General features: G+C 45.9%; 1 protein-coding gene and 1 non-coding gene across 2 annotated transcripts; both read left to right on the top strand.

Annotated features, from left to right (window-relative positions):
* Positions 1-9,882: 9,882 nt before the first annotated feature.
* On the top strand, positions 9,883-203,470 carry LOC139227999 (synaptotagmin-6-like). Its single transcript, XM_070859150.1, has 9 exons — positions 9,883-10,064; positions 31,542-31,720; positions 32,103-32,454; positions 54,573-55,131; positions 182,493-182,613; positions 192,926-193,097; positions 194,605-194,734; positions 195,888-195,911; positions 203,399-203,470. The coding sequence occupies exons 1-9, from the start codon at positions 9,883-9,885 to the stop codon at positions 203,468-203,470; spliced, it is 1,791 nt and encodes a 596-aa protein (XP_070715251.1).
* An 80,939-nt stretch (positions 203,471-284,409) lies between these two features.
* Positions 284,410-284,565, top strand: LOC139228421 (U1 spliceosomal RNA). Its single transcript, XR_011587567.1, has one exon. It is a non-coding gene; the product is annotated as a U1 spliceosomal RNA (small nuclear RNA).
* The last annotated feature ends 3,793 nt before the right edge of the window (positions 284,566-288,358 follow it).

Consider the following 288,358-nt stretch of genomic DNA (forward strand, 5'->3'; position numbering starts at 1 on the left):
CTCGGTCCTAAATGGCTTATCCCTTATCCTTAGACTGTGACCCCTGGTTCTGGACTTCCCGAACATCGAGAACATTCTTTCTGCATCTAACCTGTCCAATCCCATCAGAATGTTATATGTTTCTATGAGATCCCCTCTCATTCTTCTAAATTCCAGTGAATATAAGCCTAGTCGATCCAGTCTTTCTTCATATGTCAGTCCTGCCATCCTGGGAATCAGTCTGGTGAACCTTCGCTGCACTCCCTCAATAGCAAGAATGTCCTTCCTCAGATTAGGAGACCAAAACTGTACACAGTATTCAAGATGAGGCCTCACCAAGGCCCTGTACAATTGCAGCAAGACCTCCCTGCTCCTATACTCAAATCCTCTCACTATGAAGGCCAACATGCCATTTGCCTTCTTCACCGCCTGCTATACCTGTAAAGTCCTTACTCTACAGCATGCAGCCACACGAGGCACATTCCAGGGACAAGGCCACTCTGTGACCTTAACTCTTTATTACAGGACTCCAGAAGTGATGACCCTGCGTGGGACCTCCCTTTATATACCTGTGTGGGCAGGTAAGGAGTGTCTCCCACAAGTTCACCCCCTGTGGTCAAGGTGTGCATCTACGTTGAGTGTATACAGTAATACAGTGGTGTTACATTGTAGTTACAAACATGACAGTATCTGCATGCCAACTTTCAATGACTGATGTACCATGACACCCAGGTCTTGTTGCACCTCCCCTTTTCCTAATCTGTCACCATTCAGATAATATTCTGCCTTCCTGTTTTTGCCACCAAAGTGGATAACCTCACATTTATCTACATTATATTGCATCTGCCATGCATTTGCCCACTCACCTAAACTGTCCAAGTCACCCTGCAGCCTCTTAGCATCCTCCTCACAGCTCACGCTGCCACCCAGCTTCGTGTCATCTGCAAACTTGGAGATATTACATTCAGGACCAGATGAGATGCATCCTAAATAAAAGAAAGACTTGAATTTATAAAGCGCCTTTCACGACCACCGGACGTCCCAAAGCGCTTTACAGCCACTGAAGTACTTTTGGAGTGTAGTCACTGTTGGAATGTGGGAAACGGGCAGCAGCCAGTTTGTGCACAAGCAAGCCCCTTCATCATCATCATAGGCAGTCCCTCGGAATCGAGGAAGACTTGCTTCCACTCTTAAAAATGAGTCCTTAGGTGGCTGAACAGTCCAATACGAGAACCACAGTCCTTGCCACAGGTGGGACAGATAGTCGTTGAGGGTAAGGGAGGATGAGACTGGTTTGCCGCAGGCTCCTTCCGCTGCCTGCAGTTGATTTCTGCATGCTCTTGGCAATGAGACTCAAGGTGCTCAGCGCCCTCCCAGATGCACTTCCTCCACTTAGGGCGGTCTTTGTCCAGGGACTCCCAGGTGTCAGTGGGGATGTTGCTCTTTTTCAGGGAGGCTTTCAGGGTGTCCCTGTAACGTTTCTGCTGCCCACCTTTGGCTCATTTGCCGTGAAGGATTTCCAAGTAGAGCGCTTGCTTTGGGAGTCCCGTGTCTGGCATGCGAACGATGTGGCCCGCACAGTGGAGCTGATCAAGTGTGGTCAGTGCTTCAATGCTGGGGATATTGGTCTGGTCGAGGACGCTAATGTTGGTGCGTCTGTCCTCCTAGGGGATTTGTATCATCTCCTACATATAGCAATGTGATAATGACCAGGTAATATGTTTCTTTGTTATGTTGATTGAGGGATAAATATTGGTCAGGACAACGGGGACAACTCTCCTGCTCTCAGACAGGACCTCGGTTTAACTGAGTGTCAGCCTAGATGTTTTGGTGCTCAAGTCTCTGGGGTGGGACTTGAACCCACAACCTTCTGACTCAGAGGCAAGAGTGCTACCCACTGAGCCACAGCTGACACAGGATGCTGAGGGAGTTTAAGGAGGAAATCGTGGAGGTACTGGTCATAATCTCTCAATCCTCCTGAGATGTGGGGGTGGTGCCAGAGGACTGGAGAATTGCAAATGTTACATCTTAGTTCAAAAAAGAATGCAAGAATAAACCTAACAGTTATAGGCCAGTCAGTTTAACCTCGGTAGTGGGGAAGCTTTTAGAAACGATAATTGTACTGGTGTCTGTCAGAGTGGAGTGTACGGTAAGTGATAATTCTGATTCTTCAACACTACACCAAGAAATATGGCTAAAGGTCAGAGCTTCAGAATTCAAATCCTTTAATAATGCAGTTTGAAATTGTTGATAAAGAATAAAAGACACATCTAGACTTCTTGTATTACCACAGTAACAATCGAATGAAAACCAGCAATAAAGTGAAGTTACTTATCTCTTACTGTATATCAAAGATAAAATACAATAATTCCAGAATGATTGGATAAGGAGAAGTTACTTACATAACTGTACTTCTGGGAAGATTTTCTACGACAGAAGATTCATTTCGAATTAACAAAGGTTACATATAGTTCTAGCTAAAATGGAGGCAAGTCCTTGCTCTCTGTCATCCTCTCTCTCTCTCTTTCTCTTTGTCTCTGTCCAATCGGAAAATGCCACCCAGTGGCGGGAAAACATCATGACAACTACAGTGGCCACACTCAGTCAAGAAGCTCTAACCATTGCAATAATCAGGGACAAAGTTAAGAGTCAGTCACTTGGACAAGTTTGGATTAATTAAGGAAAGCCAGCATAGATTTGTTTAAGGCAAATTAACTTTTTTGATGAGGTAACAGAGAGGGTTGATGAGGGCAATGTGGTTGATGTGGTGTATATGGATTTCCAAAAGGCATTTGATAAAGTGCCACATAATAGGCTTTCCAGCAAAGTTGAAGCCCATGGAATAAAAGGGACAGTGGCAGCATGAATCTGAAATTGGCTCAGTGACAGGAAACAGAGAGTAGTGGTGAGCGGTTATTTTTCAGACTGGAGGAAGTTATACAGTGATGTTCCCCCACAGTCGGTACTACAACCACTGCTTTTCTTGATATATATTAACGACTTGGAGCTTAACGCCCACTTAATGCCCATTTTACCGCTGAAATGACGCAAAAAAATGGAAACTGACAGGCATTTTTCGGAAACTTATCGCCAAGCGTTACTTTCCCAATGTGCTTAACGCTGGGAAAAAATATTACTGCCCGCCCACTTTTTTGGGGCGGAATCATCAGAATGGGCAAAATCAACTTCCATAATATCGTCAGCATTACTTTCCGTATGGAATTAATGCCAAGATTCAATAATACCGCCCGCCCATTTTTTTTTTGTCGTAAAGAGCACATTTGCCGAAACTAACGCCCAGGAGATCGCCCACTGTCACTTTCACCACCTCGCACACACATCGCCCACAATATCGCTCACTCAAAAAACTGCCCAGAAAAAGTGGAACTGTTCTGAACGAATACCAGCGGTGTGGCTGGCATTTTTAAAATCGCAGGTCGCTTCATTCAAAAGGCTCCCTCAACTTTGGGGGATTTGCATCTCAACAATCATATTTTCAGACTCTGGACTATTGGGGATTTACTCCAGGTGTATTTTAGTGAGGAAATCATTGCTTCTGATCAATCGCTATTATATTTTCAATGCAATGGGGCCACCAAACAATAACTGTGCTTAAGCAGCGCTTCAGATGCCTGGACCACTCAGGAGAGGAGCTACAATACAACCCTGAGCAAGTAGTTAAATGTGTGGTCGTGTGCTCGATGCTGCACAACCTGGCTATCAGGAGGGGCCAAGAATTGCCAGAACGCACTGATACTCCACCTCAGGAGAGAGAGGACGAGGACGATGAGGGGCTGGATGCTGACCTAGGGCCAGACAATCAGGCTGGCTATGCAACCATGCCCACGGCCCCCTCCAGACCACAGGAAAGGACCCGTGGTGGCTACATAGCTGCAAGACTCTTAAGTGAGGTGCTGATATCTGAAAGATTTGCCTGAAAGAGCGCTGCTGTGAGTGACAACGCTGACATACTGTTGTGTGTGTGCAGCTCAGACATCAATGGTGCCCATCACCTTGGTGCCAGCTAAAGTTTATGTTGATTGATGTTAAGTTGAATTTAACCCTTTCATGTTAAGGAATCACCAGTGTGCAACAGTGCAGCTATCTGAGACAATGCGCAATAAGGTTATGTTCAATAACAAAAATTTTATACCAACATTGGTCTGAAATCATAAGTATCACAGGCAATAATACCCAACCCCCGCCCACACCCCACTTTTTCCACCATTGACATCAATCAAATGTTCAACATGTCCAGCAACACAGAATACAAAGGCAAAGCAGGAGCGTGGTCCCCTCCTCCCGTACATTACAACAAATTGCATACACCCAGATGGAGATATAACACAGCCATCACCTTTGGACGTGCACCTCACTTTCCTTCCCCCCTCTCCTCCTTCTCCCCACCTCTACCCCTTCCCCTCCTCGCTCCACGGCACCTGGCCGAGGAGCTCCTCAGGCGGTGCCTCATTGCGGAGGGATGACGGCAGATGCGGTCGTTGCACGGGTACAGGAGCGAGGAGTTCTGAGGGGACAACATTCTCTGATGCAGAAGCAGGATCTTGGTCCTTGCTCTCATCTGTTGTTCGCACTGATGGTGCGGAACCTAGGGATGGAGTGCCGCACTCGGGGACCACTGGGAGGCCTGTGCCAGCAGTGTGCCTGGCTATCGCATCCAGGGCCTCTGCCATCCACGGAATGTACTCGGGCATGGTGGTCAGCTGTCGGGATATGCCCCCCAATGCTTCAATGAGCTTGTCACCAATGTCTACAGTCCTCCTGGACAACTGTACCATTTCTCCGCTGTCATGTGGCACACATGGAATAGACCTGCCGCATCCACGAGGCCTCCGCGGGGTTGGCACCGTCCTGGGGACAAATGGGGTGCCCGATGGTGAGGTGCTTGAGGCTGGTACCTCCAGAGTGGAGGCAGGAATGACAGGAGGACCACTAGATGGCCTTGGGGTAGAATGGCTTCTGGAGCGTGGCGATGCAGGTTCCTCGAAGTCTGCGCTCTCATCCGTGGAGAACAGACCCAGCAGATTGACGGGCAAGAATCGGAGCTCCTCAGTACCAGATGTTGGATCGTTCGGAGAGTCGGGCCCTGTGCCCCCACCTTCTGGCCTCTGTTGTCTTGCCTTGGGACGCGCAACTAGCTGAGCTGCAAAACACAAATGAGGTTATTGGAGGAGAAGGGGGTGCTAGGGTCCAGCGCTACACACAGCATATGCACGACAAAAGTACCACTGCTCTCGAAATCATCGTAGACATCACATTTCATGACCATCAACACATTTGCATTCCAATGATTTTCATTGGGCCATCATTATTTCTATGACAAGTTTCAAAATCATCTATCATATATGATTGTTCGGATATGAATAGGTGCGGCATCTATTAACTTCACATCACGCAACGGTGTAAGCTTTACTCATGTGGCATCACTTCAGGGACTGCAGATGTGTCCATAGCTGCCCGGGGGTGCTTCCCCACGAATGTGAGCACCCGCTCCTCCATCTCAGTGATGTCGTTGGGGACTGGTGGCTCCTCACCCGTTCGCCTCTGCTCGGACCTCATCGTCGATAGCTTCTTCTGTAAAAGGTGACAGGATGACATGGCATGATATCATTGCTAGGTACTGTCACAGAGACTGATACAATATATAACCGACAGATGTAATCATGATTATTATGATAATTATCATTCTTTACCTAAGGACGTACATCATGACCGCATGAGTAAAACATTCCTGGTAAAAGTGAAAGAACTCACATCTGCTGATAGTCACTCAGGACTGTCACAAATCAAATTATATAAATACATAAGTACATGTTAATCAATGTAATGCTTATTCTTGCAGATCCCACAAGGTCACGAGACTACCTCTGCTATCTTGGTCCATATCCTCTGGTAGGCCTTTGGGGTGGGCTTCCCACACCCTCCCTGTGTCAAATCATCCCAGCGTGACCCGACCTCCTGCAGGAGGGAGGCATTTGCCTCGTCCGAGAAACTCCTGGCTCTTTTGTGCCCTCCAATGTGCTCCTCTCCCACCTCACTGCTCTCTCCAGCGTCAGTCTCCACAGTGTGCTGTGATGCCTCTTCGTCTCTCTCCATTATAGGCAAAATTCGGGCAAATATGTGGCTGTTAACAGTTAATTTATGTTTGCCTACTTGCTGTGAAGCTTCAAAGTCTCCCTCCTTCCTCCCAAAGCAGCCACACCACACCCAGACATGCCTTCAGCTCCCTCTCTCTCTGTCTCCTCTTTTGCGCATATCACGATGACCCTTGACCTCCTGAATCGCAGGAATCGAGCATTGCCATGCCGTTGCTAAGGACGGCCACACTTTATGGCAGAAGGTCAAAAAAATTTAACGTTACCGCCCATTTCATATCGCTCGCGGTAACGCCCATTTTCAAAAATGGAGACTAGGTGCTTTGAGAATGAGCGAGAAGCCGGCGATCTGAAAACCCTTTTTTACTGCCCACGCTGGAAATAACGCCCATTTTTGGGTGATAAGTGGGACCAGCTGAAGTACTCTTGCAGAGAGCCGGCACGAGCTCAACGGGCTGAATAGCCTCCTTCTGTGCTGTAACCATTCTGATCACATGACATTTTCTCACTGTTTGCAATTATTGCATTTACCTTAGTTGCGTGTTTCAGTATCACCCAGCCCTGAATAAAATAATTTACTTTTTGTTTTAGTGAGGTGAATAACAACATTTATAAGTCAAAGAACACAAACCAATGGAAAGATTTAAGGATAAGTAATGTGTAAATAAAAACTACTCTGTGATGTTTCTACAATATCAGTCGCAATGAGAAAGACCAAGTAAATTCCACTGATTCAACAAAAACACCACCGATGCAAGTAGCTTCTAACTAAAGTTTTCATACAATTTTATGACTTTTTACAATACGCAGCAAGTTATAACATTAATAAATAAAACCAAATCTAATTCAATTCACTGCCTCCCACACCCCAGCGCTGAAGCCCAGCATCAGGAAGGTGAGGCTCAGTCTCAGAGAGAAGCACCAAAGCTGCCTGACTCCCAAAATAAAATACAGTGTCGGCCGTGTCTCAGTGGGTAGCACTCTCGCCTCTGAGTCAGAAGGTTGTGCGTTCAAATCCCACACCTGGGACTTGAGCACAAAAAAAACTTGAGGCTGACACTCACTGTTGGAGATACTGTCTTTCAGATGAGACATTAAATTGATGTCCCGTCTGCCCTCTCTCAGGTGGACATAAAAGATCACATGGCACTATTTTGAAGAAGAGCAGGGAAGTTATCCCTGGTGTCCTGGCCAATATTTATCCTTCCATCAACATAACAAGAACAGATTATTTGGTCATTATCACATTGCTGCTTGTGGAAGCTTGCTGTGCGCAAATAGGTTGCTGCGTTTCCCACATTACAACAGTGACTACACTCCATAAGTACTTCATTGGCTGTAAAGTGCTTTGAGACGTCTGGTGGTCATTAAAGACACTATATAAATGCAAGTCTTTCTTTTTCCACAACAGCACACATCGCAGGCCGACATGGACTTTCCCTGCCCCAGTTTTTCTCCCTCCTCCAGTTGCTATCTCAGGACTCAGGGAGTTTCCAGGCGATGTTCATTGACCTGATGCCCCCCTCCTCACAACCGGCAATGAATAGCAGGGAACAGCCAGGGTACCGCACATGTGCAAATCGCACATCCAAGGACCATTTCTCCCGAGTGCTCAGCAGCTGTGCCCGGGACACACCCGAACAAAGCGGGAGGGTTGCGAACCCTGAACCCACTCTCTTGAACTTCTGAAAATCTTTGCTCGTAGCCTTAATTCCATCGTCAAGCTTTTTTCATTTCTCTCTTTACCTCGTTTTCTTTTTCTTTGTTGCTTTCTGTAATCCTGCCAGTTGTCATCCCTGTTACTATTCTTCCACCTTATATAAGCTCCTTTTGTTTATTACTGGTATAACCATTCTTTTAGAATATGGTTGCATCACCCAGAAGTTTCCATTTTGCCTTTCAGAGATATGTACTTGCTTTGCAATCCACAAATTACCTTCCTGAATAGATTTCACTGTTGGTCTGTAGATTTACCAATTAATAATTTATCCCACCCTATTCCAACCAACTCCATAATCACCCCTTCAAAGTTAGCTATGTTTATTCCAAAACTTTGTTCTGTAGTCCTCCTTTCTCTGCTATGAGCCTGATGACAAACTCAATTATAAATGGTAAGTATTCCAAAGATGGTCTCCTGCTATCAGATTGCTAACTAACTCTGGTTCATTATTCAGAATGATCTCGAGTATTGTCCACTGTCTTGTTGGGTTGAGGACTGCTGCAGTACGAAACTATCCTGAATGCATTCATTAAATAGCTTCCCTTTCTTGCTTGTTCTGCTATTTCTATCCAATTTATGCAGGTTAAAATCTCCCATTATTGCCACATTTTTCTTCTTACAATCCTTCTTAATCTGCACATATATATAAATATACATTCTTCTGTTATGTTATCACAGTCAGCAATTGGCATCATTTTCTTTTCCTTAGTTCTACTCATAGTGATTCCACCTGCTGATTACATTCTCTGAGATCCCCTCTTGCTACCCCATGACCATTTATTTTATTAATACTTCAACACCCCAATTTTGGTTTTCATATCCTTTTGAAAAATCCTGTATCCGGATATATTTAACTCCCAATCTTGTCCGTGGTCATATCAGGTCTCTTTAACCGCTACCACTTCAAATGATCTACTGTCTCTCTATTTGCATGCAAGGAGGATGATAGAAGTGCTGATGGTTTTCACGATAGCTGTTAGAAGCCCCAAATCCAGAGAAGAGAATGTTGTTCAGAGACGAGGGCCGTAATTTTCATACTGCTGTGCGTGCTGGATTGTAGGCAGGTCAGGAGTAAAATTTGCAATAAATGGGAGCGTGTCAGGAACCCACTGTCTTCCCACCTCCTCGTGCCTTTCATCGGGTGCGTTTGCCAGCGCGGCATGGAAGGGTATGGCAGAGGCGGGCGACCTAATTTAGCTCATTAATACCTTGATGTCAGACCCTTAACAGTGTTTTTAACCAGATCTGTTGAATTTAACTGGATGACCACGGGAGTCATGCAGCTCGGGAATCACGTCTGTCAAGCTGAGACAGAAGCTCAGTGGCCATTGATCGAGGTCATTACTGCAGAGCATGGCAAGCACATTACATACTGCCACGTGACACCTGCTCACTGGGCTAAGGGAAAGGCTCTTGCTGAGTGCATGTTGAGCACTGATTTAGGTGTCTTCAGTTTGCAAGTCTTTTCTACAGCTTCAGAAGGCACTCAGCTCATTGCTAGTAACTATGACACAATTGACAGATTGATTCTCTGATCTCTACTTAACCTGTCATCTATTACGTCAGCATAGATGCCATTTATACTGTCTCACCTTGGTCCCCAGAATCACACTACGATGAGCCCCAACACCAGGCACACCAGCAGCAGGAACAACAACAAAACCAACCTTCTCCTCAACGACCTGATGCTGCACAGGACAGAGGGCAAGAGCTCAGGGCTGCACTGCACTGGAGGCGATACCCCCAGCACAGGATATACAGACAGAGAATGAGCTTCCTCAACAAAGTCACCAGCACCCTCAACTTCTTTGCCTCAGGCTCCTTCCAGGAATCTGCAGCAGACATTTGCGGCATCTCGCAGTCGGCTGCCCACAGATACATCACACAGGTCACCGATACCCTGTTTGACAAGTCAGCCAATTAGATCAACTTTGCCACAGATGATGCCAGCGTTACTGAGCGGGCTCTCGGCTTTGCCACTCTGGCTGCCTTCTCACGGGTACAGGACATCAGGAAACCCCATCATTACCCAGGAGTCTTTGTCAATCACAAGGGCTTCCACTCCTCAATATGTCGTTCGTCTGCAACCATAGGAAGATCATGTGTGCACCAGATTCCATGGCAGCTGTCATGACTCTTTCATCCTGCGCCAGACCACCCTCCCTCAGCTCTTCGCTCCTCCAAACACACTTACCGGCTGGCTGCTTGGAGAACACTGATGATGTGGCTCATGACACCCTGGAGGAGGCCAAGTACGGAGGCTGAGGAGAGATATAATGAAAGCCACATGCCCACCAGACAAAAAGCATGCTGAAAATACACTTAGATGCCTTGACAGATCTGGAGGAGCCCTTCAGCACACATCAGCCAGGGTCTCCAGAATCATCGTCGCCTGCTGCGCGCTGCACAATATAGCACAGCACCGAGGGTTAGAGCTGCATGAAGAGCAAGACACAGAGCAACAGCCTCTTCGGAGGAGGTGGAAGAAGAGCTGGAAGATGAGGAGAAGCAGGAAGAACGTGAGGTCCAGATGCCAGCAGCACCCAAGCACATTGCTGCATGGGAGGCCAGTGATGGCCTCATCATGGCTAGATTTACTTATCTTCCTGTACCAAGTCACCCCCGCAAAAAAAAAACACCATAAAGCATCCCTACAATGACCAAGGCATTCCTTTCGCACTGAAGCCCATTGCTGGAGGTAACATTGTGTCTCACTATTCACTCCAACTCACTATAAACCACTTCCAAAGTAGCAGACAAAACTGGGCAAGTGGCAAAAATAAATACTTTTATGCGTGACATAACATAGAAACATAGAAAATAGGTGCAGGAGTTGGCCATTCGGCCCTTCGAGCCTGTACTGCCATTCAATAAGATCATGGCTGATCATTCCCTCAGTACCTCTTTCCTGCTTTCTCTCCATACCCCTTGATCCCCTTAACCGTAAGGGCCATATATATATATCCAATGAATATATCCAATGAACTGGCATCAACAACTCTCTGCGGCAGGGAATTCCACAGGTCAACAACTCTCTGAGTGAAGAAGTTTCTCCTCATCTCAGTCCTAAATGGCCTACCCCTTATCCTAAGACTATATCCCCTGCATCAGGACTTCCCCAATACCGAGAACATTCATCCCGCATCTCACCTGTCCAGTCCCGTCAGAATCTTATATGTTTCTATGAGATCCCCTCTCATCCTTCTAAACGCCAGTGAATAAAGGCCCAGTTGATCCAGTCTCTCCTCATATGACAGACCAGCCATCCCTGGAATCAGTCTGGTGAACCTTCGCTGCACTCCCTCAATAGCAAGAACCTCTTTCCTCAGACTAGGAGACCAAAACTGAACACAATATATTCCAGGTGAGGCCTCACTAAGGCCCTGTAGAACTGTAGTAAGACCTCCCTGCTCCTATATTCAAATCCCCTAGCTATAAAGGCCAACATACCATTTGCCTCCTTTACCGCCTGCTGTATCTGCGTGCTCACTTTCAGTGACTGATGAACCATGACACCCAGGGCTCGTTGCACCTCCCCTTTTTCTAGTCTGCCACCATTCAGATAATATTCTGCCTTTGTGTTTTTGCCTCCAAAATGGATAACCTCACATTTATCCACATTATACTGCATCTGCCATGTATTTGCCCACTCACCTAATCTGTCCAAGTCACCCTGCAGCCTCTTAGCGTCCTCCTCACAGCTCACACCGCCACCCAGTTTAGTGTCATCCACAAACTTGGAGATATTACACTCTATTCCTTCATCGAAATCGTTAATGTATATTGTAAAGAGCTGGGGTCCCAGCACTGAGCCCTGCAGCACCCCACTAGTAACTGCCTGCCATTCTGAAAAGGACCCGTTTATCCCGACTCTCTGCTTCCGGTCTGCCAACCAGTTCTCTATCCACGTCAGTACATTACCCCCAATAACATGCGCTTTGGTTTTGTACACCAATCTCTTGTGTGGGACCTTGTCAAAAGCCTTTTGTAAGTCCAAATACACCACTTCCACTGGTTCTCCCTTGTCCACTCTACTAGTTACATCCTCAAAAAATTCCAGAAGATTCGTCAAGCATAATTTCCCTTTCATAAGTCCATGCTGACTTGGACCGATCCTGTCACTGCTTTCCAAATGGGCTGCTATTTCATCCTTAATGATTGATTCCAACATTTTCCCCACTACTGATGTCAGGCTAACCGGTCTATAATTACCCGCTTTCTCTCTCCCTCCTTTTTTAAAACGTGGCGTTTCATTAGCTACCCTCCAGTCCATAGGAACTGATCCAGAGTCGATAGATTGTTGGAAAATGATCACCAATGCATCCACTATTTCTAGGGCCACTTCCTTAAGTACTCTGGGATGCAGGCTATCAGGACCCTGGGATTTATCGGCCTTTAATCCCATTAATTTCCCTAACACAATTTCCCGCCTAATAATTTCACATTCTCACCAGACCCACTGTCCCCTAGTACATTCGGAAGGTTATTTGTATCTTCCTTTGTGAAGACAGAACCGAAGTATTGGTTCAATTGGTCTGCCATTTCTTTGTTCCCCATTATAAATTCACCTGAATCTGACTGCAAGGGACCTACGTTTGTCTTTACTAATCTTTTTCTCTTCACATATTTATTGAAGCTTTTGCAGTCAGTTTTTATGTTCCCTGCAAGCTTCCTCTCGTACTCTATTTTCCCCTTCTTAATTAAACCCTTAGTCCTCCTCTGTTGAATTCTAAATTCCTCCCAGTCCTCAGGTTTGTTGCTTTTTCTAGCCAATTTATATGCCTCTTCCTTGGTTTTAACACTATCCTTAATTTCCCTTGTTAGCCATGGTTGAGCCACCTTCCCAATTTTATTTTTACTCCAGTCAGGGATATACAATTGCTGAAGTTCATCCATGTGATCTTTAAATGTTTACCATTGCTTATCCACCATCAACCCTTTAGAGGGTGACTATGAGGGAGTGTGGGGCCAATGCCAAAGTGCCAATGTCAAATGGTCTCATTGTGTGGTGTTAGTTGGTATGATTGCATTAGGATGAGAGTGAGTGTGAGGGATGGTTAGTCAGATGGGGAAGTGACAATGTAGAGAGAGGGATGGGTGGACATGCAAGGTATGTTGATGTGAGTATTGAGTAGGCTTGGGAAGGCAGAGTGATGGGGATGTGATGAGAGGCACAACAGGGTGAAGATGCTCACCTTTTCTGATCACATGAGATCATTTAAGTGTTTCCTGCATTGCTCCCAGGTCCTCCTCACCACACCCCTGCTGTTTACCTCCTCTGCAATTTGAAGCCAGGCTCTTTTTGTCTCCTTGTGAGATCTCTTGCGCCCATCAGCAGAGAAGAGGACCTCCCTGCGAGCTCTGACTCCCTCCACAGGAATATGTAGGGAGCTATCTGAAAACCTGGGCAGCCCTCTGTCTCTGTGAAGCCATCTCTGAAAGGTTGAGCAATAGGCAGATGGTGATATGTACTGCCTGCACATTCCTAGATTGACCTTGCAATATGGCCAAGGCTCCTTTAAATATCCCAGCTGGAAATGAGTCATCAGACCCTCACCATTTCATTGGTGCCATTAACGGAAAGTCGCTCTGAGGAGCCGGATGAAAAGAAGAACAGGGTTCCGACCCAGCATGCTGACTGCCCACACCCGACCCACCCTGGTAAAGGAAATTCCAGCCTGCGTCTTGGTTTTGACTGACTGACTAGTTTACAAATATTTTAAAATGGTATTGATGCAATGGGGAATAGTCCAAAGATTAAGGATTCGAATAGGGGTTCATGATGCTCAGCATCTGTAAATCAATATTATTACATCATAAGGAATGAAAAATCACCGCAGAACCCCAACAAAATCTTGATGTCCACAATCGCCCAGAAACACTTTTTGTGCAGATGTTGTGAAACCATTTGAAGATGATGCTGCTCTCTGTGATACTCAGTTATCCCCTTGGTGGAAAGCGGGTAAAGGTGATCCGTCAGAGTTCAATCATTTATACTTTACATTTATCTGCTCAACAGTTTGGACTCAAATGTTCTATTCTTCACCTTTTCAGGAGCGAGCAGGGAGAAAGTTTGTAAGGACCTTCATTATGTGATGAATGAGTTTGGGTGGAGTCCATTAGAATCATACAGCACAGGAGGAGGCCATTCAGCCCATCGTGCCTGGGGTACTCAGGTGAATGATCAGCCATGATCTTATTGAATGGTGGTGCAGGCTCGAAGGGCCGAATGGCCTATACTGCACCTATTTTCTATGTCTCTATGTTTCTATGTGCCTGTGCCGGCTCTTTCAAAGGGCAATCTGATTGGTCCCAATCTCTCTGCTCTTTCCCATTGCCCTGCATTTTTTTCCTTTTCAAGTACATATCCAATTCTCAATTATTGAGGGAATTCTACGGTCCGTGGGAAGAACGGACTTGTGGAGCCAAATGTTGTTTTTTTTTTCCTCTATGCTTTATTTTTCTGTTGTAAATTCAGATCACTACACAGAGTATCACTGACCTTCACTGTATTAACAACTGTTTCATTGTGCCCTCTTCTCCATATAAACCTATTGATGTGGTTCTTTATTGTCATTAATGATTTAGACGAAGGAATGGAATGTAATATCTCCAAGTTTGCAGATGACACTAAGCTGGGTGGCAGTGTGAGCTGCGAGGAGGATGCTAAGATGCTGCAGGGTGAATTGGACATGTTAGGTGAGTGGGCAAATGCATGGCAGATGCAGTATAATGTGGATAAATGTGAGGTTATCCACTTTGGTGGCAAAAACAGGAAGACAGAATATTATCTGAATGGTGACAGATTAGGAAAAGGGGAGGTGCAACGAGACCTGGGTGTCATGGTATATCAGTCATTGAAAATTGGCAATGACAGCAGGCAGTGAAGAAGGCAAATGGCATGTTGGCCTTCATAGTGAGAGGATTTGAGTATAGGAGCAGGGAGGTCTTACTACAGTTGTACAGGGCCTTGGTGAGGCCACACCTGGAGTATTATGTACAGTTTTGGTCTCCTAACTTGAGGAAGGACATTTTTGCTATTGAGGGAGTACAGCGAAGGTTCACCAGACTCATTCCCGGGATGGCAGGACTGACATATGAAGAAAGACTGGATCGACTAGGCTTATATTCACTGGAATTTAGAAGAATGAGAGGGGATCTCATAGAAACGTATAAAATTCTGACGGGATTGGACAGGTTAGATGCAGGAAGAATGTTCCCAATGTTGGAGAAGTCCAGAACCAGGGGTCACAGTCTAAGGATAAGGGATAAGCCATTTAGGACCGAGATGAGGAGAAATTTCTTCACTCAGAGAATTGTGAACCTGTGGAATTCTCTACTGCAGAAAGTTGTTGAGGCCAGTTCGTTAGATATATTCAAAAGGGAGTTAGGCTAAAGGGATCAAGGGGTATGGAAAGAAAGTAGGAATGGGGTACTGAAGTTGTATGATCAGCCGTGATCATATTGAATGGTGGTGTGGTGCAGGCTCGAAGGACCGAATGGCCTACTCCTGCACCTATTTTCTATGTTTATATGTTTCTATGTCATCATGCTGCCCCTTCTATAATACTTCTGGTTTAGATAGGATTGAGAAGGGCCAGAGTATAGAATCAAACTGCGTACGATTAATCCTCCAATTGCAGGAGGAGACATCACCATTAAGGACAACTCTTCTGTTTAATTGGCAGGTTTCTTGGGTCATTATCATTTGTGTGCTCATTACCAGTACTTTTGGCCCAATCTCCTTTGTGCTTTAGAATTTTTTTAATTCTTGGGTTATGGGTGTTGCTGGCAAGGCTGACATTTATTGCCCATCCCGAGTTGCCATTGAGAAGGTGGTGGTGGGCCTTCTTCTTGAACCGCTGTGGTGAAGGTGCTCCCACAGTGCTGTTATGTAGGGAATTCCAGGATTTTGACCCAGGACAATGAAGGGACAGTCATGTATGTCCAAGTCAGGATGGTGTGTGATGGAGAGCATCTTTAGAATATTTACTATGTAGCTCTGTAATAAGAAATAGATTTTAGGTATGTAGAAATGGATGCGTCTGTTTAACAAAAATTAACAGGGCAATAATGGAATTTGAAGTTTCTTCAGGCAAATCTTATCAACTGGAATAATTAACCTCCTTCTTCTAATGATAAGATGCAGCATATTTAAACTACTTAGCTTCAGATCAAAAGGAAGGGAATAAACAAAACCATGTCTGCCCTCAGTTTGAGGCCAATTAATCTAAATTAGCAGTTGCTCTATAATATTGATAACTCTCTGTTTATTAGTTCGGACAGTAACTACAGATTAATTGCAAAACAGCTCCCCTCATAATGGCTACTCAAATCAATAGGGCTGCAACGCATTCTAAAAGACGAGAGTGCCCTTTGAATAGCTTTTGAACACCGTCCAACCCCACACCCTGTACTGGGCATGATGCCAGCTATTTTAATTCTTCTTAAAGTATATATATATATATATATTTAAAAATTTACAGCATAAAAGGAGACCATTTTGGCCCATCGTGTCCGCGCTGGCCGCTAAAGAGCTATCCAGCCTATTCCCACTTTCCAGCTCTTGGTCCGTAACCCTGTAGGTTACAGCACTTCAAGTGCACATCCAAGTGCCCTTTAAATGTGGTGAGGGTTTCTGTTTCAGGTAGTGAGTTCCAGACCCTCACCACCCTCTGGGTGAATATATTTCTGCTCAAATCCCCTCTAAATCTCCTACCAATTACTTTAAATCTATGCCCCCTGGTTGTTGACCCCTCTAAGGGAAATAGGTCCTTCATATCCACTCTATCCAGGCCCTTCATAATTTTATATACCTCAATAAGGTCACCCCTCAGCCTCCTCTGTTCCAAGAAAACCAAATCCAGCCTATTCAATCTTTCCTCATAGCTAAACGCAACATCCTTATAAATCTCCTCTGTACCCTCTCTAGTGCAATCACATCTTTCCTGTAATGTGGTGACCAGAACTACACGCAGTACTCTAGCTGTGATCTAACTAGTGTTTTATAGATTTGAAGCATAACCTCCCTGCTCTTATAATCTATGCCTCGGCTAATAAAGGCAAGTACTCCCTTAACCACCTTATCTACCTGGCCTGCTACTTTCAGGGATCTGTGGACCTGCACTCTAAGGTCGCTTTGTTCCTCTACACTTCTCCGTGTCCTACCATTTAATGTGTATTCCCTTGCCTTGTTGCCCCTCACCAAATGCATTACCTCACACTTTTCTGGATTGAATTCCATTTGCCACTGTTCTGCCCACCTGACCAGTTCATTGATATCTTCCTGCAGTCTACAGCTTTCTTATTCATTATCAACCACATGGCCTATTTTTGTATCATCTGCAAACTTCTTTATTATATCCTTTACATTCAAGTCTAAATCATTGATGTTCACCACAAAAAGCAAGAGACCTAGTACTGAGCCCTGCAGAACCCCACTGGAAACAGCCTTCTAGTCACAAAAACACCCATCAACCATTATCCTTGCTTCCTGCCTCTGAGGCAACTTGCCACTTTGCCCTGGATCCCACGGGCTTTTACTTTCCTGACCAGTCTGCCATGTGGAACCTTATCAAAAGCCTTGCTAAAATCCATATACACTACATCAAATGCATACCCTCATCGATCCTCCTTGTTACCTCCTCAAAAAATTAAATTAAGTTAGTCAGACACGGCCTTCCCTTAACAAATACATGCTGACTGTCCTTGATTAATCCATGTCTTTCTAAATGAAGATTTATCCTGTCCCTCAGAATTTTTTCCAATAATTTTTCCACCACCGAGGTTAGGCTGACTGGCCTGTAATTACTCGGTCTATCCCAAAGATACCACATTATCAGTCCTCCAGTCTGGCAGCACCCACCTATAGCCAGAGAAGATTGGGAAATGATGGTCAGAGCCTCTACTATTTCCTCTTTTGCTTCTCTTAACAGCCTGGGATACATTTCATCCAGGCCTGGGGATTTATCCACTTTCAAAGCTGCTAAGCCCCTTAATACTTCCTCTCTCACTATGTTTATCTCATCTAATATTTCACATTCCTCCTCCCTGATGGTCTCTAATAGGCCCTACCCTTTCTTTAGTTATCCTCTTGCTTTTAATGTATTGATAAAACATCTTTGGGTTTTCTTTGATTGTACTTGCCAACATTTTTTCATGCTCTCTCTTTGCTTTCCTAATTTCCTTTATAATTGCAACCCTGCACTTGCTATACTCCTCAAGAGTTTTGCAGTATTGATTCCTCGGTATCTGTCATAAGCCTCCCTTTTTTTCTTTATCCTACCCTGTATATCCCTTGACATCCAGGGGGCTCTAGATTTGTGTTGCCCACCTTTTTTCTTTAAGGGAACATACTTACTCTGAACCCTCAGGATCTCATCCCTGAATGCCTCCCACTTCTCTGACACTGATTTACCATCAAGTATCTGTTTCCAGCCACTTTGGCTAAATTCCATTTCAACTTAGCAAAGTTGGCTTTACCCCAATTGAGAACTTTTGATCCTGGTGTCTATCTTTGTCCTTTTCCATAACTACCTTAAATCTAACCAAATTGTGATCACTAGCACCAAAATGCTCTTCCACTGATATGTCTTCCACCTGCACCTCTTAATTCCCTAAAATTAAGTTCAGAACCGCCCCCTCCCATGTTGGGCTTGCTACATACTGGCTAAAAAGTTCTCCTAAATGCATTTTAGGAATTCCGCACCCTCTATACCTTTCACACTAATGTTATCCCAGTTAATATTAGAGTAGTTGAAATCCCCGACTATTACTGCCCTATAGTTTCTGCACTTCTCAGAAATGTGCCAACATATTTGCTCTTTTATCTCTCTCTGACTATTCTGGAGGTCTGCAGTACACTCCCAGCAGTGTTATTGCCCCTTTTTTGTTCTTCAATTCAACTCATATGGCCTCATTTGATGATCTTTCTAACATATCATCCCTCCTCACAGCTGTAATTGTTTCTTTAATGAATACTGCGACCTCCCTCCTTTTTTACCCCTTTCTCTATTCCATGTGAAAACCCTGCAGTCAAGACTGTTCAGCTGCCATTCTGCCCTTCTTTCAGCCATGTCTCAGTAATAGTCAAAATATCATACTCCCAAGTGTCTATCTGTGCTCTCAGCTCATCTGCCTTATTCCCTAAACTCCTTGCATTGACGTATATGCCATTTAGCATTGCCAAACTCCCTTGTTGTTTATTTTCCAAATTCACTTTCTACTTTCTACTTTCCAGTTGCAGCTTTGCTTCTGTTCCTTCTGAATCTACTCTCAGGTTCCCATCCCCCTGCCACACTAGTTTAAATGCTCCCCAACAGCACCAGTAACCCCCCCCACCACTACCCCCATGAGGATATTGGTCCCAGCTCAGGTGAGGTGTAACCCGTCCAGCTTGTATAGGTCCCATCTGCGCAAGAAATAGTCCCGATGCCTCAGGAATCTAATACCATCCCTCCTGCACCATCTCTCCAGCCACGCATTCAACAGTTCTATCCTTCTCTTTCTGTATTCACTAGCTCGTGGCACAGGAAGAAATCTGGAGATTACTACCTTTGTGGCCCTGCTTTTTAATCTCTCTCCTAGCTCCCTAAAGTCTGCCTGCAGGACCTCATCCCTCTTTCTACATATGTCATTGGTACTGATATGGACCACGACCTCTGGCTGTTCACCCTCTCCCCCCAGAAAGTCTCGGTAACATCCTTGACCCTGGGAGGAAACCAGGGAGGAAACATACCATCCTGGAGTCATATCTGTGGCCGCAGAAACGCCTGTCTGCTCCCCTAACTATTGAATTCCCTACCACTATTGCTCTTCCACTCTTCTTCTTCCCCTTTGTGCAGCTGAGCCACCCGAGGTGCCATGGACTTGGCTCTCTCTGGCTTCACTCCCCAGAGGCACCATTGTCCCCACCAGTATTCAGAACAGAATATTGGTTGGAGAGCGAGGTGCACTCACGGGACTCCTGCACTACCCGCCTAGTCCTCCTCGTCTGTCTGGCGGTCACCCATTCCCTCTCTGCCTGCACACTTTTAAGCTACGGGATGGCCACCTCTAGAAACGTGTTATTCACAAAGTTCTCAGCCTCGCGGATGCACCACACTGACTCCAGCTGCCGCTCAAGCTCCAAAACCCGGAGCTTGAGTTGCTGTGGCTGGCGACACTTCCTACACATGTGGTCGTCCAGGCTACGCGAAGCGTCCATGACTTCCCACAAGGCACAGGGTGTGCACTCCACGGGAATGAGCTGCCCTGCCATGCCTCTATTTATTTGACTATGAACCAAACTACGAACTATGAACTATTTAATTATGAAATAAACTTAAAACTAGAAGACAAAAACATTCACTGTCTCATCATCATCATCATAGGCAGTCTCTTGGAATCGATGAAGACTTGCTTCCGCTTTAAAATGAGTCCTTAGGTGGCTGAACAGTCCAATACGAGAATCACAGACCCTGTCACAGGTGGAACAGACAGTTGTTGAGGGAAGGGGTGGGTGGGACAGGTTTGCCGCACGCTCTTTCTGCTGCCTGCGCTTGATTTCTGCATGCTCTCGGCGATGAGACTCGAGGTGCTCAGCGCCCTCCTGGATGCACTTCCTCCACTTAGAGCAGTCTTTGGCCAGGGACTCCCAGGTGTCAGTGGGGACTCACCGGCTACTCACCAATCAAATGTTTCCCTTGAGTTGACATCACACTTTGGATGTTTGCCTCTGTTGAGTCGCTCAGCGCGCTCTTTTATCCCGCTCCTCTGCTGCTCCGCCTATGCATGTGTCTGCCACCGATTGTATTTTATTTAACTAATTTGGTTTTTAAGTTTTTTAAATCAATTTTTGTGAGCTTTTCCTATTTGCTTTGGGAATTCCTATCTTCATTCACTTGTGCCAATTTTTCAATTACATTGCAAACATAAAGCTGTGGATCATCATATGACAGGAAGATTCACTCTTGTACTTTGTCAGAAGGAGGGTGAAGCGAGATGATTGATGTAACTGGGTTACAATAGTGCAGTACAGAGTGCTATATATGAAACCGGTACACACAGAATTCACAAGCACCTTTACCCGCTTGTTTTTTAAGATTAATTTATGGGATGTGGGTGTCGCTGGCAAGGTCAGCATTTATTGCCCATCCCTAATTGTCCTTGAGAAGGTTGTGGTGAACCACCATTTTAGAGGGCAGTTTAGAGTCAACCATATTGCTGTGAGCCTGGAGTCAAACATAGGCCAGACCGGGTGAAGACAGCACACTTCCTTCCCTAAAGCACATTAGTGAACCAGAGGGGTTTTTACAACAATCCAGTAGTTTCATGGTCACCATTACTGATACTAGCTTTTTTTTAAATTCCAGATTTATTTCATGAACTGAATTTAAATTCCTAGCTGCCATAGTGGGATTTGAACTTGTGTTTAGAGATTATTGATCCAGGCCTCTAGATTACTGCTCCAGTAACATAACCATTCCCCACAGGTTGCAGCATGCTACCATTCCCCATAGGTTGCAGCACATTAGGGAGTATCAGCAAGAGATGAAATTGACAACAGCCAGGTAGCTATTAGTTCTTAAACTGTTATTCAGTAAACAAAGGTCCTGAATTTGCGGTTGGCGGCATAGCTAAGGAGTACGCTGCCGATACCCGAACAAAATCCGTATTTACCTCGTGCAAAGCTCCAGTCGAAAACTTGCTTTCAAACGCTGCAGAGCTGAGTATGTTACAGTGGCCCACGGATCCCACGAGTGCATTGTTACGTGCATGCGAACCTGGGATCACGTGGGGTGGTGTTCTTTTCACTTCCTGGCCCTGAAATTCATGGTCCCGGGAATGACCGTTACTGCCCATCTGCAGCGGCTATTCGTCAAAATCGAATGGCCGCCGCTTTGGCCTCAACTGGCCGCCCCGACATAGATTCAGCCCATGAGGTCCTGCTGCATTGTGGGCCACCGCTGCAATCGACCGACTCTCGTGGCGGTGTTGGGGCTTGCAGCAGTAGTGATGCGGTAAAAGTGCGTTCCGCTGCCGCTCCACCCCCGGACCCATTTTCAGCATTAAGAAGCCGGCCCTTTAGCTGACGGTGCTCCCGCCAGCTTTTAGGGCCGGTGCAGAGTGGCAGAGATTTTGGAGCCAGTTTAGCTCGACGACAGCAGCTGAATCAGCAGCAGAGAAGTCCAGTAATAGATCATCTGGGGGAGAACAGCAAGCTCCGGACGGGGTGAGATCTCAGAGCCAGCTCCGTATTGCTCAGCAACAAGTTCAGGAGCCTCTTCAATGGACCGGAGGAGATCAGCACAGAATCTGCAGTCAAGGGAAGGGAGGGAGGAAGGGAAAGAGAGAGAGTGATAGAGAGAGAAAGAGGGTGAGAGAGAGAGAGGGGGTGAGAGAGAGAGAGAGGGTGAGAGAGAGCGAGAGAGAGAGAGGGAAGGGAGCAAAAGAGAAAGAAGTGAGGAAAGGGAATGAGAAACAGATTGCTGGGCTACTGTGACACCATAAGATCGCCGGTGTACAGTGGTGGATCCAGCGACGATGGAGGCAGTCAGAGTTTGTGTGGCATCCAGCTGAGGCTGTGTGAGAGCAGTCTGAGACTCAATGCCACTAACCATTGTCTGCATTACAGCACTAAGACATTGCAATGGAAGCTGCCACATCACCCATGACACGCGTCATGAGGTTTGGGTCCCTACAGTCTCTCTGGGAGTCCACCATCGCCTGCAGACTGGAAATGTTGAGCTCCATGGTATGCGCAGAGCTTTATGTAATGTTGGAGACGGACTCGTCCATGTTCCTTACCATTGCCAAGAGGCTCTCGGGCACCCTTGCTGAATTCCTTATTGGATTTATTAGTGACTATTTTATCTTTATAGTCTCTAGTTTTGGACTCCCCCACAAATGGAAACATCTTCTCTACATCTACCCCATTGAACCCCTTCCTAATATTAAATAGCTTTATCAGGCCACCCTGTAAGACTTGCTATCTAACAGTTTATAGAGTTCAGACTCGTGGAACTGACAACTCAAGACACAGAAATCTCCTTTCCGTTTACGGATTAACCTTTACTTAAAAATCAACAAAAGTGTGCAAGTAACCATCCAATACCATCAATGCACAGTAAACCCACATAGATCTATCCCGTAACACGTGCTGTCTAACAGTTTATTTACCTGCACTCAAGCGATTATAAGCACACGTAACTAGCACTAGCGGTGGTCAAGTGTCCAGTAATTAGTCCATGGCTCTTTGGTTGGCAACTGACCAGGTCGCCCTTCTGGCTGCATGTATTGCCTTTTCACAGTCCAGTTATACCTAAAACTTTAGCAACCGGCAAACGTGTCCCAAACTATACCAAAAATGGTGAAATAATTGGTCTGCAGTCCCTTCTTATCAAAAGTCTGCAGTTGTTTTTTTTTCCATTCTTTAATTAAAAATGAGTTATGTTTCAATTTATAATGTAACTTCTATAAGAAATAGTTGTTTTTGATATCTTATCAATCTGTGGGCTCCAAGGACAGTTATTGCGCCTTGTCCGAGGATGTTACTAGTTGAAGAGTCCTGCTTTCACAGACCTTCCCAGGACTTTTATCGATGATTAACATTTTCGCAGCTGCAACAGTTCTTAAAGAGTTCTCTCAGCCTCGCAAGGTATACTATGTAATTAGAATTTGGTCAATGTTTAAGTTCGGCCATGTTAAAGCACAGTTACAGCAAAAGAGAAAAGCAGAAATCTGATGGTGTTCGTTTCAGCTGCCAATCCTAAGTAGGCAACACACTTTGTTATTTTCCTTTTTTGTAAATTTATGAACTCGAGGTGCCAAATCAGTTCAAAACCAAAAACAGGGCTCAAGTACTTCTCAAATAATACATGTGTATACATACATAAATCAATGAACCAATGTAACAGCATAAGCATTTGTCTAATATCCATGACAAGAGTACAACGGGTTAAACAGTTTTTAGCTCTCTGGACAGAAAGGTGCGCGGAGCTAAAACAAACGTACAGACACCTTTTTTAAAAGACAGGCTTTCAGACAAATGAACAATTCTTTAACTCCCCAAACATTCACAGTCGGGAAAACTTCCACATAAACACACACTTTCATTCAAATTGGAATTCTAGCATCCTTTAAGGTTCCTTTCACTCAGTAAATTCTATGTTTGATTTTTCTCAGCACAAGAGCTAGCAGCTCGGTTTCAACTTTAAGTTTCTTTGTCTTTCATTATGCATCCATTTTTCAGCAGTTTGATCTTACTTTCCTTTAACTGCTTCTTACTCCTCTCTCTCTAGTTCCTTCACCGCTTCTCTGTCGCTAGCTTTTTCTGCTATTTTCTGCTATTTCTTTGCACACTCATTGATTTTAACCTGCCTTTGATAGGCTAACAACCAAATGGCTTCCATCAACTCCGGCCAACATGTGCCCAGCTATTACTAAAGGCCATATCTGTGATGTGTCCCATTCAAATTTGTTGAGAGTTGAATGAAAGCAGACCTTGAACTGCTTAATAATATTGGTTGTAAAAACATTGATTAAAAATGTCACATATTGCATAAGCTTATACAAATGTGTCTAAATACTCAGATCGACTTGACAGCTGACTGTGTATTGGAGTGTAAGGTGCATAAATTGTGAAATAAGTTGGCCAGTAGCAAGTGCCAAGTTTGAAGTTTGAAACTTCCAACTAACAAAACGCGCTGGTGGAAGAATCACTAACAAATGAGAATTATTAACCTAGGCATAGGAATCTTGCAAACCTCCATTCATCTCCCTCAGACTCCAGCCAATCACTGTATTTGCCATTGTGGGTGCATATACATGTCTTATCACACTGAAGAACAGAACTGTGTTGCCCTTCTCACCATCAACACCACCCTCAGGAGAGAGAGAGAGAAAACCAGAAGTAAAAAAAAAAGTTCACAAACAAGAAGGAATTGAGGTGTAGATGCAACAGGATCTAATTGAATGGTGGAGCAGGCTCGAGGGGCTAAATGGCCGACTATTGTTCCCATTGTTCCTGTGTCAGATGTCCAGTCCCACTCTTCAATCACCCGGTTTATCTTCCATTTGCCTAAAGGATCCACATGTAAACCCATAATAATCTTTGCACAGAAAGATGGAGACTGCTGTTGGCTTCATTGTGATTATAGAATAAATTAAAAATCTGATGGTGTTTGTTTCAGCTGCCAGTCCTCAGTAGGTAGCACACTTTGTCATTTTCCTTTTGTAAATTTAAATAGTTTGCCACAAGAGGGTCATGAGACAGCAGTGTACAAAACATTTCAAAGACTTATGTGATAGCAGTGGCAAATGTGGCTGATGATCTATTGTGTGTGTTTTCTGTGGGCTTGTCTGCAGTCGTCCTCCTCTTTACAATTCCGTATGTGCATGATCTAGTGTCGCCATTATCTCATTGTCCTTCAAACTGTTCAGATGAATCGGCCTTATTCTGGCTTTTCAGAACATTTTTAATTAATATTTTTGTTGTGCTATAAAAAAAAACAAATGTTTCATAAGAAATGAAATTGTGTGAACAGAAAAGTTTATTCATATCAGTAATCCACTTAGATGGCCACAAAATTGTATCTAGGGGTGCATTTATACTACAGCTATGTTGTGGGTGCGAAGCAGTTTTACTTCTCACCGACGCTGTGCATACCCTGGGGTAGAAATTAAGATGCATTGCACTTATTTTTCGGTACTGGCATTAATCCCACTGCCTAATTTGTGGGGCTCATTTTTTCGACATCCCGGGAGAATGCCTAAAGCAGACGTTAGGCCTGTATTTGCAAATTAGGGGAAAAATGTTTTTGACCTTGAATTTCTCACCTGTAGCCTGCTAGCATCCCTCGTGGAACTTTCCCGAGGGTCATGCTGGCAAGGCAGGTGGGCCAGAATTGGATTCTCCCATGAGGCGAGCTCATCCTGAGTATGTCGATGAGGGCCACAGGTCAATTTCTATCCATCCTCGGGTCGCTTGTATTTCTCTTGCTTTGGGCATGCTGTGCCTCCGGAGTGCCGAGATGGGACCTGAAAATCCCGAGTCAGGCCCGTACTGACACCAGAATGAAGTGCAGTGAAATTCGCTGGCAGGGGGTGTCTCCCTCGCATTTTGTTTCAGAGTCAGTTCATCTTTCACACTTGACGTACACTCCAAACTCAGCGCTGGTGTGAAGCTTTACACCAGGGCCAAACGTACAGAATGCGTTGTAACAAAATACTATTTTGGGGGGGGAAGGGGAGACAATACAACAGTATGTTAGTGAAAGCTGTCCATTAACTTATACCCTGCTGGAAATCTGCAATAAACCCAGAAAATGCTGGAAATACTCAGCGGGTCAGGCCAGCACCTGTGGAGAGAGAAACAGAGTTAATGTTTCAGGTCGATGACCCTTCGTCAAAACTTATACCCTTGCAGTGTGTAGATCTGAAGAGGGGAGTGAGATTACTTTGTTTTGGAGAGTGTTATTGAGAAAGAGATTTTAAAGGAAGTAGTAAAAATTAATGAAGATTTGTTTTATCTTATTGCTGAAATGAGCACTTACTATAGTCTTGATGCAACGGGGAAAAGATTACAATGACATACTGTCAAACCAGTGGACTGTTATAACTTTCTTCCCTGTACCAATTTCGTTATTCCAGTGAACCCACCTGTAATGTTAGTCTAGGAAGCTTAAAATGTAGAAGAGCGAGAGAAGAGTTCTTTTTTTTCTTTCTATCTATCTATTGAACTAACTATCTCTCTATCTATATTCCTCTATTTTTCTTTCTCTCTTTCTCGCTCTCTCTCTCTATTTCTCTTTATTTCTTTTCTCTATTCCTTGTTATTTCTCCATTTCTCTTTCTCTCTTTCTCTTTAATTCTCTTTCTCTCTCTATTTATCTTTATTTCTCTATTTTGTTCCCTCTTTCCACCTCTATTTCTCTTTAATTCTCTTTCTCTCTCTATTTCTCTATGTAGTGACTATGGCGTTGCTGACAGTGAATTGGAGGATATGCTGTTTTGCCATTCGGGGTGTTATCAGCCAGGTGTGGTGATCAATGTGTTATAGGAATGGCATGCTGTTAATTATAGATAAATAAATAGACGGAGGGAGAAATTCGGGTCATTTGCGCTTCCCGTTTGTGACCAAGAGCGGCGCCGTTAGCGACTCTTGTTAAATTTGGTGGGAGTTTAGCGGCGGCAGTAACACGTAGTGCCACACTTGGCTGATCCAAAGATACTGATGTCATCACCATGGGCAGCACCCCGTTAATGCCCCGGACCCTAAATTGGGTTTCGCCCCTGAAGCTGCGCCAGGCGATGATAACGACACCTTCAGGGTGCGTGTACCGGGCGGCTGGCCACAAGCAGGGCCAAAGATAAAGGGGAGGTGGGTAGCTGTTTGTAAAAAAAAAAGGCTGGTTTTCTTGTGCCACTTGGGGTCCGTGCCGCGATCAGTCAGCCCGGCGCGCTGCTGGAGTACCGGGCAGATCGTGTGGCAGCCCCACACCCTGGTGGTCCAGGGAGACCCCTTTTTATTATGCAGAGTATTCAGCTTGGGCCCTTCCCTTTAACTTAGAGGCAGCGCTATGCGGCGCAGTGCGTAGCGTTGCTGAGCCGTGTGCCCCGCTCCCGTGGCGTCCCCCTACTGCTGCCCCCATAAAGGAAGTGGAGTGCATTTCGGGGGCGGTAATCCCAACTTCCCATGAGAGGCGAGACTTCTGTGCCTGGTGCAAGGTCTCGCGCCTCGCGAGTATTACTGCTCCTGAATTATTAGCCCATGTTTTTTGACCTAAACAAAGGCTGGGAAAAGTCTCTGTCTGCCACATCATCAAACTAATGTATATATTTAGATGCCAAGTGCATCAAGCTTTCATGCATCTCATTTAATTGCTTTTTAAACAATGTGGTGTGTATCGAGTGATATTTAGTGCACTGGTGCTGAAAATAGCAACCATGCATTTTACACACTTGGTGCGATAGTGTAAACTGGCTGATCGCTAATCATCAGCCTGTTCTACATCACTCCCGATTTTCATGTCCAAAGTCAAAATGACCCCCAACAAGTTTAAAAAAGGATAAAAATAAACTAGAAGTCCCTGAGCAATGACCAAGCAGCAGTGTGGCTACTGGCTCTGCCCATGGTTTGGAGTCCAGGCATTGACTCCTACTCCAATCGACTGTCAGAGCGCTCGGAAGGCCATTTGTGAATCCTGCTTCTGATGAGAGAAAGAAAGGCTTGCATTGATATAGCACCTGTCATGACTTCCGGACGTCTCAAAGTGCTTTATAGTCAATTAGGTACTTTTTGAAATGTAGTCACTATTGTAATGCAGGAAACGTGGCTGCCAATGTGCGCACAGCAAGGTCCCACAAACAGCAATGTGATAATGACCAGATTATCTGTTTTAGTGATGTTGGTTGAGGAATATATATTGGTCAGGACACCGTGGATAGTTGCCCTGCTCTTCTTCGAAATAGTGCCATGGGATCTTTTACATCCACCCGAGAGAGCAGACGGAGCTTGGTTTTAATGTTCAATCAAAAAGACAGCATCTCTGACAGTACAGCACTCCCTCAGTAATGCACTGGAGAGTCAGCCTAGAGTTTTATGCCCATTACTTTGTAACTGGTCATCTTAGTTTTGGAAACATAGAAACATAGAAAATAGGTGCAGGAGTAGGCCATTTGGCCCTTCGAGCCTGCACCACCATTCAATATGATCATGGCTAATCATGCAACTTCAGTACCCCATTCCTGCTTTCTCGCAATACCCCTTGATCCCTTTAGCCATAAAGGTCACATCTAACTCCCTTTTGAATATATCTAACAAACTGACCTCAACAAGTTTCTGTGGTAGAGAATTCCACAGGTTCACAATTCTCTGTGACCATGTTCAGAAATCTTGGATAAATCTTCTCCACCAGAGAGACTGGCCCTGTGTGTAAATAAAGAGAATGATAAACAAAATTTAAATAAAACAAGGTAAGATTGTGATGAGTTCAAATCCAGGCCTCGTACACAGTACACTCCAGGTAAAGGCTGGCCAGTTGCACCTCTCTGGTAATATATGGTTTGCACATGTTTTGCTAGCTCTATATACAGTCCATGCTGAGCAATCACTATTTAAAAGGGGGGCATTCATACTGTACCTGTTATTTATACTGAAAACTGAATGACTCTATGTATCAAGAAAAACAAGTAAAGCCTAAGACAAGGACAAAGTGATGGACAAGGTGATGAAGAAGCCAGTGTTCATTTGCATAGTAAAGGAAGGCACAAAAAACCTCCCGGAAATAGTGGAAAACCAAAGGGTCTAGCAAGAATGAGGAACTGAAAGAAATTAGTATTGGTAAAAAATTAGTACTGGAGAACTTAAAGGGACTGAAAGCCAATAAATCCCCTGGACCTGATGGCTTACATCCTAGGGTTTTGAAAGAGGTAGCTATAGAGATGGTGGATGCATTGGTTATCATCTTCCAAAATTCAATAGATTCTAGAACGGTTCCTGCAGATTGGAAGGTAGCTAATGTAACCTGGCTATTTAAGAAAAGGAGAGAGAAAACAGGGAATGACAGATGAGTTAGCCTGACAGCAGTCGCAGGGAAAATGCTAGAATCTATTATTAAGGATGTGGTAACAGGGCCCTTAGAAAATAGTAATAGAATTAATAGGGCAGAGTCAACATGGATTTATGAAAGGGAAATCATGTTTGACAAATCTGTTAGAGTTTTTTGAGGTTGTATCTAGTAGAATAGATAAGGGATGTGGATGTGGTGTATTTGGATTTTCAGAAGGCATTCGATAAGGTGCCACACAGAGGTTATTAAACAAAATTAGTGCTCATGGGATTGGGGGTAATATACTAGCATGGATTGAGGATTGGTTAACCGACAGAAAACAGAGAGTAGAAATAAACGGGTCATTTTCAAGTTGCAAGCTGTAACTAGTGGGGTGCCGCAAGGATCGGTGCTTGGGCCCCAGCTATTCACAATCTATATCAATGATTTGGATGAGGGGACCAAATATATTGGGGGCGAAATTCAGGTGCACCAGAAAGGTGGCACACATATGAGTTTTTAACTGGTACACCGCTGGAACTCTTGGTGCGGTGAGTAGATTCATTTTCAGGACTTTGAATTTTTTCAAAGTCTTGCAGGAAATGGATCATTAGGGGGCGGGTCTTAGACTCAAAGCCAGGCTGACTGGCTGAAAATGGGTCGGTTGGGCCATCCACCGCTATCAATCAACGTTGTGACGTCACAGCGCGTGTGCATCACCACGGTCTCGCCCCTACGTTAAAGGGGATAGAAGCGACCATTTTTTAACATTGGCCACCAGGGTGGGTTTCGGCCGGGCCAGTGGCCTGGCACCCGTTTGCGGCTCTGCCGAACCCGGGGGTAGTATTTTGCCGGCTGATCAACAAGTCAGCCGGCAAAAATTCTTCCATTTGGCCGCAGCAGTGGGTCCTCCCCTTTAAGGGCGGACACGCTGCCGGGCCGCATACAGTGCGGAGATGGTGCACTGGCAGAAAATCCTGCCGTGGGCACTGCGCGTTGGGGGATCGAGGGATTCAGCTGGAAATGGCTGGTAAGTACTTTTTTATTGCTTTAAATTGGCAGTGCAACTATTCCGGCAGAATGGGGTCCAGGCTGAAAAATCCCTGACCTGAATTTAGGTCGGGTCAGCCTGTTGACCCCAAAGCGGCAGCCATTCAATTTTTAGGAATGGCCGCCGCAAACAGGCATTAATGGGTCTCCTTGAGACCCTGAGTTTCAGCCAAAATATATCCAAGTGTGCTGATGATACAAAGCTAAGTGGGAATGTAAGTTGTGAGGAGGATGCAAAGAGGCTTTAAGGGGATATAGACAGGCTGAGTGAGTGGGCAAGAACATGGCAAATGGGATATAATAATGTGGAGAAATGTGAAATTATACACTTTGGTAGGAAAAATAGAAAAGCAGAGTATTTTTTAAATGGTGAGAGATTGGAAAATGTTGGTGTTCAGAGGGACCTGGGTGACCTTGTACACGAATCACTGAAAGTTAACATGCAGGTACAGCAAGCAAATGAAAATGAAAAAAAAAAGCAAATGGTATGTTGGTCTTTATTACAAGAGGATTTGAGTGTAAGAGTAAAGACATCTTATTGCAATTATATAGGGCTCTGGTGAGATCACACCTGGAGTATTCAGTTTTGGTCTCCTTATCTAAGGAAGGATATATTTGCCATAGAGGTAATGCAACGAAGGTTCATCAGACTGATTCCTGGGATGTGGGTATTGTCCTGAAGAGAGAATGAGTGGACTAGGCCTGTATTCTCTCGAATTTAGAAGAATGAGAGATGATCTCATTGAAACATACAAAATTCTTACAGCGCTTGGCAGGGTAGATGCAGGGAGGATGTTTCCCCTGCGTGCAGTGTCTAGAACCAGGGGTCACAGTCTCAGAATAAGGGGTCGGCCATAATGGACTGAGATGAGGAGAAACTTCTTCACTCAGAGGTTGGTAACTCTTCAGAATTTTCTACCCCAGAGAGCTGTGGAGGCTCAATCTTTGAGTATATTCAAGACAGAGATCAATAGAATTTTGGATATTAGGGGAATCAAGGGATATGGGGATAGTACAGGAAAGTGGAGTTGAAGTAGAAGATCAGCCATGACCTCATTGAATGGCGGAGTAGGTTCGAGGGGCTGAATGGCCCACACCTGCTCCTAATTCATCTGTTATGTTCTAACACAACAACTTTTTAAAATATAGCGCCTTTAACGTAGTAAAACGTCCCAAGACGCTTCACAGCTGTGTTGCAAGACAAACAGACAAATTTGAAACCGAGCCACATAAGAAGAAATTGCGGCAGATGACCGAAACCTCGGTTAAAGAGGTAGATTTTAAGGAGCGTCAGTGTAAAAATGGTGTGCCATTCTCCTGTGCCGCAGGTACCCGGACCATTTCTTACATGGGATGCACTGTTGTTTATTTAAACGTTGACAAGTAGAAAGAAATCAATCTGAGATTTTATCTAACTTTGCACTCAAAATCTGATTTGCTCACTTTTATTGGTTCAATGGAAAAGTGGAACTGCACATGTGGTTCATGTTGTGACAGAGTGGGACTATTGGCAGTGAGTTGGCTGGCATTAGGCTCAGGGTCATCGGCCCAGCCATTCGCCGCAAGTTGCAGAGTGTAAACTATTTCTTGCGGGTTATTGAAAGATAAAGTTCAGGATTTTCTCACAGCTGTTTCTTCTTTCTCTCCCTCTGCCCTCTGTCTGTGTGTCGCTCTCTTGTCACTCGCACCTCCTCTCCGTTTTGTTTGCAGATATCTCGGTCAGCTTGCTTGCGGTGATACTGATTTTCTGCGGACTGGCCCTGCTGGCCGTCTTTCTCTGTGTATTCTGGAAGCTGTGCTGGGTACCCTGGAAGAACAAGGTTCTCTCGAACACCTCCGTACCTGGGGACACGGTCAACGTTGCCGGCACCGGCACTGACTGCAGCAAGGAGATGACGGACAAACCCAAGGAATCCACCTCCATGAGCTTCCTGGAAGCAGCCATGAAGATCAGCCACACGTCTCCAGATATCCCAGCAGACGTCCAGTTGTCCATGAGGGACCATATCCTGCGCCACACACGGATACAGAGACAGACGACAGAGCCTGCCTCCTCCTCCAGGTCAGTGTCTCAACTTTGGTTGTAGCGTGCGCAAGTGAGTGCTGCCTTGCCTGGATTTAAACTAATCTCTGTTTAACTAGAGTTCCAGTTAACTTTAAACTGCTGGTTATGTGTTTAAAAGGGAAGTAAAGTCTCAGGGGAAGTGCCCATTCTTCTCTCTTGGGATGCAGCAACACAAATTTAGTCGAGTGCAGCTGAAGTCAATGAACTGAGATGGTCTGTATACCTCACCATTGGTGATATTATAGAGCAGTTAAGCTGTGAGGGGGAGACTGGCAGAGTCTCGAGGCCAGGTAATGACTGGATTCTTCTTTATTTAATTGGTCACAGTTTGTTTTACTTTGAATTTTTTGAATACAGAAAGAAATAAATAATTTGAGTAACATATACTCCCCTTAAACTACCTCCTGTCAATATTACTGTCTCACATTTAGTGTGCGAGGAGGGATACGTAAGCTCTGAGGATATAAAGAACTCCATAGGGGAATAAAAAATGAACAGGTGTGGTAAATTAAAAGCAATCCTGAGTGTGTGTATATTCACACAACATGACAATCCTGTATATAGAAATATAGAAACATAGAAAATAGGTGCAGGAGTAGGCCATTCGGCACTTCGAGCCTGCACCGCCATTCAATAAGATCATGGCTGTTCATTCCCTCAGTACGCCTTTCCTGCTTTCGCTCCATACCCCTTGATCCCTTTAGCCATAAGGGCCATATCTAAATCCCTCTTGAATACATCCAATGAACTGGCATCAACAACTCTCTGCGGTCGGGAATTCCACAGGTTAACAACTCTCGGAGTGAAGAAGTTTCTCCTCATCTCAGTCCTATGTGTACAATGTGACAATCTTGTGTATATTTACACAACGTGACAATCCTGTAGATGTGCATATTTACAATTCTGTATATGTGTACAATGTGACAACCAAACACAAGCTTGTTGGAAATGGGGACTATAGGTGACTCTGCCAGATCTACCCTCACACAATTTATCGTTGCCCAGATTTAAGCGTGATGTACTTTCCAGGAAAATAATTTGCCTGCTGGAGAGGCACTGTTCACTTTTGTTTTCTTTAAAGACACACAATGAAGAAAATAAACAAAATACAGGCATGTTAAAATATTTCATACATGCTGTGGTTAGCAGATTATTATCTTTAAAGACTAATGTCCCAATCTTTAACTTTTCTTCTTCAGAAATGGTTAAAAGGTGAGATCTTGGGTAACCATTTTTCACCTTCTGCTACCTCATGCTCTTTTTTTTAAAAGAGGTATTAATTCGAGACCATTCTTGCTTAATCACTGGCCAGTCGATTAATCTACTAAACCATCTGCTTCAACAGTGCCACCTATGGGCACAGTATGGAACAGGAACTAGTGTTTGATGTTTTGGAGATTGAACTCACTGTCCCCAGTTTGAACCATCTCATTCTGAAGTCAGGTCAGTTGTATGGCTATCAGTTAACGGATTAATTCTTCTTCCATATCTCTTTCCCACTGAACCAGCAAAGGGTGTGGAAACATGTGGGGCGGGAGATTTTAACCCCCAAAATGGGTTGGGATTGGGTGGGAGGTTAAAGCGTTAAAAAAATGAATCCCGACCCCAACCTGCCTCCATCCAAGCTTCTTATGGTTTTAACGGAGGCGGGATAGGGGGCAGCCAGCCAACCCACTCCCAGGAGGTGGATCCTCATTTAAATATTATAATGAGGCTCTGTGCCTCATGGTGATCTGCCATTATAAATTTTACGTTGGTGGACTGGGTTTCCCTGGTCTCGGGGAAGCTACCAGCTAAAGGGAGGTGAGGATGGCTGAATCCAGTGTCTCTGTCTCACTCATCCATTTGCCACCCCTCTCACCCCCCAGATGGGATACTCCACCGACCCTTCCAATTTCCCCTCATAGTCTCTGACTCCCCACCTCGAGGCCTCCGATCTTCCCCCCACGGACCCGAAACCACTGAGGAGTCTGGTCTGCATCCCAACATTCTCCCGAGGCCACTGACACCCCCCCTCTCCCCGTGAGATCTCTAGATCTCTGAACCCCCAACAGCTCTCTGACTCTCCCCCCTTGCTCACGAGGCCTCCAATCTCTGATGCCCCTAAGGCCTTTGATCCTTGGCCCCCAGTCCCCAATTCCCATCTAGTTCCCAACCCCCACCTCAGCCTCCAATCTTCCCCCCCCCCCGTCTCGCCCCCCCCTCCCCCACCCTGCCCCAATCCTCCTCCAGCAACCCCCCTCCGGCCCCGATCTTCCTCCGGCATCTGACAGCCCCCAACCCAATCCCTCCCTCCCTCCCTCCTCTCTGCAGCCTATTGCTGTAGTCCTACCCGCCCACAGCCAGCCAGCCTCTCCATCTGACTGGACACAGAGATTGAAGGTTTTAATCAGGCCCTGTTGTTAAATTTGGCAAGACCTGTAGGTAATCCGTTCTCCCGTGTTTCCCGACCGCTTTCAAGTCTCCTCCCCCACCACTCCCTATCCGCCTCCAAATTAAAATTCCGGCCTTAGTGTCCATTCCTTACCCTAATTGACCAGGAGACAGTCATACATTTGCTTGGTTACTCGAATCAAATGCCTGACACCCGGAAAATTGGACTACATAGAAACACCAGAAGAGCCCACTAACAGGTTTAAGTTTAAAAAACTTCACGGCGTATTAGCAAGTTTGTCCAGTAAGAAGCTAACTCATCCAGTCCAGGAAGGTCCTAGAGTAGGCCCTTGATCTGTGCTAACACAGGTGATCGCAGCTGCGGCCTGTGACAATGAGGAGTAAATGGGCTCGGGGCTTCCACTCCTGATTGTTACCGAGTGAACGGTGCTGAAAGTTGGATAAGGGCAGAGTTGTACTTGACTGTGATGCCTTCCCAATGATCAAGTAACCTGTCGGCACTCACACATCAATAAGGCCCTCTTAAGTGAAGTATTGGAGGATGATTGGCACTCGTGGGACTGAAGTCCAATGTGGAAGAGAGCAGGTAAAGAGGAAAAAAAGGGTAGATTTTAACTCTTGGGCAGCCAGCCGCCCAAATCCTGGCACCAGGAGGCTCAGTCTATTTAGAAGGTCAGGGCCCATTGCAATGTGCGATATCGAGTGGCCAGACCCCAAAGGAGTAGGGTGGGGGTGGGGACTGATTCCGGAGGGAGGGAGGCGCAGGGGGACAGCGACCCGCATTATTCTGCTCCTCACAACAATAATTTTTGATTTGTCTTTTTGGAGCCTCTTCCTCTCTATCAACCGGTTCACATTGATGGAGAGTGCAAGGCACACACTCTGCCCAGTTGTCCCTCGAAATTACACCGGGGTCCTATGTACATCACTTGCATGCAGTAATGAGGCCCCCGTTGTTTCAGGCAAGTGCTTGGGCCGCCCAGCAGGATGCCCGGTTAATATGGCGGATGCGCCAAGACGGGGCGGTAAGTTTGCCACAGCGATTGTAACTCCACTATCGGTCCGTTGCTCCAGGCTGGTCGAATTAAAACCGGCTATAAAATTAGTGAGGGAAAAGAAACGATTTCAGTGCAAAGTTTTTTTTTGAAGCCAACTACTCTTGAATTCAGCCGTACTGCAACAAAAAGACAACCTTGTACAACATGGTCTAAGATGCAGAGCGTTATGTTCAGAATAAATCCACAGGACTATATTGCAAGCTCAAACTGTTGTGACCTTGGTCTCTTTATTTCAGATTTTAGAGTGAGGAAGCAGCCATGTGAGTCACCTTTTATACCTGTTTGCCCCAGGGTGCACAGGTGACCCGTCGGTCTCCCACAGGTGTGCTCCCTGGTGGAAAATCTTATATTTGGGTAAGGTCTATATACATACATAACACAGAGCAGGGACCAAACCTGTAATAACAGTCTTGGCACCTGAGTGATCTGGTGCCACGCTACCACCCCGGGAGCGCCCCTCGAAGGAAGCAGAGCATTGGAGACTGTGCTCCATTTCCTTTGAGGGGCGCACGGCCCAATTCTGCATTGGGGCGGAACTTCCAGGCCAGGCACAGGAAGTCCCGCCCCCTGGAAGGTTACCACCCCTGTTAGCGTGAATGTTTTCTCAGAAGAATCACTCAACACTCAAAGTCGGTTCCAACGCCAATGCGGCCTTTATTAACGCTTAGCGGGGAGGAAGTCACCGGACTGGATCCTGGCTTCTCTCCCCAGAACAAAGGGTTACATGGATTTTTATATGTTTCACAACATTTTACTACAGTTACTCAGCCCATCACGGCTGGACACAATCCAATCAAAACAATTATAGATTACATATAGGTTCTTTTAACCCAATAGAATTCCCCTGGTGCCTCAGGAACTACATGTTCGGTTATTGTCAGCTCGGGCTGATTGATGACCTTGTTACAGGAGATAGGTTCTCTCCCTATCTCTTTCTTCTTGGGAAAATAATTAGTTTATGACCTGGTTTACAGGAGATGGGTTCTCTCCTTATCTCTTTCTTCCTGAGGAATTAATTGGTTTATTATTCTTATCCTGCATCCAAGGCATTCCTGGTAGTGGGCCTCACAGGGTTATTGCTCAGTCAATAGTTCACAGCTTGACTACCTGATTTCCCATCATGCCTGGGCAGCCATTTTATGTGTGGCCACTTTAAACTTATATGAGTTTAGATATATTTAGCAGGTGCCTACTTCCTACAACAGTCCCCATTCAGGCAACTTCTAGCCCAATGAGTCTAAACTGTGGTAACAAATCTCTCGTAGTTCCCTTGTCTTGTGCCCCACAACCCAACATATGTGGATCGTGGCCCACTTCCAGCCTTTTGTGATTCATCGCTCACTTCTAAAAGGAAGGGAGATAGTCAGCCTCATACATCAAACACCTCTCACGGTCGCTGGGAACTGATGTGAAAAATAGATCATCACCGGACATTCATCCACATCTGAGAGAAAAAAAACACAGACAGAAAATATTTGCTCTGGCTTTCGAATACCCAGATGTGATCGGATAGGCTGGACTGTCAGCGCAATACTTCAGTTTGACACCAGCACAAATCAGATTTTGTGCTGGGAGATCCCGCAGCTTACTGCATTGAGCTGTCCCATTAAAATGTTTGTCATTTGGGTCACCATTTCTTTCCTGCTGCTGAAACAGTTTTTTTTAATAAGTGCAGGTGGAAGCAATATGCATGCACTTTATGAAACTTTATTTTAATTATTAAAATCACGTGTTATAATTGACTCCTTGCTTACTGCTGCTTCCCTGTAGCATTCCCTCCCTCATGAGCAGCTGTGGTTTGAGCTGCAGTTGCTTTTTGTAGCTTGGCGTATCTCCAATAAGAAGGATTATCTTGGTTCGGCCATTCCCTCCAGTATTCCAAGATAACTGAAGTTAGGATTCAACCTCGGAGATGCTGGAATTCTCCAAGAATACCAGCAAAGATAATCAGCACCTCTGCAAAGCAAAATCCTTTTCATCGAAGAATCTGAAGTATGGGGCAGATTGGGGATTTTACATATTGGTAGTCCAATATCCTGGTAGGACACCTGGTTCCTCATACATCAAGCTCTTAGTCTTGACTGTGCCAGCAAAGGAAAACTTACAACTGTTATGTCTGTAATGCACTTATGAATGACTCCATGAGGCAATGTGTTGTACTCAAACTATAGTGACCTTGGTCCTTTATTCGTAACTCCAGAGTGAGGCACAAGCATGGTGGGCAGCCTTTTATACTGGGCCCTGCACACCTATGCAGGTGACCCTCAGGTCTCCCACCACAAGACCCTCTGGTGGACAGCCTCTGCCACAGGGGCAGGAAACACCGGTCTCCACCAGTTGCGCCCTCTAGTGGTGCCAGCATAGTATATACACAGTGTAAACCTTATTGACAGTACATCAGGTAACAAGTCTCCATGTTATGAAACTATACAGTGACTACACAGAGAGTATATCTATAGTCTACATATATAACAACCAAGTTTAGGAGCAATCCTAGTGGGGGTGACTGAGAAAGGAAATTGGCAGGCTGACCCCAATCTCGTGACTGGATCAGGGAATTGGGAACATTGCTTCCATTTTTCTTGGATAAGGGTATGAAGTGATATGAATCAAAAGCGGCCAAATGGAATTGAGCTACAAATCAGCCATGATCTAATTTTTAATCTTTAATAATTAATAATCTTTACCCAAAGAGTGGTAAGATTGTGGAACTCACTACAACATGCACTGGTTGAGGCAAATAGCATAGCAGCATTTAAGGAGAAGCTAGATAAGCACATGAGGGAGAAAGGAATATGCTGATGGGGTGAGATGAAGAGGGGTGGGAGGAGGCTCGCATGGAGCATAAACCCCGGCACGGACGTGTTGGGCTGAATAACCTGTTTCCGTGCTGTAAACTCTGTGTAACAGGCTTGAGGGGCTGAAAGGCCTACTCCTGTTCCTGTGTTCTACTTGCTATTTTGGTGAGGAATGTTTCTTTGTTCTATTAAAAAGCTAAAGAAAGCAGAGGAATACAGTCTTTCTCTAAATAGGAAGCAAATTCTAAGTGTCGCATAATATAATGTTCACTTTAAAAATAAAGGCTACAATCTGCTTACCATCTCATAATGATGTGTACAGATTGAGGGAGGCCTTTTGAATGATTCCAGAGGTATCTTTTCCTCCACCAGGAAGACCATTCCAGGTACTGATCACTCATTATGTGAAGCAATGGTTCCTTATTCTTGCCCTTTACCAGTTAATGCCTGTATGCCCTTGTCCTACAATTGTGGTGTAACCTAAAATATTAACCCCTTCTATTCCACTTAGAGCTTTGTATTTGTCTATAACCCCCATCTCTCATTCATTATCTTTTCTGGCCTATCCTCGTAGCTTAGGCTGCTGACACTTGGGGAGAGAAATTCGGGAGCACCGCATTTGGGGCGTTAAAAGTAGAAAAAATCAGCGGCAGCCGCTAATCTTCTATTTTAAAGGAAGGAAGTGGAGCGCTAAATCAGGCACGCCATTTCCTTCCTGGAGCGCAAGTTGCGGCAGGCGGGACAGTGAGCTCACAGCACTGTATAATGGGCCATGCCCCCTCTGCTTCCCCTGGGCTCCTGAATAATGGGTCTGTGTGCTCCATAAGATGGTCCTCCACTCCCAGTTCCCGAATAGCTGACCAGTGTATTACATAAGATGCTCCTCTGCCCTGGGTCAATGCTCATTTAACAACTTGGAAATGGTTACAAAATATACATGATTGCTGAATAAAACTTGCCTGGGGATTCCTGTGACAGTAGTTGGGCCTGTTACCATCTGTGCTCATCAAGTGCATAGTGACCAGTTTAATCACTTTGAGCTGGTGCAGTCCTTCACTCATATCAGCATTGAATCACAATCTGAATTCCATTCTGACACTGGCAACTTCCACATCCCCCTCAGAGCAGATATTTTCATTCACTCACCATTTAGTATATCTTTCAAGATCTTGGGTTAGAAATTGGCCCTTGTGCCTGTTTCAAAGGTGTGAAATGGGTGCAAAGGGGACCAATTTTGGGGTGTAATGTTCTGTGCTCAAGGGACGCCTGAAAAACGTCCAACCCAAAATTGGTTCAGGTCATGTTTCAGCCATTCGGGTCAGCCGCATAAAACCAGCATTTGGACCCTTGCGTGTGCTAATGAGGGGCCTAACGCCCGATTATGAATCCTCATAAGAAACTGGGGTGCCCTAGGCAGAGAGGCCAAAGGCCTGAATGAGGCCTAGTTGGTGCCCGCCACCGCAGAGGTAAGTTATAGGTGTGGCTCCCTGCCACTGTTTGTCCCCACCCCTCCACCTTCCCCCCCCCACCCCCCGCAGGGATGTACCTGAGGATGGCTGCCTGAGAGGCAGACGGCACAGAATTGCACGCTTCAGTCAGCCGAGCTCCCTGTGGCAGCCGACAGACATTGGCAGTCGCCCTGAATATTTAGATGAGGCTCATGGAACAATTTCTTGTGATCCTCGGGGCACCGTCATCAGGCACGGCGATTGTCCTCTTCGCCCAGTTCGTGCTGGCGGGCCAACCCGCTGCAATTTCCAACCTCTCATGTTTAGATGGTGTCCTCCCTGTAGTGCATTATCAACAAACGATTTAGGAAGAAAATCCAGCTGAGGCCCATTGATTTTAGCCTTCAGGTTGCTCGTTCAAATTGGAACTGATTCGGAAACCCAGCGACAACACAAATACTGCGGATGCTGGAATCTGAAATAAAAGCAGAAAATGCTGGAAATCTCAGCGGGTCTGGCAGTATCTGTGGAGAGAAACCGAGTTAACGTTTCGGGTCTGTGACCCTTCGTCAGAACTGGAAAAGTTCGAGATGTAACAGATCCTTAAGGGAGTGCGGGGGCACTGAAAGGGGGAGGGGAGGGAAGAACAAAAGGGAAGGTCTGCGATAGGGTGGAAGGCAGAAGAGATTAGAGAGACAAAAGGGATGATGGGCAAAATTGAGATGGTAATGGCATAAGTTAAGAAACCAAAGATGAGTCTAGATGGGGTGTGATTGGCGGAATCATCACCAGCTGCCATGGGAGAGGGAAAAAAAAGGAGGAAAGTGGAAAAAAATATGGGCAGAGGTGATGGTCTGAAATTGTTGAACTGGATGTTGAGTCCAGAAGGCTGTAAAGTGCCAACGAGTTTGTTTAACTTTTGAAGGAGGCAGTCAGCCACAGTAGATATTAATTGACTGCACTGTGTACTAGTTATGTCAGTACAGGACTAACATGGAACCTTCCCTGTCCGCCTGCCCCACCCCAATCCTTCGAAGGATGTTAGGTGTGAATGGCAGAACCCAAGGCAGAACTGGCAGTCCTACTTCAGAACTCAGACCACACTCAACAAGAACATTGCATCAATAAATCCAGACTGGCTATAAATAATTAAATTCACGATTCATTTGATGTGAGACAGACACGGATTAGGGTGGAATTGCGTGGATAATCTCCATGTTGTTTGGATCTGCGAACAAATACCGTAATAAATTCCTGAGATTAGTTACAGTGAAAAAAAAAATCTGTGAATTCTTTGGCTCCCAGCCATTTGTTGTAAAGTTTTCAGCTCATCCTCAATTTTAATCGCTCCAGCCTTACTGAGGCCTGAAGCTCTGGAATTCCCTTCCCAAACTTTTCTGCATTTCTACCTCACTTTCCTCCTTTAAGACACTCCCTAAAACCTACCTCTATGACCCAGCATCTGCCCTAATATCCCTTTATGTGGCTCGGTGTCAAAGTTTGTTTGTTAATGCTTTTGTTTTACTATATTAGAGGGGTTGTATAAATGCAAGGAGTTATTGTTGGTATTACACTGGTAACGTTACTTCGAGGTTGTCTTTATTACTGTAAAACTAACCTTGTATGACTAAAATATACACTACAATATCTTTACATTTACTCATTCATTTCTTTCACTTTTTCATCTTCGGTAGAACATTGGTGGCAGAACGACCGATCCCTGTTCTTGTGTTCCTTTATTCTCTCCTTCCACATTTTCTCTCTCTCCTATTTTTAATATTTTAACTTTGTTCCTTTTTATTTCTGCTATCCACTCACCTCTGAACAGAATAACGTTGCCTTTCAATATGCAATTAATTACACCTTCCTGGATCAGGGTGGGTAATACGTTGGTGCAGCATTAAGGGAGCGCTGCATTGTTGGAGGTACAGGGGGAGAAATTGCCCCGCGCTCCATAAGGGGCGCACAATTTGAACTAAATAAAAATTCACGCCCGGCGAGTTGGGCAACTAAATGTCCTGCAATTGGAGTCTATGTATCAAAAAATCTGCGGGGCGGTATCGAAGACGTAATTCGCCTTTGCGGAGCGATAGCGGGGCGGAAGCACGGCGCGACGCTCAGTGCAACATGGACGTGCTGTGTCGTGCAGACGCATCTCAATGTCCCTCCCCTTTTAAAGGCAAGGGCCGCTGTGAACTCTGCAACTGCTTTCCTGCACCTACTGGGGCAGCAGGAAGGGGTTCATCTGGACCAGCGGCCCGGCACCCAAAGGGGGGTGCAGGGCTGCATGTTGGCAGCCCGACCGAACCAATAGCCGCTATTGTCGGGCCAACTGCAAAGATGGCCAATAAAAAAAAGATGCCGGCCGCAGCGCAAGGCCCTCCCCTTTAAGGGCGGGCGGGGCGCCCCAGGTACCACATCCTTGCGACCCGCAAAGCTGTCGGTGGCATCCCCCTGAGCCAACCTCGTTCCCACGGGACAATTTCTCCCGCGGGGCGTAAAGGGGTCGGCGCAGGGCGATAAGGGATCATCGTGCATGGTGATGACATCACCGCTGTGTGCACCGCTTCCCGGGGTGAAAACTATGGGGGACGGCGCGAAGCTATTTTCTCAGCGGCCACTCCGAGGGCAATTCCAGGCGCATCACTTCCGCCATTTGCCCCCAGGCGAAAAGTCCTTATCTCCCCGGTAGCACCTCTAACGGGCCTTTCGGAAAGGGGCAATTTCAGCCCCACCGTCTTTTTGGATAGGACAGTGGGTTGGATTTTCCTCCACTGCCTGAAATTGGGTGGTCCAGTGGCAGAGGGTCAATGCAAATCAGGCAGACAAGCCTCCCACCGTGTCCAGGTCCGACTGGTGGATTTTCCTTCTGTCACCGCAGCAGGGAAGGCAGCCAGCTACAGCTTGACTACCCTGCAACATGTAAATGGCAGTGGGAAGGCAGGACCCAGAAACCTGTTCAATTGTCCGACCTTCTGCTGTTACTGACACTAGTGCCAGGGGCTGCCAATAGAAGCATGGCAGTAGACCCTGGGGCAGCAGCAAAAGGGCAGTAGTGGGCACTTCTCCCTCTCCACAGGCTCCAAACTTGGACCTTATTTTAGACCTCAGTCCAATTCCTAAAATATACTTTTATGACAGTACTCTAGGGCTCTTCTGTTCCTTTTATTCTAGCTGCTCCACTTGTGGTGCTCTTCTTGGTGGTAGCAATCACATTGGGAGACCCTACCCTCCTTTTTGCAGACTAATCACCTCCGCCCTAGGGAAATGAGCCAACCTCAAGAAGTAAATCTAGGCCATTAAATTAAAGTCTTATCTGCCTGCTCTGGTGGTTCAGGTGGGGAGGGGAGGGGGCGGGTTAAAAACCCCATGGCACTATTTCAAGAAAAGCAGAGTGTTCTCCTGGTTCCTGGTCAATAGTCCTCCTCAACTAATAGCACCAACAAAAGAAATATCTGGTCAATCATCGCTTGAGAAACTGGGATTGATCTCCTTAGAGCAGAGAAGGTTAAGGGGAGATTTAATAGAGGGGTCAAAATGATGAGAGGTTTTGATAGAGTAGATAGGGAAAAACTGTTTCCATGGCGGGAGGGTCAGATTTAAGGTAATTTATGCAGCGAGTTATGATTTGGAATGCACAGCCTGAAAGGGCGGTGAAAGCAGATTCAATCGTAACTTTCAAAAGGAAATCGAATAAATACTTAAAAAGGAAAAATTGCAGGACTAAGAAGACAGAGCAGGGGAGTGGGACAAATTAGATAGTTCTTTCAAAGAGCTGGCACAGGCACGATGGCCTTCTGTGCTGTGAGATTCTATGATTGTATCTCATTTATTCTTTATGGCATTCCTGTGTGCAAAATTGCTGAGCTTTTAACTTCACAGTTACATAAGCACTTCGAATGTCATCGCATATGAAGTACTTTGAAATGTTTTCAAGACATGATAAGGTGCTTCTCTTGTTCTAGACTACACAGCTAATTTGTAAACTGTTTAGACAATAGGCAGTACAATACATAAGAACATAAGAATTAGGAACAGGAGTAGGCCATCTAGCCCCTCGAGCCTGCCCCGCCATTCAATAAGATCATGGCTGATCTGGTTGTGGACTCAGCTCCACTTACCCGCCCTCTCCCCGTAACCCTTAATTCCCTTATTGGTTAAAAATCTATCTATCTTTGACTTGAAAACATTCAATGAGCTAGCCTCAACTGCTTCCTTGGGCAGAGAATTCCACAGATTCACAACCCTCTGGGAGAAGAAATTTTTTCTCAACTCGGTTTTAAATTGGCTCCTCCGTATTTTGAGGCTGTGCCCCCTAGTTCTAGTCTCCCCCACCAATGGAAACAACCTCTCTGCCTCTATCTTGTCTATCCCTTTCATGATTTTAAATGTTTCTATAAGATCACCCCTCATCCTTCTGAACTCCAAGGAGTAAAGACCCAGTCTACTCAATCTATCATCATAAGGTAACCCCCTCATTTCTGGAATCAGCCTAGTGAATCGTCTCTGTACCCCTTCCAAAGCTAGTATATCCTTCCTTAAGTAAGGTGACCAAAACTGCACGCAGTACTCCAGGTGCGGCCTCACCAATACCTTATACAGTTGCAGCAAGACCTCCCTGCTTTTATACTCCATCCCTTTCGCAATGAAGGCCAATATTCCATTTGCCTTCCTGATTACCTGCTGCACCTGCAAACTAACCTTTTGGGATTCATGCACAAGGACCCCCAGGTCCCTTTGCACCACAGCATGTTGTAATTTCTCCCCATTCAAATAATATTCCCTTTTACTGTTTTTTTTCCCAAGGTGGATGACCTCACACTTTCCGACATTGTATTCCATCTGCCAAACCTTAGCCCATTCGCTTAACCTATCCAAATCTCCTTGCAGTCTCTCTGAGTCCTCTACACAACCCGCTTTCCCACTAATCTTAGTGTCATCTGCAAATTTTGTTGCAGTACACTCTGTCCCCTCTTCTAGGTCATCTATGTATATTGTAAACAGTTGTGGTCCCAGCACTGATCCCTGTGGCACACCACTAACCACTGATTTCCAACCGGAAAAGGACCCATTTATCCCGACTCTCTGCTTTCTGTTCACCAGCCAATTCTCTATCCATGCTAATACATTTCCTCTGACTCCGCGTACCTTTATCTTCTGTAGTAACCTTTTGTGTGGCACCTTATCGAATGCCTTTTGGAAATCTAAATACACCACATCCATCGGTACACCTCTATCCACCATGCTCGTTATATCCTCAAAGAATTCCAGTAAGTTAGTTAAACATGATTTCCCTTCATGAATCCATGCTGCGTCTGCTTGATTGCACTATTCCTATCCAGATGTCCTGCTATTTCTTCCTTAATGATAGTTTCAAGCATTTTCCCCACTACAGATGTTAAACTAACCGGCCTATAGTTACCTGCCTTTTGTCTGCCCCCTTTTTTAAACAGAGGCGTTACATTAGCTGCTCTCCAATCCGCTGGTACCTCCCCAGAGTCCAGAGAATTTTGGTAGATTATAACGAATGCATCTGCTATAACTTCAGCCATCTCTTTTAATACCCTGGGATGTATTTCATCAGGACCAGGGGACTTGTCTACCTTCAGTCCCATTAGCCTGTCCAGCACTATTCCCCTAGTGATAGTGATTGTCTCAAGGTCCTCCCTTCCCACATTCCTGTGGCCTGCAAATTCTGGCATTGTTTTTGTGTCTTCCACTGTGAAGACGGAAGCAAAATAATTGTTTAAGGTCTCAGCCATTTCCACATTTCCCATTATTAAATCTCCCTTCTCATCTTCTAAGGGACCAACATTTACTTTAGTCACTCTCTTCCGTTTTATATATCGGTAAAGGCTTTTACTATCTGTTTTTATGTTTTGTACGAACATACAAAAATGATCGGGCAGGAAAAGATCACATTCATGAACATAAGAACAAGGAGCACGAGTAGGCCATACCACCCCTCGAGCCTGCTCGATTCAATAAGATCATGGCTGATCTTCTACCTCAACTCCACTTTCTCGCCCGATCCCCATATCCCTTGATTTCCCCTAGAGTCCAAAAATTTACTAGTCTTAAATATGCTCAACGATTCAGCATCACAACCTTTTGGGGCAGAGAATTCCAAAGATTCACAAGTCTCTGAGTGAAGAAATTCCACCTCATCTCAGTCTTAAATGCCCGACCCCTTATCCTAAGACTACGCTCCCTAGTTCCAGACTCCAGACAGGGAAAGCAATCTCTCAGCCTCTACCCTATCAATCCCCTTCAATATCTTATATATTTCAATATCACCTCTCATTCTTCTAAACTCCAGAGAATATACTCCCAATCTACTCAATCTCTCCTCATAGGGCAGCCCTCTCATCCCAGGGATCAATCGAGTGAACCTCTATGCACCGGCTCCAAGGCAAGGATATCCTTCCTCTGATAAGGAGACCAGAACTGTGCACAGTACTCCAGGTATGGTCTCATCAAAGCCCTGTACAGTTGTAGCAAGACTTTCTTACTCTTATACTCCAACCCCCCTTGTAATAAAGGCCAACATGCCAATTGCCTTCCTAATTGCTTGCAGTACCTGCATGCTAACTCTCTATGTTTCCTGTACGAGGACACATAAATCTCTCTGAACGCAAACATTTAATAATTTTTCACCATGCAAAAAATATTCTCTTTTTCTATTCTTCTTACCAAAGAGAATAACCTCACATTTCCCCACAATGTACTCCATCTGCCACCTTACTGCCCATTCACTTAACCTGTCTTTATCCCTTTGCAGGCTCTTTGTGTCTCCCTCACAGCATACTTTCCCACTTAGCTTTGTATCACCAGCAAACTTGGGTACATTACACTCGGTCACTTCATCTAAGTCATTAATATAGATTGTAAATAGCTGAGGCTCCAGCACTGATCCTTGCGACAGCCCATTAGTTACAACCTGCCAAAGAGAAAATTATCCATTTAACCCTACTGTCTGTTTTCTGATCATTAACCAATCCTCTATCCCTGCTAATATATTATCCCAATCCCATGAGTCCTTTTCACGCAAAGCAATGTTTTATGTGGCATCTTATTGAATGCCTTTTGGAAATCCAAATATACTACATCCACTGGTACCCCTTTATCTATCCTACTAGTTATATCCTCAAAAATCTCTTAATAAATTAGTTAAACATAATTTCTCTTTCATAAAACCATGTTGACTCTGCCTAATCATATTATGATTTTCTACATGCTATATTAGCACTTCCTTAATAATGGATTCTAGCATTAGACTAACTGGCCTGTAGTTCCCTGTTTTCGCTTTCCCTTCTTTCTGGAATGCGGGCTTACATTTGCTACCTTCCAATCCCTTGGGACTGTTGTAGAATCTAGGGCTATTGCATCATGACTAGACACTTCCTACCTCCTCAATCCCCCCTCCCGCACCCCCATCACCCTTCCCCTCCTCTCCACCCAATCCCGCAGTCATGTGATCTCCTGGGAGAGGGAAAAAAACAGAGAACGTCCTAGGGAGAAAAAAAAACTTATCTGAATTCCTCTCCAACCCCCTCAGGTGATTGAAACCAGTCCAGGAGATCACATGTAACATTTGTTATCTAAGCTTACTTACCTTCTATATCATCCAATCTCTGCCCCAGTCAGGAATCAGTCCGGTTACATCTTAAATGCACACAAAGACTTAGCAGGCACCTCACCAGCCGCTAATGTATTCCAGAGGCTCAGTACTCCCAGGGAAAAAAAGGAACTGCCTAACATCTAATCTATTCCTACTTTTGTGTAGTTTAAACTAATAAATCTCTGCAATGTGGAGTTAAGAGTAGGAAGTTGCTCATATACAAAATCACTGCACACCTCATATATTGAGCACCATATTCATACCCATAAAAAAGGATCGAAATGAAGGTGCAGATATCAGAAAATAAAAGGCCATTATTCAGTTAGAGAAATGCCCTTTAAAAATCCGATATGATAACTTGTGATCATTGATGCTACATTTCAATTTAAAATATCCACACCGACTGACTGGTGATATTGTTATGTTATCCAATCTGGAGCAAAGATGCACGTCTGAAGATAATGGTGCATCCAAAGAGTATACATGAGCACTTTGCCTTGGCCATTTTCAAAGCAGTGAACTCCCAACCACATGGCCAGGAGCTCTTCTTGAATACAGACTGCTATGTACCTAATACAAAGGTTTTGAACTATCAATAGAAAGGATGCTATTTGGTACAAAAAGTGCTATGTATCTGATACAATGGGCGCTATATAAAAAAACAAATACTTGCATTTATATAGCGTCTTTCACGACCACCGGCTGCAGTGAATTTTTTTGCGATTTATGTTGTGGTGGCGTGGACTATGTATTGGTAATGAATTTGTGGGCTTTTTCAGGTTTTTTTTCTCCCTAAACATCTCTCGGAGCATTCCCGGGCCGGCTCTTTAGCTCGGGAGTTTCCCATGCTAACGCCCAAGAGAGGTGTACAACGCTTCCCTTAGTGCTGTGCCTCAGACTCAGGGCCCAGCTGCCTAATTTTGATGACTGAGGCGCAAACGGTTCCCTTGCTCAAACTTTACCGCCCAGCCGCCATTACCGCCCTGAAATCATCAAATCTGAAAATCCAGCCCAACACCTTACATGCAGATCATCTGAGATCTTATTCTGCGTCTTCTTCTCTTCTTCTTGGATAGTCCCTCGTATCGAGGATGACTTGCTTCCACGCCAAAAAGGGATAAGTTCACAGGTGTTTTAATGAAGGACCTAATATTCCACGTCCCAAACTACATGTTGAAGGGTGGAAGATGCCTGTGCATGGATTTTTTTAACGTGCGGTGGCCATTGCACACCAGCCACCACACGGGCTTGACAGAGCTTGGTCTTGGTCCAGTGACAAGGGTTAACCAAGATGACTGGAGACCAACTCTGCTGTACGGACCTAGCGCGTACACATACCGCAGTCTGAGCTGGCCTGTGCTGTCCCTGGGTCCTCGTCTCTTCTGGACCCCAAACTCACGCCTCTCCTGGGCCCCGATCACATCGCTCTGCAATCTCCCGCCGCTCTATCGCCCTTACCTCGCCGCTCCTGCTTTACCTGTCCATGCTCCAATCACCGACCTGGATTGTGGTGACGTCCAGTCCAGTCGCCCTCTTCACTGCCGTCGCCATCCTGCACCAGCTCGCGCAGCTCCCTGGAGTGCTATGCTCCGTTTAAGACCTCGACCACAGATGCTCCCTCGCAGTTTGCATAACTACTAATCAACTCACGTGCCAAGGACTCCTCAGGACTACATCAAAGTCCTCAAGGTGCTCCAGTGTGTTGTTTAATATTCTCTCGGCATTCCACACTTGAGTGCTGTAAGGGGAGCTTGGGGTGTGGGTTCGAATCCACGCTCCCCTTGGGTTCTGTACGTGTAATTTATGAGGATGGGTGAGTAATGAGGCACCAGACACAGTGGGTAAGAGTACAAAATGGCTAATGTTGTTTATTTAGAATAGCAAACACAAAGCTAGAGGGCGTAGGAAGAGGTCATAAAATGGCAGTAATGGCACAATCTCATTCAACAGCCCGAAAAATCTCGCAACAGGGAAGGGGAAAACAAGAGGTTAAAACATCCCACTCACACACAACCACACCTCCCACTCCCACCCTCCCTACCAATTCATGTCCTAAACTGAGTCTGTGAGGGGGTTTGGGCTCTGCTCACAATTCTATCAACTCCGGGGTTCTGGGGGGCACTTATTTCAGCTCGGGGTCCCTCTGGGGTGGGTTTTATGTTATTGTTCGGTTTTCCTCTTCGATGTTGTGTCGGTTTCTTCTATCTGCCTCTCGGTTATCGTCAGACTACAGCTGTGAATCCAGGTTATTGAACCAGGTGTCCAGGTCTGCATAGCTCTGCGTGCCCCAGCCTGATGCTTCAGCTATTCTCACCCTGTCCAGTGTGTTCAGGGCTAACAGCAGCACTTGCTGCCACTTACCAACCAGGAGGTTGGCTCGTGGGTTTTTAGTCTCGACCAAAATCAAAGTTTGCAAAACTCTCTCAGCTCCTCCCCCCCAGCAGCCAGCAGCCTTTTCAAGAACTGACCCCAAACTGTTTTTCTCCACAACTCCTGCAAGTCTTTTCCTCTCCACACAGGTTTTTCTCCACAACTCCTTTTCTCCACAACTCCTTTTCTCCACAACTGCCTTTCTGCTGGTTCTATGTCCTATATTTGTATTCAATTCAGTTCTGGTCTTTTTGCGCTCAAACCCAGTGGGTGGCCCATTGTGTAAGTTTGGGCGGGGAGATAGCTTTGAATATTTAATCAAAAGATGTCAAGGTACACGCAGGTGTGAGGACCAGGATATTGTTTCAGTGCACTAGGTGCCGGGAAGTCTGTGGGTCCTTTGTTATAGTCCTGGGAGTCAGTGGGCCATTCCTGCAGTGATTCATAGTTTTGATTCAGAGCTATTGTCCATATTAATTCGGTAGATAATGGCCCACATTCATAGTTTGATTTGGGGGGGGGAAGTCATTTTCAAACTGGGCCTGGCAGTCCTTATTAGTTGAAGATTTCCCCACTTCAGGCCCGACTCGACCCGGATTGGCCTGTCAGAATGCACTTTTCCCCCATTGGCCAGTGCCTCGGTCTCGCTTGTGAGCCAGACTCCACAATGTCTGTATCCGCCCACATGTTTTCCCAGCCAGCTTTTACTTGGCCATGTTCATTTAGTGTATGGAACGATCCCATGTTAGTTTTCTTGTCCTTACGGTGTTTCAAATGCGGCCGTGGATTTTTAACCTTACAGTGCTCAATAGTTCTCTGTAGCTTTCAATGTCTTATCTCTTCCCAGTACATCCATAGCACAACCCCCAGTCAGTACCAAGTTAGTCCCCTACACTTCCTTGACTAATTTCCTATAAACCTACGATATTTCTTATCTCTTTTCATGGACAGTTAATGAGGTAATGTCTCCTATACTCTAGGCCTGACGTTGCATAGCCATTGCAGAATGAGTGTTTAATATGTGGCATTATTATATTAAGAACAGCTTAACATTGCTGCTTTACCTGGTGCAGCTAAACTTGCAGAGTGTGCGATGTATCTATGCGATCGGTTGAGTGCCACTCTGTTGGAATACACAATTAGTTAAGAAGATCACTCTCAGTTTCCCTCCACCAAAGATTTGGCAAAAACATTTTCCGTGCTCTTGCTCTGCCAATTCTTTTCCACTGAAATTATTTTTAAAGAGAAAAAAGAAAAAAATGAAATACATTTTATGAAATCCATTTTGATTTAAGTTATTACAGTCTGCCAAGCTTATCTGAAGTGTCACAAATTGATTTCTCCCAGCCAGGAAAAAAAATCTAACCCATTCTGAACACTGCTGGCATGAAAATGTTGCATGTTTCGTGGATGGCTTCTCATAACTGAGAATAAAAATGCCTTTTCCTGCTGTCAAAAATGATAAATCTGTCTTTGAAGGCAAATGTCTTTATGCCAGCAGTGTTTTAAAAGCAAGCCCTAACACGGAAGCTCTGTTATCCTCTACAATGGGAGCCTCCCCACCCCTCCTTCCTGTGAGGGACAGAGAAGCAAGACTCCAGATTTTGTTCTCATTTTTACAGAGCATGATTGGTCAGACGGACGAAGACTAGTAGAGAATGTGTAATGAAAAAAAGAACAAATTATGTCATTTTATTTGACAAGAAAAGGAGATATAGTATAAATAAAAAAATGTGGTTTCAGCAATTCATTATTCTCCCAGAGTTCTGGCGGCTAATGAGGGCAGTGGATAATGGATATGCAGATAATGGCGGTTATAATGGCGGTTGCACTGGATGCTTTGGAGCTTATGGAATTCTGGAATTCACATCCAATTAAACCAGTACTTTATTTTAAAGTAGATAAAACATTTGGGCTGGATTTTAGGCTTTTAAGATTTCAGGGCATTAATGGCAGCGGGCGGTTCTGATAGCACCTGGAAAATGTTTACCCCTCAGACAGCAAAATTGGGCAGCTGGGCCCTGAGTGTGAGGTGGAGCGCTAAGGGAGGCGTTGCACATCTCTCTTAGGGCGCTTGGCCGGCTGAACATGGGAAAATCCCAAGCTAAAGAGCCGGCCTCAGATCGCTCTAAGAGAGGCCTGGGGAGAAAAAAAAAAACGGGAAAAAACCCACCAAATCCATTCCCAATAAATAACTTACATCATTACAAAATAAATCGCAAACCCAATAAAATAAAAACCAGTCACACTTACCTGAAGTCGACATTACTTACCTTGCTGCTGCTGCTACAGGTCGGACCGCCCGCTTTCACAGGCGCTCCACGCAGCACTACGAGTCGGGCGGGAGCCAAAAATCGAGTCGGTGTCGCAACCAGGGGCGTTGCACACCGGCTCACCTCTTCGGGGTGATAATGCTCCGCGCCCCACCGAGACCGGCCCCGAAAACCCCAGCGGGGCGCTGGAAGCTGGCCGCCCGCCCGGAAGAGCCCCTCCAGGGCGAAAACAGAGGCAACCAGCAGCAGAAAATCCAGCCCTTGTTTTTTTTGCCAGGATTTTGTGATTAGATTCTGCGTTGATTGTTAAAGAGGATAGCAAATAGCAACTATTATTGAGAACTTGTCTCCCAGTTCTAACCTGTGCAAACAACCACCCATAAACACTCTCAGAATGTTCTATTCCAAGAATGTGTTGGTTAGCTGGATATCTGATGTCAGGGATTAGCAGCTGGTCACTAATGTCCTGCCACCCATCCAGTGTTCAAAGACCAAGGAGCTTTCCTTTTAGTAGGCCGGCATTTCTGCCTCAACCAATCCCACCAAAAACAGATCAACTGTCCATTCATCTTACGGCTATTAGTGCGATAATTGCTGTGTGCAAAATGGCTGCCACATTTGTCTATATAGCATGTCCTACACTTCAGAAGTAATTAATTGTCTGTGAAGTGCTTTAAGATGTTTTGATGTGGTAGGGTGCAATATAAATCTAATAGTCGTTATTATTGACCAAGCCCATTTTCTTCAGTAACGTGCTTAAAATGAATGATTGAGGGAAGTAGAGAGAGAGAGAGAGAGAGAGAGAGAGAAGCTGGCATGCCTTACTGCACATTTGCTCTCTCTCTAGAAAAGTTACACAGTTCAGCCACTTAATGACATCGCTCAGATTACATTTCCTGGAATATTATTAATGAACGTTCTTCTATTTGCCTTCATGAGACTGAAGGGAGAACATTTGATGGAATAAAAACACTTTTCTAGGTCAGTTCAGCAGCAACTTGCAATGATATAATGACTTTAACACAATAAAACATCCCGAGGAACTTCACAGGAGCGTTATCAGAAAAAATTTGACACCAAGACATGTTAAGAGCTATTATGCCAGATGACTGAAATCTTAGTCAACGAGGTAAGTTTTAAGGAGTGCCTTATAGAAGGAAAGGAATGTAGCGAGGCAGAATAGTTTAGGGAGGGAATTCCAGAGATTAGGGCCTAGACGCTGAAGGCACGGCCGCCAATGATGGAAGGATGAAAATCGGGGAGGCGCAATAAACCAGAATTGGAAGAGCACAGAGATGTCATGAGGGTTGTAGGATTGGAGGAGGGTGCAGAGATAGGGAGGGCCGAGGCCATGGAGAGAATTGAAGGAGGAGAATTTTAAAATTGAGGCGTTACTGGACCAGGAGCCAATGTAGGTCAGTGAAGCCAGAGTTCCAGGATTAGTGAAAAACTCATCTGTCAATCGACCACGTGACAGGAACATTGAGCCGTTGTGGGGATGTTCAGTAGATAATGCCTGTTACATTCCAAACATCTGGTGCTCAGTCACACAGTTGGCATTTTATATCAACATGTCTGAAAGCATGCATCAAAGTACTTACTGCCATTGACTTTAGGTGTCAGACTTGGTTCAGTCGTAGCACTCTCATAAATCAGAAGTTTGTGGGTTCAAGTTCCACTCCAGAGACTTGAGCACATAATCTAGGCTGACACCCCAGTGCAGTGCTGAGGGTGTGCCGCACAGTGATGCTGTCTTTCAGATGAGATGTTAAACCATCATTATGAGGTATCTCCTCTCAGGTGGACATAAAAGATGCCATGGCACTATTTTGAAGAAGAGCAGGGAAGTTCTCCCCAGTGTCCTGGCCAATATTTATCCCTCAACCAACATCAGTAAAACAGATTATCTGGCTATTATCTCATTGCAGTTTGTGAGATCTTGCTGTGCCCAAATTGGCTGCTGTTCTTCCTACAGTATAACTGTAACTGCAATTCAGAAGTACTTAATTGGTTGTAAAGCATTTTGGGTCATGAAAGGTGCTATATAAATGCAATTTCTTTCTTTCATTCTTTCTTACTTTCTTCCCAAATCCCATTTCTGAAACCACTGAGTGCACACCTCAATTTGATTTTCTTTTAATTATTTGCTCTAGGCACAGCTCTTTTAAGAGACACTTGCCAAGGCAGATGCACGTATCGAGCGTTGACTTCAGCACAGACTCCTTACCGCACAAAGAACAAGCCACGAGCATCGGGCGGATCAAACCAGAACTCTACAAACAGAAATCCGTGGATTCGGAAGACACAAAGAAGGATGCCGGGAAAATGTGTGGGAAAATCAACTTCATGCTAAAATACGACTATGAGAACGAAATGTTGATTGTCACAATCCTCAAGGCTTTTGACCTACCTGCGAAAGACTTCTGTGGAAGCTCGGACCCATATGTAAAAATCTACCTTCTCCCCGATCGGAAAAGAAAGTTCCAGACCCGGGTGCACAGAAAGACACTCAATCCTACGTTCGATGAAAGCTTCCAATTTCCTGTGTCATATGATGAACTCACCAACAGGAAGCTACACTTAAGTGTGTATGATTTTGACAGGTTTTCTAGACATGACATGATTGGGGAGGTGATTTTAGAGAACCTGTTTGAGGCTTCAGATCTCTCCAGGGATACGTCCATCTGGAAGGATATTCAGTACGCCACAATTGTGAGTATTTGAGTCTCTTTTTCTATGCTGGTTTTAGTGTGGACACATTATTTACATCGACTTGGCTCAGTCAGTACCACAATTGCCTCTGGGTCAGGGGGTTATGAGCTGTAGCCCCACTCCAGGATCTGAGCACGTGAACTCGGCTGGCACATGAGAGCAGTGCTTGCAGTGTCAGGGATGTGGTCCTTCAGATGAGATACTGGGATAGAAATTTATCTTGGATGGTAGCGCCATCCCATTTTACACTCCACCCATATTCTTTCCCATTGAAGTCATCCCAACATTTTGAACTGCATATGAATCCAGGCCTTAGAAGTGAAAGGTCAGTGTCTAAACCACTGCACCACTCCAGTCTCATAATAGTTACTACTGCAAACACTAAGTGCTCAGAGGTTCAAAATTTTGAATCCATACTTTTGAGTTTTTCCAAAAAGATGCCATTCTCTTCTTTGAACAACATTCTACATTCTACTCAATGATGTTCAGCCATGGATCTAAGTGAAAATGACCATTGAGAGCAAGGAGAATAACTTACATGTGATTTTGGCTATGTAACTTTCTACAACATTTTAATTCAATTAGCTCTCATCCCATCTGCTGTAGTATATCTTTAGATATTTTGCAAAGATCTAGTTGTAAGCAAAGCATTCAAACATCAGAAGATGCTGATTATTCAGTAAATGTTGTATCTCCAATATCACAAGCCATTGTTGCTCATCAATGACGATACTGTGATCAATTTTCCTTGATTTTCTTTCGGCCATATTTCTCAAACTCCATGGGGAGGAATTCTGTCGCACCTCAGTTGGGGCAGTTTTCTGGGCGGAGCAGTAAATTTTGCGCTGGCAAATGGTTTGCGTCTGCCGCCGCAAAATTCATCAGCTGGGACCGGAGTTTGGAGCGGGCCGCTAAGGGAGGCGTTGCACACCTCTTTTAGGGCACTAGGCCGGCTGAGCAAAGGAAAATATCGAGCTAAACAGCCGGCCTCGGAGAGCCATAACAGAGGCCTGGGAGGATGAAACCTGAAAAAACACACCAAAAACATTCCCAATATATAGCTCACGCCACCACAACATAAATCGCAAAAAGAAAAATTAAAAAAAACAATCACACTTACCTCAGGTCGGCATTACTTACCTGACTGCGGCCGCTACACCTTGGAATGCCTACTTTCACAGGCGTTCCCAGCAGGGTGCGCTACGGAGCGATTGGGCGCGATCCAAAAATCGAGCCGGTTTCGCAACTAGGGCGTGGCACACCGGCTCGCCTCTCCCGGGTGGTACTGCTTCATCCCCCGTTGATATCGGCAACACATGTCCCGGAAGAGAGAGAGAGAGAGACTGGGGGACTGGGGGTGTGGAGAGACTGTCGGGGTGGTGGGGGATGGTGGCTGGGGGGGAGGGGAGCGCAGAAAGCTGACCACCAGGGCACAACTGCTGTCCGCCACCATTGCCACCCCTCTGGGTTGCTAAGAGGTGCGGCAGGAGACCGAATTTCCATCCCCTTGTGTGTATTGCCACACCCAGATTATGCAGAGGTAAATTCTATATCTATGGCAGTGCCTCTTATTAACCCGAAGCTTGTTGGTGCCTGAGTGGTTTTGCCATTCTGGGCCCAAACCAGCAAAACTCTATGGCCTAGAAATTAGTTTTGGCCAGTTGTGAAGCACTAAATGGGCACTGGAAAAGATCCCTGTGCCCGAAGATGGAGGCCCAAGGATAGAGCTAAATTGCTCCTCGGGCCTCATCCATACAATTGTGGTGCCGGTGTCTGTTGCTCCTTGAAAGGCAGCTCACTGAGCTAAATAATTTAATTTCAGGTTGCTTGCCTCACTGCCAGCACCCCTCAGATAGTTCCTAGGGTGGGAGGGATGACAGTGGGAGATGGTCGGCAGCCTTGTTGTGTGGTGGGAGGAGCATTCCTACACCTCCTGGCTCTACATCGATTTAAAAATATATATTCATTAAACTTACCTTTTTGGTGGTGACCAGTGGCTCGGCCAGGGTGGAGCATGTCCAATGCCTGCGCCCCTCAGAGTAGCCCACTTTGGTAGAGGTGTCCTAAATCAGGCATCAGGCCCATCATTAGCATCGGCAAGGGATGCCTGAAAAATTGTCATGCAATTTCGGAGAGTATTGGACCCCAAAATTGGACCTTATGCCCGTAAATTCAGCACAATGAAATCCAATTTCTACCCTTATATATGTCAGTAACTCAGCCCTTGCCTTTTGTTTTGTGTGTCCTGAATATTAAAGTTCTTTCTTTCCATTTATGACAATCTCAGGGGGAGAAATTCAGGGTGTTTGTGCCTCCTGTTAGCGCCCCCCCACCACTCCAGGGAGCGCTAACGCGGCACGAACGACTTTTCACCTGGGCGCAGCGCCGTTACCGACTCCCGCGAAATTCCCTCCGCTGTGCGGGCGATGATAACATCACCACCGTGCGCAGCAACCTGTTTTCACCCAGAGCGACACTTCGGCAGCAGCCCCTGAAGCTGTCACGGGCATCGTCGGGCTATAGGCCGCTCGCGGGGCGAGAACTAAAAGGGGAGTTGGGGAATTTAACATAAATAAGTCTTCTTCCTCCTCGATGGCGGGGTTTGTGCCGCGATTTTGCTGCCACCGTACCCCGCTTCTGGGTGGTCCAGCGATGGCCTCATTTCCCGCCCGCAGAGTCAACAGCTTGGCCCTCGCCTTTAATGAAGGGGCAGGCCCTGTCTACGCGACAGCGCTACGCGTCACTCCGCGGATCTTTCCGCCTCGCTCTCGTCCCACAGAGCAAGTGAAGTGATATTTTGCGCTCCACTTGCTCTCGGGAGCAGTAAGCCGAATATAGATCGCGGGGCGGGACTGCCATGCCTGGCACAGGAACTCACGCCTCGTGGCTGTGATGGGCGGGACGCAATTTCCGCCCTTTTGAACTGTGACATATTGAATCAGCAACTTTATGTATTGGGAGAAGGTTGAGTGAAGAACGCTTCTCCACCCCTCATCCCCGCCCCTCCCCACCCCAACACCCCTCCCCACTTTTGATTAAAATCTTCCAAGCAATAGTTCTTTACATTGGATCTCTATGAATAGATTGAATGTGAGGCTTTCTCGATGTGCTGCTTCCAGGCATCTCTCATGGTCTGATAATATGTTCCAGGCATGTCTCCATGGTCTGATAATATGTTCCAGGCATGTCTCCATGGTCTGATAATATGTTCCAGGCATGTCTCCATGGTGCTGACACAGTGGTGTAATATAAATTCTATTACTTACAATTGCTTCAACAGAAATCTTACTGAACAAAATGTTCAGATTTCCATAGTACATTTATTCATGTCAAAAATTTTGCATTTCAGTCAGGGAACCAGTGCCGACAACAGTTTTACCTCTGCACATGTCTGGAATTCTACTTTGTGATGTGTATTAGAAAGGCTGCAGAATGCCAGTGTTTGAAGACTCAGCACAGAAACGCATCTCTGGGCCCTACATCTCTGTGGTGGGGAAAATATTAAAGCAAGTCGCTCCATTGTACACACTGAAAGAGGACCAAGTCAGACCATTTTTCCCCTTTTAGTTCTTGACCTCGCTAATTCTGGGATTTACTGATGCTGACATTCTGCCATGAGTTTTAAAAGCATTTTGGTCATGAGTTTTAAAACCTGTAATAATATCTCCTTGTGTGGCTCGGCGTGAACTTTGTTTGATGACGCTCCTGTGAAGCGCCTTGGGACATTTTACTCTGTTAAAGGCGCTGCATAAATGCAAGTTGTTGTTGTTTTCCTCAGCGATTAATCTCTGTTTCCGGCACAGATCTCGATGGCCCGAATGGCCGCCTTCTGTGCTGTAACCATGCTGTGATAGTATTAATGTAGCAAATTGGGCCAATTTGAACTGGTACTGATCTCGCTCTTCAGAAAGGGGTCAGGGGTCACATAGCTGTATGTGGAACACCTGGCAATATCAAACCAGGCAGCAGAGCGTGCGATTCCAGGGCTAATATATCTCAATCGCACTCAGGAGGAATTCTGTCTGCATTTGTAGGTGTGGTCCTAGAGACAAGAGAGACCACCTTCACTCTGTGGGTGTTAACACTGCTGAGGCCAGGTGTCAATATGCCTGGCAGGAGATGACCAGCAGGGTAAACCTGCCTGTCCCATGGATGAAGTCAGGAAGAAGCTTGCAAAGGTTCAGGGTAAGCCAGCACTAATATATAAAAGAAGGAGCGAGGATAAATATGAATTGTGATACCATCTAAGACAAGTTGTTTGTAGTGCAAGTGGCATGTTGCCATCACAACATAAGGCAAATATGTCAACGGTTGCAATGAATGTACGGATGAGCAGCAGATTGTGCAGACCCTCCCTAGATGTGGGAAACATCCTAGCTGTTATTAACAATTCACATTTATAAAGAATGAAAGACAGTTGATTAAAAGCAGGTAGTTCTTTGAAAATGGAGAGGGAGGTCTTACTTGAGCAAGAAATATCTCATCAGCGTTCATTAATGGGCAGTGTTCAAAATGGTGTGAATGAATTGGAATATACCTCACGTGTTTTGATACACTGGGAATTGGCTTTGTACTTGAAAGTAGCATTCTTTACTCACCCATTCAGATAAAGCAGCTCAGTCTGTGCACTTTCCTTTATCAAAATGGAATATTTTGCTTCTTCTAGACAAGCTTCTTCTAGACAAGCTGCTTTGACATGTTAGAATGAAAAGGAGCTCTGAAAGGGGAGGGTTCTGGGAGAAGACCCTGCTGCCCTGGGAGGGCCATCGAGTTTAGCTAATTGGCCATAAGGCTCTTCCAGAAGTTGGACGCCCACAACCCCAGAGGGTATGTGTATGCCGACTCGCGTTTCATGTGCTGAGCTTGTTAAGTCTGTGTGGGAACTATCACAACACCCAGGCAGTGAAGAAAGACTTTTACACAGTGTGTGTTGCCATAACTGCACAATAACATTAAAGTGCAATCTGTTACAAGAGCAAAATACTGCGGATGCTGGAATCTGCAATAAAAACAGAAAATGCTGGAAATCTCAGCGGGTCAGGCAGCATCTGTGGAGAGAGAAACAGAGTTAACGTTTCGGGTCTGTGACCCTTCGTCAGAACTGGAAAGGTTCGAGATGTAACAGATCCTTAAGGAAGTGCAGGGGCAGTGAAAGGGGGAGGGGAGGAAAGAGCGAAAGGGAAGGTCTGTGATAGGGTGGAAGGCAGGAGAGATTTAAGAAATAAAAGGGATGATGGGCAAAAATATGATGGTAATGGCGCAAGTTAGGAAACAAAAGATGAGTCTAGATGGGGGTGAATGGCGATATCATCACCAGCTGCCATGGAAAAGAGAAAAATAATAAAGGGGGCGGGGAGTTTATAAAAAAATGTGCAATTTGTTGTCCACTGGGGACAGATAATCCATTGGGAGTTGTGTGCAGTACGGTCTGGATGCTGTGAATGGTCCACGTGTAGCATCTTGTGCACCTGAATAACAGGGTAATGAAGTACGCTTCTCCAGTCTATGGGCAGCAAGTGCCAATTGCTATGGCACTCAGTGATCGGGATCATATGCACTGAATGAGCATCTCCCACGGATGTTCACACTGCAGCTGTGCAAACTTTAGGTGTCAAATGTCGGAACCATGAGGGCCAGTTCTGAGTCTTGAGCAGCATCATTATCATCATAGGCAGTCCCTCGAAATCGAGGAAGACTTGCTTCCGCTCTAAAAGTGAGTTCTCAGGTGACTGAACAGTTCAATACAGGAATTACAGTCTCTGTCACAGGTGGGACAGACAGTGGTTGAAGAAAAGGGAGGGTGGGACTGGTTTGCTGCACGCTCCTTCCGCTGCCTGCGCTTGTTTTCGGCGTGCTCTCGGCGACGAGACTCGAGGTGCTTAGCACCCTCACGGATGCACTTCCTCCACTTAGGGCGGTCTTTGGCCAGGGACTCCCAGGTGTCGGAGTGAGGAGCAAGACTGCTGCTAACCTGGCAGCAGGTGCTCATGCAGCTGCATCATTCTGCAGTCTAGCAGACCCATGCTTCTCGTGAGGCCATACCTAATGCAGCCAGAGGCAGCCGGGTGCACTGAGCTTGGTGGTTGGCAGCGGTTCTGTGCAGACACTCAGCCCAGCAGTGTCAGTCACCTCTTGCATGCGGGCATGACATTTTGGGATGTTCCGGGGACTGACCCCGGTGTTTCAGGATGAGTAGAAGCAGAAAGAGCCACCTAGTTTCCTAGAATTAGATAAGGATATTTCACAGCCACCAGAAACTAATACATTCCAGAGGGCCACGGCACTTAGAAATAGCTTAAAACCCACAGGCTTGAGAAGAATTACAAAAGAACCGAGTTGGCACACGAACAGACCTCTAACCTGCAGTGAATTCCTTTTGACGTGTGGCCAAATGTGGCAGCCGATTTTCATCTTATCAGTGTTGTCCTGAGGGAGTGCTGCATTGTCAGTAGTGCTGTCCTTTGGATAAAACATTAAACTGAGGCCTGTTGAGGATGTGGGCTGCATTTATTGTTCATCCTTAGTTCCTGTAAAAGTGGTAATGGCCACCTTCTAGCAATTGTGTTTTTAGGCTAATTTAAAAGGCATTAGTATGAGAGTGGAGTCAATGAAGGCCAGGCAGATTCACTTCCCTGAGGCAATTAATGAACCATTTGGATGTTTATGACAATTGAAAAGCTTTCATGGTCAGCTGCAGATTGAATCAATTCAGTTTCACAACTTACATAAGTGGTAAAATGTGCATTCTGAGTTGCTAGCTCAGTGCCATAACCACTGCACAACTATATCCGATACACAGTAATGTATTGGTTATGTAACTGGATGAAAGATTGCATGGCACTATTCAAAGAAGAGCAAGGAATCTTCCAGCATCCTGGATAACATTTCTCGTGCAACCAACATGACCAGAGCCAGATTAACAACTCATTCAGCTCAGTTGCTGTTTGCCAGACCTTGCTTTGTGCAAATTGGAAGCTGCATTTGCCTGTATAACAGCAGTGACCACAGTTCAAAATGAGTAGATTGCAGATCAGAAAAGCAGGGCTTCAATGTGACCTGTGCTTCCTTTGAGTACAGTGTCCCTGCTGGAAGCAAAGGATTGCTTCGTCAAATAGATTGCTTCACAGCACGTAAAAACACAAGCCCCCAAGAGATTAGTGTGCAAAATCAAAGCACATGGTATTGGGGGTAATGTACTGACGTGGATAGAGAACTGGTTGGCAGTCAGGAAGCAGAGAGTCGGGATAAACGGGTCCTTTTCAGAATGGCAGGCAGTGACTAGTGGAGTGCCGCAGGGCTCAGTGCTGGGACCCCAGCTCTTTACAATATACATGAATGATTTAGATGAAGGAATTGAGTGTAATATCTCCAAGTTTGCAGATGACACTAAACTGGGTGACGGTGTGAGCTGTGAGGAGGATGCTAAAAGGCTGCAAGGTGACTTGGACAGTTTAGGTGAGTGAGCAAATGTATGGCAGATGCAGTATAATGTGGATAAATGTGAGGTTATCCACTTCGGGGGCAAAAATATGAAGGCAGAATATTATCTGAATGGCAGCAGATTAGGAAAGGGGGAGGTGCAATGAGACCTGGGTGTCATGGTTCATCAGTCATTGAAAGTTGGCATGCAGGTACAGCAGGCAGTGAAAGAGGCAAATGGTATGTTGGCCTTCATAGCTAGGGGATTTGATTATAGGGAGGTCTTACTGCAGTTGTACAGAGCCTTGGTGAGGCCTCACCTGGAATATTGTGTTCAGTTTTGGTCTCCTAACCTGAGGAAGGACGTTCTTGATATTGAGGAAGTGCAGTGAAGGTTCACCAGACTGATTCCCGAGATGGCGGGACTGACATATGAGGAGAGACTGGATCAACTGGGCATTTATACACTGGAGTTTAGAAGGATGAGAGGGGATCTCATAGAAACTTATAAGATTCTGACGGGACTGGACAGGTTAGATGCAGGAAGAACGTTCCCGATGATGGGGAAGTCCAGAACTAGGGGACACAGTTTTAGGATAAGGGGTAGGCCATTTAGGACTGAGATGAGGAGAAACTTCTTCACTCAGAGAGTTGATAATCTGTGGAATTCCCTACTGCAGAGAGTTGTTGATGCTGTAAAGTCCTGTCCCTGCAGTACAAACTCACACGAGGCACATGCTGAAGTCAAGGTCATTCAGGACCTGCATCTTTATTACACAGCTCTCGAATGCCACACTTGCCTGAGACCTGTCCTTATATACCTGTCTGGGACAGGTATCCAGTGTCTCCTGCAAGTGCACCCCTGGTGGTAAGGTAAGCTAGTGGTTACAGGTCATCTCTAGTTACAGTCATGTATAGCATGGTAAGATACAGTTATATGCAGTAGTGTGAGATACATGACATCACCTTCCCCCAAGGTCTTATTGTCTTTATAGGTTCAGTCTCTCAGGTGGTCTACGCTCTCGCGTGGAGCGTCTTAGTTGTGGGTCAGTTGTTTGCCTTGGTGCCTGTTTTTCTTTCAGTGTGATTGTTTGTATCTCGCCTGGGCTGTCTGTTGAGATTGCCCTTTCCTCAGGTTGTTCCCTCTGTCTGTCCACCAGGTGTGTTATGAGTTCCACATTGTAGTCTGCTTCTGGTTCAGCAGTGTTGTTGGTAAATCTACTTTTGACTTGGTCTACCTGCCTCCGGCAGGTTTGGCCATTGTCCATTTGTACCACCAGTAGCCTGTTTCCTTCCTTGCCTGTTACTGTCCCTGCAAGCCATTTGGGACCCCTGCCATAGAAACATAGAAACATAGAAACATAGAAAATAGGTGCAGGAGTAGGCCATTCGGCCCTTCTAGCCTGCACCGCCATTCAATGAGTTCATGGCTGAACATTCAACTTCAGTACCCCATTCCTGCTTTCTCGCCATACCCTTTGATCCCCCTAGCAGTAAGGACCTCATCTAACTCCTTTTTGAATATATTTAGTGAATTGGCCTCAACAACTTTCTGTGGTAGAGAATTCCACAGGTTCACCACTCTCTGGGTGAAGAAGTTCCTCCGCATCTCGGTCCTAAATGGCTTACCCCTTATCCTTAGACTGTGACCCCTGGTTCTGGGCTTCCCCAACATTGGGAACATTCTTCCTGCATCTAACCTGTCTAACCCCGTCAGAATTTTATATGTTTCTATGAGGTCCCCTCTCATTCTTCTGAACTCCAGTGAATACAAGCCCAGTTGATCCAGTCTTTCTTGATAGGTCAGTCCCGCCATCCCGGGAATCAGTCTGGTGAACCTTCGCTGCACTCCCTCAATAGCAAGAATGTCCTTCCTCAGGTTAGGAGACCAAAACTGTACACAATACTCCAGGTGTGGCCTCACCAATGCCCTGTACAACTGTAGCAACACCTCCCTGCCCCTGTACTCAAATCCCCTTGCAATGAAGGCCAACATGCCATTTGCTTTCTTAACCGCCTGCTGCACCTGCATGCCAACCTTCAATGACTGATGTACCATGACACCCAGGTCTCTTTGCACCTCCCCTTTTCCTAATCTGTCACCATTCAGATAATAGTCTGTCTCTCTGTTTTTACCACCAAAGTGGATAACCTCACATTTATCCACATTATACTTCATCTGCCATGCATTTGCCCACTCACCTAACCTATCCAAGTCGCTCTGCAGCCTCACAGCATCCTCCTCGCAGCTCACACTGCCACCCAACTTAGTGTCATCCGCAAACTTGGAGATACTACACTCAATCCCCTCATCTAAATCATTAATGTACAGTGTAAACAGCTGGGGCCCCAGCACAGAACCCTGCGGTACCCCACTAGTCACTGCCTGCCATTCTGAAAAGTACCCATTTACTCCTACTCTTTGCTTCCTGTCTGACAACCAGTTCTCAATCCATGTCAGTACACTACCCCCAATCCCATGTGCTCTAACTTTGCACATCAATCTCTTGTGTGGGACCTTGTCGAACGCCTTCTGAAAGTCCAAATATACCACATCAACTGGTTCTCCCTTATCCACTCTACTGGAAACATCCTCAAAAAATTCCAGAAGATTTGTCAAGCATGATTTCCCTTTCACAAATCCATGCTGACTTGGACCTATCATGTCACCTCTTTCCAAATGCACTGCTATGACATCCTTAATAATTGATTCCATCATTTTACCCACTACCGATGTCAGGCTGACCGGTCTATAATTCCCTGTTTTCTCTCTCCCTCCTTTTTTAAAAAGTGGGGTTACATTGGCTACCCTCCACTCCATAGGAACTGATCCAGAGTCAATGGAATGTTGGAAAATGACTGTCAACGCATCCACTATTTCCAAGGCCACCTCCTTAAGTACTCTGGGATGCAGTCCATCAGGCCCTGGGGATTTATCGGCCTTCAATCCCATCAATTTCCCCAACACAATTTCCCGGCTAATAAGGATTTCCCTCAGTTCCTCCTCCTTACTAGACCCCCCGACCCCTTTTATAACCGGAAGGTTGTTCGTGTCCTCCTTCGTGAATACCGAACCAAAGTACTTGTTCAATTGGTCCGCCATTTCTTTGTTCCCCGTTATGACTTCCCCTGATTCTGACTGCAGGGGACCTACGTTTGTCTTTACTAACCTTTTTCTCTTTACATATCTATAGAAACTTTTGCAATCCGTCTTAATGTTCCCTGCAAGCTTCTTCTCATACTCCATTTTCCCTGCCCTAATCAAACCCTTTGTCCTCCTCTGCTGAGTTCTAAATTTCTCCCAGTCCCCAGGTTCGCTGCTATTTCTGGCCAATTTGTATGCCACTTCCTTGGCTTTAATACTATCCCTGATTTCCCTTGATAGCCACGGTTGAGCCACCTTCCCTTTTTTATTTCTATGCCAGACAGGAATGTACAATTGTTGTAGTTCATCCATGCGGTCTCTAAATGTCTGCCATTGCCCATCCACAGTCAACCCCTTAAGTATCATTCGCCAATCCATCTCAGCCAATTCACGCCTCATACCTTCAAAGTTAGCCTTCTTTAAGTTCTGGACCATGGTCTCTGAATTAACTGTTTCATTCTCCATCCTAATGCAGAATTCCACCATATTATGGTCACTCTTCCCCAAGGGGCCTCGCACAACGAGATTGCTAATTAATCCTTTCTCATTACATAACACCCAGTCTAAGATGGCCTCCCCCCTAGTTGGTTCCTCGACATATTGGTCTAAAAAACCATCCCTTATGCACTCCAGAAAATCCTCCTCCACCGTATTGCTTCCAGTTTGGTTAGCCCAATCTATGTGCATATTAAAGTCACCCATTATAACTGCTGCACCTTTATTGCACGCACCCCTAATTTCCTGTTTGATGCCCTCCCCAACATCACTACTACTGTTTGGAGGTCTGTACACAACTCCCACTAACGTTTTTTGCCCTTTGGTGTTCTGCAGCTCTACCCATATAGATTCCACATCATCCAAGCTAATGTCCTTCCTAACTATTGCCTTAATCTCCTCCTTAACCAGCAATGCTACCCCACCTCCTTTTCCTTTTATTCTATCCTTCCTGAATGTTGAATACCCCTGGATGTTGAGTTCCCAGCCCTGCTCATCCTGGAGCCACGTCTCCGTAATCCCAATCACATCATATTTGTTAACATCTATTTGCACAGTTAATTCATCCACCTTATTGCGGATACTCCTTGCATTAAGACACAAAGCCTTTAGGCTTGTTTTTTTAACACCCTCTGTCCTTTTAGAATTTTGCTGTACAATGGCCCTTTTTGTTCTTTGCCTTGGGTTTCTCTGCCCTCCACTTTTCCTCATCTCCTTTCTGTCTTTTGTTTTTGCCTCCTTTTTGTTTCCCTCTATCTCCCTGCATTGGTTCCCATCCCCCTGCCATATTAGTTTAACTCCTCCCCAACAGCACTAGCAAACACTCCCCCGAGGACATTGGTTCCGATTCTGCCCAGGTGCAGACCGTCCGGATTGTACTGGTCCCACCTCCCCCAGAACCGGTTCCAATGCCCCAGGAATTTGAATCCCTCCCTGCTGCACCATTGCTCAAGCCACGTATTCATCTGAGCTATCCTGCGATTCCTACTCTGACTAGCACGTGGCACTGGTAGCAATCCCGAGATTACTACTTTTGAGGTCCTACTTTTTAATTTAGCTCCTAGCTCCTTAAATTCATTTCGTAGGAACTCATCCCTTTTTTTACCTATGTCATTGGTACCAACGTGCACCACGACAACTGGCTGTTCTCCCTCCCTTTTTAGAATGTCCTCCACCCGCTCCGAGACATCCTTGACCCTTGCACCAGGGAGGCAACATACCATCCTGGAGTCTCGGTTGCGGCCGCAGAAACGCCTATCTATTCCCCTTACAATTGAATCCCCTATCACTATCGCTCTTCCACTCTTTTTCCTGCCCTCCTGTGCAACAGAGCCAGCCACGGTGCCATGAACTTGGCTGCTGCTGCCCTCCCCTGATGAGTCATCCCCCTCAACAGTACTCAAAGCGGTGTATCTGTTTTGCAGGGGGATGACCACAGGGGACCCCTGCACTACCTTCCTTGCACTACTCTTCCTGCTGGTCTTCCATTCCCTCGCTGGCTGTGGACCCTTCTCCTGCAGTAAGACCAACTCGCTACACGTGATACTCACGTCATTCTCAGCATCGTGGATGCTCCAGAGTGAATCCACCTTCAGCTCCAACTCCTCAACGCGGACCGTCAGTAGCCGGAGGTGGACACACTTCCCGCACATGTAGTCGTCAGGGACACTGGTGTTGTCCCCGTGTTCCCACATGGTACAGGAGGAGCATATCACGTGACCGAGCTGTCCTGCCATGACTTAACCCTGAGATACACTTAAATTGCCGACAACAATGTTAAAAGTTACTGACTAATAAAGAAAAAGAAAAACTACTCACCAATCAGCAGCCAATCACTTACCACGTTGGCTGTGACGTCACCTTTTGATTTCCTTCTACTTCTTTTTTGCCTTCTCTCCCAGCTGGAGCTGCACCGGTACGCCTCTCTGGACTCCCGCCTCTCTCGACGCTCCCCGGACTGCTGAGACTTTTATAGGCCGCTGCCTCTCTGGACTCCCGCCTCTCTCGACGCTCCCCGGACTGCTGAGCCTTTTATAGGCCGCTGCCTCTCTGGACTCCCGCCTCTCTCGACGCTCCCCGGACTGCTGAGCCTTTTATAGGCCGCTGCCTCTCTGGACTCCCGCCTCTCTCGACGCTCCCCGGACTGCTGAGCCTTTTATAGGCCGCTGCCTCTCTGGACTCCCGCCTCTCTCGACGCTCCCCGGACTGCTGAGCCTTTTATAGGCCGCTGCCTCTCTGGACTCCCGCCTCTCTCGACGCTCCCCGGACTGCTGAGCCTTTTATAGGCCGCTGCCTCTCTGGACTCCCGCATAGTTTAGCACAAACACTTTGTCCCCTATCTCATTCCACCTCCCCCTCGAATTTCAGTCATGGTACTCAGTTAGCTTACGGTGCTTTGCCTCAATGATTTCATGCATGTCTGGGAGGATTAATGAGAGCCTTGTTTTTAAGGTCCGTTTCATCAATAGTTGCGCGGGGGGAACTCCAGTCAATGAATGCGGACGAGATCTGTAAGCCAGCAGCAGTCGCGACAGGCGGCCCTGCAGCGTGGGACCTTGGATTTTGAGCATGCCTTGTTTAATGATCTGCAATGCTCGCTCTGCCTGGCCATCCTAAAGTGATTTATGCCGTGGTCACTCATAAAAGCTTGGAATTCTGAGCTGGTGAAGCACGGACCATTATCACTGACCAATATGTCAGGAATGCCATGCGTTGCGAACATGGTTCCAAGGCTCTCCACAGTGGTGGAGGTGGTGCTCGAGTTAAAAATGGTGCATTCGATCCACTTTGAAAATGCATCTGCAACTACGAGGAACATTTTGCCCATGAATGGGCCCGCATAGTCTACGTGCACCCGCGACCACCGTTTGGTGGGCCAGAGCCATGGGCTCAGGGGGGCATCCCTGGGGGCATTACTGAGTTGGGCACAAATGGTGCAACGTCGGACGCAGAGCTCCAAGTCCGCGTCAATGCCAGGCCACCAGACGTGGGATCTGGCTTTGGCCTTCATGAGAACGATCCCCGGGTGCTCGCGGTGGAGCTCCCGGACAAATGCCTCTCTGCCTCGCAGAGGCATGACTACTTGGCTGCCCAACATCAGGCAGTCTGCTTGTAGTGACAACTCATGCATGCGCCTATGGAAAGGTTTGATCTCCTCGGCGCAGGCATCATGAGCCTCTGCCCAGTCACCAGTTAAGACACATCTTTTTACTAGGGATAACGTGGGGTCACTGGTCGTCCAGGCTCTGATTTGGCGAGCCGTCATGGGCGAACCTGTGGACTCAAAGGCATTGATTGCCATGACTATCTCACAGTCCTGTTCGTCAGACCCTTCCGTGGTCACCAGGGGTAGCCTGCTAAGCACGTCAGCACAGTTGTCTGTGCCTGGTCTGTGCCTTATGGTGTAATCATAAGAGGCCAGCATGAGTGCCCACCGTTGAATGCGCGCCGAGGCATTGGTGTTTATTGCCTTGCTCTCGGATAGTAGGGACGTGAGGGGCTTGTGGTCAGTTTCTAATGCGAACTTGGCCCCGAAAAGGTATTGGTGCATCTTTTTGACACCGTACACGCACGCGAGCGCCTCCTTCTCCACCATTCCGTACCCGCGCTCCGCCCGCGAAAGTGATCTGGAGGCATAAGCTATGGGTTGTAATTTACCCGCACTATTGACATGTTGTAAAACGCACCCGACCCCGTACGCTGACGCATCACATATAAAACTAGCTTTTTACCTGGATCAAAGAAAGCCAAACCACTGTTGGAACACAAAAGGATGCGTGCCTTATTGAAGACGCGTTTCTGGGTGTCCCCCCAAAACCAATCGCACTCCTTTCTGAGTAGCACATGGAGAGTCTCCAGCAGCGTGCTTAAGTTCTGCATAAAGTTCCCAAAGTAATTGAGTAGCCCGAGAAAGGCGCGCAGTTCTGAGACATTCCGGGGCCTGGGTGCCAGGCGAATTGCTTCGGTTTTGGACTCTGTTGGGCGGATTCCATCAGCGGCAATCCTTCTGCCCAAAAATTCAACCTCAGGCACGAGAAACAGGCACTTGGATTTCTTAACTCTTAGGCCTACCTGATCCAACCGCTTTAGTACTTCCTCCAAATTGCCGAGATGGGAGTCGGTGTCCCTGCCCATGATAAGTATGTCATCTTGAAATACAATCGTCCACGGGATGGACTTGAGCAGACTCTCCATGTTGCGCTGGAATATAGCAGCTGCCAACCTGATGCCGAATGGGCATCGATTGTACATGAAAAGGCCTCGATGTGTGTTGATGGTGGTGAGTAGCTTAGACTCGTTGGTCAATTCTTGAGTCATATACGCAGATGTGAGATCTAGTTTTGAGAAAAGTTTTCCTCCAGCCAACGTGGCAAATAAGTCCTCCGCTCTGGGCAGCGGGTATTGGTCCTGTAGGGAGACTCTGTTTATGGTAGATTTGTAATCCCCACAGATTCGTACGGATCCATCAGGCTTCATGACTGGGACGATGGGACTTGCCCAGTCGCTAAATTCCACGGGTGAGATAATGCCTTCCCGCAGAAGCCTGTCCAGTTCATGTTCAATCTTTTCCCTCATCACATAGGGCACAGCTCTAGCCTTGTGATGGACCGGTCTAGCATCCTGTGTGATGTAGATTTTGACTTTAGCCCCTTTGAAGGTGCCCACACCTGGCTGAAAGAGATGTTCAAATCGACTTAGAACTGTTGAGCAGGAGGTCCGTTCCTCTGACGACATGGTATGAACATCATCCCATTTCCAGTTTAGTTTTGCCAGCCAGCTTCTCCTCAGCAGTGCTGGGAGATCTCAGGGGACAATCCACAAGGGAAGTCGGTTCACTGTCCCTTTGTGTGTGACTGAGAGCATGGCGCTGCCAAGAACTGGGACGATTTCTTTGGTATAGGTTCTTAGTTTGGTGTCGACTCTTGTGAGCTTTGGTCTGTCTCTTTTGTGCGGCCACAGCTGTTCAAATTGTTGAGCGCTCATGAGAGATTGACTCGCTCCCGTATCCAGCTCCATGTTGACGGATATCCCGTTGAGTAGGATCCTCATCATTATTGGAGGCGTCTTGTTGTAAGAGCAGTGGCCATTGATCGTGTTGACCCGCTGTATCTTGGTGTCCCGGGTACTGTCCCCACCGTCTTCTGGTCCGCTTTCCGACCCTTCCGATTCGTATACCAGCCAAGCTGCTGTTTTTCTGCACATGTGGGCCAGATGCCCTGAATAGTCGCAGTTTCTGCAAACAGCATGCTGAAATCGACACCCCCTTGATGAGTGCCTTCCCCCACATCTCCAGCACAGACCGCTTCCATTGTTTCCAAAAGATGAGCTGCGTCTGGCTGATCTCTCTTGAGCTTCTCTCAGTTTGTAGTTGATTGCTCACATTGTGGGTTGATGAGGTGTGAACGGCCATTCATGTGGCCCTTGATGGCTTCTGGTGCCACTGCCTGTTGTTGAGGGCCTGCTCTCCTGCCTTTGTCTGTGTGTGGAGGTAACAGCTTGTTTCACGCTGTGAACCCCTTGTTCCGATGTTTCGTTAGTTGTCGTACCCGCAGTGTAGATCAAACTCGTTTCTTCTTCTCCTGCCAAGAATGTCTGTGCAACCAGTGCTGCTGCCTCTAGGGTCAAGTTATTGGTCTCTATGAGCTTTTGGAATATGCCTGCGTGGCCTATTCCCTCAGTAAAAAAATCTCTCAGTATTTCTCTCCTTAGTTCATCGGAGAACTCACATAAGCTGGCCAACCTCCGAAGTTCCGCCACGAAGTCGGGTATGCTCTGGCCCACACAGCATCTGCAGTTGTAGAACCTGTGCCTGGCCATGTGTAGGCTTCTCGCTGGCTTCAGATGGTCTCTTACCAGTGTGCTCAACTCTTCAAACGACCTGCTTGCTGGTTTCTCGGGTGCCAGCAGGTCCTTCATTAAGGCGTATGTTTTTGAGCCACAGTTGGTCAAGAGATGGACTCTTCTCTTGTCTGCCTTATCGTCGCCTAACCAGTCTTTGGTTACAAAGCTTTGCTGGAGCCTTTCTATAAAGTCCTCCCAATTTTCTCCAGCATTGTATTTTTCATCTGAGCGGTTGGTCACCATTCTATGGATTCTGTAATCCCGTAACTCATCGCCACTGTAAAGTCCTGTCCCTGCAGTACAAACTCACAAGAGGCTGAAGTCAAGGTCACTCAGGACCTGCACCTTTATTACACAGCTCTCGAATGCCACACTTGCCTGAGACCTATCCTTATATACCTGTCTGGGACAGGTATCCAGTGTCTCTGCAAGTGCACCCCTGGTGGTAAGGTAAGCTAGTGGTTACAGGTCATCTCTAGTTACATTCATATATAGCATGGTAAGATACAGTTATGTACAGTCGTGTGAGATACATGACAGATGCCAGTTCATTGGATATACTCAAGAGGGATTTAGATATGGCCCTTATGGCTAAAGGGATCAAGGGGTATGGAGCGAAAGCAGGAATGGGGTACTGAGGGAATGATCAGCCATGATCTTATTGAATGGTGGTGCAGGCTCGAAGGGCTGAATGGCCTACTCCTGCACCTATTTTCTATGTTTCTATGTTTCGATTCCGTACCCGCTCCTTTTTGGTTCCTGATGGAAAGTCCAGCGCTTTGAGAGTGAGGCCTAAAATATGAAGTTTAACACAGATAAATATGAGGTATTACATTTTTGTCGGAAGAATAGGGAGGTCACTTATTTCTTGGAGGCTGTGAGTCTAGGTGGGGTAGAGGAACAAAGGGATCTCAGAGTACAAATACACACATCGCTAAAAGTTGCGACACAGGTTAGCAATGCCATAAAAAAGCAAACCAAGCACTTGGGTTTATTTCTAGAGGGATGGACTTGAATAGTAGGGAAGTTATGCTAAACCTGTATCGAACCTTAGATACACCACACTTAAAGTACTGCGTACAGTTCTGGTCGCTATATTATCAAAAGGATATAGAGGCACTGGAGACGGTGCAGAGAAGATTTACGAGGATGATACCAGAAATGCAAGGGTATACATATCAGGAAAGGATGAACAGGCTGGGTCTCTTTTCTCTTGCAAAAGAAGGCTGAGGGTGACCTAACAGAGGTCTTTAAAGTTATGAAAGGTTTTGATAGAGTGGATACAGAGAGAATGTTTCCACTTGTGGGGAAGAGCATAACTAAAGGCCATCAATATAAGATAATCACCAAGAAATCCAATAGGGAATTCAGAAGAAAATCCTTTACCCAGAGAGTGGTGAGAATGTGGAACTCGCTACCACAGGGAGTGGTTGAGGTAAATAGTATAGATGCATTTAGCGGGAGGCTAGACAAGCATATGAGGCAGAAGTGAATAGAGGATTATGCTGATAGATTTAGAGGAGGAAAGATGGGAGAGGCTCGAGTGGAGCATAAATGCCGGCATGGACTGGTTGGGTCAAATGTCCCGGTCTGTGCCCTTTATCCGATGTAATCCTATGTAAAACTCCACCCATTTGTGGGTAGTGGAGGAGAGTGTTTTTGGGCTGTGGGAGAGCAATGCAATGCTCTGCCTGCATCATCAGAAGGGCGAGATTCTTTTTCTGCAAGGCTCCAGAGCCCTGTGCCGTACTGGCATTGTGACCAAGTGCAGCAGTGAGAGTCCTCGCCACACTCACAAGTGGGCAATTGCACCTGAAATTGCGTGGATGCCCACCCAAGATGTATAAAATACGCTCAGGGGGCCAGTCATCCCCCATCCTTCCCCCGCCCCACACTTCCTTCTAATGCTTCCCCAGGAATTTCACCAGCAGAAAGTCTGGAGCGAGTAAAGTTCATTCAGCCCATCAAGCCTCCTCCATCCAGAGTCTATGTATGATTTTTAAAAATGCATTCTGGGATGTGGGTGCCATTGGCAAGGCGGGTGTTTATTGGCCATCCCTAGTTGCCCTTGAGACAGTGGTAGTGAGCTGCCTTCTTGCACCGCTGCAATCCGTGTGGTGAAGGTGCTCCCACAGTGCTGTTAGACAGGGTGTTCCAGGATTTTGACCCAGCGATGATGAAGTATGTCCGAGAATGCTGAATGATTTGTAAGGGATTAGTGTATCATAGACTTTCCCCCTACCATTTGTGACCATTTACTTTATTCAGTTCCTTCTCATAGCTCCATGCCACTTCCACCAGAAACAATTTCAGCAGTACATTAATTTATCGATAACCTTACATCCACTTCTCAACAGTAGCAGTAATCCACTGAAAGTAGTGAAAATCCATCGACTGTTCGAACGTTAGCAATCAACCTTTTCAATTATTTAACTGCCAACCTCTTTTTGCCTTAAGCCCATAGTTTGTTGACTAGTGGTAATATGCTACCAATTTTTTTAAACTCCGATAAGTATTTTGTGTTCAGCTGCAATTTCAAACATGATCAGCTACAACTATTTGTTGTATCTGTAAAACAATAAAACGTTAATCCAAGTACCCCCTGGCTAAAAGGGGAGGGAGATGGGGCACTAAAACCGACAAACCTAAACAAATTAAACTTTAGATATTACGTGGTTCAAATTAAAATTTGGTTGCTGTGGGTGATGATGCACTCCAGTCCCTCCGGCGCCCACCACAAGGTGCGTGAGACATGAAAGGTGGGTTCCCCGCCTGGAAGTCAGCCTGATTGACAGGCTGGTTTCCAGTCATGTGGGGAACTCGGAGAAGGAGGCTGCAGCAACAGCTGTGCTAGACCCAGGATGGTGGGTGGTGCGTGTGGGAGAGGTCCAATCCCCCGTGGGGTTAGGGGGTGGTGCGTTCAAGCCCGGGGATGGGTTTCCGATCGGAGTCGCGATCCCTGGGAGGTTGGGGGTCTGTTCCCCGACCTTGGGGCCGGGTCACGATCCCGGGGGGAGGTGTTCCAGACCCAGAGAGGGATCCGATCCCGGGGAGCGGGGGGGGTGGGGGGCGGGTGGGGTTTGACTGCCGATCCCGGGGAAGGCCAGGCTGATGGTGGGGGAGCCGGGGGCCGGGATGAAACACTCCTGCTCCTCCTGGCCCACAAGCATTGCTCCCCGAGGCTCAGCCTGCCTTGTTGCAGCCACCGGGAATCCTGAGCTTTTATCCTTGTTATCATATGTAATGTGTCAACCCATCTCTTGGCAGCAGGTTGGCTGCTCCCTCCATAAACACAGAAACATAGAAAGTAGGTGCAGGAGTAGGCCATTCGGCCCTTCGCGCATACAACACCATTCAATACGATCATGGCTGATCATGCAACTTCAGTACCCCATTCATGTTTTCCCTCCATACTTCTTGATCCCTTTAGCCGTGAGGGCCACATCTAACTCCCTTTTGAATATATCTAATGAACTGGCCTTAACAACTCTCTGCAGTAGAGAATTCCACAGGTTCACAATTCTCTGGATGAGAAAGTTTCTCCTCATCTCGGTCCTAAATGGCTTACCCCTTATCCTTAGACTGTGACCCCTGGTTCTGGACTTCCCCAACATCGGGAACATTCTTCCTGCATCTAACCTGTCTAAACCCGTCAGATATGGGTGCAGCCCAGAACATTCGGAAAATTAGAGCAAGTTGCGCCCGGATTGTCGATTGTGCCCAAAGCAGAAACTCCACCCCTGGATTCTGTCGTGCTGGAACATAAAATTACTCTGCCACTATTTATGGACAAATGTTTTGACATGACATTCCTTTGTGTGCTATTTTATCAGAAATGTTAATACTCTAAAATAACACAATAAGCTAATCTCTTGATTTTGCACACACTAATTTCCGGGCTTATATTTTCTAATTACATTTGTATCCAGTAGAGGGAGCATGTTGCGGAGGCAATGCTGCCATTTATTGGGTAAGTTCCTGGCTGAGATCTGGATCGACAGCAAATCAGAACATATGCTTTTGAAGGACAGAGATTAGGATTTTAATAAAATTGAAAAGAAAAATTCCCTTTCACATGTCATGAAGGTTCTGACTCATGCTCCTGCATGGTTGCACAGGTACTGGGAACTCTCTGGTACCTCACCAATTCATCCTCGGAGCATCGGAACAGTAGTAGTCCATTTAGCCCCTTGAGCCTGTTGTGCCATTTATTTAGATCATGGCTGATCTGTATCTCAACTGCATTAACCCATCTTTGTTCCATAACCCTTGATACTCTTGCCTAACATATTGAATCCCTTAATCATTTAAACACCACTCAACCATCTAAACTCAAGGGAATACAAGCCAGGTTTATGCAGCCTTGCCTCATAAATTAATCCTTTAAGGCCCGGTATCTCTCTGGTGAATCTACTGTGTACTCCCTCCAAGGCTAATATATCGTTCCTGAGGTTTGGTGGCAGTATTACAGGTGGAGGAATCTAGAATTGGGGCATAGTTTCAGAATAAAGGGTCACCCATTTAAAACAGAAATGAGGAGGAATTTCTTCTCTCAGAGGGTCATGAATCTTTGGAATTCTCTACCCCAGAGAGCTGTGGAGACTGAGTCATTTATATTTAAGATGGAGATAGGCAGATTTTTGAACGATAAGGGAACCAAGAGTTATGGGGAGCGGGCAGGGAAGTGGCCAAGATCAGATCAACCATGATCTTTTTGAATGGCGGAACAGACTCGAGGCGCCAAATAACCTATTCCTGTTCCTATTTCTTATGGGGTCTGACTAAGGCTCTGTACAATTGAAATATAATTTCCTCGCTTTTGACTTCCAAGACCCCTGAGAAAAAGGCGAACATTTTGTTAGCCATTTCAATATATTCATCCACTTTCTAACATAGGACTCATTTTTTTCCTCCCTGTATCTGAGGTGTCTGGATGGTAACAGACGTGAGCCTGGATTTTCTGATTGGTGTTATTCTAATGACAAAAGAACTCCATTTAAAATTGGGTTACAACCAATGTTAAAATACTATCAATCGGAAAAGCTAGGTTGTGATGTTTAAGGGTGTACTGTCAATTGTTTACTTCGTAACAATTCACAAGAGGCAGTATGACTCTGGAGTCAAATCTTGATCTGGTGTAGGTGCAGTGCCTAAAATCCGGAACCCTCGGGACCAAGGCCGTTCCAAATTCCGGGCTTTTCCAGACATTCGATTTGTTTCTGACGTCACTAATCCGGAAACACCTGAGCCCAGGTTCGGGTATTTCCGGATTTCGTAACTTCAGGAGCGGGGGAGGATTTCCGCCGAAGAACTGTTTGGCCATTCGGCCCCACCAAGGAGGTCATCAGGGCGGGCCGGATCACCGAGGATTTGTCGGGCGGGGCCCACCAAGGAGGTGTTCGGGCGGGGCCCACCAAGGAGGTCGTTGGGCGGGCTGGCGAGGAGGCCCCGCGGCAAGGCCAGTGGTGGTGGGGCGAGTGAGGCGAGGTGAGCGGCAGTGAGGTGAGGCCCGAGGTTGGGCAGCGGCGTGGCCCCGAGGTCGGCAGGGTCGTCGGGTCCGTATTCCGGAACATTTTACCGATTCTGGAAGACCCTGCCACCAATCAGTCCGGAGTCTGGATTCGGGAATATTCTGGATTCCGGAACTCCAGATTCTCGACACTGCACCCTGTATGCAGAAGTATAATGCCCCCACTCCCTTTTCCGGGGCAACTACACAGCCTTGATACTGCTGTGTTGAATAGAGTTTAAAAAGTGTTGAAAGGTTTGTTGGACCTCCTGGGCTCTTTGTAATTTAGCCAGAGTCTTTTTTTTTAATGTTTGAAGAGTCTGGATGTCCCACTTCTGGAGACATTGCAAAATGTACAGGCCGGCAAATGGAGCTCTGCGAGCTTGCAAACATCGATTGCTGTGGTGGAAGTGGGAATGAGATTCACAGCAACAGTAAAGTAGTCTTACTGACTACAGACCACTTTCTGGGGTCCAGCAGCACAGCCTCATGTGTAACGCGAAGTGTTGTATCTCCGCAGTTACTTCTCCACAACTGGAAGAGACCAATAACTCCTAATTGCTCCAACTGCCAATTACGCTGATCTTTAAAGCAACAACATGTTTCAGAACTCCTTGTTTCTGAGATACTGGTTGGTTCAGTGAACACCATCCCTCGAGACTCCAGCAGCTTGAAAATTCTGGAATACTTGACTATTAATTCACACACATATACATATATATATATATATATATAAAATATAAATATTTATATATTTCTTGATGTGAATAATCAATTCACACAACAAGGACATATTTATTTACTCCAGTGGAATAAATAGCATGTTAAACAGCAGCGCAAATACTTAAAGTGCTGAAAACCAACACAGCTGCAATAACATTGCAAACAGCTTACAGTGATTGAAACTCGCACAGTCACAGGAGAGGCAAAGTTAACAAATTAGCCATTTAACATATGTTGAATGCTAATCATAGTTGGACAACGGAATGTACTCTCGCTTTAGAGACTGCTTCGCATTCCTTTGGAGGGTGATGGGGAGGGAGCCCATGGAATTTTTGCATCTTTTATATATATATAATTACATATATTTGAGCTGTACCAATGTACCTATCAGTTGTGCTACGAGTATTCCAAGACGTAGATAACTACTTGACGGATAGTTGTTGAGAAAGAACGAGGCAGTTTGACGAACTGTTGAAGAACGAGTCATCGTTCCTTCAGCTGGAATACCCACGGTGGTCATTTTAAAGACATCGCCATATTTTTGGCTGACAGAGCATAGTTGAGGATTTTAATGTGATTTTTTTATACAACAGTATAAGGTCACAGAGTCGAGAAAGGGTTGTAAACAAGCTTGGAGATTTAGGTTGTACATTGATTTTGGTAGAGGATTATATCATCAGCCTGAAAATTAAGTTTTGGAGTAAAGACAAGATAGAACTTGCATTTGTATAGCGCCTCTTATGACCTCTGAACATCCCAAAGCACCTTACAGACAATGAAGTACCTTTGAAGTGTAGTTACTGTTGTAGTATGGGAGTATCATGGGGCAGAATGTTAGTTGAACCGTTTGTTGACTATAATGCGCAATAGTGCATTGGAGGTATTAGATTTGAGACTCCAATGACACCATAGCATTAGCGAGCTCTTATTTGTGATTGGTAGAGGAGTAACAGTGAATTGGAGGTCAATAAGTTTATTTGAGGCTGGCTCAACTTGATTCGATCAATTGAACTTCAGTTTTTGCATTGTCAAACCAGATTTACAAAGTGCTCTAGTGTATATTGGCCCTCCTGCACTTTATACATGTACAGTGTTTATTTAAATGCAACAGACGCTACCAACCGTGTTCTTCAAGCAGCTACATCTTAACGGCCATGAGCACCATGTATTGGTTGTCATCTTCCAAAATTCCACGGATTCTTGAAAGGGTCTCACGGATTGTGAGGTAACAAATGCAACCCCGTTATTTAAGAAAGGACGGAGTGAGAAAACAGAGAACTACCGACCAGTTAGTCTGACATCAGGAGTCGGGAAAATGCTAGAATCTATTATTAAGAACGTGGTAACAGGGCACTTAGAAAATAATAATAGGATTGGGCAGAGTCAACACGGATTTATGAAACGGAAATCATGTTTGACAAATCTGTTGGAGTTTTTTGAGGTTGTAACTAGCAGAATAGATAAGGGGGAACCAATAGATGTGGTGTATTGGATTTTTAGAAGGCATTCGATAAGATGCCACATAAGAGGTTATTAAACAAAATTAGGGCTCATGGGATCTGGGGTAATATACCAGTATAGACTGAGGATCGGTTAATGGACAAAAAACAGAGAGTTGGAATAAACGGGTCATTTTCGGGTTGGCAGGCTGTAACTAATGGGGCACCGCAAGGATCGGTGCTTGGACCTCAGCTTTGTAATCTATATCGATGATTTGGATGGGACTAAATGTAATATATCCAAATTTGCTGATGATACAAAGCTAGGTGAGAATGTAAGTTGTGAGGAGGATGCAAAGAGACTTCAAGGGGATATAGACAGGCGAAGTGAGTGGGCAAGAACATGGCAAATGGAATATAATGTGGAGAAATGTGAAGTTATCCACTTCGGTCGGAAAAATAGAAAAACAGAGTATTTTTTAAATGGTGAGTGATTGGAGAATGTTGGTGTTCAGAGGAACCTGGATGTCCTTGTACACGAATCACTGAAAGTTAACATGCTGGTACAGCAAGCAATTAAGAAAGTAATGTTGTCCTTTATTACAAAAGCATTTAAGTATAAGAGTAAAGGGGGCTGAAATTGCCCCTCCCGATATGGCCTCAGGCCGCCAAGGAGCGGCGCAGAATGGTCGCCGACTCGTTGCAGAGGGGCCGCCATTTTAAACAATACTCTTCCTCAGGGTTGGAGCGGTGTAGGGGACCGCTCTGCCAGTTTTCCTGCCATGGTGTGCACGCACCAAACCCTTACCGACCGGCGGCGATCCCTTCCCGAAATTGCCCCGCGGGAAATATCCCTTTTATGGAATTGCCCCGCAGGAGCGCCGCCGCCGCCAGTCAGTGCCCCCGACAGATTTTTGTGTTGGTGCACTCCATGATGGTCCTTGTTGGTTGGCGGCGTGGCTTCCCTTAAAGGGGAGGTAGCGCTGCCAGCGCCGCCATTTTATTTTTTATTGTCGGCCGACTGCGTGGTCGGCCCGACAGTTATGCCCCCCGGGTTCGGCCGGGCCACCAACAGGCAGCCCCTCTTGGGCGTCAGGCCTCTGGCCTGGCCGAAACCCTCACTGGTGGCCCAGTGTTTGCCACTGAAGTGGTTGCAGACTTCGTAGCGGCCCTCCCCTTTAACTGAAGTGGAAAGGCGTTGTGATGCACCAGTGTGGCGCTGATGATTGGTCGGGGCGGCGGACCAGCTGTAAGGACACTTCCACCCTGCAGCCGACACAACATCCACCCCAACCGGAAAAAAAACTGCAAAGTGCCAAATTTCGACGGCACTTTAAAAAAACAGAAGGTGTGCCCTGTTTCGGGCGGGGGGCAATTTCGGCTCCAAGATGTCTTACTGCAATTATATAGGGCCCTGGTGAGACCACACCTGGTGTATTGTGTACAGTTTTAGTCTCCTTACCTCAGGAAGGATATACTTGCCATTGAGGGAGTGCAACACAAGGTTCACCAGACTAATTATTGTCCTATGAGGAGAGAGTGAGTAGACGAGGTCTATATTCTCTAGAGTTTAGAAGAATGAGGAGTGATCTCATTGAAACGTACAAAATTCATACAAGGCTTGACAGGGTAGATGCAGGGAGGATATTTCCTCTGTCTGGGGAATCCACAACCAATGGTCAAACTCTCAGATTAAGGAGTCAACCATTTAGACTGAGATGAGAAGAAATTTCTTCACTCAGAAGGTGGTGAATCTCTACCCCAGAGGGCTTTTGATGCTTAGTCGTTGCGTATATTCAAAACAGAGATTGACAGATTTTTGAATATTATGGGAATCAAGGGATATGGGGATAGTGCAGCAAAGTGGAGTTAAGGTAGAAGATCAGCCATGATCTTGTTGAATAGCGAAGCAGGCTCGAGGGGCCAAATGGCCTACTCCTGCTACTAATTCTTATGTTCTTAACACCGATCTCTCCTCGGTTTGACAGTCCCAATTGCAGTCAAAGCAGCTGGCCAACTGATACTGTAGCTGCCAATCTGAACCACAGTATAACTGCACCCTTAGCTTACAGCGGCTGATATGGCAGCATTTTTAAAATAACTCTTTGATGACTCTTGATCTGTTTGGACCTGTGTAAGCAAACGGAGGACTTGTAGTGTGGGTGGCAAAATGAGACTTTGAAGGACAACTTCAATTTTTGAAAAGATATTGCAAGGCTTTAATCTATTGCAAAGGTCATCGCAGCTCCCCTGCAAACATCTCCACCATCATCGTTCAGTGATATTACAAGATGTGCAGTCTCATTACTGACGGGAGAATACAAGGCTAACATATTAATGATGCACCATATTTTAGTTTGTAATCAGCTGAGTTTATAAGCAGTTGCTAATAACCAGGATGCTTTTAGATTTTGCAAATGCTGCTAATTTTGTTGAGGAGAGCTGAATGCGCTGGAGTAAAGATTGACTGCTGTAAATATGCTTTGGCACTCCAGTCCAGCACCTAGCTGTCACTCTTGTCTTTTAATGAGGAATCCAAGGCTTTTACCCTGTAATGTGAGAAATAACATGAACACTGGCTCAATGGACATTTCAGTGGCCAGGGCAAACCCAATTTCCCTGCCACCCAATTTCACTGTGCACCAACATGACCTGAAGGATAATTTGCAGAAGGGGTTCATTTTAAAGAGACAGCATCCCTTTTGTGTAAAGCTTACAAGGAAGTTTTCTCTTTATCCACAAACATAAAAAAAGGACTGGCAGAAAAAGACTAGCTGGCCCATCAAGCCTGCCCTATACCATGACCAGCCACTTTCAGCCACGTAATCTCCTGGGAGAGGCAAAACAAAACAGGAAAAACACCCAGGGCCACTACGGGACAAAAAACTCTGGAAAATTCCTCTCCGACCCTTTCAAGCAATCAAAACCAGTCCAGGAGATCACATTAACCATGTGTAAATTAACAGTTAATCCATTTACCTTCTATATCCCTGATCCCTGCCCCAGCCAAGAACCGGTCCAGCTCCCTATTGAAGCCGTGCAGAGAGTCAGCACCCACTTTTTAAAAAATTGTTACCTTAATTCGCTTTTGTATCTTGACAATAATGCAGGGCAACCATTCTGAGTGGCGTCCCCGAAGCTGTCGGCGCTATCGCCCGAGCAGCTGCGAGGGGTGAAAGGCAATTTTGGGGCTGGAGCGCTAACAGGGCGATGCGCACAGTGATGACATCACGATCTCTGGGTGCAACGCTGTAGCGCCGCCGCTAAACTCCCGTCCGATATGGCGGGAGTCGTTAACAGTGCCACACCAGGGCGGTAAGGCATTTGTGCCCGGGGGCGCAAACGGGAGGCACAAATGCACCGGATTTCTAGCCCGCGATCTCAGTTTAATGCCTCTTGCGAAAGGTGGCACATCCGATCATACAGCGCTACCTCAGTACTGCACTGAAGTGTCAGCCTAGAGCGTGTGCTCAAGTCCCTGGAGTGAGAATGGAACACATGACCTTCTAACTCAGTTGCGAAAGTGTTATCATTAAACCAAGGCCGACACCTACACGCAGAGGGGACGCAATCATCGAATCTAGCCACTCAGATTTACTTTTAAAGTAAGTGAATTACATAGAATTACATAAAATATACGTCACAGAAATAGACCATTCAGCCCAACCTCTATGCTGGCGCTTATGCTCCACTCCAGCCTCCCCTCCATCTTTCCTCATCTAACTCTATCAGCATAAACCTCTATTCCCTTCTCCCTCGTATGCTTGTCTAGCTTTCCTTAAATGCATCGATACTATTTGCCTCAACCACTTCCTGTGGTAGTGAATTCCACTCTCTGGGTAAAGAAGTTTATTCTGAATTCCCTATTTGATTTCTTGGTGACTATCTTGTATTCATGGCCTCTAGTTTTGTTCTTCCCCACAAGTGCAAACACTTTCTCTGGACTAGAATTTCCCCAGCCTAATGCATGTTTTAACGCAATTTTTTTGCGTTAAAAGTGTTTATTTGTTCTTAAAATGAAGTGCACAAAATTCCCCAAACTTTAAGAATGGCATTTTCACAACAGCACCTAAAAGCGGATCACCAATGTGCAACACGAAAAAAAAATGCACCGCACCAAGATTTCCCCAACAAAATGCAGTGAGTGGGGGCTGGTTACAGAGCATGAATGATGTGCATAAAATCAATCGCAGTCACTTACAACAGTGCGGTCTCCAGGCGCGATTAACTGGCGAATCAACCAATCATCTCCATTCTAGCTGGGAGTAGCGATGTCACTACATGTAGCCATTTTTGCACTACCTCCTTCCAACCCAAGCTGTGTAAGTGAAGATTATTATATTTTTATAAAGCTTTTGAAGTGACCATTGTTTTGGAAATGTTGTAACAAAAGGACAATCATAATCCACGGTAGATATATTTGAACAAATGCCGTGTTAATGGGTCAATCTTATATGTGCACATATGTTCACGTTGAGTGCTTAATCATCTTTGTACAATGTACCTGAGGTGAGGTGAAAAATTACCATGGTCATCAGCTCTCATTCATTATCTACAAGGACCGATAAGCATATGAAGTCATTATCATTCAAGACATAGCATAATGCACACTGGAATAGCTTCTTTATTAAAGATTTTATGAGCTTGCTTTCAGGAAAAACTAGTTAGAATTCAGATGATGTTGAGACATTTATGGCCACAACAGAGAACATGTCTTGCTCTTGTCTACAAGACCAACTCTACTTGATCATCGCTGTCCCAGTTTACACAATCACTTAGCCCTTGTGCAAGAGAGATGAGCATTCAAGGTCGATATGGCTTTTGGCTCTGGTCCCTGTGAGGCAGAAGCTGAAAGAACTTTTCCGGCTCGAGGATTAGCAAAGCCGCTGCTTTCATGTTTTGTACTGGAAAAATGGATGGAGTTTCAGAATGCCATTGGCAGGCCTGATGTGGTGCCAGAATCAGAAGCCTCGTGGCAGCAGGAATGAGAGCGACATCTGTAATTGCTGAGAAGCCCACTGTCAAAGCAAGCTGTACACCTGTCTCTATTGCGGCCATTCTTTCTCTTGCTCTGCTTCTGTTCTTAATGGCAAGGGATCTTCCACTTGTCCACCAGGGTTAGACTTCATCACCCCACAAAAATAACCTCCATTCTTTAAATGTCCTCGACATTTGAAAATACTGAATATAAATGTATATGAATAAGATGATATATTCAGGGTCTGGATAACATTCCTTTCCCAATCATCACCACCAAAAATAAATTGGTCATTCATCTCATGTAGAAGCAGATTCAATGGTAACTGTGTACAGTTCTGGGACCGCACCTTAGAAAGGACACATTGGCTTTGGAAAGTGCAGTGCAAATTCGTTACCAGGCTCCAAGGGTTAGATTATGATATTATATAAACTACACTTGTATTTCTTGCAATATAGATGGTTAAGGGGCGATTTGATTGAGGTTTTTTCGGATTTTGAAAGGATCTGACAGGGTAGATAAAGAGAAACATTTTCCACTGGTTGGGGAAGTCTAAGAGAAGGAGCTATTACCTTCAAATCAGAGCCAGGAGAGAAGTTCGGAAACATTTCTTCACACTAAGGGTGGTGGAAGTGTTGAACTCTCTCCCACAAAAAGCAGTAGATGCAGGCTCAATTAATAATTTTAAATCTGAGATCAATAGATTTTTGCTAGCCAAGGGCATTAAGGGATATGGAGCCAAGGCGGGTGGATGGAGTTCGGAAACAGATCAGCCATGATCTCATTGAATGGTGGAAAAGGCTCGAGTGGCCTACTCCTGTTCCTATGTCCCTATATACTTGAAAAGGAAACATTTGCAGGGCTATGGGGAAAGAGCAGGAGAGTGGGACTAACTGGATCGCTCGTTCAAAGAGCCGGCACAGGCTCGATGGGCTGAATGGCCTCCTTCTAGGCTGTAAGATTCTATCATTTTATGCCTGTGTGTAAAATTGCTGCCATGTTTCCTATAAAACAGTCACTGCAAAGTAATTCATATCATGCAGAGGTTAGAGATATTTCTAAGAGACTTGATGCACTGTATAAACAACAACAACAACTTGTATTTATATAGCACCTTTAACGTAGTGAAACATCCCAAGGTGCTTCACAGGAGTAATATGCAATAAAAAATTTGACACCGAGTCGCATAAGTAGAAATTAGCGCAGGTTACCAAAAGCTTGGTCAAAGTGGTAGGTTTTAAGGAGCATCTTGAAGGAGGAAAGAGGTAGAGAGGTGGAGAGGTTTAGACAGGGAGTTCCAGAGCTTGCGGCCTAGGCAACAGAAGGCACGGCTACCAATGGTTGAGCGATTATAATCAGGGATGCTCAAGAGGGAATAATTAGAGGTACGCAGACATCTCGCGGTGTTGTGGGGCTGGAGGAGATTACAGAGATAGGGAGGGGTGAGGCCTTGGAGGGATTTGAAAATAAGGATGAGAATTTTGAAATCGAGACGTTGCCTAACTGAAAGCCAATGTAGATCAGCGAGCACAGGGGTGATGGGTGAGCGGGACTCGGTGCGAGTTAGGACACAGGCTGCCGAGTTTTGGATCACCTCTAGTTTACATATGGTAGAATGTGGGAGGCCAGCTAGGAGTATGTTGGAATAGTCAAGTCTAGAGGTAACAAAGGCATGGATGAGGTCTTCAGCAGTGGATGAGCTGAGGCAAGTCCGGAGACGGGCGATGTTAGAGGTAGAAATAGGTGGTTTTAGTTATGCTGCGGATATGTGGTTGGAAGCTCATATCAGGATAAAATATGACATCAAGGTTGTGAACAGTCTGGTTCAGCCTCAGACAAAAGTTGGGGAGAGGGATGGAGTCAGTGGCTAGGAAACAGAGTTTGTGGCGGGGACCGAAAACAATGGCTTCGGTCTTCCCAATATTCAATTGGAGAAAATTTCTGCTCATCCAGAACTGGATGTTGGACAAACAGTCTGACAATTTAGAGACCGTGGAGGGGTTGAGAGAAGTGGTAGTGAGGTAGAGCTGGGTGTCGTCAGTGTACTTGTGGAAATTGACGCTGTGTTTTCGGATGATGTCGCCAAGGGGCAACATGTAGATGAGAAATAGGAGGGGGCCAAGTATAGATCCTTGGGGGACACCAGAGGTAACGATGTGGGAGTGGGAAGAGAAGCCATTGCAGGTGATTCTCTGGCTACGATTAGATAGATAAAAATGGAACCAGGCGAGTGCAGTCCCACCCAGCTGGGCGACGGTGGAGAGGCATTGGAGAAGACAACGACATATTTTTCTTGCTTGCCCAAGAGCCAGTTACAGTGATGTTAAGCAAGGATGACAAATGATTATGGGGTTGTAATTCCACGGGAGATTGTTCCAAACTTCTATCGTAATTTTGGCCAAAGATCTGCAGAAACTCCGTAGAGACTGATCATATGAAATTGCAATCTTTATGTAGCACATACAAAGGCAAAGATATTGGCTCATAGCAACTTGGAAACATCAGTGAAGACAAGTCACTGTTTCACCTGGAAGGATTGTTTGGAGCCCCAGAAGGTGGGAAGGGAGCAGGTAAAAGGGCAGGTATTGCATCTCCTGCGCTTGCAAAGGAAGGTAAGGGGAGGGGATGCTGGGAGGTGACTGCGGAATAGACCAGGGTGTCGCGGAGGGAGCGGTCCCTTCAGAATTCTGAAAGGTGAGGGGAGGGGAAGATGTGATTAGTGGTGGGATCACGCTGGAGGTTGTAGAAATGGCAGAGGATGGTCTGCTGAATGTGGAGGCCGCTAGGGTGGAAGGTAAGAACAAGGGGAACCCTATTATGTTTCTGAGAGGATAGGAAGGGGTGAGAGCAGAAATGAGGGAAATTGGACGGGCACGGTGGAGAGCCCAGTCAACCACAGTGAAGGAGAATCCTCAGATAAGAAAAAGTAAAACACATCGGAAGCACAGGTATGGAAGGTGACATTGTCAGAACAGATTTGAGGAGATGTAAAAACTGGGAGAATGGAATAGAGTCTTTACAGGAACCAAGGTTCAGGATGTGTAATCAGGGTAGATGTGGGAGTCAGTGGGCTTCTACTATGCTGCAGCCACTGGAGAACTACTGTGTTGGAAGGCCCCGTCCTGCAAGGACCATCAGCAGGTTGGGACCTTCATAGGAGCATGCGGCTTCAAGGTACAGCGCGTGCTGGAGAGCGACGGCTATGAAGAGGGCGACTGGATTAGACATCACCAAGGTCCAGGTCGCTGATTGGTGCGTAGGCAGGAGAGGTGAGGTTGCGACACAGGAATGGCGAGTGATCGTGGAGCAACATGATAGGGACCCGGGAGAGGCGTGTGTTCGGGGTCCAGAAGAGGTGAGGGCCCAGGGGCAGCACGGGCCAGCCCACACTGCGATACGTGTGCGCACTAGATCTCAGCAGCGGAGCTGGTCTCCAGTTGTCTTGGTTAATCCTTGCCACTGGACCAATACCTAGCTCTGACAAGCCCGTGTGGTAGCTGGTGTGCAACGGTCAACACACGTTAAAAAAATCCCCACACAGGCATCCTCCACCCTTCAACATGGAATATTAGGTCCTTTATTGAAACACCTGTAAACTCATCCCTTTTTGGTGTGGAAGCAAGTCATCCTCGATACGAGGGACTACCTATGATGATGATGATGAGTATGGAAATCTTCTGTCGTACTAACTTCTCACAAAAGACCTGAGCTCTGAAATTCCACAGGGGTTGTATTGGTCTCCCACTGCAACTGTGGTTGGAGATTGCCAGAACCCCCAGGAAAATTGCATGTACAATTGGAAATGGCTGTTTACACGTTTCCTTGGGCTGGGTGGGGGTGGTTCTATAAGTTCACCTCTCGATTGTCAGGGCCTTAAACTCTGACTAAAATATTTCCTCAATTATATATTGTATTATGCAGGTTTGAGTAGGTCCGCACAAGACTGTTAGTTGACTCTTTAAGAAATAGGACTCATTTTATTGTTTTTAATTACTGAGCAGGTTTCTGTAACTTGCTGTATCATTTGGCTTCTGTCTATCTCTTAACTTGTAAATAAATTAAAGTGAGTATTTTTATCCTGTATGCATTGGTCGGATGGCTTGTTATTTTCCTCTATTTGGAGGAAATTGGAGAAGTTGATGGACATCCCATGTGATCCCCAGTAACCAAATACTGCAATTGGGAATTGACTGTCAAACCTGGGTATACTATCCTTATGCAGCAATATAAGTGATACAGTTTTGGTTCATAGTAAATTGGTGGGAGAAAGCCAGGACTATAACAGCCCACTGAGGCTGGTTATAAGGCTAACAATACTCTAATCTCCTGTTTGGCATCCTAATGTCGCTCAGGAATCATAACACACTTTAACATTGCCTGGATGAGTCCCGGGAGAATAGTTCACAAACTCAGATCAGCAACTTCTATGCACCGCTCCCCCCTGCTTACTTTTAACCTAATATCACCGCTATAGTTAGATCTCAGAGGAAGCTCGGGACTAGGCAATCCCATTGGTGAAAGGGAGAAAATCAGCCTATGAGTTTTACACTTTTATATGCAACCCCAACAGCAGCTTGCAAGAGCCACAAATAATCCCAAAACAGATCTCGAGTGTCCCTGCCTTATTGTTATACAATGCTGATGACCCCTCTTGAGTCAATGGCATTCCCCCATTATAAAAGAGCTAAGAGTACATAAAGCTAAAGAGATCGTCATCAGCTCTGAGTGATCAATGCAGCATCAACCTGAAGAGTGCAGGTGAGTGATGATGTTGAAGGCGGTAAAGAGCTAGTCACATAAAAGACAGATGAAGCTGTCACTTTAAGTGCCAGCGCTTGTCTCAACAATTCTGTTAATCCCATCCTGGGGCTTGGAGAAATTGTTGTTGAAGGCACACTTGTAATCAAGACGGGTCAAGAAGAATTATGTTTGCCTTGCAGGCCTGACCTGAGAGATCTTCCCTCCTATATCAACAAAAATATTAGCAACTATACTGCTGCCACCATTTGAAATAGGATTGTACGATTTTGTACCTGGGTACAGTATTGCCAACTCTCACTAATCCATCGCAAGAGATGCGATTACAGTGTGAAATAAAGCTTTACTCGCGATCTCGCGATGGGACGCCTAAATCTTTGGATTTTTATCAAGAAAATATGGAGATTTGCACATGCACCACTGGGCTCCTCTGATAGGGGACACTGCCGCCCGGTGCATTCTGGGTACAGACAGCCGCCATTGGAGCTCAGGTTAGAAAGTCAGTTTCACTGACTGGCATGGGAATGGGGCCGGGGAAAAGTGCTTTTGGAGCAGCGGAGGGCAGAAATGACTAAAATAAAGCTAAGCCTGAGAGCCCAGGGCACACTGGGCAATGGAGACTGCTGTTAAACCATCACAACCACTCACAGCGCAAGCGCATGCTTTTCAAAAACTTTGAAACTCTTTTTTGTGAAACTTATTGTTATATATGTAAATCTGTATATACCTTGTATAGCCACCAGAGGGCTCATCCCCTGGAGTACCAAAGGATCCCACAATCCCTTGAGAGCACAGGTACTTGAGGAGGCCTCACAGGTTGGAGAGGCACTCTGGAGACCTGCAATAAAAGACTAAGGTCACACTTTACTTTGAGCTCACAGTATTCAGTCTGAGTCTTTATTCATACATAACACTTATTAATTTAGTTTAATTAATTATTGTAACTGACAGGTTAGATTGATGTTTATTTTCCAACTGCAGGGCCATCAGTTCCACCATTAATTCGGCCCGGATGAATGACATGAGCTCCGGACCAATAGGAAAAGCAGGGGGGCTGGAGGACCGAGCGGGCGGTTGGTCCTCCAACCAATCGAAGTCCGTGAGGGGCATGAGTTGCGGCACCGAGCAGACGTGTCTTATCCAGGATGTCCCTCGTTGTCTGAAATTAAACCTGATTTCTCTCAAACCCCAGGAGAAAACTGAACCTTTCTGTTGTGGCTTTAAACAGAAGAAACCCTGTGGTTAGCAGCAAACATTTCAACATATTTTAGTAAGTGAGGACAGGCATCAGGGATTATTTGAGGAAATCATGCAATTGGTTAGTGACGGCCGAATGTGCTTCTTGTCTGGGAACAAAGGTCGTACAATGTGCTTCCTGTCCGGGAGCAAAGGTCAGCGACGGGTCGGGTCAGGAAAAAAAATAACAACTTATGATTTCTACACCAAATCTCATGATTTTTAAGTTTGTCTCCTGATTTATGAGGCAGTGGGGTTGACAATACTGTGATTAGTAGTCCGAAAACGTCAGGCACTCTCTCTATTCCCGATCAAGAACATGGACAGCTGCATTGTTACATAAGCCCCCAAAATTACTTGTGACTTGTGCCAAATTTGGTGCTTTGAAAGAGCATACCAGCAATGCCAGATGTGGATTCCAGGACAAGATCCATTTCTGTTGGGCTTCTGCCGCATAATGGCTACGCTGTAACTTCCTCCACCATCTGCAGCCTTGTTGAAATGCGTGCACTGATGCTGCTGGGACCTCATTAAAATCAATACTAACAAGGACAAACAGAGGACTCTTGACTTCAGTTCCTACTGCACCAAGGCTAATTGACGATGGGTTAAAAGACGGCCATCAGTTGAGACTGGCGGGAATGTTTTACTGTGGAACGCGCATCCTGACGGAACATTGAGGCGTGATTGTTCGAGTTAACGAAAAGCTTTTAAAGCCTTGAACCTGGATAGAACTGGCCCTGCCTTGTACAGCCTTAGGGCTTGTGTGACCACTGACATATTTTTGCTCCGACCCACAGCAAGACGTTCTGAATACCGTATGGGATTCATAATGGAAATTCTCTTGTTTGTAAATTTTAATGGAGGAGGAAGGGAGAATGAAGCAGCATATGAGGAAGGAGCACTCAATGAGATATAACCTTTCACCTACAGGAATAGAGAGGACAACCAGATGTCATGAAGACGAAAGCAAGAAAGAAAGAAAGACTTGGATTCATATAGCGCCTTTCACGGCCAGCAGAAATCTCAAAGCGCTTTACAGCCAACGAAGTACTTTTTTGGAGTTTAGTCACTGTTGTAATGTGGGAAACACAGCAGTCAATTTATGCACAAGCAAGCTCCCACAAACAGCAATGTGATATTGACCAGATAATCTGTTTTTTTGGTGATGTTGATTGAGAGATAAATGTTGGCCAGGACACCGGGGATAACTCCCCTGCTCTTCTTCAAAATAGTGCCAAGGGATCTTTTACATCCACCTGAGAGGGCAGATGGGGCCTCGGTTTAACGTCTCATCCGAAAGATGGCACCTCCGACAGTGCAGCACTCCCTCAGCACTGCATGGAGTGTCAGCCTAGATTTATGTGCTCAAGTCCCTGGAGCGAGACTTGAACCCACAACCTTCTGACTCGTGACCTCTACATGAAATAGTACACATCACCAAAGAGGCAATAGGTTGGCTGTGCCAACTACTGCACATGGACCTCCGGTCAAGATCTTCTGCCACACAGGTCCACCCACGGCTGTGATAGGAACGACCATACTCACCAGAGTTGTTTGCTCCCTAATTGGGTTCAAGGGGGTGAGTGACTTTTCTCTTGGGGATCCAGCAGCCTTTCTTTCCATTGTTGCATTTTATCTACTAGTGTCTGTAGATCAGACTCATTAAAATGTTGTACTCTTATTTTCTACCTCCTTCCAATGCGCTGCTCCCTTCGTTAGGTGTCACTGTCCATTCCTCGATTTGAAGGCACTCTTTAAAAATAGCATTGAATCTCACATGAGCCATCTATTGCAGCTGCCTGACAGTTTACTCAATTGTTCAAACTGTTTAACACTAACTTGCTGTTTTCCCAGCCTGCTGCTGCATATCTTCAGCTAATCTAGGCTTTTTAAATGCTGCATTTAAATGCTTCAACGCCACCAGTGCATCAACCAATGCAAATGGGTATATAAATGAGCTGATCCCACTGTAAAGTCCTTACTCTACAGTATGAAACCACATGAGGCACATTCTGGGGACAAGGTCACTCTGTGACCTTAACTCTTTATTCACAGGACTTCAAAGACAATGACCCTGCGTGGGACCTCTCTTTTTTTACCTGTGTGATCAGGTAAGCAGTGTCTCCCACAAGTTCACCCCTTGTGGTCAAGGTGTGCATCTAGGTTGAGTGTATACAGTAATACAGTGGTGTTACATTGTGGTTACATACATCACATCACCTCCCCACCCCCCACCCCCCGTCCAAAGTCTTATTGGGATCATAGGTTTAGTCTTTCAGGTGGTCTACGCTCCCTCGTGGAGCGCCGCAGTTGGGGCTCTGGTTGTTGGACACTGACGTGAGTGTCTGTCACCTGTGGTGATTCCGGCCTGTCCGGGCTGACCGCAGGGACTGTGCATTCTTCTGATTGCTCTTGTTGCTCGTTCACTGGCGGTGTTGTGAGCTCCATCTCATGGTCTTCTTCAGATTCCTCTGTGTCGATGCTGAACCTTTTTTTTACTTGGTCCAGATGCTTACGGCATAGTCTGACCATTGTTGAGTTTTACCACGATGACCATATTCCACTCTTTGTCAATTACAGTGCCCTCAAACCATTTGGGCCCCAAGGCGTGATTGAGGATGAATACAGGATCATTTATTTCTATACATCTCCCCCTCGCATTACGGTCATGGTACTCCTTTTGTGACTTGCGCTTGCCCTCAACTATGTCGGTCATGACTGGGTGAATGAGGGACAACCGAGTTTTGTGACTTGCGCTTGCCCTCAACTATGTCGGTCATGACTGGGTGAATGAGGGACAACCGAGTTTTGAGTGTCCATTTCATTAGTAGCTCTGCGGGTGGGACCCCCGTGAGCGAGTGCGGTCGAGACCTATAGGCCAGCAGGAGACGCGATAGGCGGCATTGTAGGGAGGGTCCTTGAATCCTGAGCATACCTTGCTTTATGATTTGGACCGCACGTTCCGCCTGGCCATTGGAGGCCGGTTTAAACGGCGCTGTCCTGACGTGGTTGATGGTTGATGCCATTGCCCAACATAAACTCTCGGAATTTGTAGCTTGTGAAACATGGGCCATTATCACTAACCAGGATGTCCGGCAAGCCATGGGTTGCAAAGATCACACATAGGCTTTTCACGGTGGTGGATGACGTGCATGAATTCAGAATGATGCACTCGATCCATTTCGAGTACACATCTACCACAATAAGGAACATCTTTCCCATGAACGGGCCCGTGTAGTCAACATGAATGCGTGACCATGGCCTGGTGGACCAGGGTCACGGACTGAGCGGGGCCACCCTGGGGGCATTACCCAGCTGGGCACACGTCGTGTACCTGCGAACACAGTGTTCTAGGTCTGAATCAATTCCAGGCCACCAAATGTGTGACTGGGCAATGGCCTTCATCAGCACAATGCCTGGGTGCTCACTGTGGAGTTCCCTGATGAATGCCTCCCTGCCCTTCTGGGGCATAACTACCCGGCTGCCCCATAGTAGGCAGTCAGCTTGGATGGAGAGCTCATCCATCCGTTTGTGGAATGGGTCTGATCTCCTCAGGGCATGCTCCGTGTGCGGGCGCCCAATCCCCAGTCAGGACACATTTCTTAATCAGGGAAAGGAGGGGATCTCTGTTTGTCCAGATTGTGATCTGGCGGGCTGTGATGGGGGAGCCTGCGCTGTCAAAGGCATCAACAGCCATGACTATGTCAACGCTTTGCTCCGCTGCCCCCTCAGTGGTGGCCAGTGGAAGCCTGCTGAGCGCGTCAGCGCAATTTTCAGTGCCGGGCCGGTGCCGGATGGAGTAGTCATAAGCAGCCAGCATGAGAGCCCATCGCTGTATGCGAGCTGATGCGTTGGCATTGATAGCCTTGCTGTCTGACAACAGAGATGTTAATGGCTTGTGGTCCATCTCTAGTTCAAACTACCTACCAAAGAGGTACTGATGCATTTCTCTTACACCATAGACACATGCAAGTGCTTCCTTCTCGACCATCCCATATCCCTGTTCTGCTTGAGAGAACGACCTGGAACCATAAGCCACAGGTTGTAATTGACCCTCAGCATTGCCCTGCTGCAACACGCAACCAACCCCATAGGACGATGCATCACATGTCAGAACCAATTTTTTTACAGGGGTCGTACAGGGTCAACAACTTGTTTGAACAAAGTAGGTTTCGCGCCCGATCAAAAGCCCGTTCCTGACAGTCCCCCCAAAACCAATCGCAACCCTTACGCAGGAGCACATGTAGCAGCTCCAACAACGTGCTCAAGTTCAGCAGAAAGTTCCCGAAATAGTTCAACAGTCCCAGGAATGATCGCAACTCCGATGTGTTGCAGGGCCAGGGTACTCGTCGAATCGCCTCTGTTTTGGATTCAGTGGGCCGAATCCCATCTGCAGCAACCCTCCTGCCCAGAAATCCAACCTCAGGAGCTAAGAACACACATTTAGACTTCTTGAGTCGCAGGCCTACCCGTTCCAGTCGGCGTAGCACTTCCTCCAGGTTGTGGAGGTGTTCCTCGGTGTCTCGACCCGTGATGAGGATGTCGTCCTGGAATACAATCATTCTAGGAATGGATTTGAGCAGGCTTTCCATGTTTCTTTGAAAAATCGCAGCCGCTGTTCGAATGCCAAACAGGCACCTGTTATAACGAACAGTCCCTTGTGCGTGGTGATGGTGGTCAGTAGTTTAGATTCGTCGGCCAGTTCCTGGGTCATATAGGCTGAAGTGAGGTCCAACTTGGTGAACAGCTTGCCGCCTGTCAGAGTGGCAAAGAGGTCCTCCGCTCTCGGGAGCGGGTATTGATCTTGTAGGGACACCCGATTGATGGTGGCCTTGTAGTCGCCACAGATCGAAATGACAGAGCCATCCGCTTTTAGGACAGGAACGATGGGGCTCGCCCAGTCACTGAATTCAACAGTCAAGATGATGCCCTCTCTCAACAGCCGGTCCAATTCGCTCTCGATCTTTTCCCGCATCACATACGGCACCGCTCTGGCTTTGTGGTGCACTGGCCTGGTGTCCGGGGTGATGTGTATCACTACTTTAGTGCCTTTGAAAGTCCCGATGCCAGGTTGGAATTGTGAATCAATTGTTGTAGGACTTGTGAGCACGAACTTCGCTCCACAGATGACATTGCGTGAACATCCCCCCATTTCCAGTTCATCTCGGCTACCCAGCTCCTCCCCAACAGTGCGGGACCATTGCCCAGGACAATCCAGAGCGGCAGCCAATTCACTAACCCATTGTGTGTGACAGCCAACATTGCACTGCGTAGCACCGGAATGAGTTCTTTAGTGTAAGTCCGTAATTCTGTCTCAATACGTGCTAATTTGGGTCTACTGGCTTTAAGTGGCCATAGCTTCTCAAATTGCTGAACGCCCATGAGTGACTGGCTGGCCCCAGTGTCCAGCTCCATGCGTAATGGAATATCATTTAATATGACCCTCATCATCATTGGTGGCGTTTTGTGTATGTGAATATTCGCCACATGTACCCGCTGAACCTCGGCGTCCATTGATTTGCCCCAAAAGTCATCCTGCCTCAAAGATCCCTCTTCTGGTCCATCCGCCTCATATATTAGTCTGGTTGCAGACTTCCTGCACATTCGAGCTAAGTGGCCACTGAGATTGCAGGCCCTGCAGACAAACTGTTGAAATCTGCAAGATCTAGCTGAGTGTTTTCCCCCACACCTCCAGCATGAGTTAAAGTTTCCATTGTTGGGAACAAAGGGACTTTGGCCAGGCATTCCGCGCTGACTGTCCCTTTGACTGCTCTTAAGTACCCTATTAGTGGGTGTCAATGGCCTCATCCCGGGCCGCATTGTCCACTGTGATGGCGTGAATGTCCGTTCAGCCTGCCATTGTCTCTGTCGAAGTCCTACTCTGGGGTCTATTGCTGCCTGGGGAATGTCAGACTGACCTTGCCTGCGTGGCTCTGAGTCGCATTGATGATGTTGACTCCCTGATCCATTGCCGCGTTAGAGGCAGAATTGCGCGCGTATGTTATTTTTGTCTCTTCCTCCCCCGCCATGAAAGTTTGAGCTATCAATGCCGCCGCTTCCAAGGTCAAATCCTTGGTCTCAATTAATTTGCAGAAAATTCCCGCATGACCGATACCCTCGATAAAGAAGTCCCTTAGCATCTCCCCCCTGCAGGCGTCTGTGAACTTAGAGTCTGGCCAAACGCCGGAGGTCCGCTACGAAATCCAGTATGCTCTGTCCTTCACGACGTCGGTGGGTGTAGAATCTGTGTCGGGCCATATGTATGCTACTCGCCGGTTTGAGGTGCTCCCCGATCAATTTGTTAAGTTCCTCAAAGGTTTTGTCCGCCGGCTTTTCAGGTGCCAGTAAGTCCTTCATGAGCGCATAAGTCTTTGGTCCGCAGCTGGTCAAAAGGTGAGCCCTTCGCTTGTCGGCCGCTGCATCCCCCAGCCATTCTTTCGTAACGAAGCTTTGCTGAAGCCTCTCGACAAAATCATCCCAGTCTTCCCCAATACAGTACCGTTCCTCTATGCTACCGGTGGCCATTCTCGTGGGTCGTAAATTCCCGTTTCTTGTCGCCAATGTAAAGTCCTTACTCTACAGCATGAAACCACACGAGGCACATTCTGGGGACAAGGTCACTCTGTGACCTTGACTCTTTATTTACAGGACTCCAAAGACGATGATCCTGCGTTGGACCTCTCTTTTTATACCTGTGTGATCAGATAAGGAGTGTCTCCCACAAGTTCACCCCTTGTGGTCAAGGTGTGCATCTAGTTTGAGTGTATACAGTAATACAGTGGTGTTACATTGTGGTTACATACATAACACCCACAATCTATGGCCAGGTCAGTGCTGGAGAAGCTGAGAGGGCCAACATCCCTACTGAACAGCAGAACAATGGTCCTGTGGGATATCAGTTCCCAGGAAGCTGCTGGTTCCGCTCCATGACTAGTTGTCTGTGTAAGGATGGGAGTAATTGATACTTTCTCGTTTTGTAAGGAAGCACCCGGGGAAAAATTTGTTGTCGCCCGGGAAGCAGTCAGTGCCCTCGCTAATTGCCGTTAATGGCCGCCCAAAATGGCCTCCGCCCTAAACAAGGAAATAGGTGGGGCGGGGGGGGACACGGTGGTAGTTGGCACACAACTAACCTTAGGCACAATGCTGTCCTGCTGACATTGCACGAGGGATCCGGGACCAATCTGTCGTTCTGGTGCGGCGATGCCACTTCCCTGAGCGTCTGTGTGCGAGGCTGTGAAGCTCGCAATGCATTGTGGGAAGTGAGGAGCTCTGAAAGTTAAAAGGCCATGCACACCGAAGCAAGGGAAAATAAAATGCATTGATTCAATACATTTTTCAGCCCTTTCTGCCTTTTAACAAATAATCAATATTTAAAAGAAGTTCTAAATGTCAATATTCAGCACATAAAGCTGAATTACCTTCCTAAACTCAACAGATGGAAAGCTGCCTCAGCACTACCACAATTCCCTCAGAAAGCCAGTGATCGGCACCTAGGGTCCCATACGCAGCACTCCAGCTTTGTGCAGGGGGTCAACACTGCAAGACTGTCCCTCTATCCACGGGACAGGAGACCTTGCAGAAAGAACAATGTGGGACTATATTACCAAGCCATCACTACCAACAGTGTGGCCCCCACCACATGGCTCCATTGCCCAAAGAAACTTCATTACCTCAGACCACTGGTCAAGGACAGTGAATGCCTCCTCAAAAGATGTCACCTACCAATTGCACCACTAGCCTCACACACTGCTCAATGCAGGACCCACAATCACTCACCTACCAACAATCAGCACCAATGAAGAGGCATTCCTAGCATCAGCTCACCCCCCTTGGAGGAGATGGTGTAGGCCATTCTTGGCAGGGACATGGCTGAGCCATTGGCCAGCGGAGGGGCTGAAAGGATAAAAGATGGGGTATCCTCCGGTCAGCACAACTCCACCCTTGTGCCTTCCTTATTTCACACACCAAAGGAATGCATCTTGCCCAACCAGTGGGACCGCCGGCAGTTGATTCCATCCCGGATATGCCGGCCACAAGGGGGCTGTCTGAATTGCTTCCTTCCATTTGATTGCTCCTCTTCGGCTTCCTCCGCTTCTACTTCTTCCTCGTCCCTCTCCAAACCGACACTGTAAATGTGAAATGACAGCATAAAATGCAGCAAATACTCAGTTGGTCAAGCAGCATGTCGACTTGAGATGTGAACCCCACGGATGTAGCATGACCTGCTGAGTATTCGCAGTATGTTCTGTCTTCTCAAAGGCATTCGCTTGCCAGCCAAGCCCTTACAAGCGTCCAGCAGCACTTCCAAAACTTGTAAAAAAAACTTTTCACATCTATTGCAGCAAGCCACCACTTCAATAAAATCCCCCCAAAATTCAAACTTATCTGATTGATGTGTGTGTCTCTTTAACAGCTACAGATATCACCCCTGTCAACGTCTGTCAGCCTACTTGCACGCCAGGTTATCCTGACTGCTTAGGACCCAGTGCTGAATTGAGTGCTTGGGTCGAAGTTTGCGTAGGTGATGTTCAGTCGGTGTTGTACGCCGACTGACGTCACCATGCCACCATTATTTTTTTACAGGGCGCTGCCAGTTACCGGCAAAGGGGCCCACGAATATGGCGGCTGCCGCGAGGACCGCCTCCAGCTGGCGCAAGAGCGGCGGCCACCATTTTTTGGAGAATCGTTGGCGCTAACAGGGGACGGTAAGTATATGAATTTATCACCCTTAGATTCTGCTTATTTTCTTACAGGGAATATGAACTATATGCAAGACCTTCAATATATTTTTGCCTTACTTCCTTTAAGTAGTTTTATAGTGCCTTATCTGGCTTAAGCCCTATCTTCTTAAAAACATGCCTGTTTGCTTTCTTTATAGACTTACGTTTTTTCATATGTAAGGAATTCCCTATATATAAGAATTTAGATGAACTTATATTAACACAAGATTTCTACTGGCACTCTCATAGTCTCAACTGTTTAGCAACCATTGATGATCATTGTGTTTTCTTGACAACGAAGACTTAAAAGAAAAATTGCAGGACTGAAAATATCTGTGGGCTATGAATGATTCATTCAGGTTGCATTTCATTTGTCAGTTTCCTTGTAATATCACCATTCAGTTTGTACATTGATCCTCACAATAGCAACTCTGAAGAGCAGCCAGTGGTTCGTGATGGTTCATTGCTGGGGCCAAAAGCCACCGAATCTATCAACTTGTGTGCTCAAGTTGACAGCAGGAAGTATTTTTTCATGATGAGCCATTAAGGCCCATGCCCATTAAAGCAAGGGCTCAGTCTCCCCATTGCAGTGACCAGTGCAGATGAAGACCATTTGTTATGGCTAACGCTGCTGTCTGTTAGTCACCATTTCATTACCCAGTTTGCTTGCAGACCCAGTGTAATGAAGGCAATTTTACATTACAGGAGTGTAACTGAAAGGAGATGTGGATGTCTTCCTTCACCAACTATACTCCACAGTATAAAGTTGTCTATGCAAGGGAATCAACAACATCATAGGCCCATGATAATGGGGGTAAATGACTATGCAGTTGGCTTAAGGGAGCCAGTTTTAAGAAGTAAAGGGAAACCAGTCTCAACTTTTGCAGATAAGGCAATTGGGTGTCCACAGTATCCAAGGTGACTGGTGCCCAGTAAAAAGAGGAGAGCGACATACGGAGGTAACTAAAGTAAAGAAAGACACCCTTTAAAACCAACATTTCAATTGTTTGGGATTTTCATCAATCCCATTATAGCTTTGAACTTGGACTGGATTTTCAGTACTTTGCTGCCCCCTTCAATGTCCCGTAGGGGCGGCAATGGTGGTGGACAGCACTCTCGGCTGCGCGGCCAGCTTCCGGCGCTGAGGTTGTGGGGATGGAGAACATTACCGCCCGGAAGAGGTGAGCTGGTGTGTGACACCTCTATTACCTGCTGAAAGTTTTCGATGGTTTATTGCTGCAAGATGTCCAAGCCCTCCAATTTATGAGAGTGTTTGGAGCTGTAATGGCAACACAGAACTGCCAACAAGTAGGTTGTGCATCATCATTGGCCCTACCCTTTAAGCGAGGGAAGCATCCTCTGATGCTGTTAGCAATGGACTTCACATAGATCAGCGCTCTGCCGCTAATGCCCCACTCTCATACTTTAGCGGCGTAAGAGAAGTGGTTAGCGCTTGATTTAGCACTCCACTCCCCTCTTGGAGCGCTAAAGCTGAATTTCCTGGGAGCAGAAAATGATTATCGCCTGGCGATACTTTTCCGAGATTTCAAAAGTTATCGCCTGAAATGGGACATAACAGAATTTCTAGCCCAAAGAATCTGAATTGAGTCCAATGTTGAGCGTTTGTCAAATTAACCCAGAAAAATAGTCGACCTTGGGTTTTGAGATCAGCAGTAAGCTGTAATATGTAGAAGTAACTTCTAGTACTAGTAGTGTACCACAGGGAAAGCATAATCTCAATAAACAAGATTATCATCTCTTGAGTATTTGGCTTACCAGAGTAGTGAATAACAGTTGGCCGAGAAGCATCACAATCAGGACCAGGCAGTCAGAGTGTCAGTGATTTAATTATAGTCAGTACAGTATTCAGACTAGATCATTAGTACAGATCTTTTGTATTTTGTTTGAATGCCACTCTTTTGATTAAAAAAACATATTTTATATTTAGAGGCTTTACATCTGAAGGTCACATGACTACAGTGACACTGTCACACATTGATACAAATCAAACCTCTCCTGCTGCTTCTATCGGTCTAAGAGAAAAGGGTTTCAATATAAAAGGGTTCAATTGAAATATCAAAAGCATACTGCGTTTCAACTAAAAACTATATGGCCTCTTCAGAGTGCAGAATGTCTCCTCCTAAACAACCTCTTCAGCCAGGAATATTGGTCTCCTTTGAAATACATTTTTGATATTATTGATGCTGGGATTTTAAACCAGTTTCATTCAATGTAAGTTTACAAGGTGGCTGCTAATGGATAAGCAACGAATGAATCACAAATCGCATATATGTTTTTTTGTGGAATAATCTGTTAGCATGTGAATTGTGGTTGGGAAGGAAAATCCTTTCAAAATTCAAGCAGTAATAAAGTTTGATCAGTTCCTGTTCACTTAGTCTGCTGTCAGACATAGGAGATCATATACTACAGAGTGGGAGGACATGAGGTTGTGAGCCTGTTTCGCTCCATGGTCAGCTCTTGATTTTATCTGTGCCTTAAAACAGAGGAAAGGATAAGAAACTTCAGACCATTCATGCACACCCCTTCAGTCATCTTCAAAATAACTCCATTAGGAGAGACGTAGACCTAGAAATTTGGGTAATTTGCGCCTGCTGTTAGTGCCCCCAGGAGTTTTACCAGGCTTAAGAATTTCAAGGGCACTCACTGGGCAGCTCTCCATCAGCGAATGCCCACTTATTTCAGATTCATACGATCTGTCAAGAGGATTCTTGACAGATCGCAAGTTCCGGATTTCAGTGCATACGCAGTACATGCCTAAATCCAGAACTTGCGGGGTCCCTACAGGCACATGCATACCTCGTACGCACCCGTAGGAGCAGCAAATTCAAATAGTGCAGCACTCGCTCTTATGTGCCAGCTTGAGATTGTATGCTCAAGTCTGCGGCTTGAACCCCGAACAATCGGACTGAGAGGCTAGAATGCCACCAAATCAGCTTGTATTGATTAAGATATCACAAAAAGACACAATGGGTCCGAAATTGCCCATCCCGATATGGGTTCTGGCCACCTGAGAGTGGCGGCCATGGTGCAGTGCGGAATGGCCTCCGACTCTCCGTGGGGCGGCTGCCATTTTGCAAATAGCCCTTCATCAGGACCGCTCCGCCCATTTTCCCGCTGATCCAACCAGCAGCCACCCCTTCCTAAAATTGTCCGGCAGGAAATATCCATTTTGGGAATTTGGGTCATTAGAAAATTCAGTTACTGAGAAAAGAAATAGCAGGCAAGTATTTCTTTCAAAATGCCTTTTGAATAACTCGATTAGTTTGTCAACAAACCTTGATGGCAAATTGCTGGGATACAGTTTTTTCATTATGAAACATATAGGCAGTTTCAATAGAAATATTAACGAGCTGAAGTAAGGAGTGTGGATAGGATGTGTGTGCCCTGGGAAAGATTTTTAACATCCTTCCAGTGTGAATTGGAAAAAAACTGCCGCTCTGTGTACAACAAAGGAAGAGAAAAGACTTGCATTTATATAGCACCTTTCACGAACTCAAGACATCCGAAAGCATTTTACAGCCAAAAAAGTACCTTTTGAAATGTAGCCACTGTTGTAATGTAGGAACCACAACACCGAATATGCGCACAGCAAGACTCCACAAACATCAATGAAATAAATGTCTAGCTAATCTGTCTTGAGTTCTGAATGTCTTTTGAAACTGCCAAAATTATTTTTCTTTATAATTTTTCTGGAATAAATATTGGCCAGGATACTGGGGTCACCTGGCCCCTCGAGTCTTCTCCGCCATGTAATATGATCATGGCTGATCTGATCATAGTCTCAGCTCCACTTTCCTGCCCGCTCCCCATAACTCTTTATTCCTTTATCGCTCAAAAATCTATCTATCTAGGCCTTAAATCTATTCAAAGACCCAGCCTCCACAGCTCTCTGGGGAAGTGAATTCCATAGATTTACAACCCTCTGAGAAAAGAAATTCCTCCTCATCCCAGTTTTAAATGGCTCCTTATTCTGAGACTATGTCCCCTAGTTTTAGTTTCTCCTATGAGTGGAAATATCCTCTCTGCAACCACCTTGTCGAGTCCCCTCATTATCTTGTATTATCAGCAAAGTTAGCTACATTACACTCGGTCCCTTCATCAAAGTCATTAATATAGATTGTAAATAGTTGAGGACCTAGCACTGATGCCTGCAGCACCCCAGTTTGCCAACCGGAAAATGAACCATTTATCTTGACTCTGTTTTCTGTTAGTTAGCCCATCCTCTGTCCATGCTAATATATTACCCCCAACACTGTGAACTTTTATCTTGTGCAGTAACCTTTTATGTGACACCTTATCGAATGCCTTCTGGAAATCCAAGTACACCACATCCACTGGTTCCCCCTTATCCACCCTGCTCGTTACATCCTCAAAGAACTCCAGCCAATTTGTCAAACATGATTTCCCTTTCATAAATCCATGCTGACTTTGCTTGATTGAATCATGCTTTTCCAAATGTCCCGCTATTGCTTCCTTAATAATGGACTCCAGCATTTTCCCAACGACAGGATTAGGAGAGAGATGATGGTTCCTTCAATCCTAGCCAATTTGGTCCCTTTCATTGGATGAGGGCATTCAGCTCTTGACATTCAAACTGTAGCTGTGGTGCAGCTTGTTCACACTCACAGGTAAAGGATTACAATGACCCATGGGGAAAGGGCTATAATGACCCACAGGTACAGGGCTATAATAACCCACAGGTACAGGGCTATAATAACCCACAACGGGTAAACCAGTGTGAAGCAAGAGACCTCGCTGCTCTCTGTTTCTGTATTGAGAAGGGACCTTTGTGTCAGGATATTCTGGCACGTAAACTAGAAATAATTCAAACAGATATATTCTACATGTCCAGATACTGTGTGTGTTATGGCTTCTTCAATAATGTGTTTTTTGATGGGATGAAACAGTCATATTTCTAGAAGCTTCAACATGTTGACAACACTCCCAAGGGCATCCATCTATACAAAGCTGTATCTGGCAAACATTTCTGTTTGTTTGTTGATGGAAAAGTCATGATAAGTGACTCAAGGTGCATTTTCATGTAAATAATATTATCAAATTACTGTAGAATTAGAAATTCTTACTACAAAGATTTTGCACAGGTGAACATTTTCTTTATACTCTCCAAGTTCTGTACAATCACGGTAAATGTTGTTTCCCTGTGAAAAGTGTCCATTTAAATTTATTGCAAAACAATATGTTTATAATCCAGTCTGTTTATAAGAACATAAGAACATAAGGAATAGGAAGAGGAGTAGGCCATTTGGCCCCTGGAGCCTGCTCCGCCAATCAATAAGATCATGGCTGATCTGATCATGGACCCAGCTCCACTTCCCCTATGGTCCTCTCTCAGATTTTCATGGGGTGCAGGCCATGCTCTCGACCTGGAACCATCGGTGTGCCTTGCATCCATCTCTTGGTCAGCTGCACCGACCATATGCCTAGTCCTGAGGAAGGACAAAGGCATGTGAGTTCCAACATCTGGAGTATCCTAGACAGCATCAGTGCTCTTAGAAGAAGTCGGGCTGAGGCTCTACCTCAGCAAGACCATCAGGAAACTTGGCCTTCACCGGCATATTCTGGTTTCCCCGCCATTCCGGCAGACTCCCATCAAATTTATAGGAATATAAGAAATAGGAGCAGGAGTAGGACATTTGGCCCCTCGAGCCTGCTCCACCATTCAATACGATCATGGCAGATCTGCCTGAATGCTGAAGATTTTCAGGACCACTAGGCTTTTAACTTCATTGAAAAGATCTCTGCAGGGGCTGAAGACATTACAACATTGAACATAAACACCGGTAACACTTCACTAAACCATAATTACTATCATTACATCCCGCCTCATCTTCCCAAGGAAATAGTGCTGAAAGAATGGAAACTCAGATCTCTGTTTCAATTTATTTTTTAAAATAATGATACAACAAAAGCCCAAGCAGAGTCACTGAAACATTTCTCTGGTGTCTGTTAGTAAGCTTCCTCTGGGGAGAAAATGAGAATCACAGAAAATGCACTTTGAAGTTGCTGTGGCATTTTCTTTCATTTGTGTATAATTGAATCTCACTTGGTGAGAGTGAAGGAGATTCTCCATCACACCTTTATTTAAAATAGCTGAAGGGATCACATAGAATTTACTCTATCTTTGTTTGTAAAAATGTAAGCCTTGGAACCACATTAATTTCAGCGAATTGAAGAGGGTTTTGGCCCGGGTAAATTGGAGTCAAAGACTGGCAGGCAGAAATGTAATGGAGCAATGGGCGGCATTAAACAAGGAGATGGTTCAAGTACAGCCCAGATATATTCCCACAAGGGGGAAAGGGAGGGCAGTAAAGTCAGAGCTCCCTGGATGATGAAGGAGTTAGAGAGTAGAATGAAACAGAAAAAGGGGGCGTAAGACAGATGTCAGCTTGATGATACCAGGTAGAATCAGGCTGAATATAAAAAGTGCAGAGGAGACATGAAAAAAGAAATAAGAGGAGCAGGGAGACAGTATGAGAAAAGATTGGCAGCCAGCATAAAAGGGAATTCAAAGGTCTTCCATAGGCGTATTAACATTAAAGGCTTGTCAGAGGCACGGTGAGGCTGATTAGGGACTAAAACAGAGATCTATTGGTTGAGGCAGAGGACATGGCTGAGGTACTAATGCAGACTTTCCAAGAAAGTGAAATTTGTCAAAGTTACAATAAACGAGGAGTTTGTTGGGATACTAGATGAGATAAAAATAGATTAAGAGGAGGTACTAGAAGGCTGGCAGTACATAAAGTCACCTGGTGTGGATGGGGTACGTCCTAGGTTGCTGAGGAAGTAAGGGTAGAAATTGTGGAGCTGCTAGCCACAATCTTCCAATCCCCCTTAGATACAGGGATAAGAACATAAGAAATAGGAGCAGGAGTAGGCCATTTGGCCCCTAGAGCCTGCTCCACCATTCAAAATGATAATGGCTGATCTGATCCTGGCCTCAACTCCACTTCCCTGCCCGCTCCCCACAACCCTTGACTCCCTTATAGTTCAAAAATTTGTCTATTTCCACCTTAAATACATTCAATGACCCAGCCTCCACAGCTCTCTGGGGCATAGTGCCAGAGGACTGGAGGATTGTAAATGTTACGCCCGTTTTCAAAAACGGGAGGAAGAATAAACCTGGTAATTACCGACCTACCAGTTACCCCAGCTGGAGTATTGTGAGTGCATCGATGATATGATATTGGGCAGTGTCATTGTATTGGGTCAAATGGTGTTGATCGCACCAGTGAAACAATATGCCCTTCCTATTTTTTCTGCCGCTGCCCTCTCATCCACAGATGCTAACTGATTGAACCAGTAGTTTATGAGCACTCAAACTGCTTTGAATAATAACGTATTTGTTGACTATAATGAGAAGTTAAAAAATCTAACTGGTATTTGAGCTATAAAAAGAGGGTCTTAGTTTTACTGAGCCATGTAAACAGTTCAGGCCAAATCTTCCGAGAACAATAACGGTGAGTTCATGACGCACGCCATTATTAATGCACAAACTGGTCAGCAAGTTCAGGGAATTGAAAGAAGTGTCACGAGTTCCGAATCTCCAGAACTTGCTGGTCGATTTCCACCACTCACCATTTGCTTCGTACAATCGGCATCTCACCTTTATCCTCCCCATTATTTTTAAGAACCTGCTGGATTTGCACATTAATTGCCCATTAAACTTGCTGCAGAAAATTAGGCCTCATAATTAACAGCATAAGTACTCTTTTAACTACATGATTATTGTTAATGCAATGCCAATCAATCTCTCGAGCCCAGAAATGGAACAATTTAAACTGTGGAGTCTCATTCCTACAGGTAGTAAATTGTTGTTGGAGATTTTAAAACATTTAAATTTTAGATTTTTATTTTACTTTTTCTTTCTGTCTTTTTTCTTTCTCTTAATCCAGTGTTCTTTCCCTATCTTTATTTCTCTTTCTATACCTGATTTGACTTTAATTTAGCCTCCTCCTCCGTCGTTCCTCTGTTTCTTTCTCGATCCTTCAATCTCATTGGTTAAGGAGATAGACTGTTGGTCCCATCGTTCACCAAGGTCCCAGATGCCTCGTGGTCCTCACTGCGCCGTTATCAGCTCACACTTCCAGCTAGTTACAACACAAATTATATTCGGGCTGAAGGGTGCAGGAAAATGTTGAACCATGCCATGAGGTGCCCAGCGCCAACAAGATTTATCCCTTCACAGCTAGTTTATTTACTTACAAAGGGTTTGTGCAGTTGAAGAACTCAGTGGTGGCATAAATACTGTGAAGAGTAATTTCTGCAAGGTGAGCTCCCAAGGAAAAGAAGGACAAGTAAGTAAGGGCAGGGCTTGGGTCATAGGATCAGGAACTTTGGGTCATGAGATAGGAAGGAGTGCAAAAACTGATGTGGTAGGCATGGGGCCAGCATTATATTATGAGGGTATGAAATGGGACAGGAAACAGCCGCAACGCCAATCCAGCCACCAGATCTGGGTTGGGTGGGCCAGCCTGAGCGCATGGTTTGAAGGCAGCCACTGTAACACCAAGGAAAGCAAACATTATTTGAGGGAGGCAGGGAGCCCTAAAATCAGATGCCTGTAAATGGGGTTAATAGGATAAAAACCCCAAATTTGGTTTTTAAACCGCCAATAAATGGGGAAATAAACACTAGAAAATTGGGTAGAATATTTGGTAGAGTCACCTGACACACACCACCCTGACACACACCACAGTGCCACTTAGTAGCGGGAGGCCTGCAGCTACAGCAGAATGGCCAGATAGGCTTTGCCCATTATAAAAACGTTGATGAGGCCTTTTGCCAAAATTAAATGTTGACTTAAAACACAAATCACACTTGGTACAAAACACCAACAATTCGCAACTTTATATATATTATCAAGTAATTCTAACTGTATTTTCAAGTGTGGGAGAACCTGGAAGGAGAGGTATGGAAAGGACAGAATGGTGGTGAATTCAGAGGAGAGAGGGCAAGGGGAGCTGAGCTGAAGAGGATACATCAAGTGTGCTGTCTCAGGTTGTTAGTAGATAGTGTCGGTAATGACCTGGCAGGCCCCAGTGCAATCAATTCCACAGTGCTGCTGTATGAAATGGATCTGTGTATGGGAGCAATTGAAGTCTGTCATTAAGTTGAGGTTTTCACATCTATGCTGGAGGGATTGATGAGGCAATTTCCTGACAGATTTGTAAGATTATAACCTGGGGAACCAATGTGTGCATCTTTAGTATGGCCCCCTCATGACCTGCCCTACGTCCTGTTATGCAAGCTAGTACAATTCTTTGGAGCAATATAATCTGTTGCTAGTTTGAGTTATGGTTTTTATTTACAGAGTCTCTCTTTCAGGATGCATTAGCAGTGACAAAGAAAAAGATAGTGGGGTAGAGTTTGGGCCTAAAACTGCGCCTGTTTTGAAAAGTGTCTTTTCCCTCCTTAGTTTCCACTGTAAACTCATTTGCATATCGCTGAATGCAAGATCTGTCATAAGTCAGCACAATCGTGCAGCATTTTAAAATGTAATTAAAAAAAAAATGTTGCTTTAAAAAATATTCCTTGATGTATTTAATAGTGGCAACTTGGCAAACTTTGATAAAATATACAAAACTATTTGCTAGTTAGATTTGGGTACACTCTTCAGACACTTAATAAATTAAAAACATTCAAAAGCTTTTAACACGTACCTGTTAGTGTCCTTGCACCCAGAACAACCGGCTTAATTTTTGGAGGCTCCTTAAAGGCCTGTAAACGGGCACAATTAGCGGGGACTCCCAATGGTATCTCACCTTGGGGACGTGGCCAGTATTGTGGGCGGGGCCAGCTTCTAGCGCAATGTTTTTTAAACTAGCGCAAAAGATCATGGACACTAGATTCGCGCTGAATGCAATTCATGCTTAAAATTCCATGTTTTTTTGAGCCGGTACGCAGAATTGCGTTGGAAAAAAATCAGCACAATTGAGTGGAAAATTCAGATCAAAAACTACTAATGCTCGAAATCTGAATTAGAGCAGACAATTGTTCCACAACTTGTATGAGGATTCCACGTAGGTTTTGGTTCAGCAATGGGCCCTATTCCAGCTGTGTGTAATGGTTATGCCCACTTACTGATGTGGCAAGTGCCAGTCCATGGCTTGGGGCTCCTGTCGATGATAATGAAGTAGTAAATGCAACTAGATATTTCACACTGATGCACCAGCAATCCTAATTATCTGGGAGACGAGAAAGACGACCACCTCTAATCTGAATCGCCTCGTGTGTTACCACAGTTAAAAGATGTACTCCAGCCCTTCGAAGGACACAATTCTGTTAAAATCAGACAGTCGCACACTCTCGAGGCAAGATCAAGAAGTCATCTTTCATAGCTTCACATAAACAATACCACCTTTAAGAACATAAGAAATAGGAGCAGTAGGCCATTCAGCACCTCGAACCTGCTCCGCCATTTAATACGATCATGGCTGATCTGATCTTGGGATCAGCTCCACTTCCCTGCCCGCTCCCCATAACCCTTCACTCCTTTATCATTCAAAAATCTGTCTAGCTCCACCTTAAATATATTCAATGGCCCAGCTTCCATAGCTCTCTGGACATAGAAGTCCATAGATTTACAACCCTCTGAGAGAAGACATTTCTCCTCATCTCAGTTCTAAATGGGCAACCCCTTATTCTTAAACTATGCCACCTAGTTCTGCGGGGGCGGTGGAGGGGGGGGGGGGGGGAGGAGTTTGGAAGGATGGCTGGTGTAAGAGGTGCAAGGAGAGTCAACAGGTTCACTGATATGGAGCTGGAGACACTGATGGACAGTGTGGAGGACAGAAGAAGAATATTGTTTCCTGATGTGGGGAGACCTGGCAGACAGGCAGTACATAATGCATGGAGAGAGATTGCAGGGGAGGTGTCAGGCACCTCCTTATATGTGAGATCGCACCCTCCCAGGAGGGTGCTGGCCAGTCTGCACCCGGCCCTTCAAGAGTGGCGATGAGTCGACGCCTCCTAGCTCTGGGGCGACGGGCTCCTCCTCCTCCTCCTGCACCTCTTCCTCCTCCTCCTGCACCTCCTCTCCTCCTCAGGTGGTACTGTTGGCTTGACCTCCAGCAGCTGTCCCCTCATGATGGCCAGGTTGTGCAGCATGCAGCAGACCATGACGATGATGGAGACCCGTTGAGGAGAGTACTGCAAGGTGCCACTAGAGCAGTCCAGGCACCGGAACCTCTGCTTAAGGATGCCTATGCACTGCTCGATAATGCACCTGGTGGTACAATGAGCGTCATTGTATGCATACTCTGCCGCTGTCCTGGGGTTCCGCAGTGGAGTGAGCAGCCAAGTGGACAAAGGATATCCCTTGTCCCCAAGCAGCCAACCGCAATCCTGATTCTGGCCGGTGAAGATGGCGGGCACACCGGTCTGGCACAGAATGAACGAATCATGGCTGCTGCCTCCCTTGCCCGCTGCCTCTCTGCACGGTGCTGACGGCGACGCTTTCTCCTGCGTGCCACCCTGCTTCTGACCAGGTGTACCAGGTGTCACCCTCCCAACACTCCTCCCATCCTCAGGGTGAACCCTGCCAGGCAGGTCTCTGCAGCCCACAGGACTCCACTAAAGAGTCAGACCTGAAAGTTGTACAAAAGTACAGGGATGTGTGCAAACCTGAGCAACAGAGCAGGTTTCATGGAACCAAAACAATTAATAACATTATATGAAAAGCTAAATACTGTGGATGCTGGAAAATGAAATAAAAACACTAATAATTAATTAAAATATATCGAGATAAATACTGCGGACCATGAAAAATGAAATAAAAACATCAATAATTAAAACTATATCAAAAGATAAATACTGCAGATGCATGCTGAAAAATGAACTAAGACAGTAATAAGTAATAAAACTTTATACCTACCACAGGGCCCCAGCGGTGTCGTGTTTGAGCACCGCATCGAAAACCTCGCGGAGGCATTGCTGGGAAAAGTCCTACCTGTTCGTCGGTGAATTTCGCTGTGCTAGTCCATTTCCAGTGGTCCGCACGCTGCAGAGCTCACCACTGGAAACCTTCCTTTACAGCGGCTTCACCGCGCCGTTTCCGGCAGAACACCGCTCAAATCCCCCCCGAGCTGAATATGGCTCGGGGAGGGAAAAGTACCCGACCGCGGCGGACCATCGATTTTTTTTCAGTCGACCGCCCAAACTCCGCAGTATTGTCCCTTCAGTGAAAATGAATTTCGGCCCCCAAAACTGCACGCAGTACTCTACGTGTGGTCTCACCAATACTCTGTGCAGATGTAGCAAGACTTCCCTGCTTTTATACTCTATCCCCCTTGCAATAAATGACAACATTCCATTTGCCTTCCTGATTACTTGCTGTACCTGCATACTAATTGTTGTGTGTGAATAAAGAGTCTGACTGGATACTGTGAGCTCAAAGTAAAGTGTGAACTTAGTCTTTTATTACAGGTCTCCAGAGTACCTCTCCAGCCTATGAGGCCTCCTTAAGTACCTGTGCTCCCAAGGGATTGTGGGATCCCTTGGGACTCCAGGGGATGAGCCCTCTGGTGGCTATACAAGGTATATACAGGTTTAAATATATAACAACACTCCCCCCAAAGTCAGCAGTGTAACTATTTACAAGGTGAGTCGATCTGGGGCCTTTCTTTCCCTGGTTGATCGTCTCGGTGCAAACGCTGGTTTTGGTGAGTTGTTGGTTGGGCCCTCGCTGGGCTGCTGTGCAGCTGGCCTTGCTGGGCTGCTGCGGATGATGGGTTCTACTTCATGCCAACCGTGGTGTCGGTTGCCACTGGTGTGTGTGTTGGGGGTCAAAGAAGGTAGGGTCCAAAGTGGGTTGCTCAGGATAGTCCGTGAATCTGAGTTTGATTTGGTCCAAGTGTTTCCGTTGAATGAGTCCATTTGAAAGTTTGACCCAAAACAACCTGGTCCCCTCTTTGGCCACAAGAGTGACGGGAAGCCACTTGGGACTTTGTGCATAGTTCAACACAAATACAGGATAATTGATTTCAATTTCGCTATCATGATATGTACTTTGATGAAGCCGCCTGCTCTCTACCTGTTCATGTAGATCAGGGTGAACTAACGAGAGCCTTGTCTTAAGTGGCCTTTTCATGAGCAGTTCAGCAGGTGAAATCCCAGTGAGCGAGTGGGGTCTCGTGCGGTAGCTAAGCAGGACTCGGGATAGGCAAGTCTGCAGTGAGCCTTCAGTTACTCTCTTCAAGCCCTGCTTGATGGTTTGCACTGCTCTCTCTGCCTGACCATTGGATGCTGGTTTGAACGGGGCAGATGTGACATGTTTGATCCCATTACGGGTCATGAACTCTTTGAATTCGGCACTGGTGAAACATGGCCTGTCGTTGCTCACAAGGATATCAGACAGTCCGTGCGTGGCAAACATGGCCCGCAGGCTTTCAGTGGTGGCAGCGGATGTGCTTGCCGACATTATCTCACATTCAATCCATTTGGAGTATGCATCTACAACCACAAGGAACATTTTACCCAAAAACGGGCCTGCATAGTCGACATGGACCCTGGACCACGGTTTGGAGGGCCCCGACCAAAAAGTAAGTGGTGCCTCCCTGGGTGCATTGCTCAAACTGCGAGCATGTGTTACATTTGTGCACGCAGAACTCTAAGGCCGCATCGATACCAGGCCACCACATGTAGGATCTGGCTGTCGCTTTCATCATTACGATGCCTGGGTGAGTACTGTGGAGGTCACTGATGAAAGTATTCCTGCCCTTCTTGGGGACTACTACCTAATTACCCCACAGAAGACAGTCTGCCTGTATAAACATTTCATCTTTATGCCGCTGGTTCGGCTTTATCTCTTCCTGCATTTCCACGGGAACACTGGACCAGCTCCCGTGAAGCACACAATTTTTTGCTAGGGACAGGTTTTAATCTGCCGGGCTGTGACGGGTGATTGCTCAATCTCAAATGCTTCCATAACCATGACTAAATCTGCGGGCTGTGCCATTTCCACCCCCGTGGTGGGCAATGGCAACCTACTGAGAGCATCGGCACAGTTTTCAGTGCCTGGCCTATGGCGGATGTCATCGTTGTATGTGGACAACGTGAGCGCCCATCTCTGGATGCGGGCCGATGCATTCCCCTTACTTTCGGAAAACTGGGATATCAGTGGCTTATGGTCAGTTTCCAATTAAAATTTGAGCCCAAACAAATATTGATGCATTTTCGTTACCTCATAAACACACGCTAACGCTTCTTTTTCAATCATGCTGTAGGCCCTCTCAGCCTTAGACAGACTTCTGGATGCATAAGCAACTGGTTGCAACTTCCCAGATTCATTAGCTTGTTGTAATACACAGCCAACACCATACGATGACGCAACACATGCTCGTACCAAACGTTTACATGGATCACACAACACAAGCAATTTGTTTGAGCATAACAATTTTCTAGCTTTTACAAAGGCATTTTCTTGGCTTTTGCCCCATACCCATTCGTCTCCTTTATGCAGTAAGGCATGCAGTGGTTCTAACAGTGTGCTGAGATCTGGTAAGAAGTTACCAAAGTAGTTCAGGAGTCCTAGAAATGACCGCACCTCCGTCACGTTCTGTGGCCTCGGTGCGTTCTCGTTTGCCTCCGTCTTCGAATCGGTGGGCCTGATGCCGTCTGCGCGATTCTTCTCCCCAGGAACTCCACTTCAGGCACCAGGAAAAAGCACTAAGAACCTCCTCCAGGTTCTGCAGATGCTCGACTGTGTCCCGACCTGTAACCAAGATGTCGTCCTGGAAGACCACCGTGCGCGAGACCAACTTCAGTAAGCTTTCCATGTTTCTCTGGAATATCGCCGCGGCTGATCGAGTTCCAAATGGGCATCTGTTATAAATGAAAAGATCTTTGTGCGTGTTGATGCAGGTGAGGCCCTTCGATGATTCCTCCAGCTCCTGTGTCATGTAGGCTGAGGTCAAGTCCAGCTTCATGAACGTCTTTCCTCCCGCCAGCGTAGCAAAGAGGTCATCAGCCTTTGGTAGTGGGTATTGATCCTGCAGGGAGAAATGTTTGATAGTTACTTTGTAATCACCACAGATTCTAACGGTGCCGTCTCCCTTGAGGATTGGAACAATCGGACTGGCTCACTCATTGAATTCGATCTGCGAAATTATGCCCTCACGTTGCAGGTGGTCTAGCTCGATCTCTACTCTTTCTCTCATCATGTACGATTCTGCTCTCGCCTTGTGATGGATGGGTCGCGCATCTGGAATTCGGTGGATCTGCACTTTTGCTCCTTGGAACTTCCTGATGCCTGGTTCGAACAGCAAAGGAAATATGTTTAAGACCTGAGCACACGAATGTCGTCAGCGGACGAGAGCACTCGGACGTCGTCCCAGTTCCAGCGTATCTTTCCCAGCCAGCTCCTGCCAAGCAGTGTGGGACCATCACCCGGTACCACCCAGAGTGGTAGCTTGTGCATCGCTCCATCGTAGGAGATCTTTACAGTAGCACTGCCAATTATGGGAATCAGATCCTGTGTGTAAGTTCTCAGTTTCGTGCGAATGGGAGTCGAGGCTGGCCTTGAGGCCTAGCTGCACCACAATTTATAGAGTGGCTTGTGCCCGTGTCCAGCTCCATTGATACTGGGAGTCCATTTAATTCAGCCTTCAGCATTATCGGGGACACTTTGTGGTAAATCTGTGCACCCCATACACCTCTGCCTCCTCGGTCTGAGGCTCTGGTTCGTTGTGATCCGCCGTGGATCTGTCCTCCTCTGCAACATGGTGGTCCGCAGGATGAACAGGGTTTACAGCTCGCCTGCACATATGCTGGAGGTGTCCCATTGTTCCACAGCCCTTGCAAACGTACCCTTTGAAGCGGCATGAATGGAAACGATGATCACCCCTGCAGCGCCAACAAGGTGTTAATGGCCTTGCATTCATCACCCTTGATGGTGGACTCTGAGACATCTGCGGACGTGCAGCTAAAGCATGTGGGGCCTGCCCTGTACATTGCGATTTGAAAACAACATTACTTTGTTCACTGTACTGTAGCAGCACTTGTGTGCTGAGAAATTTGCTTAGTGTTGTCACTGGTGGCAATGAATGCCCGGGCTATCGCTATGGCCTTACTGAAGGTTGGGATTTCTACAGTCAAAAGTTTGCGAAGTATCACTTCATGGCCAATGCCAAGTGCGATAAAGTCTCTGAGCATGTGCTCCAAATGTCCTTCAAATTCGCAATGTCCTGCAAGGCGTCTTAGCTCGGTGATATAACTCGCCACTTCCTGGCCTTCAGACCTTTTGTAGGTGTAGAACCGGTACCTCGCCATCAGAACACTTTCCTTCGGGTTCAGATGCTCCCGGACCAGTGTGCACAATCGTCGTACGATTTCTCTGTGGGTTGCGCTGGAGGAAACAGATTTTTCATGAGGCCATACATTGGTGCCCCGCAGACGGTGAGGAGAATCGTCCTTCGCTTCTTCTTCCAGCTCGTTGGCCACAAAGTATTGGTCGAGTCACTCCACGAAGGTTTCTCAATCATCTCCCTCCGAGAATTTCTCCATGATGCCCACTGTTCTCTGCATCATTGGGTTCGTCATCTGTATCTCATCGCCAGATGTTGTGTATGAATAAAGAGTCTGACTGGATACTGTGAGCTCAAAGTAAAGTGTGACTGTAGTTTTTTATTACAGGTCTCCAGAGTGCCTCTTCAGCCTGTGAGGCCTCCTTAAGTACCTGTGCTCCCAAGGGATTGTTGGATCCCTTGGGACTCCAGGGGATGAGCCCTCTGGTGGCTATACAAGGTATATACAGGTTTACAGATATAACACTAATTTTTTGTGTTTCATGCACAAGGACGTCCAGGTCCCTCTGTACTGCAGCATTTTGCAATAGATAATAATTTGCTTTATTTATTTTTCCTGCCTTAGTGGATAACCTCACTTTCGCACATTATACTCCATCTGCCAAATGTTTACCCACTCACTTCGCCTGTCTATATCCCTTTGCAGATTATTTGTGTCCTCCTCACAACTTGCCTTCCCACCCATCTTTGAATCATCTGCAAACTTGGCTACATTATACTCGGTCCCTTCATCCAAGTCATTAATATATATTGTAAATAGTTGAGGCCCCAGCATCGATTCCTGCAGCACCCCACTAGTTAACCAGAAAATTACCCATTTATCCCAACTCTCTGTTTTCTGTTAGTTAGCCAATCCTCTATCCATGCTAATATATTACCCCCAACCCCATGAACTCTTATCTTGTGCAGTAATCGTTTATGTGGCACCTTATCAAATGCCTTCTGGAAATCCAAATACACCACATCCACTGGTTACCCTTTATCCACCCTGCTCGTTACATCCTCAAAGAACTCCAGTAAATTTGTCAAACATTATTTCCCTTTCATAAAACCATTCTGACTCTGCTTGACTGCATCATGATTTTCCAAATGTCCTGCTATTGCTTCCTTAGAGACATGGACCATGTACAATAGACACCTCAAGTTGCTGGAGAAATATCACCAACAATGTCTCCGCAAGGTCCTGAAAATCCCCTGTGAGGACAGACGCACCAACATTAGTGTCCTCGACCAGGCCAACACCCCCAGCATTGAAGCACTGACCACACTTGATCAGCTCCGCTGGGTAGGCCACATTGTTCGCATGCCCGACACGAGACTCCCAAAGCAAGCGCTCTACTTGGAACTCCTTCATGGCAAATGAGCCAAAGGTGTGAAGAGGAAATGTTACAAGAACTGCCTCAAAGCCTCCCTGATAAAGTGCAACTTCCCCACTGACACCTGGGAGTCCCTGGCCAAAGACCGCCCTCAGTGGAGGAAGTGCATCCGGGAGGGTGCTGAGCACCTCGAGTCTCATTGCCGAGAGCACGCAGAAATCAAGTGCAGACAATGGAAAGAGCATACGACAAACCAGTCCCACCCACCCTTTCCCTCAACGACTATCTGTCCCACTTGTGACAGGGACTGTGGTTCCCAGTATTGGAATATTCAGCACCTAAGGAGTCATTTTTAGAGTGGAAGCAAGTCTTCCTCAATTCCGAGGGACTGCCGATGATGATGAATAATGGACTCCAGCATTTTCCCAATGATAGATGATAGGCTAACTGGTCTATAATATCCTACTTTCTGTCCAGAATCCAGGGAATTTTGATAGATTGCAACCACTGCATCCATTATCTCTGCAGCCATATCTTTTCAGACCCTATGATGCAGGCCATCAGATCCAGGGGACTTGTCCATCTTTCATCCCATTATTTACTGAGTACTTTTTTTTTAGTGATAGTAATTGTTTTTAAGTTCCTCCCTCCCTATAGCCCCTTGATTATCCACTATTGGGATAGTTTAGTGTCTTCTACTGTGAAGAAATGATATTGGCTCATATGAGAAGGGTGTTGAAACAGTTTGGGTGGATGTAAGGAACAATAAGGGGAAAAAGTCACTGATGGGCGTTATCTATAGGCCCCCTAACAGTAGCAACTCTGTTGGTAGGAGCATAAACCAGGAAACAGTGGGGGCTTTTAAAAAGGGAGCAGCAATAATCATGGGTGATTTTAACCTCCATATTGATTGGACAAATCAAATTGGTCAGGGTAGCCTTGAGGAGGATTTCATAAGAGTGCGTAAGGGACGGGTTCCTTGAGCAGTATGTAACGGAACGAACCAAGGGGCAAGCTATCTTAGATCTGGTCCTGTGTAATGAGACAGGATTAATAAACAATCTCCCAGTAAAGGATCTCCTCGGAATGAGTGATTATAGCATGATTGAATTTCAAATTCAGATGGAGGGTGAGAAAGTTGGATCTCTAACCAGCGTACTAAGCTTAAATAAAGGAGACTATGAAGGTATGAGGGCAGAGTTGGGTAAAGTGGACTGGGAAAATAGATGGTTGATGAACAGTGGTGTACATTTAAGGAGATATTTCAGAACTCTCAAGAAAAATATATTCCAGTGAGGAGGAAAGGGTATAAGAAAAAAGATAGCCATTCGTGGCTAACTAAAGAAATAAAGGACGGTATCCAATTAAAAACAAGGGCATACAAAGTGGCCAAAACTAGTGGGAGGACAAAAGATTGAGAAGCTTTTAAAAGCCAGCAAAGAATGACTAAAAAATGATTAAGGGAAGATAGACTATGAAAGTAAACTAGCACAAAATATAAAAAACAGATAGCAAGAGTTTCTATTGGTATATAAAAAGGAAAAGAGTGGCTAAAGTAAATGTTGGTCCCTTAGAGGACGAGACCGGGGAATTAGTAATGGGGAACTTGGAGATGGCAGAAACTCAGAACAAATATTTTGTATCAGTCTTTATGGTAGAGGACACTAACAATATTCCAACAGTGGATAGTCAAGGGGCTATAGGGGGGAAGGAACTTAACACAATCACAATCACTAAGGAGGTGGTACTCAGTAAGATAATGGGACTAAAGGCAGATAAATCCCCTGGACCTGATGGCTTGCATCCTAGGGTCTGAAGAGAAGTAGCGGTAGGGATTGTGGATGCATTGGTTGTAATTTACCAAAATTTCCTGGATTCTGGGGAGGTCCCAGCAGATTGGAAACTGCAAATGTGATGCCCCTATTTAAAAAAGGAGGCAGACAAAAAGCAGGAAACTATAAACCAGTTAGCCTAACCTCTGTGGTTGGGAAAATGTTGGAGTCCATTGTTAAAGAAGCAGTAGCAGGACATTTGGAAAAGCAAAATTTGGTCAGGCAGAGTCAGCATGGATTTGTGAAGGGGAAGACATGTTTGCCAAATTTGCTGGAGTTCTTTGAAGATGTAATGAACAGGGTGAATAAAGGGGAACCAGTGGATGTGATGTATTTAGACTTCCAGAAGGCATTTGACAAGGTGGGGGTTGGGGGTAATATATTAGCATGGATAGAGGATTGGCTAACTAACAGAGAACAGAGAGTCGGGATAAATGGTTCATTCTCTGGTTGGCAACCAGTAACTAGTGGGGTGCCGCAGGGATCAGTGCTGGGACCCCAACTATCTACAGTCTATATAAATGACTTGGAAGAAGGGACTGAGTGTAACGTAGCCAAGTTTGCTGACGATACAAAGATGGGAGGAAAAACAATGTGTGAGGGGGTCACAAAAATTCTGCAAAAGACAGGCTAAGTGAGTGGACAAAAATTTGGCAGATGGAGTATAATGTTGGAAAGTGTGAGGTCATGCACTTTGGCAGAAAAACATCAAAGAGCAAGTTATTATTTAAATGGAGAAAGACTGCAAAGTGCCGCAGTACAGCGGGACCTGGGGGTACTTGTGCATGAAACACAAAAGGATAGTATGCAGATACAGCAAGCGATCAGGAAGGCCAATGGTATCTTGGCCTTTATTGCAAAGGGGATGGAGTATAAAAGCAGGGAATTCTTGCTAATGCTATATAAGGTATTGGCGAGACCATACCTGGAATACTGCGTGCAGTTTTGGTTTCCATATTTAAGAAAGGATATACTTGCTTTGGAGGCAGTTTAGAGAAGGTTCACTAGGTTGATTCCATAAGAACATAAGAGCATAAGAACATAAGAATTAGGAACAGGAGTAGGCCATCTAGCCCCTCGAGCCTGCTCCGCCATTCAATAAGATCATGACTGATCTGGCTGTGGACTCAGCTCCACTTACCCGCCCGCTCCTGTAACTCTTAATTCCCTTATTGGTTAAAAATCTATCTATCTGTGACTTGAATACATCCAATGAGCTAGCCTCAACTGCTTCCTTGGGCAGAGAATTCCACAGATTCACAACCCTCTGGGAGAAGAAATTCCTTCTCAACTCGGTTTTAAATTGGCTCCCCCGTATTTTGAGGCTGTGCCCCCTAGTTCTAGTCTCCCCGACCAGTGGAAACAACCTCTCCGCCTCTATCTTGTCTATCCCTTTCATTATTTTAAATGTTTCGATAAGATCACCCCTCATCCTTCTGAACTCCAACGAGTAAAGACCCAGTCTACTTAATCTATCATCATAAGGTAACCCCCTCATCTCCGGAATCAGCCTAGTGAATCGTCTCTGTACCCCCTCCAAAGCCAGTATATCCTTCCTTAAGTAAGGTGACCAAAACTGCACGCAGTACTCCAGGTGTGGCCTTATCAATACCCTATACAGTTGCAGCAGGACCTCCCTGCTTTTGTCATCCAGGGATGAGGAGGTTGACTTATGAGGAAAGGTTGAGTAGGTTGGGCCGCTACTCATTGGAATTCAGATGACTGAGAGGTGATCTTATCGAAACGTATAAGATTATGAGGGGGCTTGACAAGGTGGATGCAGAGAGGATGTTTCCACTGATGGGGGAGACTAGAACTAGAGAGTATGATCTTAGAATAAGGGGTCGCCCATTTAAAACAGAGATGAAGAGAAATTTCTTCTCTCTGAGGGTTGTAAATCTGTGGAATTCGCTGCCTCAGAGAGCTGTGGAAGCTGGGACATTGAATAAATTTAAAACAGAAATGTTCAGTTTCTTAAACGAGAAGGGAATAAGAGGTTATGGAGAGCGGGCAGAGAATATGGAGCTGAGTTATGATCAGATCAGCCATGATCTTATTAAATGGCGGAGCAGGCCCGAGGGGCCGTATGGCCTACTCCTGTTCCTATTTCTTATGTTCTTATGTTCTATAATATTTGTCTAAAGTCTCTGCCATTTCCCTGTTCCCCATTATTAATTCCCCAGTCTCATCCTCTAACATTTACTTTAGCTACCCTTTTCCTTTTTATATACTTGTAGAAGCTCTTACTATCTGTTTTTATATTCCTTTGCTAGATCACTTTCATAATCCATCTTCTCGCTCTTTATTATTTTTCAGTCATCCTTTTCTGTTGTTTAAAACATTTCCGAATCCTCTGGCCTCCCACTAATCTTGGCCACATTGTATGACGTTGTTTCCAATTTAATACCATCCTTTATTTCCTTAGTTAGCCACGGATGGTTCTCCCTTCTCTTAAAGTCTTTCCTTCTCACTGGAATATATTTTTGTTGAGAGTTATGAAATATTTCCTTAAATGTCTGCCAATGCTCATCAACCACCTTACACTTTAATCTATTTTCCCAGTCCACTTTAGCCAACTCTGCCGTCATATCTTTGTAATTGCCTATTTAAGATCAGGGCACTAATTTGAGACCCAACTTTCTCACCCTCCAATTTACTTTGAAATTCAACCGTGCTATGATCACTCTATCCTAGAGGATCCTTTACTATGAGATCATTAATTAATCCTGTCTCATTACACAGTACCGGATCCAAGATAGCCTGCTCCCTGGTTGGTTCCACAATATCATCATCATCATCATTACATTCCCTCGGAATCGAGGAGGACTTGCTTCCACTCTTAACATGAGTTCTTAGGTGGCTGTACATTCCAATACGAGAACCACAGTCTCTGTCACAGGTCGTGTTATGTCTTTAGATGCTCTGATAATGACTCCACAAGGCAATGTGTTGTACTTGAACTGTAATGACCTTAGTCCTTTATTGGTAACTCCAGAGTGAGGATCACACATGGTGGCCTGCCTTTTATATTAAGCCTGGCACACCTGTAGAGGTAACTTACAAGTCTCCCACTGCCCTCTGGTGGTACATCATATGTAATGGTACCAGCAGTAAACATGTAGGATACATGACATCACTCTCCCCCAAGTCCTTGGTGCAAATCGCCTTCATGCATTGACTGTGCTCTGGACTTAGCTCTATCTGGTTGACCCTTGGAGGTTGTTTCCATTTTTGGATGAGTGGGTAGTGTTTCATTGGCAGTAGAGGTGCTGGTGGTTTCTGTTTGTACGTCCATGACCACTCCATTCTCTCCCCTTCCCCCTGCCCCCCCCCCCCCACACACCTACAGATTGTGCCGGGGGCTCATTGCATTCATATACATTCAAGTCCAAAAAGAAAGATTTGCATTTACAGCATCACATTTGTGGTACCGTTGAGAGGCAAGTACCTTTGACTGGTGAGCTACATACTTGATATACACTTGGAGTCAGTGCTGGGGTCAGCACCGGTGCATGAGGACAAACTAGTGCCAGAACTGCTGGATGGTGTCCAGGTAGTCTGGTGGCAGCGAGGTGTCCAGTGCTGGCAGTGGGAGCCCGGTTGGCTCAAGTTGCCTACTCTCAGGGCTTTAGCCGTTGCGCCTGTGACCTCCCTGTCCTCTCCTTGCACCCCGGGTCGCTGCTGCCACCTGAGGAGCAGTCGTCTAGCAGTACACAGGGAACTGCTGATTCGCTTGCCTGGGCGTTATTTGGTTTGGGGTTCTGGCTGGTCCCGATCCCATTTGGGAGAACCTTGCGGGTGATCCTTCATTCCCGGGTATGGCCTTGGTGGCGATAGGGTCTGTGGGCTGCGCCTTAGCGGTTTGCTCTTTCAGGCTCGAGGAGGTTGGTGCCATCGGGTGCCTGAGAGGTGGAGCCGATCAGGGGCAGGGTATTGATACCCGATCTCTTCAGATCGCTTGCTCTGCAGATTGTATGTATTGGCTGTTTGTGGCCACAGTCCATGGTGCTCCAGATGGGTGTTTGCCCGCTGCATTGACTGAATGCAGTTGAAATCCTACATCGCACAATGGTTCATTACTTATCGTAGATAAACAGTAGCTCTGATCGCAATCGCACGACATTTCTTTGCTTCTTGCATGTACACAACTCTGATCATCAATTACACATTTTGGCCCCAAGTTTTCCACACGCGGCAAAACAGGCACCCCTCGTAGCTGGGCGCCCGTTTCCCGTGCCAAAAACGGCGCCTGAAAAAAAATTCTCGAGCACCTTGCAGCTCGATGTCTGCTTGCCGCGGTGCACAGGGGGCGGAGCCTACCACTCGCGCCGATTTTGTAAGTAGGAGGGGGCGGGTACAATTTAAATGAGTTTTTTTGGTGCCGGCAACCCTACGCATGTGCGTTGGAGCGTTCGCGCACGCAGTCTGAAGTAAACATTGGCACTCGGCCATTTTAAAAAGTGCTGCAGAAAAAGTGCAAATTTGTTTATTGAACCCTTGCAAAGGCTTGCATTTTAATTTTCTTGATATTTCTGTGTGTGAGGGAGTGCATTCTGTAATTAAAGATAGACTGTGATAAACGGGACACATGCACTTGTTTGAGACTATTCAAATTCTTTGTAGCTGTTCAATTTTTAACATTTTTTAATAAAACCACATTGCCCTTCCATGATCAGCACTGAGGCTTCTTGCAGCTTTCTCCCCCTGCCATCGGTCGGTCCCGACGGCAAACCGCTGCCTGAAAGGCCTGCCTGAAGCACTTTCACACAGGTAGGAACATGGTTTATTTAATCTTTTCTTTGCTTATAAATTGTTATTCAGGTTGGATTTATTTGTATAATATTTGTATAAGTATAACTAAGGATTTATTGTAGAATTTAATGACTTCCCTCCCCCCCCTCCCCCCCCCCACCTCGTTCCCGACGCCTAATTTGTAACCTGCGCCTGATTTTTTAATGTGTAGACAAGGTTTTTTCAAGCGTACAAAAATCTTCACTTGCTCCATTCTAAGTTAGTTTGGAGTACGTTTTCACTGTGGAAACTTTCAAATCAGGCGTCAGTGGCCGGACACGCCCCCTTTTGAAAAAAAATTCTGTTCAAAAGTGAAACTGTTCTACCTGGCTAGAACTGCAGAAAACTTAAATGTGGAGAATTCCGATTTCTAAGATACTCCGTTCTCCACCAGTTGCTCCTAAAAATCAGGAGCAAATCACGTGGAAACTTGGGGCCTTTACATCTAACTCACGATTGTTGTTACATTGATTGAGAATGTGGAACTGTCCCTTTAAGTGTGGTGGGTTGCTGGCCTCCTTGAAGGGAGCCTTGCTATCTTTACCCAATCCTCTTTGCTGGGTACCACGTGTTGCTCCATTAGTGCTAACCCTCATGGTCTGGCCGCCGCCATCTTTTTCTTCAGTGCATCACCTCGTGGTTTGAGCGCCATCTTTCCTTCATCCACGATGTCAACTGCGGTGATCCTCTTCTCCCCGGGTTCTACCACAGAAGCTGAGAAGTTGCCTTTGGATCCGATTTTCTTCCTCCGGAATCCTGCCACTGGAGCCTGGAAGGTGCGTTCGGGTCGTCTCAGTTGGAACATCTCCACGCAGTCGTGCTGAGCGGTCTGTGCCTCGGGTGCCATGCTGGTCTGCTCTCTGGTGCCGAGTCCACCCTGAGGTGAGGGCTTGCTTTGCTCTGAGCGTGGGGGAAGTAGATTGCTGGAGGGATGAAAACATCCCAACTCCAATGGATATTCTCAGACCACCTTCTCCCAAGTAGCGTTGGTCCATCAGCTGCAACAATCCACAGGGGTAACTTATGCACTGCGTCATCATGGAGTACCTTTACATCTGCACTACCAGCGACTGGGACAAGTTCATTGGTGTAGATGTGCAGCTTTGCCTGAACCGGGACCAACTTGGATCGTTCAGTTTGATTGTTCCATAGCCTCTCAGAGGCTTCTTGATTCCTTACTGACAGGCTCGCCCATGTGTCCACTTCCATGAAGACTGGAACGCTATTTATCTCGACTTCCATCTGCAAAGGAGAACATTCGATGGTGCAGTTAAACATGCCATATACCTCATCGTGGGGCTGAGCTGCCCCTTTGCCTATCGTTTCTTAATCCGCGCTGGATTCATGGCCATCTGCAGACTCTTCATTAACACAGTGAGCTATATTTCTTTTACACATACGCTGGAGGTGGCCCTTTGTGCTGCAGTCTTTACACACATAGTCTTTAAAGCGGCACTGGTGAGCCCTGTGATTCCCTCCGCAACGCTAGCATGGAGCTACTCGGTTAGCCCCCTCGACGGACTCTGAGTTAAGGGACTCGTGGGCCTGTTCTCTCTTCCCTGAGAAGATTCACGTTCTACAGTCATGCCTCCAAAAGGTGCCATTCTGTGTACAGTACTTGCTGGGTTTGAGTCATGAGGATGAGTCATCCGCCTAGAGCTGCAGGTCGAGGTCATGAATGCTTGGCTCACGGAGATGGCATTCTGCAGTGTAACTGTGGTATCCACAGATAGTAGCTTATGAAGAAGGCCCTCATGGCCGATTCCGATGACAAAGATATCCCACAGTGCTTCGGTGAGGTGGTCGCCGAAATCACACGGTGTCGCGTGAAAATCCGTAATCTCGTCGCCAATTGTTATGTCTTTAGATGCTCTGATAATGACTCCACAAGGCAATGTGTTGTACTTGAACTGTAGTGGCCTTAGTCCTTTATTGGTAACTCCAGAGTAAGGATCACACGTGGTGGCCTGCCTTTTATACTAGGCCTGGCACACCTGTACAGGTAATTTACAAGTCTCCCACTGCAGTGCCCTCTGGTGGTACATCACATTTAATGGTACCAGCAGTAAACAGGTAGGATACATGACAGGTGGGACAGACAGTCGTTGAGGGAAGGGGTGGGTGGGACTGATTTGCCACTCTTGCCGCTGCCTGCGCTTGATTTCTGCATGTTCTCGGCGATGAGACTCGAGGTGCTCAGCGCCCTCCCGAATGCACTTCCTTCACTTAGGGTGGTCTTTGGCCAGGGATTCCCAGGTGTCAGTGGGGATGTTGCATTTTATCAGGGAGGCTTTGAGGGTGTTGTTGTAACGTTTCCGCTGCCCACCTTTGGCTCATTTGCCGTGAAAGAGTTCCGAGTAGAACGCTTGCTTTGGGAGTCTTGTGTCTGGCATGCAAACGATGTGGCCTGCCCAGCGGAGCTGATCAAATGTGGTCAGTGTGTCAATGCTGAGGATGTTGGTCTGGTCGAGGACGCTAATGTTGGTGTGTCTGTCCTCCCAGGGGATTTGTAGGATCTTGCGGAGACATCGTTGATGGTATTTCTCCAGCGACTTGAGGTGTCTACTGTCCATAATCTATGTTTCTGAGCCATACAGGAAGGCGGGTATTAATACAGCCCTATAGACCATGAGCTTGGTGACAGCTTTGAGGGCCTGGTCTTCAAAAACACTTTTCCTCAGGCAGCCAAAGGCCGCACTGGTGCACTGGAGGTGGTGTTGAATCTCGTCATCGTCGTCTGCCCTTGTTGATAGGAGGCTCCCAAAATAAGGGAAGTAGTCCACGTTGTCCAGGGCCGCGCCGTGGATCTTGATGACTGAGGGGGCAGTGCTGTGCGGTGAGTACAGGCTGGTGGAGGACCTTTGTCTTACTGATGTTTAGTGTAAGGCCATGCTTTCGTATGCCTCAGTAAATACGTCGACTATGTCCTGAAGTTCAGCCTCAGTGTGTGCGCAGATGCAAGTGTCATCTGCGTATTGTAATTCGATGACAGAGGTTGGGGTAGTCTTGGACCTGGCCTGGAGATGGCGAAGGTTGAACAGGTTCCCACTGGTTCTGTAGTTTTGTTCCACTCCAGCAGGGAGCTTGTTGACTGTGAGGTGGAACATGGCATCGAGGAAGATTGAGAAGAGGGTTGGGGCGATGACGCAGCCCTGTTTGACCCCGGTCCGGACGTGGATTGGGTCTGTAATGGATCCGTTGGTAAGGATCACGACCTACATGTCATCGTGGAGCAGGCGGAGGATGGTGACGTACTTTTGGTGCATCCGAAACGGAGAAGCACGCTACATAGACCCTCGTGTTTGACAGTGTCAAAGGCCTTTGTAAGGTCGAAGAAGGCCATATATAAGGCCATAGTTTTAAGGTTGTTGGTGGACGGTTTAGAGGGGATTTGAGGGGGGCTTCTTTACGCAGAGGGTTGTGGGGATCTGGAACTCACTGCCTGGAAGAGTGGTGGATGCAGAAACCCTCACCAATTTTAAGAGATGGTTGGATGGGCACTTAAAGTGCAGTAACCTGAGCTGGTAATTGGGATTAGACTGTATGACCTTTTGTTGGACGGCGCAGATATAATAGTAAGTGCTGTAGGGAATAGATATGGCCAGGGTGATCTCCTGGACTAGTTTCAATCACCTGGATGGGTTGGAGAGGAATTTTCCCAGATTTTTTCTCCCTAAATTGACCTGGGTTTTTATCTGGTTTTTGCCTCTCCTGGGAAATCACATGGTTTCGGTTGGTATGGAGTGTAGAATGTATCAGTCTAAGGAGTGTTGCTGCTGATGTCTGAGGTGGACTGGTTGGGCTTCCGTCATTATTCATAGGTTTATATGTAACCTTTAGGGCTGCTGACCAAGAGCCGTGTGGCTCTTTGTCAGCTGGCGTGGACATGATGGGCCAAGATGGCCTCCTTCTGCGCTGTGAATTTCTATGTTTCTATGTGCCCCGTAGGGGACGAAATCCGCACTGCGACTAGGTGAGGAGCTCCTTAGCCACAGGGAGAAGATGATTGAGGAGGACTCTAGTGACGACTTTCCTAGTGGCTGATAGCAGGGAGATTCCTCTGTAGTTGCCACAGTCAGACTTGTCCCCTTTTTTAAAGAGGGTCGCGATCACTGCATAGAGACATCGAAACATAGAAACATAGAAAATAGGTGCAGGAGCAGGTCATTCGGCCCTTCGAGACTGCACCACCATTCAATATGATCATGGCTGATCATGCAACTCTAAGATCTCCCGGCATGCTCTCCTCCCTGCAGATGAGAGAGATGAGGTCATGTATTCACGCCAGCAGTGCCTCTCCACCATACTTCAGTGCCTCAGCAGGGATTCCATCTGCTCCTGTAGCCTTGTTGTTTTTTAGCTGTCTTATTCTACTTCGTGCAGTGTTGGGGTCTCACTAAGGTGGTGGCGGGTAGCATGCTGTGGGATGGATTTGAGAACACGCGAGTCAAAAGCAGAATCTGGATTGAGGAGATCTTCGAAGTGCTTCTTCCAGCCGGCCCTGACTGTCTCGATGTCTTTGATGAGTGTTTCCCCATTCTTGGCCAGCAGCGGGGTGGGGCCTTGGGTGTTTGGACCCAAGGTGGCCTGGACTGCGATGAAGAATCCTCGCACATCATCGCTGTCGGCCAGCTGCTGTATCTCCTGTGCTTTCTCCATCCACCACCTGTTCTTTAGGTCCCGGGTTTTTTGTTGGACCTCAGCCTTGAGCTGACTGCAATGCTGCTTTGCTGCTCCCGAGTTGAGTTGTTGTTTAAGGCTCAGAAATCTCCTGCGATTGCGCTCTATTAGCTCTTGAATCTCCTGATCATTCTCATTAAAGCAGTCCTGGTGTTTCCTGGTTGAGTGACCGACAATGTACTTTCAAGGAAACCATCCTGGATACACTCTATGAACTCTTCCTCAAGGCTACCTTGGCCAATTTGATTTGTCCAATCAATATGAACATTAAAATTGCCCATGATTATTGCCATACCTTTCTTACAAGCTTCCATTATTTCTTGATTTATACTCTGTCCAACAGTGTTAGGGGACCTATAGACTACGCCGACCAGTGACTTCTTCCCCTTATTATCTCCAGCCAAACTGATTCTACATCTTGATCTTCTGAGCCAATATCATTTCTCACTATTGTACTGGACAATCTTTGCCAGCTAGCATATTTACTTGGTAACTAAGAACTTTCCCTATAAGCCGGAGAAGCATCCATTTTTGTGTGACTACAATAATTTTGGAACCATGCAGACAGCCATTATCCAATTTCTGATGTGACTTCCTGCAGTCAGAGCTAACTACTTTCTGAAATTGGGAATGATTGGAGAGAATCCACAATGCCTCCCAGTAGCACTTCAATTCTGTTCTAATAGCAATAACTCTGAAACCTTTCTGTCAATCACCATCAGTTTTATTTGTGGCTCTGGACCAATAACATTCTCAATTGTCTTTGCAAAATTGGGTATGATCAAATAACAGTGGGGTCTAGTGTCAGCAGCTTGTTGGTTTTCATCAATTTGCGATTAACTGTGAATCTGCAATCCTTCAGGCTTTTTTTTACCAGAGCTTTGTAACAGTTGAGAATGGACGGGCTTGTCAATCAGGAGCAAAGCAACAAAAATACTTTCAACATGAAGAACAATTCTCTAAATAAGTTACTAGATTGGCCTTGATGAAGGAAGATGAGCTGCCTGCTAATTGTAATGATTGCTGCGTGCAGCCAGCGCTCCCCGCGCTGTTCATTGGTTGTATGCATTAGCAGAGTGCCCAATATCGTTAGTAACTTGCGCTTCTTAAAGTTAGGCTGCACCACTTACAGCTAGCCTGCACCTCTTAAAGGGGGGCTGCATTGTGGCTGCAGCATGTGCTGAATCTGACCTGGGAAAGAGCAAAGAATGCCTGACCATGTGAGACAGTAGGCCACTAGGTGTTCGGTCGCTACACTGGAGGTCTTGGTATCGCAAGAAGTTAAATGACCTCACACGAGTAGTCAAAGTCAGTCAATGCATTACCAAGTGCCATGTCATACCAACTGCACCACTAGCCGCAGAACTGCTCAGTGCACCACACCCCCATCACTCACCGACCAACAATCTTAGCAATCCGAACTCAAGCCTAACATTCATATGTTTCACCTCACCCTCACACATGTAGCACTACCTAACCTGTAACATATAAGCCTTACACCCACATCTCACAGCTTGAACTGCCAGCTATTCAACCATGGCAGCAACATCACCCGAACAGACTGCATGACATTCAATGGCACACTTCCCCGTCTCTTGCAGGAGAAGGTGGCGCACAATCAGTGGCAGCAGGAACTAACCAGAACGGGACAGGCACACATTCATGTTCTAACACCCAGGGAGGAGACGATGCTCGTCATTGTGGGAAGGGCCATTGCTGAGGCCGTGGCCACCGGTGGGGCTGAAGTCATTGATGATGACGGTACCCTCATACCTAATCCTCCTTCTCACATCCCACTTCTCCCTCATTCTTAACTCTCTTCTAACTTACAAGCTGCAGATGGTGTAAGCATGCCCTTCTTACTTTCTCACCTTCTCTCACCAAAACCTTACCCTTGTCCCTTTTTCATTTCAGATGCCCAAGAACTGCAACCTGCCCAGGCAGTGGTGGAAGAGCAGGAAGAAAGTGACGATGAAGGGACATCATCACTCGATTACTCATTCGCAGGCACCAGCTCAGATACTGACACTGCGTGTAATTTAGAGGACAGCATAGAGGCAGGATTGTGAGACACAGGGCACGTGTGCTGCAGCAAGGCAGGGGGAAGGGGAGGTGCAGAGCAAGGTTGCACACTAATTCTGCTGCAGAGGACTCAATGACTTCAATGGGCCAGGATACAGAAAAAGGCTAATGGTTATACACACTAAAATGCTTGGTGCATTGGGAAACCTGCCAGAAAGCCTGTGTTCAGTGTCAAGGAGCATGGAGGAGTCCAGCACCAACTTGGCACACGGCTTTGCACAGAACTTGGAGATCATCCTTTTCAGTATGGAACTGGTGGCCAACCTCATCAACTCACATGTGGGACCAGCCATGATTCAGCATCTGACGGCCAATGTCTCAGCTTCCATTGCAGCACAAGCAGCAGCCTCCTCTTTCTACAGAAGCAAAATACTGTGGATGCTGGAATCTGAAATAAAAACAGAAAATGCTGGAAATATTCAGCAGGTCAGATAGCACCTGTGGAGAGAGCAACAGAATTAATGTTTCAGGCCAATAACCCTTCAAGATAACTGTTATGTATAGAGAAAGAGTCAGACTGAACACTGAGCTCAAAGTAAAGTGTGACCTTCATCTTTTATTGCAGGTCTCCAGAGTGCATCTCCAACCTGTGAGGCCTTCTTAAATACCTGTGCTCCCAAGGGATTATGGGATCAATAGTGTAACTATTTAAAATGTGAGTCGATCTGGGGCCCTTCTTGCCCTGGTTGATCGTCTCGGGGTGAAAGCTGGTGTTGTTGGATTATTTGTTGGGCCTCGCTGGGCTGCTGTGCAGCTGGCCTTGCTGGGCTGCCTGGTGTGTTGGGCCCTGCAGGGCTGCTGTGGATGATGGGTTCTGCTTCGTTGTCAACCGTGGTGTCGGTTGCCACTGGTGTGTATGTTGGGCGATCAAAAAGGTGGGGTCCAAGGTGGGTTGCTCAGGATAGTCCGTGAATCTGAGTTTGATCTTGTCCAAGTGTTTCCGGTGAATGAGTCCATTTGAAAGTTTGACCCGAAACACCCTGCTCCCCTCTTTGGCCATGACAGTGCCGGGAAACCACTTTGGACCTTGTCCATAATTCAAAACAAATACAGGATCATTGATTTCAATCTCGCGTGACACATTTGTGCTATCATGGTATGCACTTTGTTGAAGCCGCCTGCTCTTTACCTGTTCATGTAGATCAGGGTGAACTAACGAGAGCCTTGTGTTAAGTGCTCTTTTCATGAGCAATTCAGCAGGTGGGATCCCAGTGAGCAAGTGGGGTCTCGTGCAGTAGCTAAGCAGGACTCGAGATAGGCGAGTCTGCAATGAGCCTTCAGTTACCCACTTCAAGCCTTGCTTGATGGTTTGCACTGCGCTCTCTGCCTGACCATTGGACGCTCGTTTAAACGGGGCAGATGTGACATGTTTGATCCCATTACAGGTCATGAATTCTTTGAACTCAGCACTGGTAAAACATGGCCCGTTGTCACTCACCAGGACATCGGGTAGGCAGTGAGTGGCAAACATGGCCCGCAGGCTTTCAGTAGTGGCAGCGAACGTTCAATCCACTTGGAATACGCGTCTACAACTACAAGGACGGGCCTGCATAGTTGATGTGTACCCTAGACCACGGTTTGGAGGGCCAAGACCATAAACTTGGCGGCGCCTCCCTGGGTACATTGCTTAACTGCGAGCATGTATTACATCTGTGAACGCAGGACTCTAAGTCCTCATCGATACCGGGCCACCACATGTAGGATCTGGCTATCGCTTTCATCATTACGATGCCTGGGTGGATACTGTGGAGGTCATTGATGAAGGTGTCTCTGCCCTTCTTTGGGGACCACTACTTGATTGCCCCACAGAAGGCAGTCTGCCTGTATAGACATTTCATCTTTGCGCCGCTGGATTTGCACTGAGACACTGGACCAGCTCCCGTGAAGCACACAGCTTTCGACTAGAGATAATAAGGGGTCCTGGCTTGTCCAGGTTTTGATCTACCGGGCAGTGATGGGTGATTGCTCATTCTCAAATGCTTCCATAACCATGGCTAAATCTGCGGGCTGTGCCATTTCCACCCCCGTGGTGGGCAATGGCAGCCTACTGAGAGTATCGGCACAGTTTTCTGTGCCTGGCCTGTGGCAGATTGCGTAGTTGTATGTGGACAACGTGAGCGCCCATCTCTGGATGTTGGCTGATGCATTGGTATTTATCCCTTTACTCTCAGAAAATAGGGATATAAGTGGTTTATGGTCAGTTTCCAATTCGAATTTTCTTTACACCATAGACACACGCTAATGCTTCTTTCTCAATCATGCTGTAGTCTCTCTCAGCCTTTGACAGACTCCTGGATGCATAAGCAACTGGTTGCAGTTTCCCAAAATCATTAGCTCGTTGCAATACACATCCGACGCCATATGACGAAGTATCACATGCTGGTACCAAACGCTTACATGGATCATACAACACAAGCAATTTGTTTGAGCATAACAATTTTCTCGCTTTTACAAAGGCAATTTCCTGGCTTTTTCCGCAAACCCATTCATCCCCTTTTCGTAGTAAGACATGTAGTGGTTCTAACAATGTGCTGAGACCTGGTAAGAAGCTAGCAAAGTAGTTCAAGAGTCCCAGAAACGATCGTGGCCTCGGTGCGTTCTCGATTGCCTCCATCTTCGCGTTGGTGGGCCTGATGCTATCCGCCGCAATGCTGCTTCCCAGGAAAACGCACTTAGAATGTTTTAACCTGAGCCCCACGCGGTTGAGTCGACTAAGAACCTCCTTCGGGTTCTGTAGATGCTCGACTGTGTTCCGACCTGTGACCAAGATGTCGTCCTGAAAGATCACGGTGTGCGTGACCGACTTCAGTAAGCTTTCCATGTTTCTCTGGAATATCGCCGCCACTGATCGGATTCTAAACGGGCATCTGTTATAAACAAAAAGACCTTTGTGCGTGTTGATGCTGGTGAGGGCCTTCGATGATTCCTCCAGTTCCTGCGTCATGTAGGCTGAAGTCAGATCCAGCTTCGTGAATGTCTTTTCTCCCGCCAGTGTTGCAAAGAGGTCATCGGCCTTTGGTAGTGGGTATTGGTCCTGCAGGAAGAAATGATTGATAGTTACTTTGTAATCGCCACAGATTCTGACGGTGCCGTCTCCCTTGAGGACTGGGACAATAGGACTGGCCCACTCGTTGAACTCGATCGGTGAAATGCTGCCCTCTCTTTGCAGCTGGTCTAGCTCGATCTCTATCCTTTCTCTCATCAAGTACGGTACTGCTCTCGCCTTATGATAGATCGGTCGTGCCCCCGGAATTAGGTGGATCTGCACTTTTGCTCCTTGGAATTTCCAGATGCCTGGTTTGAACAGCGAAGGAAATTTGTTTAAGATCTGGGTACACGAAGTGTCGTCAGTGGGTGATAGCGCTCGGATGTCGTCCCAGTTCCAGCATATCTTTCCCAGCCAGCTCCTGCCGATTAGCTTAGGACCCTTGCCCGGTACCACCCAGAGTGATAGCTTGTGCACCACTCCATCGTAGGAGACCTTTACGGTAGCACTGTCGATTACGGGAATCAGTTCTTTTGTGTAAGTTCTTAGTTTCGTGCGAACTGGAGTTAAGACTGGCCTTGAGGCCTTGTTGCACCACAACCTTTCGAAAGTCTTTTTGCCCATGATGGACTGGCTTGTGCCCGTGTCCAGTTCCATTGACACCATGAGTCAATTTAGTTCAACATTCAGCATTATCAGAGGACAATTTGTGGTAAATGTGTGCACCTCATGTACCTCTGCCTCCTCGATCTGAGGCTCTGGTTCGTCGTGATCCTCCATGGATCTGTCCTCCTCTGCAACATGGTGGTTCGCAGGATGAACAGGATTTGCAGCTCGCCTGCACATTCGTTGGAGGTGTCCCATTGTTCCACAGCCCTTGCAAACGTACCCTTTGAATCGGCATGAATGGAAACGATGATCCCCGCAGCGCCAACAACGTGTTAATGGCCTTGCATTCATCACCCTTGATGGTGGACTCTGAGATATCTGCGGACATGCAGCTGCAGGCATGTGTGACCTGCCCTGTATGTTACGATTCGAAAACAACATCACTTTGTTCACAGTACTTGTAGCAGCACTTGTGTGCTAAGGGATTTGCTTTGTATTGTCACTGGTGGCAATGAATGCCTGGGCTATTGCTATGGCCTTACTCAAGGTTGGGGTCTCTACAGTCAAGTTTGCGAAGTATGGTTTCGTGGCCAATGCCAAGTACGAAAAAGTCTCTGAGCATGTGCTCCAAATGTCCTTCAAATTCGCAATGTCCTGTAAGGCGTCTTAGTTCAGCGACATAACTCGCCACTTCCTGGCCTTCAGATGTTTTGTAGGCGTAGAACCGGCACCTCGCTATCAGAAAGCTTTCCTTTGGGTTCAAATGCTCTCGGACCAGTGTGCACAAATCATCATGCGATTTCTCCATGGGTTTCGCTGGAGTGAGCAGATCCTTCATGTGGCCATACGTTGGTGCCCCACAGATGGTGAGGAGGATCACCCTTTGTTTGGCGGCGTTCTCTTCCCATCTAGCTCGTTGGCCATGAAGCATTGGTTGAGTCGCTCCACAAAAGTTTCCCAATCATCTCCCTCTGAGAATTTCTCCAGGATGCACACCATTCTCTGCATCTTTGGGTTCGCTATCTGTATCTCGTTGCCAGTTGTTATGTATGGAGAAAGAGTCAGACTGAACACCGTGAACTCAAAGTAAAGTGTGACCGTAGTCTTTTATTGCAGGTCTCCAGAGTGCCTCTCCGACCTGTGAGACCTCCTTAAATACCTGTGCTCCCAAGGGGTTATGGGATCCCTTGGGATTCCAGGGGATGAGCCCTCTGGTGGCTGTACAGATTAAATACAAGTTTACATATATAACAATAATGTTCTGTGACGACCTCCTGGGGAGGCGCAGATGTCTCAAACATAGGTTGTCACTGACATGCAGGTAGGAGAACTGCTCCCTGAACACCCTGGGTGGATATGGGCTCCTGCTGAGAGCCCTTCTCCTCGCCCACCCCCACTCTCGCCGCCCTCCTCCTCCCTCTTCCAGCAGCTTGTCCTACTCTGTGTGTTCTGTGTGTCCTCTGCTCATTCACCCAGTCATGGTCAATTCCAAGTGGAAGACCTACTAGTGCACCCATGTCTGGGAGCAACTGGTTTGTGCACAACCCTTTAAGTTACAAAAAAAGTAGTTCAGCACCAGCCAGACCACTCCCTGTAGAATATTGAAACTTTGAACAAGTATGGAAAAATACCCAAAATGTGTAGAATTGCAGCAGCAGCCAAAATAAATAATCCAGCGATCAACCTGTAAGTAGTTGATGATCCCTTTAAATAGTGCTGGTGGGGTGTCCATCATGCGTTAAACACATGTTCAGTAGTGGGTGGTTAAGATAGCGCATAGGCTGGAGGATTGAGTTCCAAAATGGCAGCGCTGGCATCAGATCAGCATTGCAAGCTGATTGCCATCATGGTCTGCATATGTCCGACAGACATTAAGTGCGTGCGTGATAACCCCTTTACCAATATGGCGTCCAGCGCACTCTGCATCAGAAGTGTGCACATGCACTATGGATGCCTCTTTGGAATCTTAAGGGGCCTTGTTGTGCCCAAAAACCGGGTGCTACCTAGCCTAATTTGTGCCCCACTGCCTGAATTCATGAATGGGGAATGGATACTTGGATAAAGGCTTGGGCATGAAGGGAAATTATATCGGGTAAATCTTGCTGAACTCCCAGCACCTTCCAGCAATAACCTGTGAGCTCAGAGGTCAGAGTATCTTTGAGGCACATGCAACCAGACAATCGTCCCCAACAATGAAGTGGAAATGGGTTAGGAACATCAATCTGTCAAGTCTGCCCAATTCCTCAGACCCTTTTTCAGGATCCATTATATTTTCTGTCATCTCCCACCCATCTCTGCACCAACTAAACAACCAACCATACACAATAAATGGTAGGACACTGAGAAATGTAGAGGAACAAAGGGACCTTGGAGTTCATGTCCACAGATCCCTGAAGGTAGCAGGACAGGTAGATAAGGTGGTTTAGAAGGCATACGGAATACTTGCCTTTATTAGCTGAGGGATAGAATACAAGAGCAGGGAGGTTATCCTTGAACTGTATAAAACACTAGTTAGACCACAGCTAGAGTACTACATGCAGTTCTGGTCACCGATTTACTTCTTCTTAGGTAGTCCCACGAATAGAGGATGAGTTGCTTCCACGTCAAAAAGGGATGAGTGCAATGAGTTCACAGGTGTTTCAATGAAGGACCTAATAGTCCAGGCCTAGAACAGCATATTGAAAGATGGAAGATGCCTGTGCGTGGATTTCTTTTAACGTGTGGTGGCCGTTGCACACCAGCCACCACACGGGCTTGACAGAGCTAGGTCTTGGTCCAGTGACAAGGAGTAACCAAGACGACTGGAGACCAGCTCTGCTGCATGGACCTAGTGCACACACATATCGCAGTGTGTGCTGACCCGTGCTGCCCCAGGGCCCTTGGTTCTGCTGGGCCCCAAACTCACGTCTCTCCTGGGTCCCGATCACATCGCTCTGCAATCTCTCGTCGCTCCTTCGCCCCGACCTCGCCGCTCCTGCTGTACCTGCCCACACCAAACACCGACCTGGATTATGGCGACGTCCAATCCAGTCACCCTCTTCACAGCCATCGCCCTCCTGCACCAGCTCGCACTGTACCCTGGAGTGGTATGCCGCCACGCTGGTTGCTGGGTTGCTCGCTGCTCGCCTTTTATGGCCCCGACCTGCTGCTGGTGTTCCCATGCAGGTCGGGGCCGCCATGCTGAAAAGATGTGATTGCACTAGAGAGGGTACAAAGGAGATTTACGAGGATGTTTCCTGGACTGGAGAACTTTAGCGATGAGGAAAGATTGGATAGGCTGGGGTTGTTTTCTTTGGAACAGAGGAGGCTGAGGGGAGATCTTATTGAGATGTATAACATGAGTGGCCTAGATTGAGCGGATAGGAAGGACCTATTTCCTGAGCAGAGGGGTCACCAACCAGGGGGCATAGATTTTAAGTAATTTGTAGGAGATTTAGAGGGGATTTGAGGGGCAATGTTTTCACCCTGAGGGTGGTGGGTCTGGAATTCACTGCCTGAAAGGGTGGTGGAGACATAAACCCTCACCACATTTAAAAAGTAATTAAAGACACTTGAAGTGCCATAACCTACAGGACTACAGACCAAGAGCTGGAAAGTGGGATTAGGCTGGATAGCTCTTTGTTGGCCAGCACTGACACGATGAGCCGAAATGGCCTCCTTGCGCACTGTAAATTTCTATGATTCTATGAACTATCTATCTCATTTTGAATGCTTCAACTGACTCAGCATTTACTCTGCCTGGTAGTGATCGTGTTCAACTTCACATATTACACCTGGTTTCCTATATTGGTTCAACACAAAATATCTATATTGATCCATTTGTTCAGTGCTTGGTTGCATCGCATCATCTTCCGTTGCCTCCATTTCTTCTTCCAATAAGAATCTAAATAGATCCAATGGATTCAGCTAGGAACTCATTTTGTTCCCCTTCACTGAACACTTTCTACTGTTTGCATTGTTTGATATCCTACCTTGAAATAGCTGCATTCCAAATCTCATTTAATTGACAATTTTTTTTCAAGTTTTTGATGCTCACTATGTTGGTCGGCTTCAGGATATCTCTTGGGAAGGAGCAGAAATCAGTAACTGCTTCACTAGCTCAGCTTGAGTTGGATTGTTCAAGTAGTAACCTTTCTGAATGCCCCAAGCAAATTTATTTTTGGAAAAGGACAGATTCCGAATGTCTGTCTCCAAAAGGCAATCATGGGTCAGCAGATGCCATTTATAAGGTTTGGCTAAAATTGAATTCACTTTCCGGCTGTTAAAGCTGTTGTGTCAGTGCATAAAGTTGTAAATACCAGCAGGCAATGGGTGAAGGGGTCTCAGCCACGGCCATGTCTCAGTCAGGAGTTCGGATCAATATTTCATTTATTTTAATAAATGCAAAATAAAAGCTAAAAACAGTGGATGCTGGAAATCTGGAATACATATTGCATAGGATTATATTGGATAAACGGCACAGAAACAGGCCATTTGGCCCAACCAGTCCATGCTGGTGTTTATACTCTACTCGAGCCTCTCCCGTCTTTCCTCATTTAAATCTATCAGCATAACCCTCTATTCCCTTCTCCCTCATAGGTTTGTCTAAAAACAGAAAATGCTGGAAACACTGCGGAGTTTCAGGTTGATGACATTTTTTAATCTGTATTCATTCTGGGGCTGTGGGCTTCACTGGCAAGGCCGGCATGTATTGCCCACCTCTAGTTGCCTTACGAACGTGGCGGTGGACTGCCTTCTTGAGCGTAAGAACATAAATAGGAGCAGGACTAGGTCATTTAGCCCCTCAAGCCTGCTCCGCCATTCAATAAGATCATGGCTGATCTGATCTTGGTCTCAACTCCACTTCACTACCCGCTCCCCATGACCCTTGACTCCCTTATTGTTCAAAAATCTGTCTATCTCCACCTTAAATATATTTAATGACCCAGCCTCCACAGCTCTCTGGGGCAGAGAATTCCACAGATTCACAACACTCTGAGAGAAGAAATTCCTCCTCATCTCCGTTCTAAATGGGTGACCCCTTATTCTGAAACTATGGCCCCTACTTCTAGATTCCCCCACAAGTGGAAACATCCTCTCCTCATCTACCCTTTCAAGCCCCCTCAGAATATTATGCTTCAATAAGATTATCTCTTATTCTTCTAAACTCCAATGAGTATAGGCCGAACCTACTCAACCTTTCTTCATAAGACAACCCCTTCAGCTCAGGAATCAACCGAGTGAACCTTCTCTGAACTGCCTCCAACGCTGCACTCCATTCTTTGTAGCAGTATGATACAACGGAATGGCTCATTGGGCTAATTCAGTGGGCAGGAGTCGACCATGTTGGTGTGGGACTGGAGTCACATATCGGCTAGATCAGGTAGGAACATCAGGTTTTCTTCCCTAAAGGGTATTAGTGAACCGGTTAGGATTTTACAACAATCCAAATAGCTTCGAGGCCGCTTTTAATCAGCTTTTTATTTCCAGATTTTATAAACTGAATTCAAATTCTCAAATTCCACAGTTGGATTTGAGCTCGCGTTCCCTCAAATGATTGTGAATCTTCGGAATTCTCTACTCCAAAGGGTTTGCATTCTCAGTCGTTGACCATAAAAGGGAACCAAGGGATCTGGGGATAGTGCGGGAAGATGGAGTTGAGATCGAAGATCAGCCATGATCTTATTGAATGGCGGAGCAGGCTCAAAGGGCTGAATGACCTACTCCAGCTCCTATTTCTTATGTTCTTATGTCCCCTGGATTATTAGTCCAAGCCTCTAGATTACAAAAACGTTACCATTACACCACCGTACCCTGCCCTAAATATCTGGAGAGTGCCACAAGCTGAGTTCCCCATTACTTGTATGCAGACATTTAGATATATGTTTTTAGAAAGTTATGTTGAAGTATATTTTATAATATAGAAGAGATAACTGATATGTGTGCAGCATCTTTTTAAGGCACTATTTAAGAAAGGAGGAAGAGAGAAAATGGGGAAATGCTAGAATCTATTATTAATGACGGGGCAACAGTTAGCAAATAATAATAGGATTAAAAACAATAGAAGAATTGGTTAATTGGTCCGTCCCTTTAAAGCCACATTGTCTAATTGTAGTAACTAGGCGAACCTGAAGTCAGGTTTCTTTCTCTGTCAGTATAATTTTGTAAGACCATTCAGTTATAATTTATTGGTGTTTAATACAAAGTGTCAAAGCTTTTATTGGTACAGGCAGTTATACAAAATATGTCCGCAGTCTATCTAGAAGAGGTAGTTAGTTTTTATTTTCAAGAATCTGAGATTTTAGTTTCTGGCAAATACTTAGTAATTTTGTCAAAACCAATTTTATGTTTGGAAACTCACTTCCTGGTTGTGTGCTCTCCATGTGAATTCTGTGACAGTCGACACCTGGGTATTGAAGGAAACAGTGCAGGATCCAACTGATGCCCAGGGCACAGTACAAAGATTGCTGATACTTTAGGTTCTGCCGGTCTTCATTATGTTGGATGAATTGCTTCACTTTTGCCTTTAATCTGACTACAACGCTATAAAACTGCGATCTCTGGCTTTTCATTGCCAATGGGCTTCAGGCCGAAAGAAAACTCTTGCCAAAGATGATGGTGCAGCAATTGCAGTTTAGCCGCACTATCATCCCTTTTGCCATTTAATCACTCCTGCCTTCCACCTTATTGCAGACCTTCCCTTTTGTTCTTTCCCCCCCTCCACCCGCACCCCCTTTCCCTGCCTCTATACGTGCTTAAAACTGTTACATTACTAACTTCTTCCAGTTCTGAAGAAAGGCCATCGACTTGAAACGTTAACTGTTTCACTTTTCACAGATGCTACCTAACCTGCTGAGTATTTCCAGCATTTGCTGCTTTTATTTTATACATGTAATCAAAGGTTTGTTGGAGGGCAGCAAAACGACCTTTAACTTCTGCACCTTCTACAAGGAACTGCAGCTCGTGCTATTCAGCAGTAAGTAAATTGCACAATGCTGCAGGTGCTGGCAGACTGAAATACATTGGGGCCGAACTTGGTGGATTCACCGCCTGCTGCCGTCGAGTTTTCTGGGCGGTCTCCCCTCCGAGCGAGTTTGGTGGAGGCCTGCTCCAGCGGGCAGGGAAGACCGCTAGGGACCGCCCGCTGACGTGCACTGGCGCACAATTCGCATAAGTGTTCTCCCGCCCGCCGAGCTGCCAGTTTGGTCCGGGCGGTCCTCCGCTGCAGCAGGGGGAAGGACCGCCGCGTGGAGGCAGGTCTAACCTTAACGGTAAGTATGAAGACCTGCAAAAAAAGGTTAATACACTTTTCTTTATTTTTTTCCCCAGCGATTCAGGTAGATGGGGTACCCTGAAGGTTTTCCAGTGCTTTTTTTTTTATTTTTTGGAGATTTTAATTTTTATCTGTTTCCTCCCCCCGCCAGGCCCGACTCAATCCTCGGCGGTACTTTGTGTAATATAATATGTATTATAAACAGGCAAACGCAAATAGAAAACATCAGTGGAATGATGTAACAGGATATTGATGGTGGGGGATTTGGCGATGAATGTCAAGGGGTGGTGGTTAGACTGTCGCTTGGTGGAGATAGTCATTGTCTGGCATTTGTGTGGCACAAATGTTACTTGTCCAAGCCTGAATGTCGTCCAGGTCTTGCTGCATGCAGGCATGGACTATTTCATTATCTGAGGAGTTGTGAATGGTACTGAACACTGTGCAGTCATCAGCAAACATTCCCACTTCTGACATTATGATGAAGGGAAGGTGATTGATAAAGCAGCTGAAGATGTTTGGGCCCAGGAGGCTGCCCAGAGGAACTCCTGCAGCGATGTCCCGAGGTTGTGATGATTAACCTCTAATCACCACATCCATCTTCCTTTGTGCTAGGTATGACTCCAGCCAGTGGAGAGTTTTCCCCCTGATTCCCCCAATTTGCTTTCCCACCCATCTTTGTATCATCAGCAAACTTGGTTACATTACACTCGTCTCTTCATCCAAGTCATTAATATAGATTGTAAATAGTTGAGGACCCAGCACCGATCCCTGCGGAACCCCACTAGTCACTGTTTGAAAAACCTGAAAATGACCCATTTATCCCAACTCTGTTTTCTGTTAGTTAGCCAATCCTCTATCCTTGCTAATATTTTACCCCCAACTCCGTGAACTTTTATCTTGTGCAGTAACCTCTTATGTAGCACCTTATTGAATGCCTTCTGGAAATCCAATTACACCACATCCACTGGGTCCCCCTTACACACCCTGCTCATTACATCCTCAAAGAACTCCAGCAAATTTGTCAAACATGATTTCCCTTTCGTAAAACCATGCTGGCACTGCTTGATTGAATCATGCTTTTTCAAATGTCCCGCTACTGCTTCCTTAATAATGGACTCCAGCATTTTCCCAACGAGATGTTAGGCTAACTGGTCTATAGTTTTCTGCTTTTTGTCTGCCTCCTTTTTTAAATAGTGGTGTTATATTTGCAGTTTTCCAATCCACTGGAACAGCCCCAGAATCCAGGGAATTTTTGTAGATTACAACCAATGCATCCTCTATCTCTGCAGCCACTATCTATCTAAGACCCTCGGATTCAAGCCATCAGGTCCGGGGAACTTGTCCGTCTTTAGTCCCCCTATTTTACCGAGTACTACTTCATTAGTGATAGTGATTGCATTAATTTCCTCCCTCCCTATAGCTCCTTGATTATCCACTATTGGAATGTTTTTAGTGTCTTCTAACGTGAAGACCAATACAAAATATTTGTTCAACGTCTCTGCCATTTCCCTGTTCCCCATTATTAATTCCCAAGTCTCATCCTCCAGGGGACCAACATTTACTTTAGCCATTCTTTCCTTTTTATGTACCTGTAGAAACTCTTATTATCTGTTTTTATATTTCATGCTAGTTTACTTTCATAATCTATCTTTCCTTGCTTTATCACTTTTTTAGTCTTTCTTTGCTAGCATTTAAAAATTTCCCAATCCTCTGGCCTCCCACTAGTCTTGACCACATTGTATGCCTTTGTTTTCAATTTGATACCGTCCCTTATTTCCTTAGTTAGCCACGGATGGTTATCCCTTCTTTTCAGTCTTTCCTTTTCCTTGGGATATATTTTTGTTATGAAATATCTCCTTAAATGTCAACCATCCCATACTTTAGTCTATTTTCCCAGTCCACCTTAGCCAACTCTGCCCTCATACCTTTGTAGTCTCCTGAGAATCAATTTTCTCATCCTCCAACTGAATTTGAAATTCAACCATGTTATGGTCACTCATTCCTAGAGGATCCTTTACTACAAGATAATTTATTAATCCTGCCTCATTAAACAGTACTAGATCTAAGATAGCCTGCTCCCTGGTTGGTTCCGTAATGTACTGTTCAAGGAAACTATCCCGGATACACTCTATGAACTCTTCCTCAAGGCTACCCTGGCCAAATTGCTTTGTCCAATCAATACAAAGGTTAAAATCGCTGTTCCTTTATTACAAGCCTCCACTATTTCTTGATTTATACGCCGTCCAACAGTGTAGCCCATCCGCAACTTTTACCCCATATTATTCCTTATTTCCACCCAAACTGATGCAACATCTTGATCTTCTAAGCCAATATAGTTTCTCGCTAACGCACAACCTCATCCTTTATTAACAGCTCCTTTTCCTTTCTGTCTGTCCTTCCAAATTGTCAAATACCCCTGAATATTTAGTTCCCAGCCTTGGTCGCCTTGCAACCATGTCTCTGTAATGGCTATCAGATCATACCCATTTGTATTTATTTGTGCCATCAACTCATCTATTTGTTACGAATGCTACGTGCATTTAGACAAACAGCTTTTAAATTTGTTTTTGTTACCATTTTTTCCTGCTTGTTTCCTCTGTTCTACAAATTCATTTTCTACATTTTTGCTTTCCAATTCCAGCTTTACTCCCCTCACTACTGAATCTATTGTCAGGTTCCCACCCCACTGACAAGCTAGTTTAAACCTGTTGGATAGATGCCACTGTTGTAACTGTACTGGAGCAGCTTGGCTAGAGGCGCAGCTAGTTCTGGAGCACAAATCTTCAGCACAACAGCTGGGATGTTGTCAGGGCCCATGGCCTTTGCTGTATCCAATCTGCTCAGCCATTTCTTGATATCATGTGGAGTGAATTGAATTGGCTGAAGACTGGCTTCTGTGATGGTGGGGACCTCAGGAGCAGGCCAACATGGATCATTCACTCTGGCTGAAGTTGGGTGCAAACGCTTCAGCCTTGTCTTTTGCACTTACATGCTGGGCTCCACCATCATTGTGGATGGGGTTATTCATGGAGCCTCTTCCTCCCATTAGTTGTTTAATGGTCCACCGCCATTCACAACTGAATGTGGCAGGATTGCAGAGCTTTTATCTGATCCATTGATTGTGGGATTGCTTAGCCCTGTCTATAGCATGCTGCTACTGCTGTGTAGCATGCAAGTAGACCTGTGTTGCAGCTTCCCCAGGTTGGTACCTCATTTTTAGGTACGCCTGGTGCTGCTCCTGGCATGTTCTTCTACACTCCTCATTGAATCAGGGTTGGTCCCCTGGCTTGATGGTAATGGAATATGCCGGGCCATGAGGATACACATTGTGATGGAATACAATTCTGATGCTGCTGATGGCCCACTGCACCTCATGGATGCCCAGTTTTGAGCTGCTAGATCTGGTATGAATCTATCCCATTTAACATGGTGGTAGTGCCACACAACATGATGAAGGGTATCCTCAGCGTGAAGGCGGGATTTCATCTCCACAATGACCGTGCGGTGGTCACTGCTACCAATGCTGTCATGGACAGATGCATCTACGACAGGTAGATTGGTGAGGACGAGGCCAAGTTGTTTTTTCCCTCGTGTTGGTTCTCTCACCACATGCTGCAGGCCAGCTCAGTTACTAACGGTGCTACCGAGCCACTCTTGGTGATGGATATTGAAGTCCCCCACCCAGATTACATTCTGTGTCCTTGCTACTCTCAGTGCTTCTTCCAAGTGGTGTTCAATATGAAGGAGTACTGATTCATCAGTTGAGGGAGGGCAGTAGGTGGTAATCAGCAGGAGGTTTCCTTGCCCATGCTTGACCTGAAGCATAGAAATATAGAAACATAGAAAATAGCTCCAGGAGTCAGCCATTCGGCCCTTCGAGCCTGCACCGCCATTCAATGAGTTCATGGCTGAACATGCAACTTCAGTACCCAATTTCTGCTTTCTCGCCATACCTCTTGATCCCCCTAGTAGTAAGGACTACATCTAACTCCTTTTTGAATATATTTAGTGAATTGGCCTCAACAACTTTCTGTGGTAGAGAATTCCACAGGTTCACCACTCTCTGGGTAAAGAAGTTTCTCCTCATCTCGGTCCTAAATGGCTTACCCCTTTATCCTTAGACTGTGACCCCTGGTTCTGGACTTCCCCAACATTGGGAACATTCTTCCTGCATCTAACCTGTCTAAACACATCAAAATTTTAAACGTTTCTATGAGATCCCCTCTCATTCTTCTGAACTCCAGTGAATACAAGCCCAGTTGATCCAGTCTTTCTTGATATGTCAGTCCCGCCATCCCGGGAATCAGTCTGGTGAACCTTCGCTGCACTCCCTCAATAGCAAGAATGTCCTTCCTCAAGTTAGGAGACCAAAACTGTTACTGGACTAATGATCCAGAGATGCAAGTTCAAATCCCACCATGGCAGCTGAGGTATTTCAATTCAGTTAATTAAATAACTGACTTCATGGGGTCCAGAATCAATGTTGAGGACTCCCAGGGCTGCTCCCTCTTGACTGTATACCACTGTGCCCCTGGTGGGTCTGCTCTGCCGGTGGTACAGGACATAACCAGGGATGGAGTTGGAGGAGTTTGGAACATTGGCTAAAAGGGATGATTCCATGAGTATGACTATGTCAGGCTATTGCTTGTCTGTGGGACAAGTCCCCAGATAGCAGTGAGGATGACTTTGTAGGGTTGACTGGGCTAGGTGTGCCGTTGTTGTGCCCACAGGCGGTGCCAAGGTCGATGCCGGGTGGTTCACCCTGTTTTATTGTTTCTGTTCATGGTTTGCTCGGCCATTTCAGAGGGCAGTTAGGAGTCAGCCACATTGCTGTGGATCTGGAGTCACATATAGACCAGGCCAGGTAAGGACGGCAGATTTCCTTCCCTAAAGGACATTCGTGAACCAGATGGGTTTTTACAACAATCCAATAGTTTCATGGTTTCACCATTACTGATACCAGCTTTTAAATGAAAACAGTCCAGATTTATTTAATTAACTGAATTGAAATACCTCAGCTACCATGGTGGGATTTGAACTTGCATCGCTGGATCATTAGTCCAGTAACATAACTGCTATGCTACCATTCCTGATGTTTGGAAAAATACCACATAATAGACTTGTTAACAAAATTAAAGCCAATGGGATTAAAGGGACAGTGGTAGCATGGATACAACATTGGCTAAGCGACAGAGAGCAGTGTCCTTGTGTGTGGTAGTGTTTCAGACTTGAGGGAGGTATACGGTGGTGCTTCCCAGGGTTGGTATGAGGACTATTTCTCGTTTGATACACAAAAAGCATACTAAAAATAGTGGGGAACCAAGGGGCTAATAAGAGTAAGGAACTTAAAGTAATTAATATCAGTAGAGAAAAAGTACTTGAGAATCTACTGGGACTAAAAGCCGCCAAATCCCCTGGACCTGATGGCCTACATCCTAGGGTTCTAAAAGAGGTGGATGCAAAGCTGGTGGATGCATTGGTTCTGATCTTCCAAAATTCCCTAGATTTTAGAATGATCCCAGTGGATTGGAAGGTAGCAAATGTAACCCCGCTATTCAGAAAAGTTGGAAGAGAGAAAACAGGGATCTACAGGCCAATTTGCCTGACATCAGTCATCGGGTAAATGCTGTATTCCATTATTAAGGACGTGGTAATAGGGTACTTAGAAAATCATTACGAGGCAGAGTAAACATGATTTTATGAAAGGGAAATCATGTTTAACAAATTTACTAAGAGTTTTTTGAAGATATAACTAGCAGGGTAGATAAAGTAGATGAAGAGGCCAACAGACACCCCCTCTTGGTTACCGGGCCTCTTGCCCGGCTGAAGCCCTCCCTGATGGCCCAGTATTTGCCACTAAAGTGGTTGCAGTACTCACAGCGGCCCTCCTCTTTAACTGAAGGGGAGGGACATTGTGACGCACCAGTAACGCACTGACATCATCAGCACGGCGCTGAGCCGATCCAATGACACTTCTGCCCTGCAGCCGCCTGGAAAACACCGCTCCCACACAAAAAAAAATGAAAAAGCCAAATATTGCTCTACTTTCCACCCCATGGATTGGGCCAGAGAAAACATTTTAAACGTTAAGTGCGTCCGGTTTTGAGCGGAGGGCAATTTCGGCCATGTAGTATATTTGAATTTCCAAAAGACATTTAATTTGGTGCCACATAAAAGGTTGTTAAGCAAACTAAGGGCTCATAGGATTGGGGAAAATATATTAGTGTGGATAGAGGATTGGTTAATGGACAGAAAACAGAGAGTTGGGATAAACGGGTCATTTTCAGGTTGGCAGCCTATAGTGGGGTGCCACAGGGATCGGTGCTGGGGCCTCAGCTATTTACAATCTATATTAATGACTTAGATGAAGGGATCGAGTGCAATGTATCCAAGTTTGCTGCCGAAACAAAGCTAGGTGGGAAAGTAGCTGGGAGGAGCTAAGAGCTTGCAAAACGATGTAGACAGGTTAAGTTAGTGGACAGATGGAGTAAATGTGGGGAAATATGAGGTTATTCACTTTGGTAGGATGAATAGAAAAATAGAATATTTTTAAAATGGTGAGAAACTATTAAATGTTGGTGTTCAGAGAGATTTGGATGCCCTCGTACAGAAAACACAGAGAGTTAGCATGCAGGTACAGCAAGCAATTAGGAAGGCAAATGGCATGTTGGATTTTATTGCAATAGGGTTGGAATACAAGAGAAAGGAAGTCTTACTACAATTGTACAGGGCCTTTGTGAGACCACGTCTGGAGTACTGTGTACAGCTTTGGTCTGCTTAACTGAGAAAAGACATACATGCCTAAGAGGCGGTGCAACAAAGGGTTCACTGGAATGATCCCTGGGATGAGAGGGCTGTCCTTTGAGGAGAGATTGAGTAGATTAGGCCTGTACTCTTTGGATTTTAGAAGAATGAGAGGTGATCTCATTGAAACGTATAAGATTCTGAGGGTGAATGAAAGGGTAGAGGCTGAGAGATTGTTTCCCCTGGCTGGAGAGTTGAGAACTAGGGGATATAATCTCAGGATAAGGGGCAGGCATTTAAGGCTGAGATGAGGTGGAATTTCTTCACTCAGAGGGTTGTGAATCTTTGGAATTCTCTACCCCTGTGGATGCTGAGTCATTGAGCATATTCAGGGCTGAGATAGATACATTTTTGGACTGTGGGGAATCCAGGGATATGGAGATCTGGCAGGAAAGTGCAGTTGAGGTCAAAGATCAGCCATAATCTTATTGAATGTCGGAACAGGCTCAAAGGACAATATGGCTACTCCTGCTCCTAATTCTTATGTTCTTAATATTAATGACATGGACTTGGGTATATAGGGCATAATTTCAAAGTTTGCATATGATTCAAAACTCAGAAATGTAGTTATCAATGAGGCAATTAGTAACAGATTTTAGGAGGACATAGACGGACTGGTAAAATGGGCAGACACATGACAAATAAAACTTAACACAAATAAGTGTGAACATAAGAACATAAGAAGTAGGAACAGGAGTAGGCCATCTAGCCCCTGGAGCCTGCTCCGCCATTCAAAAAGATCATGGCTGATCTGGCCGTGGACTCATCTCCACTTACCCGCCCGCTCCCCATACCCGTAATTCCCTTATTGGTTAAAAATTTATCTATCTGTGATTTGAATACATTCAATGAGCTAGCCTCAACTGCTTCCCTGGGCAGAGAATTCCACAGATTCACAACCCTCTGGGAGAAGAAATTCCTTCTCAACTCGGTTTTAAATTGGCTCCCCCGTATTTTGAGGCTGTGCCCCCTTGTTTTAGTTTCCCTGACTAGTGGAAACAACCTCTCTGCCTCTATCTTGTCTATCCCTTTCATTATTTTAAATGTTTCTATAAAATCACCCCTCATCCTTCTGAACTCCAAGGAGTAAAGACCCAGTCTACTCAATCTATCATCATAAGGTAACCCCCTCATCTCCGGAATCAGCCTAGTGAATCATCTCTGTACCCCCTCCAAAGCTAGTATATCCTTCCTTAAGTAAGGTGACCAAAACTGCACGCAGTACTCCAGGTGCAGCCTCACCAATACCCTATACAGTTGCAGCAGGACCTCCCTGCTTTTGTACTCCATCCCTCTCGCAATGAAGGCCAACATTCCATTCACCTTCCTGATTACCTGCTGTACCTGCAAACTAACTTTTTGGGATTCATGCACAAGGACCCCCAGGTCCCTCTGCACCGCAGCATGTTGTAATTTCTCCCCATTCAAATAATATTCCTTTTTACTGTTTTTTTTTCCCAAGGTGGATGACCTCACATTTTCCTACATTGTATTCCATCTGCCAAACCTTAGCCCATTCGCTTAACCTATCTAAATCTCTTTGCAGCCTCTCTGTGTCCTCTACACAACCCGCTTCCCCACTGTGAAGTAATACATTTTATTAAGAAGAATGAGGAGAGGCAATATGAACTAAGTGGTACAATTTTAAAGGGGCTACAGGAACAGAGGTACCTGGGAGTATATGTACACAAATCTTTGAAGGCGGCAGGACAAATCGAGAAGGCTGTTTAAAAAAAGCATATGGAATGCTAGGCTTTATTAATAGAGGAATAGCATATAAAAGCAAGGAAGTTATGTTGAACCTTTATAAATCACTGGTTAGGCCTCAGCTAGCGTACTGTTTTAAAATCTGGGCACCACACTTTAGGAAGGATGTCAAGGCCTTGGAGAGGGTGCAGGGGGGATTGACTAGAATGGCACCAGGGATGAGGGACGTCAGTTATGTGGAGAGACTGGTGAAGCTGGGGTTGTTCTCCTAAGAGCAGAGAAAGCTAAGAGGTGTTTTGATAGAGGTGTTCAAAATTATGACTAGTTTTGATAGAGTAAATAAGGAAAAACTGTTTCCATTGGCAGAAGGGTCTGTAACCAGAGGACACAGATTTAAGCTGACTGGCAAAAGAATTAGAGGTGATGTGAGGAAACATTTTTTTACATAGTGAGTTGTTGTGATCTGGAATGCATTGCCAGAAAGCAGATTTAATAGTAATTTTCAAAAGAGAATTGGATAAATACTTGAAGTGGACATTTACAGGGCTCTGGGAAAGAGCAGGGGAATGGGACTAATTGAATAGCTCTACCAAAGAGCCGGCACAGGCTCGATGGGCCGAATGGTCCCCTTCTGTGCTGTGCCATTCTATGGTTCTAGGATTCTAAGTGAAGCTGGTCACAAAATTGTCAAGTGACAATGCAATACATCAATCTTCCTTTTCATTTTGTGGGGAGAAAGTTAAATCTGCTTTTTATTTTCTCATCGCTTCATTGAAGGTAGAATAAGTTGTCTGACTTCACACTACTTACAGGTCTGTATCACTCAGTTGACCTCAACTGAACACATTCTTGGTCTAGCAGTCTAATCCGGCAATCTTCTCTTTCCTCAGTCGAATGAAATCGCTAACTTTGTTCCCAATTCATTACTTTTAATGCTGAACACACTGGGGTACATCTTCACCTCCTGGGTAGAAATCTAGTGGATCAGATACCCCGTTCAATTTTCATCCCATTGAGAACTTACCCCACGGAGGGGCAAACACACGCCAAACTTCACTAAACAACGGCAGCAGATTTTAAAAGCCTATTGAGATTTTGTGTGACTGATCATTTTCTTTTGCTGATCAGTGGAGCGTTGCCTAAAGATTTGTAAAGTGATTACTTTTATTCAATTCATTGAAATTTTAATTCCCAGTATAACATTTACTTGGACCCAGTTCTGACAAAATGTCATCGATCTGAAATGTTGAATCTGTTTCCCTCTCCACAGAAGCTGCCTGATCCGCCGAGTGTTTCCAGCATTTTCTGTTTTGATGTAACATTTACCTGATGGACAATATGGTCACACTCAGGAACAGCAGGTCCGACTGACTCAGTGAGAGCAGCCTGTCGATATTGCAGCAGTCACTAATGGCAGGTTTTACACTGCCAGACTTCAACAGAAGTGTAGTTGATGGAATCTGTGGAGTTTACAATTACGTTCAATCGAATAATCCAGAGAAAGTCTTTAGTAACTGAATGCTGTTAAGTGTGATTGATCAGTGTTTACAGCTAAAAAGATTAGCATAACTGTGAGTGAGGTAGTATTGTGTACAGGAATTGGGGTCAAGAGGATTTTAACATGAAATTACATCAAAAATGATTGCCAGTATATAGTGTGTGAAAGATTGTTCTGCTTTTGTTTAGTTCATTGTAGTAGCAGAAATGCCAAATGTTAAAATAGCAGGAACGACAATGAATGAAGTCGTATCCCGAGGATACAAATAGGGAATTATCAGGCTGCTCGAAATACAGGGCTGCCCCTGGCCAGTTGTAACAGCGCGTTAGGGCCCAGTCACTGCATCATGTTTTCACTTATTGATGGATTAATTCGAGGAAGGGATTCGCAGTTGTCCTCACTGTAACATGCTTCTTGGACAGAAATCGGGTCATGGCGCGTCACGTGATATTGTGAATGCTCCATCGCCGCAAAATATGTAACTGATAAAGGCCAAGAGTTTCTAGCTCTATAACAATCACAATCCAGCCTCCCCTATTCGCACAGGCAGCTTTTTCTTTTTTTGAGAAGCCAAAGTGAAGAATGTTATAAGGAGAGAAGACAAGGTAAGTCATGAAGTCGTGGTTGGGTGATGATTGTATAAGTAGATGGAGAAAAGAGAGAGAGTCAAAAAGACTCTTGCAACCAGGAACATCCTAAGGACTTAGTTCTGAGTAAAGAAGTGGAGTGTGACCTAACAAGAAGCCAGGGCTATTCGAGTATAATTGCATTCTTTTCTGCGATGACACGTGGATAAAATCTTAGTTGTAACAATTCTTCACTTGAAGCCCCTTGTGATCTATTGCTCCTCACGAGAGGGAAAGGGCTCTGAAGGAAAGAGTCTACTCTGTATCCCCTGTCCTCACTCTAGCGCCTGTGGCACAGTGTTCAGCCTTCTCACCACCACACTCCGAACTCCCTCCCTAAACACTTTAGTCTTGTTACGTCTCTTCCCACCTTTATCGTCCACGTGCCATGCTAGAAAAAGGATGCAATTACACTCAAAGAACCCTGGTTTCTTGTTAGGCTACATTCCACTTCTTTACTCTCGAAACCAAGTCATAAGGATGTTCAGGGGGCCTGAGCTGGTTGTCAGACTCTTTGACCATTTCCCTTTTTACCCCTGGTCAGGCCTGGCACTCAACAAGGTGCCATCTTGTGACGTTTTGCTATATTAAAGATGCTACATGAATAGAAGCTGTTGTTGCTGTTCTTGATCCTGTTGGTGTGCCTTTAAAATTAGTAACCCAGAAAACAGGAGGCTCCGCTGATTATTCAGCGAACGCATTGCCCCAGAATGAAACTGAGCTATACACCCCGAAAAGGCTGCACATTCTTTATTGAACTGATTGATCTCAGCCGGGGGTGGGAGTTGGATTGCTACAATTGGTCTCAATGTCCCCATGCTAACAGAGATGACAAATCAGCTGGGGTTCCTGCTCCTGATCACTATCAGGTGACCACTGACAAAAAAAGGATCCGTATGTGGATATCAGGTGAGGGCAGGAATGATGTCCAAAGCTGAGGAGCCACTGGCATTAACTGCCCAGACTCACGCATGATGATTAATCACTTGGTCCATAACTGAACTCCAGCATGATTGTCTTCGGGAGAAGAGGGGACCTTTTTTTTCAAATACAATGGAATTCATACGCAATTTCTATTTAACTCGGTGATCATGGACCTACTTCAGGGTCTGACTAATCCTGCGGAATGCATTATGTTTCCTTCCCTGGCACTCTGTCATTTCTCAGATATTCGGAATGGGAAGCTAAAGTAGGGAAATAATTAAGTTACGATCGATCACGAAATGGTAAAGAAATACAATATTTACACTTGGTTGCCGCTGAATTGCTCCATTAAACCCACAAGCTAATGCAACACAAATTGATACTAAATTGGTAACCTCTTTCATGGAGGTCCTACTAATCAGTGGCATTTGGAGCAGAAATTATACACTGGCGCGTAGCTGGGTGCAGATCTGAGATCAGAATGAACATTACTCTGTATCTGCCCATGTTACATCTAATCTGGGAATATTGGATGGTGACACTGGGTGGAATAAATGGAAGAAGTTTCTGTTCCCAGACTTTATGCAAAATTTAACTAAAATATAAGGGGTAAAATCAAAGATAAAAGTTGTTACTGGTTGGTGAAGCCTGGCTACATTGGGATTCACACATCCTGTCTGCTTGCACAGGTACATAATGTCCCAGTTTTAAATCACTACTGACTATTAATGGGCTTAAGGGGACACAAGCCATCTGTCCTCTGTATCCCTCCAGGGAATACATGGATGCATTAGAAACAGTTCAGAATGACCAGAGTGATTCCAGGACTTTATATTTAGGGCTTTATAGCTGAACGTGTTTCATTAGTGGAGAGTAGAGTGAGAGGAGACATGGCCCAGTTGAAAAAAAATGCTTGATGGCACAGCTAATGTCGATGTTGTGATAGAGCTTCACCTAGTGGACTACTGCTCTGCCTAGTGGACTACTGTGATAATGCAACTACTGATATAAGTAATAAAGAATCATATGGCAAGGTCACATGAAAATAAAGGATCATGTGGCAAGGTCGCATGATGACAGATTTTCTGTATTGGAGCCATCTTGTGTGGAGTGTGTTTGTAAGTGATGTCGTATGAATATATCACAGATGTGTGTGGAGGTTATTTAACCCGGACTTTGAATGTAGAGCGAGAGGACCCGAGTACAATATGAAGAAGTCTTGGGCGAGATTAGGGGTGAGAAGGTATCATTTTGTCCTTTCTGCATCGAATAGAGGATGTTTGAAACAGATTCCCAGCCGAAACAGAAGGCTCTGTCAAACTGGTGAAAGGTTTCCACTTGTCACGGTCAATAGCATTGCGTAGGGATTGCAGAAATATTTCTATTTTCAACATTTCTAGCAAAATGATAATATCTCTCTCCCCAATATCCCTCTCCAAATGATGTCACCAAGAGTCAATGTTTTAAACAACAATATTTTTTTAAAACTCATTGCCCCACACTACAGCTCTTTCTGTACCCAAAGGCTCCAGGCTGCAAATAGTTTGGCCTTCGTGCTGCAGGCCTCTGCCAGTACTGTTGACATGCTCTTGACCTCTGCCGGTGTAGTCTCTGTGCTCCCAGCTGCCGCCGGTGTTGCCTTTGTTCTCCAGACTTCTGTAGTGTTTCCTCCAAGCTCCAGGTCTCTGCCAGTGCTGTCTCTGTTCCCCAGGTCTCTGCCAGTGCTGTCTCTGATCTCCAGGTCTCTGCCAGTGCTGTCTCTGTTCCCCAGGTCTCTGTCAGTGCTGTCTCTGTTCCCCAGGTCTCTGCCAGTGCTATCTCTGTTCCCCAGGTCTCTGCCAGTGCTGCTTCTGTTCTCCAGGCCTCTGCCAGTGCTGCCTCTGTTCTCCAGGCCTCTGCCAGTGCTACTTCTGTTCTCCAGGTCTCTGCCAGTGCTGCCTCTGTTCTGCAGGGCTCTGCCAGTGCTACTTCTGTTCTCCAGGTCTCTGCCAGTGCTGCTTCTGTTCTCCAGGCCTCTGCCAGTGCTGCCTCTGTTCTCCAGGCCTCTGCCAGTGCTGCTTCTGTTCTCCAGGCCTCTGCCAGTGCTGTCTCTGTTCTGCAGAGCTCCATCAGTGTTGCCTTGGTGCTCCAGGCTTCCGCCAGTGTTAGCTCAGTATTCCAGGCCTCCACCAGTGTTGCCTCAGTGCTCCCGGACTCTGACAGTGTTTCCTCGAAGTCCCAGTCCTCTTTTCTCCAGGTTTCTGCCAATATTGCCTCTTTTCTCCAGACCTCTTCTGGTGTTGCCTTGGAGTTCCAGGCCTCTTCCACTGTTCTCTCAGTACACCAGGTCTCTTCCAGTATTGCCTCTGAACCCCAGGTCTCTGCCAGTGTTACCTCACTGCTGATGGACTCTTCCAGTATTGCGTCTGAATCCCAGGTCTCTGCCAGTGTTACCTCACTGCTGATGGACTCTGCCAGTATTGCGTCTGAACCCCAGGTCTCTGCCAGTGTTACCTCACTGCTGATGGACTGTTCCAGTATTGCCTCTGAACCCCAGGTCTCTGCCAGTGTTACCTCACTGCTGATGAACTCGTCCAGTATTGCCTCTGAACCCCAGGTCTCTGCCAGTGTTACCTCACTGCTGATGGACTCTTCCAGTATTGCCTCTGAACCCCAGGTCTCTGCCAGTGTTACCTCACTGCTGATGGACTCTTCCAGTATTGCCTCTGAACCCCAGGTCTCTGCCAGTGTTACCTCACTGCTGATGGACTCTTCCAGTATTGCCTCTGAACCCCAGGTCTCTGCCAGTGTTACCTCAATGCTGATGGACTCTTCCAGTGTTGCTTCTGTGCCCCAGACCTCTTCCAGTGTTAGTTCAGTGCCCCAGGCCTCTTCCAGTGGTGTTTTTGTGCCCCAGGCCTCTTCCAGTGTTGTCTCAATGCCCCAGGCCTCTTCCAGTGTTGTCTCACTGCCCCAGGCCTCTTTCAGCATTGTCTCCATGCTCCAACACCCAGCTTGTGTTGTATCCATTCTCCAGAACTCTGCTAGTGTTGCTTTACTGCTCCAGCTTCTCATGTGACCTATATGAAGCTAATGTGAATTATATTTTTTGAAAATGTTAGTCATGACTGATTTCATAGAATAAATAACTGTTGCAGTAATATTTTATATTTCAGAGAGAGGTTTTGTACAAAAACAACTTATCATGAATTGGATTTAATCTCATCATCAGTAATCTTTATATATTTAGTAGTAGTATTTATAAACAGTAGTAGTGAGGTTGGGGATGGCATCAAACAGGCAATTAAGGATGCGTGCAATAAAGCTACAGCAGTTATCATGGGTGACTTTAATCTGCATATAGATTGGGTTGACCAAACTGGTAGCAATACCGTGGAGGAGGATTTCCTGGAATGTATAAGGGATGGTTTTCTAGACCAATACGTCGAGGAACCAATTAGAGGGCTGACCATTCTAGACTGGGTGTTATGCAATGAGAGAGGATTAATTAGCAATCTTGTTGTGCGAGGCCCCTTGGGGAAGGATGACCATAATATGGTAGAATTCTTTATTACGATGGAGAGTGACACAGTTAATTCAGAGACTAGAGACCTGAACTTAAAGAAAGGTAACTTCGACGGTATGAGACGTAAATTGGCTAGGATAGACTGGCGAATGATACTTAAAGGGTCGATGGTGGATAGGCAATGGCAGACATTTAAAGATCACATGGATGAACTTTAACAATTGTCCATCACTGTTTGGCATAAAAATAAAAAGGGGAAGGTGGCTCAACCTTGGCTAACAAGGGAAATTGGGCTGGTGTTAAATCCAAGGAAGACGCATATAAATTGGCCAGAAAAACCAGCAAACCTGAGGACTGGGAGAAATTTAGAATTCAGCAGATGACAAAGGGTTTCATTAGGAGGGGGGAAATAGCATATGAGAGTAAGCTTGCAGGGAACATAAAAACTGATTGCAAAAGCTTCTATAGATATGTGAAGAGAAAAAGATTAGTGAAGACAAATGTAGGTCCCTTGCAGTCAGAATCAGGTGAATTTATAATGGGGAACAAAGAACTGGCAGACCAATTGAACAAATATTTTGGTTCTGTCTTCACTAAGGAAGACAAAAATAACCTTCCAGAAATACTAGGGGACCGAGGGTCTAGCAAGAAGGAGGAACTGAAGGAAATGTTTATTAGTCAGGAAATTGTGTTACGAAAATTGATGGGAGTGAAGGCCGATAAATCCCCAGGGCCTGATAGTCTGCATCCCAGAGTACTTAAGGAAGTGTCCCTAGAAATAGTGGATGCATTGGTGGTCATTTTCCAACATTCTATAGACTTTGGATCAGTTCCTATGGATTGGAGGGTAGCTAATGTAACCCCACTTTTTAAAAAAAGAGGGAGAGAGAAAACAGGGAATTATAGACCAGTTAGCCTGACATCGGTAGTAGGGAAAATGTTGGAATCAATTATTAAAGATGAAATAGCAGCACATTTGGAAAGCAGTGACAGGATCAGTCCAAGTCAGCATGGATTTATGAAAGGGAAATCATGCTTGACAAATCTTCTAGAATTTTTTGAGAATGTAATTAGTAGAGTGGACAAGGAAGAACCAGTGGATGTGGTGTATTTGGACTTTCAAAAAGCTTTTGACAAGGTCCCACACAAGAGATCAGTGTGAAAAATTAAAGCACATGGTATTGGGAGTAATGTATTGATGTGGATAGAGAACTGGTTGGCAGACAGGAAGCAGAGAGTCGGGATAAATGGGTCCTTTTCAGAAAGGCAGGCAGTGACTAGTGGGATACCGCAAGGTTCAGTGCTGGGACCCCAGCTATTTACAATATACATTAATGATTTAGACGAAGGAATTGAATCTAATAGCTCCAAGTTTGCAGATGACACTAAGCTGGGTGGCAGTGTGAGCTGTGAGGAGGATGCTAAGAGGCTGCAGAGTGACTTGGACAGGTTAGGTGAGTGGACAAATGCATGGCAGATGCAGTATAATATAGATAAATGTGAGGTTATCCACTTTGGTGGCAAAAACAGGAAGGCAGAATATTATCTGAATTAGAAAAAGGAGGTGCAGTGAGACCTGGGTCTCATGGTACATCAGTCATTGAAAATTGGCATGCAGGTACAGCAGGCGGTGAAGAAGGCAAATGGCATGTTGGCCTTCATAGCGAGAGGATTTGAGTATAGGAGCAGGGAGGTCTTACTGCAGTTGTACAGGGCCTTGGTGAGGCCACACCTTGAATATTGTGTTCAGTTTTGGTCTCCTAATCTGAGGAAGGACATTCTTGCTATTGAGGGAGTGCAGCGAAGGTCCACCAGACTGATTCTCGGGATGGCAGGACTGACACATGAAGAAAGACTGGATCGACTAGGCTTATATTCACTGGAATTTAGAAGAATGAGAGGGGATCTCATAGAAACATATAAAATTCTGACGGGATTGGGCAGGTTAGATGCAGGAAGAATGTTCCCGATGTTGGGGAAGTCTAGAACCAGGGGTCACAGTCTAAGGATAAGGGTAAGCCATTTAGGACCGACATGAGGAGAAACTTCTTCAATCAGAATTGTGAACCTGTGGAATTCTCTACCACAGAAAGTTGTTGAGGCCAGTCCATGATCAGATCAACCATGATCTTATTGAATGGCAGAGCAGGCTCGAGAGGCCGTATGGCTCACTCCTGCTCCTATTTCTTATGTTCTTATGTTCTTATATTGGTAAGTGTTTGTTCGGCCTGAGCTTGCTCACACCCTTCACTGGTAGAATGTGTATACTTTATAGTGACCTATTAATGAAGAAACGTAGAACATTGTAGAAGTTGGTTTCCTCTACTCTCCCCATCTCTGCACTTTTTGTATAATTGTTTTTTTAACCTAGTTCCCGGTTAGGTGTTTAAGCAAAGCATTACCTCTGTCATAGAATGTAACAATCACAGAACATTCTTTAAACGACATTGCACCATCTTGTTTACCATCCTTCCCTCTGCAGAAGACCTCTGCCCAGAATGCCTCGCTGTGGTAGTACAGTTTGTGCCATATATTGGATTGCACTCACATTCCCTAGCCCTATTGTGCCGAACATCAATTTAATGTTAAGAAGATTACACAGAATTTGTATTATTTCGGTTCCAGTATAGTATTCTTTGCTTTCTTAAAGCTTACACAAACCTGAGGGCTTGATGCTGCAGTAACAGCTGGCAGCAGTTATGGTGCTTTTATTCTGTGCCAGTCCGCTGTTGCCTCAGCCAGCAAGGTAAACCAGAGGGTGGCTACTGGGCAACATCCCTTGACAACATGGCTCATGACTCAGTCCCGCAATCCAACCACTCGTGGCCAGCATCCGTACAACGAGAGCCATGCTGCCACACGATACATCATAGAACAGACCATTGGGGTGCTGAAACAACATCTCCGCTGCCTGGACTGCTCTGGAGGCGCCCCGCAGTACTCACCGGACCGTGTGTCTCGATTCATGATGGACTGCTGTATCCTCCACAACCTGGCCATCATGAGGGCACAGCCCTTGCCACCAGGGTTATGGCCACCAGCTCAGGAAGAGGAAGAGGAAGAGGAAGAGGAAGAGGAAATGAAAGGAAGGAGCCAACCCAGACAGCCCCTTTCTGGCCGGGATGTCCAGGATCAAATCATTTGCCTGCAGTACCAGTGAACGCAACCCCAATTCCCCATTCAACATTAGTCCCACACCTTACCTTTCCTCTGTAACTGACCATCACAGCGTCCTCTTGGCCACAATGCTGGAATAAAAGCTGCCACAAAGCTAATTTTCCAATCCAACTTTTTACATATATCTATCCAATATTAGTAATCACACTTGTGCATTCCCTTCATGAGTGACTTGCATCTGCCTTTGCCCATCTTGGTGCTTCTATGCAGTGCTTCCTCTGTGGCTGCAGCTTGGCGGTGGAAGGCTGTTGACTTTCAGTGGGGGACCCTGCAAATGGGGTACGGTAGCATAGTGGTTATGTTACTGGACGAGTAATCCATAGGCCTTGACTAATAATCCAGAGACTCGAGTTCAAATTCCACCACGGCAGCTGGGGGAATTTACATTTAGCTAATTGAATAAATCGGGAATTAAAAAGCTAGTATCAGTAATGTTGACCATGAAACTACCGGATTGTCAGAAAAACCCAACTGGTTCACTGATGTCCTTTAGGGAAGGAAATCTGCCATCTTTTCGTGGTTTGGGCTATATGTGACTCCAGCCACAGCAATGTGGTTGACTCTTAACTGCCCTCTGAAATGACCCAGCAAGCCACTCAGTTGTACCAACCGCTACAACAAAGTCAGCACTGTGGGACTACCTTCACCACATAGACTGTAGCAGTTTAAGACGGCGGCTCAGCACCATCTTCTCAAGGGCAATTAGGGATGGGCAATAAATGCCAGCCTTGCCAGCGATGCACACATCTTGTGAACGAATAATTTAAAAAAAAGTGGCCTTGCAGGATGACCTCAAGCAGCTCTGGGCCTAGTTGGCAACAGTCTGTGTTGACTTGCTGACAGACAATAGCAAGGGCACTGGTGGAGTGGCAGTGATGGGAGCACGAATGCTGCCATCCTGAGAGAGAACAGCAGGATCAGCCTCTACGGATCCATTGAAACTCCCCCAGGGCAGCACCTTAACAATCCTAATAATTTGCTGGTGTACAGACTGCTGGCCTGCTGTGATGCCCTGCAGGCCCCTTTCCACACTGTTAAACCCAACCATGATGGCAGCAGTCTGAGCTGATGTGGCAGCAAGCTGAGCCCACGTGACTTTGGTCTGAGGGCCTGTTACAGCACTCAGACATTGGGTTGTTTTTGCTTGTGCTGCAATGGAAGGTGAGACTTTGGCCATCAGATGCAGCTTGAGTCCACAAGTGTGTTAATGGATCTGCCCACCACTTCCAAGCTCTGCCCAAAGGCATGTGGAAGGCTGGAGCTGGACTCCTCCGTGCCCCTTGGTATTGTACTCAGGCTTTCTGGCAGGCGTGCCAATGCACCAAGCATTTCATTGTGCATACCCATCAGCATTCTTCTGGAGGCCGTCTCTTCGAAGTCTTTATCTGAGACCTTGCAGCAGAACTCGTGTGTGACCTCACCCTCCGGGGAGCTGGCACCTGTGCCACCCTTTCCCCCTGCCCTGGCGGCAGCCCATTCGTGCCCGGTGTCTCAGCATGTGCAGGTCCCACATCTAAACTATCCTCCAAAGTACGCTGAGTGTCAGTATCTGAGCTGGTGGCTGGGAGCGTGAAATCAAGTGACTGCGTTTCTTCTTCTCCTCTCCCTCTTTGTCAACCACGAGCTGGGCAGGCTGGATTTCTTGCATGTCTGAAATGAGAAAGGCGCAAGCTTAGGGTTGTGGTCAGGGTGGGGAGGTGCGGTGGTGGCGGGGGGAGAATGAGGTCCATGCTTATACCATGTGCAGATTGTAAATCAGAAGAGATTGTGGGATCATTGGGAAGTGGGATGTCAGAAGGAGGATAACATATGAGGATGCCAGCATTTTCAATTCTTTCTTCTCCGCCGCTGGTCACAGGCTCAGCCAAGAATGGCGAGCACCGTCTCCTCCTTGGGGTGAGGTGATGCAAGCAAGCCTGTCCCCTGCCGGTTAAGGTCTGCTGGTGCCAGTTATGTGCCATCTTTTTCTACAAGAGAAAGGGAAGTGTGTCAGTGAGTGTGGTGTAATGTGTTTGGGTGAGATGCCTGTCATGGTTGAATAACTGACAGTGTGTTCAAGCTATGAGATGTGAGTGTGAGGCTTGCAGCAATGGTAAGTGTGCAGGTGAGGTGAAGCTATGAATGTGAGGTGTGAGTCGTGTTTGGTAGAGATTGTTGGTAGGTGAGTGATGGGGATGTTGGGCATTGAGCAGTGTGTGAGGCTAGTGATAGAGATGGTTGGATATGGCATTTCAAGATGAATTCACTGACCTTGACTATCCGTGTGAGGTCATTAAACTTCTTCCTGCACTGAGTCCAAGTCCTCAGGGCTACACTGCTGACATTTATCACACTGGCTATCTGCTCCCACTGCACTCTGATTGATTGCCTGGAGGGCCTCTTGGAAAGAGGACCTCTCTCCTGGAGTTGACCTCCTAGACCAAGATCTCCAGTGCTTCATCGGAGAACCTAAGTACACATTCTGCCCCATTGTGCTCTCATTATAACTTTGTTGTCCGCTCTCTTTCCAGCCACTTCGATCACCTATTGCAGGCAGAAGGCACCTCCCTTTTAAGAGGTGCAGACTGCCTTTAAATAGTGCAGGCTAGCTTTAATTGGAGCTAGCCTCGCACAAACTTGGGCCCCCTTGCAAAGCATTCAGCGCTGGGCTGAACACTTCAATCATGCTAATTAGCAGGCAGGACGCAGTCTGCATGCAGTCTGCAGTCCTCTGAACGGGTGCAGGTTGATTGTGCATCGTCATCCCGTGCCTGTTTTCGGGCCTTATTCAATTCCTCGGCTAGCATCTTCCCATGTTGCACTCATGCATCACTTGCAAAGCAGACCACCCGTGTTTGGCCATATTTACCAGGGGATTGTGCGTGCTATCGCGGCAAGAACAGGCCCAAAAAGGTCAATTATTTATCATCTTGTTGTTTCCTTGTGGGCTGGGAGGGGTAGAAAGTGCACCTCTCAGCCCACAAACCAACCATGGGCCTCCCTTGTCCTGGGCTTCTGGATTCCATTCCCCCAACTGTGATGCCCTCCTAAGCACTTGGCTAACTGCCGGAGACCGTTCCTCTGGGTCCCTGGTGGTAGCCTCCGACTGCCCGAAATCCTGCTCCCACCCAGCTAACGATTCCTGCCAACTTCAGGCGGGAGAGTGACAGACCCCTTGTTGGTGAGGTTCGGGAGTAATAATCACCTGGGCCTCACACTCTGGACACCAGGACTGTTTCCTGTCTGCTCCAACACACCCCCACCCCGCAACCACCCGCATACACGCACCACTCCCACCGCGAGTTCAAAATCTGGGCTTAAGATCTTTCCCAGAAGCGATTGTTGGGAATCAACTAATAAGACCTGGTTGAACAAATGGGACACCACCAGAAAAAAAAAACAGCAGTACTTTAATGGTCCATGTGTTTGTGTGTGAATAGAAGCTAAATTGCCTGTCAGTTTTGCAAGGATAAATCATTTAGTTCAGTCTGTAAATTACTGTCAGTTGATGTGATCTGTCAGCTTTTATTGAGCAGCTATTGCCTTATTACTAGCCAGTGATCCTCCGACTGAGTTTGGTCACTATAGCACCATGTCTGGTGCTCTGGCGGGCCTATCCTTAATGATACTGCATTCTAATCAAACCTCTTTGTTTTGTTTAGTGCACTAGAGTGCTGGCAGGTTTTCGGGCAGACGGTCACAGTTTTCTGCATCAGCACCTTCCCACCCAGGGACACCTGAGATGAAATTGTGTAAAAGCTTTCTAGAAATCATTACCAAGTGCTTTTACAGCTTGTTGGCATGCAGCTATCATTCATCAGGTCTTCACCCCCTGGGGGCAGGGTGGGAGAGGGGCAGCCCTCCTTGAAACAATGATCACGCCATTATCTGCAAACAATTAGCAGAACTGGCTTCTCGGAAATGTGTACAACTAAAGTTTAGGAAGCAAAATTGCAGGTAAAAAATGAAGAAGGAAGCTATACAGGAAAGATCTTTCAGTGTAAAAAGATTTTGGGCGATTAAATAACACCAGACTGATCCTATCCCTTACCTGGTAGGAGATATTGGCACTAAGAATATTCTTTTCCCTCCCTTGGAGAGCATGTGTTGGTGGGAGCTAAGGCCATAGAGGCCATAGGGGGCAATAATGATCTCATTATCACCCCATTTACACCTAAAAATGGGGCAGTAGTGGAATAAAATTATCTAAAAAAAACGGACCCACCGACTGACTGTTTATTGTCCCTGTTGCAATTTGTGGGCAGACGCCAATTTCGGCAGCCAAAGTTTGGGCCTTTAACTGCTGGCTTGAACTCTGTCAGTACCCCAACACTAGTTTTGTCTCTGTTATGTATGTAAACATTACTAATGTGTAAGATTTGCCACCAGGGGGTGCACCTGTGGGAGACCCAAGGGTCACCTGCACATCCTGGGCAAGCAGGTATAAAAGGCAGTCTATCACGCTGCTTCCTCACTCTGGAGTTACAATAAAGAGACCAAGGTCACAACAGTTTGAGCTTACGATATACAGTCTTGTGGAATTATTCTGAACATAACAATTGGCGACAGGTAACAGATCACGAGCTTTCACGCGGTTATGGCTGCCATTGGTATTCTTGAGAGATTTGTTGAGGGTGATGATTGGGAAGTCTTCATTGAGCATCTTGACCAGTACTTCGTGGCCAACGAGCTGGAAAAGGAAGAAACCGCAGTCAAGCACAGGGTGATTCTCCTCACCGTTTGCAGGTCCACGATATATGGCCTCATCAAAAATCTGCTAGCACTGACGAAACCAACAGAGAAGACATATGAAGAGTTGTGCATGCTGGTTCGGGAATACCTCAAGCAAAGCAGAGCATCTTGATGGCCAGCTATCGCTTTTATTCGCACCATCGCTCCGAGGGCCAGGACGTGGCGAACGATGTCAACGACCTAAGACGCCTTGCGGGACCGTGCGTATTTGCTGTATTTTTGGGGGAAGTGTTGCGGGACTTTTTCGTGCTTGGAATTGGCCACGAGGTCATTCTTCGCAAACTGCTGTCTGCCGAATCCCTAGATCTGAGCAAGGCCATAGCGATAGGCAGGCTTTCATGTCCACGAACGATAACACTAAACAGATACCATTGCAGCATTGAAGCTCACCGGCAAGTACTGTGCATAAAATAATGCCTTCAGCAGGCAGGACTGTACATGGCAGGGCCTACACGCCTGCAGTGGTCAGACCTAGGATGACTCAGAGTCCGCTGTGGGGCGTGAATGCAAATCCATTAAAACCATGTTGGTGCTGCGGGGGTAATCATAGAACCCATCAATGTCAATTCAAGCACTACGTGTGCAAGGGCTGTGGAACAATGGGGCACCTCCAGCAAATGTGTAGACCTGCTGCGACTCACCACGTGGCAGAGTCGGCAGAAGATGACCAATCCAGCACGGATCACGCTGAAGGAGTAAGAGAGGCAGCTGAACCCGAGGCTGAGGAGGAAGTGTATGGGGTACACACCTTTACCACCAAAAGCCCTCCGATAATGTTAAAAGTCAAATTAAACAGCATTCCAGTTTCCATGGAATTGGACACGGGGGCAAGTCAGTCAATTATGAGCCAGAAGGCTTTTGAGAAACTGTGGGGCAACAAGGCACAAAGGCCAAAACTAAGCCCGATCCACACCAAGCTGCTCACTTGCACCAAAGAGCTCATACCAGTCATTGGCAGTGAGGCAGTGAAGGTATCGTATGATGAAGCTGTGCATGATTTACCACTGTGGATTGTACCAGGCGATGGCCCAACGCTGTTCGGCAGAAGCTGGCTAGGAAAGATCCGATAGAACTGGGACGACATCAAAGCACTGTCTTCAGTGGATGACGCCTCGTGCGTCCAAGTGCTAAACAAATTCCCGTTGTTATTTGAGTCAGGCATCGGCAACTTCACAGGCGCCAAAGTGCAGATCCATCTAATCCCCAATGCACGACCCGTTCATCACAAGGCCCGAACGGTTCCATACATGATGCGAGAGAAAGTCGAGATCGAGCTAGACAGACTTCAACGAGAGGGGATCATCTCGCCAGTTGAGTTCAACGAGTGGGGATGTCCAATTGTTCCGATGTTGAAAAGCGATGGGACGGTCAGAATCTGCAGGGACTACAAGATAACGATCAACCGAGTCTCGTTACAGGACCAGTACCCACTACCCAAAGCGAATGACCTGTACGCAATGCTAGCAGGGGGGAAGTCTTCACCAAGCTGGATCTAACCTTTGCTTACATGACACAGGAGCTGGCTGAACCTTCGAAAAAATTGACGTACATCAACACGCACGGAGGACTGTTCATATACCACAGATGTCCCTTTGGGATTCGCTCAGCTACGGCCACCTTCCAGAGGAACATGGAGAGTCTGCTGAAATCGGTTCCTCGAACCGTGGTGTTTCAAGATGACATATTGATCACTGGCCGCAACACCACCGAACACTTGCACAACCTGGAAGAGGTTCTCAAGCGAATGGACAGAGTGGGATTCGGGCTGAAATGCTCCAAGTGTGTTTTCCTGGTGCCAGAGGTCGAATTTCTGGGGAGAAATATTGCGGCGGATGGCATCAGATCCATGGACTCCAAGATGGAGGCCATCAAGAATGCATCCAGTCAGAATGTGACGGAGCTGCGTTCATTCCTGGAACTCCTCAACTATTTTGGTAACTTTCTACCGGGGTTGAGCACTTTGCTGGATCCATTGCATTTATTGCTACACAAAGGTGACGACTGGGTTTGGGGTAAATCTCAATCGACAGCCTTTAACAAGGCCAGAAACTTGCTATGTTCAAACAAGTTACTTGTATTGTATGACCCGTGTAAATGTTTAGTACTAGCTTGTGATGCATTTTCGTATGGGGTCGGTTGTGTGTTACAGCAAGCCAATGTGTCAGGCAAACTGCAACCTGTTGCATATGTGTCCAGAAGCTTATCTAAGGCTGAAAGAGCCTAGAGTATGGTTGAGAAAGAAGCATTACATGCATATACGGGGTTAAGATAATGCACCAATACCTATTTGGATTCTGGTTCGAGCTCAAAACCGACCACAAGCCACTCATTTCTCAGAAAGCAAAGGTATTAACACCAATGCTTCATCCCACATCCAAAGATGGGAACTAACATTATGTGCATATGATTATGTCATCTGCCACAGACCAGGCACTGAGAACTGTGCGAATGCCCTCAGTCGGCTACCATTTCCCACCACCGGGGTGGAAATGGTGCAACCCGCAAACTTACTTCTGGTCATGGATGCTTTTGAGAGCGAGGGGTCACCCGTCACGGCTCGTCAGATCAGGATCTGGACCAGCCAGGACCCTGTGCTATCACTAGTAAAAAGCTGTGTCCTCAATGGGAGCTGGTCGGCGGCTCCTGGGGAAATGCAAGACGAAATTAAGCCGTTCCACTGATGCAAGGATGAAATGTCCATCCATTCGGTTTGTCTCCTATGGGGGAATCGTGTAGATTTGCCAAAAAAAGGCAGGGAAACATTTATACGCGAGCTTCACAGTACCCACCCAGGCACAGTCATGATGAAGGCTATCGCCACGTCGCACATTTGGTGGCTTGGCATTGACTTAGAATTGGAGTCATGCGTACACCAATGTAACACTTGCTCACTGTTGAGCAATGCACCAAGGGAGGCCCCATTGAGTCTGTGGTCATGGCCCTCCAAACCGTGGTCCAGGGTCCACATAGATTTCGCTGGCCCCTTTCGAGGAAAGATGTTCCCAGTAGCAGTGGACGCTTACTCTAAATGGATTGAATGTATAATAATGTCATCACGTACATCCACTGCCACCATTGAAAGCCTCAGGGCCATGTTCGCCACCCATGGTTTGCCCAACGTCCTTGTTAGTGACAATGGACCATGTTTCATCATCTCGGAATTCAACGAGTTCATGACCTGCAATGGCATCAAGCATGTCAGGTCTGTGCCGTTTAAGCTCACATCAAATGGTCAAGCGGAACGGGCAGTCCAAACCATCAAGCAGAGTTTGAAACATGTGACAGACGTTTCCCTACAGACCCAGTTATCTTGGATTCTGCTCAGCTACCGGACGCGAGCCCACTCGCTTACCGGGGTTCCCCCTGCAGAATTGCTAATGAAGAGAGCACTCAAAACCAGGCTCTCCTTAGTCCACCCGGATCTCAATGATCATGTAGAAACCCGGCGTCACGGGCATAATGTGTACCACGATCATGCGGCTGCATCCCGTGACATTGAGGTTAATGACCCTGTGTTTATTCTTAATTATGGTCCCAAATGTTTTGATGGCACTCTGTAAGCCAAGGAGGGGAATAGAGTGTTTGTTGTCAAACTCTTGAATGGACAAACGTGCAGAAAGCACTTGGATCAGACCAAACTGCGATTCAGTGATAACCAAGAACAGTTTGAAGAGGACATTACCATCAATAATCCAGCCACACACAGCCAACCAGCAATCGACCTCGCGGTCGACCACGAGGATGAACTCACCATGTCCAACAGTCCAATCAGACCAGCCGCGCTGCAGTGCAGCAATGATCCGACCGACTCACCCATGCCAGGACTTCTTCAACTCAGGCGATCAACCCGGGAACGTAGAGCCCCGGATTGTCTCAACTTGTAAATAACTTGTATCTAAGACTTTGGGGGGGAATGATATTATGTATGTAAACATTACCAAAGTGTAAGACTTGCCACCAAGGGGCGCACCTGTGGGAGACCCAAGGGTCACCTGCACACCCTGGGCAAGCAGGTATAAAAGGCAGTCTACCATGCTGCTTCCTCACTCTGGAGTTACATTAAAGAAACCAAGGTCACAACAGTTTGAGCTTACAATATACAGTCTTGTGGAGTTGTTCTGAACATAACAGTCTCTACCTGCACTTCTACCACCAGGTCCTCAACCCACTCACCAACCATGGGTGGTACAAGTCTGAAAGCAGCCATTACCAGCGGCACTCTATTGCTTTCAGTTAAAACACTGAAAAGGTTTGGGGGACATTTTGTTTGTATGAGTTAGTTTTACTTTTTGCTACCCAGGTGATTTTAAAAAGCTTGCAGCGGCTGTACAACCTTCTGAACTCTTAAGGGGTTTCTGTGAAAGACCCTTTATCATGGGCCTCCTTCTCACCTTTCCACTCTGGCTAGACATTAAGAAGGGGGAGCAGCAACAGGAGGCATGTAAACCGAACTGCAGCTGCAGGGAGGTGAACTCACAGGAATCCTCACCCTCCCAACAGAGTGTATATCCCAGGACAGAGGAGCAGTGCAGAAGGATGCTGCACTTCTCTGGGTAAGCTGCCACAGAGTTGTGTCACCACCCACAACAAGAGCAAGCACTTTCATCAAAGAAAAAAACTTTAATTTATATAGCGCCTTTCTTGACCTCAGAATGCCCCAAAGCACTTTACAGCCAATGAAGTACTTTTGAAGTGCAGTCACTGTTGTAATGTCGGGAAATGCAGCAGCCAATTTGTGCACAGCAATTTGTCACAAACAGTAATGAGAAAATGGCCAATTAAATTGTTTTAGTGATGTTGGTTGAGGGATAAATATTGGGCAGAACACCAGGAGACCTCTCCTGCACTTCTTCAAATAGTGCTATGGGATCTTTTACATTAAGCTGAGAGAAAAGATGGGATCTTGATTTAACATCTTGTCTGAAAGATTCCACATCCGACAGTGCAGCACTCCCTCAGTACTGCACTGGAGTGTCAGTATAGATTATGTGCTCAAGACTCTGGAGTAGGGCTTGAACCCATAACCAACTGACTCAGAGATGAAAGTGCTACAAACTGAACCATGGCTGATGCTCCATTGTAGCAGGATAGGTCTCTGGGGTTTGCACAGATTACAGGATTTCCCCCTATTCCGGGGTGTATTGACTACACCCATGTCGTCTTGCAGGCTCCTTCACACAACCCCACGTCCTTCATGAATCACTTGGGTTTCCACTCCATTGATGTGTAATTGGTGTGCGATCAGCAGTAGCTCTGGCTGAATATTCCCTGCTCCTCGGAATTAAAAGTTATGTCCAACATCTTTCCAGCCCTTTCACCCTCGAATAAATTGCATCTGCTCAAAGATATTCATGTCTACATTGATATAGATGTCAATTAACATTGCAGGGACACCTGCTACAACAGGAGCACTCTGCACACAAAGATTGAAATGTAGGAACAGGAGTAGGCTATTCAGTCCCTCGAGCCTGTTCCATCATTCAATGAGAGCATGGCTGGTCTGAGATCTAACTCTATTTACCCGTCTTAGCTCCATATCCCTTTTTGTTAACAAAAATCTATAAATCTCAGATTTTAAATTAACAATTAAGCTAACATCAATTGCCATTTGCAAAAGAGAGTTTCAAATTTCTACCAACCATTGTGTGCAGAAGTGTTTCCTAATTATACTCTTGAAAGATCTGGCTCCAATTTTTAAATTATGCCCCCTAGTCCTAGAATCCCCAACCAACAGAAATAATTTCTCTCTTTAAACGTTCCCTTTAATATCTTGAAAACTTCATTCAGATCATGCCTTAACTTTTTAAATTCCAGGGAATGCAACCCAGTTTGTGTAATCTCTCCTCATAGTTTAACCCCTGTAGTCTGGGTATCGTTCGAGTAAACCGACACTGCACTCCCTCCAAGGCCAATATATCCTTCTTAAGGTGTGGAGCCCAGAACTGCTCACAGTGCTCCAGGTCTAACCAGGGTTTTTAGTATAACTTCTAACCCTTTGTATTCTAGTCCGCTAGATATAAAGGCCAGCATTCCATGAGCCTTTCTGATTATGGCATTTTAGTGATCTATGTACCTGGACCCCCTAGGTCTTTGGACCACCACTGTTTTTAGCTTTTCATCATTTAGAAAGTACCCTGTTCTATCCTTTTTAGGTCCACAGTGGATGACCTCACATTTGCCGACATTGAAATCCATTTGCCACCGTTCTGCCCATTCACTTAATCTATCAATATCTCATTGTATTTTTATGCTTTCATCTACACTGCTTACAATGCTGCCTGTCTTTGTGTCACCGTCAAATTTGGCTATGTGGATTTCGATCCCATTATCCAAGTCGTTAATAAATACAATGAATAGTTGAGGCCCCAACACAGATCCCTGCGGGACACCACTAGTCACTTTAGCTAATTAGAGTACCTGCCATTATCCCCACTCTCTGTCTCCTGCCACTCTGGTTAATAATTTGCCTTCAATTCCATGGGCTTCAACCTTAGTTATCGGTCTCTTATGAGGGACGTTATCAAATACCTTCTGGAAGTCGATATAAATAATATCCATAGACATTCCCCTATCCACTCCTTTGGTCATCTCTTCAAAAAATTCAATCAGGCATGACCTACCTTTCACAAATCCATGCTGGCTTTCTCTGATTAACTCGAAAATTTTCAAAGTGTTCAGTCACCCTATCCTTAATTATAGACTCCAGTAATTTCCAGACTAACTGGTTAGTCCCTGGTTAGGCTAACTGATCTGTAACTCCCTGGTTTCCCGCTTTCATCATTCTTAAATAGTAGAGTTACATGCGCAATTTTCCGATCTAAAGGAACAGTTCCTGAATCGAGAGAACTTTGGAAGTTTAGAGTTAGGGCATCTGCAATGTGCTCACTTACTTCCTGTAAAACCCTCTGATGGAAACCATCTGGCTCTGGGGATTTGTCACTCTTTAGTGCCATTATTTTCTTCATTACTCTTATTTTGCTTACGTTAATTTTGTTGAGTCCCTGCCACTGATTCAGTATTAGTTTCCTTGGGATTTTCGCATGCCAACCTCTTCCTCTACTGTAAATACTGACGCAAAGTAATTATTCAACATGTCCACCATTTCCTTATCATTGTTCTCAAAAGGACTATAATTGCATCGACTTGCGCAATTGCCTTCATGCTAATTATCACTCAGATTTGAGCTCTTAGTGCCTGTCTTAAGTGCTCTCTTTATTTTGGTGTTCCTATCAGGCACCCCCCCGCCCCCCTCCCCCCGCAGTGGCACCAGCATGGGTGGTGGAAGGCTGCTGTGGATCAGTCAAGGGCTCTTGAAATGCTTATGGCCGGCGACCTCTCGGAGCTCAGGCATGACACAGTCCAGCTGCAGATTGCAACAACTTGGCATCGTCCAGGACAATCTGGACCAGCTGGCCTTCTGGCACCAGGGCAGGCGATAGTTGAGTGGGCGGCAATGGTCCAGGCATACTGTCGTGTTGAGAGAGGGCAGTATGCTCCATTACCAGGGAACAACTCCCCCTGCCACCAGACTGCAGCTCAGCAACTCAGCAGTCCCACTGATCGGCAAGAGAGCAGATTACAGGAGATCTGCGATCTTATTGGGCCTCTATCCATTAGTTCATCCAGCCTATCCAAGGAGAAGGTGGAGGCCTGGAGCCTGTTTGGCCCCAGTATGAGCATCCCTGAGAGATCTTACAATTGATGCCATAGGCTCCTAAAAGTAGGATTGTCTACTGAGGTGACCCCACATCCCATGTTTGACTGCAGAACATCAATGTTTTTTTTGTTCGTTCACTTAAGAATTGTAAAATAATTCAGCTTGTTCATTTTCATTTGGCCTCATCCCTGTCTGCTTTTGGACGATTGGGGAAGTTCATGTGGTGTCACATGTAAGGTTATAGTATCCTGTTCATTTAACAAGGGGCTTTATTATTACAGTCCTGGGTCACACTACTGTATCACTAGATATTGGGCAGTGAGCAATATTCCCTCTTATTTTTTTTTGGGTGCGCAGTCCCTTTAAGGAGTTGTGTGGCCCATTCAAAATACCGCGCATGCGCAGTTTTTCACGTTGAAAAGCGGGCAAGCCAACTGCACGGGAGGTTCTGAGAGAATATTGGCAGTGAGGGTAAATTCCTGAGCGTAAGAGACATGGGATCAGCCTACAGGAGGGAGCAGTGACATTGAACCCAAAGAATATCTATAACAGACCGTAAATTTGATTGAATCATCACAAAACTATCAACTCATCGCAAGTTAATGGTTTGAAATCTTCCCCATGTATCTGTTATTTCTACACAGTTCAGCTTCCTTTCTTCCTCTCACATAGGGGTACTGTGGCAGCAATTGTAGTTACCTCGATCCAGTGCCCATCATTTATATCTCACCGTGGACAGTGAATATCGACAGCTATATGACGTTAGAGGCTCAATATATTCTAGCCCAATCCTCTACTTGCTCAGGGCTTACACTGGCCTCACTTGCTAGTAGGGAGTCACTTGATAGCGATGGTAGCTCTTGGCAGGTTCCTTCCTCTTTTTTCTTATCCAGCCCAGGCTAATTAGTGATCAGTTAGCTTAATCAACACTACGAATTTAAATTGGGCCTTCTCCGACCGTATAGCTCAGTTCATTACCGAATAGTGTATTTCATTACTGAGATATGGAGAGAGCTGCATGGGGCTGCTTTCCTTGAGTTGAGTATTTGTTGATTTGATAGTTTGGTCAGTGATGCTGATGATGGAAGCTGACTGGCAATGCACTATGGGTAACCAATCCTACAAATTCTCCTATGTGATGTCACAATCTCCTGCCTGCCCCCTCAGCATTGCCATCTTGTGTGTACTGTGCTTATTTCTCTTACTTTCTTGTAGTTACTGCTATTGAAACAGAGGTTAGGATTATATTTGCAGCGATAGTGTCAGCCATGGCCCAGTGGTAGAACTCTCGCCTCCTGAGTCAGAAGATCATGAGTTCAAGACCCCATCATCATCATAGGCAGTCCCTCGGAATCGAGGAAGACTTGCTTCCACTCCTGAAGTGAGTTCTTTGGTGGCTGAACAGTCCAATATGAGATCCACAGACTCTGTCACAGGTGAGACAGATAGTTGTTGAGGGAAGGGGTGGGTGGGACTGGTTTGCCGTATGCTCTTTCCACACCTGCGCTTGATTTCTGTATGCTCTCGGCATTGAGACTCAAGGTGCTCAGCACCCTTCCGGATGCACTTTCTCCACTTAGGGCAGTCTTTGGCCAGGTACTCCCAGGTATCAGTGGGGATGTCACACTTTACCAGGGAGGCTTTGAGGGTGTCCTTGTAATGATTCCGCTGCCCACCTTTGGCTCGTTTGCCATGAAGGAGCTCCGTGTAGAGCACTTGCATTGGGAGTCTCGTGTCTGGCATGCGAACTATGTGGCCTGCCCAGTGGAGCTGATCAAGTGTGGTCAGTACTTCAGTGCTGGGGATGTTTGCCTGGATGAGGACGCTGATGTTGGTGCGCCTGTCCTCCCAGGGGATTTGTAGGATCTTGCGGCGACATCGTTGATGATATTTCTCCAGCGACTTGAGGTTTCTACTGCACATGGTCCATGTCTCTGAGCCATACAGGAGGGTGGCTATTACTTCAGTCCAGTAGACCATGAGCTTGGTGGCAGTTTTGAGGGCCTGGTCTTCAAACACTTTTTTCCTCGGGGCCGAAGGCTGCACTGGCGCACTGGAGGCGGTGTTGAATCTCGTCGTCGATGCCTGCTCTTTGATCGGAGGCTCCCGAGATATGGGAAATGGTCCATGGTGTCCAGGGCCGCACCATGGATCTTGATGACTGGGGGGCAGTGCTGTGTGGTGAGGACAGGCTGGTGAAGGACTTTTGTCTTACGGATGTTTAGCGTAAGGCCCATGCTTTCGTATGCCTCAGTAAATACGTTGACTATGACTTGGAGTTCAGCCTCTGTATATGCGCAGACGCAGGCGTCTTCCACATACTGTAGCTCGACGACAGAGGTTGGGGTGGTCTTGGACCTGGCCTGGAGATGGCGAAGGTTGAACAGGTTCCCACTGGTTCTGTAGTTTAGTTCCACTCCAGCGGGGAGCTTGTTGACTGTGAGGTGGAGCATGGCAGTGAGGAAGATTAAGAAGAGGGTTGGGGCGATGACGCAGCCCTGTTTGACCCCGGTCCGGACATGGATTGGGTCTGTAATGGATCCATTGGTAAGGATCACGGCTTACATGTCGTCGTGGAGCAGGCGGAGGATGATAACGAACTTTTGGGGGCATCCGAACCAGAGGAGGACACTCCATAGACCCTCGCAGTTGACAGTGTCAAAGGCCTTTGTAAGGTCGAAGAAGGCCATGTATAAGAGCTGGCGCTGGTCCCTGCATTTTTCCTGCAGCTGTCGCGCTGCAAAAATCATGTCTGTTGTGCCCCGGAGGGGACGAAATCTGCACTGTGACTCCGGGAGGAGCTCCTCGGCCACGGGAAGAAGACAGTTGAGGAGGACTCTAGCGACAACTTTCCCAGTGCCTGATAGCAGGGAGATTCCTCTGTAATTGCTACAGTCGGACTTGTCCCCTTTTTTAAAGATGGTCACGAATACTGCATCTCTGAGATCCCCGGGTATGCTCTCCTCCCTCCAGATGAGAGAGGAGGCCATGTATTCGCGGCAGCAGTGCCTCTCCGCCATACTTCAATGCCTCAGCAGAGATTCCATCCGCACCCGTAGCCTTGTTTTTAAGCTGTCTTATGGCTTTTTCTGTGCAGTGTTGGGGTCTTACTGAGGTGGTGGTGGGTAGCATGCTACGGGATGGAGTCGAGAACACTCGAGTCAAAGGCAGAGTCTCGATTGAGAAAATCTTTGAAGTGCTCATTTTAGCGGGCCCTGACTGCCTCGCTGTCCTTGATGAGTGTTACCCCGTTCTTGGCCAGCAGTAAAGTGGGGCCTTAGGTGTTTGGCCCATAGGTGGCCTTGACTGAGATGAAGAATTCTCGCACATCATGGCTGTCGGCCAGTTGTTGCATCACCTGTGCTTTCTCCATCTACCACCTGTTCCTTATGTCCCGGGTTTTTTGTTGGACCTCAGCCTTGAGCCGTCTGTAACGTTGCTTTGCTGCTCCCGAGTTGGGTTGTTGCTTGAGGCTCAGAAATGCTCTGCGCTTGCGATCTATTAGTTCTTGGATCTCCTGATTATTCTCACCAAACCAGACCTGATGTTTCCTGGTTGAGTGACCGAGAGTCTCTTTGCAGGCACTGGTTATGGAGGCCTGGAGGGCAGACCAAGCGCTGTGGGCATTCTGCATCTCGGGGTCATCAAGGCACGCCAGGTTGGCTGTGAGGCGCTGGCTGCATAGGGCTCTCTTAGCTGGGTCTTTAAGTGCCCCGGCATTGACTTTTTTGCAACACTGCTTCTGCTGCCCCCTCTGCTTTGGGGCTATGTTAATGTCGATGATGGATCGGATTAGGCGGTGGTCCGTCCAGCAGTCATCTGATCCTGTCATGGCACAGGTGATGCGCACATCCTTGCGATCCCTGGCTCGGACGATGATATAGTCGAGCAGATGCCAGTGTTTGGAGCGAGGGTGTTGCCATGATGCCTTGTTTTTGTCCCTCTGGCGGAACAGGGTGTTGGTAATGACAAGTTCGTGCTCTAGACATTTTATCAGTAGGGTACCGCTGGAGTTGGCTTTCCCTACCCCCTCTCTGCCGATCACGCCACCCCAGAGGTCGATGTCCTTGCCAACCCTGGCGTTGAAGTCACCGAGGAGGATCAGTTTGTCACCCGCAGGGACGCAGGACAGGGATTTTTCGAGGTTGGAGTAAAAACCCTCTTTGGTCTCATCAGTTGCATCGAGTGTTGGGACATACGCACTGATGACTGTGGCGCATTGGTTCCGGGATAGAGTGAGTCGAAGAGTTATGAGGCATTCGTTAGCCCCACAAGGGGAGTCTTTGAGGCGGTCGTCCAGCTTGTTTTTGATGGTGAAGCCCACTCCGTGAAGGTGGCATTCTTCCTCTGGTTTCACTTTCCAGAAGAAGGTGTAACCTTCACCTTGTTCCTTGAGCTGGCCTTCCCCTGCCCGCCGGGTCTCGCTTAGGACGGCGATGTCGATATCAAAGCGTCTAAGTTCCCGGGCAACTATGGCGGTACGGCATTCCGGCCTGTCGCTGTTGGGGTTGTCCATGAGGATCCTGATGTTCCAGGTCCCGAACTTCATGTTAACAGAGTGGAAGATGCCTGTGCGTGAGTTCTTTTAGCGTGGGGTGGTCATTGCACACTGGCTACCACATGGGCTTAGCTGAGCAAGGTCTTGATCCAGTGGCAAGGGGGTCCAAGATGACTGGATCTAGGCTGACCCTCCAGTGCAGTGCTGAGGGAGTGCACTAGTGCAGGTGTCGTATTTCAAATGATGTGCTAAACTGAAGTCTTCTCAGGTGGACGTACAAAATTCCATCATCATCATCATCAGAGGCAGTCCCTCGTAATCGAGGAAGATTTGCTTCTACTCTAAAAGTGAGTTCTTAGGTGGATGTACAGTCAAATACAGGAATTACAGTCTCTGTAACAGGTGGGACAGACAGTGGTTGATGGAAAGAGTGGGTGGGGAGTCTGGTTTGCCACACGCTCCTTCCGCTGCCTGCGCTTAGTTCCTGCATGCTCTCGGCGACGAGACTCGAGGTGCTCAGCGCCCTCCCAGATGCACTTCCTCCACTTGGGGCGGTCTTTGGCCAAGGATTCCCAGATGTCGGTCGTTATGTTGCACTTTATCAAGGAGTGAGGGTGTCCTTTAAGCATTTCCTCTGTCCACCTGTGGCTCGCTTGCCGTGCAGGAGTTCTGAGTAGTGCACTTGCTTAGGGAATCTCGTGTCGGGCATGCGAACGATGTGGCCCACCCAACAGAGCTGGTCGAGTGTGGCCAGTGCTTCGATGCTGGGAATGTTGGCCTGAGTGAGAACAATGATGTTGGTGCGTCTATCCTCCCAGTGGATTTGCAGGATCTTGCGGAGGCAGTGCTGGTGGTACTTCTCCAGCACTTTGAGGTGTCTATTATATATAGCCCACATCTCTGAGCCATATAGGAGGGCAGGTATCACTACTGCCCTTTGGCCATAAGCTTGGTGCCAGATTTGAGGTCCTGGTCTTCAAACAATCTCTTCCTCAGTTGGCCGAAGGCTGCACTGGCGCACTGGAGGCGGTGTTGGACCTCGTCATCGATGTCTGCCCTTGCTGATAGCAGGCTCCTGAGGTATGGAAAGTGGTCCACATTGTCCAAGGCCGAGCTCTGGATTTTGATGACCAGGGGGCAGTGCTGTGTGGCGGGGTCAGGTCGTAGTTCGATGACAGAGGATGGAGGTAATAAAGTCCATGGCACTATTAAAAGAAGAGCAGCAGATCTCTCTCGGTGTCCTGTCCAACATTTATCACCCAGCCAACATCACAAAAACAGATTATCTGGTCATTTTTATCAATGCTGTTTGTGGGACCGGGCTATGTGAAAATTGACTGCCATCTGTCCCTATTGTACAACAACGACTGCAGTTCAAAAGTATTTAATTGGCTGTGAAGTGCTTTTGAGATGTCTTGAACATAAGAACATAAGTAATAGGAGCTAGAGTCGGCCATTTGGCCTCTCGAGCCTGCTCCACTATTCAATAAGATCATGGCTGATCATCGACCTCAACTCCACCTTTCCACACCATCCCCATATCCCTTGGTTCTTTTAGTATCCAAAAATCTATCGATCTCGGACTTGAATATACTCAATGTCTGAGCAACCACCCCCTCTGGGGTAGAGAATTCCAAAAATTCACAACCCTTTTAGTGAAGAAATTTCTCTTCATCTCAATCATAAATGCCCAACCCCTTATTCTGAGACAATGGACCCTGGTTCTAGACTCCCCAGTCATGGGTAACATCCTCCCAGCATTTACCCCATCAAGCATCTACTCCATCAAGCCTCTTTAGAATTTTATGGACTGGAAATTGGCCTTTGCCCTGATTGGACGTGGTAACCTTCGGGGGCCAGGACTTCCTGTGCCCGGTCCGGACATCCCACCTCCGACACTGAATTGGGCCGTACGCCCTTCAAAGGAAGCAGAGTGCTATCTCCGGGGCTCTGCTTCTTTTGAGGAGTGCTCCTGGGGCGGTGGTTAGTCGACATCGCGCAGAGGAGGCAGGCAACGCCGATGCTACACGTAACGCTGACTGGCTACAATGCCCCTCCTCTTCCATTAAAGGGGAGGGCCACTGCTCACTCTGCTGGCCCTTTGTGGCCGCCACTGGGCTACCAGCGATGTGATCGACTGGACCAGCAGCACGGCACCCAAAACGGAATGCCAGGCTGCACGGTGGCAGCTCGGTCAATGCAAGGGCCGGCATTGCCGGGCCAGCGCAAGAGGCGGCCAAGAAGTAAAGATGACAGCCGGGAGCGTTAAAGGCCTCCCCTTTAAGGGGCGCCTCGGCGGCAGATGTCCACCAGCCTCGCGGCCCACAGGGCAATTCCCCCTGCGGGGCACAAAGGGGTCGGCTCGCACGGTATTGACATCATCGTCCGTTGCGTGCCGGCCTGGGGCGTTAATCACGGGGCGCGGTGCTGCCGGGACAGAGCCCCCCAAACCTCAGGGGCAATTTCTCTGGAGGCGGTAGCGCCCCTCTCCACCGGGTAAAAACACCATTGAACCCCATTGGCACCCTTCCAGGGCCGTTAATGGGGCTATAAAAAGGGGCAACTTCGCCACCTATATGTTTCAATGAGATCACCCTCATTCTTCTAAACTCTTGGAAATATAGGCCTACTCTCCTCAACCTCTCCTCACAGAACAATCCCCCACATCCCAAGAATCAGTCTAGTGAATTATTGTTGCACTCCCTCAATGGCAAGTATATCCTCCCTTGCGTAAGGAGACTAAAACGGTACACAATACTCCAGGTACGGTCTCACCAGGGACCTATATAATTACAGTAAGACTTCTTTTACTCATACTCCAATCCTCTTGTAATAAAGGCCAATATACCATTTACTTTCCTAATTGCTTGCGGTATCTGCATGTTAAATTTCTGTGATTCGTGTACCAGGACACCCAGGTCCCTCTGAATCCCAACATTTCCCAATCTCTCACCATTTAAAAAACATTCTGCAGTTCTATTTTTCCTACCAAAGTGGACAACTTCACATTTCCTGATGTCATCGCCATGTGCAGCACTCTGCTTTTGTCCCATGTGGCCAGTTTTCGCCCACAGCAGAAATTGGGCAGCACCCATGAGGCTTCCGTGCGCGATGTCAGCGGCAGGCTCGCGTGTCGCGAACTAGGCCGCACTCCGTTCGTGGGGAGAAATTTAAAGGGGAGCTGAGTGGCGCCATTTTGTCCTGTCGGCCGACTTACCGGTCCAGCCTTCCGTTATTTTTTCTATGGGTTCCGTGCCGTGATGGAGCAGCCCGGCGCTCGGCTACTGTGCCGGGCTGTGGCCACGGCACGCCGCATCCCCGGTGGCCTAGGGGAGGCCCCTCGCCCCACTGCAGAGCTCGCAGTGTGCCCTCCCCTTTAATGGAAGGGGAGTGCCCTGTTCTCATGTCAGCGCTATCCGGAGAGGCCGCGTAGCGCTGGAAAATGCGAGCGATACTACCGCAGTCCCATCCCCGAGAGGAAGTGAAGTGCCAGACATTGCGCTCCAATTCCTGTCGGGGGGGGGAGGGGTAACCCCAAATTAGGTCCCAGGGTGGGACTTCCACGTCGGACGCAGAAAGTCCCGCCTCCCTAAAGTTACCGCCCCTAAACGGGACGATACGCAATTTCGCCCCCTTGGTTTCCCAGTATTTCCAGAATGTTTTTTTGTGTCTTCTTCCATGAAGACCAACATAAAGGCTGGGAATTTCCCATTTCTCACACGCACAGTGTGGGGGGACCAGGTAGTCCTGGGTGCATGCTCTGGATGTAACTCTCAGTGTGACGTAATGGACGGATTCCCCGCCCGCATGGCAGCCTGATTAAGGAATGTGCTGGGTCCACTTCAAGCCCGTGAGGTGAGCAAACCAGTGGCGGGGGGGGAAAGAGTCCCGATCCCCAGGAGGGGTCTGATCCCTGACCTGGGATGGGTCCCTGGGAGTTGTTCAATCCCTGAAGCCGGTGGGGCAGGGAGGGGGTGGTTCCGATCCCCACAAGGGGTCTGACCCCTGTCCCGGGGGAGTTGCAATCCGCAACCTCGAGGGGGGGGGGGTGCAAGCTGCTGGTGGGGGAGCATGGGGTGGGGTGGGGGGAGGGCGCGAGGAAGCACTCCTGCTCCTCCTGGCCCACAAGGATTGCTCCCAGAGGCTGTGGCCACCTCTTCACAGCTGCCAGGAATCCCCAGCCACCTACAGTTAAACCCGAGTTACAGTCACAGCTTCAGGCCTCATTATCATATTTAAATTGCCAACCCACCTCCTGGCAGCAGGTTGGCTGCCCCTCCCCCCACCTGATTAATTGGTGAAAGTGGGCGGGTCGAGGTTGGGTTTTAGATTTTTTCCAACTTTCATCTTCCCCTTTCTTGTGAAAATTCCCCCCAAAGAAGGTATTGAATGCCATTTCCTTATTCCCCGCTATACTTACTCCTGTCTCTGCCTGAAAGGGACCCATTTTTACTTTCACTAATCTCTTCCTTTTTACATATCTATCAAAGCTTTTACAGTTTGTTTTTATGTCTCTTGCTAATTTACTCCTATATATTCTCTTTATCAAATTTCCTGGTCATCCTTTGTTGAATTCTAATATCCTCCCAATCCTCAGGCTTACTGCTCTTTTTGTCAACATTATAAGCTGCTTCTTTTAATTTATTATCTCTAACTTCTCTTGTTAGCTATGTTTGGAACAATTTTCCCATGAGGTTTTTATTTCTTAAGGAAATGTATATTCATTGTGAATTATGAATTGTTTCTTTGAACTTTTGTCAATGCTTATGAGGCCATAAAAGGAGCTGTAGAGATCCAAGTTAGTTTTTTCTAGTGAAATCTTCCTATTAAATCAAGGAGTCTGTCGGTTTACTCGAGCTCATTGACTGTTTTTGTGAATGCTGGGTTAGGCTTAGCTCCATAATGTTATCTTGCTTTCTCTCCCAGATAACATTATGGAGGATGGGCCTTCCCAGCATTTACCTCACAGCCAGATATGCTGTTGACGAGAGGGGAAACAAAGTGGGAAAGAGGATGAGAAAGGTGGCCATCTCCTTCGGCCCAAGTTAATGACTTTTACCCGTTTGTTTTTGGGACGGGTTTATGTTTGACTTGAAACTTAAAATCTCACCACGAGGATTTACCCAATGTTGACAACTTGGCATATTGTGCAACATGAACGTAGCACTCATGGTCATGGTGTATGTTTAGCCAGGACTAATCCACAGTCGATTGGTAGGCGATGTCAGTCAGTCAGTGTCAAAAAATAAGGGCTGGATTTTTGGCTTTGATGTTTTTGGGGCGATAATGGCAGCGGGGCGGGAAGGTTAGCGCATCGGGAATAGTTTGCGCCTCAGTAGGTGAGTTTGGGCAGCTGGACCCTGCGTCAGTGGGTGCAGCGCTAAGGGAGGTGTTGTACACCTCTCTTGGGCATTAGCATGGGAAAATCCCAAGCTAAAGAGCCGGGCCGGGAGTGCTCCAAGAGACGCCTGGGGGAGAGGGCAGGGGGTGGAACTAAAAAAAAAACATTCCCAAAACATTGTCCACGCCACCACAACACAAATCGCAAAGAAAAATGAAAGAAAAAATAATCACACTTACTTTCGGAGTCCATTATTTACCTCTTCGCTGACGGGATGGTTGGACTGCCCTGATTTCCCAGGCGATCAGCTGAAGGCGCACTTCGGGGCGGACAGGTCGGGCAGGAGTTCAAACTCGCGCCGGTGTCGCAACCAGGGGCATTGCACACCCGGCGCAGCTCTTCCGGGCGGTGCTGCTCTGCGCCGCCGCTAAACCGGACTCGAAGGTCACTGTGGGTCGCTGGAGGCTGCTCGACCGGCCAGAATGTCTCACCACCGCTGCTCTAGGGTGAAAAACGGAGCGCAGAAGACCCAAAAATAAAGCATGTTGGAATGAGCAACAATCCAAAGAGGTCCACATTCTGAAATCTGCAGTTAGTGGCAAGGCCTCAATCAAGGCCAAGCTGTCTCACTTCTAATGCCAGAGTTTGTCTACACAGGCACGTTTTCCAGTCTGGTTACTATGATCGAAGTCCTTTAAACCCATGACCTAATGTTATTTTTCTTCACTATTTAAAGGAAAGTGTGGACCTGGGGGAAGTCATGTTCTCTCTCTGCTATCTGCCTACTGCTGGCCGACTGACGCTGACAGTCATCAAATGCAGGAATCTCAAAGCCATGGACATCACTGGCTACTCTGGTGAGTGTGCATCATTTTCTCAATAAAAATTGTGCATTTAATAATGTACAACTTGCAGGTAAAACTTATCCAGTCCGGCCTGGAAATCTCCATCAGACCATGCTAAATGAGCTGGAATAAAAACAGAAAGTGCTGGAAATACACAGCAGCTCAGCCAGCAGATCTGTAAAGGGAAAAGGCAAGTTGTGACATTTCAGGTGTGTATCATGAACAGAATTCGGAAAGGTAAATGGGCATTTTAGGCCTAGAAATTGGCCTCTTTAGCGCCTCCTGTTAGTGAGGGGTACTTGTGCAGCGTTGCATAATGGGCCATGCAATGCTGCCACAATGGAAGGCTCCTTCACTCCCATAAAGGCAAGGGCCATCGCTGCAGGCGCTGCAAGGGACAAACTTGCCCTGAAATTTGTTGAGGGGGTGGGGGGGGTGGGGGGGGTGGTAAAGGGCTCTAACAACTGACCAACCAGGTGCAGCGAGAAGATTGACTCCCACCATATTCGGCAGGAAGTTTGCAGTGGCGGTACGGCATTGCACCCCGATCTCCTTCGCCCGAAGATTGTCCCGTCATTGCCGTGCGCATCACCCCAGCAGCAGCCAACACCTCGGTTCTTTCTCCTGCAGCATCGCCGGGCGAAAACACCGGCAGCTGCAGGAGGCGTTCATCGGGAGGCCGGGTGCTTCAGGGGCGATGCTTTAAGGCCAGGTGGGCGAGGTGGGTAAAACAAACTTACCATTGCTCCCTTTGAGTATTTTAATTCCAGCTGTCACCCCTGCAATCGATCAGCCCGGCATTCTGTTGCAGTGCATCGGGCTGATCGGGCCGGATCGTGGCTGCCATCAGGGACCAAGTAAGTTTGTCCCTTGCAGAGCCTGCCGCGATGGCCCTTGCCTTTAAGAGAGGAAAGGAGCCTTCCATCGTGGCAGTGTTGCACGGCCCATGATGCAGCGCTGCACAAGTGTTGCTCCACCTACTGCCTCTTGCGCCACACGAATGAAGTGGAGCGCTTGATTTAGCCCTCTACGTCCTTCCTTGATCACAAACACTGAATGTTTTAAAAATGTGAAAACATTAGTAATATTTCAAACTTTTAAAAGTTAACGCCCCAAACAGGAAACTCCCAAATTGCATCCCTTCAGTGTTTCTCTGTCTTGGGGCCTGATGAAGGTTTACGGACCTAAAAGTGTCATAACCTCTCTTTTCTTTTTACAGATACTGCATAATTTGCTTTATATTTCTATCCTTTTTTTGTTTAAAACCCAGATTTCCAGCATTTGCAGTTATTCTTTTCATTTTACAGAAACGAGGTGACTGACGTGCAGATTTAAAAATAAAAATGCCATTGTAAAACCACTTTAATGACTGGAAGTGAACTTACTTTATTATAATTGCCAGCAATTCTTCTTTGGTAAGAGGGGACTTTTCAACTTTCTGACACTAGATCGGAGGTAGAATGGGGTCAGGTTGCCAGGAAGAGAGCTGATCATTTGCATCATGCCCACATAGAATGCTCCTGATCAAAGGGAAGGCTTGTTCTGGCCACCAAACGATAGCAAGTTCAGAATCACAAACATATTTTACAATTATCCAGCACAAACTGGATGTAGGAATCTTTCCCTCCCAAACATTTCCCACAAAATCTAATAGAATCATAGAAACATAGAAAATAGGTGCAGGAGTAGGCCATTCAGCCCTTCGAGCCCGTACCGCCATTCAATAAGATCATGGCTGATCATTCACTCGGTACCCCTTTCCTGCTTTCTCTCCATACCTCTTGATCTCCTTATAAGGGCCATATCTAACTCCCTCTTGAATGTATCCAATGAACTGGCATCAACAACAAACATTCACAAAACATTGCCAACACCCTTACACTACAAATCGCTACAAAAAATAAATAAACACTGGAACTTACCTTTTTTGCAGTTTATCCACCTCACTGCCGCCAGCAGGGCTGGGCCGCTGTGTTTTCCCTGTCGGTCACCGCGGGGCGTGTTTCGGGGTGTACGGGTCGGGTCGGGCGAGAGTTGAAACTCATGCTGGTGTCTCAAGGAGAGCCGTTGCACACCGGTGCGGCTCTCCCAAGCACCGCCACAAAACCCAACCGGGGGATCGCGACCCGCCGAAAAATAGCTGGCCGACCCATTTTTTTGCTGTGGAGTGCCAAAAACTGGGTCGCAAACGACCCGAAAATCCAGCCCACAGTGTGTCATCAGTTGAGTCCTATCTCTATTGTCCAAGGGATGAAGGCTGCAGCTCTTCCCCCTCTTCCAGCTGAGATTGGCAGCTTCCGGAACCTTTAATCACTGCCGTGATGCAGAGAGAATCAGGAAGCACCCAGGTTGGCATCTCGCAGATGGGGAAAGCCGCCCAGCTGTGAACTCTGACCCTGCCAGGTCAGTCGTTAATTGAAGCCAATCTCAGGGCACCCTGCCTGCCAACAGCTTTGCTGTTGACACTTTGGTCCTCTCAACATCGCAGCTCTTCCCTTAAGCCAGGACCTTTTGGGGGTATCCCACTCTTCAGTGCACCTAAAGAAAAGTATTCCAATTTTCCAACAGTTTGCCAAGCATCCTTAAAGAGAGCACATGCTACACAATGATGAAGATTTAAATATTCATTCAAGTGGGCATAGTTGGGAGAAGGAAACTGAAATAGCACTATCAAACGAGCAATGGATAACAGGGTTTTCCTAAAACATTCCCTCGCTCACCAGCTCACTGTCCTGCCACCTCACTCATGAACCCTTACCCAGCAACATCAGCCTTTTTACCATGTTACGGATTTTTTTTTTAGCCAGTCCTTTATCAAAATGCAATTATTTAGAACTAAAACTCTCTTTAATATGGGTACAATAATATAATACAATCTTCCATGCAGACACCAAATGGTCAAGTTTAACTCTGAGGAAGATGAAAAGTCAGCCAGGGTTCCAGTGGTCTCTGCTGGAAGAGGAGAATGTGGATATTGGGTGAGGACAAGATGAGACAGCTGTGATGCCCCTACAGGCAAAAGGCCTGCCTGCACTCACTGTCCCTGTTCACACATGAGGAATGTTTTTTTAGATGGGTATCAGAGGATTTAATAAATGCACCAGGGGAGGAAACACAAGCAAGCTTCCAGTATTCAGAGCAAGAGGTTTCATTGTTCCCTGCTCCTGAGTCACATCATCATAAGATTAGATGTTGGATGGCAAAACTTCCTGATCATAGGGGATATAGGATCGACTTACAGGAGAGTCCAGTGACATTGAATCCAAGAGAATATCCAGTGCAAATGTTACTGGAAATCATTTCGAAGAATTCTGTTTCTCCTGCCTGTGGAGCTCGCATGATATCTGAATTGCTCTGTGTAGATAGCAGTGTCAATGTTACAGCACAATGGCATGGGTATCAGCCATGGCTCAGTGGCAGTCAGAAGGTTGTGGATTCCTGTTTCACTCCAGAGCCATAATCCCGGCTGACACCCTAGCACAGTACTGAGAGTGTGCTGCACTGTTGGAGGTGCCGTCTTTTGGATGATGTGTTAAACCGAGGCCCTGTCTACAATGTTCCATTTAAGCTGCACAGCCGCACAGTGTTCTGCAGGTCCCGTGCAGCCGGTGAGCCAGCTTTTCGATAGAAAATCTATGCGGCACGGAAATATTGAGTGGCCCATGCAGCCCATTAAAAGGGCCATGTGGACCCCAAAGCTTAGAGGGAACATTGCTTGTCTGTCCTCTCAGGTGGATGTAAAAGATCACATGGCACTATTCCAAAAAGAGCAGCAGAGTTCTCCAATATTTATCCCTCAACCAACATCATTACAAAACACATTATCTGGTCATTCTCACATCGCTGTTTGTGTGACCTTGCTATGCACAGATTGGCTGCTGCATTTCCCTTAATTACAACAATGACTACATTTCAAAAGTATTTAATTGGCTGTAAAGCAATTTTGGACATCCTGAGGTAGTGAAAGGTGATATATAAATGCTAATTAGCTCTTTCTTATAAAACAGGTACTTTTGCTGGTAGTAGAATAGGAAATATTCGATTCTAAAAGGGGCAGTAAATATTGTTTGCCTTCTGCACAAGTCACAGCTGTAAGGAAGTGTGTCTGATGCAATGCATCAAAGCGAAAGTAGTGTTAAAAGTAGCAGTGGGCAGCAGAAGTGGGTAAGATGTTGAACTCCCCAGCTGTATTTCAATAAGTTCAACAGTCACTCAGATAGAAAACAGAGATGACACTAAAAAAAATATTAAAAATTTTCCACAATTCCACATGCACTGACAATTTTGCCGAGTGTAATTCTAATCATTGTTACAATCCATTAAATTAACTTTCAGTTTTGTCTGGGGAAATTAACCTGATAGAATGAAAAGGGCACACATGAGTAATGACTCTTGAGTGGGTGGGTTGAGGCTAACGAACCACAACTTATTTTCACTGTCATTAAACAATGTTTATTAAAAGAGCTATTAGCCCCAAAATATGTTGCTACATGATGAGAATCGGAATTACCTTTCCCTCTTCAGAGAGACAATAAAAAAACCTAACTTATACTTCTCGTATATCGAGTTCCCCAGAAACAAAGCCTGCAAAAGCTGATCCTAGAGTTGCCGTCCGTGGTCCTCCTGATCCTACAAATTTGGTATCCTTTTGTGGAACGGCCACCAGCGGATCCCTTTAAGGTCTTCCACTAGGGTGTTTAGTGCCTGTTACAAATTTGTACTTCAGAAATTGCAATTGGGGTCCTACAATGGCATACGACCCGATTTGCATATTTAAACAGCCTCCCACCCAAAACAAATGGGCTTGCTGTTTGCCCGTTTGTAGGCCTGCCTGAAAATGGCATCAGGCAGGCTGTGGGCATCCCTGATTGTCAACTGCGGGGCAGCCGGTTTTCATAGGAACATAGGAACTACTCGACGAAGGAAGACCAAGGTCCATCCAATTCATTTTCTACCATCTTGGTAATCGCATAATGCAATGATAATGGAGATGTTGACTAATCCTAGCGATCAATCTCAGTCTTACAGCAGACCCAGCCATGATGAGAAATGGACAAGCGGCGGTTGAAAACCGCCCCCGACGAAATGGAACGTTGCCCATCAGCTCGATAGTCAATTTGCAGCTACAGCATAACACGCAAAATGTGTCCAAGTCTGTTTCAATAAGAAAACACTAGATCCAATACCCCGCCAATACCAGTAGGATACATTCTTTTGAAAGCAACAGGTTGCTAAATCTTTATTGACCACAAGTGATCAGATTAGTGCTGATTTACTGTTCGTATTTAAGCTGATCAATGAACACATTACATAATAGGGGTTATTCCACAATCCTGTGTTCACAGTGGGCACAGCATCAGTGCTATAATGTTGAATTCCTAGAGCTCGGATTCCTGATGAAATTGCAGTTTTGCCCCTTATATGCACATTTTCGGAATAGCCTTTCCCAGTGTATGATGTACACAGTCTGTCTGATGTACCATCTGCTCTCTCGCTCCAATTCCATTCGTATGAAGAATCCTCACTCGGAAAGGCACAGATGCTGAATACATAAAACAGTTCTAACCTTCAATCCCTAGAAAGTATAACATTTCCATTAATATTCTGTGATAGCTCTTGCCGTGATGCTATCTAACATTTATTATCCATCCCTGGGAAAAAACTTACAGTAAATGAGAAGTATTTGATGAGAAAATCAGTGTGATGGGATTTTATTTTTTCTTCTGTACTGGATTGAATGATACGCAAGTTAATAAAACAGTGAAAGAAAGAATGTCCAATTATATAGTTCCTTTCATGGCCTGCAGGCCTCCTAAGGTGGTTCACAGCCAATGAAGTACTTTTTGGAGTGTGGTCCACTATGGTGATGCAAGCAGCCAATGGCACACGGCCAGGTCCCAACAAATGGCAATGGAATAAATGACCAGATAATCAGTTTTTAAATGATATTAAAAACAGAAAATGCTGGAAACAGTCAACAGGCAGCATCTGTGGAAAGAGAAACAGAGTTAACGGTCCTGATATTAATGGAGAGTCAGGGAGGAGGCGGGGAGACCAGTATTGTGTGCAAAACCCGACAAGGTCAGGGATCTGGAGGATTTGAATAATATTGAACCAACTCCCACCCAACAGCCAGCAAGGTTGACTGCCTGTCGCGATCGCAGGGCGGAACTTAAAGGGGAATTGCGCTGCACCGCATGCCGCCATATTATTTTTCGACTCACCGGTCAGGCCATTGTCCAACGATGTCATGGGGTCCGGGCCGCGATCGTGCAGCCCGGCACCCCTCATCCCTGGTGGCGTACTGGAGGCCCATAAAAAGGCCTGCAAAGCTCGTGGCGTCCCTCCCCTTTAACGGAAGGGGAGTGGCATTAAAAAGCATCAGCGCTACGCGAACAGCCCGGTCACGCCCCCGATCCCACCCTGAGAGGAAGTGGAGCGCGTGACACTGCACTCCACTTCCTGTGAGGAGTGGCAACCCCAATTTCGCTTCTGGGGTGGGACATCTGCGCCGGGTGCCCAGCCTCAGAAAGGTGACCACCCCCAACAGGCGATAGCCAATTTTGGCCCAGAGATGTGGGCCATTTTAATATTAAGAACATAGGCAGTCCCTCGAGTCGAGGCTGACTTGATTCCACGTCAAGAAGTTCACAGGTGTTTCAATGAAGGATCTAATATTCCAGGTCCCGAACTACATCCTGAAGGGTGGAAGATGCCTGTGCGTGGATTTTTTTTAACATGTGGTGGCCGTTGCACCCCAGGCTTGACAGAGCTTCTTGGTCCAGTGGCAAGGATTAACCAAGACGACTAGAGATCTGCTCTGCTGCATGGACCTAGTGCACACACATATCGCTGTGTGTGCTGCCCCTGAGCCCCGAACTCGCACCTCTCCTGGGCCCTGATCACATCCCTCTACAATCTCTCGCCGCTCCTTCGCCCCGAGCTCGCTGCTCCTGCAGTATCTGCCCACACTCCAATCACCGACCTGGACCTTGGTGACGTCCCTTTTCACTGCTGTTGCTCTCATGCTCCAGCACATGCTGCTCCCTGGAGTGGTCTAAGAACATAAGAACATATGAAATAAGAGCAGGAGTAGGCCATACAGCCCCTCGAGCCTGCTCCGCCATTGAATACGATCATGGCTGATCTGATCATGGACTCAGCTCCACTTCCCCGCCCACTCCCCATAACCCCTTATTGTTTAAGAAACTGTCGATTTCTGTCTTAAATTTATTCAATGCCCCAGTTTCCACAGCTCTCTGAGGCAGCGAATTCCATAGATTTACAACCCTCTGAGAAAAGAAATTTCTCCTCATCTCTGTTTTAAATGGGTGGCCCTTTATTCTAAGATCATGCCCTCCAGTTCTAGTCTCCCCATCAGTGGAAACATCCACCTTGTCAAGCCCCCTCATTATCCTATACGTTTTGATAAGATCACCTCTCATTCTTCTGAATTCCAATGAGTATAGGCCCAACCTACTCAACCTTTCCTCATAAGTCAACCCCCTCATCCCCGGAATCAACCTAGTGAACCTTCTCTGAACTGCCTCCAAAGCAAGTATATTCTTTCGTAAATATGGAAACCAAAACTGCACGCAGTATTCCAGGTGTGGCCTCACCAATACCTTATATAGCTGTAGCAAGACTTCCCTGCTTTTATACTCCATCCCCTTTGCAATAAAGACCAAGATACCATTGGCCTTCCTGATCACTTGCTGTACCTGCATACTATCCTTTTGTGTTTCATGCACAAGTACCCCATGCCACACTGCTCCTTCTGCTCCTCGGCCTGCTCCGATTGTGCTCGCAGGTCAGGGGCCGCTCAGCCTGCTGGGCCATTATATACCTGCATGTATATAACAGGGCAGCCGGTCCTGTGTCTGATCAGTTCTCCCTTTCATGATCTCTCCTTGCCCAAAGTACCTAATCACAAGGCCTCTGGAAGGCAGCAGAGGCCTAGTAAATAGATCTGGTACCCTCTCGCCCTCTCAACCAAGGAGAGTGTGCCACATGAGGTGTCATACGAGGGAACTGGGGAGAAGATGAACCTTAACTGTTTTTGGTTTCATGATCTATTACTCTGTAAAACTGCATCCCATCACATTAAGTTAATTAGTCCCATTAACACGGCATAATGTGCAGCAAAATTAAATTTTTAGCTCAAGCATGTAAATAAACAGATGGCTTATAAAAATCAATACCTTGCCACCAGCAGCCTTCCTGTTTAACACCAGCATTCAGAGTATGCTGAGTGGCTCATTGATGTTCTGATATTTTCAAAGTGGCCTGGGGTAGGTTATCCTCTTGAGGAGTGAGAGATGAGGAGTAAGCACCTAGGGGCCGATTTTCATCAAGGCCCCCGCCCACCCAAGTGCCGCCGATGGCCGCCGAGGTACCAGATGGTACTTTGGGCGGGATATTCATGAAGGTGGTCCCTCGAAGGGCGGCAAATGGACGAGGTACGCTGCCAATCTAGGTGGCAGCGGGCAGGAGCTCTCATTCTCGACAGCAGAGGCGTTTGCCGCCCAAGTGCTGCTGAGGATGGAGTCGGGCCCACGAAGAGTCGAAGACGTGAAAATAAAAATCAATAACAAAAAATTAAAAAGCTATCGGAAGACCTTCAAGGGACCCCCATCAAAGTAAGTCGCTGTGGAAAAACCAATCAAAAAATGTTCACTAACCTTTTTTCAATGATCTTCATACTTACCGTCGGGAACAGACCAGCCTCCTCGCAGCGATCCACACCTGTTCTGCCGCCGACTCCCGCCTGCAGGAATCTGGGAGCTCGACGGGAGGCAGGTCAGTTGTGTCACTCGGTCGTCCTCTGATGTAAGTGGGTGGTTCCCGGCGGCTCGCCCCTCCCGCCCACTCCAGCCCACCTCCAAAGTGGCACCGGACGGATCTGCAAGAGCAATGTCGGCGGCAGTGGGCGATGAATTGATGAATTTGGGCCCCCTATTCTTGTAACAAATTGTAAGCCAAGCAAAAGGTTCTGTTGATGTTATAAACTAAAGTGGATTATGAAGATCAGTAGAATCCCAAGACCTCTCGGATAAGAGGACTCAATTACAAGGAGTGACTTGTGAAAATCGGGGTCTTCAATCTGAAAGATGATCGAAAAGGGGTCTCTTGGAAATATAGAAGATAGCAACATTCCCTGCCTTTGATCCTCCCTCAGCCCATCCACCACTGAAACTCTTCGTATTCATACTTTCGTCACCCCCAGACTTAACTACTCCGATGCTCTCCTTGTGTTCCATGTGCTAAGAGTCGAGATTCACAGGGTTAATTGCAGGATATCATATGTACCAACTTGCTTTCCGAACACATGTTGCGAGGTGCGACTCCCAGTGCAGAGCTTCGCTTCCCAGAAGCACGGATTGGACCATCGGATGTGGAGGTCAGTATGTCCCATTCACTGCGCTGTTGAATTTCTGCTGAGTAATTTGAATGACCAGAAAATTTGGAGCCCCGCGAATTGAGTCTGCCAATTCTCTGCACTCTCAATGCAGAGAACACAATTTGATGGCCAAATACCACAACTTTGGATACAAAGTCCCAGTTTCTGAAAGGAGCAGCGTGCTAACAAATGATTTTCCTTAGTAACGAGGTTTACTGTCCTCTGTTCACTGAGCAGTCAACAGATCAGCGAATATACAGCAGGAAAGTGCAAACTCTTTATGGACATTAGTGAAGGGGGTTAAGATACACCTGAATAATCACTCTACTAAATTCTTCTCAGATCGGAACATAGTACTTTCATTCCCACTTTGATGGTCGCAGTTTGAGGTGGCGCCCCCTACTGCTGACCTGCAGATCCGCTAACTCAGCACAGACTGGGGCCCGCCCCATCGCCCTTCCCGGATTCTACATCCCAGTTCCTCATTGGGAAGTTCAGTGAACCCCCCCACTGCAGGGCACAGAGGATCACTGAAAGAAGCGATGTTTGACAGCCTCACTGGGAGCAGAGCCTGGTAGAGTTTACTCTATTATGTGAAAAGGCATCATATCATAAAGAGCTTATCAGAATTTTACTTTGAGGTCCGTGCTGCCGAAAAGTAGCGACGAGGCCGAAAATTCAACCGTGCCAAAAACGTTGCCACTTTGGTATATTTGGAGCCAGACTGACCCCTGCAACAGATCGCCTTTGGGTGATACTTGGGTTCTGCTCATGAAGGTGAATGAATCGGAGTCACTCTTGCATTTCACTGAACTGTGGGACGCAACAGCAACATTGCTGCCTCCCATTTGGGATTGTTCAGAAGCCCACGCCATCCATTGATAATGTAGGCATGTTATATAAAGCCTCTGCTTTCTTTTCCAGATCCCTACGTTAAGGTGTCTTTGCTGTGTGAAGGCCGGAGGTTAAAAAAGAAGAAAACAACCATAAAGAAAAACACATTAAATCCTACTTACAACGAGGCAATTATCTTCGACATTCCTCCAGAGAACATGGACCAGGTCAGCCTGCTGATCTCAGTCATGGACTATGATCGGTGAGTCCCTGAGCCCCTGTAATACTGACTCACTCCACTAGACACCAGATTCCATTTCAAATCAGCACCACATCACGGGGAATTCTTCTGACACCAGGTTGAAAGATCCCCCCCCCAGTCTAAGCTGTTATTCTGCAGTGTGTGGCAGGAGAGGGACACTGGAAAGCAGATGATAAATCAATCTTGGAGCAAATTATTATTTTGGTAATCATTGCAGTGAAAGTAAAAATCACCACAAACATAGTTAATCTTTCTTTAATGGCCAAAACAGTGCATTGTGTGCGCATTCATACCCTATATGCTGACTCGTTGAGGCAAATACCATTGCACCTCCTGGCTCTATTGCAGTGCCAAAGCCCATTGCCGGCCTTCAATCGGCTGCCACCTCCTCTCTCCTGATCACCTCCCCCCGCTCCCCCCCCCCATCTCCTGATCAAACCCCCTGTCTTTCCAATCGCACCCCCACCTCTCTCCCGATCGGCCACTTATGCCTTCCAAATTGACTGATACTGTGTGGGACGCCCTACGTGTTCTCCTGTGAGTAACTAATTATGATTGGGGTTAATGGTCATTGTATATTATAGTGCAGAAGGAGGCCATTCAACTCTTTGAAAGACCTATCCAATTACTCCAACTGCCTGCTAATTCCCCACAACCCAGCGTTTGTTTATTTCCTTTACAAGTACTTATCCAATTCCCTTGTGGAAGTAAAAGGAATGCTAAAGTTGGGGTATACTCAATCCATACGGCAGAGAGTAAAAGATGCAGGCGGTGGTTCATAGGAGAGATGTTGCCCATTATGAAAACTGTGAGCAAGCCATTTAGAGCAGTAAGTGTCACTGGAGGAAGCCTGGCCTTTAACAATGTGGGATCTTTATCACCAACGCATATCAATGTCCTGACTGGCACAAACCAAGAAGTTAGTTTATCAAAAAGTACATCAACATATCCTCCACTGCAGTGTGCTGTGGAGGTCAGTTCATTTAAGATTTTCTTTTGCTTCAAATTTCCCTCTTCTGTTCTTGAAGGTTCTGACTCATGTAGGGTGCAGCTGTGCATGTGTAGGCTCCTCTCTGGTACATCAGGCAAATGTCATTCTTCAGTCGCAACACCAGATTGTGCATCTAAGCATTTGAGGTCGACTGTCTCCTCCAACAACATCCACACACTTTCCAGCACAGTCTACTGGGGAGCAACCAGTAGTAGGAACTCCGGCTGGTTTTATGCCTTCCTAGCCCAGCGGCACTGAAGCCAATTGTAGCGCCCCCTACTGCTGACCTGCAGATCCGCTAACTCAGCACAGACTGGGGCTCGCCCCATCGCCCTTCCTAGTTTCTATGGCCCAGTTCCACGTTGGGAATCTAGTTATGCACTGAGCCATTGGAGGAGGTGGGTCATTTCATTCTTGGCGTGGGTTAGATGTGGTCCATCTCTGCGACTGTGGACAGTGGGAGGTACACGAAGGAATACATGTTAATGAGCGTTTCTTTCCCTTCATGATGGTCAGTGTTGGGCATAATGAGATCATTGGAGTGTGCCGTGTGGGCATTAACGCTGACGGCCTGGGGAGGGACCACTGGAATGAGATGCTGGCATACCCACGCAAGCCAATTGCACATTGGCACCCATTGGTGGAGGTAAGCGAACTTCAGGCTGCTTTGTGGTAAGTGTACAAAACATGCATGCCAAGGATAGAGTCATTATCCTTTATACATAGTCTTATAGTTGAATACAAAAGTTGTAAACAGTGATTCCTGATATACTATAGTAGAAATGATAAATCTACATGTTATGGTTAAATCTAGTGAGCTCTAATGAATGTTATGTCCAAAGGGACTGTTTTTGTGTGCGTTCCAAAGCAGTAGTAGAAAATATTGATTGTAAACATATTTGGTGTAATTGTTACCTGGGCAGGGATCTGCTAGTTGAACATTTGGCTGGCTATACAACGGCCGGTTGATCCGCTCTGCCAGATTGCTGCCCAGGTGTTGAAGGTGAAAGTTTTCCCTATTGGTTTCCCCAGCATCTCTAACTCTCTGTTCAGTCTGAATCCTTTCTGACTTCAATTCTGCTCCCATATCTGGGAGGCTCTCCGAGCGTCTGGTCTTCACCTCCGGATAGGGTACAAGAGAAGTCCATAGGCCAATCCTTCTCTTACCTAGTCTCCAACCTCTCACCCCATCACCACTTTTCTTCCCCTCGCGATTTTAACGATACGACTGCAGTTAGCACTGCTGTACCTTTGTCTCCGTGATATTTCCGAGGCACCGAATACCCTCTGTTCTACACGCTGATTTTCACAGTGTTGAAATTGTGACAGTGCATCATCTCTGACCCTCGCCCTTCTATTCTTGAGACATCAAAACTTTGGAGCTGCTCATGTCCCCATCTCCGACTCTCTTCAGCTTTTAAGAACCAAGTATGGCATCATCCAACCACTACTTGATTTATCTTGAGTTCTCTTCTACTTTATTTTCAGCTTTGGTGCTGTCATACTTTACAGGCCTTTACCCAAGTTCCTCAATAAAAGTTGTTGTCACTGATGTGAATTGTGAAAGAATAAATAGCTCGTTCTGCTCTAAAACATCGGCTCATTTGCGTGTGAAGGTGGAGGCTGGGTATGAATAGATATTAACTCGGTCCCCAGCCTGATCCACATTTGATATTGGTTTGTGGCAACAACACCAACTTGTATTTATATAGTGCCTTTAACGTAGTAAAGCATGCTTTACAGGAGTATTATGAGACAAACAATTTGGCACCAAGCCACATAAGGAGAAATTATGGCAGGTGACCAAAAGCTTAGTCAAAGAGGTAGGTTTTAAGGAGCATCATAAAGGAGGAAAGAGAGGTAGAGAGGCAGAGAGTTTTAGGCAAGAAATTCCAGAGCTTAGGGCCTAGGCAACAGAAGGCACGGCCACCAATGGTTGAGCGATTATAATCAGGGATACTCAAGAGGGCAGAGTTAGAGGAGTGCAGACATCTCTGGGGGTTGTGGGGCTGGAGGAGATTACAGAGTCAGGGAGGGGTGAGGCCATGGAGAGATTTGAAAACAAGGATGAGAATTTTGAAATTGAGGCTTTGCTTAACTAGAAGCCAATGTAGATCAGCAAGCTCAGGGGTGATGGGTGAGCGCGACTTGGTACGAGTTAGGACATGGGCAGCTGAGTTTTGGATCACTTCAAGTTTACGTAGAGCAGAATGTGGGAGGCCAGCCAGGAGTGCATTGGAATAGTTAAGCCTAGAGGTAACAAAGGCAGCAGAGCCTCACCTCTTTGTGGATCTTGCGAAGTTCCATTGGATTCACTGGATTTGGCTTCCAGCCGGAGTATAGTACCGGGTGGTAAAGTAAATGAGAAGCCAAGGCCAGGAAGCTGGTTATAGTATCAGTCTCCCAAGACTGGTGCAGCAACTTAATAACACCTAAACTGGTATACAGTTTGGCTCTGAGTAAATGTGACGTAACAGCAGGTTTACAAACACCCCAAGTAACACATCAGAATGCATGACTCTAATTAGGTGGCCATTTCATTGCTTTCCAATGCATTGACAGAGCCCTGTAACCAATCCGTAAACTTGAAGTGATCCAAAACTCAGCTGCCCGTGTCCCAAGTCTTGCTCACCCATCATCCCTGTAAGCCATTTAGGACCGAGATGAGGAGAAACTTCTTCACTCAGAAAATTGTGAACCTGTGGAATTCTCTACCACAGAAAGTTGTTGAGGCCATTTCATTAGATATATTCAAAAGGCAATATGATGTGGCACTTATGGCTAAAGGGATCAAGGGGTATGGAGAGAAAGCAGGAATGGGGTACTGAAGTTGCATGATCATATTGAATGGTGGTGCAGTCTCGAAGGGCCGAATGGCCTACTCCCGCACCTATTTTCCATGTTTCTATGTAATCCAGTTACTGAAGGGTCTCGGACGAGGGGAAATAGATGCACAATTAAACAAACGATTTAGGATAGAGTGCAGGAAAAACATTTTTTATGAGGCTGTGGAATGCACTACCTGAGTTAGTGATTGGAGCAGAGATCATGACAACATTTAAGAATAGGTTTGATAGGTGATTGAAGGAAGTGAGAAATGAAGGGATTTCGGAACAGGATGAGCACTTGGGATTAGGGCTATTGTCCGTATGGAGGCTAAGCACAAACACTGTCTGGTTGGCCATGTTGTAATTTCTGTGCAATTCCATGTAACCCCAGGGCTTCATTTCCAAATGGTTTATTGCATTGTTTTATACTGACGTTTGATTTTCTTGGTAATAGGTAGCCCCAAAATAAGAATAATAAATCTACCTTAATTCTGTTAATCTCAGAATAATTAAAAAATACACTTGATGGGGCTTGATTAGAAAAGCATACTTATATGGATTTCCAACTGATTATCTTAATAAAGTAGAACAAATCTTTCTAATTAAATACTAAACACATCAGAGTTTGAGTTCATTACTGACTGCAGTGACTATCTACGGGGCTCAACCTTGCTCATTAAACTTGCCTAAAATTAACAAAATCTAAATGACTTCAGGGGAAGATGTGGCTAGTGGATCTGACATGAATAATTTTCTTTGATTTGATTCAGTTTCAGTCAAATCCAACAAGCCCACTTCTAGGGTTCAATTTTAATTCCCCCTGCTTGGCTGGGCGAGGGGGGTGGGGGCAAAGAGGGGTGTGACAATTAAAATGAGTGTGAGGGGATTCACCCACTCTGTCCCCGTCCCATCTATCCGACTACAATTTTAAATTTCCGGCGGCAAGGATAGCCGCCCCAAGCCTGCGGGGTCCTTTTAAACTATGCAGGTCTGGCTCCAATGACATCATCGGGGCTTAATCTGCCATTTTAAGATGAGGCCTGAGCAGTGGTGGTTCCTCAAGTCAATTATAACTTTTGTCTGTATTAAAATAAAGTAAAAGTGCAGCCTCTCAATGCCTAAACCAGCTAAAGTTCTCTCTTTTACCCTCCCTTTCCCTCGAATTGTGGTTCGTAAAAGAGGTTACATTTACCTTTCCTATACCTTTCCATTTCTTATATAGCTTTATATGGTCCCTTCTAGTTGATTCCTTTCACGGCTGAAAAGCACTAGTTTCTCCTGTTTCTCCTCATAACCCAGTCCTCTCACGCCAGGAATCAGACTCTTGGCTCTTCTTTGAACTGCCTCGTGTTTGAATGTCTCATTTTCGTTTCAATTCCCCAAACTGGCCACGGTACTCAGTGTTGCCTCGGATCACCAACTCTGATTGGACATATTCCTGGAGCTTTCATCACATGACCTCCTTCTGCCAACTACCCCGCCCCCACACTCTTGCCATTGGTCACCCGACATGTCCATCCCCATGGTGCCCCGACTTCCTACACCAATCGGAAAGCGAATAGACTCTTCATTACCCGATTGGCTGATTCTTGACTGTCACTCAAATAACCTCCCCCCCCCCCCCACCAACCCCCCAACATGTCCAATATTATTATAACTAGTAAACAAACGTGTTCAACGACTATTTTTAAAAAGCACCATTTTTGATGATTTTTCTCTTGGCTTGCTTGCAGCAGTGCCTGGAGATGAGTCTTTAATTCCTGGAGATTCCAGAGTAACCCCGGAGGGTTGGAAAACCGAGAGCTGCCATGCGTGCTGCATCTGCTCTAGCATGAGATTTTTGATGCATTTTTTTTCTTTACATGTCTGAGCTTGTAAAAAAAACACAGAGGAATCGGAAAATTATTTTTAATACGAAGGAAGTATGTTGCGATCAGCGATGGTATCACATTATCATATTCCCATTTACATCATCCAACTGTCCCCGATATAAACACAGGGTAAAGTGCCCCGCAAGATCACAATGTCTTCAGGGCAGAATTTTCAGCTATTTTCCCACCAAATTTCTGGGAGTTGGGAGGTGTAGAAATGGGCAGGGCCGTATAATACCACCTCCCTGTCCGAGAGACTTTCCACTCGATTTTCTGGAAGCTGGAATTGACCAAATAAGGGCGGCTTTATTTATGCACTACCTGAGTTAATGATTGGAACAGAGATCATGTCAACATTTAAGAATAGGTTTGATAGGTGATTGAAGGAAGTGGAGGATGAAGGGATTTCGGAACAGGGTGAGCACTTGGGATTAGGGCTATTGCCCGTGTGGAGTATAAACACCAACACTGTCTGGTTGGCCATGTTGTAACTTCTGTGCAATTCCATGTAACCCCAGGGCTTCATTTCCACATGGTTTATTGCATTGTTTTATATTTACGTTTGACTTCCTTGGTAATAGCCAGCCCCAAAATATGAATAATAAATCTCTTTATCAGTTCAAATCACATCAAGATGTCAAACATCTGATTTCCTGACATTTTGTGCCTCTACCTTGTGTGGGCAGCATTGGTACAGAGGAGGAGTCCAGCGAGGCTCGGTCAGCTGACCGGCAGAACTAACTATAGAAGGAGGTGAAAGTTTAAAGTATGAAAACTTCTTGGTTAATGACCATGCAGAGTAATTTGCACTCCCCTCAAGAATCATAGAATCTTACAGCACAGAAGGCCATCCAGACCATTGAGCCTGTGCCGGCTTTCTGAAAGAGTAATCCAATTAGTCCCACCTGCCCTGCTCTTTCCCCATAACCCCACAGCGGTTTCCTCATCCAGTAGACATCCAATTCCCTTTTGAATCCTGAAAGTCCTGCTTCAACGTGTGCCTAATCCAAGGCACTTCCCACCGAGCCAAATGTGGGAACACTCAACTTTAGTGTGGCCACAGTTTTTAATGGAAAGTCAACAAGCTACCATGAGCCTTTGGAGACGGAGGTGCCCCTCGTCTCAGGGCAGCTGAGGCCCCAGAGCGATCTGCGGCAACTTGCATTTCCTGTGCGGCACCAAGAGATGCCTGGCCCTGGCTGGCCAGCTTTTGGTTGCTGGGAGGACACACACACACATGGTACTTTCTTGAGAGACAGCATCATCATAAGAACATAAGAAATAGGAGCAGGCCCATCGAGCCTGCTCGGCCATTCAATAAGATCAAGGCTGACCTCATCAACCTCAACTACACTTTCCCACCCGATCTCCATATCCCTTGATTCCCCTAGACTCCAAAAATCTATCGATCTCAGCCTTGAATATATTCAGTGATTCAGCATCCACAGTGCATGGGAGCGCACACCTGCAAAGCCACTAATATTGGACCTGGACTTTGATTGACCACTGATCAGCAGAAAAGTGCCCGATCTTGAAGCCCTGAGAGATACGTGTCAGAATTACAGCCCTACTTGCTTGCAATCTAGAAGAGACAGCCTTCTCCACACTGGTACACAAGAGGTCTATGCCAACAGTTGCAGCTGATATGCTGGAAGATATGACTCTTTAGGTTCTCTGTTGGGTGCCACTGTTACAAATAATTCTGGAATTGCCGCATGCTTCAGGGCTGCCTGAACACACATCCATCATGGTGCAGCAGATGTGATTAGTGAATTGCTCCAATGAAGCCATCACATGCCGTGCATCTGGGGCACCAACCCCACTGCTGTACGTCTGTGTGCTCAACAAGCATCGCTCGTTTAAAAACATGAGCATGGAGATCGGGGTCCCAAAGTCCTTCCACCGAGGGTAGTTGTCTCCTGACTTCATAAACAACAACATCCGATGCCTCATCTTAAGTCCCATCTCCCTGTGCCCAGTCATGCTTTGCGATTTATTCTGAGGCTCCTTAACTATTCCCTCACCGTGGGGGTGTCACTGGGATGGTGCTTAGGAGGGGAGAAGATGATCGGTGGCTTGTGTAAAGAGTTGATGGTAGGACCTGAATACGTGGGGGGTGGGGGGTTAACATCCTCTTGCTGCTCCTCTTCTGTTTGTTGGTCTGACAGGTGCTAGGAGGACACAAAAGGAGGAGCACCTTGCTGCACATTGGCCATTCCACTTGCAGTATATCGCAAATTTTAGTTATTGTTGTTTTTATATCTTCACACTCTATCGCTAGTGTGAAATGGTGGAAGGATTCGCAGGCTGACTAAACGTCTGGCAGGCCGTGGTGACAACGCAGCTTCTGTATCCGTAACCTTCTTTATTCCAGCCAATAGTCCAATACAGCGGGAGAGGATTACTGGCTCCAACAACACATGTGATGAGTGGGAGCCACCCACACCCACCGGCTGCGAGTACCACACTGGATGTCAACTCAGAATTCAGAGCTGGAGCCGGTCTCCACTCACTAGGAACGTCTGGAGTGGGGTTTGAACCTTCTGACTCCGAGATGGGATTAATACCACTCATGTGAGGGCTCACTCCAAAATATGGAGGTTATGTGTGTCCTGCAGGAACTGACGAGAAATGAGATAATGAATTGTACGACCAACCTGTATCAGCCACGGTCCCTCTGCCTCTCCATCTCCCACTCCTTCTCCCATTTGCCTGCCAAAATGTTCAAGGGTTTCCTCCTCGTATGGGGTGAGAAGTCGGAGGTCGGGGGGCACAGCTTGTCGCCTTCCTCTGACATTGGTTCTGGTTCATATTCTTCATAAAGAATAAGGTAAATAATGTGAAAATCATATGGAATGTAAGCCAGGTGCCAGTAAGCATTCCTTAATGTGGGGGGTGGGGGGGGGGGGGGGGGCAGGGGGGGAGCGGTAGAGGGGGGAGCGGTGGAGGGGGGATGAGAGGTGCAGGAAATGAGCAACTACATATCGTGAGGCTTTTAATGCTTCCCTTTGTCTTAGGCTGTGAATGAAGGCACACTTGCAGGGGAAGGAAGCGGTTGTGAAGGGTATAGTGGTACCTCCTGCACATTGCTGGTAAGTTGTAGGTGTTCTTCAATACTATGAGGGCAAGATGTCTGGACACAATTTTATGACTTTGCATTGTTGGACTGCTTTCCCACACCTTAGCTGCCCTGGTGAGGTTATTGACCACCTTCTGGCACTATGCGGGGGTTTGTGGAGGTTGCTCTGACTGCCGAGACTACCTCCTTCCACTGTGCCGAGACTCTTTCTTTCATTGGCCTCCGTCCCTCTGCCCCAAATATTTTCTCAGAGATGTTCTGTACTTTGCTGCAACGCTTAAGGAGACTATCTTCTTTTTGTTTCACTATTTTGAAGTACTCACTCCCAGATTTTAAATGATTGGCCTGCCCCTGTAAGGTGCCGCAGCTATTTAAATGCTGCAGCAGTGTCAAATTCCCTGCCCCACCAGAGGTGAGTTCCCAATATGTCGTGCCGCTAGTGGCTCAGCAGTGTGTGAGCTGTGGCTCAGTGGGTAGCACCCTCGCCTCTGAGTCAGAAAGTTGTGGGTTTAAGTCCCACTCCAGGGACTTGAGTACAAAAAAAAAATGTAAGCTGACACTTCAGTGCATTGCTGAGGGAGTGCTGCACTGTCGGAGGTGCCGTCTTTGGGATGAGATGTTAAACCGAGGCCCCGTCTGCTCTCTCAAGTGGATGTAAAACATCCCATGAGCAGGGGAGTTATTCCCAGTGTCCTGGCCAATATTTACCCCTCAATCAACATAAAAAAAACAGATTATCTGGTCATTATCACATTGCTATTTGTGGGAGCTTGCTGTGCACAAATTGGCAGCCACGTTTACCACATTACAACAGTGATTACACTCCAAAAAGTACTTAATTGTCTGTAAAGCACTTTGAGGCATCCGGTGCTCATGAAAGGCGCTATATAAATCCAAGTCTTTCTTCTTTCTTAGTGTTTGAAACCCAGTCTCATTATGATGAGTCTGACCCCACAAAGTTCAGCAGAGGCAGAGTAAAATCATGCAGGTGACTGAAAGTCCCACCCCAGATATTTCTTCCAGAGAGAACAGTGAATTGGAAAGTCCAGCCTTAATTTGGAGACGGTGACTGTCTATAAAGTAATACTCCAGAATATGTCCCTGCAGTGGCATTATGATAATAAACCCTTTATTTGTTTAAATACCAATTTGTAACTTTAGTTTGTTTCAAAAAGAAATGAGACAAAGCAGTGGCTGAGTGACAGCCATCTTTGTTTTACGATTGAAAAATAACATTTGAGACTCACTTGATGGAACATCTATTTCTTTGCTCAGCCTCAGAAGCATCGTGCTGTCGGTACCCTCAATTACAGCCATTGCCTTCCCAAACATTTCCACCTTACTCTCCTCCTTTGAAACCCTCAAGAAAGATTTTGGTCGCCCCTCTAATCTCTTCTTTGGCTCAGCACCCATTTTCCATACACCTTCTGTGAGGTGCGTTGGGACGTTTTTCTATATTAAAGCCGTTATATAAATGCAAGTTGTTGTTCAATAAGAGAGTAACACAAGGATATTATGCCTTTTCTTTTCAGTGGCAAGGCCGCACTGCCAGCTTTGACAGCCAAGGGTCCTGTCCATCTCCGAAACCTCCATCAACACCGTGAATTCCGGTGCCGAGAGATTTTGTGGATCCTTCAGTGTTCTGAACATAATGTAATGTCAGTAGTTCAGTCTCTTTCCTCACAGGAAAACTACATTATACTCAGCAAAGTGGACACAAGTATCATGGAGATAGCTTGTCCCTGCTTGGATAGAAAGCAAATCCAAAAATTGGCTGACTTTCCGAAGTTGTGTAAGAAGGAGACAGGATTATCATTGTGGAGCCAAGCCTTAGGTGTAAATAAGGGGGAGGCACAAGGGAACACTGTGTTCTGATCTAGGGAGAGAAAATGGAACCAAATGTTGTCGGTAACGTGTGAAATTTAATTTGTCTGTATCAGCAGCTTTGACCAATACACAGGTTTGAGTAAGGTGCCTCTAAAATGATGCTGGCCTGTGTTAAAACTTGCATTACCGTTTTCCTTGTTGTACAGTCAATAGTTTCTCAGTTCCATAAAAGACCAAATTATAGACTTATCACGGATCAAAACTCGCAATAGTTCAACAATCTCAGGCTGCCAAGATATTAGTTCGGCAACAACATTATCATTGTTTTTATTGTGTGGAAAGGATTCTTGCTGTGCAAAATAATCACTTAAATTTTCATTTGGCAAGAACATACTTAAAAGGTAATGCTTTACCCCATGTACTACATCAAAGAGAACAAAAAGGCTCTGGCTTTAGGTTGCCATATATTTAGTGGGCTACTGAAATTGATGAACAATTGGGTGCTCATGAGTAAACAAACCTAGCTACGTGCATAACATCATTGTTGAATCAGTTAATTGAAGGTATGCTTCTTCAGGGGGTTGTGTGGACCTCCCCTCCCCAACCTCAACTACGATGAAATGTTCTACTGCACTTCATTCTATGCAGTGAGACTTGGCCAGGACGGAGGGAGTGTTTGCAGTGGCTAAGGTCAGGTATTGAACCCATAGCACTTCAGTTCAGCCCAACCCCCTGCCATTGGAGAAAAGAACTAATGTCCTAACGTTCAAGTGCAGCACTATCCTTTTTTTTGATAACACTCCCGTGAAGCGCCTTGGAACATTTTATTATGTTAAAGGTATTATATAAATATAAGTTGTTGTTGTTATCCCAGGGGAATAGTGGGTATAGTGCACAGACATTGCATTTAAATCTCTACCAATGTGGTTTGAATCTATCTAGCTCAAGAAAGCTGGATTGAAAGTGATTGATTAAGAGCACTTTTAAAACTGGCTTTTAAAAAAAAATGTTATGATAAAGCAAAGCTGGGAGAGGCTTCATATATTTGTCTTCACATTTTATGGATGTAATTTGTATGTTTAGATTTTTTCTCTGAAATTTGACAAAATATGAGTAAGAGATTCAACTAAAAGATGAAAAATGGTTCTGTTCCTACTGAAGGTGCTTCAGATGTAATGCATCCCTTAAAAAAGACTATCAGCTGTTACCTCATTCATATTTATTTTCCTATTTAAAAATACAATAGACAATCCACAATCTGATATCCAGTCCCACCTCAGCTCTACTACTCTCTCACCAAAACTATTTCTTGCCTGAAGAATTTAATTAAATTCCTTAAGTCAATCCCTGGTTTACATTGACTGTTATTTTTTAATCCACATTAGAAATGGATTGGCTTCCCGTCCCTTCCCTTTTGGTGACAAAAACACAAAGGCAAAATATTATCTGAATGGTGACAGATTAGGAAAAGGGGAGGTGCAACGAAGCCTGGGTGTCATGGTTCATCAGTCATTGAAAGTCGGCATGCAGGTACAGCAGGCAGTGAAGAAGGCGAATGGCATGTTGGCCTTCATAGCGAGAGGATTTGAGTGTAGGAACAAGGAGGTCTTGCTGCAGTTTTACAGTGCCTTGGTGAGGCCACACCTTGAATATTGTGTACAGTTTTGGTCTCCTAATCTGAGGAAGGACATTCTTGGTATTGAGGGAGTGCAGCGAAGATTCACTAAACTGATTCCCAGGATGGCAGGACTGACATACGAAGAAAGACTGGATCGACTAGGCTTATATTCACTGGAATTTAGAAGAATGAACGGGGATATCATAGAAACATATAAAATTCTGACGGGATTGGACAGGTTAGATGCTGGAAGAATGTTCCCGATGTTGCGGAAGTCCAGAACCAGGGGGCACAGTCTAAAGATAAGGGGTAAGCCATTTAGGACCAAGATAAGGAGTAACTTCTTCACTCAGAGAATTGAGAACCTGTGGAATTCTCTACCACAGAAAGTTGTTGAGGCCAGTTCATTAGATATATTCAAAAGGCAGTTAGATGTGGCCCTTATGGTTAAAGGGATCAAGGGGTATGGAGAGAAAGCAGGAATGCGGTACTGAAGTTGCATGATCAGCCATGATCATTTTGAGTGGTGGTGCAGGCTCGAAGAGTCGAATGGCCTACTCCTGCACCTATTTTCTATGTTTCTATGAATCAAAAAACAGAAAGCAGGTTCCACTTGCAGTGCAGACTCGTAATGTTCTGCAGTGAGTTTTTTGTGTTTTCTTTACTTGCTTCATTTGTTGAATTAAAAACCAATTCTGACATTTGAGGAAACACTGTAGGTTTATAATAGAGCAGCAGGCCAGGTCTTTATTGCATGTACTGAGCTGAGAAAACAAATTATTAAATCCTCTTCTAAAATGCGCAGTTTGTACTAATTGCTTGCGCCCACGTGTGATGTGTATCGGAGGTTAATATGGACCTAATTGTTTTTAAGCTTATGTTTTACCTTTGGTTCCGGTGCTCTTAGCACAATCTCAACTGGATGAGTCTACTGGGAAACTGCACATTGTGACTGGACGATTACAGGCTGTTGGTGTGCAGTTTCTCAGTGCACACCTAGCAGGTACAGCTGTGCCCAGGGTCACCGATGTGGGGAAAACTCCCCTTCAACCTTCTCACTCAGACAACACTGGGACATGCAAAGTGGGAATGTCAGCAGGGATTCTGTTGAAACAAAGTGGAAGAAACTTTGGCTTACATTAACCGTATTATATGTAACCAATTTGGAGTAGTTAATGGTGACATGGAGTACAAGAAGTAAAAATATATTCTCTATCAGAAGCATCCTCCTCTTTGATGAGAGCAATATTCATTCTTGAAATATGTTTAAAATAAATAATGAAACAGCTTGTCATCTTTGTGAAGCCCAAGCAGGCTGACACCTGATCTATCTGACACACAAACAAAACTCATGAATACCAATTTCAAACTTCTGCACAGTCTTCATTTGTTACCAGCACCTGGATGCAAACAGTTGATACAAACTACACAGATTGATAATGTATTACACAAATTCGTCATGTTATGATAGTTAACATACAGTGCACAATATCATTATTTTAGGAACTAGCACAACTCAATGGTTCAAAAAGTAAAGGTGAGAGTAATGGTACTTATTGATTGGTAACTACAGGGCTGCACTTTAAGCTCTCAATTAGACCCACTCTTGAGTGATATTTGAACTTTCATTCCCCTCGGGGAGCATTGTTGATCATGCTCACGAAGATATCTTTAAGGTAGACCATCCCATTTACCCTTTTGTAAGGAATAGTGTGGTGATGAATAAGGAATTACTTTTTACAAGATTAATTTACTAATATCTTCAGATATGAAAATTCTCAACATACACTTTATCAACAGTGGAAGATTGATTTATCTATTGATTTCTTTGACACTAAGCTAACTTAAGGTCTGCTTGTGATGCCAAACAGGCATTACTATGGTAACAGACTCTGAACAACCAATACAAGCTGTCTCCAAGATTAAGAGGGTGGAGGGAGAGTTAATCAAATTTTGAAGCTGAAATTTCAGGATAATGAGACCTGAATGTCAGAGAGAGGGATTTAACTGCTGTGTGGCCTTTACCAGTCAAGCCTTTCCTTTCAGAATCTAACATTATAACAAGTTGACACAAACTATTTGAACAACTGAAAAATTGAGAGATCAAGTGAGCTCAGAAGTGAGTTGGGCATTTAGGATTTGGCTCAGCCTTGATCATGTGGTAATTAGTTTTCACCCAAATTTCATTGAAGGCTTTCTTGGCTGATTCAGGTCTCCAGACCAAAGTCTGGCTCTTCAGAAACCGTAAGGCGATTCATTGAATTCCATCGAAAGAAAACCTTGATGACCTAAACACTCATATCTACTAGCTAAACTAGGCTTACTATGAGCTCATGTCTGTTGTACCTAAAATGAGCAAGAACCGGGAGGTAGAGGCTATGTTATGTTGTTGATTAGAAGTGAGGAACTGTATCATTCTGATGCATTGCAATGACCTGGTTTGTGTTTTGCTGCAAAACCAGCTGAGAGCTTAATTTACACAATTCTAAAGACACAGTCACATTCCACTAATCCAACCATCTACAGAATGTTGTTGAAAGCAAAATACCATAATGAGAGTTACCTCATTCACTAATTCAACTGGTGTGACTGGAAGGTTTCCAGATGTCCATTAACATTACCCTGTTTATTCTTAATGAGATGTTTGCTTTTGGATAATTCTCAATACTTCCCCCTAATGCATAGAAAATTATGATGTATTGTTGCAGCATAAGTACTGACTGTAACACAATGCAAAAGTCCAATCAGCATTCAGTGTATTAAGTAAATTGTGCCTGTTTAGAAAGAGCTAGAGACTGAAACTGGGGGAAACTGTTTATAATCACCACCCTTGGGACGAACGGAAAGTGTTTTTTATTGGTAATCTCAGATACAAGTTGTTTTATGAATTTTGGGGATTGGTATTATGTGTAACCACACACAGGTAGTCTCCCTATAACACTGGAATCATTAAATTTAAGTGCGGTTCAAACTGTGCAGAAGGCGGCACTCAGTCAGCCATGTGGAAGGCGTTTTTAAGTGATTCATAGTTCTCAGTCAGTAAAGCCCCACTCACCAGACCTATAATTACTGGGGCAGTAATGTGAAGATTAGAATTGCTACATTGACTCCCAAATATCAGAATCTTCTCTCCATTGGGATACTGTGGACAGGTTTTGTTAAAGCCATGTATTTTAGTGCACTGATCAACCCAAGAATGCCCAGAAAAACAACCACTCAATGACTGCAGAATGTTCATATTACAAGTGAATGAAATGGCAATAATCTACCTTCACTGCTATTTCTGCGCCACCGCTGTGAATAGATTAAATTGAAATCAAAGGGTGGAATCAGGAGATTACCTCAGGATGTCAAACATAGAGACATAGAAACATAGAAAATAGGTGCAGGAGTAGGCCATTCTGCCCTTCGAGCCTGCACCGCCATTCAATGAGTTCATGGCTGAACATGCAACTTCAGTACCCCATTCCTGCTTTCTCGCCATACCCCTTGATCACCCAAGTAGTAAGGACTTCATCTAACTCCTTTTTGAATATATTTAGTGAATTGGCCTCAACAACTTTCTGTGGGAGAGAATTCCACAGGTTTACCACTCTCTGGGTGAAGAAGTTTCTCCTCATCTCGGTCCTAAATGGCTTACCCCTTATCCTTAGACTGTGACCCCTGGTTCTGGACTTCCCCAACATTGGGAACATTCTTCCTGCATCTAACCTGTCTAAACCCATCAGAATTTTAAACGTTTCGATGAGATCCCCTCTTATTCTTCTGAACTCCAGTGAATACAAGCCCAGTTGATCCAGTCTTTCTTGATATGTCTGTCCCGCCACCCCGGGAATCTGTCTGGTGAACCTTCGCTGCACTCCCTCAATAGCAAGAATGTCCTTCCTCAAGTTAGGAGACCAAAACGGTACACAATACTCCAGGTGTGGCCTCACCAAGGCCCTGTACAACTGTAGTAACACCTCCCTGCCCCTGTACTCAAATCCCCTCGCTATGAAGGCCAACATGCCATTTTCTTTCTTAACCGCCTGCTGTACCTGCATGCCAACCTTCAATGACTGATGTACCATGACACCCAGGTCTCATTGCACCTCCCCTTTTCCTAATCTATCACCATTCAGATAATAGTCTGTCTCTCTGTTTTTACCACCAAAGTGGATAACCTCACATTTATCCACATTATACTTCATCTGCCATGCATTTAATTGTAACGTGAAAGGAGCTTTAAATTACTTTCATTTCAATATATGTTCATACTACAAATCGAAGAGCAAGTTATTATTTAAATGGAGAAAGATTGCAAAGTACTGCAGTACAGCAGGACCTGGGGGTACTTGTGCATGAAACACAAAAGGTTAGTATGCAGGTACAGCAAGTGATCAGGAAGGCCAATGGAATCTTGGCATTTATTAAAGGGAATGGAGTATAAAAGCAGGGAAGTCTTGCTACAGTTATACAGGGTATTGGTGAGGCCACACCTGGAATACTGCGTACAGCTTTGGTTTCCATATTTACGAAAGGATATACTTGCTTTGGAAGCAGTTCAGAGAAGGTTCACTAGGTTGATTCCGGAGATAAGGGGGTTGACTTACGAGGAAAGGTCGAGTAGGTTGGGCCTCTACTCATTGGAATTCAGAAGACTGAGAAGTGATCTTATTGAAACGTATAAGATTATGAGGGGGCTTGACAAGGTGGATGCAGAGAGGATATTTCCACTGATAGGGGAGAGTAGAACTAGGGCGCATAATCTTAAAATAAGGGGCCCCCCATTTAAAACTGAGATGAGGAGGACTTTCTTCTCTCAGAGGGTTGTAAATTTGTGGAATTCGCTGCCTCAGAGAGCTGTGGAGGCTGGGTCATTGAATAAATTTAAGGCAGAGATAGACAGTTTCTTAACCGATAAGGTGTTATGGGGAGTGGGCAGGGAAGTGGAGCTGAGTCCGTGGTCTGATCAGCCATGATCTTATTGAATGGCGGAGCAGGCTCGAGAGTTCAAAGGGCCTACTCCTGTTCCTACTTCTTATGTTTCTTATGTTCTTATGTATGTTTTCTTATTTTCCCTTTTCACTCCTATCTTCACGTTTTGCTGATCTTGGATGAAAACAACATTGAGACAATGGGCTAGATTTTGAATCCATTTGCTGTGAATAGGCAGAAATCATCATACTTGACTCACACCATATAATTATTGAATCATAGAAAGTTACAGCACAGAAGGAGGCCATTCGGCCCATCATGTCTGTGTTGGCTGAGAAAGAGCTACCCAGCCTAAACCTACTTTCCAGCACTTGGCCCGTTGTCTTGTAGGTTACAGCACTTCAAGTGCATAGCCAAGTACTTTTTAAATGTGATGAAGGTTTCTGCCTCTACCAGACAGTAAGTTCCAGACCTCCACCATCCTTTGGGTGAAAAGGTTCTCTTCAACTCCCCTCTAATCCCTCTACCAATTACTTTAAATCTACACACCCCTGGTTATTGCTCGCTCTGCTAAGGGAAATAGGTCCTTCCTAACCTCTCTATCTAGGTCCCTCATAATTTTATACACTGCAATCAAGTCTCGCCAACCTCCTCTACTCCAAAGAAAATACCCCAGTCAATCCAATCTTTCCTCATAGCTAAAATTTTCCAGTCCTGGTAACATCCTCATAACTCTCCTCTGTATCCTCTCCAGTGCAATCACATATTTCCTGTAATGTGGTGACCAGAACTGTACGCAGTACTCTAACTGTGGCCTAATTAGTGTTTTATACAGTTCAAGCATAACTCCACCCCTGCTCATACATTCTATACTTCGGCTAATAAAGAAAAGTATCCTGTATGCCTTCTTCATCATCTTATGCTACCTTCAGGGATCTGTGGACATACACTCCAAGGTCCCGCTGTTCCTCTACATTTTTCAGTGTCCTACAATTTATTGTGTATTCCCTTGTTTTGTTAGCCCTCCCCAAATGCATTACCTCACACTTCTCCGATTGAATTCCATTTGCCATTTTTCTGCCCACCTGACCAGTCTATTAATATCTTGCTGCAGTCTACAGCTTTCTTCTTTGCTTCCAACCACACTGCCAATTTTTGTATCATCTTCAAACCTCTTAATCATGCCTCTACATTGGTCTAAATCATTGATATATACCACAAAAAGTAATGGACCTAGTACTGAGCCCTGCGGAACCCTATTGGAAACAGCCTTCCAGTCACAAAAACACTCATTGACCATTACCCTTTGCTTCCTGCCACTGAGCCAATCTTGGATCCAACTTGCCACTTTCCCTTAGATCCCATGGATTATTACTTTTCTGACCAGTCTGCCATGTGGCACCTTGTCAAAAGCCTTGCTAAAATCCATGTAGACCACATCAAATGTGCTACCCTCATCAACCCTCCTTGTTATCTCCTCAAATAATTAAATCAAGTTAGTCATACACGCCCTTCCCTGAACAACTCCATGCTGACTGTCCTTGATTAAGTTGTGCCTTTCTAAACGATGATATATACTGCCCCTCATAATTTTTTCTAATAATTTGCCCACCACCGAGGTTAGGCTGACTGGCCTGTAATTACTCAGTCTATCCCTTTTTCCACTCCTGTAGTCAGAGAGGATTGGAAAATGATAGTCACGGCCTCCATTCTTTACTCCCTTGCTTCTCTTACCAGTCTGGGATACATTTCATCTGGGCCTGGGAATTTATCTACTTTCAAATATGCTAAACTCCTTAATGCTTCATTTACCACTATGTTTATCTCATGCAATATTTCACACTCCTCCTCCTTAACTACAATGTATGCATCGTCCCTCTCTTTTGTGAAGACAGACACAAAGTATTCATTACGATCCATACCCACGTTTTCCACTTCCACCTCCACACACAGGTTACCTTTTTGGTATCTAATAGGCCCTACTCTTTCTTTAGTTATCCTTTGCTCTTTGTGTATTTCTAAAAAAACCTTTGGGTTTCCCTTGATTTTGCTGGTCAATATTTTTTCATGCCCTCTCTTTGCTTTCCTAACTTCCTTTTTAATTTCACCGCTGCACTTTCTATATTCCTCTGGGCCTTCTGCAGTATTTAGCTCTGGGTATCTGACATAAGCTTCCCTTTTTTGCCTTATCCTACCCTGTTTTCCCCTTGACATCCAGGGGGCTCTAGATTTGGGAGTCCCACCCTTTCCTTTGTAGGAACATATTTGTTCTGAACCCTCACTATCTCCCCCTTCCCACTGCTCTGACACTGATTTACCTTCAAGTCGCTGTTTTCAGTCCACTTTTTCTAAATCGCATTTCAGCTTTGTAAAATTGTCCTCGCCCCAATCGAAAGCTTTACTCCTGGTCTATCTTTGTCATTTTCCATAAGTATACTAACAGTGTTGTTACTTTATGCAGAAATATCTATACTTATTTAATCCCTGTTGTTATTATTCTCCAGAAGACTCTATTTATTCTTCTTGCTGGTAATCTGATTGAAACCTTATTGATGCTGGCTAGCCTGGTAGTTCAAGCTTCTGCTTTGATTGGCTGCCAAGTAGAAGGTCATGGATTAAGCGGTCACCAAGGCTTCATGCTTATCTCACCAGTCCTGTCCATGGCTTATAGAATAGGTCATCCAGAAGTGGGCCAACTTCTTAATTGCAGATGATAGAATCTTACAACACAGAAGGAGGCCATTTGGCCCACCGTGCCTGTGCTGGCTCTTTGAAAGAGCTATCCAATTAGTCCTACTCCCCTGCTCTTTCTTCTGAAAATATTTCCTTTTCAAGAATATATCCAAATCTATTTGAAAGTTAATATTGAATCTGCTTTCACTATCCTTTCAGATGATGCATTCCAGCTTTTAATAGCTCGCTGTGTAAAAAATATATTTTCATCTCCCTCTGGTTCTTTTGCCAATATTCTTCAATGTGTCCACTGGTTATTCAGCCTCCTGCCACTGGGAACCGTTTCTCCCTATCTACTCTATCAAAACCCTTCATAAGTGTTCATTTTGAACATTCTCTTAAATCTCCCCTTAACCTTCCCTGATCAAAAGGGAACAGTTCCAGCTTCTCCAACTTCTCCACAAAACGGGAGTCCTTCATCCCTGGTATCATTCTAGTAAACCTCCTTTGCACCCTCTCCAAGGCCTTGACGTCCTTTCTAAAGTGTGGTGCCCAGAATTAGACACAATACTTCAGCTGATGCCCAACCAGTGGTTCGTAAAGGTTCAGCATAACTTCCTTGCTTTCGTACTCTCGGCCTCTCTTTATAAAGATGACATAACAAGTGTTGGGCAGGTTAAGTGCCGTAGCCTCAGAATGAGTGAAATTGAAACCGAGAGAATGCGACAGGGTGAGAAGCAAGGCTCAGTGTTGGAAATGAAAGGGAAGGTTAATTGAGGAAATGGTATGGAGTTGAACCTTTTGGCACTGGGCACACATGGAAGAAAAAAACACTCTGAGGTGAGCTTGAAAATAATGTTGTATTAGTGGTCAGTGCCCAATTTGTTAAGTCAAATTAACTTTTAAACAAACATGGGGTTAGAAATTCCATAAAATCTGGCACCATCAGATTGCCGTCCAAAAACCCGCTAAGATTATTGAATGGACGCCAGCGAAAAATTGCACAAAAAAAGGAAAAATTCCGCCCAGTGGGAAAAATGGGTCTTACACACAAATTCTCGGCGAAAAACGCAATTCTGGGCAAATTGGGCGTTTTTTAATCAAAATGGACAGTACTTACTCAAATTTAATCCGAGGCTGTGGGTTGGGCCTAGGGAGGAGGGAAAACACAAAAAATATTTTTTCCAAAAATTAAAAATCAGAAAACATTCTCAGGACCCTTTTCCACTTAATCGCTGTAAAATAATTTTAAAAGAATGGTAAAACAACACATTAACGTATCTTTTTTTGCAGGGCTACTTGCCCAGCTCCAGCTGCTTTCTTGTGGGCAGTTTCTTTCTCCTCGACTACGGGTCACCACTGAGACTTAACTTGGGCGGTGCACGGCAGCGGTCCGCTCCCCAGCGGTATTTTGAAACCGCTGGCAGAACTATTTGTGGAAATTCTCGCTGGGTGGTTTTCTGCCGCAAGTGAGCAATGCCGCTGAAAAACCAGGCGTAAATGGTGTGGGAATTCCACTGCACCTATCAACATAGCTTTACCAATTAGGCTGCAGCTTAGTTATTGTAATAATGGGAGAAATTTCAGCACCAACTCAGATAGCTCTTTCAACTACAGATCATGAAGCAAACTTGATGTTCGAGGCTTCTATGTCTCAGACAGTCTAACACATCCTTGGTGGTAGTCTGTGGTAGAAGGCTGCCTACAAAGGGAAGAAAGTGGTGAAGGATTAGGTTTAATTAGTCATTTTAAGCCAACATTTGTTGGCAACCCAGCCATCTAATTCAATCTTATATCACCAGTAGTATTTTACTGAAAGTCTTTAGAAATGTCACCAGCACTGTTTCACATATCACTTTTGGCATGAGTAGGGTACAGTGCATTGTGTGATGCTACTCATTGTCAGTGTTCAGGCTCAGTGAACAATCTAATTCTGACCCCTTAAAATGTACGCCACTCTGTCCAACTATCCTGTTAACTTCCTCATTTAATGATAGCCAGCAACGGGTTCATCTGGCAGCAATTCTGAATACTGCTTTCCCCCCCTCCCACCCCACCACCCAGATTTAGGCCCCACCATGAATAGATTGAAATAAAAACAGAAATTGTGGGAAATACTCAACCAGTAAGGCAGCATCTGTGGAGAGGGAAACAGAGTTAACCTTTCAGGTCAATGGCCTTTCATCACAATTAAGTTGGCATCACTAATTTTCACATTTTCTATGTCAGCTATAATAACAGAAATTTAATGCAACCAATGAAGCAATCAGTGGGATTTCTGCTGTGATAATGAGCTGGAGAGTACATTATTAAACGCACCTAGTGGATCACCTATTTATGATAGATTTTGAAGTCTTCAAGTAAAACCTTTAATAAAAGCATGAACAGACAATTCAATTAATAAATTAAATCATGTTATTGTGAAATGTGCCATTTTGAGATTTTTTATTTATTTAAACACTTATTTTGGACATTAGAAATTTCAGTTTCTGAGAGGAAATAAATGGTAGAAGAAAAAAAATATCAGAAAGCATTTTGAGTGATTTATGGGAAGCCTGGGGTCAGACTCTCCAATCACAGGTTGATATATTGTCACTGACAAATTGCAACTATTATGGAGTCAATTTTAAACCAGAGCAGATTTTGGCCGGGCAAGTACAAAATACACTCATTGGCCTAAGTTCCAGCCTGGGCTGTTGTAATTCCTGGGCCTCCATTAAAAGCCACCAGTCCACTTCCCACCCAGAACTGGCATGAAGAGAGCCCAGAGCAGCTGCCAGTCGGTGAAGATCAGATCGACCTTGGTTGCACCAGTTCTCAGGGAGGTGGAGGGGAGCGAGTTTCTGAAGGGAAGGATACGAGTTCAGGGCAGGAGAGTGACTTTCTTTGTGGGGCCTGAAAAAGCACTCTTTGTACTTCCTGGCCCCACAAAGGAAAGTTTTAGACTTACCAGATTAATATTGCATCGGAGTCCTGCCAATATAACAGGATCCTGATTTGCATAAATTTATGAGGCTCCGGCCTGCTTTAGGCGGGCGCCTCATCCACCTGCAAAACCCGTCACGTTAACGTCGGCAGGTTGGTAGGGTTAAAATCAACTGACACCATTACCATTGAAAAGGCCTATCACAGCATCAAATGCGGGAGTAACTCATATAGCAGGTACTTATGAGTTTTCACACACCAAATTTGATGTAATAAATTATAGCTAGATAGATATTCTTGTGCACGACTATCTGGTATGAGAAATCCCATCACATCAGCCTTTTAATTGTTCCTGGATTTACTCGTGTGAGGCTGAGGTTGTCTGTCTTTACCTATCCAAATAACCATTATTTCTGACTACATCTTTAAAAATGAATTAGCTAAATCAGTGTATCATTCTCAGCCTGTATCTCAGATTCACAGTCAACTAGAAGCCTACTTTATCTTTCCCTGTAGTCCAATTAGACTTTACACTTGCTGAGAAGCCACAGTGCAATGTGAGATTCTGATTCCAATACTATTTCAGCCATTGACCTTGAGAACAATAATGCATTGTTCCAATTGAGTATGTCCTGTTAAGTAATGAAGGTCATTCAATTGGTCGCAGTTTTTCTGGTCCACAGAATTGTCTTTCTGGTGTCGGCGCCGAGTGAGTGAGTCTGTCTTTCCCAATAAGGAATTCTGAGAAATTATACACAAGAGTGAGAAGTATTTCCCAAACTGTAAATTGTGCATTGTTTTTATTCCTGTTTAAACCTGCCATTTTAACTAGCGTTTCTGTCGTAGTTGATTTCGTTCTTGAATACTGTAACTTTATTGGCATTTTCACGTGAGAATTAATTGGCTTGTGTGATTTTTGTGTGCTGACACTTATAGAAGCCAATTCATGTATTATCATTTATGACAAAAATTCAGAATTTTGTACTAAAGCAATGATTGTATTTGTAATATGAATGTTTTGGGGTCGGTCTGTATTTTAAATAAAACGAATAAAAGTGTTAGTTCTTCAGCTATATCTTCCCTAAACTGAGTTGGCTGTTTTATTCATGGCTTTCAAAAGGAAATTGTATAAATACTTGAGGTAGGAACAATTGCAGGGATATGGGGATAGAGCGGGGGACTGGGACTGACTGGATTGCCCTTCGAACGAGTCAGCACAGACTTGATGGGCTGAATGGCCTCCTTCTGCGCTGTACTGTTCTATGGTTTTTTAGTTTTAAAATGTTTCTGCAGCATTAGGAATTTCCCACAGATTTTAACACAACGTCTTTCCCAAGATGGCCGAGTACAGAGCTGTCTAACAATCATCTGTTTCATTCACCTTTTAAAGTGAATGGTCCTTTGCTCACTCTCCCGCTTCAAATTATGTTGGGACAGCCTCAATCCAGGCCCGAGTGGGTAATCGTCCACAGTTAAAATGTAGCACTATTTGGCAACAGGGTGCTGATATGAGGGTTGGAAAAAATTCACACCAACAAATTCATTTTTTTTAAATTTGTTCACGGGATGTGGGCGTCGCTGGCGAACATTTATTGCCCATCCCTAATTGCCCTTGCAAAGGTGGTGGTGAGCCGCCTTCTTGAATCACTGCAGTCCTTGTGGTGAAGGCGCTTTGTAGCAGTTTGATATAACTGAGTGGCTCGCTAGACCATTTCAAGGGCAGTTAAGAGACAACCACATTGCTGTGGGTCTGGAGTCACACATCGGCCAGACCGGGTAAGGGCGGCAGATTTCCTTCCCTGAAGGACTTTAGTGAACCACAGATGTTGCCTGACCAGCTGAGTATTTTCTGCATTTTCTGTTTTTATTTGAATCTATTCATGGCTGGACATAAATCTAGATGGGGGAGGGGAGGGGGGGCGGGGAGGGGGAAGCAGTATTGAAATGAAATGCAGAATTGCTGCCAGATTAACCCGTTGCAACAATCCGATAGTTTAATGGTCACCATCACTGATACTAGCTTTTTATTCCAGATTTATTTAATGAACTGACTTGAACATGTCTCCAGATCATTTGTCCAGGCCTCTGGATTATTGTCTAATATCATAACCACTATGCTCCCATACCCTATACCATACCATTGGCATGGGTGTGTCGATATTTCCATGGATGGAGGGTTGAGGGTACTTGTGCTGGAGATTCCCCCTGTTGGAACGTTGCTGATGGGGCGGTCTACAGTCTTGGTGTCAGCCTGCTTTTTTATCTTTCACCAGACCCTTGGGCCACTGGAACCTGCTCTGCCTTGCCTGTTTTACATGCCCTCCTTTCTACTAGAATTATAGAATGCCCCAGCACAGAAAGAGCCCAGTCAGCCCATCCTGTGCCGATAGAGCTGTCCAATTAGGCCCACTCCCCCACTCTTTCCCCATAGCCCTGCAGATTTTTCTCCTTCAAGTCTTCATCCAATTCCCATTTTCAAGATTTTCCATCACCCTTTCAGGCAGCGCATTCCAGATAGTAACAACTTGCTGCATAAGAAAGTGTCTCCCTCATCCCCCTTCTTGGTTCTTTTACCAAGCACCTTAAATCCGTACCTTCTGGTTACCAACCCACTTGCCAGTGACTACAGTTTCTCCTTATTTACTCTATCAAAACCCTGCATGATTTGGAACACCTCTATCAAATCTTCTCTTAACTATCTGTGCTCTAAGCAGGACAACTCTAGTTTCTCTAGTCCCTTTAACTATTCACATACTCTCTGGGGGTGATTTTAATCACTCAATGCACTCCACCCCCGCCCCCTCCATCCCCAGCAGCCGGGAACAAGGTGGGCAAGGGGTAAGCATCACAAGGATGTGCTTACCACCCAGAAGTCTGCATTTCTGTCCTGCTGAGCAGAATTAGGAGAGGGCCTTGTCCTCCAAGGCAGCATCTCCTGAGCTGTCCCTATCACCAGTCATGCAGAGGCAGTAAATCTCTGAATGCTGGGGAAGGGAGGAAAGGATCTGTAACCAGGTGCAATGCAAGAGATGGGGAAAAGGAAGAACTGTACTTACCTTTGCTGACCATGTGAAGTCATTGAATCTCTTGCTGTACTGTACCCAGATCCTTGGTCTGATGCTTGTGGAACTCACTTGATCTGCCACCTCTTGCCAGGCTTTCTGAGGGAGGCTATTGGACATCTTCTTCCTACTCTGTGGGAAAAGCACTTCCTTCCCGGCCCTGGCCTCTGCCAACCAAGCTTCCAGGGAACCTGAGAACCTTGGGGAGACCTTTCCTCTCATTGCAGCACTCTCCAACTCTGAGCACAGTGCAGTGATTGCCTTCAGTGAATGCAACCTCCCTTCATGGGGTGCACTCACCCTTCAAACATGGTGCCTTGAGAGTCCCTTTGGAAGTTGTGCAAACAGAAGGGTGAGCAGACACCCCAAACACAATCAGCCAAGGCCGCCTGTCTCTCCCTACCCTTCCCTCCACCACCCACACAGATACCACTCTCTGTTAAAATCGCCCCCCTGTGTCGCACATCAGTCTTTTGTTTCTTTGATTTATCGCTATATCTCCTTTAGTCTCTTGCTACTATCACTTCGACCATTTAACCATCTCCTGCTCTCCACCCAAGCTCTTCACAGGTCATTCTATTTCTTTTCCTGTGTGTGTGTGTTTTACCTTTACCCTTTCCCTTGTTTTGTTTCCTTTTAAATGCTGTTCATCTGTAATATCTTCCAGTCCTGAGGAAGGGTCTTTAGACCTGACACATCTGCCAACTGACTTCTGTTTCTCCACAGATGCTGTCTGACTGACCTGCTGCGTTTCTCCATCTTTTGCTGTTTTTGTTTGGTTATTTCCAGCACCAGCAGTATTTTGCTTGTTACTTTAGAGGGTGTCCTTTAAGGTTGGTAATGAAAGCATATTGTTGGGACAGAGTGGAGGGAGATTGACAATGCATACAGCATACTATACCTGAGCTGGGAATGACACAAAGTAAAAGAGTTCCATTCTTCGATATTGACATTCCTCACTAGATGAGGATATTTGTTATCAGATAAGATACGAATTCCACTTTTGGTCTATCTGAAAATGTGAATAAAAACACCATAAACTAATTTACCATTCAAATTGTAAAGAACTTTTTATTTATAAAGCACCTTTCAGGAGAATTCACTTTCACATCCACCTGAGAGGCAGTCACGGCTTCAGTTTAATATCTCGTCAGAAAGACAGTGTGTCCGACATTGCAGCACTCCCTCAATACTGGACTGGAGTGTCAATGAAGATTATGTGCTCAAGCCTCTAAAGTGAGACTTGAAGCCACAACTTTCTGATGCCAAGGTGAGAGTGCTACCACTGAGCGAATACTTGGCACCTAAAAATGTTTTTGGCTCCATCCCAGTGAGACAGTGTGATGTTTGTGAACACCGCCTCATGAATCTGTGCTACACAGAATAACAAGTCCGAGTCCTAATGACCCTGCCCTGTCAGCCGTGCCACCTTGGCAATAAATCTTTATAATCTCCCACCATGTCCTTTTTAATTCACTGCTCACTAGAGAGTGACTCTGACAAATACAAACCAGTTATCATTAAATGCTTAGCTGCCTCACACATCATTCCTGAATTTATTTTGAAGAGTCAGCTACCCACAGAGATAGAGATAGCTCAGCAGTGCCAGTGAGCACCCACTTCTCAAGGGATCGACAGCATTTCTCAGCACGCATTTCTGAGCACGCACTGTCACCAATAAAATGTCCTCTGACCTCTGTCAGACTTTGCACTTTTTTTAATGATTGCATTCCGAACTGCATTAACTTAAGTAAGGAACTCCCTGGCCAAAGGCCACCCTAAGTGGAGGAAGTGCATCCTGGAGGGCGCTGAACACCTCGAGTATCATCGGCGAGAGCATGCGGAAATCAAGCGCAGGCAGCGGAAAGACCGTGTGGCAAACCAGTCCCACCCACCCCTTCCCTCAATGGTTATCTGTCCCACCTGTGACAGAGTCTGTGGCTCTCATATTGGACTAAGGACCACCTAAGGACTCATTTTAAGAGTGGAAGCAAGTATTCCTCGATTCCAAGGGATTGCCTATGATGACGATGATTAAGTAGAATAACTGAAAGATCCCAGTTTCATGAGGCTTTTCCACTCATGCGCTCTGTCCTCTTCCAGAGGATTTCAGATATTGTACAAGGTTGGGGGGAAATGGGCGGTGTAGTGTGTTAGACTCTGGCCTGTCACCTCTAGGGCCTGGCATCAAAACCAGTCTGTGGCGATGTTTGATTGGTCTCTTCTGACCAGTCAAACACATCTCAATTAAGGTTCCGAGATGAGTTGGGCAGTCTCAATCCAACTCCTAGTGGTCCTGGTTTTACAGCACAAACCTACTCCTCTGTTGGCACTGAGCCGATAAGATGGCATATGTGGGAAATGTCACATTTGGTGCAGCTAACACCTCCAATTTCTGGGACAAGATGTTTAAATGCAGATAGAATTCTGTGTTCAACCTCAGAAGCACAGAATTCTATCTGCTTTTAAACATCTTGTCCCAGAAATTGGAGGTGTTAGCGCTGGCCACTGAGGCCCATTTTGGAAAGAAAATTGCAGCTGTCACCCCTCCACCCGCTGCCGGCAGGTCCCACTGCGACCGCCATTTATGGCTGGGTGACAGTGCTGCTGATGTCCGCGCATGCTGGGGATATGTAGTTTATGCAGATCGTGACGTCAGTGAGTGTGCAACGCTCACCTGTCGCCCGATCTGCTATTTTCGAGTTCGCCGCTGCACTTACCAGCCTGTATCAATTGCGACCAGCTGACCAAGTGTTGACAAGCTGGATGGAAGTTCCAGCAGTGTTATTTAAAGGGATCATTAGCAGCAACTTGCCGCTGACATGCTTTTTCAGTTTGACTGGCTCTGTGTAACTTTCTACAACTCGTGCAGCTTTCCAAACTTGTTTCAAGTTCCTAAGATGATGGGGAGTGTTGGTGCAAGTGGAGAATGCCTTCATTCTTACTTAAAGGCTTCTGCTCACAACAGTTGTTCACAGTCATGGGGCTGTGCCCAGTTCCCCGCGCGCTCGACTATCTTCGGGAGAGGGAGCGGAGGTAGTGCAAAAGAGAAGATGCACATAGAGGGAGGAAGAGGAAGGCCAGGAAGGCGGAGGCCTTATCCACCTAGGTTCTTCCGAGAATACTTTTCCTATATCCACTTAAGTGAGGAGCAGTGTATTAGGAGGCTCTGCTTCACCAAGAAGATGATCACAGAACTCTGCCACCTCCTGCAACCAGACCTGCAGCCTCAGAGCAGGATGACCACAGCTCTCTCTCCCAGTGGTCCTCAACGTCACTGTAGCCCTCAATTTCTTCACCAGTGGATCCTTCCAGTTTGCAGTATAGCTAACATCTCCCACTTTGCCGTCCATTGCTGGATTTAGGAGGTCACAAAGGTTCTCTACACCAGGAGAAGGGACTACATTGTCTTCTCTCTGAACAGAGAGAAGCAGGAACATGCACAAGGCTTTGCCAGGATAGCAGGCTTCCCCATGGTGTAGGATGCCATTGACTGATTTCCAGCATTTTCTGTTTTTATTGATTACATCCATGTGGCTTTGCGGGTGCCACATACCGATCCTGAGATCTTCCGTACTGCAAAGGCCACTCACTCAATGTGCAGTTGTTGTGCGGCCACGGCCAACACATCCCGATGGTCAATGCCCGCCACCCTGGCAGCAGTACTAATGTCTTCATCCTACGTCAGTCCAGTTTGCCAGCAATCTTCCAGCCACCACGTCAAACCCGAAAGTGGCTGATCAGAGACAGTACTTGGCTGATGACTTCCCTCCGCAACCCCAATATTCCTTCCCAGCAATCATATAATGAGAGCCATGCTGCCACCAGGAACATCATCGGCCAGTCTGTTGGGCTGCTGATGCAATGGTTCTACTGCCTTCTCCGCTCGGGAGGAGCCCTCCAGCACTCGATGGAGTGGGTGTCCCATTTCATGGTGGTCTGCTGCATGCTTCACAACTTGGCCATTATGAGGTTGCAGCCCTTGCCAGCAAGGATTGCAGGAGCAGCTCAGGAAGAGGATAAGGGAGAGTAGGAAGAGGAGGAGGAAATGGAGGAGAATGAGGAGGAAGGGAGGAGGCAGGCAGTAAATCCCTATCTGGACAGGCTGTTCGTGAACGTCCCATCAGAATTCGATTCAAGTGAATGAAACCCCAGATCCTCATCCTATAGAAACAGTTAACCTAGACTATTACTTTAAATTGAGAACTGTGGTCACAGGTTCAGACACATAAAAGGCAATTTTAAGACGGAAATCAGGAAATTCCTCTTTACTGGAAGAGTGATCAACATACGGAATAGAATTCCAGACAGAGCTGTGAAGGCCTAAACTCCTGAGAATTGATTTAATTAAGAAACAAGTGGATCTTGCAATGGGAGGACATTAGGGTCTCTTTGGATAGAAATTTTTATTATTTATCCATGGGATGTGGGCGTCGCTGGCAAGGCCAGCACTTATTGCCCATCCCTAATTGCCTTTGAGAAGGTGGTGATGAGCTGCCTTTTGAACTGCTGTGGTCTGTGTGGTAAAGGTACTCCCACAGTGCTGTTAGGGAGGGAGTTCCATGATTTCGACCCAACGATGATGAAGGAATGGCGATATATTTCCAAGTCAGGATGGTGTGTGACTTGGAGGGGAATTTGCAGGTGATAGTGTTCCCATGTGCCTGCTGCCCTTGTCCTTCTTGACGATAGAGGTTGCGGGTTTGGGAGGTGCTGTCGAAGAAGCCTCGGCGAGTTGATGCAGTGCATCTTGTAGATGGTACACACTGCAGCCATGATGTGCCGGTGGTGGAGGGAGTGAATGTTTAAGGTGGTGGATGAGGTGCCTACTTTGTCCTGGATAGTGTCGAGCTTCTTGAGTGTTGTTGGAGCTGCACTCATCCTGGCAAGTGGAGAGTATTCCTTAACACTCCTGATTTGTGCCTTGTAGATGATGGAAATGCTTTGGGGAGTCAGGAGGTGAGACACTCACCACAGAATACCCAGCCTCTGACCTGCTCTTGTAGCCACAGTATTTATGTGGCTGGCCCAGTTAAGTTTCTGGTTGATGGTGAGCCCCAGGATGTTGATGGTGGGGGATTTGATGATGGTAATGCTGTTGAATGTCAAGGGGAGGTGGTTAGACTCTCGCTTGTTGGAGATGTCTGGAACTTGTGTGGCACGAATGTTACTTGATGAGTTAAGATGAGCCAAATGACCTTCCTGATCAGTAATTACCTTGTGAAAGTGCCCCTTGTACATTGCTCTCCCGTTTTATACATTCAGGGTCGGTTCTCCAACCTGTACTGGATTCTGCTGTGTAATGTGGAGCCCCAAAGGAGAAACTTGCAGAAATGACTCCCCGCGTTTACATTGCTGAAGCAGGTGGTTATATCCTGACAGAAACTTCCCTGCAGGCCCAACCATTTATACTCGAGCTTCAGCCAGCAGAGGGAGATTTGTGTATCTGCAGTCTACGGCATTCCTGTCATGTAACAGCACCTTAAGGGAGCTTGCTTCTGTTGGCCACATACTGTTGTGGCTTTGCTATTTTCAATTTTGAGTCTGTTGCTATGAATTTTGTAACTTTATTTCTTTGCCCTCGCCCTTCTTGCACAAAAAAATCTGTAAACAATCAGAGAAAACAATTCAGAGTTCAGATGAAAGGTCATCAACCTGAAACGTTAAGTCTGTTTGTGTCTCCATAGATGCTGCCTGACCTGCTGAATATTTCCAGAAATATTGAAGACATTTTTTATATTGGAGAAAATATTACATTAGTAGCGCAATTATAATCAAAGACATGGAACATTACAAGCCTCCATCACCAAAGGATACATCTGTAAATGGAAGGAAGAAAACACAGTGATCATGTTTCCAATTTCCAGCATGTCATTCTACAATTTGTACCTATGTGATTTGTTCTCAGTTGATTCAAAACACATCAGAAACTCACATCAAAATAACTCCAGCTCCAACTCATTTTAAAATCCATAATTATAAAGCTGCTGTAATCAAAAGAAGTACTCCATTAGCCTATTTGGAACTACAGCACAAATATTACTTACTCTGTGAGGATTAATGGCCGATGGGAAACAGGGCAAATTAAACCATCCATCTAAACTGAGGTGCCTTCGAAAGCTCTCCAGAAAAGTTAGTGATGCAGTGAAATCTCATTTGATGCAAGGCAAATAAACACTCAATTAGCTTAGGAGCAAAGTAATTTTTCTTCTAATGATGGATTATCCTCACAATCTTTCCCACTCCAGGTTCTCTCCAGTCTCCCTAACCTTTTCAATCCAATCTTATCATTTGAAAATTATGCTGTGATACATAACATTTGTTTATTCTGTTCCAGTTCGCAAAATAATAAGGCCAAGAGACCTCCCTGCCATAATGTACCTCAAACTTAGCTCAACAACGGAAGTGCTGAGGAAGCCAGGGAGAGTTTAGAAAGATATTACAGAGTTTTATAAATTATTTACAGCACAGAAACAGGTTTTCGGCCCAACAGGTCTATGCCAGTGTTTATGTTCCACACGAGCCTCCTCCCACCCTTCATCTAACCCCATCAACATATCCTTCTATATCAGGTGATCTTCTGACTGCCAATTCTCCTTGCAACTTCAAGATTTCAGCAAAAGTCAGTACACTTGACGTCTTGCTACTTTACAGCAGCTTGGCTCAATTGGTAAAAGGTTTGCCTCTGAATCAGAAGATGTGAGTTCAAAGACGACTCCAAGAAGTGAGCACAAATTCTATCACTTCAGTGCATTAGTAAAGGAGTGCTGCATTATAAGTGGTGCCTTCCTTCAGATGAGATTGAACCAAGGACCTGTTCCGATGGGTCAGGTCAAAATTAAAGATCCTGTGACACTATTTGAAGAAGAGCAGAGAGTTTTCATGGTGATCTAGCCTTTTCTCATCCAACTTCACCTAAACTAGATTAACTGGACATTCATCTTGTTGTTTGTAGGATCTTGTTGTGTGCAAAACAACTGCTACATTCAGCTACACTGCATCAGAGATTACATTTCAAGGTAATAAGTTATTATATTGAAGCATTTTTAATCATTTCTGGAACACATGTCACACCGCTCTGTAAATTTAAGTTTATTTGCTCTTTTTCTCTCATCGTGCAATCCTAGAAAAGATGCTGTGTATCTCATATAAAATAATGTTCAAAGGAGCCACTTTCGTTGTAAATAGATTGGGCAAGTGTTGTTTGAGCACTTACGCAGTATTCAACTGATAATATTCCCTGCTATGCTGAGGTTGAAGTCAACTGAACCTTGTAAAAGGGAAACGTATTCAATTAAATGTCTACATAATTCCAAATATTATAGAGGTTTCTTTCAGTCCTTTGTAGTTCTGTTTTATATTTTGAAACTATTAATCAGAGACAACCTGGGAGTAGACAATTATTGTCCAGTAACATCTTAAGATTCCTCTCAAATGACTTGCAAATTGCGACTGTACCCTATATTTTCTGATATTGGTACAGTTTAGACCTGAATGGATGTTGGTCGGTTTTAGATAGACAGATGGAAGTGAGAAAGACACACATTCATGGTCCAACCACAAGCCATTGGTAACTTTGCCATTCATGGGTTCTGTAGTGGACTCCCAAAGCAAGTGCTCTACTTGGAGCTCCTTCACGGCAAACAATCCAAAGGTGGGCAGTGGAAATGTTACAAGGACACCCTCAAAGCCTCCCTGATAAAGTGCGACATCCCCACTGACACCTGGGAGTCCCTGGCCAAAGACCGACCTAAGTGGAGGAAGTACATCTGAGAGGGCGCTGAGCACCTCGAGTTTCAACGCCGAGAGCATGCAGAAATCAAGCGCAGGCAACGGAAAGAGCATGTGGCAACCAGTCCCACGCACCTCTTCCCATCTGTGACAGAGTCTATGGCTCTCATATTGGACTGCTCAGCCACTAAAAAACTCACTTCAGGGGTGGAAGCGAGTCTTCCTCGATTCCGAGGGACTGCCTATGTTGATGATGATGATGAGTGGAGCCACTCAAGAATTACTAGTGTCCTGGATGTATTTACTCAGCCAGATATTGCTGAAAAAACAGACCCTGTAGATCATAACAAGCAATTTCACCTTGTCCAGAACAGTAGAACCGGAGAACACAGCCTGCGCTTGAAGGGAGCTGAATTCAAAACATCAGTGGAAACAATGTGAACGAATGGTCAATCTCTGGAACAGATTCTGTGGGGAGATGGTGGGAGCAGTTAGTATTGAATCATTCAAATGCAAATGAGATAGATTTATTTCTGAAAATAACATTTTGGGATACAGTATATGAGTCTTTTGAGACATGATATGGTAAGTGTAACATGCTTGGAAGGAACTGTTGATACTGGAATTGTGCTTATCAAAACTCTCTACCAATGGGGTTTTCCTTTGATTAGTCAACAACCCCGTTATCGTTGTATCATGTGACTACAAGGATGGTAGAGGACAAACTAGATGCACCATGGTCTTTTCTCATCCAGCAATTCCTATGCTCCTATCTAAAAATGTAATGGGCATTAATAGAAATTAAATATCATTAAAAACTTACAGACTTCCTTCATGCACTCCAAAAAACTTGATGTTAATTGTTTACCAAAAATAAACCGTTGATTTAATCGGCAAAAGTAGGCTATTGCCTTTGTCGATGAGTTGTGTACTGCAAGAGTCATTAATTTGGTTTTAAAGTACAACAAAATCTTGCATTTATATAATGCTTTTAATTAGTAAAGCATCCCAAGGTGCTTCACATGAGCATAATCAGATACAAATTGACATCGAGCCAAAGAAGGAGAGACTAGAACTGGTGACCAAATGCTTGATGAAAGAGGTAGATTTTAACGTAGAATGTTAGGATAGATTCACATTTACCAAATACATGGTTGTTTTCTTCCTATACCACTCTCTATTTCTTTAATTCTGTTTATTTGGAAGAGCTTAAGCTTCTCAATAAACAGACTCTGTTGAGTTGAAGGGGTCACTGCTCAATTGTGAAAAATGTGGATCACCCAGTAACTATTACCGTGCAAGGTTTTCCAAGTTCTCATGGCGATGATGTTCCAGCATTGTTTCCACCGATCGTTGAGGGTCCACAAGTGATCAGTGCTGAAGAAATCACTTCTTACGGGGGATTGTGTTGGGGCTCGTTGCTTTGGAAGGAGAAACCTATATTGAGAGTGTCAAAGTCAGTCCAGGTGATGTTAGGGTTTGGACAGCAATTGGCTTTGGAGAAGGGCTACAGGCTGGAAAGCATGCCTTCATGCTGCTTCACTTTGTTCAGAACAAGGGAACCAGAGGACACAGGCTGTGCTTCAAGGGAGCTAACTTCTGGCTTCAGACAGAAAGCAGAGAGTAGGGGTAAAAGGTGGGTAGTGGTGTTCTATAAGGATCAGTGCTGGCCACACTGCTGTTCACAATTTGTAAGAATGATTTAGACTTTGGAATCAAAAAGGCAATTTCTAAATTTGCAAATGCCACCAAATTGTGGGGGGTGGGGGGGTGGGGTGGGGTGGGGGCAAATTAATACTGAGGAGGACTGCAACAAATTACAGGAAGACATTAATAAACTTGCAGAATGAGCATATAATTGGTAAATGACATTCAACATAGATAACTGTGAGGTATTATATTATGTTAGGAAGCATAGGGTGGTTACTTATTACTTGGAGGGTGCGAGTCTGGGTGGGGTAGAGGAGTAAAGGGATCTCAGAGTACAGAGACACACATCGCTAAAAGGAGCAACACAGGTTAACAAGGCCAGAAAAAAGCAAACCAGGCACTAAGGTTTATTCCAAGAGGGATAGAATTGAAAATTAGTGAAGTTATGTTAAACTTGTATCGAACCTTGGTTAGACCACACTTAGAATACTGCGTGCAGTTCTGGTCAGCATATTATAAAAAGGATATAGAGGCACTGGAGAGGGTGCAGAGAAGATTTACAAGGATGATACCAGAAATGCAAAGTTATACCTATCAGGAAAGGATGAACAGGCTGAGTCTCTTTTTGCTTGAAAAAAGAAGGCTGAGGGGTGACCTAAATGAGGACTTTAAAATTATGAAAGGTTTTGATAGCGTGGATACAGAGAGAATGTTTCCATTTGTGGGGAAGAGCATAACCAGAGGCCATCAATATAAGAGTCACCAAGAAATCCAATAGGGAATTCAGAAGAAACTTCTTTACCCAGAAAGTGGTGAGAATGTGGAAAATGCTACCACAGGGAGTGTTTGCATTTAAGGGGAGGTGAGACAAGCATATGAGGGAGAAGGGAATAGAGGGTTATGCTGATAAATTTAGATAAGGAAAGACGGGAGGAGGCTCGAGTGGAGCATAAATGCCGGCATGGACTGGTTGGGCCGAATGGCCTGTTTCTGTGCTGTATATGTAATCCTGTGTAATGCTATGCCCTAAAGGGACAGTTTTTCGATTCCTGGTCATAAAGATTCATTGGTATTCAGCTTGTGTCCACCAAAAAATCTTCATTTCAATATGGGACTTTCTTCTTTACACACTCAAAGTTCAAGTATGGATTCGTTTCCATGATATTATTTCCAAATAATTTTTTTAGAAATTATTTATTATAATTAAAATAATTTGAACTGAATTAAAAAATGTTCTCTTCTGTAAACCTACATAAACTATCTTGAAGATATGGGAATCCTCCACACAACAGGAACCGGCTGACATCCTGCTGCCTCGCGCATTTAACTCAGACGGCTTTGAAAGTGTGACACAGACCCGATTGGCAGAGGAGGGTGACCTCATTAAAATCATGAAATACTTTTTGAGTGACCCTTAAGAGGGTTTTTAATGCCAGCTTTTGACTTTTACTGCAGGAACACGGGATTCACAGAGCTCGGAGACATCGCCTGTGATGGGGAGGTGAAACCCAGTGGCCATTGGTGAGTTCATTCCTTGAGAGCTGGGAAAAGCACACAAATACTGCAACATTACACCTCATTACTTGCCTCATGGAAAGGCTCTTGCTCACTTCATTTTGTCCACAGATTTTGGTGTCAGCAATTTGCAGGTAATTTCTGCAACCTTGGAAGCCACTCTCACCACATTGCTACTCACTATCACAACATTGAGGGATTTACCCTCCGATCTCCACTTTACCTGCCATCTATTAGATCAGCATAGGTGCTGCTTACACTATCTCACCTTGCTCCTCAGAATGGGATCAAGATGAGCCCCACCACCAACAACACCAGCCACACCAGCAGCAGCCCCAACACCAGCCTTCTCCTCAACAACCTGATGGTCCACAGGAGAGAGGGGATCAGCACAGAGCTGCACCGTGCCAGAGGCGATACCACCAACACAGGGTATACAGGCAGAGGATGAGCTTCCTCAACATGATGGAGCAGCAGTGCTCAGGAGGCTCAGGCTATCGGGCCAGGTCGTCGCAGACATTTGTGGCTTCTTGGAGCAAGATCTGCTGCCCAGAGCACCCGGTGGACTGACCTTTCCAGTGTTACTGGGTGGGCGCTCGGCTTTACACCTCTGGCTGACTTCTCACGGGAGCAGAGCGTTACCGGCTGCACACATGTGGCCATGAATGCGCTCCGTCTTCATCCAGGAGTGTTGGTGAACCGCAAAGGCTTCCACTCCCTCAATGTGCAGCTCATCTGCTACCATAAAAAGATGATCATGCATGTGTGCACCAGATTCCCTGGTAGCTGTCATGATCTTTTGTTCTGCGCCAATCCCTCCTTCAGCTCTTCACACCACCAAACACACTTATCGGCTGGCTGTTGGGAGACAAGGGCTATCCACTGAAAACGTGGCTCATGACACCCTTCAAGAGGCCAAGGACTGAGGCCGGGGAGCATTATAATGAGAGCCACATGTCCACCAGATGTGTCATAGAGCAAGCAATAGACATGCTGAAGATGCGCATCAGATCTGGAGGATCCCATCGGTACACACCAGCCAGGATCTCCAGAATCATTGTCATTTGCTGTGCACAGCACAACATAATGCAGCAGTGAGGATTGGAGCTGCAGGAGGACCAAGGCACAGAAAGCATAGCCTCTTCAGAGGAGGAGGAGGAGCAGGTGAAAGACAGGGAGGAGGAGGAGGGACCTGAGGTGGAGATGACACCAGCTGGGATGTACATTGTTGCCTGGGAGGCCCGGGATAGCCTCACCATGGCCAGATTTACTTAACTTGCTCCAATGCTGCCACATGCCTGCCACATGCTGTACTAAGTTCCTCCCGCAGCTCCCCCCACCCCCACCTCACCCCTTCAACAACACCATAAAGCATTTCTACAATGACCAAGCCATTGCTTTCACACAAACCCCCATAGCTCGAGGTTACTTAATGTCTCATCATTCACTCCAAGTGACAAAGCCACTTCCCAGGTAGCAGGCAAAATGGACAAGACCCGAAGCTGGTGCAAAGAAATACATTTATGTATGTCATCAAAATAACTGAAATGTAACACTAACATTTTTTATTACACACATGTGTATACCCTTTTGCATCTACTTTTGTGTCAGTTTTGTTTTCCGAGTGCTTCTACGAGGTGCAACCACTGTGGCTTCAGCAGAGGTAGAGGCAGGCTGCTCACTTCCCGGCTGCAACTGCATAGACACTTTTGGCGGATGTCCTCTGGGTTTTGGAGCCTGTGAGGGCCCCGCCAAAGATTGCTCCTCCTGTGACTGTGCAGGGGCAGTCTCGGCCATCGTGATCCGAGGCAGCATGTAGGGCTCTGACGGAGCGGGAGGCCACGGGTGAGAAGTGTGAGTGCTTGGAGAATAGCCCCACTTCCACGTCCCCTCTCACCAGCCCCATGGGCCACCTGCACTTCCCTGCTAGCAAGGAGCTGGAGAGCACTTTGCTGCATATCACTGGGGCCATAAGGGCCCAAGTCAGCATTTACATCCCTCCTAGAGATAGGTTTATGAGCATCTACCATCTGTTGTCCACAGCCAGCATGTGCTCGTGTGACTGGTGCATTTGCTGCTCTATGCAGGTAGCCATCCTTTCCATGGGACAGCACATCATCGCAATTGCTTGCGATACGATGGTGCTCAGTTGGAGATGGACTCCTCCATTCTCTGAACATTTGCAGACATTGCAGCTGCAAAAGATGCCAGAGCCTCATGCAATTGTTGCTGCCCCTCCAGGATCACCCCAGGCTCAAGGGCCCCCCCAAGGCTCAGCCTCTGCATGCAGCTGAGCAGAGCTTGGAGCATCCTGCACCCTCTGGCGAGGAGTCTCCACTGCTGTCCCTGTCTCCACCATCTGCTCTTGCTCACTTGTGCAGTGTGAGACACCCAGTGACAACATGACTCTATGGCACTCAGGACCCACTGAGGTGTGTGTATCTGTACTGGTGCTGGCTGTGCTTGGGGCTGCTGATGCTGCACCCTCAGAGGCTGGAGCTTCCTCCTTTGGCTGGACAGTGTGGGTGGGGTGGGGGGGGAGGGGTGCAGTTGATGGATCTGTGGAAGAGTAAAGAGATAAATTAGAAGTGTTCTAACAAGAATGTGTAATGTTACCATTATGCATAGGATAGCATTTCACTGGCTGCTGACATCAGTCATCATATGAGTGACTGCTGTATGCCATGTGGCTGTATGAGATTTAATTCTGTCACCAGGTTGCTGGGAGGTCCTCCTTTCTCCGTCTCCCATCGTCAGCATCTCTCCAACTCCCGAGATCTCCGGAGCTCAATCCTCTGCTGGGTTAGTTGAGTGAAGACCAGAGGGCTACCACCGATTCTCTGTCTCTCCCGTGTGCTCTGGGCTCTTTTCTCCTGCAAGGAGGGAAAGAAGAGAAGTTTGAGTGAGAGAGATGGAATGAATGTAAGGAATGGATGGGTTACATCAGTCGATGGTAACTATGAGGGAATGGCCTCCTTCTGTGGTTACTTGCTCTGATTACATTAGGATGAGGGTGAGTGTCAGGGGTGGTTAGCCAGATGGGGATATACATAGAGCGAGAGAGATGGGTGGATGTGCAAGGTAGGTTGGTGTGAGGAATGATGTGCAGGAGTAGGCTTGGGAAAGCAGAGTGATGCGTGTGTAGTGACAGGCGCATCAGGATGAAGGTGAGTGTGGCATTGCACTCACCTTTCCTGACCCCATGAGATCATTGAATCGTTTCCTGCACTGGACCCAGCTCCTCCTGACCACTTCCCTGCAGCTGACCTTCTCAGCTACAACCAGCCCAGGCCGGTTTGCTCTCTTTTGGAGGTCTCCTACACCTATCAGCAGGGAAGCGGACCTCCCTGCGTGCTCTGACTGCCTCCACCAGAGTATGTAGGGATGCATCGGAAAACCGTGGTGCAGCGCTCTTTCTTGGACTATCCATCATTGCTGGTTTAGAAGAGTACACAGCCCTTTGTATTTCAGCTCCCACCCACTGCTCGTAACCTTCCAATGAGTTGAGTGCAAGGTTGCTTTAAACATTGGTGCTGGAAATGAGTCATCGACGATGTCATCAGACCCGCTCCATTTAATTGGGCTGGGAAACTCACATGACTGGTTTAAGTGGAGCCATTAAGTGAAAGTCACCCTGAAGAATGTGCGGAGCAGAACATCACGTTCCTACCCCGCGCTACATGGCCCACATGCACCCTAACTGACTCCATGGTAGAAATCCTGGCCAACATTCCAGTCTAAGACCACCCTGGTAATGATAGGATGCAGCAAGTTGTCGACTAATCAATCAAACTTCATCAATTAGTCTGTAACAGAAGCAATCATAAGGTGAGAACTCCAGTGGTGAACAGCTTTGGAACCATAGGTTCCTCCCATGAATGTTACACTTACCATATGTCATGTCTCAAACTACTCATATACTACATTCCAAAATATTATTTTCTGAATTTTTGCCTATTATTAAGTAAGGATAGGACAGCAAAGAATCACTGCAACAATTTCTGCATCAAATCAACATCCTGATTTTTTTTTACTAAGGTGCTGTTATGGCACCCGAACAGTTACATTTCAGGGGTTTACATAAGAACATAAGAAATAGGAGCAGGAGTAGGCCATTTCACCCCTCGAGCCTGCTCCGCCATTTAATAAGATCATGGCTGATCTGATCTTGGGCTCAGCTCCACTTCCCTGCCCACTCCCCATAACCTTCACTCCCTTATCGCTCAAAAATATGTCTAGGTTCACCTTAAATATATTCAATGACCCAGTCTCCACAGCTCTCTGAGGCAGAGAATTCCACAGATTTACAACCCTCTGAGAGAAGAAATTCCTCCTCATCTCCATTCTAAATGGGCGACCCCTAGTTCTAGATTCCCCCATGAGGGGAACATCCTCTCTGCATCTATCTTGTTAAGCCTCCTCAGTATCTTATATGTTTCAATAAGATCACCTCTCATTCTTCTAAACTCCAATAAGTATAGGCCCAACCTGCTCAACCTTTTTTCATAAGTCAACCCCTTCATCTCAGGAATCAACCTAGTGAACCTTCTCTGAACTGCCTCCAATGCAAGTATATCCCTCCTTAAATAAGGAGACCAAAACTGTACGCAGTACTCTAAGTGTGGCCTCACCAATACCATTGTAGCAGGATGTCTCTGCTTTTATACTCCATCCCCTTTGCAATAAAGGCCAACATTCCATTTGGCTTCCTGATTACTTGCTGTATCTGCAAGCACATATATAATCAGTGTCTATTTTAATGGATTCATGTCAGTTCCCGTAAGTAGATGTTGCCTCCTATGCAGTAATCTGCTTCTTGGCTGAAGTGTAGTCTCACAGTACAATGCCACACTCACTTTGCAAAGCCAATCTTAATTGAAGATTAGACTACAGGCTAAAACAACTGATAGAGTAATTCACCGTTGAATAGAAATATGAAGCACAATGATTTGGCAAATATTATAAATTACAATATAAGTGGTGAGTAGACTGAGAAAAGTCAGGATTATGTCACTGACCCTTTGAAAACATGGCCTGAGATATAAAAAGAAATCCTCTGATACTTGTTGGAAAAAGTTGTCTCTCCGAATGGTAAATTCCACTTCTTTTCCTTGTGAGTTTCTGCTTTTGGTATTGCCATGTTGTTTTTGAATTGTAAAGGGGAATAAAGAACATAATCTGCACACAGGGAAAGAATACCAGATATCAGAAATCTGTGGATAATCCCAAACTGATGGAAACTTTCATTGTAATCTCTCTATTCCGTGCAACCTCAATCCAGGCCCAATTGAGGAATGGCCCGTATTCCTGATTAACATTAAGTTATGGTTCCCAAACAGACTGACCGCTTTCTTAAATATAACTAATCGCAGTATGCAAATCACATTGCAACTACTTTGATGTAAAACCATAACTCAGGTGCCTCCTTATTAACAGGGGGGCACTAAAACCGACAATTAAACCAATTAACGTTTCACCAGAAACTTAAATCGAATTAAAATTTGGATCCGGGGGATGCATTCCGGATCACACTGCATACTGAGACAAAACACATTTCTGATTGTGTAGATCCACTTAATTAACATATTTCTATGATGATCACGTTTTTAACATGCAACTCAAAATGGAAAAAACACTTCATTTGTTCAGATGCGGGAAACCTGTGCTGTTTACACTGGCGTGGCCATCAGCAATTGAAATGAGCAAATCAGACTTATCCTGGACCAAATGGCCTCATCTGTTTCTTTAATTGAAAATGAAACAAAGCAATTCAAGAATCAGGTCACTTTATAACGCTGTAATATAAATGTAAAATTCTCAGACAAGATGAAATTCTTCAGTGTCAATATTTATATACTGACTTTTAGGAAGATTTCTTCAGTCTGGTTTATCAGTGGTTAGATTTAGGGCTTGATTGCACGTTGATTTCCTGATTGAGTTCTCCTAATGAGAAGTGTTGCTCACAGGAAGGGCTGGTTGGGACATCTCGGGCCGACATCACTTGATTTTCCCTCCATTTAAATGAATGGCAGGAACGTCAGAGGCTGTGAGCCTCCAATTCCCCAACCAGTGCTCCCTTGAGTGCTGTTCGTCATTGGCAGCGCTCAGTTCAAGAATCTGCCTTACTAATTAACCAATAATTTAAAATTCAAGCATTGAAAATTCTCCCTTTCTCTCAGCATCTGCTTAATTCTATGCCCCAGAGAGCTGTGGAGGCTGGGTCATTGAATATATTTAAGGCGGAGATAGAAGGAATTTTGAGCAATAAGGGAATAAAAGGTTATGGGGAGCGGGCAGGGAAGGGGGGTTGAGTCTATGATCAGATTATGTGATCTTATTAAATGGCAGAGCAGGCTCAAGGGGCCAGATAGCCGACTCCTGCTCCTATTTTGTATGTTCTTATTCCTATATTTGCCACAACAAGCAGATTATTTTGGAAGCTGTTAAGTATGGAAGAACTACACAAGACTGAGTACTGTGAGTTAAAACTGATGTGACCTTAATCTCTTTAATACAACTCCAGAATGCCTAAGCAGCATTGCAGACAGCCTTTTATACTCCTTTGCACAAGGTGTGCAGGTGAGCCCTGGGCCTCCAACAGTTGCGCCCTCTGGTGGCAAGTCTTACACAGTTACAATGTTTACATACATAACACTTCCCCTCCCCCCCCTGCAAAGTCTTTGATGCAAATTATTTTGTTTGTCCTGAATTACGGTCATGGTCCAGGGAGCATAGGGCCCCGGATCGTCTCAACTTGTAATTTACAAGTTGAGATGATCCGGGGCCCTATGCTCCCTGGTTGATCGTCTGAGTTCAAACTTTGGGATGAGTGAGTTGGTCGGCCCATTGCTGCACTGCGGCATGGCTGGTCTGACAGGACTGTTGGGAATGGTAGGTTCATCTACTTGATTGACAGCGAGGTTGATTGCTGGTTGGGTGTAGATCGATGATGGTGATGTCCTCTTCACGTTGTTCCTGGTTGTGGGTGAATCGCAGTTTGGTCTGATCCAAATGCTTTCTGCACGTTTGTCCATTCAATAGTTTGACTATAAACACTCTATTCCCCTCCTTGGCCAAGACAGTGCCAACAACCCATTTAGGACCATGACCGTACTTCAGGACAAACACACGGTCGTTAACATCAATATCACGCGATACAGCCATGCGATCGTGGTACATGTTTTGCCGGTGACGACGGGTTTCCACATGATCATTTAGATCCAGGTGGACTAGGGAGAGCCTGGATTTGAGTGCTCTCTTCATTAACCATTCTACAGGGGGAACCCCAGTGAATGAGTGGGGTCGCGTCCGATAGCTGAGCAGAACCCGAAATAAGTGGGTCTGCAAGGAGCCTTCCATCACGCGTTACAAGCTCTGCTTGATAGTTTGGACTGCCAGTTTGGCTTGACCGTTGGATGTAGGCTTAAACGGGCAGACCTGACATGCTTGATGCCATAAACTCGTTGAATTCCGAGTTGGTGAAACACGGTCCATTGTCACTGACAAGGACGTCGGGTAAGCCATGAGTGGCGAACATAGCCCGGAGGCTTTCAATGGTGACAGTGGATGTGCTGGATGATATGATTACGCATTCAATCCATTTAGAGTAAGAGTCCACTACAACTAAAAACCTCTTTCTGAGAAAGGGGCCAGCAAAATCTACGTGGATCCTTGACCATGGCTTGGAGGTCCATGACCACAGACTCAATGGAGCCTCCCTTGGTGCATTGCTCAGTTGTGAGCACGTGTTGCACTGGAGTACGCGTGACTCTAAGTCCGAGTCAATACCGGGCCACCAAACATGCGACCTGGCTATAGCATTCATCATGACTATGCCTGGGTGGGTACTGTGTGGGTCGCGTATAAACGTTTCCCTGCCTTTTTTTGGCAAAACCACGTGATTACCCCATAAGAGACAATCTGACTGGATGGACATTTCATCTTTGGTGAAACGGCTTAATTTCATCTTGCATTTCCCCGGGAACAGTCGACCAGCTCCCATTGAGGACATAACTTTTTACAAGTGATAGCACAGGATCCTGGCTGGTCCAGGTCCTGATTTGGCGAGCAGTGATGGGTGACCACTCGCTCTCAAAAGTATCCATGACCAGAAGCAACTCTGCGGGCTGTGCCATTTCCACCCCGGTAGTGGGCAATGGTAGCTGACTGAGGGCATCAGCACAGTTCTCCGTGCCTGGTCTGTGGCGGATAACATAGTCATAGGCGGACAATGTTAATGCCCTTCTTTGGATGCGGGACAAAGCATTGGTGTTTATACCTTTGCTTTCTGAAAATGGCGAAATGAGCAGTTTCTGGTCGGTTTCAAGCTCAAACCGAAGTCCAAATAGGTATTGGTGCATTTTCTTAACCCCATATACACATGCTAACGCATCTTTATTGACCATACTGTAGGCTCTTTCAGCCTTAGACAGACAACCGGTTGAAGTTTGCCTGATACATTGGTTTGCTGTAACACACAGCCGACCCCATATGAAGATACATCACAAGCTAGTACTAATCGTTTACGTGGGTCATACAGTACAAGTAACTTATTAGAACAAAATAGGTTTCTGGTCTTCTCAAACCCAGTCATCACCCTTACGTAACAATATGTGCAATGGTTCCAGCAAAGTGCTTAACCCGGGTAGAAAGTTACCAAAATAGTTGAGGAGTCACAGGAATAAACACAGCTCCGTCATATTCTGTGGTCTGGGTGCATTCTTGATGGCCTCTGTCTTTGAGTCCATGGGTCTGATGCCATCTGCCGCAATCTTTCTCCCCAAAAATTCGACCTCTGGCGCCAGGAAAACACGGAGCATTTCAGTCTGAGTCCCACTCTGTCTAGTTGACTTAGAACCTCTTCCAGGTTGTGCAGGTGTTCGGTGGTGTCATGACCGGTGATCAAGATGTCATCTTGAAACGCAACGGTGCGCGGACCCAATTTCAGCAGACTCTCCACGTTCCTCTGGAAGATGGCAGCAGCCGATCGAATCCCAAAAGGGCACCTGTGGTATATAAACATTCCTTTGTGCATGTTGATGCACGTCAATCTTTTCGAAGTTTCAGCCAGCTCCTGTGTCATGTAGGCGGAGGTTAGGTCCAACTTGATGAACGACTTCCCCCCTGCTAACGTTGTGAACAGGTCATCCGCCTTGGGTAGCAGGTACTGGTCCTGTTGATCGTTACGTTGTAGTCTCTGCAGATTCTAACTGTGCCATCGCTTTTCAACACCGGAACAATCGGACTGGCCCACTTGTTGAATTCGACTGCCGATATGGTTCCCTCTCGTTGAAGTCTGTCCAGTTTGATCTCGACTTTCTCCCTCATCATATATGGAACCGCTCGAGCCTTGTGATGAACAGGCCTTGCATCGGGGACTAGATGGATCTGCACCTTGGCGCCTGTGAAGTTACCGATACCTGGTTCAAATAGCGACAGAAACTTGCTCAGCACTTGGACACACGAGGCATCATCCACTGAAGATAGTGCTTTGATGTCGTCTCAGTTCCATCGAATCTTTCCCAGCCAGCTTCTGCCAAATAGCGTTGGGTCATCGTCTGGTACAATCCACAGTGATAAATCATGAACAGCTCCATCATACAGGACCTTAACTGCCGCACTGCCAATGATGGGTGTGAGCACTTTGGTGTAGGTGCACAGCTTTGTCTTAATCGGGCTCAGTTTGGGCCTTTGTGTCTTGTTGCCCCACAGTTTCTCAAAAGCCTTCTGGCTCATAATTGACTGACTCGCCCCCATGTCCAACTTCATTGATACCGGAATACTGTTCAATTTGACTTTTAGCATAATAGGAAGGCTCTTGGTGGTGAAGATGTGCACCCTATACACTTCTTCCTCGGGTTGAGTTGCCTCTCTTGTTTGTTCTGCGTGATCCGCGCCGGATCGATCATCCTCTGCTGATTCTACCACACGGTGAGTCGCAGCACTCTTGCACATTCGCTGGAGGTGCCCCATTGTTTCGCAGTCTTTGCACACGTAGTGCTTGAATTGACATTGATGGGCTCGATGATTATCCCCGCAGCGCCAACATGGTGCTAATGGATTTGTATTCACGCCCGATGGCGGACTCTGAGTCATTATAGGTCTTACAGTTGCAGGCATGTAGACCCTGCCATATGCAGTTCTGCCTGCTAGCGATGTTATTTTATGCACAGTACTTGCCGGTGAGCTTCGATGCTTGGAAGATATCTGTCTGGTATTATTACTCGTGGATATGAATGCCTGGGCTATCATGATGGCCTTGCTCAGGTCTAGGGATTCGGCGGACAGCAGCTTGCAAAGAATGACCTCGTGGCTGATGTCAAACACAAAAAGGTCCCGCAGCATTACCCCCCAAAATCCAGCAAATTCGCAAGTTCCCGCAAGGCGTCGCAGGTCGGCGACATAACTCGCCACATACTGGCCCTCGGAGCGGTGGTGCTTGTAGAAGCGATACCTGGCCATTAAGACGCTCTCCTTCGGCTTGAGGTGGTTCTGAACCAGCGTATACAACTCTGTATATGTCTTCTCCGCTGGTTTCTCCAGTTCTAGCAGATTCTTGATGAAGCCGTATATTGTGGACCCACACATGGTGAGGAGAATCGCCCTGCGTTTGATCACTTTATCATCCCCATCCAGCTCGTTGGCCACAAAGTACTGGTCGAGACGCTCAATGAAAGGCTTCCCAATCATCACCCTCTACAAATCTCTCTAGAATACCAACAGCAGCCGTGACCACGTGAAAGTTCGTAATCTGTTACTCATCGCCAATTGTTAAGTATGGAAGAACTCCACAAGACTGAGTACTGTGAGCTAAAACTGATGCGACCTTAGTCTCTTTAATACAACTCCAGAGTGCCTAAGCAGCATGGCAGACAACCTTTTATACTCCCTTGCACGAGGTGTGCAAGTGAGCCTTGGACCTCCAACAGTTGCGCCCTCTGGTGGCAAGTCTTACACAGTTACAATATTTACATACATAACATAGAAACATAGAAAATAGGTGCAGGAGTAGGCCATTCAGCCCTTCTAGCCTGCACCGCCATTCAATGAGTTCATGGCTGAACATTCAACTTCAGTACCCCATTCCTGCTTTCTCGCCATACCCCTTGATCCCCCTAGTAGTAAGGACCTCATCTAACTCCTTTTTGAATATATTTAGTGAATTGGCCTCAACAACTTTCTGTGGTAGAGAATTCCACAGGTTCACCACTCTCTGGGTGAAGAAATTCCTCCTCATCTCGGTCCTAAATGGCTTACCCCTTATCCTTAGACTGTGACCTCTGGTTCTGGACTTCCCCAACATTGGGAACATTCTTCCTGCATCGAACCTGTCTAACCCCGTCAGAATTTTAAATGTTTCTATGAGGTCCCCTCTCATTCTTCTGAACTCCAGTGAATACAAGCCCAGTTGACCCAGTCTTTCTTGATAGGTCAGTCCCGCCATCCCGGGAATCAGTCTGGTGAACCTTCGCTGCACTCCCTCAATAGCAAGAATGTCCTTCCTCAGGTTAGGAGACCAAAACTGTACACAATACTCCAGGTGTGGCCTCACCAATGCCCTGTACAACTGTAGCAACACCTCCCTGCCCCTGTACTCAAATCCCCTTGCTATGAAGGCCAACATGCCATTTGCTTTCTTAACCGCCTGCTGCACCTGCATGCCAACCTTCAATGACTGATATACCATGACACCCAGGTCTCTTTGCACCTCCCCTTTTCCTAATCTGTCACCATTCAGATAATAGTCTGACTCTCTGTTTTTACCACCAAAGTGGATAACCTCACATTTATCCACATTATACTTCATCTGCCATGCATTTGCCCACTCACCTAACCTATCCAAGTCGCTCTGCAGCCTCACAGCATCCTCCTCGCAGCTCACACTGCCACCCAACTTAGTGTCATCTGCAAATTTGGAGATACTACATTTAATTCCCTCATCTAAATCATTAATGTACAGTGTAAACAGCTGGGGCCCCAGCACAGAATCTTGCGGTACCCCACTAGTCACTGCCTGCCATTCTGAAAAGTACCCATTTACTCCTACTCTTTGCTTCCTGTCTGACAACCAGTTCTCAATTCATGTCAGTACACTACCCCCAAAGCTCTAACTTTGCACATCAATCTCTTGTGTGGGACCTTGTCGAACGCCTTCTGAAAGTCCAAATATACCACATCAACTGGTTCTCCCTTATCCACTCTACTGGAAACATCCTCAAAAAATTCCAGAAGATTTGTCAAGCATGATTTCCCTTTCACAAATCCATGCTGACTTGGACCTATCATGTCACCTCTTTCCAAATGCACTGCTATGACATCCTTAATAATTGATTCCATCATTTTACCCACTACCGATGTCAGGCTGACCGGTCTATAATTCCCTGTTTTCTCTCTCCCTCCTTTTTTAAAAAGTGGGGTTACATTGGCTACCCTCCACTCCATAGGAACTGATCCACAGTCAATGGAATGTTGGAAAATGACTGTCAACGCATCCACTATTTCCAAGGCCACCTCCTTAAGTACTCTGGGATGCAGTCCATCAGGCCCTGGGGATTTATCGGCCTTCAATCCCATCAATTTCCCCAACACAATTTCCCGGCTAATAAGGATTTCCCTCAGTTCCTCCTCCTTACTAGACCCCCCGACCCCTTTTATAACCGGAAGGTTGTTCGTGTCCTCCTTCGTGAATATCGAACCAAAGTACTTGTTCAATTGATCCGCCATTTCTTTGTTCCCCGTTATGACTTCCCCTGATTCTGACTGCAGGGGACCTACGTTTGTCTTTACTAACCTTTTTCTCTTTACATATCTATAGAAACTTTTGCAATCCGTCTTAATGTTCCCTGCAAGCTTCTTCTCATACTCCATTTTCCCTGCCCTAATCAAACCCTTTGTCCTCCTCTGCTGAGTTCTAAATTTCTCCCAGTCCCCAGGTTCGCTGCTATTTCTGGCCAATTTGTATGCCACTTCCTTGGCTTTAATACTATCCCTGATTTCCCTTGATAGCCACGGTTGAGCCACCTTCCCTTTTTTATTTTTATGCCAGACAGGAATGTACAATTGTTGTAGTTCATCCATGCGGTCTCTAAATGTCTGCCATTGCCCATCCACAGTCAACCCCTTAAATATCATTCGCCAATCCATCCCAGCCAATTCACGCCTCATACCTTCAAAGTTAGCCTTCTTTAAGTTCTGGACCATGGTCTCTGAATTAACTGTTTCATTCTCCATCCCAATGCAGAATTCCACCATATTATGGTCACTCTTCCCCAAGGGGCCTCGCACAACGAGATTGCTAATTAATCCTCTCTCATTACATAACACCCAGTCTAAGATGGCCTCCCCCCTAGTTGGTTCCTCGACATATTGGTCTAAAAAACCATCCCTTATGCACTCCAGGAAATCCTCCTCCACCGTATTGCTTCCAGTTTGGTTAGCCCAATCTATGTGCATATTAAAGTCATCCATTATAACTGCTGCACCTTTATTGCACGCAGCCCTAATTTCATGTTTGATGCCCTCCCCAACATCACTACTACTGTTTGGAGGTCTGTACACAACTCCCACTAACGTTTTTTGCCCTTTGGTGTTCTGCAGCTCTACCCATATAGATTCCACATCATCCAAGCTAATGTCCTTCCTAACTATTGCCTTAATCTCCTCCTTAACCAGCAATGCTACCCCACCTCCTTTTCCTTTTATTCTATCCTTCCTGAATGTTGAATACCCCTGGATGTTGAGTTCCCAGCCCTGATCATCCTGGAGCCACGTCTCCGTAATCCCAATCACATCATATTTGTTAACATCTATTTGCACAGTTAATTCATCCACCTTATTGCAGATACTCCTTGCATTAAGACACAAAGCCTTTAGGCTTGTTTTTTTAACACCCTCTGTCCTTTTAGAATTTTGCTGTACAATGGCCCTTTTTGTTCTTTGCCTTGGGTTTCTCTGCCCTCCACTTTTCCTCATCTCCTTTCTGTCTTTTGTTTTTGCCTCCTTTTTGTTTCCCTCTATCTCCCTGCATTGGTTCCCATCCCCCTGCCATATTAGTTTAACTCCTCCCCAACAGCACTAGCAAACACTCCCCCGAGGACATTGGTTCCGATTCTGCCCAGGTGCAGACCGTCCGGATTGTACTGGTCCCACCTCCCCCAGAACCGGTTCCAATGCCCCAGGAATTTGAATCCCTCCCTGCTGCACCATTGCTCAAGCCACGTATTCATCTGAGCTATCCTGCGATTCCTACTCTGACTAGCACGTGCTGCTCTGTTACTTTGAATCAATTGCTCAAAATCAACAAAAAGTACTCTGCATTTGTGGCCTTTAGTTATGTTGACGTTTACTGGCTTTCTGTCCTGTTTGATAATGTTGACATGTTTGAATGGCATTCTGTTACTGTGTTGATGTAAATAAAGAACAATTTAAATGCCCGGGAGTGCAATGGTTGATGCCTCATGATGCATCAATTACTATATATATATATAGATATATACGTTATAAATAAAGATAATATGCCTTGGACATAATGGAATGACAACTATTTCCATAACAACACCTGGCTTAATATTTAATGAGTTACAGTATAGCTTGTAGGTTCATGGTGTATTTTTCTTATAATTTTCTGACGCCCCTGCGGTACTGAGATTCAGTAACAAAATCTGTGCATTTTCATCTTGCAATCCCGTGTTCATTATAAAACAGGAGAGACACGCCAAATCTCATTTATTAGGAGTGACATTCAATTCTTTCAAATGTTATAATGTGCTTATTTTAATGTAGAAATATTATGATATTATTATAATTATTCACAGTTTAATGTGGCAAGGATTTCTGTTGTGTGCTATACACAGCGTCATTTTACACACTCTTGTAAAGAATGCATTTAGGAAGTTGTTCCGCAGAATGTACTGAGGAAAACTTTCTCGCGAAGTGTTTAAAATGGAGTTGCAATCTGAGTCACTTTTGTTGATAATATCACTCCTGATATTTGTCCTGCCTTATCTGCTCTACTGGGTATCAACTGCCTGAACTCATGTCTGATAGGATCTTTGCAACCAACAGAGAGAAGGAGGCAAAAGCTAATTCCTGCGGATGTTGCAAATCTGAAGTCGGCAATCATCTCATCGGTCTGGGCTGGATTCAAATCCAGAATCCAGAAATGGTCAGTTAGGGCTGGATTTTGGAGGTGGTCAGCGGGCGGGATCGGGGGCAGGTCAGGTGGGAAAGTGTTATTTCCCCCAGTAGGTCAGGACCCCACTGTGAACCCACCGGCCCATGCTTTTCCCCGATGTCAGGTCTGTCAGCACTGAGCAGACCCGACACACAGCGGTGCGTTCATAGCGGGAGACCCATTCAGGTAATTAGTGACTTATTTAGAGCCACTTAAAAGACTGAATTTCAGCTCGCCTTCTGCATTGGCAGCTCGCCCACGGGGTCCATGCTGGTCGTGGATCACGATTGTGAAGCTGAAGCGGGAGGTCCATTGAATCAGCTAATACAAAAGCAAAATACTGCGGAGGCTGGAATCCAAAGCAAAAACAGAAAATGCTGGAAATATCAGCAGGTCAGGCAGCATCTGTGAAGAGAAAAACAGAGTTAATGTTTCGGGTCGATGACCCTTCGTCAGAACTGGTTATTGTTCGCAATTAACAAATTCTTAAAGAGCACTGAAGGGGGAGGGGAAGAAAGAACAAAAGGGAAGGTCTGTGATAGGGTGGAAGACAGGAGAGATTTGAGAGAGGAAAGGGATGATGGGCCGACTTGAGATGGTAATAGCAGAAGTTAGAAAAAAATTAGTTTAGATAGGATGTGAATGGCACGATAATTACCAGCTGCCATGGGAAACAGAGAGAGAGAAAAAATACATCAGAGCAAAATAGGGGTAGAAGTTAAGATCTGAAATTGTTGAACTCGATGTTGAGTCCAGAAGGCTGTAAAGTGCCTAATCGAAAGATGAGGTGCTGTTCCTCGAGCTTGCGTTGAGCTCAGTACTGGAGTACGAAGATGGAAATATCAGAGTGGGAGTGGAATGGAGAATTAAAGTGACAGGTGACCAGAAACTCGGGGGCATGCTTACGAACTGAGGTGTTCCATTTGTTCCGCAGAATGTACTGAGGAAAATAAAATTTGGGACTTTTATTCCTGGTCTATCCTTCAAATGTACAGTAAAAGCTCCCACTTTACAGAGATAATTTCCCTCAGCCACAAACACTTCTCACTGCATTTCCACAACAGATTCACCATCTGTAAGTCTTTACACAAGTCTCCATCCAATCTGACCACATTACCTCTCTCACCATTGCCAGATCACTTCGGTCATCTCTAATTCAACAGCCATCTATTCCATCAGCAAGGTGGTTCTTTATACACTCTCACTTTGGTCCTCAGAATCCCACCAAGATCTGCCCCAACACCAGCAGCACCAGGCACACCAGCAGCACCAACCTTCTCCACAATCACCTGATGCTGCACAGGACACAGGGCATCAGCACCCGACCACATTGCTGCCCGGGAGGCCAGGGATGGCCTTACCATGGCAAGATTTACTTCACTTCACGCTGTACACCCTGGCTGCTACATACCAGCTCCATAAAGCATTCCTACAATGTCCAACCCATTCTTTTCACACTCATCACCATTGTGGGGGTACAGTTATGTCTCACCATTCACTGCAACTCACTAAACCACTTCCAAAGGTGCACACAAATCTGTACAAGAATGCAAAGTGTTGCAAATAAAGGTTTCAATGTTTGATACCACATTAACACAGAAGCTTTACATGAACATTGCATAAAACACCTTGTAAATCTCCTCTGCACCCTCTCCAGTACAATCACGTCCTTCCAATATTACTGTGACCAGAACTGCACTCAGGCCACCTTATCCACTTGGCCTGCTACTTTCAGGGATCTGTGGACAAGCACTCCAAGGTCTCTTTGTTGATCTGCACTTCTAAGTGACCTTTAATGTGTTTACCCTTTCCTTATTAGCCATCCCCAATTGCATTACCTCTAACTTCTCGGAATTAAATTCCATTTGCCACTGTTCTGCCCACCCGACCAGTAGATTGATATCCTCCTGCAGTCACTTTCAACCACACAGCCAATTTTAGTGTCATCTGCAAACTTCTTAATCATACCCCCTATATTCAAATCTAGATCATTAATGTATACCAAAAAAACAAGGGACCCAGTACTGAGCCCTGCGGAACCCCACTGGAAATATCCTTCCAGTCACAAAAACATCCATCAACCATTACCCTTTGCTTCCTACCTCTAAGCCAAATTTGGATCCAACTTGCCACTTTGCCCTGGATCACATGTCCTTTTACCTTCATGACCAGTCTGCCATGTGAGACCTTATCAAAAGATTTGCTAAAGTCCATAAACACTACATCATATCCACTACCCTCATTGACCCTCCTGGTTACCTCCTCAAAAAATTCAATCAGGTTAGTCAAACACGACCTTCCCTTAACAAATCCGTGCTGACTGTCTCTGATTAATCCTTGCCTTTCTAAATGTAGATTTATCCTGTCCTTCAGGATTTTTTCCAATCATCTTCCCACCACTGAGGTTAGGCTGACAAGCCTGTAATTACTCGGCCTATCCCATTCTCCCTTTTTAAACAAAGGTACCACATTAGCAGTCCTCCAGTCCTCCGGCACCATGCCTGAATCCAAAGAGAACTGGAAAATGATGGTCAAGGCCTCTGCTATTTCCTCTTTTACCTTGCTCAACAGCCAGGGATGCATTTCATCTGGGCCTGAGGACTTATCTACTTTCAAAGCCGCTAAACCCTTTAATACCTCCTCTCTCACTATGTTTATTTCATCCAGAATTTCACACTCCTCCTCGATAGCAGTATCTGCATTGCCCCTTTCCTTCATGAAAACAGACGCGAAGTATTAATTAAGAACCATACCAACATCTTCTGCCTCCACACACAGATTACCCTCATGGTCTTTAATAGGCCCTACCCTTTCTTTAGTTATCCTCTTGTTCTTAATATATTTATAGATCATCTTTGGATTTTCCTTGATTTTACTTGCCAATAATTTTTCATACGCTCTCTTAGCATTCCTAATATCCTTTTAATTTTACCTCTGATCTTTTTATATTCCTTCAGAGATTCTACAGTATTTAGCTGTCGGTATATGATATAAGCGTCCCTTTTGTTCTTTATCTTCCCCTGTGAGTCCCTAGACATCCAGGGGGCTCTAGAATTGTTATTCCCACTTTTTTTCTTTAAGGGCATATGTTTGACCTGAGCCCTCCGGATCTCCTCCTTGAATGCCTCCCACTGTTCCGACACTGATTTACCTTTAAGTACTGTTTCCAGTCCATTGTGGCCAAATCACTTCTAAACTTAGCAAAGTTAGCTTTTCCCCAATTTGGGACTTTTATTCCTGGTCTATCCTTGTCTTTATCTATAACTGCCTTGAATCTGCCTGAATTATGGTCACTGGCACCCATGTGCTCTTCCACTAATACCCCTTCAACCTGCCCAGCTTCATTCCCAAAACTAAATCCAAAACCGCCCCCTCAAGTGTTGGGCTTGTTACATACTGACTAAAAAGGTTCCCTTGAATGCATTTTAAGAATTTCGGACCCTCTATACCGTTCACACTATATTTGTCCCAATCAATATTAGGATAGTTGAAATCCCCTATTTTTACTGCCCTATGGTTTTGGGATTTTTTTTTGTCCAGTACATCAATTTTGCAATGGAGAATCAAACTTCAATCCCTGAGGTAGAAAGTCTTCTACCAACTGGTGCAGCTCCCGATGGTTCAAGGAATCATCAAATTGTACTCATGTTGTTTTCAGTTACAGTCCAGCAATGTAACGGCACACACAAATCAAAGGCCTTTCTTTCTCTCATAGTACCACCAATGTAGAATTTTATATGTATGGCTGCTTCCCAGAGATTTATGGATTGTGAACTATTCCACCATTACCAAGCTTTGACTGATGGGACATAAAGGCTATGTATTACAAAGCTGGCTGATGACATCACTGCGTAATTCAACTATCAGGACTGTACAGTGATGCACTTATTTACACCTGGACCAAGGTACTAATTGAATAAACTTCCTGGATGTCCATAAATGCACTCATCATGTGGCTTGTTGCACAAAGTCGCCATTGCTAGAGTTACCAGCATGCAGTTCACTGACAATGAGCAGGGCCGGGGAAAGAGGAGGATGAGAGGGGAACAACATCTGGCTGCTGACGAAGGACTGCTGGCAGAATAAAGACAGAGGCAGCAGATGACTGAGGGCTTCTCCTCCGGAGGGTCTGCATCAGAATATTTGTCTGGTGTTGTCCACTATTGTTCTATAGTTGTCCACTATTGTTGGCCACGATTGCCCTGCACCTTACCAGTAACTTATCCCTTGGTGTTTACTGATCAGGCAATGTGGAACTTTAATTTGTAGTGACATTCATGTAATTGTAAGGTGCAGGTCTGTTTATGATTTAAGTACCTAAATGTCAATGTGCCTATAGCTGAATATTACGTGCAGAACTACAATGTAGGTAAAGATTGACATGCAATATGATGGGCATGGATGCCACCAAAGGAACGGGTGAAATTAATTTGCTACATCTGTTAATGCCGCTAAGCTCTTGTGGTTCTAGTGCTCCTTCTCCAGCCTGTGGGTCCTAATCTACCAGTACCTAATCACTAGTTTGACCACATCCTCTGTGCTTTGCTGTCTTGATTGTCCTATATTTTCATCTTTTCACGCCATTTAAAGGGGCCGATTTTAACTCACAATATCGGTATGAACAGGGCAATGACGGCCTCAAGGTGGGGTCCACAGACTTAACACCCCCCTTAAAGCTAAGGCTCCAGCCACTGCCATTTTTACAGGGGCCTACCGTTGGGTGGCTGAAGCACCTGCAGGGAAAACTGATGGATGAGGAAAATGGTGTCGTTGAATGACTCCCGTCCCACTCCTGCATTCATAGAGACACCAGCAAGCTAAAATCCAAAGTAATTCAAACTCTCGCCTTTCCCCTCATCAGTTGGCGTGCGAGTCTGAACGGCAAAAGGGACGGAACACTTGGGGAGTGATTTTCAACAGCAGCTTGCCCTGTTTACAAGGGTATCCAGCAGTTAATAATGACTGGGAAACATCCCTCGAACCATACGCGCCCAGGGCCCGCCTGATGTAATTTTCAGGTAGGTCTGTAAATGGATCCAAAACAGGCAGGAGGCAGCTTCATTAGGCAAATCGGGGGGTCCTATGTCAGTTGTAGATCCCCATTTGCAATATTCAAGTACAAGTGCGAGGATCATGCACCATATCCCACTCTGCCCAGTGAGCGGCCTAGCCAAGGCCTGGAACAGTTTGGGGGGAATTTTTGTGTGGCCAAGCAAAGCAGGGGAGTGCACTCTGTGGCCATTGGGTAGGTCCCTCCAAGAGTACTTCTGGCTCTGGCATTAAAAACCAACTTGACTAGAAGAATTGTATCATTTTAACAAATGATGTTGGTGGGCAGAGCTGGGTGTTTTATCTACAAGAGTGGGTCAGTGACGGTAAACCTGAGACAAGGTGCCATTCATGCCTTGTTATGCCAAATGATGCACTGTGCATACCAATTCCTCAGTAACAGTCCTGGGATGCTCCTTAACTGCACACAATGAAACAGGATGTGACTTCTTCCATCATTGTACACCACTGGACCCAGTTCTAAATGGATAGAATCATAGAACGTGAACACAAAAGAATTGTAACAATCCTGGGACCTCATGTAATAAAAACATTGAATTGAATTTATTTGATGACTTTAAACCACTGGCCCGGTCCACAAGGAACTCAAGATCATTTGAAGCTTCTTCATGCAACCTTATGAATTATGAAAGGAATGTTTCCAGCTTTTGCCAAGTCCCAGATTGGCAGGAGCTGGGATACAGGTGGAATCCCAAGGCTGGAATTCTGAAATGTTATTTCAATAATGAAAGATCGGTAAAACATAAATAGTGTCTCAATTTCATGAGGCACAGAACTAAGTGCGGGGGAGGGGGAATGGATTTTTTATTTAGAATTCAGACTTTAAGGATCTGATTACATTCGAGATATCCCCGGACACCTTGCTCAAAAGCTGCACCATGGCGCCCACATGCAAAAGTGAGGTACAAGTGGCTCTGAACATTATCAAGACACAACATTTCATTGCAGTCTTGAATTGTTATTTGTTACTATAGATTAAATCATATTCTAATATTATAAAATGGTGTTTGTTCTCTTACAGTTTAGATCGAATGTGTTCCTCACAGGATTTGGTTTGGTTCAGTCACATGATGCAATGTGAAGAGTATTACTGCTAATTGTAATATTTGAGCATGGGCCAATAAGACAAGGTGTTAACAGTGATGACAGGTGAAAGCCAACGAAAGGATTAAGGGGTGATCTAATTGAGGTGTTTAAGATGATTAAAGGATTTGATAGGATAGAGAGAGAGAGAGAAACTGTCTCCTCTGGTGGAGGAGTCCAGAGACAGCAGGTATAACCTTATAATTAGAGCTAGTCTGTTCAAAGGGAGTGGAAATCTGGAACTCTCTTCTCCCAAAAAACTGTTGAGGCCGGGGGTCAATTGAAAATTTCAAAACTGAGATTGATATATTTTTGCTAGGCAAGGCTATTAAAGGTTATGGAACCAAGCCGGGTAGCTGGAGTTAAGATACAGATCAGCCATGATCTAATTGAATGACAGAACAGGCTCGATTGGGTGCATCATCTACTTGTGTTGCTATGTTCCTAAAAGTAGATAAACGTTGGGATTTGACTGTGAATGAACTCCTGTATCAGGTCTTTGAATTGCAAGGTATTTTAATGGAAGTATAGAATGAAACTATAGAACCAGTGGGAACCTGTTCAACCTTCGTCACCTCCAGACTAGATCCAAGACCATCCCATCCTCTGCCATCGAACTATAGTACACGGATGACACTTGTGTCTGCGCACATTCAGATGCTGAACTCCAAGCCATCGTCAACATCTTCAACGAGGCGTATGAAAGCATAGGCCTTACGCTAAACTTCCGTAAGACAAAGGTCCTCCACCAACCTGACCCCGCCACACAGCAATGCACCCTGGTCATCAAAATCCATGGCGTGGCCTTGGACAAGGTGGACCACTTTCCATACCTCGGGAGCCTACTATCAGCAAGGGCAAACATCGACGACGAGGTCCAACACCACCTTCAATGTGCCAGCACAGCCTTCGGTCGCCTGAGGAAGAGAGTGTTCGAAGACCAGGCCCTCAAATCTGGCACCAAGCTTATGGTCTAGAGGGCTGTAGTGATACCTGCCCTCCTGTATGGCTCAGAGAAGTGGACCATATACAGTAGACACCTCAAATCGCAGGAGAAATACCACCAACGATGTCTCCGCAAGATCCTGCAGATCCCCTGGGAGGATAGATGCACCAACATCAGTGTTCTCGATCAAGCCAACATCCCCAGCATCGAAGCACTGACCACACTCGACCAGCTCTGTTCGGTGGGCCACATTGTCTGCATGCCCGACACAAGACTCCTGATATGTCCTTACTATACAGTATAAATGCACACGAGGCCCATACTTGAGAGAAGGTCACTCTGTGACCAGTTACCTTTATTACCAAGACCTCAAGAGAGCGACGGTGGGTGGAGCTTCCCCTTTTATACCGGAAAGTCCAGGTTAGGAGTATCTCCCACAAATTCGCCCCCTGTGGTCAGTGTTCTCAAGGTTACAACTTAGGTCAGCTTATACATGGGTTACAATGACAGTAAAATACATGACATCACCTCCCCCCAAAGTCTTGATGGGATCACAGGTTAAGTCTCTCTGGTGGTTTACGCTCCCTTGGAGAGCACCTGAGTTGGGGCTCAAGTTGTTGGGCGCTGGCCTGAGTATCTGCTGTTTGCGGTGCCTCAGGCCTGTCCAGACTGCCCACAGTGACTGGGCTCTCCTCCACTTGGTTCCGGTGTTTGGTCACCTGTGGTGGAGTAAACTCTACATCGTGTTCTTCCCCTGCTTCTTCTATGGGGTTGCTGAACCTCCTTTTAGTTTGATCCACGTGTTTGCGGCAGATTTGTCCATTGGTAAGTTTAACTACCAAAACCCTATTCCCCTCTTTAGCAATCACAGTGCCTGCAAGCCATTTGGGCCCTGCAGCGTAGTTGAGGACAAAAACAGGGTCATTGACATCAATACATCGCGCCCTAGCATTCCTGTCATGGAAGTCACTAAATATATTCAAAAAGGAGTTAGGTGAAGTCCTTACTACTAGGGGGATCAAGGGGTATGGCGAAAAGCAGGAATGGGGTACTGAAGTTGCATGTTCAGCCATGAACTCATTGAATGGCGGTGCAGGCTAGAAGGGCCGAATGGCCTACTCCTGCAGCTAATTTCTATGTTTCTATGTAAGTCACATTGTGACTGACGCCTGCTCTCAACAATTTCTTTCATAGTAGGGTGTATAAGGGATAACCTGGTTTTGAGTGTCCTTTTCATTAGCAGCTCTGCAGGTGGAACCCCTGTGAGCGAGTGTGGTCAGGATCTATAGGCCAACAGGAGGCATGATAAGCAGCTTTGTAGGGAACCCCCTTGGATTTTGAGCATCCCCTGTTTGATTATCTGCACTGCTCGTTCTGCCTGGCCATTTGAGGCCGGCTTGAACGGTGCCGTTCTGACATGGTTGATTCCATTGCCTGCCATGAAGTCCTGGAATTCAGTGCTTGTGAAACATAGAAACATAGAAACATAGAAAATAGGTGCAGGAGCAGGCCATTCAGCCCTTCTAGCCTGCACCGCCATTCAACGAGTTCATGGATGAACATGAAACTTCAGTACCCACTTCCTGCTTTCACGCCATACCCCTTGATCCCCCGAGTACTAAGGACTTCATCTAACTCCCTTTTGAATATATTTAGTGAATTGGCCTCAACTACTTCCTGTGGTAGAGAATTCCACAGGTTCACCACTCTCTGGGTGAAGAAGTTTCTCCTTATCTCGGTCCTAAATGGCTTACCCCTTATCCTTAGACTGTGACCAACATTGGGAACATTATTCCTGCATCCAACCTGTCCAAACCCGTTAGAATTTTAAACGTTTCTATGAGGTCCCCTCTCACTCTTCTGAACTCCAGTGAATACAAGCCCAGTTGATTCAGTCTTTCTTGATAGGTCAGTCCCACCATCCCGGGAATCAGTCTGGTGAATCTTCGCTGCACTCCCTCAACAGCAAGTATGTCCTTCCTCAAGTTAGGAGACCAAAACTGTACACAATACTCCAGGTGTGGCCTCACCAAGGCCCTGTACAACTGTAGCAACACCTCCCTGCCCCTGTACTCAAATCCCCTCGCTATGAAGGCCAACATGCCATTTGCTTTCTTAACCGCCTGCTGTACCTGCATGCCAACCTTAAATGAATGATGTACCATGACACCCAGGTCTCGTTGCACCTTCCCTTTTCCTAATCTGTCACCATTCAGATAATAGTCTGTCTCTCTGTTTTTACCACCAAAGTGGATAACCTCACATTTATCCACATTATACTTCATCTGCCACGCATTTGCCCACTCACCTAACCTATCCAAGTCACTCTGTAGCCTCATAGCATCCTCCTCGCAGCTCACACTGCCACCCAACTTAGTGTCATCCGCAAATTTGGAGATACTACATTTAATCCCTTCGTCTAAATCATTAATGTATAATGTAAACAGCTGGGGCCCCAGCACAGAACCCTGCGGTACCCCACTAGTCACTGCCTGCCATTCCGAAAAGTACCCATTTACTCCTACTCTTTGCTTCCTGTCTGACAACCAGTTCTCAATCCACGTCAGCACACTACCCCCAATCCCATGTGCTTTAACTTTGCACATTAATCTCCTGTGTGGGACCTTGTCGAAAGCCTTCTGAAAGTCCAAATATACCACATCAACTGGTACTCCTTTGTCCACTTTATTGGAAACATCCTCAAAAAATTCCAGAAGATTTGTCAAGCATGATCTCCCTTTTACAAATCCATGCTGACTTGGACCTATCATGTCACCATTTTCCAAATGCGCTGCTATGACATCCTTAATAATTGATTCCATCATTTTACCCACTACTGAGGTCAGGCTGACCGGTCTATAATTCCCTGCTTTCTCTCTCCCTCCTTTTTTAAAAAGTGGGGTTACATTGGCTACCCTCCACTCGATAGGAACTGATCCAGAGTCAATGGAATGTTGGAAAATGACTGTCAATGCATCCGCTATTTCCAAGGCCACCTCCTTAAGTACTCTGGGATGCAGTCCATCAGGCCCTGGGGATTTATCGGCCTTCAATCCCATCAATTTCCCCAACACAATTTCCCGACTAATAAAGATTTCCCTCAGTTCCTCCTCTTTAATAGACCCTCTGACCACTTTTATATCCGGAAGGTTGTTTGTGTCCTCCTTAGTGAATACTGAACCAAAGTACTTGTTCAATTGGTCTGCCATTTCTTTGTTCCCCGTTATGACTTCCCCTGATTCTGACTGCAGGGGACCTACGTTTGTTTTTACTAACCTCTTTCTCTTTACATACCTATAGAAACTTTTGCAATCCGCCTTAATGTTCCCTGCAAGCTTCTTCTCGTACTCCATTTTCCCTGCCCTAATCAAACCCTTTGTCCTCCTCTGCTGAGTTCTAAATTTCTCCCAGTCCTCAGGTTCGCTGCTATTTCTGGCCAATTTGTATGCCACTTCCTTGGCTTTAATACTATCCCTGATTTCCCTAGATAGCCACGGTTGAGCCACCTTCCCTTTTTTATTTTTACGCCAGACAGGAATGTACAATTGTTGTAATTCATCCATGCGTTCTCTAAATGTCTGCAATTGCCCATCCACAGTCAACCCCTTAAGTATCATTAGCCAATCTATCTTAGCCAATTCATGCCTCATACCTTCAAAGTTAACCACGGGTCATTGTCGGTGATCAAGACGTCCGGTAGATCATGGGCGGCGAACATTGCCCATAGACTTTCTACCGTGACAGAGTATGTGCTTGAATTTAAAATGGCACACTCAATCCATTTGGAGTAAACGTCTACTACAACCAAAACATTTTTCCCATAAAAGGACCTGCGTAGTCCACATGGATGCGTGACCATGGCTTGGCAGGCCAGGACCAGGGGCTTCCCTGGGTGCGTTGCCCAGCTGGGCACACGTGTTGCACCCGCAAACACAAAGTTCCAGGTCTGCATCTATCCCTGGCCACCAAACGTGTGACCTGGAAATTGCCTTCATCATGACAATGCCCGGGTGCTCATTGTGAAGTTCTCTGATAAACACCTCTCTACCCTTCTGGGCATGACTACTCGGTTTCCCCACAGTAGGCAATCTGCTTGAATCGAGTGTTCCTCCTTGCGCCTATGAAACGGTTTAAACTCCTCAGGGCATGCCCCGTACATGGCTGCCCAGTCCACATTCAGGACACATTTCTTAACTAAAGATAGTAGCGGGTCTTTATTTGTCCAGATTTTAATCTGACGGTTGTCACAGGTGAGCCTTCGCTTTTGAAAGCTTCAACAGCCATGACCATCTCAGCATCATGCTCAGTTGCCCCCTCAGTGGTGGCTAGTGGGAGCCTGCTGAGTGCATCGGCGCAGTTTTCAGTGCCCGGTCTGTGCCGAATTGTGTAGTCATAGGCAGCTAACGTAAGTGCCCACCTCTGTATGCGGGCCGATGCATTCGCATTTATGGCCTTGTTGTCGGCCAAAAGGGATGTTAGGGGTTTGTGATCTGTCTCCAGCTCAAATTTCCTGCCAAACAGGTACTGGTGCATTTTTTTTTACTGCATATACACATGCTAGTGCTTCCTTTTCTACCATCCCGTAGCCCCTTTCTGCCTGGGACAGACTTCTGGAAGCATAAGCTACCGGCTGTAACTGACCATTGGCATTCACATGCTGCAACACACACCCGACCCCATAGGACGACACATCGCATTTTAAAACTAGTTTCTTACATGGGTCATATAACGTTAACAGTTTGTTGGAGCAGAAAAAATTGCATGCTCTATCAAAAGCCCTTTCCTGGCTGTCCCCCCAAGACCCAATCGCGACCTTTGCGTAGGAACACGTGTAGCGGCTCTAACAGCATGCTCAATTTGGGAAGAAAGTTACCAAAATAGTTCAGGAGCCCCAGGAACGAATGCAGCTCCGTCGTGTTACGGGGTCTGGGTGATCTCATCACTTCAGTTTTGGATGCAGTAGGTCTGATCCCGTCTGCTGCTACCCACCTCCCCAGGAATTCTACCTCTGGAGCTAAGAAGACGCACTTCGCCTTTTTCAGTCGCAGCCCTACCCGGTCCAGCCTGCGTAGCACCTCCTCCAGGTTGTGGAGGTGTTCTTCAGTATCGTGACCCGTGATGAGGATGTCGTCTTGAAAAACCACCGTCCTTGGAATCGACTTGAGGAGGCTTTCCATATTTCGCTGAAAGATCGCGGCAGCCGAACGAATCCCGAATGGACATCTGTTATATTCAAACAATCCCTTATGTGTCGTGATGGTGGTCACCTTCTTTGACTCACTCGCCAGCTTCTGGGTCATGTAAGCTGAGGTCAGGTCCAATTTTGAAAAAGATTTGCCACCGGATAGCATCGCAAAGAGGTCCTCCGCTCTTGGTAGCGGGTACTGGTCTTGGAATGACACCCGATTGATGGCGGTCTTGTAATCGTCACATATCCTGACCGACCCATCCGTCTTGCGCACCGGCACGATCGGGCTCGCCCAGTCACTGAATTCGACTGGCGAGATGATGCCTTCCCTTAGCAGGCGGTCCAATTCACATTCTATCTTTTCCCACATCACGTACGGCACCGCTCTGGCCTTGTGGTGTACTGGCCTGGCATCCGGGTTTATGTGAATCACTACCTTGGTCCCTATGAAAGTGCCGATGCCATGTTGAAATAATGAGTCAAATTTGTCTAGGACCTGTGAGCATGATACTCGCTCCACAGAGGAAATTGCTTTGACATCGCCCCATTTCCAGTTCATGACAGCAAGCCAACTCCTCCCCAGTAGTGTGGGACCGTCCCCCGGGACAATCCAGAGTGGCAACCTGTTCTCCGAATCTTTGTGGGTCACGACTACTGTGGCGCTGCCTAGCACCAGAATGATCTCCTTTGTATATGTCTGTAGCAGTGTGTCAATCGGCAATAATGTTGGCCTCCTGGCCTTGGACACCCACAACCTTTCAAACTATTTGATACTCATTAGGGACTGGCTGGCCCCCATGTCTAGCTCCATTAATACTGGGATGCCATTGAGGAGCACTTTCATCATTATCGGTGGCGTTCTGGTATATGAACTGTATATGTGCTCCACATGAACTTGCTGAACTTCAGCTTCTAGCGATTTCACCCAGTATTCATTTGGCCTCGTAGGACTTACATCGGGCCCGTCCTCCTCGTACATCAACCTGGCTGCAGGCTTCTGCACATACATGCCAAGTGACCGCTGACGTTGCAGTTTCTGCAGGTATATTGCTGATACCTGCAAGCTCTGGCTAGGTGTTTGTCTCTACACCTCCAGCATGAGCTGGAGGCCCCATTGTTGGAAACAAAAGATCCATTACCAGTCGATCGTCTCTGACTGTCTCTGTAACTGTCCTTAAGCGTATCATTAACAGGTGTTGATAGCCCCATTACTGGCCACATTGTCCATTGCGATGGCATGAATCGCTGTTCAGCTAGCCATTGTCTCTGTTGAATTCCCCCTTTGGGTTTGACTGCATGCTGGGGCATGTCCGATTGCACTTGTCTACCTAGAGAATTGTGTGCTGCGTTAACAATGTTGACTCCCTGGTCGTTTGCCGCATTTGAGCCAAGATTTTTGCCATAAATCATTCTGGTCTCTTCCTCACCTGAGATAATTGTCTGGGCTATCAGAGCCGCCGCTTCCAAGATCAAGTCTTTGGTCTCAATCAGTTTTTTGAAAACCCTAGCGTGCTCGATGCCCTCAATAAAAAAGTCTCGCAGCATCTCCGCTCTGCATGCATCTGGGAATTTACATAGGCTCGCCAGTTGCTGGAGATCTGCCACAAAGCCTGGAACGCTTTGCCCTTCTCGCTGCTGGTGCTTGTAAAACCGGTGTCTTGCCATGTGCATGCTGCTCGCCGGTTTAAGGTGTTCCCCAATCAACTTACTGAGCCCTTCGAACGTCTTGTCCGCCGGCTTCTTTGGCGCTAGAAGGTCCTTCATCAGGGAGTAGGTTCTGGATCCACAAACCGTCAGGAGATGAGCCCTGCGTTTGTCGGCTGAATCCTGTCCCAACCATTCCTTAGTGACAAAACTTTGCTGTAGTCTCTCAATAAAGTCGTCCCAATCATCACCAACACAGTACCTCTCTTCTGTGCTGCTAGTGGCCATGCTCGTGTGGTTTAAATCCCAGTTTCTCATCGCCAATGATATCTCCTTACTATACAGTATAAATGCACACGAGGCCCTTACTTGAGAGAAGGTCACTCTATGACCACTTACCTTTATTACCAAGACCTCAAGAGAGCGACGGTGGGTGGAGCTTCCCCTTTTATACCGGAAAGTCCAGGTTAGGAGTATCTCCCACAAGTTCGCCCCCTGTGGTCAGTGTTCTCAAGGTGTACAACTTATACATGGTCAGCTTATACATGGGTTACAATGATAGTTGAATCCATGACAACTCCCAAAGCAAGCGCTCCACTCAAAACCCCTACATGGCAAGTGATCCCCAGGTGGGCAGAGGAAACGTTTCAAGGACACCCTCAAAGCCTCCTCAATTAAGTGCAACATCCCCACCGACACCTGGGAATCCCTGGCCTAAGTGAAGGAAGAGCATCCGGGATGGCACTGAGCACCTCAAGTCTCATCGCCGAGTGCATGCAGAAAACAAGCACAGGGAGCGGAAGGAGTGTGTGGCAAGCCAGACTCCTCACCCACCCTTTCCTTCAACCACTGTCTGTCCCACCTGTGACAGAGACTGTAATTCCCGTATTGGACTGTACAGCCACCTGAGAACTTACTTTGAGAGTGGAAGCAGACCTTCCTCGATTTCAAGGGATTGCCTATGGTGATGATATGATTTTCTACACACATTAGCATTATCCACTGACGACATAATGGAAAAAAGGACGCTGAGAAATATTTTACAGAGGTATGGCTTCAGAGTCAAATAAACATTATTAGTGTGAGGAGATTAAAAGTTACTGCTTACAAAAATCAATATGATATGCTAATACATATAAATGATCAAGCGTGCAATAATGTATTTATTCAAGAAGTTCTTTACTGTTTGATAGCTCTTTATTTCTGCACAAAGCAGACAATCAAAAACACTGTGACTTACAACTGGTCCTACACAGTTAAATAATTAATAAAGCAGAATGCTGACCTTCCTACATTCTAGATGCTCAATATCTGCAGCTACTTAAGTTTGTACCTGAGGTATCCAGTTGTCTGCTAATTCCACCAATATCATTACAGTGAGAACAAGGATCGAGGGATAGTTGTTTGAGCAGATGGCAATATCTCAATATTGTCTATCGATGATCTTATGAACCCTTTTCTGAAGTAAAGTTTGCAATTGGTCAAAGTTAAGGAATGTAATCCTTTCAGGATTTGTAAGCTCAACTTTGTCCCAGGCAGAGAGTCAATTGGTCATTTTAAAACTGTATGTCGCACTCAGGAAAGTGATTGTCAGCTAACAGAAATGCCACTTCGCATTCCTACAATGATGGCATTCGAGGGGTAGTTTTGCAAAGTTCTGTTGCCTCACTAGTGGAGAGCACGAGTCGGAGAATAGTGATGACCGTGCTATCTCTGATTCGAACTGCAGGGTTAGCACTCAAAGCGCTGATTAGACAAATTTTCCTGGAGCTGTATATGTAGCCTCCACTCACCACTTCCACTGAAGGTGTGGAATGTGCTGGCTGACACACAGCAGGAGGCTTCAGGATGACTCCGGGACCGAGGGAGCGGGCACACAGGTTCTTGGACGCAGAAATGGAGGTCCTGGTGGAGGAGGTCCAGAGGAGGAGGGATGTCCTGCACCCACGGACGGGGGGCAGGGGAGGAGGCCACCTCATCCTCACTCCTGCAGCAGCTGGTGCTGCTCTGCCTGGCCTCATCTCCTTTCCCATTCCTCCTGCAGACCAAGGGGGACTCCTAACAAGATGCTGATGAGCAAGCACTGCCTTTTTCCTAGTGACTCCTATAAGGTTTCCAATAAGGTAGATTAGCACAGCCCTTACTCTTTTTAGATGAAGTCCTCAGAAAATTTCCAGAATAAATGTTGATAGAGTGTTGTCAAATGTTGTCAAAGTGTCCCAGAAAGTCTCTCAATGTGTTTCAAAAATCCTCTTGACATCTATAGATACAAGTGAACTGTAAAGGTGATATACCTTTAAGCAGCACTCAAAATCCTTTGCACTAACGTGTTCAGCTGGTTGCTGTTAGGAGAGGGCATGAGGTCAAGTGCTAGCCACCAAGATGGCAGCCTCTTTAATAAGCACTAGCACTCAATTTACTTGTCAATCAGCCCCTTACTGATCCTCCAGGCAGCCATTCCGAGCATACGCATCAATGCCTTTACCAAGATGGCATCTTGGGCTTATTACAGGCTAAAGCAGCTTTGCAGCTTAAAATCCCACCTTGGCCACCTCGAAGGCTCTTTAATGCCTAAAGTATCTGGGGAAAATCACCCCCAATAGTATTTCAGAAAGCGACTTCATACATCCTTATCTGGGGAACACAGCTCAGGACCAAGGGTGATCAGATCCTAGTTTTGGGAAATTTGAGGGGGTTCATTCTTCTTCGACAGCTTCTTCCTTGGTTGCTGTTTGTGGTCTCCTGAAAAATCACTGTGAGCCTGAATGTTTTATATGTTTTCTAACTGCGCAAATTAGTTTGTTGTTTGCCTCTCAGTTCTGACGGTGCAGCGGTTTATCAAGCTTATCTCTCATTGTCAGTAAAATGGGTAAATGTTTCTGAAAAGTACAGTACAGTGCATTCTCACTCGAGGCAGCTTGGAGCAATAACAAGATCTAGCATGCTCACTGATTTAAGCCAAGTTAACAATTATGGCCCATAGATCTTTGCTCCATTGGAAGTTCGATATAATGATTTGTTTCACGGTAGACTATCAATCTGAAATTAGTCTACCTGTAATGTTTTTTATTGTATTAGTTGCACATGAGTTATCCTTCATTAACCAATTCTGCTCTTGTACCAGTATTCACCCTGCTAATCCAAGGTTTCGTGTCCATTCCTTTATCCATTCCTCGGCTCCCAGGCGAGCGTCATCCAGACAGTTCCTGATCCATATACCATACTTAACCCTCTTTAAAAGCAGGCAATATCCAAAAGCTCAAAATTCTTCAATATCCTACAAACATAATATGAATATTGTGTACAGTTTTGGTCTCCTAATCTGAGGAAGGACATTCTTGCTATTGAGGGAATGCAGCGAAGGTTCACCAGACTGATTTCCAGGATGGCAGGACTGACATGTAAAGAAAGACTGGATCGATTTGGCTTATATTCACTGGAATTTAGAAGAATGAGAGGGGATCTCATAGAAACATTTTAAATTCTGATGGGATTGGACAGGTTAGATGCAGGAAGAGTGTTCCCGATGTTGGGGAAGTCCAGAACCAGGGGTCACAGTCTAAGGATAAGAGGTAAGCAATTTAGGACCAAGATGAGGAGAAATTTCTTCACTCAGAGAATTTTGAACCTGTGGAATTCTCTACTACAGAAAGTTGTTGAGGTCAGTTTGTTAGATATATTCAAAAGGGAGTTAGATGTGACCCTTACGGCTAAAGGGATCAAAGGGTATGGAGAGAAAGCAGGAATGGGGTACTGAAGTTGCATGATCAGCCATGATCATATTGAATGGTGGTACAGGCTCGAAGGGCTGAATGGCCTACTCCTGCACCTATTTTCTATGTTTCTATGTTTCTATGAATAATGAGTTAATCTGCTTTTTTAAATGATTTTGGTTGAGGAGCCAGGACACCAAGAAAACTTCCTGTTCTTCTTTGAATATTGCTATCCACCTGAGCCATTGGAATAAACTGACACGGTGACGTCTCATCCAAAGGATGATATCTCCGACAATGTCGTACACCGTCCTCCAACTTATAGTGCAACAGAGCGTCAACTTGGATCAAGTACTCAAGTCTCAGGATGGGCTTGAACACACAACCTTCTGACCAAGAGGCGGCACTGCTACTAAATGAGCCAAGGCTGACACTTGAAGTGAAAACTAAGACGTATTCGAAAGAAAAAATTGGAAAAGCAAATTGATGTTAGGATAAATAAGCAGTTAAAGTACTGGAGAGAGACAATTAAGGATCGCAGGGTTAGCAAGTAGGAACATCTAATGTTATTGCACATCATCTACATCTATTTTTCACAATGATTTCAGTACTGAAGACCTTGATAGCATTAATAATCTGTTGTTTTAAAAAATGTAATGCATGCGTGCTCCTGGGGAGATAAGAGCATGTGTTAGGAATAAAATTGCCATTTATAAACCGGAGTTTTCATGATTTAAAAAGCAGCAGGAGCATTTGGCCTGATCCCAAGCAAACTCGTAAAATAGACCAGAGTTAAGGAGGGCTGTGGACTTAAGAGATGTAGGGGCCCCAGTAGATTAGAAAATAATTAATGTTATTCCAGTGTTCAAAGGAAAGGTCAGAAACATGATACCAGAAATTATTAGCTGTATGATTGATGGCTGTAGCGTGGGAAATGTTAGAATCTATAATGAATGAAGAGAATAAAGGCAGTAATTCAAACTGAGGTGTTTCCATGCCCAACAAATTTAGTGGAATCTTATTTGAAGATATCATCATCATAGGCAGTCCCTCGGAGTCGAGGTGCTTCCACTCTAAAAGTGAGTTCTCAGGTGACTGAAGAGTCCAATGCGGGATCTACAGTCTCTGTCACAGGTGGGGCAGAAAGTGGTTGAAGGAAAGGGTGGGTGGGGAGTCTGGTTTGCCGCACGCTCCTTCTGCTGTCTGCGCTTGATTTCTGCATGCTGTCAGCGATGAGACTCGAGGTGCTCAGCGCCCTCCCGGATGCTCTTCCTCCACTTTGGGCGGTCCTTGGCCAGGGATTCCCCGATGTCGGTGGGGATGTTGCACTTTATCAGGGAGGCTTTGAGGCTGTCCTTTATTGAGGAGGCTTTGAGTGTGCCCTTGAAGTGTTTCCTCTTGCCACCTGGGGGTCGCTTGCCGTGTCAAAGCTCCGAGTAGAGTGCTTGCTTTGGGAATCTTGTGTCGGGCATGTGGACGATATGGCCTGCCTAATGGTATAAGCCACCAGATCAAGCTTGCAAGCGGCTGATCGGAGACAAGGGCTATCTGCTCTCCACCTGGCTCATGACTCCCTTCTGCAACCCCAGCATTCGAGCCCAGTACTCATATAATGAGAGCCATGCTGCCACCAGGAACATCATTGAGCAGACCATCGGCCTACGGAAGCAATGGTTCCGCTGCCTTGACTGCTTGGGATGAACCCTTTAATATTCATCGGAGCGGGTGTCCCATTTTGTGGTGGTCTGCTGCATGCTCCACAACATGGCTATCATGAGGTTGCAGCCCTTGCCAGCAGAGCTTACAGGACCACCTCAGGAAGACGACGAGGCAGAGAAAGATGAGGATGAGGAGGACGAGGAGGAGGAGGATGAGGAGGAAAGAAAGAAAGACTTGCATTTCTATAGCGTCTTTCACGACCACCGGACGTCTCAAAGCGCTTTACAGCCAATGAAGTACTTTTGGAGTGTAGTCACTGTTGTAATGTGGGAAACACGGCAGCCAATTTGCGCACAGCAAGCTCCCACACACAGCAATGTGATAATGACCAGATAATCTGTTTTTGTTATGTTGATTGAAGGATAAATATTGGCCAGGATATTGGGGGTAATTCCTTTTCACTTCTTCGAAATAGTGCCATGGGATCTTTTACATCACCTAAGAGGGCCGACGGGGCCTTGCTTTAAGGTCTCATCCAAAAGACGGCACCTCCAACAGTGCAGTACTCCCTCAGCATTGCACGGGATTTTTGTGCTCAAATCCCTAGAGTGTGCTACCCACTGAGCCACAACTGACACTGTAAAGGAAGAGGACAAGGAGGAGGAGGACGAGGAGAAGGAGGAACAGGAGTGAGGTTGGAGGCAGTGAGACAATCGCCGTTCCGAATGGGCTGTCCATAACCGGCTCATCAGACTCCAGTTCACATGAATGAAACCCCAGATCTCCATAGCTCACCACAACCTTATCATACAATCCCTTCTCACACCATATCACAGCATCCTCCTGGGCACAAAGGTGAAATGAGAGAGACCACAAAATATTCCAAACACAATTAATAACTTTATCGATAAACATATCATGCATATCACATGAATTCTAATAACTAATGATCCTTGTGCCTGCCATAATTTAATAGCTGTCATTGTGTGCAAGGTGTGAGTGTGAGGTAGAGATTGTTGGTGGGTAAGTACTGGGTGTGTGGCGCATTGAGCAGTGTGTGAAGCTTGTGGTGTATGTGACATTTGTTGAAGCCTTCACTCACCTTGACGACCCGTATGAGATTGTTAAACTTCTTCCTGCACTATGGGAACCACAATGCTACCCGTAACGTGCATGCCACCTTCCTCCACATAGTCCGGCAGATTTGTTGCGAGTGCTTCCTGCCAATTTGCGGGTACAGGACCACAGCCTTCTCTCCATTGCTAAAGCTGTGGCTCAGTAGGTAGCACTCTCGCCTCTGAGTCAGAAGGTTGTGGGTTCAAGTCACACTCCAGGAAGTGAGCATGAAAATTCTATGCTGACACTCTAGTGAAGTGTTGAGGGTGTGCTGCACTGTCAGAAGTGCTGTCTTTTGGATGAGACGTTAAACAGAGATTCCGTCTGCTCTCTCAAGTGGATGTAAAAGATTCCATGGCTCTATTTTGAAGACGAGCAGGGGAGTTACCCCTGGTGTCCTGGCCAATATGTATCCCTCAATCAACATAACTGTAATATATAGTTCCATCTAGTGGACTACTGCTCCACCTAGTGGACTACTGTAGTAATGCAGCCATTGCTGTTTTCACAATAAAGCATCAGGTGACAGGTCACCTGACAAGTTCCTGTGTTAAGCCATCTTGCAGTCTGTGCGTTTGTGATGTTGTAAAGAATATATCACATTGGCGATGAAGGATAGGATTTCTGGATTCCCTAGCTGAAATTTTTGTTGGTGGATGATTCCAGCCAAACAACAAAGAGACTAAAGAGGTCCTTTGTGTTTCAGAACAGCTAAAAATCCAAGATAAATTACAAGCACACTTGGCTGAACTTCCAGAGTCCAGATGGCTGCGCCTATGGGAATAATAAGGCGCTTGGGGGAGTTTCAATGCGACCGAGAGACTTTCAGAGCATATGTGGAGTGGCCAGAAATGTTTTTCACTGTGAATAGTATCGTCGATGTCCCCGATGATGAAAACCGTAACCGGGTGGTGTTGGAAAGAAAACGGGCTATTTTCCTGACTGAAACAGGCCCTGAGGTGTATGAAACCATGAAAAATGTGCTTGTTCCCATCAAGCCAAAGGACTCATCATTTATGGAGCTTAGAAGCAAATTAGAGCAGCACTACAGTACTGAGCCCCTGGAAATTGCTGTAAGTTATCATTTCAGAATACGAGATCAGTTAACCAACAAAAGTATCAGTGAGTGCCTTGCAGCATTAAAATAGTTATCCATTTACTGTCATTTTGGAAACTTTCAGGACCGAGCATTGTGTGACCGCTTTGTTTGTGGGATGAGAAATGAAGCAATCAGAAGAAAGTTATTGGTAACTCCTAACTTGACTTTTGATTTAGCTTGTCAAACAACTATGTCAATGGGCATGGCCAACCAATATTCCCGAGAATTTCGTACCATTTCCAGTCAGACACCGAGGTGAATCGCCTGCAGGTTAAAAATAAAAGGAAGTTGTCCCTAACATCTTAGCAACTGGCAATGGTAACAGAGCATTGAAGTCCTGCTATCGGTGCCTGGGACAAACACATTGATCAAAGTTGTCTATATGTGAAGGCAGAGTGTTTCTTCTGCAAGAAAACAGGGTATCTTGCGAAGGCAGGCTGACTGAAGAGTAAACTAACTTTCAAGACTATAAGTAGAAATCCCCAGAGACTACACGGCATAGAAGAAAAGCAACAGAACTAAGAGATACATGTCATCAGGAGCACAAAGGTATCTAACAGCGATTTGAAAAGTATCATCATTCACGTAGATATTGCGGTAACCCAGATACCTATGGAAATCAACATTGGCGCATCCGTGATCGTAGTACCAGAATCGCTATAGCTCGACAACTGGCGTGATTTCCCATTGGCGAAATCCAAGGTAGAGCTGCGAGGCTACTCAGGAGAGAATATTCCTGTGGTAGGTTGTATCACCGTACCTGTGAAATACAAGGATCAATTTCAGAGCTTGCCTCTCTTAGTAGTGGCGGGAGACAAGCCTGCCTTACTAGGAAGAAATTGGTTGGGATCACTGAAGCTGGATTGGAGTAAGATTTTTCGTGTTGAAATGAGATTTACATCAAAGGATGATGTCATCAAGATGTATCCAAAGCTGTTCTGCGATACAGGCAGTCGATCCAAGGCTTCAAGGCGAATGTCAGGGTACAGAAGGACGCGAGACCAGTTTACTGCAAGCCACGTCCCATACCATATGCAATCAAGAAGAAAGTTGAGCAAGAACTCAAAAGACGAGAGACTGAGAACATTATCTCTAAGATAGATCTATGTAGTTGGGCTACACCCATTGTTATACCTAAGTCTGATGGTAAGGTAAGATTGTGTAGTGACTATAAAGTAACCGTAAACCAAGTTCTAGAGGGTAATCTCCCCAATACATTGCCAAATGTAGAAGATTTTGTTCACAACACTGACAGGTGGTCAGATCTTCTCAAAGTTGGATCTTACAAATGCCTACTTACAACTTGAGTTAGATGAGGAGTCCAAGTCATGCTTGACTATAAATACTCATCTTAGGCCTATATCAATTTAATAGGCTACCATTTGGAGTGTCTTCCGCGCCACCATATTTCAAGGGGTGATGAACCAGATTTTGCAAGGTATTGAAGGGGTAGTATGTTATTTAGATGACATACCCATTTCAGCACCAAACAGGCAAATCCATAATAACATATTGAATGAAGTCCTCAAACAGCTAGAGAAGTACAGAGTACGAGTGACTGCTCGCAAGTGTGAGTTATTTCAAAACTCAGTGGAGTACTTAGGGCACAGAGTAGACAAAGATAATTTACATCCAACCAAGGGAAAGCTGGATGCAATTAGAAATGCACCCACTCCCAAGAATGTCACTAAACTGCCATCATTTTTGGGTCTTTTGACCTATTATGGGAAGTTCCTACCAAATTTGGCTACAGTGTTACATCCACTGAATGAGCTGGTGTAAAAACAGGTCCATTGGAAGTGGTCAGAAGAATGCGATACAGCATTCAAAGAGTGTAAAATCCAATTGGTAGACAGCACCATGTTAGTTCACTATGACATATCTAAAGAGAATCATGATAGAGGTAGAGTAAGAGAGAGAAGTGTGAAATTAAATCAGAGTGAAGAACCATCACCATAAATGGTTAAAGTGGTTACCAGGAAGATATGTGGCTCCTCGCACATATTTGTTCAAGATGTTTGATCATGGACAGGTTAGGTTTGTTCACATTGATCATATTTTACCTACAGATGTGCAAGGAGTTGAAAGTTGGCATGATTCGATTATTTCTTACTCATCAGATAGACTTATTACCAGTACAGTACCAGTAGCATATCCTACATCAAATGTACTAGAAACAAATCCAAGAGAAAGTCAGAATTTAAGTCTGAGTCCGAGTCAGGCAGGCAAAAGTCTAAAGTTGTAGAGAGTTCAAATGTAAATCAACGGCATTCCTTGGAGGGAAACTTTCCTCAGGATCAGCCAAGACTGAGTCTAAATTCGACAACACGTTTGGAAAGTTCAGTTCGAAACAGAAAACAAGTGGTTAAGTTTGATGTGTAAATATGGCAAAATAAGTCCACATCTTTTGTTATTTATACCATGCAAGTTATCTATGATGATTGTTTGTTATAATTACTTATTCATTAAGGAGGGAGAAGTGTAATTCAGGAAACTCTTATTTATCCGGATACGAATGTAACAGAAAACCCGCCGTAATGGAATTTAAAATAACTGTCACACACATGAATATCTCGCTCACTTCAACTATCGCAAATGTGAACAGGTTGCTCAGTTACACATAAATTGACGCAGGCGTGGACTTCTTGCTCACTTTTCAACTGTCACACGTATTGAAAGCAGTTCAAGCAGTCGGGTGTACAATTTAAAATGTCTTGTGACAGCACTAAAAGGAAACAAAAAGTATTGAGCATTCAGCAGAAATTTGAAATTATAAAGAAGTACATATTCATGGAATGATTTTCAACAGAATTCATCCCCCAATCTCGAGAAAACATGAAGAAAATAGGCAAACCTAATGGAAAGTGTGTGCTGCTTCTGGACAATTGCAGAGCACACGCGCATGAGTCAAAATTAGTGTCTAGTTGTGGCAATATCTTTGCATGCTATTTGCCCCGCGATGTGACCTCGCTCATTCAACCTATGGATCAGGGTGTCATTCAAAACTTCAAGTGCCACTATAGGAATAACTTCATGCATAAATTAATTAATAGCGATCAATTAATCTCTGATTTCCAGAGAGCATTCAATATTAAAGGTGCCATCTATGCATGCTCGCTGGCATGGAGAGAAGTAAAAAATGCTACATTGAAGGGGTGTTGGCGCAAGTTGTGGCCCAATGTCATATTCGAAGACAGTGCTTCTGATGACGAAGAATTTGAAGGTTTTTATTGTCGGGCTAATAAAAAACAGGCTGTAAAAGAAATCGTGGAGATTGTCAGCAGTGCACACGAAACAAATAGTCACCAATAAAGACAAATCTGACGAAGAGATGAGCAATTCAGACAATGAAATTGAAGAAAAACAAAAAAGATTGGGGGAAATATGGCGTTGGTTTTTTTTTAAGAGAATTCTCATTTTACTTCTCATGAGGTTCTGCAAACTCATATTATCCACAACATTTTAATTAAGAAGAAAATGAATTCATTTAAACAAGTAGATATAAGATTGCTATTTTAAAAATCAATCTCAGTTTTAACAGAATAAAATAATTTTTAATTTCAAAACGTCAAATAAATTTTCATTTTATTATGTTCACGTTCAAATAACATGAATTAAATCTTTGTGGGTGGTTCTATCACCTTCAAATATTAGCTTTAAAATGTAAACTCGCCCTATCGGAGAATTTGTTGACCCGGAATTGCCGAATCCCTGAGCGATCCGGATAAACGAGAGTTTCCTGTATATAGCTCCATCTAGTGGACTACTGCTCCACCTAGTGGACTACTGTGGTATTGCAGCCATTGCTGTTTTCACAATAAAGCATCAGGTGACAGGTCACCTGACAAGCTCCAGAGATAAGCCATCTTGCAGTCTGTGTGTTTGTGATGTCGTAAAGAATATATCACAATAACAAAAACAGATTATCTGGTCATTATCACAATGCTGTTTGTGGGAACTTGCTGTGCACAAATCAGCTGCTGCATTTCCCACACCACTTCAAAAAGTAGTTAATTGGCTGTAAAGCACTTTGAGACATCTCAAAAAATGTGCTTCTTTCTTTCTTTCTTCCTTTCTTTCTTTCTTTCCCTGCCTCCCTTCCTCCCTCCCTCCCTCCCTTCCTTCCTTACCTTCCTCCCTCCCTCTGGGCACTCTCCCTGGAGCGGCGATCTGTCATTAGGGGGCCGAAATTGCCCCACACACCATTTTGGGGCAATAACCTTCTGGGCTCGGGACTTTTAGCAACCTGGCCGGAAGTCTCGCCCCCGGCGTGCAATTGGGCTTTGCGCCCCTCAAAGGATGCGGGGCGCTGTCTCATGCTCCGCCTTGTTGAAAGGGTGCTCCCAGGGCATCAGCACGACAGTGAGTTCAGCGCCATGCTGAAGAGGTCAGTGCAACGCAGAGGCGCCACGAAGCACTGCTGCGCTACAATGCCCCACCCCTTCAGTTAAAGGAGAGGGTCGCTATACACTCTACAGGCCCTTTGGTGGTCACCATTGCGCCACCAGGGATGCGCTTGACCGGGCTCGTGGCATGGCAACCAAAAGGTGTGCCGGGCTGCATGATGGTGGTCCCCTCGAGACAAGGGCAGCCATTGTCGGGCCGACCAAAGAGTGGGCCAACAAAATAAAATGGTGGCCCGGGGCACACACGGCCACCCATTTAAGGGGCGTCCTGCAAAGCTGGCGCTGACATAGGCCCATGCCAGCCTCGCGGCCTACGGGGCAATTTCCCTAGTGAGCCACAAAGGGGTTGGCGTGGGGCGCAAAGTGCTCAGTGAGCATGGCGATGACATCATCGCCTGTTGCACGCCGCCCCGGGGCGCTAACCGCAGGGCGCGGTCCTACCGGCAAATCACCCCCAAAACCTCTGGGGAAATTTCGACTGAGGCACTACCACCACCCACCTCCGGGTGCAAAAGAGCGGCAATTTCGGCACTGAGGATTTGCAAATAAGTGCTCCTGCTCCTTGTCGTTCTTGTTATGGTTGTTGAGGCAGCTGCACACCCAACAATGCTGAGAATGAGGTGCTGCAGCATCAATGAACCTCCCCTTTAAGTGGTGAAGAAAGCCGGTGGCAATCGTTACTTGTGTTTCGACTTCCCCCAGTATTAGTCCATCAGTTCAGTGTAACGCCAATGAGCTTGGGGTTTTAGATGAGAAGCATGACTCCAATCATTTTAATGAGAGGAGTGAGGGGAAATAGGGGATGAAATTCAGTAGCGCCTTGTTTGGGGCGGTAATTCTTTACTTTGAGAAAATTTAGCGCCTGGCGAGATGACTTGCCAAAATGTGGAGAATTGGGCGTTTTCGCCCCAGGAATGAAGGGACGGTTAATGAGGCGCTAATGGCCTCAGCTGGGTGCTCCAGGGGCGCTATTCACAGACACTGGACTGCTCCTGGGCACGGCTAAGGGTGCCATCAACCGGTCCAGGGTGGTCGAGGGGGTCGTTCAACCTGACTGCCTGCCTCTCTTCCGCTCTTACATCCGGTCCAGGGTGTCCTTGGAGATGGAGCACGCGGTGTCCACCGGTACGCTCGCGGCCTTCCGCGAGAGGTGGGCACCGGAGGGACTGGAGTGCATCATCACGCCCGGCAACCAAATTTTAATTTGATTTTACGTTTTTAAGTTTAATTTGTTTTAATTGCCAGTGCTTTTAGTGTCCCCCTTCCCTTTTATAGGGGGCACTGGAGAAAATTGTGATTTTAGTGCCCAAAAAAAAAAAAAAGAAAAACACAAAAAAAAACAAAAAAAAGGGGGGAAAAAAAGGGCCTTGTAAATGTCTGGCGTGTCACCCAGGTCGGGTGGCACCGTTTAATGTTTTATGTTTTTGCAGGTGAACTCCAAAAAGAGTTTCACAGACACTGGACTGCTCCTGGGCACGGCTAAGGGTGCCATCAACCGGTCCAGGCAGCGGGTGGTCGAGGGGGTCGTTCAACCTGACTGCCTGCCTCTCTTCCGCTCTTACATCCGGTCCAGGGTGTCCTTGGAGATGGAGCACGCGGTGTCCACCGGTACGCTCGCGGCCTTCCGCGAGAGGTGGGCACCGGAGGGACTGGAGTGCATCATCACGCCCGGCAACCAAATTTTAATTTAATTTTACGTTTTAAAGTTTAATTTGTTTTAATTGCCGGTGCTTTTAGTGTCCCCCTCCCCTTTTATAGGGGGCACTGGAAAAAGGAAAATTTGATTTTAGTGCCCAAAAAAAACCCCAAAAAAAGGAAAAAAAAAAGAGGGCCTTGTAAATGTCTGGTGTGTCATCCAGGGCGGGTGGCACCGATTAATGTTTTTGCTTTGCAGGTAAACTCCAAAAAGAGTTTCACAGACACTTACCCAATTTCACCTGAGTTCTATTCAGCAATCAGCCTTCAATCCTTGACTCCAGCTCCATCTGGCTCTTAAAGGGGAGGTCATTTGAACCTGCTGCTGCTCATTTTCAGCAGTGCTGGTGTCAGTCACCCATTTCTGGAGCTGAGGAAGATTGTGACATGTCTGTCGGTAATCCCGCTTCAAGGGAGAGGGCTACAAGATTCACCAATGTGGCTCTGGAGTCAATAACCAGGGGGCATAGATTTAAAGTAGTTGGTAGAAGGATTAGAGGGGAGAGGAGGAGGAATGTATTCACTCAGAGGGTGCTGGGACTCTGGAACTCACTGCCTGAAAGGGTGGTAGAGGCAGAAACCCCCATCACATTTAAAAAATACTTGGATGTGCACTTAAAGAGCCGTAACCTACAGGGCTACAGACGGAATGCTGGAAGGTGGGATTAGGCTGGGTAACTCTTTTTCGACCAGCACGGACACGATGGGCTGAATGACCCCCTTCTGTGCCATAATTTTCTCTGATTCTATGGAGGCATTGGTGGGGGCATTCAAGACCAGGAGGGGCCACTGGAGACCAGGAGGGAGTCCCTGTTCCTTGCATCGGGAAGGAGGCCATCACCGCAGGTTTTCCATGCCATGTGGCAAGAGGTGGCCCAGGAGTTGTCGCCCAGCACTGAGGTGCGGAGAAGCCTTACCCAGTGCCGCAAGAAATTCAATGACCTGTGTCGGGTGGTGAAGGTGAGTACAAGCTTCCACACATCCTCCACACCAGCCTCTCAACCTCTGTCAGCGCACACTGTGCAAACCAGCACTTCCACATCACTCAACCACCATCCGCAGATACTCACACTCACACCCTCATCTCACGCCTTGCCTACATTCATAGCCATTCAACCTGCACAGGTATATCTTCCACACACATAGCTGGACTCTTACAAGAGTTCCTTTCTTTTGCACCACCCCCCCACACCAGAATGCTTTATCACTTTCCAATCCCCTCTCCTTCTCTCAAACCACTTCCGCGCCCCCCCCCGCCCCGCCCCCCAACGCCAGAAGGCTTTATCACTTTCCAGCTCCTGATACTGTCTGCTTTCCTTGCTCCATTCCTGCCCCACTGCCCTCACCTTAATGCAAGTCTTGCATTATGCTTTCAGATAACCAGGCAGAAGCTATCCATCCTGCACCTGAGCCCCCACAAGACATTGTGGAGGGAGAGGAGGAGGAGGAGGAGCAGAGCACTGCGTCATTGCATCTCTCACCTCTGCAGGCACCAGCTCAGAGACTGGCACTACGCATTCGTTAGAGGTTAGGTTAGTAGAGGGGTCTGCACTGGGTGATGCACTGGGGCCTAGCGGGCTGCAGCAAGGCCAAGGGGAAAGGAAACCTCAGGAGCTAACTCCCCAGAGGGCAAGTTCGTGGCGAGTTCTGCTCCACAGGACTCCGAAGAGGACCTCGATGGGGAGGTATTCACAGAAAAGGTGATGGCCAAGCACTCTGACATCATGGGTGCAATGGCATGGGTGTCTGAGAGCCTCTCAGCAGTGATATGGAGTGTGGGGGAGTCCACCTCCAGTATTGCAGAGAGCTCTGTGCACACAATGGAGCCCATTTAAGTCTGCAGACGATGGTAGACTCCCAGAGAGACCGTGCAGATCCAGACCTCATGATGTGTGCGTGTCATGGGCGATGAGCAGCTTCCATTGAAGCACAGGTGGAAGCAACTCACTGTCTTAGTGCTGTAATGCAGACAATGGTTGGTGGCATGGAAGCTCAGACTGCTGTCATACAGTCTCAGGTTGATGCCATGCAACGTCTTGGTGCTGTCATGCAGTCAGTGAGTGCTGGCATAGTCAGCATGGTCTGTCTAATGACTGCTCGCATCCAGTCTCAGACTGCTCTCATGAACTCTCAGCATGATGCCACATGAGCTCTGACTGCTGCCATCGCCGCTGGGTCCATGACAGTCCACCGGGGATCTCATGGCGTTGCAGCAGCCCAACAATTTGCCCTGCAGAATATTGGTGGGGATATTGCGATGCTGCCCCGGGGGAGTGGCAGTGGGTCAGTGGAGTAGGAACCTGCTGTTCTCTCTCAGAATGATGGATTTCCTGAGCCCACCACTGCCACTCCACCATTGCACTTGTCGCTAGCCAGCCCAGACTGCCGCCGCCCAGCCTGAGGTGGTGCAACCTACAGCCGGGCCTTCCAGGCCCAGAGCCAGTCGAGAGCGTCCTACAAGGCCATCTGTAGTCTCTGGCCCTGACACACAGCAGCTTTTCACCAGCTGTGCTACAGCCACTGGGGACGGGCAACCCTCCTCGAGCACTGGTAGCGAGGTAGAAACCCCCACCACAATCACGTGTTGGTCCCTTACTGCGGTTGAGGTTGGGGTATTAAACTAACCTGTGGGCATGGGCACCAGCCCCTCGATCTCAGGTGGAAGATTTTTAAAATTACCCATCCGGAACTTGAAGGGAACGACCTTAAACAGGACCTCGTGGATGCGTGTTCTACAGGACTAAAACAAGAAATGAATCAGGATATTCTGGAAGGGGGCACAATACAGGATATTGAGTTAGACCTTTGCCAAACACCAGGGGAGGAGGGCATCGACTTCCACCAGCTGCTCACTAGCACCAAACAGGGCCCTACCAAAAGCCCCAACACCTTCGCGCAGAAAATCCACGACATTTTCCAGTGCACCAGGGGCAGCAGGGGAGCTCACTTCGACCAGCTGGGCTTCAAAACCACCTTTTTGAACGGCCTCCAACCATTGGTCCATAACGCACTGAGCATTTACATCTCCAAAGACACCCTGTGGGAACAAGTACACACCCCATGCCAGGGCTGTTTGGAATCAGACCCGCGCCAATATCCCCAGGGCACCTGCTAAAGTTACAGTAGCGGTAGTCGAGGGCCCGCTTCCTAACCAGAGGTCAAGGCCGTCCAAAACTGACGCATCAGGAAAGACTGGCTCGGTGTGCTGCTGTCTCTGCTGCCATCTAGGCCACTAGGTATGTCAATGCTACGCTCGCACAAGACAAATAGGCCCCAACTCGGTCGAACAGCGACTAGAGAGAATGGAGGCAGCCATGGGGGTTTGACAATCGGTGCATCAGCAACCCGATCCAATGGCTCCACCTCCATCTCTCCTGTGACTCCTGCAGGCATCTCAGGTGGAGGTAACTTCCCCTCTCCGATACGATAGCAGTGGGAGACTGGTAGTCCACACTGTTGATCCTGGAGGTCAACATTCAAAGTTAGTCGACACCGGCTCCTTCGTCACCAGCATCCACGATCCCAACCCCGATCCTGCAAAGGGGGTGCCCCAGGTTTTATCGGGCTTTGACATTTCAATCCAGACAATTATACAAGGATCCCGTCCCTTGGAGCTAAAGCAGGGTATTGTTCGCAAAGGCAAGTTCACGACTATCTGCCCAGTTTTGCCGGTTAGAAAACCAGATGACTATCGCAACACAACTCAGTCACCCCCGAGTCCCCTGTTGGTTCGGGAGACACCCACCCTACTCTCTCAGATTCCCAGTGCCATAAATCAATACAGAATGGGATTCAGTAGAAAACATAAGAAATTAAAAATTGGCTTATGGGAGAAAGGATAAAATAGTTATGCTGGAATAAAGGAGAAGAGGGAAGATATCTCTTTTCCGATATTCTACAGTTTCTTTTTGCTTTCAGTGTGAATGTTAATATCTTTTTACAAAGCATGTATGAATGTTTAAAAAGTTACAGTATTTCTTTTGTCTGAAAGACTATCTTTAAATAAATTATCTGTTATGTTTGTTTTAGCTCCACCCACTTCTCTGTGCAGAGCTAAAAGCCATTTAACCCTTTGTAATCTTGTCTTGGTATTGGAAGTTTTAAGAATGTGTGAAAATATTTAAGTTAAGCTGGTAGAAAAACTGAGAAAAACAAAATGTATATTTAATAAGAGATTAAGTTTCAGTCTAAGATTTAACCTTGAGTCGTAGTTGCTATAGCAATTTCCAAAGCATAGAAACATAGAAACATAGAAAATAGGTGCAGGAGTAGGCCATTCGGCCCTTCTAGCCTGCACCGCCATTCAATGAGTTCATGGCTGAACATGCAATTTCAGTACCCCATTCCTGCTTTCTCGCCATACCCCTTGATCCCCCTAGTAGTTTGATTTGATTTGTTTAAATGTGACAATTATTTTTTTCTTCAGTTATATTCAGTACTTTTAGTCGTTTGAAAAGGCATCTGAAGAAAGAGCAAAGAGAAATATTATGCGATTTACTGGGTTTTTGCAATAATGATGGCATAGCAAGAGATCCAGCAGTTTTAAGAATTTAAGAAGTTATCTGTAGACAGTGGCAAACTTATCTTGACTAAGCCGGAACATTTAATCTATGTTTTTTTAATCTTAAATGTGGATTGCATAGTAAAGTTCCTCCAGGGCTCATGAATGAGATAGAATGGTAATTAACGCGATGCCCCACTTACAATGCAGATAGAAACAGAACAATTATACTACCAAATAGAATTTTCCTAGCTTTCTAGTGAAAGTCAGGAAAGCGTAGTGATGGATAATAAATTGATAGCTTTCTCTTGGAGTAATTTGTTTCTTTGCCTGTAGCCTGAGCACTACCCAAGACATCGGGACCATGCAGTGGGCGATGTGCAAAGATCTCCCGACAACTACAATCTTTTGATAAGATAACCTGAAAGTACGAGAAATGCTTTTATCGGATGGCACGTGTAGCATGAGTGTGCAAATGTGATTTGTTACATATGAAGCAATTCCCATCCGGAAATGCATAGTGAATTTGCACTGAAGAAGGGACTCTCAGACATGCTTAGTTACTTGACAACAGCAAGACATATAATGGTTAAGATGGCTCAGGAGAATGAGACAACCTTAAAATCAATGACACATACTCCATCGAGAAACTATCTAATTAATGAAACAAACCCGTTAGAGGGATTGAAATTGAAGTTGAAGTGGAGCATAACATGGAACTTGGATTGGGACAATTGAAGACTAGGGAGAAATAAATTTTGCAAGAATTATCCACAAGATGGATACAGGTAGAAGTGAGATCTGGAGAATCTTTTAAGTCCATGACTTGTTGATTAGCAGTTAAACTGTAGTGTCGCTTGAAATGATTGTAAGATTGAGTTTAACTGTGACTGTAATAATTGTGTTTTGTAGGTAATAGAGCATGAGAAAAGCCAGTACGAATCAAGTATGAGGTGATTTTGATTATGCCTCCTGAGTCACTACTACCGCAACTACCATGCTCTATGGGTCTAACAGGACCTGTCCCATTGACAGCACAGGGGATGACTCGCGTTGGTGGGATATTGGGCATAATATTTCAGCACACCCTTAGGTTCATATTATTTCACATGCTCTGGTAGTTCTCCAACTTGTAATGATAGTGTATTTGATATATGTAACCCATGTAGCAAGTCTTTGATGTATAAGCCAATTGTGTACTCATGTCTATGGCTAACCAGTATCAAAAAAAAGTTAATTAAACACACTGAAAGAGAAGATCCGAAGCAATGTAGAGGCAACCCCAGGCGGGGTAAGATCAGGAAAGACAGACGAAACCAAGGAAATCCCGGGGGGTGGGGGGAGGGCAGAATGGGAACACTGGAATAGTGAAGTGAATTTGAGTAAGAGGTCAGATGTTGCTCCTCCACCTCAAAGAAATAGACTATAAGAAAGAGGGAAATCATTTCTGAGTCTAACTAACGCCCAAGTGGAGAATGCAAAAAGCAAATAACTTGGAACTAGCAAGAGTATTCAGAAGCTGACTGTGAGAAGTCAGTAAGTGCAATTCCTTTTCAAAGTCGGGAATTGTAAGAAACAATTTTCGTTGGGCTAGAGCCTCGAGTGATGCCCCAGAGGGATGGTAATGGGCATGCAAATGATTTCCGGCCAGGCGGCCAGCTTCCGGCCCCCCCCCCCCCGCCCGGGAAATTTGGTGCCGGTTTTGCAGGGGTGCCCAGCAATACCGCCCAGGAGCATCGAGCCGGTGTGCAACGTCCCCGGTGCGACAGTGTGGTGAAATTTGTTTCCAGCGGGACCCATAGCGTACCATAGTGGGACTGCCCGAGCTGTTTTGGAGGCAGTTCAGAGAAGGTTCACTAGGTTAATTCCAGAGATGAAAGGGTTGACTTATGAGGAAAGGTTGAGTAGGTTGGACCTCTACTCATTGGAATTCAGAAGAATGAGAGGTGATCTTATCGAAGCGTATAAGATTATGAGGGGGCTTGACAAGGTGGATGCAGAGAGGATGTTTCCATGATAGGGGAGACTAGAACCAGAGGGCATGATCTTAGACTAAGGAGCCATCCATTTAAAACTGAGATGAGGAGAAATTTCTTCTGAGGGTCAGCTGTGGGAAGTCACTGCCTGGAGGCCATACCCTGTGCGGTTCTCTGTCTCAGTGGCTTCTTTTACGGAACTGCGGCTTTCTCCTCTGGTACTTCTTACGTCAAGTGCAAGAGGGAGAAGGGTGTGGGTGGAGCCAAATAGTAGAAAAGAGTCTATCTTCCTAGGAGTCTTGTTACCCCTATCTTTCCCGCCAATCTTTAAAACCCTTTTGTTTCTAAGCACTCCGGTGCTTAGTCAGTGATGGGCCATCAGACTCATGTGTATTAGACTAATGGCCCTGAGTCTGGGACATATCTCGGTCTCTGTGTTGGGGAAAAAAAAACCTGGCTCCTCTTTGGCTGGCCAGGCTAGCGGATTCATTGTTCTGCTTCTCTTCTGAGATGGAGGTGAGAAGTGCTTTTGCATATGGCCCCCTTCCTTTAGCTAGGACTAGCGGGCCAATCTGTACATGCTGGATGACTGACAGTTCTTTTGTCACAGCCAACTGCCACGCGGTCTCTCTGCACAGGGTGATCCCATCACAGGGAAAAATACCCCCAGAAAAATCCCATAAAGTCCATGAAATATTCTCGACTGAGTCCATTCTTTAAACAGAGATTTTGCGATCTCTTCAACTTGGAGGGGAACTAGGAGGTGGTGGTGTTCCCAGGTGCCTGCTGCACTTTTCCTTCTTGCTGGTGGAGGTCGTGGGGGTTTGGATAATTGTCCAAATAATATGAAGCAAACTATACTAAGCAGAATAATTATGCAGCTGTGACCAGTCGAGGTCCTCCAGAGTTGTTCACTATATTCACTAACGACCTCGATGAGGATTGTGTAAAATGAAAAGCATTTACATTCACTTTAGCCACAAATTTGAGGAGTCATTCCAGCTGGTCAAGATTCATAATGTCAAAAAGTTAATCTCTGCTCATCAGTCAAATATTATAATGAATTTGTTGGCAAACACCGTGTTTGGGAGAGAAAGCTATTATTTTAAAATGTTGCCAGATTTACCAAATGCACTGACAGTTGGATACGAAATGTTATTTCATATATAGGCCTGTGAGGTAATGCACATTGCTGCTAAAATTGGCAAATATCTTTGGTAATAAAGGAAATGTCATTACATTAATTGCAACAGATTAAAGATCCAGGTGTGATATTTAATTTCCACAAATGTGCCAGTTGACCGAGCCTTGAAATTACCCCCAGATGGTACGGTCATCAAGGCAAGCGTACTCTGGGGGTCAACCCAATGGTCTAAAAGCCTGAGCTCGAGAAGGAGATACTGACAGGGTGGAAAATCTTGGTAGAACCATAAGTGAGCTATTAATGTTTCACCCTTTACACCTCTCCTTACGTGAAGAAGTGCAGTTAAGTTCTATAGTGGCACCAACAATGGTGGAACTACCAGCTGGAGGGGGTGGGGTGGTGGCGGGGGCAGTGGGGGGGCAGGGGGGCTGGGGAGGGTGAACCAGGGACTGGGGTGTGGGGGTGGGGGATGGGGGAACTGAGCTGTGAACTGGAGAATTCTGACTTACCTGGTCCAAAGGCCGAAACTGGGAGTTGGAGGCTGAATCTGTAAGATGGATAACAGCAACATCAATGAATTCCTCCTTAATGCTCGTCAGCGAAACCCAAAATGTTTGAAGCCCACCATCACCTCCTCTCTATCGATAACCCCCACTGGCATCCCTGCTGGCACCAGTAGACCTTTAATACTTCGCTGAAGTGACCATTCCACGTGCAATGCCAGTGAGTGCCAGGAAGCCAATAAACGCGGAAGGCATCATGGGTGAGCCCAATCATATCCTCCCCTGGGCATTTGTGATCAAGCTTCATTGGAAAGTGATCATGAGCCAAGCACAGGGATACAGAGCTTCCAGTCTCAAAGCTGTGGATTCCAGGAGACCCAGAAAAGCTCCCATGTCAGTCATCTCAGGTTCGATACCTGGTCTGTGCTGAGTTGGCTTATCTCAATCGGGCTTCCATGTCTCTGTGCTTGGCTCGAGATCACTTTCCAATGATGCTTGATGACAAGTGCCCAGGGGAGGATATGATTGGGCTCACTCATGATGTCTTCCACGTTTATTGGCTTTCTGGCACTCACTGGACTGAGGTGCCCCATATCTCATGGTAGCGAAGTTCTGGACTGGACCTGCTGTTATGTTACTGTATGTGCAACCTTGTTCTTTCTACCACATCAGCAGCCATTGGAGAGAGCTGGCAGGAGAGCACACATGTACTGCCATTCCAAGACACTGCATGGTCCTTGCCTAATCTGCCATCCAACCAGTACTGCAGACTGGCTCAGCATGGCTGCTGAATATATACTTAAGGAATGACAAGCAGAGCAAGCACAAAGAGCAAATTATGGAACAGAGCGAATTAAAGTCCACGTGTGGAAGAATGTCACCTGATACAGTGAATGCTGACTCACTTAAAAGACAAATTAATCAATTCCTTTTAATCGATAGCAGACATATGCAGATGGTGTAGAAATGTCTGGGAGGTGAAAATAGCCTCGACTAACACTGGGTCCCTATAATACAGGAAATATACTAGTGCTGGGTCCCTTTAATACAGGAAATATACCAATACTGGGTCCTTTTAATACAGGAAATATACCAATGCTGGGTCCTTTTAATACAGGAAATATACCAATACTGGGTCCTTTTAATACAGGAAATATACAAATACTGGGTCCTTCTAATACAGGAAATATATCAATACTGGGTCCTTTTAATATAGGAAAGATACCAGTGCTGGGTATTTTAATGTGAGGACATCACTATTATTTTCAGATATTCATATTTATTCTGCTTTTCGCTTCAGCAAGTATGCATTTCATCAGCTGAGTCCCTCAGAATTATTTTTAAGTTATATTCTTCATTAGTAACAAGACTTGGATTAGTCTCTTCTGTCTGATGCAGTGTACTGCCAGGTTCTGGAGCTGCTCAGTTTATAACAGATCACAGTGGGGCATCTCAGACGAGAAATAGAGCAGGGGCTGATGCTGAGCAGCCCAGCCGAGGGGAACTGCATCACGCTGCATATGTGTCTCATCGCATCGTATATTCAGGATGATGGGCAGATGCCAGCCCTGCGTGCAAACACTGAAGGGTCCGGGGTAGTTGGCCAGCAGCTACGTTGGTTATAGAATCATAGGGCCCAAGTTTCCGCCCTTTGTAAAAACGGCACAGCTCCATTAGGTGCGCCGACTTTCTGGAATAAAAAGAGCGCCAAAATTCTCCGGTGATTCTCTGGTCTCCTCAGGATGTCTTCATGCTCGACGTGGCGCAGCACAAGGGGTCGGGGGCGGAGCCAGGTCCCGGTGCTGAAAACAGTGTCGAGACCTCTGCTCATGCGCGCTAGAGTGTGCGTGCATGTGCAGTAGCTCCACGCCCCCGAGGCTGCGTGGGAGGGACCCAAAGCATGCCAGCCCTAGCCCTGGCTGAATGGGCTCCCCAGGCGAAGATCAGGACTCGGGCCTACCTCCCTCCCATTCAGCTCCCCCCCTTCTCCCGTTCAGCCTCCCTCCCTCCCATTCAGCTCCCCCCTCCCTCCTGTTCAGCCTCCCCCCTCATCTCCCTCACCCCCTCCTCTCTCCCCCACACCCCCTCCCGCCACGTCGGCGGCGGCGGCCCGGCCCGTTCAGCCTTCCCCATCCCCCCTCTCCCTCCACCCCTCCCGTTTAGCCTTCCCCTCCCCTCTCCATGTCGTCGGCAGGGCCCGCCTGCCTGGCATCTCGCTTGCGGCGGGCCCCGCCCGAAGTGTCATCGTCGGCGGCCCGGCCCGTTCAGCCTCTCCGCCCCCCCTCTCCACCCCCTCTCCCTCCCCCTCCTTTCCCCTCTCCCTCCCCCTCCTCTCTCTCCCCCTCCTCTCACTCCCCTCCTCCTCTCTCTCCTCTCCTCCTCTCTCTCCCCTCTCCACTCTCTCCCCTCCTCTCTCCCTCCTCCTCTTTCCAGCCCCCTCCTCTCCCCCCCCTCCTTCCCTCCCCCTCCTTCATCCCCTCCCCTCTCTCCCCTCCTCCTCTCTCTCCCCTCCTCCTCTCTCTCCCCTCCTCCTCTCTCTCCCCTCTCCACTCTCTCCCCTCCTCTCTCCCTCCTCCTCTTTCCAGCCCCCTCCTCTCCCCCCCTTCCCTCCCCCTCTTCCATCCCCTCCCCTCTCTCTCCCCCTCCTCCATCCCCTCCCCCCTCTCCCTCCACCCCTCGCTGTCAGAAACACAGATAGACACTGACTGAGACAGAGAGAGAGAGACACTGGTGGTGGGGGGGCGGGGGGGGGGGCATCCCAGAACACTGTTGGAGGGCTCCTGGTGCTGCAGTCAGTGAGTAGAAACTTAATTTTTTATTTATTGATTTTTTTTTTTTTTTTTAATTTTTAATTTTTTAATTTTTTTGATTGCTTTATTGGTTGATTTATTGATTTATTTATCATTTATTATTGATGATGGCTCTTTATTTGTAAAAGTGAAGTGTTTAATGTTTGTAAACTTCCCTCCCCACACCGCCCCCCATCTCTCGTTCCCTACGCCTGATTAGGCAAAGTTTTTCTGAGCGTACAAAAATCTACACTTACTCCATTCTAAGTTAGTTTAGAGTAAGTTTTCGCTGCCTAAACTTACAAAACAGGCGTAAGTGGATGGACACGCCCCCTTTTGAAAAAAAAATCTGTTTTACAATGAAACTATTCTAACTCACTAGAACTGGAGCAAACTAAATGCCGAGAATTGCAATTTTAGGATACTCCATTCTAAATGAGTTGCTCCAAAAAAATAGGAGCAACTCAGGCCAAAACTTGAGCCCATAGAAACTTACAACGAGAAGGAGGCCATTCAGTCTATGAAAGAGCTAACTAATAAGTCCCACTCCCCTGCTCTTTCCCCATAGCCCTGCAAGTGTTAAGTTTTTAAGTAAAGATCGATTTCCCTTTTGAAAGTTATTACTGAATCTGCTTCCACCATCCTTTCAGGCCGTGCATTCCAGATCATAACAACTCGCTGAGTAAAAAAAAAATCTCCTGCTCTCCTCCCTGGCTTTTTTGCCAATTATTTTATATCTGTGTCCTTTGGTTACTGACCCTCCTGCCAGTTCTACCAGCTATCAGCTTTGTGATATAAACCCAACCCTGGACCCATGGCTCCTGCTGTGAGATTTTGTGCTATTTTTATCATGACGTCAAATCTTTTACTGTGGAATAAAGTCTCCAATATAAACAGGTCTTGTACACGATATCCAGTCTGTAACTCGGGGAATAACTCTGATCACCCACAGGGTTCTGCCAGGCTGACGCTAGTCCATTGAACTTGGGGTGTGCTGACTCCTGTGATGTCCCCAAAAGTAGGATACTGAACTGCAAAATTTGTGGTCGTGGGGGACTGCATTCGCGCTCTCCCCTGAAGATAACAAAAAAAGTTGTAACTCTTTATCTGTCTTATTGGGATATTAAGAAAGAAAGATTTGCATTTATATAGTGCCTTTCACGACCACCGGACATCTCAAAGCGCTTTACAGCCAATGAAATACTTTTAGAGTGTAGTCACTGTTGTAATGTGGGAAACACAGCAGCCAATTTGTCCATAGCAAGATCCCACAAACAGCAATGTGGTAATGACCAGATAATCTGTTCTTGTTGTGTTGATTGAGGGATAAATATTGGCCGGGACACCGGGGATAACTCCCCTGCTCTTCTTCGAAATAGCGCCATGGGATCTTTTACGTCCACTTTAGAGAGCAGACAGGGCCTCGGATTAACGTCTCATCCGCAAGGTATAAGCTTAATTTTGCACAGATATCAATACACAGGGATCAACTGAATTCGATGGTTTGTAACACCTATACAAAATAGTAAGTGTAATATGTGATTTTTATTGAGAAAGATTTCTGAAAGGTAGTTTTCATTCTTTAGCCGATTTATTAAGGAGGATCGCCAAGATCTCATTAACTGCCAACCATCCAAGCCCTGCACCGTCAACAAGGGGAGCAGACTCCCTCTAAAATTAACAACCACGACATGTCCAACAATGGCTTGGCTCGAGTTGTCCTGGTTCTGCCTCTTTCTTTTCCCCACAGAGGCAGTGCTTCACTAAATTCAACACATACCGGGTTCAAGATAAAACCATGACCTATCGATCTAAGGAAATACATTAATCTGATAACATCCTTACACAAGACCACCACTGGAAAGATTTTTCAAACGGTTTAACACAATGCAACTCACAGCAAGATGCAGAAGCAGCAAGTTATAGATCTCAGTCGGGATGCACAGCATCAGCAAGGCTTTGTTTATCATCATGAGCGGCACAATGTCAGACAGAGAGGAAATGTTGAGCGCTGTCCCAAAAGGATCAGTGATTGGTCATCTCTTTCCCTAGTCTACATAAGTAACCTGGGTACCATAACTAACCAAGGGATGGTTACATTTGCTGATGACTCAAAATTAAGAAGAATAGTTGAGTCTGGAGATGCAGTGAAAGGTCTGCATAAACATTTAGATCATTGGGCAGCACTCTTGCCTCTGAGTCAGAGGGTTGTGGATTCAAGTCCCACTCCAGAGACTTAAGCACATAATCTAGGCTGACACTTCAGTGCAGTATTGAGGGAATGCTGCACTATTGGAGGTGCCGTCTTTTGGATGAAATGTTAAATGTGCCCTCTCAGGTGGACGTAGAAGATCCCATGGCACTACTCGATGAAGAGCATGGGAGTTCTTCTGTCCAATATTTATCTTTCAAGCAACATCGGTAAAATAAATTAGCTGGTCATTATCTGATTGCTGTTTGTCAGAGCTTGCTGTGCGCAAATTGGCTGCCAGATTTCTTTACATTACACTAGTGACTACACTTCAAAAAGTCGTTAATTGGTTATAAAGCACTTTGTATGTGCTGAGATCATGAAAGGAGCTATATAAATATCAGTTCTTTCTCTCGCTTTCTCTTATGCAATTGAGCAGAAACCTGGCAGCTTTTGTTAGAAACCGATGAATGGAAAGCATTGAATTCGGACAGGAAGTTTTAGCACCTGGGAGCAATAGTAAACATACAATTTTTATGTCGAGACAAAGTAATGAAAAACGTTCGTAGAAACTTGGGGTATATAGGAAAAACAGTGACATATATGCATATAAAAGTCATAATGAAGTTTTACTATGAACTCATTGGAATTAGAACACTGAGGCAGGAGTTTGTGCTCCCAGTGCACGTGGAAGGGCACACGTCACAAAATTGCGCACTGCCAGCTCGTGATCTTCCATTCGTGGGCAGACAGTCATGAGATGATAATGGGCTGCTGGCGTGAACCAGGAGAAAAGATCGGGATAACTCAAAAGGGCACCGAGAAAGAGCAGCAAATTGATTCCATGTGTGCATGGGATGCAGTATGAGGGAACGGTTGGGGAATTTGAGGTTTATAGTCTGAAAAGAGGTTGGTTAAGGGGAGCACTTAGCAAAGCATATCAAATATTAAAGGGTAAGGTAAAGCTAGAGAGTAGGGCAGAAGGGAAGATAAATGGAAATTGGTGATGAATAAATTTGGAATGAATACAGTACAAGGAAAAGCTTATTTGCTCAGAGAGTGATGAATCTTTGGCTTAATCTACTAAACAAGGGAATAGAGGCAATTCCAAACAAAATGAGATGCTATGGGAATTAGTGTTGAAGAAGGATGAGCTTCAGTGGAATAAATGGCCTGTATTTCTCCATAATCTTTCTTTATTTCCTCATGAGGTGCTCCACTGTGATGTTGTTTTAAAATTGCAGCAAATTAATCTACATGAGCATACCCAGGAGCACTTACAATAACAACAGCAGGCAGAAAGTGAAGTCACTATCACAAACTCGGATTGCTTCTTCAGTAAATGCCACACACTCCTGCTTTAACTCATTCAGGTCCTCGAAACAGATATACAAACCTAACAGCAGGGCAACATTGTCGAATATGCTAACAAGTCAAATTACTTCTACACTTTTCTCTTCTGCCGGCGTACAAGAACAAATTCCGCGCAAAAATGTAATATTTAAATTTTTTCTCTCAACAACAGCTTGCATTTATTTTGCACCTTTAACGTAGAAAAACGTCCCAAGGCCCCTTCGCAGAAGGATAATCAAAGAGAAATAGACACCGAGCCAAAGCAGGAGGTATTAAGAGGGATGACTAAAAGCTTGGTCAAAAAGTACCAGGATGGCCAAGTGGTTATGTCGTTGGACTTAAGATGCAATGAGTTTATACCCGCATGGGTTCGCGTCCCACTCCTGGTAACTCCTTAATTTAGGATAAGCTATTTAGGACCGAGATGAGGAGAAAATTCTTCACTCAGAGAATTGTGAACCTGTGGAATTCTCTACCACAGAAAGTTGTTGAGGCCAGTTCGTTCGATAAATTAAAAAGGGAGTTAGATGTGGACCTTACGGCTAAAGGGATCAAGGGGTATGGAGAGAAAGCAGGAATGGGGTTGTGAAGTTGCATGATCAGCCATTATTGAATGGTGATGAAGGGCCGAATGGCCTACTCCTGCACCTATTTTCTATGTTTCGATGTTAAGAGGGTGGGGTATGGAGGATTCCAAAGGTGGAGAGGGAGGTGGTGAGATGGAGAAATGGGCCGAGACAGCTGAATGCATGGCCGCCAATGGTTCGCGTAGGGACAGGAAAAGGTACAGCTCTCTGAATTACTGAATGTAAAAATGGAATATCATTTTATTTTAAAAGGATGCAATCAACATGCAAGGGCCCACATTTTAAACAATTTCAAACTGAAAACATTGCATCTAAATGATCTATATTGCCAATCCAGCAGTCACTTAAAAAGAAATGTTATCTGAATGGGATTACTTTAACTAATCGTCTTGCACAAGTCTCGGCACGGTAAAGTGGAGTAAGGTATTGTTTTCACATTATATTCATCCATTGTGACTGTGTTCTTGAAACTAATTGATTTTATTAACAGACTGTATAAATCCATGCCTGAAGGAGCTGAAGCACACGTGCCCTCACCCATTGTGTAGTATATTGATCTGTGTTAGCTGGAAGGGAAAAGAGAGCACATTTTTTTCACTGGTCTCTTGCGGCCTTCTTGATGGAACTCAACCACTTTAGACTGAGCTGTATTATTAGAATAGTCCTATCTAATCTTTCATCTGAGTCTTACTGCAGTCTTCAAGAGCCTCAATATGACAGCTTATATAAGCAGAATTTT

This window comes from Pristiophorus japonicus, chromosome 17 (assembly GCF_044704955.1).
Source record: "Pristiophorus japonicus isolate sPriJap1 chromosome 17, sPriJap1.hap1, whole genome shotgun sequence".
NCBI classification, from domain to species: Eukaryota; Metazoa; Chordata; class Chondrichthyes; family Pristiophoridae; genus Pristiophorus; species Pristiophorus japonicus.

What these genes read in the sequence shown, in the direction of transcription:
- LOC139227999 (XM_070859150.1), top strand. Translation starts at nt 9,883, where the DNA reads ATGTCGTTCGTCTGCAACCATAGGAAGATCATGTGTGCACCAGATTCC. An exon ending in ATATTCAGTACGCCACAATT is followed by an intron (nt 55,132 to 182,492) that starts GTGAGTATTTGA and finishes CACTATTTAAAG; the next exon opens with GAAAGTGTGGACCTGGGGGA. An exon ending in CCAAAAGCTTAGTCAAAGAG is followed by an intron (nt 195,912 to 203,398) that starts GTAGGTTTTAAG and finishes TTTTCTTTTCAG; the next exon opens with TGGCAAGGCCGCACTGCCAG.